We start from the raw sequence: 236,994 nt of genomic DNA, 5'->3' as shown, positions 1-236,994 counted from the left end.
TCACTCCCCAGCCATACCCTCCCTGGAAGAGCAAAGGAAATGTTTCTCAGACAAGGACACAATGGCTCGGATAGGTCACTTCCCTAGAGTCAGCCACCTGGAGGTGGACAGGAGAGTATGAACCCAGATGTACTGGGATATAGCAATAGTTGCCCTCAGGAGGTGGGGGGCAGGGACTGTAAAGTAACCTTTTCTTGGGGAGTCTGTTTCTATTCACTATAGACAGAGAGCACAGCTGCAGACTGAAGAAATGATTTCATCCAAATCTAGCCTGGTGAACTCGTGAGTTAATTGGGGGGGGGGGGGTTACTCACAATAGTATAGGTCAAGGGTTACTTATAAAACCATGAACTTTTATTTAAAAAGAAAAACAATGCTTTTTTAGAAAAGCCCAATACTTTTGAAGGAAATCTCTTTGATTACGTCTATGAAGCAAAGAAGCCACTTGTTACCCCCAAAGACAGGTGTCTGTTTTCTCCTCCATCAGGATATATGATAGAAGAAAATAATTGCCTGGCTTTGCAAACGATCAGCTCTCCAGTGCCATGTTCATAGCAGACATGAGTAATCTAACACTGCACCCTTCCCCTGAGAACAGGCAGTCATTACCAATCAATCAGTCATTTCTTTTGTTTTTTTTCTTAAAGATTTTATTATATATATATATATATATATATATATATATATATATATATATATATATATATATATATATGAGTACACTGTAGGTGTCTTCAGACACACCAGAAGAGGGTATCAGATCCCATTACAGATGGTTGTGAACCACCATGTGGTTGCTGGGATTTGAACTCAAGACCTCTGGAAGAGCTGTTGGCGCTCTTAACCACTGTGCCATCTCTCCAGCCCCCCCCCCCCCACCCAATCAGTCGTTTCACAAGAAAAAAAAAATCTCATTTGTCGTCTTAGGTCACAAAAATAAAATCAAAGACTGTCTCCTTCAAAGAAAAGACAGACTTATTCTGCAGCCCCCAGCATTTGAAATGAAGATATATAGTCTACTAGTTCAACTAACTCAAACTATCAATTTCCAAACAAAACATTGTAAATAATTTGAAAAAAAACCTGGAAAATTATGGTTATGATTTATGGATTCAGCAAACTGGATAATACACTGATACTTGACCAAGTACCAGGTTTGTAGTGGTTTGTCCTTTTGTCTTTGGTATTCAGTTGTTTGACATTTTTTGCAGAGATAGTTCAGGATTTTTCTGGGTATTTACAGTCCCGTTCCTCCTGTCTCTCTGGCCCTGCCAACCACCAGTCTACCCTGCGTCTCTGTGCAGTTCCCTGCGTTGAACCTTCATGTGAAGTGGGCTGTGTACTTGGCAGCCTTCTTTCTGTGCCTGACATCTCGTAGACAGACAGCAGGATGGTTTCAAGGCTCTCTGTCACTGTGTATCAGTGTTCCTTTCTTTTGCTAGCCATCCTGACTAGCATTACACGTATGTCCACACATGTAATATTACCACCATTCATTCTTCCCTCCTGAGAGGACTGTGTCTACTTTGGGGCTATCGTGACTAATGTGACGGTTCGTATTTATCTGCCTTAAGCTTGTTGGGCTTCCTGCCTGTATGGAGTCGTCACATTCTCATTACATCTGGGACTTTTCTGGCCATTGTAACCAGGACTATTTCTGCCCCTTTATCTCTCTCTTTTCATTACACACATGTTGATACACTTGGTGGTATCCCAGTATCTTTGTTTCTCAGGCCCGATGATATCCTGAGGAAATTATCCTTTTCCTCGCTATTCTAATCTGCAACTGAAATGCTTTATGGAATTTGGGGGCTAGGGTGGTGTTATGCTTTTCAGCTACAAAATTCCCATTTAGGTCCTTTTGTGTGTTCTAGCTTTTTAGTCACCAATAGTGTCTATCTGTTCATTCACTGTTCCCATAATTTTATTATTTTTTTTATTATTTAGTTGTTTGAATATTCTGAAAATAGCTAATTGGGGGGGGTCTGTGGCTCAGTGGTGGGGCCTGGGTTCATCCCTAGCACTGTGTAGGTCTTCTGCATGCAGACCATCCTTTCTTAGTTCTTTGTGTGTCACATGATTCTTTGTTGAAAGTTGTAGCCAGACACCACAGAGCTGCCTTCCTGTGGACTGGGTGATTTTTCTTTCTAGGCATTCTTCTGGTTCTGTTAAGACCTTGGTTCCCAGAGTTCTGAAAAACTTAACCCTAATGGTTTTTGTTAGGTTTTTTACTTGTGTGCTGGAGAGATGGCTCAGCGGTTAAGAGCACTGACTGTTCTTCCGAAGGTCCTGAGTTCAAGTCCTGGAAACCACATGGTGGCTCACAACCATCCATAAAGAGATCTGATGCCCTTTTCTGGTGTGTTTGAAGACAGCTACAGTGTACTTAGATATAACAATAAATACATCTTTAAAAAAAAAAGAAGATGCACTTGTTTTTAATGGAAGGGCAGACTTTTAGAGTTCCTTATGCTGCCATTTTTATTAGTTTGCCTTATCCATTCATTTATTCCTATTGTGATAAATCCACACAACACCCCCCTTTTATCATTTAAAGTCTCTAAGCAGCAGTTCAGTGGTGCTAATATATTGGTGTTGTGCAACATCACCACTGTTCTGCAGAGAATTCTTTTTCTGAAGCAGGAGATCTCCTTATGTAGCAGTCCCAGAGGGCTGGCCTGAAACTTATGTAGACCAGGCTGGCCTCAAACCTGTGGTGAGCCTCCTACCTCTGTCTCCTGTTTTAGAATTTCTTTTTTTTTTTTAAAGATTTATTTATTATGTGTAAGTACACTGTAGCTGTCTTCAGACACTCCAGAAGAAGGAGTCAGATCTCATTACAGATGGTTGTGAGCCACAATGTGGTTGCTGGGGTTTGAACTCAGGACCTCTGGAAAAGCAGTCAGTGCTCTTAACTGCTGAGCCATCTCTCCAGCCCCTACCTCCATCTCTTACATGCTGAAATTAAAAGTGTGCAGTGCTATGTCTGATTCCAGAGGGTTTTCATCTTTTTAAAGGGAAACTTCCTCTATCAAACTGTAACACCCATGCCCTCTGTTAACCGACACCATTCTATTTTCCATTTTGAGGAATGTGGTTACTTGTGGTCCCGCACACAATTAGATCCACACACTTTCTGTCCCTTTGTGTTTGACACTTCATGTGCTATCTTTAATGTTTGTGTGTGTTGGGGCATGTGTAGGAACTTCATTCCTTATGTATGTGTAGGGGGTGGGGTGCCTGAGGCTCACATCTGGAGTTTTCCTTAATTGTTCTCCACAGTATCCACTGAGGCGGAGTCTCTCCATCAAGCCCGGAGAGCTCCAATAAGGCTCGTAACCACAGTCAGCTCCGGGAGTTCCCTGCCTCTGCTTCTGAGCCTTGGGATTATAAGTGGGTCATCATAGCCACCTGGGATCATGTGGACTTTGGCCCTCAAGTTTTCACATTGTCCACTCTATCCACTGAGCATCTCCTTAGGTACTTCATTCCTTCCTACATACCATATTTTGTCCATCCATCCGTCCATCCATCCATCCATCCATCCATCCATCCATCCATCCATCCATTCGTGGATGCACATATAGGACTTTTCTATCCTTTGCCTATTGTGAAGAATGCTGCTATGAACCCTGCTGTATAGCTCCCTCTCCAAATTCTAGATTTTACTTCTGTAGGCATGTACTCACAACAGACTTGCCAACTTGCTTTTGAGTCAGGGTCTCATAATGCCAAGGATGACATTTAGCTCACTGTATAGCAGAGGATGGCCTTGAACCCCTGATCCTACTGCCTCCACCAAAGCCCAGGTGCTGTCCTTTACCTTCTTTATGTAGTGCTGGGGATTAAACCTAGAGCTTTGTGTGCACTAGGTAGGAACCTTACCAACTGAGCCACAACCCCAGCACTATTCTGGCATGTTCACAGGCACACATATGGATACACATACACACACACATGCACACGTAGGCACATGCACATGTATCTACACACATTTTGACACACCTGAATATATACACAGAGAAAATTAGCAGCATTTCTATATAGTAACAACAAACTACGTGAACAAGGCAATCAAGAAAACAATCTCATAACAGTAGCACAGAAATACTCAGGAATAAGTTTAATCAGAAAGGTAAACATTTATCAACTAAAAGCCATGGAACAGTAATGAAGGGAGATGCTAATGACTGGGGAAATAGTCTCTGTTTGGGGTTGAAAGAATTAGTGTTAAAATATTTAATTCTTAATCTACAGATTATATGCTATGCCCACCTATCAAAAATTGAAAGGCAAATAATATGATAATAATGGCTGTAGGTGTGGCAGCACATGTCTTTAATCCCAACACTTTAGGAGGCAGAGGCCAATGAGCTTCTATATTTGAGGCTGGCCTTATCTATAGAATAAGACCCTGTCTCAAAAACAAGCAAACAAACAAAAAATCTGTGTCTTTTTTTTCATAGAAAAAAGGAAAAAAATCCTAAAATGGAACTACAGAAAATTCCAAATCAAGCAAAATTTTTTGCCCTCCCCCCCCAAATAACAAAGCTAGAGGCCTGTCCCTGTTTTATTTCAAAGTGTCCTACAAAACTATTGTAATCAAAACAGCCTGGTTCTGGAATAAAAATAGATATTTAGGCCAGTCAAATAGAATAGAGCCCATGCACATTTGTGGTCAAGCTGCCAAGAGAACTCCAGGAGGAAACAGTCCCTTTAGTCCATGCTGGGGGTTGGGGGTGGGAACTGGATATCCGCATGCAGAAGATCCCGTTCTCACGCTGTATTCAAAGGTATCTCAAAATGGAGTAAAGCTTAAACCTAAGGCCTGAAACTGTAGACTGCAGTTTGTAGAGGAAAACATGGGGGAGAATTGACATTTTAGGACTTTTAAAAACCCGGCTCCAAAGCTTAGAGACAAAAGCAAAAAACAAACCAGTGGGCTGTGAGCTTTGCACAGTGCCGGCCTGTGGAGAAGAGAGCTGACTAAACACACTCACAAGGAAATGACAGGATCAGGAGTGGTTTGCAGAGTGGGAGCAGGCATTTGCAGAATACCCTCAACTCAGCTCAACTCAAACAGCCAGGAGAAAAGCTATATCATTCAAAACAAGTGCACTAAGAGCTGGGGACATGGAATGTGCCTGCTATCCCGGGAGACGGAGATAGGACAGCAAGCTTGAGGTTAGCCTGGACTACACTGAAAGACCCTGTGTTAAAAAACAGATACTGCAATTTTTAAAAATTTGAAATGGTCAAAGGGCCTGGGTAGATATTTCTCAAAAGAAGACACGCAAGTGGTTGGCAGATACACAGAAATCACATTCAGCATCCTGACCATCTGTTAGGACAGCTGCTAAAAAAAAAGCCAGGAGACAAGCAAACATTGGTGAGGGTGTGGAGAGACAGAAACCCCTGTGCAGAGATGGAAGGGCTTAAATTGGTGTCGCTATTTTGGAAAACCATGTGGGTCCCTCAAGAAAGACTTAAAAATAGAACACCGCCAAGGGAATGAAATCTGAACATCAAAGAGATAAATGCATTCTTTTTCTCTTACAGTGTGATCCTAAATAGCTACTGTATGGAATTAACCTAAGTGCCCATTTATAGATGAAGGGGTAATGAAAACATGGTATTTATGCACCCTGGAATATTACTGAGCTGTGAAGAAGGAAGGCCTGCCGTTTGTGACAGTGCTGATGAATCTGCATCGTCACATTATCTCAGGGAAATAAGCAGGCACAGAATTACAGTTATCTTATAACATGTATGTATGGAATCTGAAAAGTCCACAGAAGCAAGGACCAGACCAGTGGGTGCCAGGGCCTGGGGTGAAAGGATGGAGAAATGCAGCACCGGGGAGCAAAGCTTCACCTGGGCAGATGACTGAGTCCTGAGATCCATTGTTCAACATGGTGGCTGTCAGTAACAGCAATGAGGCCTGTACTCGAAAGTTGCCAACAGAACAGGTCTGCAGTGTTGGAACAGGTGAAATAAAGGATAACTATGTGAAACTATAAATGTGGTAACTGGCTTGATTGTGACAATCCTAAAATAGAGGTATATAATATTTCATGTGGAGCTGGCCCAGTTGCTCAAGTGATGATCAGGCAAGCATAAATCCATACCTTTAGTGTCTATGTAAAAGTTGGACACAACAGTGTGTGCCTGTAAGCTCAATACCGAAGGGTAGGACCAGGTGGAACAGAGGACTCGCTGGCCAGTCTTACACTAAATGGTGATCTCCAAGCTCGGAGCAATACCAGAAGATACCCAATGTTGGGCTCTGGCCCCCACAGATGAATGCACAGGTGAGCGCGTGCACACAGACACACAGACACAGAGACACACACACACACACACACACACACACACTCTCACACACACACACACCACTGTGGTAGTTTGAATGAGAATGACTCATTAAACTCATTTGTTTAATAGTCCCCAATTAGTGGAACTGTTTGGGAATGATTAGAAGGTGTGGCCTTGTTGGGGGAGGTGTGTCACTTTGGGTGAACTTTGAGGTTTCAAACACCAGGCCCAGCCCCTCCCTCACCTTCTCCCTATCCCTCTCCCCCTTTCCTCCCTTCCCCTCCCCTTCCCTCCCCTCCCCCTCCCCTTCTCCTCCCCTTCTCCTCCCCTTCTCCCTCACCTTCTCCCCCTTTTCTCCTTCCCCCTCCCCTTCTCCCTCTCCCTCCCCTCCCCGCTCCCCCTTCCCCTCTCACTCCCTCCCCTTCCCCTCCTCACTCCCTCTCCCTCCCCTTCCCCTCCCCCTCCCTCTCCCTCTCCCTCTGCCTGCAATTTGTGGATCAGGTGTGAGTTCTCGGCTACTGCTTCTATGTCCATGCGTCCTACCATGCTAATAACAGACTAACACTCTGAAACTGTAAGGGCCCCCAACGAAATGCTTTGTTTTATAAGTTGCATTGGTTATAGTGTCTCCTCATAGCAATAGAACAGTAACTAAGACACACACTAAAAAACATATGTATGTATGTATATAGTGTATGTGTATGCATATATATATATATATATACATGTACATTTTGTCACCTTTAAGCTGAGGGGGAAAAAACAAGAGATGAAAGGAATCACACACACACACAGAGAGAGAGAGAGAGAGAGTGAGAGAGAGATTACAGATGAAGGTGGTGAAGTTCTCAGGAAATCCTTTCCCTTCTCACTGCTCTGAAGTCATCACTAATATACTGCTCCTTTTCTTTCTTTCTTTCTTTCTTTCTTTCTTTCTTTCTTTCTTTCTTTCTTTCTTTCTTTCTTTCTTTCTTTCTTTCTTTCTTTCTTTTTCTTTCTTTTTCTTTCTTCCTTTTCCTTTCTTCCTTCCTTCCTTTTCTGGTTTTTGAGGCAGGGTTTCTCTGTATAGCCCTGGCTGTCCTGGAACTCACTCTGTAGACCAGGCTGGCCTCGAACTCAGAGATCTGAGTTGCCTCCCAAGTGCTGAGATTAAAGGCACGCGCCACCACTGCCTGGCTTGTCTGCTCCTTTTCAGTGTACCCATGTATTCCGTCCTGTAAGAGAGCCTCCATCCATTCTCTTGCTGCATTTGTTACTTCTTGTCGCTGTGATGGAAAACCTGAAAAAAGTTTCTTGAGGGAGGAAGGATTCTGGCGTGTGGATCAAGGGGGTCCAACATGGCTGTGAAGTTGAAATGGCTCAGGGCTGCACAGCGGAGCAGGGGGCTCTGGTTCTGTCACGTGGGCAATGAGTAATCACAGAGCTTCAGAGGGAAGCAGGGCCAGGCTGTACCCCACAGCTGCCTCTTCCATCCATCTACTGCCTCCGGAGAGGCCCGGCCTCCAAAAGGTCCACAATCTACCCAAACAGCAGCACCACCAGAGCTTCTGTAGAATGTGTCACAAGTAAAGCAAAAACACTCGTCCGTGGACCTTTGAATTGTTACCAATTTTAAAAATATGGACCAACAATTCTGTGGCAAATATGGTCCCGCAAATCTTAGTGGGATTTCCATGTCCCATGTGATGGCATTGTCTCTCTGGAGAGACACTATCCCAAGTCTATACCGGCAGTCTGTCTTCCTAGGCAGAGTTCTTCCCAGACATAAACCAACTTGTGTTGTATTTCTCAATGGTAACAACCAAAGCCCTGAAGGAAATGAAAAGATGCCTAACCGTGTTCTCCCGGGGCTGTGAGCCGTCCTCCCTAGCGCCTCCTCTGTTTCCCCAGGTCTCCGGGACTGGCCATTATTCAGTTCAGCTTGGAACCTCGGTGTCCCTAGAGGGGGTTTAGAGTTCCCTTAAGTGAGAGGCTCATGACATTCAGCCACCACCAGCTGGTGCTTTACAAAGGACAAAAACTGCTACCAGCCCCACACCCCAAAGGATCCCTTGGCTAATTAAGTTGCTGGCTTTGAGGCTAAACCTTTCATATCAAAGAAGATAGCTTTGAAGACCCTGTAGGGACCTTGCAGAATGTCACACAGAGAGGGACTCTGCAGCCACAGAACAGGCTGCAGCTCAACACCTGGACCTCCGAAAGACCATCCACCGTGGAGACAAGCAAGCTCAGAAACAGGAAGTAGAAAGTAGAACTGATTTTTTTTTTCCCTCCTAAACACATTATGAATAGATCACTTTAGAAAATGTCTGACGGGCTATACATAGCTACACCTCCCATGGCAGCGAGTTAGGGATGTGGGGGTGGCGGGATGAAGAAAGGCCTCTCTTTATTTTTGGTTTAATTCAATTTTGTACTTTTCCTTTAATAAGTTTGTGCTGCTTTTTTTTTATAGTAAGGGACATTTATGGGACACAAGCTGTCATCCTGCCAGCCTCTCTTTAGTGTTCAAAGCAGCCCAGATAATTTTAATAACATCCTAGTATAAAAAAAATTTGGTAGTGAAGATTTTAGTTTATGTTTCAGAAAATCCATGATTTTGTTTTTAGCGTTGATTGACCAATAAGTATGTATGAAAAAAACAAAGAGCCGGGCTGGAGAGATGGCTCAGCAGTTAAGATCTTCTGGGGGACCCGACTCCAGTCCCCAGCACCCTCATATCAGGCAGCTCAGAACCCCAGGACCCCAGCTCCAGAGGCACCCAACACCTCAGGCCTCCACAGGCACATCTGCTTACACGTATCCCCACATCCACTCTCAGACACATCTGCCTCCCTTTAAGAAAAGACAGGAGCTATTTTAGGGAAGGAAGAGCAGTTGAGATGCCACAGGTCCCTCCATGGGTCCCTCCTTGCTAAATAAAGCAGCGTAGACGTCTGCATGTGGTACGCCCGTTGGACCTGCTTGCTGAGATGTTGTGCCTCGATGACAGAACAGGCCTGTTAGGATGCCTACCTCACCTTGCTGAGCCCAACAGGGATGACAGGGAATTAGGGGTACCTGTACCTCAACTGACAGTTGGGGAAAAGCAAGAGGAGTATTGGATTATAGCTCCTCTCAGCCAGGCACTGCAGGCCTCCACCCCTGCCTCCTAGCCTGCCACGCCTACCTCTGCTCCGAGACCCCAAGACTTTCTGCAGGTTGGGGCCCCGTGCTATGCCCTGCCTCTGCTGTGCCCTGTCTCCTTCAGTCACCCTCCTTCCTGCTGCCAGGCATCTGCCCCGGGCATCATGGCCTAGGACTTCCCTCCCCACCCACAGTCACGAAGTAACCCAGCAGGGTCACCAAGCCCCCTGACATCAGCAAGTGCTAACCTGCTCATACCAGTCACCCCAGCACTCTCTTCCCTAGTCATCCACCTTGCCACAGATTACCAAGCCAGAAATGCCCAACATGGCCTCACATTTCTTCCCCTCTGGACTATTCTTTGGCCTTGTCCTTTGGTAATTCCATGTATTAAAGTCAAGTCTTTAAGACTCAGATTCCATCATCACCATCTAAAAATAGCTGCCACTAATAATCAATATGCAAAAATACCTTCATCATTTAACTGTCACAATAATACCACTCAAAGGCATAGGTGGTATTATTTCCATTTTACATATGAGGAAACTGAGGCACAGGAAGGTTGAAATCTAGGATCAGCACCCAGGTCTCATCACTTAAGTCTGAGTGCAAATAGCAGACATCATCGGAACTGTGCATGTGTGTCTCATGTTGAAACAGGATAGTCCTGAAGAAAGGGCTGTGTGTGTGTGGTCAAGAACACAGGAAGGGACAGAGAAGGAACCAGAGAGGGAAATTTTCAGGAGAGTCTACTGGGGGATAAAAGGGGGGGGTGTTGAGCTGGGCACAGGCGTCCCCAAGCATCCACATCTTCTTTCCTTTAACACATGTTAATTGAGTAACTGCTACAAGTTAACCCAGTTCTGGATGAATGAATCAAATACGGCTTCCCATAGTAAAGACGAATGTAAAACACACACACTATGCCTGGTGAAGCTGGAGTGTGAGGATCACAGTTCAGGGTCAGTCCGGACAACTTAGCAAGCCTCTGGGGAGTGGGGCTGGGGCAAGATGGCATAGGGGTTCAGAGCACCTGCAGAGGACCCGGGTTTAGTTCCCAGTACCCGTGTGGCAGCTCACAATCATCTGCAACTCCATTTCCAGGGGACCCAGTGCCCTCTATGGCCTCCATATGTACCACGTAGACATGCAGCCCACTCATACATGCAGACAAAATAGTCATACATGTCAAATAAAAAATAACATTTTAGAGACTGGAGAGATGGCTCAGCGGTTAAGAGCACTGGCTGCTCTTCCAGAGGTCCTGAGTTCAATTCCAGGCAATCACAGGGTGACTCACAATCATCCGTAACGGGATCTTATACCTTCTTCTGATGTGTCTGAAGACAGCTACAGTGAACACACTCAATAAAGACATAAATATAAACAATTTTTAAAAATAACATTTAAGAGACCGGAGAGATGGCTCATTGGTTAAGAGCAGCTGTTGCTCTTGAGGTCCTGGGTTCCATTCCTGGCCCTTACCGGAAGACTCACAACTACCTGTCACTCCAGTTCCAGGGGACCTGGGCACCCTCTTCCGGCCTCTGAGAGCTCCATACATATATAGTGCATGTAAACCCAAGCAGGTACATGGATGCATATGAAAACAATATTTGGGGGCTGGAGAGAGGACTCAGAGGTTAAGAATGCTTGTCGTTGCAGAGCATCTGGGTTCGGTTTTCAGATTTTGTATCAGGCCACTAATAACCGTCTGCAACTCCAGCTGCAGAGGATGCAATACTCTCTTCTGGCATCTGTGGGAACTGCATGCATGTGGTGCATAGACATGTAGCCAAAACACCCATATACATGATAAATAATTTAAAAAATAATGGAAAACTGTTTTAAAAGTTTAAAAAAGTGTAGCGTTCACCTCTCATTAAGGAAACTTTGCAGCAGATGTAGCCCACTAGAGAAAACCACAACCAATCAAAATACAGAGGTGTAGAGCCCAGTCCCAATGGGAACATGCCAGACTTTCCTGCACCTGAGACACAGGGAACATTGTAAAAGGAGCAGAAAGACTGAGAATCGACAGATGGGAGAGTTTTGTGGCTAAAAAAGTTCCCTTTAAAGCTAGTCATTCATCCGGTTACCTACCAGCCATTTGTCTGACTCTAGTCCCTGGAAGGTAAGTTCCCAGTAACCCTGACTCAGTGACACCTATCCAAAAATGTACAGTTGTGATCAGGTACTTGCTACGATAGGACTAAATGCTTTTTAAAACTTCTGTAAGTTTTTAAAACTTACCTAGAACCTAAAGATTGTTTTGAGTTGCTGTAACTTGGCAGAAAGTAACCGTTTTTGCTCGCTTGCAGGGAAATTGAAGCTCTTCCCCTTTAAAAGTACTTCCCCATTATCCTCCCCCCACCCCACCCCACCCCACCCCACCCCTGTTTCATAGCAACCTCAAATTTGGCTCAGAGATGGTTCATCCTTCTAGCAGCTAATCAATAAATCTTTTAATTATAATTGGATTGAGTTCACGGCCTTTTCCCAGGGGTCACAAACTCCATAACATTTGCTGTGAGACTGTGTCTTCTTGTAACATCGGAAGCTACGTCATAAAGTCTCATCAATGTGACAACCCAAACTAAAGCTGAGCAAGGACACCAGTGAACATATTAAACCGGGGAAAACTCACAGAGCCTCAACTCCACACAAAGACCTGTAGGCCTCCGAGAAAGCTGGGAGCGGGAGATGTGGTTTTCCCCAGGAAGAGCACACCAATGGATGCCCAGCGCCTAGTGGTCAGCCCTAAAAACATACAAGTAACATTATACAGACTAAGCATTATATTTAGGAATAAGTACGTATGGGCTGGAGAGATGGCTTATCTGTTAAGAGCACTGACTGCTCTTCTGAAGGTCCTGAGTTCAAATCCCAACAACCACATGGTGGCTCACAGCCATCCATAATGAGATCTGACACACTCTTCTGAGGTGTCTGAAGACAGCTACAGTGTACTGACATTAAATAAATAAATAAATAAATAAATAAATAAATAAATAAATCTTTAAAAACAGGAATAAGTACATACATACATACATGCATACATACATGTAAGTAGTGAAAAAGAGAGACTATGAATTTGGAGACTGGGTATATGGCTATATGGTATATGGGAGGGTTTGGAGAAAGTAAAGAGAAATGTAATTATAATCTCAAAAAAGAGAGAAAGGAAGGAAGAAGGAAGGAAGAAAAGAAAGAAAGAAAGAAAGAAAGAAAGAAAGAAAGAAAGAAAGAAAGAAAGAAAGAAAGAAAGAAAGAAAGAAGAAAGAGAGAGAGAGAGAAAGAAAGAAAGAAAGAAAGAAAGAAAGAAAGAAAGAAAGAAAGAAAGAAAGACTGTGAAGGAGGCTAAAAAAAATCACCAGCTCACCTACAAAGGCAAAAGCATCAGCATTCCTTCAAGCCAAGAGCGCATGGAATGGAATTTTTCCATTGCTGAAAGTATTAACTGCCAGCCAAGACTGCTAGATCCCACAAAGTTACCAGCCATCAGGACATTCAAGACAAGCACTGTTGGAAGCCGCTCGCCCCCACCTCACCAGGTCAGCAGAAGATCCGTAATAAACAGTACCGCAGGAGCGGGAGACAGGATCAGGAAGATGTGACTTGCAAAGGCACTTGCATTTTAAATTAAAAAAGTTTCATTATAGAGACCATTTTCCAGCTGAGTCTGACAGTTCACACCCATAATCCCAGAACTTGGGAGGATCAACGTTAGCCTGACCAGTGCAGGGACACTGGCTCAAAAATAAAACTGGAAAAAATTAAAATAAAACTAGAGACCACTTTCCAGAGGACAAGTAAAATAAGACATTCCTGTGTGAGGGAGGTGGTGGGGTGCAGTGTGCCCACAATTAATAGTTTTCACTTCCCCATTCTCTTGTCTCTGTTGGATAATCCACTGAGGGAGAAGCGTATGTCAGGGAGGTCACAGAGAAGGCCCTGGGCCACTCTCTTCCTGGGACCACCTTTTGGGGAGACCCTCATGCGCTGAGATTCCCCCCTCCTTCCTGGAGTGAAGGCAGGGTGCACAGAAGATTTTTTTTTTTTAATCTTGTATGGTTTTGGAATCTACAGTGTAAAGAGACCCAGCACACATCCTGGGGCAGTTCCGAAAAATAAGTTTTAATGATGATTGTCAAAACATGAGTTCATTAGACATGGTCCTTGTTTTGGTAGGAAAAGACAATTAAGCTTCTGTTTTAAAAGGTCACTCTTAGCAGGGTGTGGTGGTGCAAACCTTTAATCCCAGTACTCTGAAGACAGACAGGCGGATCCCTGAGTTCGAGGCCAGCGGATCTACAGAGCAGAGTTCCAGGACAACCAGGGCTACACAGAGAAACCTTGTCTTGGAAAAACAAAACAAACAACAACAACAGAAAGTCACTTTTAGCCAGCCCAAGAAGCAAATGACAACGGTCACATCAGCCAGCCGCATCCTCCATGTCTATGGCGACAGACATTCTGAGCCGTGGTTAAACATAGATCTGGGACTACTGTACTCATCTCCGCAACAGCTACAGAGAAATATGCGGGAGAACCACACAGCAAGCTACACGTCCTTTGAAGAAGCCTGACCCTTTCCAGGGAACCCAAATCAATCAAAGCTGACATTAAGCCTTTTTGCTAAGGGAACTATCCCCACCCCCACAGGCTCCGGGACTGGGGTTAGAAAGGGGGGAGTCTCCACCACCCCAACTGCTTTCCATTCCATTGTTGTTTGCAGCAAAAGATAACAATGGCATTGGCTTTGGAATATTATTTTTAATTTATTACTTTATTTCTGTACACACACACACACACACACATACCATGATGTGCAGAGATCCTCTGGAGTTCTTGTCTTCCATCCTGTTAGGCAGTTTCTCTCATGTTGTTGTTGCTGCTGGTGGTGCATGTATGGTGTGTGGTGTGTATGTGGTGTGTGTGTGCATGTATGCATGCATGCATGTATAGGGTGTGTGTGTGGTGTGGTGTGGTGTGGTATGTGTGTGTGATATGTGTGCATGTGTGTATGCATGTGTGTGAGGGTATGGTGTGGTGTGATGTGTGTGTGTGTATGCATGTGTGCGTGCATGCGTGTGTGTGTGTGTGTGTGTGTGTGGTGTGTGTGTGGTGTGTGGTGTGTGTGGTGTGTGTGTGTGTGTGTGTGTGTGCATGCATGCGTACATGTGTGAGTGCATGCATGTGTATGTAGGGTGTGTGTGTGTGGTGTGTGTGCATGCGTGTGTGTGTGTGTGTGTGTGTGTGTGTTGTGTGTTGTGGTGTGTCTTGCATGCACAAGAAAGTTAGGATGTCCATCTCACAGTTCTCTCCTACACTGTGTATCCCGGGCGTGGAATTCAGTACCTCACATTTGGGAGCAGGTGCCTTTACCAGCGAGATCATGTCTCTGGCCCCACATGTGACATTTTACATGGGCTCTGGGGATCAAATCCAAGTCATCAGGCTTCTGCAGCCAGCGCTTTTATCCATTGAGCCATCTCCCGGCCCATAATTACATATATAGTAAAAAACAATGTGCTCTTTTTTTCAATTAGAAATTTTCTAAAATTCAGGATAGGGTGAGGGATGGCTCAGCTGGGGTAAAATGCTTGCCTTGCAAGGTGAGGATTTTAGTTGGATCTTCATAACCTAAACAAAAATGCTGGGCATGGTGCCATGGGCATGTGGGCTGGGGAGGTGGAGACAGGAGGATATCTGGGGCCCGCTGGTCATTCAGTCTAGCCTAGCCTAGTGGGTGAGTCCCAGTCCATGAGCAGCTATCTCAACAGAGGTGAACTGTATTCCAGAGATGACACCAGAGGTTGTCCTCTGCCTCCATACACACACACACACACACACACATACACACACACACACACGCACCACACCACACACACACACACACGCCACACACACACAGACACACACACAGACACACACACAGACACACACACACACAGACACACACACAGACACACCACACACACACACACACACACACACACACACCACACACACGATACAGGCATTCACCTGCATGAATACATATGTGAAAAAAAGAAAATTTCATGGGGATGGTGGTGATGGCACAGGCCTTTAGTCCCAGCATTCTGGAGGCAGATCTCTGAGTTTGAGGTCAACTTGATCTACAGAGGGGAAGACAGCTAGGACTACACAGAGAAACCATGTCTCAAAGAAAGAAAGAAAGAAAGAAAGAAAGAAAGAAAGAAAGAAAGAAAGAAAGAAAGAAAGAAAGAAAGAAAGAAAGAGAGAGAGAGAGAGAGGGAGAGAGAAGGAAGGAAGGAAGGAAGGAAGGAAGGAAGGAAGGAAAGGGAAAAAAGGAAAAAAGAAAAGAAAATTTCTGAAATTCAGACAAAAGTGAATAAAAAAGCACCTGCCAGGCGGTGGTGGCACACACCTTAATCCCAGCACTTGGAAGGCAGAGGCAGGTGGATTTCTGAGTTCGAGGCCAGCCTGATCTACAGAGTGAGTTCCTGGACAGCCAGGGCTATACAGAGAAACCCTGTCTCGAAAAACAAAACAAAACAAAACAAAAAGAACAACAACAAAAAGTATCTAAAATCCTAGCTAGGTTCTTTACCATTCATATATATTCATATATTCATATTATTGTATACATATATAACATCTACTTAAGCATATAGTTTTATGTTCTTTCTTAATCATCTATCTGCTCTGAACTTTACTCCATGTCATTATCTTTCAAAATTTAACAAAGAAACTCCACTAGAGGTTATTTTTATGCTTTAGTTGTGCATAACGCTGTCCCAGGGCTCTGTGCCTGCTAAGCAGTGCTCAGCTTCTGAGTTGACCCTCTGCTCAGTCACCATTCGCCATCTCTGCTGCGTGACGTCCCCCGGAAGGTATGTGAACAAACATCCCTTCACCCCAGATAAGGCCCCCAAAACAGAGCAACGAGCAGATTCCACAAGAGTATAGCTCATTGAGCCAACTGAGTTTCCTGAGCCTGCTTCCATCTCCACGGGTGCAGGCTACTTACGGGAACACGGCTCACAGGATGGCTGAGAAGACCCGCCCCAGCATGGGTGATGGTCTGAAGGAAAGTGCAGATGGTTTCTTCCCTCTGTGTATCAAGTACCTCCCAAGACCACGTAAGAGGCAAGACAGAAATACATACAGCTAGGGAACGGGAATAGGATGTGGGGGAGGGGAACACAAGAGGGAGGGAGGGGCTGGAATCTCAAAAGTCTAAGGGACTGACGCCTCCCACCACCTCCTATGAGGGTCGATCAACAGGTCCTGTCTTGTGAAGGTCATGTAAGGGTCACTGCCACTGGAGCTACACATGGAAGCCATTTCATGACGGCCTCTTACCATGTCTCCTGTAAGAGGTCATTTATTTTTGGCCTGCAGCTTTGGGAGGTGGAGCCCTTGGCATCTGCAGTGTTGCTTATAGCCATTTGGGGCTTCGGGTGAGGCGTGAGAGTCAACTTCCTTATCTGGCTATGTGTGCACACACATTAAAGGGAGTCCCGGGGATAAGGCCATGCTAAAGCAACGGAGGCGGTGGCTTTTATCCACTTCCCGAAGTCTTTTACGACCAGATAGAAAAAAGGAATATGGCTATGAAAGAGAACAGGCCAGGGGGGCGTGGTGGGAGATAACTTTATCCCACACTCAGTAGGCAGTGGCTGGTGGCTCTCTCTGTGAGTTTGAGGTCAGCCTGATCTACACATCCAGGTCCAGACAGCCAGAGCCACATAGAGAGATCTTGTTTCAAAAATAAACAAACAAAACAACAAACAAACAAAACAAACACGGAAGAAAAGGAGGAAAGAAAGAAAAGGTAAGGAGAATGGAACTCCTGTTTATTCCGTGCCCTGAACAGTCTTTTAGGAAGGATGGGTTTATCTCCGAGTACGAGTAGAGAAAGCTCTAAGTGTCCATCAGTGGATCCGTGGCTATGCCTGCAACGGACCATCATTCAAGTTTTTAGAAAGAAAAACATCTGGCTATACACTACAACATGGATGGATCTGGAAGTCACTTTACAAAATAAGACAGTCCTAGCTGAGGGCAGTGGTCCACACTTGTGTTCCCAGCACTCAGGAGGCTGAGGGAGGATGAGTGCCCAGGTTCAAAGCCAGCCTGCACTGAACAAGGAGATCCTGTCTCCAAAAACAAAGGAGAATGAGGGGGAGGGGGAGGGGAAGAGGGAAGGGGAGGGGAAGGAGGGAGGGGAAAAGGAGGGAGAGGGAAGGGGAGGGGGAAGGAGGGAGAAGGGGAGGGGGAGGGGGAAGGAGGGAGAGGAGAGGGGGAAGAGGGAGAAGGGGAGGGGAAGGAGGGAGAAGGGGAGAGGAAGGGGGAGGAGGGAGAGGGGAGGGGGAAGGAGGGAGAGAGGAAGGGGAAGGAGGGAGAGGGGAGGGGGAGGAGGGGAGGGGAAGGAGGGAGAAGGGGAGAGAGAGGGGGAGGAGGGAGAAGGGGAGGGGGAGGAGGGAGAGGGGAGAGAAAGGGGGAAGGAGGGAGAGGGGAGAGTGAGGGTGAGGAGGGAGAGGGGGGAAGGAGGGAGAGAGGAGGGGGAAGGAGGGAGAGGGGAGGGGGAAGGAGGGAGAGAGGAGGGGGAAGGAGGGAGAGAGGAGGGGGAAGGAGGGAGAGGGGAGGGGGAGAGGGAGAGGGAGAGGGAGAGAGTCTTACTTATTAGCAGTTACTACCCAAGTTTTTCTCAAACCCAAGTTCTCTGGCAACTCCTGCTAGTCCTCCCGACCCTCTCTGCACGTCTAGCCTGGGTATTCCACATAAGTGGGCGGAGACATGGAGAGGACTGAGAAGGGTCCAGGGTGATGAAAAACCGTCTATACTAAATAGTGCTGATGGCCACTGAATGCATTTGAAACACTTTAAAAGTGGCTGAAATGGTCTATTTTATGTTGTGGATATTTTACCATAATAAAATTTAACTCCCAAACTTGGGGGCTAGATTTAGTGATTAAAAGTAATGGCTGCTTTTCCAGAGAACCCAGGCTCAATTCTCAGCAAATTATAACTCCAATTATAGATAAGCTAATTTAACTAAAACAGGATTGGCCACTTTTTAAAAAAAAAATCAAGGCATAATTCAAGAAAATCTATGGAGTGAGAAACAATTTGGGAGCTAGAGATATGGCTCAGCAGTTAAAAGCACTGGCTGCTCTTCCAAAGGTCCTGAGTTCAATTCCCAGCAAGCACATGGTGGCTCACAACCACCTGTAATAGGATCCAATGCCCTCTTCTGGTATGTCTGAAGACAGCTACAGGAACAGTGTACTCATAAATACAAAACAAACAAATCTTTTAAAAAGAAAGAAAGAAAGAAAGAAAGAGAGAAAGAAAGAAAGAAAGAAAGAAAGAAAGAAAGAGAGAGAGAAAGAAAGAAGAAAGGAAGAAAGAAAGGAAGGAAGAAAGAAAGAAAGGAAGAAAGAAAGGAAGGAAGGAAGGAAGGAAGAAAGAAAGAAAGAAAGAAAGAAAGAAAGAAAGAAAGAAAGAAAGAAAGAAAGAAAGAAAGAAAGAAACTATTTGGCTATAACTTAGTGTCTGGTTGGATTTTAACAGACATATCAGGTATTTCTGTGAGGTATAAAATGTCATGAGACTACCCCATCTCCTTATTTTTTCTGATTTACAGACTAGGAAGAAGAGGAAGCTTTTCCACCCCCTGCATCTCTCCTCCAGCCTTACTCCATTGGGCTGGAGTATCTTCTCCAGTGCCTGACAGGAGCTGAAGGCCGTTGCACCCAAGAAATTCAGCTGATTCTAAGTTGATTGGTTGGCTGTGTCTTATCATGGTTGTTCTAAATATTGTGGTATTCCCAAGTGAGGAGATGTGGCCTGCTTTGGAGTACTTTGTCACTTAAGAAAAAAATCAAGGACTCAAGAATATAGCACTCACCTGAGTGTAGTGGCACTGAGGAGGCAAAGACAGATTATTTTAGCAAGTTCAAAGCTAGCCTCGTGTACATAGAGGGCATTCCAGGACAGCCAGAGCTATATAGTGACACTCTATTGCAAAACAAAAAACAAACCCAATATAGAGCCCCAAGCTTTTGGCCATGATTTGTGATCTCAGCTGCATATTAAAGTCATCAAGGGAGTCAGGTGTTGGGCATGAGGCTGGGCATCTGGTTTCTTCTGTTCAGGAGGTGTCTCCGGTGTTCCCAGTGTGAAGCTTGGTGATTAGCTGGAAACACTGTCCATGGAGCGGTAAAGAATAAATGATATTGTAAGCGACGAGTCCTGCTCACAACGCAGATCCTACTCGAGCTGTTACAAAAGCTCTGGGCAAACAGTGAAGAGGGAAGAAGCACGTTGTCACAACATCGCTCATTCGGGGAGTCCTTGGTTCTGCTGTTCACTGGGTCTCTGCAGTTAGAGCCGGCTCTGGAGCTTGCTGCAATGATCATTTTGGACGGTAGGAGGCGATGTTGCCCACAACATCGCATTATTCCACACTCAAGTTTTCTCCAAGGGGCAGCCTGGCCTCTACCTTAATCCACAGCAAAGAAGCTGCTATTAGACAGACAGACAGACAGACAGACAGACAGACAGACAGATTATAGTTAAAAGAGAGGGAAGGAGGGAGGAATAGAGGAAGGGAGGGGGGAGAGAGAGAGAGAGATCAAAGCACTAGTCTCTGGTCCTTGTTTTTAAGAGGAACTGTGAAAAGGAGCAGGGAGGAGAGAGCTCTTGTTCACTGACTGACTCTCAGTGTTTTTCTTCTCTTCCCTGGTGTCTTTTTGCCTCCTTACCTGTGACAGCCTCCCCTTTTACAATAACTCTCAAATCAGGATGATCCAGGGACTCAGGGAGAAAGCATCTGTGCAGCTGTGACCATCCCTGGAGAGCAGAGCGTAGACCATGATTTCTCCCGGCCGAGGCCTTCCTGCTGCGTGTGGATTACCACGCAGCCTCTCACAGATGAAGTAAGCCCCGTTGTCTGAGTGGGACCCTTTTCCAGCTCCAGCGTCTGCTTTTTGTATTGAGCTCAAAGGTAAGATTTCACTTCGTGGGACTTCTCTGTTGCTACACACACAAAGCCTCTGAAAATTAGACACCCCGGTGTCACAGAAAGGCAGCAGAAGATTAGATGCCAAGTATCTAGAGAAACAAATTGAGTTGGCAAAGAGAAAGCCCTTGGCAGACGGGGTACTTAATTAAGCCTTGCTCTGCTAGCTGAAGTGTGTTCTCCTGAGTTAATGTTTATGAGCTTGCATTCTCAATGAAGTTCGAAGACGTTCACGTTTCAGAGTAGACAACCAAAATGGCAGGCTTTTGGACAGATGACCAACCGGGACACAGCCCTTTCCACAGGTGAGAACTTATTCCTATTTTTTTCCTTCTGGACGGTGAAATGAGGTAGCATTGTGCACATCGGAAAGCGGACACGTCGGGGAGGAGGGGATGTGAGAAGACATCTGGAGGGGATGAGGCTGTCTCCTGAGAAGAACACACTCTTGACAACTTAGGTTTTCACCCCCCTGTGGAGACTTTAATCTCCACCAGATGGGCCTGTGGGCAACCCCGTGGCTTCTCAAGAGTGCTTTCTCTTTTCTTCCAGCCCAGTGCCACCTAGTAAAGCTCACACCACGGAGCATTTGGGCGCCTGAAATATAGATAGAGCTCCGGATGGGTTAGCTCTCATTTTCCAGAAACGGGGAGTGGCTCCTGCCTCACCTGTGGCGGCACTCCTGGAACCAAAGGCAGCTGCTCTGGGATTTAATGAGGGGTTTTAGTCACCGCATCCCACATGACTAAGGCCAGCTTAGTTGTCCTCTGACATCATCAGAAACGCTGTAGCCTTCTGAACCTGCATTCATACGCATGCGCACACACAGCCAACAGCGGTGGCGACGGCCGCGGTGATGACGACTGAGATGACGATTAATAAAATATTGCAAAAAGCTGGACCACAAGCTGATGTGGTGGTACATACACATCTGCAATCTCCAGATACTTCAGGAGCTAAAATGGAAAGATTCTAAGTTCAGGGAGAACACAGTTTTTAATCTCAATGTTTCAAAAAGAAAGATCGTTGCAGTATTTGTCCTAATTTGTGATTTATAGCATAAGGTACTGATTTTGGTTTTCTTGTGTAATATATCTAGTAATATTTATCCAACTTTTATTTTTAAAGTTCCTTGATTTCCTTGTGTAGCTCAGAAAAAAATTCTTCTGTACTTCAATATTTGAAAAGCATCTTTTAAAATGGCTGCGGGTGTGGCTGAGGGGTAGCAGTGACTGAGTTGCAAGTGTGAGGCCCTGAGGGAGGTCCCCAACAAGACAAAAACAGCAAGAAGCATCGTTTTACTACATTTCCCCAAACATTTTAATGATTTCACAATATTTAAATATTTGATGCATTTGGAATACAATTGGGTCTAAAATAAATTAAGGTATTTAAGGTTCCTTTAGGGAACCTCCCAAACTCTTCGAGTTCTTATTTTTCTTTACTCTATACACATACTCTGAGGGAAAGGGAAAATTAAAAGTCAGGTGTGGCATTTCACGGAAGCCCTGGTCCACAAGAAGAGACTGAGGCACAAAGATTTTTTTTTTAATTTTTAATTTTTTTTTAAATTTTGTACCCAGATCTCTCTGGCCATTGGCTTTTTTTTTTTAAAAGGATTTATTTATTTTCTTTATTTGAATACACTGTAGCGATCTTCAGACACGCCAGAAGAGGGCCTTGCCTTAATGTACTTTCTGTATTTCAGTTAAAATAAAAAGTCTATAGCCTATAGCAAAAGGCAGAATCATAAGGTGGGACTTCGGGGCAGAGAGGGAAGTGGGGGTAGGGGTGAGGATGGGGGTGGGGTGGGGGTAGGGGAATGATTCAGCCAGCAGGATCCGGAGGAAGTCAGACATATGAACCTGGGGAGAGGCAGCTAACCAGCCTTGCAACAGAACTTAGATTATAAACGGGATAATTGAGATAGGAGCTAATGGGAAACAATGTCTGGCTACGGCCTGGGCATTCATAGATAAATCAGTCTCCATGTCATTATTCAGAGCAAAGGCGGACATTGGAAGGCCCACCTCTCCAGTGTGAATAGGCAGCCAGTCTGGAAGCAAAGGACAGCCAGAGACCACGGCAGGGCTGTTAATTCTCAAAGGCCTACTCTCCAGTGACCTGCTTTTAAAGTTAGGCTTCACCACCTAAACGCTCCACAGCTTTCAAAATAGTCTCGAGGCTGCGGACCAAGCACTGGAAACACGGGGCTGTGGGAGCATTCCACATCGACGCCATGATAATGACTGCTCATGCGCCCCGCGACTGTTTACGCCTCCCACTTTCAGAACCCGTTTCTTCTTACAAAGCCGAAGGCAACCGGACATAGCGGCTCACACTATAGCCCCGGCGTTTGGGAGGTGGAGAAGGATTAGGAGTTCAGAATGATATAATTAGCTATGTGCAGAATGTGAGGCCAGCCTGGGCTACATAAACCCATGCCACAAGCAAACAAAACTCTGAAGTTGCACCCATTAAATGACTCCCTATTCTTTATCTTCTTAGACCTGACAGCCAATATTTTTATTTTATTTTAGTTGTTTAAGACAGGTCTTGTTACGTAGCCGTCTTGGTCTTGAGTTCAGCCTCCACCATGCCTGTGTCTATTATTGATATTTTTGTGACTGCCAACCATACCGACCTCCACAGAACTGAGCCATTTTCTAATCTCGCCATCAGCCTACAGGGTTTCTCCCTAGCTTCTCCTGTGTTACAATTTATCAAGGAAACGAGGATGTGGAGAAAGAGGAACACTCCTCCACTGCTGGTGGGGTTGCAAACTGGTACAACCACTCTGGAAATCAGTCTGGCGGTTCCTCAGAAAACTGGGCACGTCACTTCCGGAGGATTCTGCTATACCACTCCTGGGCATATACACAGAGGATTCCCTAGCATGTAATAAGGACACATGCTCCACTATGTTCATAGCAGCCCTATTTATAATAACTAGAGGCTGGAAAGAACCCAGATGTCCCTCAACAGAAGAATGGATGCAAAAAATGTGGTATATCTACACAATGGAGTACTATTCAGCCATTAGAAACAATGAATTCATGAAATTCTTAGACAAATGGATGGAGTTGGAGAACATCATACTAAGTGAGGTAACCCAATCTCAAAAGATCAATCATGGTGTGCACTCAATAATAAGTGGATATTAGCCTAGAAACTTGGAATACCCAAAACATAATACACACATCAAATGAGGTACAAGAAGAACGGAGGAGTGGCCCCTGGTTATGGAAAGACTCAGTGTATAGGGCAAAACCAGAACAGGGAAGTGGGAAGGGGTAGATGGGAAAACAGGGGGAGGGAAGGGGGCTTATGTGACTTTAGGGGAGTGGGGGGATCTGAAAAGGGGAAATCATTTGAAATGTAAATAAAAAATATATCGAATTTTTTAAAAAAGGGAAAGATACATGTAATATATTTCCTACCTGTAGGTGGCAGTATTTCAACACTCCGCTTCATCATTAAAAGTTTTTTTTTTTTTTTGAAACCACCATGCAAAATTATAAAACGCTTTGTTATTTAAAAAATGTCAAGTACACATAAAGGTAGGAGTGTCACAAGGGACCCCACTGTCCCCACTTCAACCTTTGCTACCCTAACCAGGCTTGTTTCATTGGCTTACTTTCCCTTTCATCCATTTGGGCTATTTGAAGCAAATCTCCAACTACTACAAAACTAAAACAGAAAAAAAAAAAAAAAAAAAAACTTGCAAAGTGCCTAAGAAAATCTAATGGCATTCCTGGGACTCTGACGAATAAAAGGACAGATAAGAAGCAAACAAAAAGCAATCGCCATGCTAAACAGATGAAAACCATCGGACTCTATTCGCTTATTTGGTAACCCTGGAGAGTTTTTATAGAGAGTTTTTGCGCAGATAATAGAAAATGTGTTGCTTCAGTTTCTTTAAGTGATTGCTCAGTCGGCGAAGCGGCGGAAGGACAAACGGCTGCAGAGATGACACATATTCGGGGTTAAAGGAATAAGAGCAAGTTAGAAGTCTCTGCAGAGCGAGCAACTGGCTCTAGAAAGGGAACGGGAACAAGCCAGGCGAGTGGAAAATCACTGACTTGTTAGAACAAAGCCGTGACAGCTGCTGGCTCTAAAATTAGGAACAGGGGCGAGCGTTCAGAGCACCCCCAAACAGCTCACAAAGGCTCGGTTCACCCAGCACCTTCCAGCGCCGTGATGATGTTAACTCTCACAGTGTGCAGCGAGCTCCCTACAAAGCTCTGTCCGCCTGCTGCTGTACCTCGCTTGTCGCTGCCCGCAGAGAGCAGACAGGCCCGGACCTCTCTGAGGGGGCTGCCCTCGAGTGACAGCTCACTTAAAGTCAAGAGCCAGAGGACTGTGTCTCTAGAGCTGTGGTGTTTTCTGTGCTTTCTTGTGGCCTTTGTTTCCACAGACAATCCAGAAAGCCATAGCTGTTTCTGGTCACTGTCCCAAAGTGGGAGGCAATATGGCGGCCAACCATAGCGCCCCGATTGTACCACAAGGACCATGAACTTTCAAGCATCTGGGTGGTATTTTTTTTTTCAACTGCCTGATTCAGAAAAGAAAGAAACATTTAGAAGGAACCCTACACAATTTTCTGTACCAAGGGCACATTTGTCTTTGGGATGAAAACAGGGCGACTGAAGGAGCCCTTCAGTATCTTGGTACACAGTGCTTAGCATCCCGTTGGGAAGCCAACTGCATTGCTAGGCATCAAAGTCACACTCGGGGATTCATTTGGTCACTGACTAGCTCACAGATTTGCAGTTGTTCTTGGTTCCTTCAAAGTTAGAGATTTTAAATGATGTCTCAAAGTCCTGCTTCATCCCCTCATCTAGATAGCCAGGGTAATGCTGCTACAGATGCCTCTCGCCTTCCAGAGGATCTGTGCCCTGCAAATCTATTATGAGTTGACTATGCTGTTAATGTGCCTACCATACTGGACACCACAGCTTAGTAATGTGGTGAGGTAGCGTATCAGTTGACTGGGAGCTGTCCTTCCCTGTCAAGCCCTAGCACTACAAGAGAAATGCCGCTGGCCCAGGAAAATTTTCAAATTCAAAATACTGTTCCCAGTAAATATATAAGACTCATAAAATTGTGAGGTCAAAAACAGGTAAGTGGACTGAAAGTAGTTCTCGCCATCAGTACTTAGAAAACGGAGGCAGGAAGAACAACAGCTTAAGTTCAGCTCAAGGCTAGCCTGGGCTTCAGAGTGGGACCCAGTCTCAGAAATCCTGCCCCCCAAATCATTCAGGAACCAGGAATTTCAAATGTTAACACCTAGAATATTAGCTTCCAAGCAGACAGAATTATCCTGGCACTATAGAGTTCTCATTAACTGATAATCCTGGTACGGAGATAGTTGCTGCAAGAAAAATAAATAAATTTGTGGATTTCATCCACTTTCTAAACTACCCAGGAGCCAGGAAGCTGGAAGGGCTCTTTCCTAACTGAAGGAGTCACGGCCGGAAGCTGGAAGACTGTGATCTGTGCTTTGGGCTGTAAAATGACAAAGAGGGAGACAGTCCAGAAGCACCGTGGAAGGGCAAGTTTTGTAATTACCAATCAGGAAGGGATGATTAGGAAGTGATTTTGGGGGTGGTGAATGAAAGCAGTTAGAACCCTCAGTCTCTCTTCAGGGAGACAATATGCTTGCCAATTCTGATGTGTTACTAATGTTCATTCCTTGATTGGAAAACTGTGGTTAGTGAAGACTATAGAAAGGTTATACCTGTGTAATGAGGACTCTTTTTTTTTTTTAAAGATTTTATTTATTATTTATTTATTTATTTATTTATTTATTTATTTATTTATTTATTTATATGATGAGTACACTGTAGCTGTCTTCAGACAGACCAGAAGAGGGCATCAGATCTCATTACAGATGGTTGTGAGCCACCATGTGGTTGCTGGGATTTGAACTCTGGACGTCCGGAAGAGCAGTCAGTGCTCTTACCCGCTGAGTCATCTCACCAGCCCAAATGAGGACTTTTCTTATTTATTTATTTATTATATATAAGTACACTGTAGCTGTCTTCAGACACCCCAGAAGAGGGCATTGGATCTCATTACGGATGGTTATGAGCCACCGTGTGGTTGCTGGGATTTGAACTTAGGACCTCGGGAAGAGCAGTCAGTGCTCTTAACCACTGAGCCATCTCTCCAGCCCCGAGGACTTTTCAACTAATGCCTTGAAGACCTGGGTCCAGATGATTTTTTGTCATGTTCTTTATAATAGAAAGTTTCTCAACACCCCTGCCTCCCGCTTGCTAGATGCCAGGGGCACCAGCCTCCTAGCTGCGACAGCCAGAAATGTCTCTACATATTTTTACATGACCTCTGTTAGAGCTACATGATCTCTCCTGGTGGAGAGACCATGGTACGCCTGTTCAACTACCAAAGCAGGGCTGGCACCACTCAAAGCAGCTGGTTACATGAAGCAAAAATTGAGACACTATCTGGGGCAGATGTTACAAAGATCAGTGAGTAATTGTCTACTAGGGCTTACATGGGGAATGTCAAACCCTACTGCAGCTCCAGAGCTCTGAAAACTGTGAGCAGTGTCTACTGTGTAAAGGCTTTCTTTAAACCATATGACAGTATAAATGACAACTGTCAAATAATCTTAGAGGACTCCACTTAAAAAGTCAAACTGCTGTAGACAGAACTCGGGCTGGTGCCGCCAGGAGTCAAAGACAGAAACTGAAGAGCTGTTAATTAGTGGGTAGGGCGTCTGTTTTGTAATATGGAAAGTGTAGTGGGTTGTTCTCACAACTGTATAATGTGCGGAACACAACTGAGCTGTACAATTAAAATGAGTAAGATGCTGAGTTTTGGGGGGTACATGTATTTCTCCACACTTTCTAAAAACAATGTATTATGTTCACTCCTTTGGTAGTGGGGGTGTGGTGAACAGTTCCAGATATTTAACCGTACAGGCTGATAACCCCAGAGAAAGGCTCTGATTGGCCTGGCTTTAGACCCATCTCTACCTACAGTATTCAGAAGAGACCTGGATGGAGGTGCTATGGTTTCCAAAGGCTGTAGGAGAGCAGGAAAGGGCAAATTCTCACATCTGACCCCAGTCACTCTAGCCTGGGATAAGGGGCCTGCAATACAGCTCTCGTTCAAATCACCTGACAGGTGTGGACAGAGAAGTATAATCCAGAAAACTGGAGGAGAGGGACAGGCATGAGGGTCAGGCAAACAAAACCGTGGCAGGAGCCCAACAACCCGTCACCATAAATGACCACACAGCACTTGGTCTTCATTGTCCGCTATTATCACCGTCACCAAAGTGGAGCTGACGGTGTCCACCCAGGGCTTAGCAAGCCGTATGCACAGCCATCACGAAACACACTGACTAGCTCAGGCTTCTGCAAAGGCAAGCCTGCGATTTAGAAAAGTCAAACCGATTCTGAGTGAGAGCCTGCCACTTCATGAGCGGGGAGAGGGCTGGGGCTGACACATTCGGACTTTGCTCAGCGCTCTGTTAACAACAGCAGCATTAGACGTTAGGATGCCACGGGCAGAATCACACCCCCGTGGACTTGGCAACGAAGGAGCCAGACTGAGTTCACAACACTGCTCAGCCATTTTACAGGGTCAGCCCACCTCCCGAGTCTCCAGTGGCATGAAAATGAGCGAAGGTGGCAAGTTTAGCATATATGGCGGGGAGAGGAACAAAGTCCCAGGTAAGTCCCCCCCTCTCTCCTTCCTCCTCTCATTTTTGAGACAAAGTCTCACTATGTGGCCTAGGATGGCCTCAAACTCATGATTCTCCTGCTTGGTTTCTTGAATACTTGGTTTATAGGACTGCACCAACACAACAAGGTCTTTGGAGTGTGTGTGTGTGTGTGTGTGTGTGTGTGTGTGTGTGTGTGTATACACATGGTAACCACCCACAGGTCACCCCAGGTACATTCCTCAGGAGCCATCCACCTTGGTTTTTAATACAGTGTCACCCACTTAGCCTGGAACTTGCCAGTTCGCTGACTGGCCAGGGAGAACCACTGTGTCTCTGCCTCCCCAGCGCTGGGTTACAAGCACAGGCCACTGACACTTGGCTTTCTACATGAGTGCTGGGGATGAAACTCCAGTCCTCTTGTGAGGCAAGAACGCCATTGACTGATTTTTTTTTTTAAAGAGTTCTCACTGAGCTGAGTGGTGGCGGCGCACCCCTGTAATCCCAGCGCTCTGGGAGGCAGAGGCAGGCAGATTTCTGAGTTCGAGGCCAGCCTGGTCTACAGAGTGAGTTCCAGGACAGCCAGGGCTACACAGAGAAACCCTGTCTCGAAAAGAAAAAAAGAAGAAAAAGAATCTCAAGAGTTCTCATGAAGGCATCTCCTGCCGGACAGTCAGACTCAGCCCATCCCTGACAGCTGCCAGATGTCACAGAAACAACCACAGCTGAGCATGATGAAGGAAGAAAGCGATTGGTCTCTTCTGTCATCTCCTGGGGTGGATTTTCCTCTTCCTCAGCATTGCGAGCTCCTCTCTGTCTCCATCTTTGTTGCAGTCACCTTTCCCCCTATCTCCCCTACCAGTCTGTTTTCCATCACGCATCTTTTTCTATCCCTCGGTACAGTTTATTTGCAGCAGTCAGTGCCTGATGGCCTCTTGCCACACAACTTTTGGAATCCCCTTTCACTATTGAGCAGCCCTGGAACTTTCCGGCTACGTTCCCAGGGGACTTCCTAATCAACCCTGCTAAACGGGGTGTTATCAGTGGTTCCTTCTCAGCCTTCTGGTCCTCCATGGGAGGGCTGATCTCCACTCAGTTCTCCCTCATAATTTAGGCACCAGCAGACCTAGGATGAGATCTTTTTTTTTTTTAAAGACATTTTATTTTATGTGAGTACACTGTTGCTGTCTTTAGACACACCAGAAGAGGGCATCATATCACATTGCAGATGGTTGTGAGCCACCATGCGGTTGCTGGGAATTGAACTCAGGACCTTTGGAAGAGCAGTCAGTGCTCTTAACCACTGAGCCACCTCTCCAACCCCCTAGGATGAGATGTTATGGTGTGTGGAGATGGGGGTGAAACTGGGCAGTGACCTAAAAGGCTTACGCCTTTTTATAGATCAGGCCCCTCCCTGCCATCTTTACACTGCTCCTGGGTCTGGCTTCCCAGTAGCTCTGGCTGTCTCCATGGCCCTGCCCCCGGCTTTGGTGGCTTTCTCACCAGAGCCTCTGAGCTCCTTTTCACCCACTGCCGTGTCAGATGAAGACACAGGCACCAGCTCTGAGATTATCACCAAGGCCTTGAAAGAGAAGACGTTGTGGAGGAGGCGGAGAGTGGAAGTGATGCCCTTGACAACGGGGATGAGGGAAATGGGGATCAGGAGGCTGGGGTGAGGCAGATGAGGAAGAGGATAGAGAGGAGGCTGAGGCTGAGGCAGCCATGGACCAGCGGGCAGCTGAAGATGATGAGGGTGATCATGCTGCTACCGAGAAACTGGAGGTGGATGAAGATGACTGGACAGTGAAGAAAAAAGGTTGATCCTAAAAGGCTGCCATGGCCTCTTCACCCTCCACATACCAGCTCGGCGTCCCAGTGCATTCACCTGAGGCTGCCTACGGTGGGCAGTCCCATGGCAAGACACACACACACACACACACACTCACACACACACATATACACACATATGCACATGCACACACAAAATACACACATATGCACATGCACACACACACACACACACACGCACACTCACACACACATATGCACATGCACACACAAAATGCACACACACATATGCACATGCACACACACATACACACATACACACATACGCGTACACACATATGCACATGCATACACACACACACACACATACACACACTCCACCACTGCACCAAAACCACAGTGCGGATTTGCAGCAGAAGAAGGAAAAGAGTCCAACCCGGAAGGTCCTATATTTCTTCTCTAAGGCACTTTAAAGGGGAACTTGCATTTTTGATTCATATTTTGTATTTTTGTAATATTGTTAGAGTTAGACCATTTTAATGATAACAGTGACAAAGCTATCCCTCACAGCATTCTCTGTCCTAATTTTGAGTTTCCATAGTCATATGACCATGCTCATTATAATTTCAGAGGAAAAAAAAAAGTCTTGTTTTTTTTTTAAAGGAAAATCAACAAGAACAGTCTTACTGTAACTATTTCAAAAGATTTCTTTTTAACAAATTTAACAAAAGATTTATTTTTAATTATCTGTGTGCATCCATGCACACATAAATGTAGGTATGTTCACATACCTAGGTGCCTGCCTAGGTCAAAGGTGTAGGATTCCCTGGAGCTGGAAGTTTGGAGCCTCCTGCCGTGGGTGCCAGGTCCCAGCTCAGATCCTCAGCAAGAGCAGCAGGTTCTCTTAACCCCTGAGCCCTCTCTCTAACACCTGGAAACTTTATAACTTGTGTGTGTGTGTGTGTGTGTGTGTGTGTGTGCGCGTGCCTGCCTGCCTGCCTGCCTGTCTGTCTTTACTTAGCTTTACTATAAATAGCTGGTTTGTATAAGGTGGATTAAAAAGGCAAAGTTGAAAGATTTGTCTTTTTTCCTCATCTATGAAATTGCTGTTCAGTTATTTATTTGGCCTGTTTGACATCCTCATGAAACAATATCCAACAGTCAACCATAATATTATTTTGCTGAGTTGTTCTAACAAAAAAAAACTTTCTTAAATTTATTTTTCTCAAAAAAATTTATTTGTATGAGTGTTCTACCTGCACGGATGCCTGCACAGCAAAAGAGTGCATTGGATCCCAGCTGTGAGCTGTCATGTATTGCTGGGATTTGAACTCAGGACCTCTGGAAGAGCAGTCAGTGCTTTTAACCACTAAGCCATCTCGCCAGCTCCCCAAATAATTTCTTTTTTGTTGTTGTTGTTCTTTTGTTTTTGTTTTTTGGGATTTGGTTTTTTTGAGACAAGGTTTCTCTGTATAGCCCTGGCTGTCCTGGAACTCACTCTATAGACCAGGCTGGCCTCGAACTCAGAAATCCGCCTGCCTCTGCCTCCCAGAGTGGTGGCCAAAATAATTTCTTATCTCATCGGAATATTTTTTTTTCATGGCAAAACTGAATGGAAAGCACATCTTTTCTCATACTTCCCATCCTCACATACAAACAGTGGCTATTGAAATCTCAGGGCACAGTAACCTGTTTCTTCCAGGCCATGATGATACTACATTAACACAGCACTGTTGCCTAGAGTCTACTGTTGTCAGTAAGATCCACTTGGGTTCTATGCAACCCGTGGTTTCTAACAGTATCATCCAACACGGTTCCATTGCCCTGAACTCTACGGTGCCCAGTATCACTCAGACTCCTCCCACCCCTGGAAACTACTGTTTGTTTGTTTTTTTCTTGTTCCCATAGTTTTGTCCTCTCTACCTCAAATATCAATTTGGCTATAAACTCAACAGGCATCGAGTTGCGGGTCAAGTACATGGAACCTGGTGGAGACCCTGGTGGTAGACAGGCCTACCAGGGGTGGTGCATGAACTAGAAAGGGAAGGGAAGCAAGGATAACTTCACCTCTATGGAAAGAGAAGGAGCAAAAACTGTTTCAATGAGACTGGAAAGGGAGAGACACAGGGAGCAAGTATTCCTGTTATTCAGGAAGTGGGAGTATCAAGAAAAACGGGTTGGCAAAAAGCATCAAAACTGCAGGGAAGGCAGCCCAGTCATATCTGGGAAGGCTGGAGAGATGGATCCTGGGTAACATAGAGGCATGAGGGGGTGGGGAGGGAGGCCTTGAGGCCGGAGAGCGCGTTGCAGCATTCAGACGTGTCTGTGTGAAGCAGGAGGCCAGCACGGCCAGGGTGGACTCTGCCTCTGAGCATTTCAGTCAAGAGGAAAGACAAGGGTAAGCAATGGTTAAGGCTGCATGGGGTCACAGGGATAATTCTGAACTTGTTGCTAGGTAGAGAGATGGAAAACATAAAGCAATTTTATAACATGAAACCTGTCAAGTTAATGGAGCTTCAGGCCAAATGACATAGACCATATGCCATCGGCTCTTAGGTCCTGGCCATGACCTAAGAAATGCTGACAAAGAAGACATGGAGCTGTGTATGATTACTAAGAAGCACCTTTTCATTGTCTAACAGTGGCTTACGAGATTGCACGGGGTGGGGGGGGGGCATGCACAGTGGATGAAACAGCTGGAATTCTGGAAGTAACATTTCCCTTTGTGTAACTTTGCAAACCTGCAGCATTAAAATGCTTTGAGATTGAGAATGTGAACCAGTAGATGTATATATTCCTTCCTTTGTACTGAAACCAGGGTAGAGGGGGAAACAGTATTGGTTCAACTGCATACATTCTATAGCTCCTGAAACTGATTGTTAAAGATGGCAGTGCATAGTGGTAAGATCAGATAAGAGCATAAAACGTACTTGTCATGCAAGCTTGATGACCCAAGTTTGATCCCCAGTATTTACATGGTGGGAGGAGAAAGCAGAATCTCAATTAAAAGTTGTCCTCTAGCTGGGCAGTGGTGGCACATCCTTTAATCCCAGCACTTGGGAGGCAAAGGCAGACAGATTTCTGAGTTCGAGGTCAGCCTGGTCTACAGAGTGCATTCCAGGACAGCCAGGGCTGCACAGAGAAACCCTGTCTCAAAAAACCAAAACCAAAACCAAAACCAAAAGTTGTCTTCTGACCTCTACACATATTTGGTGGCATGTTCTACACACACACACACACACACACACACACACACATTAATACATGTTAACTTTTTTAAAAAGAGAGAGCCATTGGGGGTGTACCTCCGAGGTAGAGCACTTGCCCAGTGTGCCTAAGTTCCTGGGCTTGATCTCCAACCTGAGGTGAGGGGACAGAGACAGCGAGACAGAACGAGCTTGAATGTTAAAGCCTCTCCCCACGTCTGAGGAGCTGGGAAATCTCTGGTGGGTCACTTATTCATAAACAGGAAACAGCATTGAGCACAGAGGTTGTTAACGCAGGCCCAGTAAGGTCAGGAATATGCCGTGCTTGGAGGACTGGGCTATACAGCAAGGCTCTTACAAACCAATGAGAAACAAACAGAATGGATGTGACCCAGTCCTAAACTAAAAACCAGTGTTAACAGATGCTCCCTGTACCTGAGGTCAGAAATACTCTTAAATGTTTTGGATTTAGGAAATTAAATATTCACCTAAATTCCTTTGCATAGTTTTTAAAAGCCTCCAATTGCTGAGAGTGGAAAAACTTGTAAACCTTGCAACACCACTGACATTCTAGGGTGGGTGATTCCTCCCGATGGCTGGTAGCATCTTCAATACCATCTTTCACCTCTGCTCAGTAGTGCCTGCAACTGCTACCTACTCCCTCCTGTTTGGCAATCAAAAACACACTTGTGCAGATTTCTCAAGCCCCTCCCTGGGGAACAAAGTCACCCCCTGTTGAGAACCAGGGTGGGTGATTTCCCAGGTTTTGTTTAGTTAATTGGCAAGTCTCAGATTATTTTTCTTTGGTTTTGTTTTTGCTTTAAGACAGGGCTCTCTTAGCCCAGGCTGGCTTGAACTCACAATATAGCTAACCCTGGTCTTAAACTCTTTGTTCTCCTGCCCAGGCCTCTCAAATGTTGGGGTTATAAGTGTATGTTGCCACGCCTGATTCTCTGGGTTTGCTTTTCTTGGGGGGGGGAGTTGAGGGGTTTTTTGGGTTTTTTTTGTTTTTTGGGTTTTTTTTTTTTTTTTTGGTTTTTTTGATTTGGTTTTTTCGAAACAGGGTTTCTCTGTGTAGCCCTGGCTGTCCTGGAACTCACTCTGTAGACCAGGCTGGCCTTGAACTCAGAAATCCGCCTGCCTCTGCCTCCCAGAGTGCTGGGATCACAGGTGAGCGCCACCACCACCCGGCTCTGGGTTTGCTTTTTGTACTAATACATAGAATCCAGTTAATTAAGAAATTCTGGCTACAATAGTTTTCTCAAACGTTCCAGTGGCTTTGTGAGGCCAAGGCAGGGGAAGATCTGCAAAGTAGCTCCAAGAAGAGAAGACTGTCCCAAGAACACAATCTCAGTACAATCCAGAAAATTCTGGATTTTGTCAGGGCCTAGGACAGACAGCCCCTCAGCCTGCCTCAGCCCAGATCTGTTTTTGTTTCTCCGTGCCTGGGTTCAGTTTCAGCTGCATCTGTACTTGGTATCAATTAGTGCAAATATCTGAGAGGAACCTGATTGGTCCGGCTCATTGTCCCAAACCCCTCTCAGGAGTCATCTTCTGCTTGGAGTAAGTAAGGATGGACCATTCCATCGCTGTATCCAGGGCTGGAGAGGAGGTGGGGGCCCCTTAGAACTAGAAGAACAGCAATCTGTAACTCAAATGCATGGGACCCCACTATGAGAGGCATGATCTGAGCGCACTCACACTCCCCAAAGTACATTTATAGGATGGAAGAACAGAGAGAGAAAGACACACAGGTGCAAAGCATGGGTAACCAATTGTCCCATTAGGCCCCGCCGGCTTTGCTTATTTTTAATTAGGGTTTAGGTTTGTTTTAGAATTTAAAATTTTTTAAGTTGATTTTTTAAAAACAATTTATTTGTTTATTTATTTAATGTATGTGAGTTCGCTGTGGTTCTCTTCAGACACACCAGAACAGGAATTGGATCCCATTACAGATGGTAGTAAGCCACCATGTGGCTTCTGGGAATTGAACTCGGGACCTCTGGAAGAGCAGTCAGTGCTCTTAACTGCTGAGCCATCTCTCCAGTCACCTTATATTGATTTTTATGGCGTTGAAGTTTGAACGCAAGGACTTGTGTGTGCAGAGCAAGCGCTCTACCACTGGGCTAAACACCAGCCCTGGGATTTGTAAATCTTTACACTGGGAAATTATACCTAATGAAACTCACCATTCTCATTATATCTCTGTGTTAGAATAGCGGCTCAAGTCTGGACACACCACACCAGGCCAAAGCAGTCCCGCATGGAAGAGGTTTACTGAGGACAAAGGGGGGAAAGTGAGAAGGACAAAGGGAAAAGAGGGTGAAAGTGGAGAAAAGTCTGTCTTTTATAAAGGCTGTGACATAACCTGTTCACAGGTGAGTGTGGGAAGTGGGCTCTGGGAAGGTATGTGGTTGTCATAGCAACAGGTGTTATCTGTGTGTGACATCCCGAGTTTGGAGCCGATCTGCAAAACTGGTCTTTTGAAGCCAACATCTATGCAGACAGTTCTGTGACTTTTTTTTGTATAAGCTTTGCCACGCTGCGCCTCTAATACTGAATACCTCCACACAGAGAGGTGACACCCACCAAACAGCAGCCCTCCCCCCTTCTCTCCTCAGCCTTGAAACCCTCATTCCATTCTGTTTCTGTGAACCTGGCTGCTCTAAATACCTCCTACAAGTGGGGATCTTAAACTATTTACTTATTTGAGACATGGTCTCATTCTGTCCTTGAACTCACTATATAGCCCAGGTTGGCCTCAAACAGATGCTCCTGCCTCAACCTCCCAGAGTGAATGCTAGATTCCAGGTATTTATTTCTTTCAGCTGGGTGAAAACCCAGGGCAGGGCCCCCAAGGTCAGCCACGTAGTACGTGTTCTTCTGGAAAGTGCAGAAACATTCCATGTTCTGTTTACCCATTTGTCTGTCTGTGGAAACTTGGGCTGATTTCTACATTTTGACTATTATGGATGGAACTAGGTCATTTTTTTAACACTAGCATTCTGTGCCCCAGGAAACTTACAGAAGTCCTAGGGAAACTGGGACAGTTGGCCATCCTATCCATGGATCCAGCTGTCAAACCAGAAAGAAGTTAGAATGTCCGTGAAAGAGGACAAAGCTATGCAGCAGGTGAACCCCACCTGCACTAGACATGATTATGCTGTTCCTGGAAAGGTGGCCCTTACATGAGACCCTCTGAGGATAGAGCGAGCTAGAGAGAGGTGGGTCTCAGAGATACCCAATGGACCACCCAGCTCTCACTGACAGAATGATAGCATCTATTGCCCAAATGGGGTAGCAAAGATAAATCTACCCTCTAAACCCCACAGAGAGAGAGAGACAGACAGACAGACAGACAGACACACTCTTCCATGCATTTAGTTTGCTTAAACCTTGCCTTATTCATCAATACCAAGGCACATTGGAAATCAAACCCCTACAAAACCAAAGGGGTTTCTGTTCACAGGCAACTTGATTAAAAAGTCCTGCATATTCTGTAGAAGTGAGATCTGCTTCTTCTCTCGAGTTTTTGTGCATTATTTCTTAAACACACTCACTGCTAAGGGCTCTGCATTTTAATATAGTTTCTTTCACACTGTGTCGCTTGGAAGAAAACAGAGAGCTCAGCTTCTGGCCTTCAGCACCAGGATGTTGGTATCACGGGAGCCTGCCAGGCCTGGCTTCTGTTTCCCAGTCTGTTGCAGGGATTGCTGTGTGGCAAATTGGGGCCAGCAGGTTTTGGGGAGGTGTAAAGTCCTATTCTCATTGGTTTCCCAACTGCTAGTGCTAGCAGGTTTAAACATTTTTCAGATCATTGGTAACACCACGTATGGGTGGAAGGGAGGGGATTTTTTGTTTGTTTGTTTGTTTTGGTTTTGGTTTTAGTTTTGTCGAGACAGGGTTTCTCTGTATGGCTTTGGCCGTCCTGGAACTCTGTAGACCAGGCTGGCCTTGAACTCAGAAATCTGCCTGCCTCTGCCTTCCAAGGGCTGGGCTTATGGGATGCGCCACTACTGCCCAGCCATATTTTTATTTTTTTTAAACCTCAGATTTTAGAATTCTTTTAAAATTTTTTTGTTATTAGATTTGTTTGTCATCTTATGAGTGTTTTGCCTGCTTGGAGGTATGTGCACCTCGTGTGTGCTAGGTGTCCAAGAGGTCAGATCTCATAGAACTGGAGTTGCAGATGGTTGTGAACCAGCACGTGGGTGCTGGGAATCAGTCCTGGGTCCTCTGCCAGGGCCACAAGTGCCCTTAACCACTGAGCCATGTCTCCAGTGCCAGATTGTAAATATCAACTTTGAGACACCGTTTTTTGGTTTGCTAGCAGTGTAGGACATAGGATTATTTTCAAATATTTTTTTAAAAAAATATATTCTTCAGTTGATTTTTATTTGTTTCATTTGATTAAAAGCCTGTTATCTTTTCCAGAGGTCTCATCTGGAAATATCAGATGGGCAGAGGAAGTAGGAAAGGCCAGAGTGTGGTGTTAACGACTTGATACTGCCCTCCATAAAGCCAGGATGGTCCACATTCCCAAAAGCCCCACAGATCTAGGTAACTGTGCCTTAAGGCTTAGATTACTCAAACAGGTGTTCCTGGGTTCCTTCCGGAAGCATGGGTCTACTTTCCCTTCAGTGCACCCTCCAAAGCAGGTGTTAATACCTAAGAGCCCTTGTATGGCTGAGGCTGAGCAGTGACTTAGAGGTTCAAGTTATATGTGATGATGTTTTAGAAGATAAAGACTCCCGGGGAGCCACCTGGAAGGCTTGAGGCGGAGTCTCTGGGCTGTCTATACATCAGCAACGGAAGGTGGGTAAATGCACCTTGTGGGATTTGGTGCCCAAAATGCACAAGGAATTTACAAACTAAGACACCTGGGTAACCTTTTTTTCTTCTCTTGACAGTGTCTCTGTTTAGCCACAAGCTGTTTGCTAATTCATGCCTCCTACCTCAGTCTAGGATTACAGAAGCACACCACTGTGCCCAGGACTCAGGTGACCTTTTGAGGGTCATGCACAACACGGGCACCTGCCCAGGATTCATTGCCTTCCTCTAAGTTAAAGCTGATCTTTTTTCCAAATGCAAAGAGCATGTTCTTTTTGGAACATAAGTAAGCTGGTGGTCTGTATGCTCCCAGTTCAGTCTTTACAGGAAGACAAATAAACACAGCCCACAAAACAAAACAAAACCTTCAAATTTCACATTTGATCTATTTTTCAATTTTTTTAGGGCTTTAAAAGTAAAAAAACAGTGGAGGAACAAATTAAAATCTCAAAGCATGCAAAAATATATATGCCCTCTTCCCCTGATTCCTGCCCATCCTCTCTAGAGGAACCACAACTTCAATATTTTCACTAATATCTTTCCAGAAGTATCATGTGCATACTTATAGACATACAGCTGTCATTTTTCATTGTTTTGTACCTTTGCTTTTTAATTAATCTTTAAAAAAAACATACTTTTGGTTCACATACAATTACAAGAAATAGCACGGATTTTGTTCTACTCCTGAAATCTATCCCATTTTAACCTTATTTTGAAATAGGTCTCACTAAGTTGGCCCAGAAGACTTTAAACTTGAGATCCTCCTGCTTCAGCCTCCCGTGTAGCTAGATTTAAATACCTGCTCCACCAGGTGCAGTATTGCAGCTTACACGGCTTTATACACGATCATAAGCAGAATGTTAACACTGATAACGATTCACCCACCTTGTGAGAAACATTTCCTTATTCATCGTTCTATTCCTGTATACTCAGGTGGCTGTCCATCTGAAGTTATTTTCAATAGCACTTATAAATGCCTTTGGGTGAGAACATAGATGACCACTTTGGGAGGGTGAACTGTTGAGTCCCAGCATGGGTGTGGTGGCTTTGGGAGATACTGCCGGTAGTTTTCCACAATGGTTCACCACCAGCACCAGCAGCACCTGCTCTTACCCGTCCTGTGGAGGAGTTCCACTTGTTTCACAGCTGTGCCAGCCTGTCTGTTCTCCTCTTCTTAATCCTTTAGTCATCCTGGTGGATGGGCCTGCCTTTCCCCTTTCCTCTTTTCAGCACTCGGTAGTCACATCCAATCCCCCACACATACACTGCAAGCACTGTATCCCTGACTGCGCCCCCAGCCTAGTATTCTGACTTTAATTGCATATCCTCGTGACTAATGATGGTTAAGATGGTTTTTATAAGTTTACTTTCCCTGATTTTTTTTTATTCTGTGCTTTTTACTGTGAACACTTTCACATACCAAATGTTGAAAGGATTATAAAGTGAGCTTCCATCTGCCCAGAACTAGATTCCAATCATCGACAATCTTTTGCAATATCCTCTCTTCTCCTCTCTTTCCCCCCCACCTTGATCCTTTGGCTGACCACTGTTAAGTAATTCTCCATCATAAGGACACTTGATTCATAATCATCCCAAGACGTTCTCCTAGAAAGAGGCACTGTTCTCCATAACTACAAAGTCATAAGGGCATCTAACACAATTAGCCATAAATTCCTTAAAATGTCATGTCATAGTCTATGTTCAAATCTCCCAGTGTCTGCAAATTACTGATAATCAATATTTTTTTTCTTGAGCCTGAAGCAAAGAGAGCTGCTTCATTGTATCTGATTGATATACCTCTTTAAACAGCCCCCCCACCACCACTCCTTATAACATTGAGTTTCTTAAGGGCCAAGCTCTACCCCAGTTGTCTATAGAAAAGATTTTTATTTTGAGACAGTGTCTTATGCTGTAGTTCAGCTATCCTCAAGCTCAGACTTGCAATCTGTCTGCCTTAAAGTGCTGTACCACTCAGCCTGGCTTAGGGATTTTAAAATATATATGTTCTAGAACTTTGGTGGCTTAAAATTGTCAAGTCTTATTTCCAATGGTATTTCGCTTCATAATTTGTGGATCACAAATTATTCTGGCAGGGTCCGGGTAAGCCATTCTTCTTTTTTCTATAACATCAGAAATCATTGGTGGGCATTGTCGGGAGGACAGGTATGGAGGGTGCAAAATGGCGCCACTCTTGTGTTAGGATCAGCTGAATCTGCTCTTTGGAATATGTCTCTCAGGCATCTCCAGCACGTGGCATCTTACATGATCACTCCCAACTCTGAGGCGAACCTGTTGGAGGACAGTACAGAAGATGTAATTACCTCCTATAGTAACCTTAGCCTGAGAATCCACATCACCTCCAACGCTATCCTTTTTCCAAGGTGGCCCAAACTCATCCCAGTGCAAATGATGGCAGCTATGTTTTTAAAATGCCTGTGTTCACCATCTGGCCACAGACGATCTATCTTTTACTCGTATGCAAAATTCACACCCTGATGGTTGATGAGATGGCTTGTCAGTTAAGAGCATTTGCTGCTTTTACAGAGGACACAGGTTTTTAGTATCCAACACTGACATGACGGCTTTAGGTCTAAGGGACCTCTGGCACCTTCTTCTGACTTTCTCAGGTACCAAGCATGCATGTGGCACACATACACATAACATATCAATAAATCTTTTGAAAATTCACACCATCTTTCACAACTCCTTGCTGTAGTTTGGATAAGGGACCTGCAAAGGTCCTTCTGTTGAATGTTTGGTCCCTGCCTGTGGCACTCCTGAGAGGTACTACAGCCTACAAGATGCCTATGGAGGCATCTTAGGTTACTGGGGTATGCCCAACCCAAGTAACAATTTCCTTTGATTAATTTCTTAATGATATCTTAAGGAGATAGTGAGACCACAGCCACTCTTCTCCCTCTTGTCCGTGGCTTGACCAAGAAGTCAGCAGACTTGTCTCACGAAGGTCTGCTTCTGTCTCTGTAAACTCACGGTCTCTGGCATTTAGAAAATAGTAATGGGAAGCTGGCTCACACACAAGTCCCTTGGCAAGAACAAGTTTGAGCTCTGGGACAGTCCTTTCTTTCCTGGGTCCCCTGTGAACTTGCCGTACAACCACACTCTTAGAAGTCTCTGGAGCATTGCTGTCAACCTGAGAAGAGCTAGCAGATAATCCTTTAGGATTATTTTCCACCTTCTTTGGATGGAATTTATTGGTTTGTATGTGGTAGCCAAGCTCTCTACTGCCGGGTTATATCCTTAGCCCTTGATATGAGAAAGGATCTTACTGTATTGCCCCAACTGGCCTTGAACTTGTTATCTACCTGCCTCCACTCCCAAGTGCTGGAATTACAGACATGCACCACCATACCCAAGTCCTTCCGGATCTTAGAGATTTGGCAAATCTGGCACAGCTGTAGAGGAGGGTACAGACTTCTCTCAGAAGTCTTGATTGGAACATTGGGGCCGGAGTGCTGGGAGCATACAGAACTGACTTAATTGGCAGTCAGCCTGTGTCCTTAGGGGAATGACTCACTGATGGGAGAGGACCACATAGAGACCAAAGCAAAGATAGATCCTCAGGGGCACCTTTGTGGTTCAGCCAACCATGCCCTCAGCTCGGCTGTAAAGCATCTTGTAAGTCCTCAAGTTATCTAAAGCAGTTAGTATTAGATTCTCCTGTTATGTAAAACATAGGCTGTGCAAGCATGAGGGTCAGAGTATGGAAAAAAAAGCCAGGCTCATATCAGCATCTGGGTGGAAAGGCAGAGACAGGAGGTTCCCTGGTGCTTGCGGGCTAGCCTAGATGAAGCAGAGAACTGTGGGTCCCAGTGCGAGATCTGCCTCAAAACACAAGGGACAGGGGCATGGAAGGACAAGGCCCACCACTGACCTTTGGCCTCCATAAACATATGTACCTGAACATACATGAACATGAGTATGTGCACATGCCCCCACACACACCCTAAAAATGACATGACAGTCTTGTGCATGATGGTTCTATTGGTCAGGATCATGCAAAATAGTGGGAACAGAGTGGGAAGTGGGAAGCAGAAGCTCCTAGCTTCTTTAGAAAGTTTCTTACATCAAATGATGGTTTGCTGGGGCACACAGGTGAAAGGATGTTTTGCTAGAGCAGACACAGGTGAAAAGATGTCTTGATATAGCAAACGTGAAAGGACACTTGATAAAGGAGTATGAATATGACCCCACAGACCATGGGACACGAGCACTGAGCATTAGTGTGTTTGCTCCACCTCTGTCTTCTTTGCTAATGATGCACATGTATTGGTTCACCTTACATAGCTTATTGGAGCTCACCTTGCAGTAATGGCACCACTGAGAGAAACTTGCCGAGGAACTGCTCGTGAAGTTCCTGCAGCAGTGGCAGCGGCCTCCTCAGGCCGGTTGGTGAGCCTGACAGTTCCCTCAGGACTGGACTGCAGCTGCTGGTTCGTGCCTGGTGTCTGCCTGCCTAGAGGACTGGTCTACAGCCGTGGAACCATATTTGATGTTTGCTATGGGACTGAACTGCTGCCAAAGACGATCGAGCTTGCCCCTAAAGAACTATTGCTGAACAGGTCCACTTCCCCCATATCCTAATCACTTTTTCTTCTACCACCTCTGCTGGGTGGTGGGCTAGAGGAGAGATTGAACCCTTATTAATAGTAGGTTGCAAAAAATTTATGCCTATAGAAGTGCTTTCTTCCAAACTTTCGTAGTCTCAGTCTTTCTTCCAGGTTGATCCTTGGCTCCAGAATGATCTTTCCTCATACTTGGGATTCTGCTGCAAAAAATCCTACTTTTACTATAAGGCCCTCATCTAGTCGTCCTTCTCTAAAAACGTTTGTTGTTGATGTCGTTGTTGTTGGTTTGGCTTTTAGACACAGGGTCTTTTTGTATAGCCTTGATTCTCCTAGAACTCACTCTTAAATGTTGTTTATTAATTTTGCATGTGTGATATGTATGCATAGGTGTACACATACATGCATATGCACACATGTGCCACAATGCACATGTGCAGGTCAAAGGACACCTTGCAGAAGTTGGTTCTCCCTTCCACCAAGTAGGATCTTAGGGCTGAACTCAGTCATGAGCTGTGGTGCCTTTACCTGCTAAGCTATCTCACCGGCGGGTGGCCTTTCCTTAAAGCATTTATAAACACGTTCACGTCTAGGTTAGAATTCACGCTCCCTTCTGAGCCTCCACATCATTTTGGGCATGACTCTCATTGCTGTGACCACTGGAAATGTAATCCATTAACCTTACATAATAAGATTTCACCGTGTGTTACTGGGTGCTGACAGATTCCTTAACAGTGCAGAACTGTCACACCGATCCTGTGCCCACGTTTGCAGCCCCAGGACACGTAATGAGCAACTGAACATCTTGGTGAGCCAAGGCAGTCTTCCCCCATTTTCTCTTCAAACAAACAAATCTGCTCACCACCCTTCTCCTTTAAGAAAGTCGGCCGTCCCACGGATTAAACTATGCAATACATTACCGCAATAAGATGGAACTATAGCAATGGTTAAGAAAGATGTGTGTGTGTGTGTGTGTGTGTGTGTGTGTGTGAAAAGGAAAAGTTGGCCGAACAAATGTCTCTATTACAGTGATGGTAATAGCTGCTGCTTTGTCAAATGGAGGGGGTGACACACAGTCTTCCTGAATAAATAAGACGGGTTTACAATTTCATTAGTACTGCTGAAGACTGTGGGAAGAATCTAAAATGAGCACTACCCACATGGAAGGTCGAATCATGCCCGTCAATTTATTTTGATCTTGTGGAAGGCGTTTTAGTGCAGGGGCTTAAGAAACAGCTCAACCAAAAGAACATTCGCATTATGTAAAAATGAGCCCCGCTGATTTTAATCCATTAACCTTACATAATAAGATTTCAAACATAGCTCGGTAATTTCACAATACAAAAAAAAAAAAGCCGCCTCAATACAGTAATTCGTCCTAATAGGTGGTAAATTCTATCTGATAATTTGCAGGGGGTCAGGGGAGTTGAACAGTAACTTCTCACCTTCAAATACACAGAGAAACTTGAGCTGGAGAGGAAAGGACTGCCTAGAATGACAGTCACAAAAGACAGCGACTATTTAACAAGCACTCAGTGAGTGCCTGCTGGATGCCAGATGTCATTTGTGGCATTGAGGAGACAGGGGTGGACAGACACAGTTAACAGTCAGGTCTTAAGCACTTTCTAGGGGCCTAATCCCGAGAGCAGAACTCCTGACAGCGAACTGGCTCATTTGTTCTGTCCTTATCGCAATTCTCCAAGCTACATCATTAATTCCATCTTACAGACACTGATGTTCCTGGGAAGCAAATTCCTGGCGGCCACAAAGGTGTTTCAAGTGGTGGAGGTTAGACACCAGCTGGGACTGATGAATTCAGAAGCTGCGAGGAGATTCAGTGGAAATGGATGCCGGAAATGTCTCACCAGAGAGAAAGAGCATCTTCACATGTAGTCACTGCTGGCTGGGGTACTCTGGGCTCACAGCTATTGTAAAGCCAGTGTTCAGCATGGTCACAACTAAGTTAAGTTTCAGCTGTGTAGAAATTAGCCAAGGTCAACACTGTAGCTGTCTTCAGACACCAGAAGAGGGAGTCAGATCTCATTATGGATGGTCGTGAGCCACCATGTGGTTGCTGGGATTTGAACTCAGGACCTCCAGAAGAGCAGTCGGTGCTCTTACCCACTGAGCCATCTCTCCAGCCCACCAATGGACTTCTTTATTGCTTCAGCTTGGGTCTAGAGAAACACTTGAGACTTAGCCTGTACCTTGGGAAAACATTGTTTTAACCCCTGATTTCAGTATTTTCAGGGTTTCCCTGCTTTAAGAGCCACTGCTATCAAATGCCTAAAATATACTTGGCAGTAGGGATACGGGGGTGGGGTTAGACTAAAAAGCCTCCCTGTCCTTAGTCCTGTGGAGCTAACATTCTGGGAAGAGTAATGGATTCAAAGTACTATAAATATAGAAAATACACAGTATATTGAGAGGGACGGGGGCTGAGGGAAAGAAGAAGGCTGTGTGTACTGTAGCAGAGAATCCCACAGGCTTGGGAAATTTGTAGGGAACAGAAGTGTATTCTTTCACAGCCTGAATCCTGAAGGGGTCCATTTTAAGCCCTCCTTCTAGCTATGTCCTCCCATGAAGAAGAGAAGCCATGTCTGCACTCCTTTTTATTCACTCACAGAGCCATTCATGGGGACAGGGCCCTGGGGACCTACTCGACTGCCAACAGTGTTGCATTGGAGATTAAGTTCCAACCTACACTTTCGGGGGACACATTTGAAATGTAGCAGGCAAATATCAAGTACAAGTGGGAAGGAATTAGAACTGTAGGTAGAGAAGGCTGCCTTGAGCCAGAGACTTGGAGAAAAAAAAACCCAGAAGAAATCAATCTGGTGGGAATGCAGGAGAAAGGCAATCCAGACAGGGAAACAGTCAGCTGCAAAGCCCCGAGGAGTGAGTGTGCCTGCAGTCTCCAGAGAACAAAGTGGAGGCTGTGGACAGAGCAAGATGAGACGACAGCTGATCCAAAACTCCACTTGAGAACTGTCTTAGTTAGGGTTTCACTGCTGTGAACAGACACCATGACCAAGGCAAGTCTTACCAAGGACAACATTTACACTGGGGCTGGCTGATGGTTAGAGGTGCAGTCCATTATCATCAAGGTAGGAGCATGGTGGCAGCATTCAGGCAGGCATGGTGCAGGAGGAGCTGAGAATTCTACATCTTCATCTTCATCTTCAACTTCATCTTCATCTTCATCTGAAAGCTGCTAGTGGAAGACTGATTTCCAGGCAGCTAGGATGAGGGTCTTAAAGCCCATACCCCCAGTGACACACCTACTCCAACAAGGCCACACCTACTCCAACAAGGCCACACCTCCAAATAGTGCCACTCCCTAGGCCAAGCATATTCAAATCATGACAAGAACTAATGAGGCTTTGGACTAGGTCTGTGAGGATGTTCAGCCTGCAGCCTGAAGCCCACATGCAGCCGAGGTGATAGCTGTAAACGTGGCCTTACCCAACCTCACAAACTGATTTAAAATTGTTGGAGGTTCTTTGCCATTCTTTTTGAGATTCAAACTGTACGTTCTTGGGTGTCCATGATGTAGCTCATCCTGCTGTTCTGCAGGGCCACAGGTTGGACACACCTGCCGGAGTGATGAGAAGTGATCCAGGTTCTAGAACTTCTGTGACGGCAAGGGCAGCTTTTGTGAGTGGGCAAGCGACTGGGAAGCAGGGTGACGGGGCAAGAAAACCCTGCCAGACCCTAAAGGTGGAGCCCAGAGCTGTTCTCTTTCTTTCCTGACCCACAGGAGTATTTCCCTCCATACTCCCTGGGTTTGGATTTTTGTCACCTGCATTACGACTTCCCACTCAAGGAATTTAAAAAGCTCTAGCATTCAAAGGAGCCAGGTGTGGTGATGAGCATCTCTGATCCCAAGACTCTGAAACCTGAGGCAGGAGGATCATGAGTTCATGTGCTTTGGATACCTAAAAAAGAAACCTGCTTCAAAAAATAATAATAATAAAGTAGGAACAAAACACAAATAAAAAGCAAATTTAGGGCTAGGGATGTGGCTCAGTGGTAAAGTTCTTGCCTAGCCTGCATGAAATCCTGAGTTCAATCCTCAGCATCACACACACACACACACACACACACACACACACACACACACACACTTACCAGGATTGCTTGTGATATTGCATATCTAAAGGCTGTGGCTTCTGAAGTTGGGCCATGACAGATAATGCAGCTCCTGTCTTGTTCACCATGATCTTCAGCATTACTTAAGATGAAGATTCTGCAATTCTAAAGTGATTCTGCAGGAAATTCTAGTCTATTTTCAGGGATCTAGCAGACACATGTCAGAAGGCAGCTCTGAAAGTCAGCATCACTAATACAGTGAGTACCAAATAACTATTATAAGTAGACTGAAAGTCTTCCCAGCACAGCTCTAGTCTATCGATTAGTTGGCTTAAGAGCATTCTTGGCTCTTCAGATGTAAGCCATAGTCAGTCATAGACAGATACAAACTCAATAAGCCTTGCTCCACTCTGCCAAGGGATTGGCTGTTTTTAGCATCATAAACTCAAACTGTCACTCAGTTCACTTGGTCTAGTTTAGTCACTTGTTTAGTAGCATCTATTCATTTATCCATTCATTTATTTAATATATATGAATATACTGTCACTGTCCTCAGACACACCAGAAGAGGGCATTAGATCCCATTACAGATGGTTGTGAGCCACCATGTGGTTGCTGGGAATTGAACTCAGGACCTCTGGAAGAGCAGTGGGTGTTCTCAACCGCTGAGCCATCTCTCCAGTCCCTTGTTGAGTAACTTAAGAAGAACAGCTAAATGGTGTAACAGTACGGGAGCAGTGGAGAGCGTCGGCAGCAGCCAAGATGTTAAGTGTGGAAAAACAAGAGCATCTGATTTCATCTTGATCCCTTTAGTATTAACATGGTGTTTGTACTTAGAGCCAATATTAGGATCCCTGCACAAAAGTGCTGGGTTTTTTTTTGTCATGTTAACTCATTAAGTCTTTTTATTATTTCTACACAAAAATAGCTTACTGTCCTCAGCAGTGAATGACCTATGTTGCTCTCAGTTAGCTGAATTAATATTTCTACCCTAAACTGTTACTATCCTATATCCCTCTCAGCAGAAAAGTATACATTATCACTATCAGCTTGTTTACTTAATTTTTAAAGTTATATTGTTTGTGTGCAGCATGTATGTGTGTACACATGTGTATGTGCATGTGTGTGTGTGTGTGTCTGCATATATGTCCCATGCATCCAGGGGGGTTCCTGCAAGTGACAGGGACTTGAACCACAAAAAGATATAATAAAAATCTGATGCGGATTGGCTTCATCAGCCTGGATCAAACTTCGGGAGTCTAATGCAGGCAGTTCATTGTCAGTATATTTAAAGCACAGTACAATTTAGGGAAAGGTTTCCAGTCAGTTCAATCCCAGGTGCACAATAAAGGTTAAGGTGTGACTACATAGAAACTCCTTTACAGGGGCTAGAGTGATGACTCAGCAGTTAAGAACACTGCTCTTCCAGAGGTCCTGAGTTCAATTCCCAGCAACCACATGGTGGCTCACAGCCATCTATAATGGGATCTGATGGCCTCTTCTGGTGTGGCTGAGGATAGCTACAGTGTACTTACATACATAAAATAAATAAAATCTTTTTTTTTAAAAAAAAAAAAAGGGAATGACCAGAAACTCCAAACTCCTTTACAAAATACATGTGACCATGAGGGTAGTTTTATATCTGAAAGACCTATAATCCAGTGTGGTCTGTGACTGGGAGATATCATAGAGGTCAGCAGGTCATAATGTGTGTGTGGCATGTCCCTTAAGGATGGGTAATGGTCTAGGGAGGAGAGAGTCTGGGATAATCATTCTGGGAAATTTGGGTGAGGTCTGCCTTTATAGCAAACAGTGGGGGAGGTTGGCCTCCACAGACAGCAAAAAGGTCACCAGGTCATTAACAAAATCCACTCTCAGCTTTCTGGATGGACTGCATGGGTTTGATTTTTGTCTCCTCCATTGAGACAACATGATTAACATTTCGGGTTCTCTTAGTGCTTCTCTGTGAGTATGAGGACCTCTGTGCCTCCAATACTATAGTGAAGTATGTGTGCAGGAAACATTGGCTTTATGTATGTATTAGATAAACGAACTGTTCTGAGACACAGGCATGGAATGGCTGATTTCAGCTATTTATAAACTAAAGGCATGTTCACAAGTACCTTGTTTGCTTGCTATCTCTTGGAATTAGCTAACTGGGATATTGGGGGTGGATTTGTCTCCATATCTCCAAGGGCCAAATATCAAAACATCATAAAATATTGGCAAGATGGTAGCAGCATCACAAGTCAAAGAAGCACACCCAATAGATCCAGTGATGTGTGGCTGCCACTGAAGGAAATAACTGTGATCTTGTTGTGTATGAAAAACATGGGAAGATGCTAAGGATGACAATTCCATTCTCAATGTTTAGGGGGTTTGGGAGATGAAAGCAAATTTCCCTGGTTTTTATTACCACAGCTAATGAAAATTGTACCATTTTTAATATAGTACGAGCAATGATGCCTTAGTACTTTAACCTTAGTACTTGGAAGCCTGAGGCAGAAGACTCCTGAGTTTAGTGCCAGCCTAGGTTGCATAACAAGACATTGTTGTACAGAGCCATATTGGGGCAGTCACACACTTGGTCAGAGTTTGACTTTGGTCAAGGTTAACTTCTCTCAGATAGCCAGGATCCTGCTCCACCTAGGGCAGAGTGCTCGAAGTAAAGGTTAAGTTCATTGTTCCTCCAGGTCTAGGAATTCCTGAATTAAGCAGGTGACCCACTGGATATGTGTAGAAAACTGCCAATATTTACAGCACACGCCTAGTTCACATCCTGGGTTTGCTTCTGACCCTCTCATGTCAACAAGCACATTACTCATAATTGCCTTTCCATATAACCCAGTGTTCAACCCTGAGATCCTCAGCTTCCCCAGGTCTGGAATCCTAAGCATGTACCACCATGCTTGTGACTTTTTAAAGTAGCTGTCTGAAATAAAATGTCTTAAACTGACTAGCAATGGTTGTTAAAAGAAGATGGAAAAAGTAACGAAAGCGGTGTAAATACTTCAAGCATTCATTTAATGCAAGTATTTTTGGCAAGAAAAAGCAATCGACTGTTGCTTAGCATATGTAAAGTTCTAGTCCATATTTAGAAGGCTATTGCTTAAATGTAGTGAATTATGTAAATACATTAACAAATTATTTCATTCAAAACTAAAAAAGAATGCAAAAGATGAAAGCCATGCTCGCCCCCTTTCCCGTGTTGCTCACAAACTCCACTACCTCAGGAATGCCCTTCTACAGTAGGTAAATTCAGTAGCAAATCTCACAACAATTGCCTCAACCTGTATTCGTGTGTAAGTAGTGCTACCAAATCTAGCATCAAGCAACCGTGTTCTTTCCTTTGTTTGCAGGTATTCTACCCTTGCTAACGTTTGATACAGGAACTCCCACCTTTAGAGTGGCTGTCAAAAGACTTGGCTAGTCTAATTTCTAAACGCTACACGAGGACTTTGCCAGTTGACAGTAGAGCGAGCGGGAAGGCCCTGAACATAAGACTTTGCCAGCCATGTGTAAATCTACTACTCCATTAAAGCTCCCACACCATTGAACCTGCCTACACCCTGCCAAAATATTACAAATAGTTTGCAGCTTAGCACACAGTTAAACATTCGTGCTAGCGCTTGAGTTTTAGTTTCTTCTGTTGTTTATGTATTTAAAGGGCTGCATGAACACAGTTCAGTTAGAACAAACCCATGCTGTCCCTTCAACGAAGTTCAAGCTTCTAGGTCCCGATTTCCCAGCCTAGCCTACACGCTGCGGGAAGACTTCCGGCCCACTCGCCCAGGGCTTCCGCACTGGGCGGGGACTCTGGACCCAATCTGTGACTTTGTTGATTGCTTTAGCCTAAGCAGACGCAGGCTCGCCGGGATCGACTGCTCGGGTCTGGCGAGTGAGGCGCGGGAAAGCAAGTTTGAAGCCGGCGGGCTCGCAGAGGTGGCGCGCCCTCTTCATCCCTGGCCGTGCTGCGAGCTGCCATGTCGGAGGCGTATTTCCCGGTGGAGTCGGGCGCTCTGGGACCCGAGGAGAACTTCCTGTCTTTGGACGACATCCTGATGTCACAGGAGAAGCTGCCGGTGCGCGTCGAGACGCCCATGCCGCGCCTGGGAGCCTTCTTCCTGGAGCGGGGCGCGGGCGCAGAGCCGGACCATCCGCTCCCCCAGGTGAGGCGAGCCCGGGGCGAGGTTTCCGAAAATTTGGACCCTGGGGGAGTCCTCGGGGGTCTCTGGAAGCTGCACCGCACCGGAAATGGTCTCCCGTCAGCGATTTTATTCTTAAAACTTTCTAAAGTCATTGGCTTCGCGAACGCTGGAGGATTGGCCCCAGCTGATCTCTCAGGGTCTTGGTTCTGTTCACGGTTTCCATAACATTTATTTGGGGTTTCTAAGTCTGGGAACTGCAAATTGTCGTGTGCACTCTGCACAGTTATGACAGCGTCTGCAGTCTGTTTGCGAGGACCGACTATCCAGCAGGGGCTGGGGGCTGGGATCGGGGATAAATTGTCACCCTCTCTCACTTAGGCGACTTAACAAAGATTTGAGTACCTCAGCCATGGTTCCCCAGTAAGTCCGTGCTGGCTTAACCAAGTCATCCTCGGTAAAAGGTTGCACATAACAATTTTCAGTGTTGAACTGAATATGGCAACTGCAGCTCCCCGTATTAACCCTTTGCACTCTTATAAACCTAACAAAAGCTGGCTTAACAAGGTCAGGGTCATTCAGTAAATGGTGAACTGGGACCCGAACCTCAGACTCTATGGCTTCAATTAGGAGTTTGTCCCAAGAGCATAGCTCGAAATGGTTACTTTCATTTCCTGTTAGGTCCTAAGTTTTGTTTAGAAGGGTATCAGTTTTATCTTTGTCTGTTTCTAGGTAATTTTTCGCAAAGTAAAATATTAAATTTTGAAAATCAAATAGTACCAAAAGATTTTTTCAACAACAGAATAGTAGGCTCGTTTGCACTGTGAAAGTAGAGTCTTCAAAATCAACTGCCATGTTTTTGAAGACTGTTCCAGGCCTGGGGATGGATCCTGGTGCTTTGCACGTGCTAGACAATCATGCTATCACTGCATTCTACCCCAGGGGTCAACTTTATTGGTTCCTCGTTATCATAGAGAAGAATTCGGGAGCTTTTTGTTTTGTTAACTTTCTTGAGACAGGATTTCTCTGTAGTCCCAGCTGTCCTAGAACTGGCTCTGTAGACCAAGCTGGTCTCAGACTCAGCAATCCTCCTGTCTCTGCCTCCCTGGTGCTGGGATTAAAGTGGGTGACCACCACCTGGCTAGGATTTAGTTTTATTCTTACACACTGCTGAACAAAGATATCCTGCCCAGATTTGGGTCTTACTTTCTTAATTTACCCAATGTCCTTTTTCTAGTCTAGCATTTTAAAGGATTAAAAATTTATAATTTTAGTGTTCCTCTCATCTGAGGTTTGTTTGATATTTTACTCAATTATATTTACTGGTTTATAGGTTTGGGAGAGATCACAGGGGTCAAGTTCCATTTTTACTCTATCAATTTAGTGTTGTTGACCCTGTTGAAGATTATGATCACCAGGCTAAAGTCAAGTTTGCCATAGTCCTTGAAAGTTATTGCATGTAGCTACTCTGAAGGAGCAGGCTGCCTTGCTCCAGTTTGAGAGATAGTGGAATTCCTCTGCAGCACAGAATTAGGTTTGAAGTTTTTTGTTTTTTGTTTTTTGTTTTTAATGACATCTAATTTCACTCATAGATAAGACTTCATAATTTATTATGTTGATTTTGATGTGTGCCTTGAACTCTGTTCTCCTGCCACATTATATGCCCCCACACCTGCCTTAGTCTTTATAGGCAGTGAGCTGGGCTTGATGCTCCAGTTCTGTAATGCTACCTACTGTAGAGCCTGAGGCAGGAACTGCAAGTCCTACCACCAAGTCCTGTTTCTTAAGTTGTCTTATTGTTTAGTTCTGGAATTTTCCATTTGATATTTTTAATTTACATGAAAGTCAGTGCCTGATTAGTTTTAAATCCTGGGCTTCCTACCTTAGACCTTGGCCACTCAAGTGCTGGCCTCCTGGCCTCCTGGCCTCCTGTTTCCAGCCCTGGGATGTTTGTTGACTGCTCCACCTCTCTACCCCTAAAAATTGTCCCTCCCTCTACAACACTTCTCCCTCATCAGATGAAAATTTTCATGGCTTCCTTTAATACAGTTATTTTTGCATATAAAAATATTTATTCTAACTGGGTGTGTCAGTGTGTGCCTGTCCAGATGTATGTACATCGATGCGGGTGCCTATAGCGGCCAGAGGAGCCACATTCCCCTGGGGTAGAGTTAGAGGCAGCTGTGAGCTGCCTGAGGTGGATGTTGGAACTCTCCATCTCTGTAAGAGCAGTGTGTGCTGAACCATCTTCCCCAGCCCCTGCTGTACCTTTTTTATAGATTTCTGGTCCATCATGTCATCGCATCTTGTCACGTTGTACATTTCTTTTAAGGATTTGAAAACATAGACCTTGACCCTTTCTGCCATCTCCAAAGCCATGATGTAGGTTGGGACGGAGATCAACACCTGACTTCAGACTAATTCTATTTTATTCTATTCTACTAGCATCCAGACTGGTAGTTAGCGCTTAGTAGACACCCAGCAAGAGCTTGCCTACCATAGACGGAGAGACTGTTCAAGGAAAATAAAAAAATGATACTCATTTAACTTCAGAGAACTCATGTTTTAGTGGTATTATGATCTATTTTCTGTCTTCATTAGATCATAACATAAATCCTCAGCCCAGGCTGAGCTCATAGAACCTGAGAGTAGGATAGTGATGTCAGAGACTGGGAAAGTGGGGCAGGAACTTGATTGGCAGGTATTACCTTGTAGTGAGAAGTAAGGAGGTCTGGTGTGCTGCTGAGTAACATACCACTTAAGAAAAAGTAAATTAGCTGGGCGGTAATGGTGCATGCCTGTAATACCAGCACTCTGGGAGGCAGAGGCAGGTGGATTTCTGAGTTCGAGGGCAGCCTGGTCTACAGAGTGAGTTCCAGGACAGCCAGGGCTATGCAGAGAAACCCTGTCTCGGAAAGGAAGGAAGGAAGGAAGGAAGGAAGGAAGGAAGGAAGGAAGGAAGGAAGGAAGGAAGGAAGGAAAGAGAAAGAAAGAAAGAAAGAAAGAAAGAAAGAAAGAAAGAAAGAAAGAAAGAAAGAAAGAAAGAAAAGAAAAGAAAGAAAAGAAAAAAAAAGTAAATTAGCCGGGCAGTGGTGGTGCAAGCCTTTAGCCTTTAGTGCCAACATTTGGGAGGCAGAGGCAGGTGGATTTCTGAGTTCAAGGCCAGCCTGGTCTACAGAGTTAGTTCCAGGATAGCCAGGCTTGTATAGAGAAACTCTGTCTTGAAGGAAAAAAAAAAAAGAAAGAAAGAAAGAAAAAGTAAATTATACACAGAGAAAGAGAAACCCCATCTTGAAAAGCAAAACCAACCAACTAAACAAAGAATAAGTCAATAAGGGTCTGGAAATGTGGCCGAGTCAGTGTAGTTCTTGCTGCATTAGGACAAGAACTGAGTTTGGATCCCCAACACCGACATAAAAAGCCAGGCTTGACCATGTCTCTAACTCCAGGAGTGGCAGGACTGGGGTTGACTGGTTTGTTCCCAGCACCCACTAACCAGTTAGTTTTGTTTGGCTAAAACAGCTAGTACCAGCTCAGCAAGAGAGCACTCCCCAGTTAAAAAATGATTGAGGAAGACATTGTGTCATCAGCCTCTGCCCTCTCCACACATTCGGTGTTCACCAGGTAGACAGTGTGTATCCCTGCTTAAAAAAAAAATGTAAATAACACTTTAAGTGTATGGTTCATTTCTTCAGATCACTTCACAGTCACTTCCCTAGTAGAAGCGGCAGTATTTTTCCAGACAATATGCATTTCCATTTTTTTTTTCCACATACACTGACTGTGCCTTTTGTTTTTCAATTTTATGTTCTTATCTGGCTCAGGGTGTGAAACTTGAGCTTCCCTTGTGGCTGGCTAAAGGGCTCTTTGACCACAAGCGGCGCATCCTTTCTGTGGAGCTTCCCAAGATGTACCAAGAGGGATGGAGGACGGTATTCAGTGCAGATGCTAATGTTGTGGACCTCCACAAAATGGGGCCCCATTTCTATGGGTTTGGCTCACAACTCCTGCATTTTGACAGTCCAGAGAATGCAGATATCTCCCAGACTCTGCTGCAGGTAAGTGTGTGCACGTGCATGTAAGTGTGTGTGTGTGTGTGTGTGTGAGAGAGAGAGAGAGAGAGAGAGAGAGAGAGAGAGAGAGAGAGAGAGAATACATGGGGACTTAGAGCTGGAGAGATGGCTCAGTGGTGAAGAGTACATACTGCTCTTCCAGAGGACCCAAGTTCAGTTCCCTGTACAACATTTCTCTCTCCCTTTTCTCCCTCCAAACCCTTCCATATGTCCCTCCCCACTCATTCAAATTCAGTCTTTTTGTTTTCACTAATTGTTACTGCATATATATATATATATATACATATATATATATATGTTCCTAAATATAACCTTCTCAGTCTAGATAATATTACTTATATGTATGTTTTTAGGGCTGACCATTTCAAAAAATAAAAAAGAAATTTAAAAAGTGTCTGTGGGCTCTGAGATCCATAAAAAGCTTTTAACTGGAGAAGAAAAGACAACTGTTAAGGGGATTTATAGGATTGGCTTATACGAGGCTTCTCACACAAAAGAGACTACGATCCAGTAGTTACTCAGTCCACCTGACTGGATGTCTCGGAAGTTCCCACCTGGTGCTGGAGGTCTAAGGATTCTCGGAGAGCTGCTGGTGGCCAGCAGGAGTGAAGGCAAGCAGACAGGCAGTTTCCTTCTGTGTCTTTTTATCTGAGTTGTCGTCGTCGTCGGAAGGCGCTGCCTTTTTTTAGGGTGGGTCTTGTGATTTCAAATAAAGAAAATCCCTCATAGGAGTGCCTAGTAGCTTGCAGTTCAGTTGACTCCTAATCCAGTCCAGTTGACAACTAAGATCATACACTTAAGGAAGTGTATGATCTATTACTTGGTTTGTTGGTGTTCTAGGCCAATCCTGGACAAAATCCCTAAGCGTCTTTTTCCTGGCCCCCTAGGATCTCTCTTTCTGAAGTCCTGTCTTCCGTACAGCTACTTGCCCACTTCCATTGCTAATGGCTTAGTGTTTTCTTTTTCCCTTCTCCGTCATGCTCCACAGGCAGCCAGGAGTTCCAGCTTGCCTTCCCCATGTTAAACTATTCTGGCCGCGTTACAAGTCTGGACTGGGAGTTCCTTTTGGAAATACTTGAGTTACTTGTTTGTCCATTACTGTCCCTTCTTCTGGAGTTAAGACACGGCTCTCATTAATTGTATCTGTGATTTACTGAAGCTACATGGCCTGTCTTAACACCAAATTTTCACCCTCATGTACAACATGTAATAATAACAGCCAAATCAGTTACAGTGGGAAAAAAAATGTAGTGCCATGCCAGTTAATATTTTATAAACAGTACAATGGTTGCTTTTCTGTTGTACTATGACCAAAGCAGCTTATAAAAGAAAGAGTTTCTTTTGGGCTTACTATTCCAGAGGGAGAAGTCCATCGTGGTAGCAAGCAGCCAGCATGGCGACTGGAGCAGGAAACCAAAAACTTCTATCATTACAGTAAACACAAAGCAGAGAGAGCAATTGGGTTTGGTTTTTGGTTTTTTCGAGACAGGGTTTCTCTGTGTAGCCCTGGCTGTCCTGGAACTCACTTTTTGACCAGGTTGGCCTCGAACTCAGAAATCCGCCTGCCTCTGCCTCCCAAGTGATGGGATCAAAGGCGTGCACCATCATCACCACCACCACCACCACCACCACCACCACCACCACCCGGCCACCTGCAACTTATACACCATAAAATAAAGGGAAAAAAATTGGATCTTGCTTACTCTGTGGCCGCCTGAAATCAGAACATTGAGAGAGAGAGAGAGAGAGAGAGAGAGACCGTTGCTATCCATCATTCAGTAACAGAAGCTCATACATAGACTGACTATAGACCAGAAAGTTGAACTCAAGTTCATGAAACACTAGAATAGAAAGCTACGAGAGAGGAATGTTTGTTTACTAAGACATGGGCTTTTATTTCTGTTTGTTTGAGATAGGTTTTCTCAGTTCCTTAGCATGCTTGTGTCTTCAACTTGCTGAGTATTTTAGGCTGGCTTCTACACGGGATCCTCAGCTTCCTAAATATCAGGGATCACATTCTGGGCCAGTAAGTCCAACTCCCAGAACTTGTTCTTGAATTAAAGTTTCCTTTTTTTTTTTAAATGAGTTATGTATTTTTTTATTTCCACCACTGCTTTCAGGTGTTTTATAGTTGCTTCTAGATTAAATATTTAGCTGTGAGACAGATAGAAACACTGGAGTAGGGGCTTGTGGTTTTTGTTCAGACACCCGTGATAAAATGATACCCTTTGATCCTATACATCTCCATCCTGTTCTTAGACTGAGAAAAACAAGCTGAATTCAGTTAAATCCAAAATCCCATCTGGTTGAAAGCTGTTGGTTCTAATTCCTACAGGCTTTGTTAACAATACCAACAGGCAATGCTTTTTCATAGGTTTACTATATATGCCAGCCTCTTGCTATGTGCTTTACCTACTGGTTTTTATGTGACTTCACTGGTTTTTATAACAATCCACTGGATTTCCATAACAACCTATTTTACTGTAAGAGGAAAAGAAAAGCCTTTCTTAAGTAGTAGAAGGCCTTCTGGGTGAGTCCAGAGACCAAATTCTTGAAAACTATCTAAATGTTCCATTATATACAGAAGTCTTAGTGGTTAAGAACACACACTGCTCATGCAGAGGACCTTAGTTCAGTCCCCAGCACCCACTTCTGGTGGTTCACAAGTGTAACTCCAGCAACATGAGGACCCAGATGGTTGTGGCAGAGACAGGTGGTTTTCAGAGCTCCAGACTAGCAGGAGCTACATAGTGAAACCCTGTCCAAATAAATAAGTAAATAGATAAATCTTCAAATGTTCCAGTAAAAATTATGTCTAAGGGCCAGCAAGATGGCTTCAAAAGGTAAAGGCACTTGCAGCTGAGCCTAATGACTTGTGTCTCCCACATTGTCCTCTAACCTCTCCACATATACATGGTGTCACATATGCTCCCTCTGTCTCCCTATAAGGTAAATTGACAAAGGTTTTCAGTGTGTCTGACTTTATGGGATGTTTATGATGTTGCCCCTGATTCTCTTACTCTTCTCCAGACTTTTATTGGACGGTTCCGCCGCATCATGGACTCCTCCCAGAATTCTTACAATGAAGACACTTCAGCGCTGATAGCCAGGTTAGATGAGACAGAGAGGAGCTTATTTCAAATTGGGCAGAAAGGTCTGAATGACTTTCAGAGTTGGGAAAAAGGTCAGGCTTCTCAAATCACAGCTTCCAGCCTCGTTCAGAATTATAAGAAAAGAAAATTCACAAATATGGAAGACTAAAAGCGGGACAGAACTGCAACTTGTTGCTTTATCTCTGTGCCTTTGATACCAATTCACTTCAGGAGAGACCCCAATTGTGTACTGCCTCAGGGCGTCTAACCTTCAGCAGTCTCAAAGCTTGGAACTATCTAGTGGGCGGATGTGGATGCCCTTGACACTGTTGGTCTTCTGGACTGTAGCTACCTGCTCTCCTCACAGCATAGGCCTTTGACCCAGGAATGCAACTAAGGAGGAGACAGAGTCCATGTTAAATAAGGAGCACAGGCACATTACGCACAGTCAAGTTGGAGCTTGGATTCCTTGGTGTCTGGTGTCGTTGGCTGCAAAGTGGGTCACCTCTGCCCGTTCACAACTCCTCCCAAGTTTATTTGCCTTCTCTTCCTCATGGTTGGACAAAGGACAGCATCCCCGCCATGCCGCCCCGCCTGCTGGGACTTACCCCAGTTTCTAAAACAGGAAATTGGGAGAAAAGCGGAAAGTCAGATGAATGGCAGAGCAGAAAGGAGAAGACATTGAGCTTTTGTGCCCTGTATTCAGGGCTTTTGAACTAGAATCGCATCCCTTCAGTCTACCCAGAGGACCACGTGCTTGTGTTTGTCAGTCATCTTTAGAGCTGGCACACTCGTTCCATTCCCTGTCTAGAAAAGCTATCGGGACAGCCATCTTCCGGCAACTTACCAAAATGACCAACACAAAGGGAAGGAGGAGAAGCACTCCGTATATGTTCTCTAGGCCTTTTAGGAAACATGGAGTTGTTCCTTTGGCCACATACATGCGAATCTACAAAAAGGCTGATATTGTAGACATCAAGGGAATGGGCACTGTTCAAAAGGAATGCCCTGTAAGTGTTACCATGGCAAAAACGAAAGAGTCGGCTGGAGAGATGGCTCAGTGGTTAAGAAAACTGACTGCTCTTCCGAAGGTCCTGAGTTCAAATCCCAGCAACCACATGGTGGCTTATATCCATAATGAGATCTGATGCCCTCTTCTGGGGTGTCTGAAGACATCTATGAGCAAGCAGGGCCAGAGCAAGAAGAAAAAGTTATAGTGTACTTACGTAAAATAAATAAATAAGCAAACAAATAAATCTATTTTAAAAAGAGTCTATAATGTCAGCCAGCATGCCGTGGGCATCATTGTAAACAAGCAAATTAAGGGCAGATTCTGACCAAGAGGATCAACGTGCGGACTGAGCACACCAAGCACTCGAAGAGCAGAGACAGCTTCCTGGAGCGGGTGAAGGAGAACGATCAGAAGAAAAGGGAGGCCAAAGAGGAGCAAACCTGGGCTCAGCTGAAGCGCCAGCCTGCTTTGTGAGGACTGACAGAAAGGAGCCTGAGCTTCTGGCCACTCCATGTGAATTCATAGCCCAGTGTACAAAAAGAAAGAAAGGATCTGGACTGCAAGGTGTTTTTCTTTAAAGAAAGAGAAGCTATCAGGGAGGTGTCAGGAATTGCAAAGTAGTTATTAAAGGGAGTTTACCAGCCTTTGTAATAATTGCATCAGGGGCTTGCAGGGTGAACAGCCCTCGCTGAAAAACAGCCAGGCAAGTGTTAGTAGAGAAGACTCCTTTACATTAATTTTTTTCTCCAGGAAATAACTGCAGTATTAATGCAAAGAGGACTCCTGACCACTTACTTACTGGGAGTCTTTTTAAAGATGTACCAAACTGAGAGGGACAAGTTCTCCAGACCATAAGGTGAATAAAAATAGTCTCATTTCCTGGAGCCCTTTGGATTGTCCAGTTGGCAGTTTCTCCACACGACTGGCCACCCCCTGATACCCTTTGGCTACTGGAAAATACCTTCATTGTAATTAAGGAGAGATTTGGGTGTCCAGATAACACAGTTGTGATGGAAACTTAAAATAACAGATATGCATTAAAATGCCTGTCTTAGCATGAAATTGTTTTTTATCATTCGACTTGCATCCTAAATAAATGATGGGATTTGCACATGTGTTGTCTCTAAGTGTCTGGTTGCCTGGAGTCAGCAAACCAAGGACTTGTTCTTTGATCATATTCGACTGTAATGATCAAATCGGTGTTTTAGCAATTATAGCTCTGTTTGTACAATATGCATAAACACCAGGAACCTGCTCTGGGAGTGTGCTGTGCCCTAGGAAGATGACACTTCTATTCTTACACAGCTTTTTATGCATACTCAGGGCCCAGAAACCAGGGTGCAAAGAGTGTATTAGCTTAACTTCAGCACTCTGCCTTCACGGGTGACTTTGTTTTTACAGTTAATACTAGATTGCTGGTATATTTTCTTTAAAAAACAAAACAAATTTCCTTAGGGGCCATATATACAGAATCTACTTTAAATTTTCAAACAGATTATATCATATGTATTTATTTTGAACCTACTTTTATACATATGCCCTACAAGTATTTCAGACTATTCTTCTTCCTGGAAACCACCACTCTCCAGTTCAGGTTTTTTTGTTGTTTTGGTTTTTGGTTTTTTGAGACAGGGTTTCTCTGTGTATCCCTGGCTATCCTATACCTCACTCTGTAGACCAGGCTGGCCTCGAACTCAGAAATCCACCTGCCTCTGCCTCCCAAGTGCTGGGATTAAAGGCATGCGCCACTACCGCCCAGCCAGGTCAGGTTCTAAAGTAACTATTTTGTTCATTCAAAAAGTTGATTTGCGGGGACTGGAGAGATGGCTCAGCCATTAAGAACACTGATTGCTCTTCTGAAGGTCTTGAGTTCAAATCCCAGCAACCACATGGTGGCTCACAACCATCTGTAATGAGATCTGACACCTTCTTCTGGAGTGTCTGAAGACAGCTACAGTGTACTCATATATAATAAATACATCTTTTAAAAAGAACAGTTGACTTTTTTCAAAAACAAAACCCCACAATGAATTGTCTCAACTATTAAAAAGCTTCTAAAATTCAGTGACTGAATATGGGCCTTTTCCCCTTAAGAGCTTTCTTTTTAGGTATCTTGTCCATAATTATAGACAAAAGCCTTTACTGCAGTTTCCCCAGAAACAGGTTGGACTGTAAGAAGAGTAGGACAAGCAAGGCTGTCTCTGACTGTCCCTGACATAAAATTTTGGACAGCTCCATCTTAGCTTGTAGATCTCAGCCTCCCTGCTGATAACTCCCCCAAGTTCAGAGCTCCAGCTCAGCTCTTGCCCTCCAGTCCGCTTTTTTTTTTTTTTAAGATTTACTTATTAAATGTAAGTATACTGTAGCTGTCTTCAGACACACCAGAAGAGGGCATCAGATCTCATTATGGATGGTTGTGAGCCACCATGTGGTTGCTGGGATTTGAACTCAGAACCTTCGGAGCCATCTCTCCAGCCCCGCCCTCCAGTCCTAGGTATATATCCAGCCACCAGCTTGGTGTCTCCACTGGAACATGTGACAGATCAGGCTACTCTGGAAAGGCCTCATCTCTATTGATGGCAGCTTACCTTTCCTTATTGCTCAGGGAAAAAAACCTAAGAAAACAAAACAGGTAGTGTCTTTGGCCTTTCCTCGCATTCCCCATCCCTTCTAGGCCTACCTTTAAGTAGCTGACCGCTTGTCCTACCTTCATTGCTGGCACCTAACTATCTCCCCCTGCTCACCCTCCACCTTCAGACTGTTCTTACCATATTCCCCGATGGTCGGGATCAAACATCAGATCTAGTCAACATCATCCCATCAGAGTGGGAAAGGCCAGCCTATCATCCTAGCACTATTTGTTTAAAACACACACACACACACACACCTGCCTTTAGCCCGCTGACACAGGAATCACCTTTCTTAGCCTCTAAAGCAGGACTACTCTTTTTTTATTTTATATGAAGATTCCGTTTCTAGGACTGCGGAGCCCCTTGCAGAACTGCTCATTTCACCCTGTGTCACAGTCAGTGGACCGCTGTCTGCAGTAGTTGCACAGGAATGGGAAATAGTAAGCATCTCCAAAAGCTCAGGTAAGAGTTGGTTCCAGGGCTGTAGAACTGTAGCTCATGCCTAGTAGTCAGGGGCCTCGGTTCAGTCCTTAGATGTAGTAAAAAATTCTACATGTAAGCCTTATGTGTGTTTCTGAAAGCGAGTGTTTGGGGGTTGAGGAGGAAACTTATGTACATCAAGGATCTTCTAGAGAAAAAATACAGGCTATGATTATGAAATGACTGGGCAATGGTGCTTGCTGCCCAGCCTGACACCCTGAGTCCAATCCCCAGGATCCACATGGTAGAAGGAGAGAACTTGTTCCCTTAGATAGCCCTCCGACCTCATGCACCAAAGCACATGCATGTGCAGACATACTAAATACATCTTAAGAAATTTAAAGTTGTAATAAGAATTACTCTATGTCAACATTTGTTATCTAGTAAAGGTAAACTTTTTTTTTTTTTTTTTTTTTTTTTTTTGGTGTTTTGGTTTTTTGGATTTTTGGATTTGGTTTTTTCAAGACAGGGTTTCTCTGTATAGCCCTGACTGTCCTGGAACTCACTCTGTAGACTAGGCTGGCCTCGAACTCAGAAATCCACCTGCCTCTGCCTCCCAGAGTGCTGGGATTACAGGCATGCGCCACCACCGCCTGGCCAAGGTAAACTTTTTAACCGAGCACACGTATAGTTTTCTAAACAGTGGGACTGGGAAGAGAGTTTGCCTTGCAAACAGGAGGACCTGAATTTGACTCCCCCCAGAAGCCATATGCAAATACCAGGCATAATGGCTGTGCATGTAATAGCCCTGGGGAGGCAGAGATGCAGCAGATGCTTTGCCAACTTAGCAAGCTATAAGCCAATGAGAGACAGTCTCAAAAAAAAAAAAAAAAAGTGGACAGTACCTGAGGAATGGCACTAGAGTATATTCTCTGGCTTTCATACTTAACATACCCATATACACATGAACACACAAACATATATATATATATATACATAGAAAAATAATGAATTTGTCTAAACCAGCAGTTCTCAACCTATAGATCACAACCCCTTTAAAGATGGAATGACCCTTTCACAGGGGTCACATATTAGATATTCTGCATATCAGATATTTAACTACCAAAATTACAGTTCTGAAGTAGCAATGAAATAATTTTATGAGTGGGATCACCACAACATGAGGAACTATATTAATGGGTCACAGCATTACAAAGGTTGAGAATCACTGCTCTAAACCTAAAGAAAGGTCTTTTTTGTCTTAGGGATTTTATTGCTGTGGTGAACAGACACTGTGACCACAGCAACTCTTATAAAGGAGAACATTAAATTGGGGCTGGTTTATGGTTCAAAGGTTTAGTCCATTGTCATCAGACAGGAAGCATGGTGCCGTGCAGGCAGACATGGTGCTAGAGAAGGACTGAGAGTTGAACATCTGGATCCACGGGCAGCAGGAAGAATGACATTGGACCTCTATTTGAAACCTCAAAGCCTGCCCCTAGTAACACACTTCTTCCAACAAGGCCACACCTAAGAGTACCATTCCTATCAACCTGTGAGGGCCATCTTCATTGAAACCACTACAGTCTCTGAAAGTTGGAATTCCAATTGCTAATTGTTGATGCCACCCTCTTGAATGATCTTCCGTTATTAATAGTAGTGCATAAAATATACCGTGAATAAGGGCCCCTCAGCATAGTCACTGAACAGATTACTCTTCTCATTGCTATGAAGAGTTTATTTTGACTCACACTTTGAGAGGGGTGGGTGCAGACATGACAGCAGGCTGCTCTGTGGTCATGGGGACATGCGGATGGAACTTTTCCTAGCAGCAGGACAGGAACAAAGCCAGGACAGGAAGTAGAACCCGGCATTAAAGCTCAAGACCAGCTCTGACTGGCTAGCTTTCCCCAGTGAGTCTCTACAGCCTGAAGATTTCATAATGTCTCAAAACAGTGCCACCAGATGGGGACCAAGAGTGCAAAGACATGGGACATGTCACACTGAAGCAACACTGTCTTGCTGAGAGCAAAAGACAATGGAGCTGTGGACTGGGCCTTCTCTGGTTTGAGCATTACATGGATTTTTTTTTTTCTAGTTTTCTGCTTGTCTGCATAGTTAATGAAGCACAGTCCAAACCAGTTTGCTTGGCAAGTAACAGCATCTTCTCCCCAGCCCAGAAGACAGGATAGGGAGAAAAGGAAATTTAAGGGGATACAAGAGAAAGGCATTTCTAATTTTAGAGTTTGGTTGAAGTGCTTTGTCCACTGAGATTTAAGAACTAAGGTACATCCAGCAAGTTTGCTTTGAAGATTGCCTACAGAGATAATATTCTCTTTTCTGAGACCCTCAGACAGGCGTATTAAAAACAGTAGATGAAATTCAAACAAAAAACAAAAACAAAAACAAACGTTCAAAACTACCTTACAATTTCTTTTACAAAGAGAAAATGCTTGAAGAAAAATAATTAAACCAGCTTGTATTGTTTATTTGTTTTTAAAACATTGCTTAATCTTCAAATCTTGTTTAAATTATCCTATGTTCTTTGAGCAATGTAACTTCAAAAGCCACAGAATTACAGACACCTAAACATGATTTTGTTGCAAGCTTACCGGTGTATTAGGCGTGTACTGCCCTTTTCTGTCTTAGGAGTGTGCTCTGTGTCTAGGACATATACTAATGTTATTTTCTTAGGTATCACTCTTTAAAATGTTTACATTTACTAAGCATGTACTGTTGCTGCTTATCTCCACTTAATAAACTCACTGGCTTTGCTTAACTCTACTTATCCTGAAATTCTTTCCTCTGCCTGGTCAAGGACCCAGCTTCATTTGGGGGATAGTTTCAGGAACCTCCGTATAGTCAGTCTGGCAGCAGTGCTGGGCTGGGTTCCCTGCTTCTGCTGACAGCTCCACTGTCCTGTTGCTTGCCTTCTTGTCTGAAGAAAGGTACGAGGTCCTTTCTGATCCCAGAAGGTCTCTTCCTGCCTGCTTTTCTAAAATCAGAGTCAAAACAACTACAGGTCATCATTTCAGTATTTGGAAATAATTTCAGATTTATAGAACAATCATAAACATAGGACAGGAGAGATTTCCTGTATTCTTCTCCCAACATCTTTAATCATGGAACATTTTCAACGATGTTAACATTGGTACAGCATGTTAAACCACAGTCTTTATGCACATGTCACCAAATATTCCACTAATATCCTTTCCTATTTCAGAATCTAATCCAGAAATTCTGTTACACTAGGTAAAAGAGCATCAACATTATATTTTGGAAGTTCAGCTTCCTAGAGTATTTGTTCGCATGAAGTGACTGTATCCAGGTTAAGGCAAGGGAGGGTATCCAGGCCAGCTAATCCTATTAGCTTATAGAACTAGCTAGTGAATTCACTGTGAAGGTGAAAAATAGTTTTTACTTTAACCTCTAGTGCATACATCTGACAGAAAAGGATATCTCTGATTCTATTTAAAAAATTCTAGCATTCTCTCTTCAACAATAAGTAACTTAATTGCCTCTCCCTTTCTCTTCTGGCATTCTCGATACTTGTCCTTTTGTCTAAATGAGTTTAAAACAAGCACGATCTTATATACCAACGTTATTAACAAATGTCGGCACAGCTCTGAAAATAGTGCCTGGGAGTCACTTGGATCAGAACTCAGAACAGACATCCAGCTCCTGCTCACTCCCACCCATGGCTAATTACAAAAAAAAAAAAAAAAAAAGTTCCAAATCCGTATGACAACTTCAGCCCTAGTTTCATCCTTGAGAAAAAGAGCTGGCTTCATTGTCACAGGATTTGCACAAAGAACTAAAACTAGCCTGGGGACATTTTTTTTGGACACAAAAGAAGAAATGAGGAGCTAAGAAACAGGTCCAAAGGGTAACAAAAGCGTGAGGGGAAAATGTGGGGAAGCGTTTGGAAGGTTGAGACTGATCCCTGTTCAAGAGCAGACTAGTTTTTAAACACTGAAAGAACAGTGTCATCTTCTTGGCACAAGACTTGCTGAGGATTGAACCCAGAGCATCATCTAAGCAAGTGCTCAGTCCTGAGCTGTAACCCCAGATCCTCCATCCGTATTTTTCGGTGGTTTTTGTTGTTGTTGTTTTTGGGTTTTGTTTGTTTGTTTGTTTTTTGTTTTTTTGTTTTTGAGTCAGGGTTTCTCTGTGTAGCCCTGGCTGTCCTGAAACTCACTCTGTAGACCAGGCTGGCCTCGAACTCAGAAATCCGCCTGCCTCTGCCTCACAAGTGCTAGGGTTAAAGGCCTGTGCCACCACCACCTGGCTGTATTTTTCAATCCAAGATACTAGCTCTCAGTCTGGGAAGAGTTCAACCTTCTATGACCCCCATAATGTCTTCCATACATTAGTTCTTTCTGAGTCTAGAAGTGTTTAAATGATATGTATTTTTTCAAGTAATAGACCAGTCCAGGAAATACTTTCTCAGGTTTGAAGCTAACATGGGCCTTGATTGATTTTACAGTGGGTTTCACTAGCTAAATTCCTCAAATCTCCCAAAGGTTTTTAGTGAGGAAAGGAGTCACATACCTATGACAAATTGTGTTGGTGTATGGCCAGCCATGACAATTCCTCTGATTTTTTTTAAAGACTTTTTAAAAAGCCCATAAAAATTTAAAACCTTATTTCATTGAGATGGCGTTATCCCCATAGACCATTGTGCTTTTAAAAGTCTTTTCTGCCAACTTCAAATAAAACAAACTGTATAAAAATCATTTGCCTTGGGTTATAGTGTGTGTATCTGTAGAGAAGACAACGTGTTCTGCTGAGCTAAATGGGGAAGAATGTATCACTGTATAATTACAGCTCACACACACCAACCTCCTCCCCGCCTTCCGAGTGGTATGGCAAAAGGCCCCTCCAGGTCCCACACTGCCATGTCATTCTCCTGAGAGGGGTCTGTCTTCGGGCTGTCAAGAGGCCCTTAACACTGAGAACTCAAAGAACTAATGTGTGCAGGGCAAGATGACGGAAACTGTGCAGGGTGAATCCTTCCCAAACTGAGAGCTGGATGGCCCCAAAGAAGGTTGAGTCTGGACTGGTGAAAATACTTCTTGTTAGCTGAATGGGACGCTGCATGCCTCTAATCCCAGCATTCAGGAAGCTCAAGCTGGAGGTTTCTAAGTTCAAGGTCAACTTGGGCTATCCTGTATCAAAGAAGAAAATAGGAGGTTTTTGTTTGTGTTTAATACATACAAAAGAATATATATATATATATATATTATATATACACATATATATATGTATATATATAATTTGTATGCTGTGACATAATATAGTGGAACCCCATAAACTTCCACTCCTTTCGGAAACAGTCATGTTCCTCCTGCAATTGCCTGTTTCCCCCACCTCCAGGAGAAACGGTCTTCTGGATTTTATGATTTTCCTTGATTTTTATATCTGATGAATATATTGTTTAGTTTGGTGTTAAAGTCTATGAGAATAAGAGACTCCCAGATGTGTCCCATATGGTGGGCTGGGGGCTTGTACCGGCTGGTTTTGTGTGTCAACTTGACACAAGTTGGAGTTACCACAGAGAAAGGAGCTTCAATTGAGGAAATGCCTCCACGAGATCCAGCTGTAAGGCATTTTCTCAATTGGTGATCAAGGGGACAGGGCCCCTTGTGGGTGGTGCCATCCCTGGGCTGGTGGTCTTGGGTTCTATAAGAAAGCAAGCTGAGATAAGCCAGGGGAAGCAAGCCAGTAAGAAACATCCCTCCATGGCCTCTACATCAGCTCCTGCTTCCTGACCTGCTTGAGTTCCAGTCCTGACTTCCTTTGGTGATGAACAGCTATGTGGAAGTGTAAGCTCAATAAACCCTTTCCTCCCCAACTAACTTCTTGGTCTTGATGCTTGTGCAGGAATGGAAACCCTGACTAAGACTTGACTCTTTTGCTCTATCTAGATAGGAATGAAAGCTACGGAAGGGGCAGCTCCCTCTGCTTTACTAGGCCAGCTCCAGAGGCTCAGGGCTGGGTTCTGACAGCCGGAGGCATCTGGCTTGTCTTGTCAGATTTTGGAAGCTGGAGGTGTATTGCTCTTGGAGCTCAGGGTAGAAGCTTGTTGCTTACACTTAGAGTATCAGCTTCCTGAGGCTGGAGTTCCAACTCACAAGCTTTTGTGTGCTAGGAGCTATAGCTCTTTAAACCTTGGCGGTTTTCAATTCAGCAAAGGGCCTGCTGTCCTAATCTGCACCCACCCCCATCTGGGGCTCTTCCTAGCCTCTTTCCACAGGCTCTGCCTCTTGTAGACTCAGCTTCGTTCACTCTCTGGAACTCCTGAGCTGCCTCTCCAGTGTTACACTTCAACTGTTGGACCAGTTCAGTGTCAGTATGAAGTCCGGCCAGAGCACTGGGCCTTTTAGCTCTCCGTGCACTTCCGTCTTCTAGCTGCCTCTTGCTGGTAACAGCTCTGAGCTTTGGAGGTGTGTGTGGGGGGGCTCTGTTCCTGATCCTTTGGAACTCCTCAACTGTCTCCTCTCTGCTGCAGATTTCCATTTATTCTCACGACCATCTGTCCCTTTTCACACCTGATCCTGACCCTCCCCATTCAACTCCCCACCCCTGTCCCACCCAGTTCCCTCACCATCTGCCTCTTAGGACTATTTTATTTCCCACTTCCAAGCAAGAAACTGGAAACCACCTACATGTCCCTCAACTGAAGAATGAATAAAGAACATGTGGTCCATCTACACAATGGAATACTATTCGGCTAGGAAAAACAAAGACATCATGAATTTTGCAGGCAAATGGATTGAGCTTGAGGATATCATCCTGAGTGAGGTAATCCAGTCCCAAAAGGACATGCCTGTTATGCAGTCCCTTATAAGTGGACATTAGCTATAAAATACCGGTACCATGATTACTCCACAGACCCAAAGAAGCTAAACAAGAAGGAAGGCAACTAGTACTTTTAGCAGCCAAGCCATCTCTCCAGCCCCAATAGAAGCAAGTTACTGGAGGAAGACCTTGCATGGACTTACTGTTTCATTATGGTGAAGAAGGCACAGTGGAATTTTTGGCAGTGGGAGTGTGCCACAGAGCCTCCTTGCTTCTTGGTAAATCAAGAAGCAGAGAGGAAAACTATAAGTAGAGTTGGGTTATACTGTTCAGGGTTCACCCACCTGATCGTCCTTACATGCCAAAGGGACCACAACTTCTCAAAGCCCCACTACCAACTGGGAACCAAGTCTTCAAGCCCAGGAGCATGTGCCAGACATTTCCTGTGTAACAAACAAGTAGCGACTCTTGTTTATGTAGTCACAAGAAGCTGCCAGGTGCTGCCTGGCCCGTGTGTGGTTTCCAATCCCATGGTCACTCAGCTCCCACAAGGACCAATCACAAACCTTGCATTTCACCAACCAAAGGCTTGAGTCACTGGGGAGGCATTCCCCTTCCTGCCCCCACAGAGTGACCAGGGTCATCTGAAGTTCATCAAGGCTTAGGCTACCTGCACAGAGCCTTCCAACGCTGGTGCAGGTTGCCTGAAGTAGTTGTGACTACTGCAAGAACTCCTGAAGCAGCAGTTGGGTTTTTAGCAGCAGGAGTGGTGTTTCCTCAGAGTAATAGTGAAGTGACCATTTTGTCAAAGAGGCTGCTTTCGGACCAGCAGACATAAAACAGGGTCTGTGAGGTCTGTGAGAGAGAAGGTAAAGTTTGATCATTTAAAACATCAAAAGATCCTTACCCCACTTGGAGACCTCTTGCTCAACATGGGTTTGAATCCCAACACTGCATAAAACTGGGCATGATGATAAATACAATCCCAGAACTTGGAAGATGGAGGCAGAAAGGCCAGAAAGTCAACATCATCTTTGTGTGTGTGTGTGTGTGTGTGGTTTTTTTGAGACAGGATTTCTCTGTGTAGCCCTGGCTGTCCTGGAACTGACTCTGTAGACCAGGCTGGCCTCGAACTTAGAAATCTGCCTGCCTCTGCCTCCCGAGTGCTGGGATTACAGGCGTGTGCCACCACCGCCCGGCTCAACATCATCTTCTATTACATAGTAAGTTAGCAGCCAGCACAGGCTACAAGAGACCCTATTTATAAATTAATTAATTAATTAAGTAGTTAGTTAATTAACAGCAACCAAGAAGCACAGTAAAGACCTAACATAACATTAGCATTGTTTCCTTTTTGTCTTTTTGAGACAGGGTCTCACTTGTGGAATTCCAGGCTGGCCTGGAACTGGGATCTTCCTGCCTCAGCCTCCCATGATGCTTACATGATATACCTGCACCTGCAACCCTGGCTTGTAGCTTGTCTTTTAAATTTCTTCGTCATGTCTTTGGATGAATAGAAGAGTTTCTTAAAGAACTACTTTAGGGATGAGGGAGAAGAGGAGGAGGAGAGAGGCGAAGAGTTACAGGTGTTACTAATAATAGCTACTATCTATTGAGAGCTTATTCTGTGTCTGGCATGGCCTTGACTGCTATAAATATGTTTTCTTTTACAAAAACCCCAAGATGTAAATTGTTGTTTAAATCAGGAACTTAAGTGAACGTCAGATGTCTCAACAGTAGCTGGGGCTAGACTTAGCTGACAGCTAGATGGGCTGGGTAGTTAGCAGTAGAACCAACCAGGCTGGGGCAGCCCTTTCCCGTGACAACAAGCATCTCTTGCAGAATTCTTGGGGCTTCCCTCTTGGGGAACATCACACTGTCATTCTTCAGAATGGCAATCCTGGCCCAAACTACACCCATCACATACCCATTATCTGCAGTATAAAAAGGTCTCCACTTTCTGTTCAGAACACTGCTCATACTACTGGCAATTCAAGCTTATTCCTGAGGCTGCACATTGCTATTTTTGAAATGTTACTTTTATGGCATTTTACCTCTGGGGTCTATGGCCTATTTGATCCGAATATTTCAACTGGCAGAAGAACACTGAGGAACCTCTGGATTTGATTGCTTATGTCTAATCTGCAGTCCTGGCTGTTGCTACAACTCCCCTGCCTACCTCTGCCTCCATGCCCACTCCCTAGTCCAACACAGTGAGAAAGGCTGGCTCTTGTGAGGCCCATTGTGCAGAGAAAGAAGAGCCCAGACACAGCTAGCTTCCTGCAGGGGGTTGGAGCTCACTGGTTTCTGGTGTCTTGTATGGATTCTACCCATGTAGCCATCCCTCCAGGAGGGGACTTCTGTCTTATGCCAGTAAGTGTGGGGTCCATAAGTGACAGTGGGTAGCTGGTTATCCCTCCTGCAGAGGGAGGGGTTTGCATTCTGTGGAGTGAGAAAGATGGTAAACCAGACTGCAGTGAGAGATCTGAAGTGAATTAAAGAATGTGTGAAGGCTAACAGCTGGAGACATTTTTTTGCACGATGGATTCAAGGAAGCATCCCTCAAGGGAAGATTCAGAGTGGCTGTGCGCAAAGACCAACGGGAGATATTCCAAACAGAAAGATTGCACAGTGTCTGGTTCTGGAACAAGAAAATGCAGAGTCTGCGGTATGGCCTGTTCTTGATAAGAGGCAAAAGCTGGTCTAAGTAGCAGAGGTGTGGAGGTAGTGACACCTGAGGTAGTGAAAGGCCACTGATCCCTGAGGAATAGACGGGAAAGACAGGACCCTGTGTCATCGTGAATATACGGGAACTACAGACTCTAGTGCTTTGACCCAGCCCTCCCGGCTGCCTGGAGCACACAGCCTGTTAACCTGACAGATGTTCCATGAAATCAGAATCGCAAGATCCTTCACTACATATGTGCCTGTAGTCAGGATGCATGTATTCATGTGGTGTGCAATCGGCACAGAATAAGGACATCTCGGGCTCGCATCTTAAGGTATAAAAGTAGAGACAGGACTGGGTCTCCACAGCTCTGGAAAATTTCACACTTGGCTTCTGTGTGCCTGGCAAGGTGTGAGAGAAATTTACATTCATTCCCTGAAGCAGGTTGAAGCCTTTCAACCAATTTTGAGCAAATCGGGAGGAGGAGGAGAAGAAGGAAGAGGAGGAAGGGGAGGAGAAAGGGGAGGAGAAGGGAGATAAGGTTATTTCAACTACAGTTATATCCAGACCAGCTGCAGAGGGTGTTATCAAATTAGCTGTGAAGAAAACCTACCTTGGGGCTTAAACTTACACCCCTGGGGGTGGAAAGGGCAGAGTCTTTGAAATCAGTTCTGTGCCTTCAATAGCTCACAATGCCTCCCTCCTTCTCATCCTGCAGAACAACAGGCCTTGACACTTTAATTGTTCTAATAGAAACCCCTTAATGGGGTTTTAGTAAAAATAGAACTCAAATAGGCTTCAAGTCTCCTGTTTTTCTGCAGCCAGAGATACTGGCTAGAAAATCGTTTCTATAGTGGCATGGTTGGAAGTTACATATATACACAGGAGTATGGGTAAAGAGTCAGTATTTGAGGGCATCAACAAAGCCCAGGGCGTGATTGACTGCAACAAGGCCTGTCGCAGACTCACCAGGAAACACCTCCAGCTGATCGATCCTCCCGTCTCAGTGAAAGTTCTTGGGTTGTGCTCCTCTGCACTGTAGGGTGTGGACTCTGCTGCCCCTCAAGTTAGCTCAAATCTTCAAAAGATGACCAGAGTGTCAGCTTTAGTCTCCTTCATAGCTTCAGATGGATCATTTCCCAAGGAGGGACCAGTGTCCGACCTGAGAGCAGCCAGGTTCAAATCCCAGCTTTGCCATTTTAGAGGTGCATGGTTTGGGGGTGAGCCACTGGTCCTTATTTCCCACCAGTAAAATGGATACTATAGCTGCACTCTTTTAAAAGTGCTCTGAGGAGACTTGTAACTTCAGAATGAGCAATAAAGCCCCAGGGCGTGACTGGTCTGGACCAGAGACAGATCTTCTACTTACATAGCTGGCAAGATTACTCTTGACCCTCCCTCCTGCTTCCTTATCTTGCGCATACTCTTAATTGCCTGGCAGGCAGCCTAGGAGCAATTGGTGTCCCACCTGACTTTTTTTCTCGAATGATTGATAGTGTTGTGTCTTATAAAAAAAAGAAAAAGAAGTCAGGGATATGTTTGGTGGAGGCCTGGTATGGTGCAGGGTGGGGTGGGGTGCTTCTGTGGACCATGCTGAGGCATCCCTTCCCTGGAGGGACCAGCTATCCTTCCCTCTGAGGTATAGTACAGAACAGAGCTTATTTAGGGCATGGGGAGGGGAGTTGAGGGGGGTAGTAGAGACAGAGAAAGGCAGAGAAGAGAGAGAGAGAGAGAGGAAGGGAGAGAGAGAGAGAGGAGAGAGAGAGAGAGAGAGAGAGAGAGAGAGAGAGAGAGAGAGAGAGAGAGAGGCTGGCTGTCCATGAGCACTTGGAGAGAGAGGGAAGGGAATGGGGAAAGAAGAGACAGAGGGAGAAGGGGGAAGAGAGGAAGAGCAAGAGAGGGAGGAGGGGTCAAGCTGTCCCTTTTATAGCGAGTCAGGCATACCTGGCTGTTGCCAGGTAACTGTGGGGCGGAGCCTATCGTCACAGACTGTTCTTGCTGTTCCAGGCTCCTCACAGTTACTGTTGTTTGGGATTCATTAATGCAGTGTGCCACAAAGTCGCACACTGCTGTTTACATACCACATGTCCTCTCAGGAGGGACTGAGCCTGTGACCCAGATAAGTAGAGTCTGTTTGCAGCCCAATGAAGGGATATTTTGGAATTGGGGTCTGGTTTTGGGGTCCTGTGAATCATCTTACATTTACTAAACAAGAGCTCTCTTCCTGAGCTACACCCCCCCCCCCGCCCCAAGATGGCTTTCTTATTTTAAAACTATATTATACTTGTACTGCATACTTTAAATTGGTTATATAAATAATATTTATTTCTTCATATAAAGGCTTACTTTTAAAGTATCTCAAAAATTCAGAACAAATAAGGAGCCCCTTTGTCACCGCCTCCCATACCCGGCGCGAGGCTCTGAGTGCCTTCCTGGGGTGACTGGCACGACCTCCAATGCCTTTGTGCTTGCACACCAGCCTGTTGCCTGTGCTGGAGCCTGGATATGTCTACTCAGAGATCTCCCTACCTTGTTTGGATTTGGTTAAAATAGTGCAGGGTTTGTCATGGTAAGGTCACCTTACTATACCTTTACTTTCTATGAAGGGTTTAGACTCTCCATAAAATTTCTCACTACAGTAACTGTTGCTGAACTTACAGCAGATTCACATGCAAGGCTTTCTGTAGAGCACACCTTTGGAAATAGAACCAATGTTCAAAGGATGCTTGCATACTATTTGGATGGCTGCTACAAAGAATCTTCCCAAAGGGCCAGCTGTGTCTGCTAAAAACAAGTTCCTTTAATTACAAAAGTAATTCATCTTCTTACAAATATGTGAAGAACACAAAGAAAAGAAGTTTTTAAACATGTAAAATTGAAAGCCAGTATGGTGTTACACACCTATAATACAAACAGGTGCTGGGTGTGGTGGCGCACGCCTCCCACTTGGGAGGCAGAGGCAGGCAAATTTCTGAGTTCGAGGCCAGCCTGGTTTACAGAGTTCCAGGACAGCCAGAGCTACACAGCGAAACCCTGTCTCGAAAAAACAAAATAAATAAATAAATAAAATGCTTTTGAATTATTTTTAAAGACTACAGAAAAGCAACATTGAATCCTTTCTTGGCTTATAAAAATCAACAGGGGGCAGTACTAAGAATTCATGTGCTTTTGTCTGTGGGATATTCTGCAATCCTGGTTCCTGGTTGTCTCTGGAGTTTGATAATGCTGGCTTCTTCCCAGCAATATCTATCAACATGGTAAATGTAATTTGGGGGATATAATTTCAGAGTACACGCACAAGATATATAGGGACATATTCTCTTTTCTATATCATCACTTCAAACAGTTGTACTGAAGATTACAGAGATGACACACAGCATATTTGACCCACAGAATTTGTGAACTTGGGCCGGGTTGGGCGTGTATTTAAGACAGAACTTTCCTATGTTGTCCATGCTGACTTCAAACTCACAGCAGTCCACTAACGCTGTGATTACAGGTGTGAGCTGCCATGCTGGCCAAGCCTATTCTCTTGATCAGACCCAGGTCTTTAGTCCTGGCTCCAATCCCTTTGCCTGTTTCTGCATTTGGAAAAAAAAAAAACAAACCAGACATTAATAAGAGGTTTCAGGGTTGTTGTAAAGTTAAATGTGTTCATGAGCAGAAAACGTGTGGAAGGGAGCCTGGCATGGGGTAAGTGGTAATTAAGCGTCAGTGCTCATTATTTCCAGCCTTTTGCCTTTGTAACATTTCTAACACTCATTGCATCTGAGGGATAAATTCCTACAGGCAGAAATAGCAAGGGTAACTTGTTAGCATACTTATATGATTTTGGACATATGTTATAAAATTTCTCCCTGAAGACTCAGATTCAGTAATCTCCTAGATCTGGGTTCACAGTGGTAACACAATGGGTAAAGCTGCCCTTATGGAGTCTCGGTCTACTTTAATTTTCTCAGTGCTAAGGATGGAAGGCAGCCTCACAATGCTAGGCAAGTGCTACCTGCCTCCCAGCCAGAGCACGGCCCCCTCCCTCGGAACTTGGACTGCAAAGGGAAGGCAGTAAGCAAAGGCAATGAGTGACCCATGAGGTGGCCAGTGCTGGAGGGAAAACTAAAGCAGGTTAGGTGAGGTGGCTGGGACAGGATGGCGGCTGCAGTTACAGGAGAATAGTCAGGGCCCCTCCTGGGAAGGTGCCATTAGAGCAAAGCCATCAAGGGGGACAAAGAACATGGGCTCACTTCAGGGAGAAGTGCTCCAGGTGGAAGGAATAACAGGTCCAAAGGGCCTGGGGCAGCGCTGGCCTGTGGGGGCGAGCAGTGAGAGGACAGAGAGGCAAAACAGTCAGGGTGAAGCCAGGCCACCAAGGGCCCGGGTGACTGAACCCACCTGCTACGGGAGCTGTTTGGAGTTTTCTGACTTCATCTCTAGGAAAGACGCAGCAGGTAATCAAGAGCACAGGGGAACCGGAAGTTGTGTCTTCCCGTGTTTAATCTGTTTAAGAGCCCCAAAAAGAAGAGGCAACTGTCACCATCCTCCAGGAAAATCTAGCATTCCTGTTTCCTCAGGAAAATGAAACTCTTCAGCTTCTCACCCTGAATCTTCTTTTCCTTAGGACAGCCAAAGGACAGTCCCTGGGCTGTATCCCAGACAGCATGAGGCAGTAACTCTCTAGCATTGTCTGAGATGAGGAAGGGGTCCTGAGCGTGCATCTTCTTCCTGTGCCTTCACAGGCCCAGAGATGAGTGAGTCAGGCAGCTCAGGGGCTGGAGTGTAGACTCAGCAGCAGCAGCAACAAGCCAATGCGCTTGGGCACCATTATGGCCAAGAGGCCTGGAATCTCCACTCATGCCCTGGGTAAGCTAGCATTTACCGGGGTGTGTGTGTGTGTGTGTGTGCCGTGAACAATGAGAGGTGGAACTGAAATGGTCAAATTGAGTGGAGGTTACTTGGGTAGTGTGAGGCAGGTAGATGTCCTGTTGACCTAGGGGCCAAAGCCCAGCCCTGGCATGACAAGAGTTCTTCTGCATCTTACTCAGTGCTCCCATATGTGGCTTCCCTTGGTGATAGGCACCCGATCACCCATTGAGTGTGGGTGTGGGTGCCCAAAGGGAGGATATACAGAAACTACCAAGAGGGGCTGCCAGGTCCTGTGGAGGAGGAAGAACATTCTGTATCACACGGGCCTGGCCGAGTGATCACAGCCTCCAGCTTCTTGACGATTGGAACTTCTGACCTCCAGGACTGTGTCAATGTTGTTTTAATTTACCTAATTTGTGGTAACTTGTTACACAAGAAGTGAATGCAGAGAGAGGGGGAGAGAGAGACGAAATTAGGGTTTTCTTAGTTTATTCAGGCTGCAATAGTAAAACCTTACAGACTGGTGACTTATAAACACAGTTCATCCAGTGAGATAAGGCTGGGTGGGTTCAAGTGCTTTCTGTCACGCCCACCAACTCCAGGCCCCATATGGCAAAGGAGAGAACTGACTCCTGCAAGTTGTCCTCTGACCTCCATACAAGCGTTGTGGCATATCTATCCACATACGTGGATAAAAAAAAAATGTAGTTTAAAAATTATAAACTGCTAGGTGTGGTGGCATATGCCTTTAATCCTAGCATTCAGGAGCCAGAGGCAAGCAGAACTCTTTGAGTTCAAAGCCAGCCTGATCTCTAGACTGAATTACAAGATAGCCAGAACTACAAAGTAAGCCTGTATCAAAACAAACAAACAAACAAACAAAACTGCAATATAAATAAAAATTGTAAACCGCAAAAGTTTGCTTCTTTCAATTCTGGATCCTGAGAAATTCAAGGTCAAGATGCCGGCAGGTGTGGTGTCTGGTGAGGGTCCATTTCCTAGTTCATAGCGGAGCCTCCTTGATATTTCCTCACACAGTGCAAAGGGTTAGAAATTTGAAATGTCTTCACAGACTCATGTGTTTGAACACTAGGTCCTTAGCTAGTAGTGCTGTTTTTGGAATACTGTGGAACAGGAGGTAGAGTCTCAGTAACGAAGTGAGTCACTGGGGGGTGGGTCTTGAGGTTCAGTAGCCTTGTCTCACTTCCTGTCTGCTGCTTCGTGACTGCTGATGCTATGTGACAGTCTCCTCAACTGCTGTTGCCATACTTTACCCACCATGATGGGGTGTAGCCTTTAGAACTGTAAGCCCAAATAAACCTTGACTCTTAAGTAACTTCTCAGGTGTTTGGTTACAGCAAAAATGGTAAGGAACAAATCTCTTTCATAGGGGTGTTAATCCTGTTCATGAGGTGTGTAGGTTTCAACATAGATGGGGCGGAGCACAGACCACAGGCACTGACTTCAAGGGGAACTTGGCTGTCAGGGACCGTCTCCTATATACAGTGTCCGTACTGATGATGGCTTCCCTCCAGAGGCTTTCTAAGGGTTCATGACCATCTCAAGTGTCAATCATCCCACTGTGCCTTGCCTCTGCAGCCCCTGTGATGCTGGCAGAGGAAGCATTTGCTTGGTCTGTAAGCCTCGGGCCCTCGGAGTGATTCTGTGCTAGCTCTGCCAGAAATAAACAGAACATCTACATCTTCAGGCTGTTCCCATATCACTGGCACACATTGGCTACCATGCCTGGACTTGACTTGGACTAGTCCTGAAGCTCACACTCTCTGAGTACGTGTGAAAGGCTGGGGTACCCACACAAGCCCCGGCCGGGTCTCCATTACCAGCTCACATCTGCACTCGTAGAAGATGGAAAAGGAGAGGGCAGTTTTGAGCTCTCACATCTGTTAAGACAGAGGCTGATACAGACAGCATGATAAATAATGCGGAGGCGAAAGCCTCCAAGTCAGAAATGGTTTCAGGCCAGGGCTTTAGTGTCTGAGTAGCGCACTTAAGACCTCTGCACAAAAGAGCTGCCTCAGCTCAAGGACCTGATTCATGATGGATTCTCCTTTGTCATTGGTGCTGGGATAATCAAGCCACTGAAGGGTCAGCTTGCGTCTGGAGAGAGGCAGTAGCTGCACTGCCTTTGGACACACTGAGAACAAGCTCTCAAGGGTCAGTGATTCCTCAGCTCTTCATTGCTTTACAAAGCTGAGCGAGGTAGGGCTTGGGAAGAATCAGTTCATCTCGCCCCGCCTTTTCAGACAGGGAGCCAAGGCCTGGGCAGCCCTGTATTCATGCAGTCAGGAGGGCCACACTTTCTCTGAAGGTGCCAAGGAAAAGCCTCCCTTGTGCCTTGTGGCTTCTGGGGTCCATGGTTGGTGACCTTGGTGGTCCTTAGCTTCTAGACACAGCACTCTACCCTGCCTTTGTGCTCACAGGGGCCTCTCCTCCTTTCTCAACCTATCTCCTTCCTGCTGTGCCCCTCCAGCCTCCCGCCCTGTTCCCCTCTTAGAAGAACAGCAGTTGTGATGAACTAGAGTCTGGCCTCAGCTGGGCTTCACTACATCTGCAAATAGCCTGTTTTCAAATAAAGCCATATTCACAGGAACCCCAGGTGAAGCCTTCTGTAATAAGACAGAAGATCCATCAATGAAAATCTGGAACAGTCAGTATGGCCAGGTGTTATCAGCATTGAAATGACAATGGGAAGCTACCATACCTCACCGGACAGGCCGATCCTAAGAACACTGTGAAGAACCAAATGTGGCAGCTCATGCTGTCAATCCCTGGAGCAGGCTGCAACAGGAGGATTGGGAGTTAACCTTGGGCGACACAGTAAAACACTGTCTCAAAATAATAATAATAATAATAATAATAATAATAATAATAATGATAATAGGGGACTGGAGAGATGGCTCAGCGGTTAAGAGCACTGGCTGATCTTCTAGAGGTTTGAGTTCAACCACATGGTGCTCACAGCCATCTGTAATGGGATCTGATGTCCTCGTCTGGTATGTTTGAAGACAGCAACAGTGTGTGTATGTGTGTGTGTACATATGACATTTATGTAAAATAAATCTTTAAAAATCTCTCACTCTACTTCATACACACACACACACACACACACACCTGTAAATTACTTTATTACAGTTGTTAACCCCGATTTTGTTCTTTCTTCCCTTTGAGTTCTGTTTTACTTTCAGGGGAACCTTTCGGGCACGGTGGTGGTAAATTTATAAATGTTCATTCAACAGGTTCAGAAAACAAGACTCGCCTGAGGCTAGATTTCCCTTTGTGAATGAGTTTTTTTTTTTAATTACACATCACAGTAACTTTAATCTTACTATTAAAGTTACACAGCCCCTCTCTATGTTGGGGAGTAGAGCCACGGCCTTGGATATGCTAGCCAAGTGGTCCCACACTGGGCTGCATCCTTGGCTCTCTATACATGGTTACAAATGTAAAACGCTGGCAAATACAACTGCAAGAGAAGTACAAGGATGAAACTAATCATCTTTCCAAGTCTGGCACCCAGGTAGAGCTGCTCTCAGCCTCTGGGGACAAATTTCCCCAGCTGAAACAAGCTGCCTCTTCATTTCCTTTTCTTTTTTTCTATTTATCCTTTTGTCATACAATATATTCCAGCCACAGCCCCCCCTCCACTCCTCCCTGCCCCCCTCTACTTCCCCTCTCCCCTAAATCCACTGCTCCTCCGTGATTTCCCTTCAGAAATGAGCAGGCCTCACAGTGACAGCAACTGAATACGACATGACAAAATGCACTAGGACTAGGCACAGACCTCATTTCAGAACTGGACAAGGCAATCAGGAAACAGAAACCCAGGTCGAGGAAAAGCCTGAGGTCAAGCAAATGAGTCAGAGACTCTCCTACTCTCCCACTCTCCTACTGTTAGGAGTCCCACAGAAATCCCAAGCTAAACAGCCACAGAATGTAGGCAGAGGACCAGGACCTAGTGCAGACTCATGCAGGCTCTGGGATTGCCACCTTGGGTTCTGTGAGGCCTCGTGAGGCCTGCCTAGTTGAATCTGTGGGATGTGTTCTCTGACTCATTTTTTAAAGATGTGTGTGTGTCCATCCATTTGAACCACCCAAATGTGTATGAAGGCAGAGGCCAGAAGAGGGTGTCGGCTCCATTGGAACTAGAGTTATAGGCTGTTGCCTGACATGGTGCTGGGAGCTGAACTTGAGTTCTCTGGAACAGCAGCAAGTGCTGTTAATGACTGGGCCATGTCTCCACCTGCCCAAGCTGCCTCTTCTTACAGGGATCTGATATAGTTTCCTGAGATGTGAGACTGGCTTCCACGCCCCGCGTGACTGCAGAGCCCAAGGACATTGTCAGCCAAGGCCTCGCCCCTGCTGAGCGGGTGCTACTCTCCCCCCACAGCTCCAGCTCTGAACTCCATAGGCCTGTGTGAGCCGAGGTTCAAAGAAGACCGTGAAGATGGAAAAGTCTGCCCAGAAATCCGTCAGCAAACAAGTTTCCAAAGCACATGCGGTTTAAAAAACAAAGCTATTAAATTAGCCAAAAGGAACATATCAGATCCAGCAGAGTGAGTTCCAAATGGCTTTTTGAAATAATTAACTCGGACAGTGGAGACGAGGGCATTGGCTATCAGCAAGAAGTAGCACTGCAGGGCTGCAAACTGGAGGTGGCCCTGGGGTGTGCAGAGAAAAGGTTGGGGAGCTTGACATGATGGCATACACCTGTAATCCAGCATATAGGAGGCAGAGAAAAATCATGAATTCAGAGCCAACCTGCACTACAGCAAGGCTCTTATCAAAAAAGAAAAAGCTAGTGGAATAGCTCAGTGGCAGGATGCTTGCAAGGCCCTATTGATTGATTTCCAGTGCAAAGAAGGAGGAGGAGGAGCCAGAGGAAGAGGAGGAAGGAACAATGGCAGAAAAAGTGAAGTGGCCAAGAGTGTGTGGGTGTGGGCATCTGGCCGCTTTGCTTCATCATAGACCCACAGTGAGTACACTGTAGCTGTACAGATGAATTGTGAGCCATCATGTGGTTGCTGAGGATTGAACTCAGGACCTCTTCTTGCTCCGGGACCCACTGTTCTGGCCCCCAAAATTTATTTATTATTATATGTAAGTTCACTGTAGCTGTCTTCAGATGCTCTAGAGGGCATCAGATCTCATTAAAGATGGTTGTGAGCCACTATGTAGTTGCTGGGATTTGAACTCAGGACCTTCAGAAGAGCAGTCAGTGCTCTTAATCACTGAGCCATTTTTCCAGCCTCTGTAGCAACTTTCTTAACTTCCCATGCCTTGGGTTCTTATTCTATAAAATGGGGACAGCAAGCTGGGCAGTGGTGGTGCACGCCCTTAATCCCAGCACTTGGCAGGCAGAGGCAGGAGGATTTCTGAGTTCGAGGCCAGCCTGGTCTACAGAGTGAATTCCAGGACAGCCAGGGCTACACAGAGAAACCCTAGCTCAAAGAACCATAAAAAAAAAAAAAAAGATAACAGTACTGTAGCCAATAAGGTTTATCTGAGGTGCAATTATTAGTGATTAAAATGAGAGAAACTAAAAAACTGTTTTATAAAGTTAAAGGCAACAAATATATAAAACATTTCAGCTGATAAGCATCTAAGTGAGCATGTAGTAATTACTGTGGTTGTTCCTATGAAGAATGGGTGGAAGGTATCGACAAGATGGCTCAGCTGGTTAAAGGTGCCTGGGTTTGGTTCATGGGACCCACATGGTGGAAGAAAAGAGTTAATTTCCTGAAACTTGTCCTGTGACCATACACAGACCATGGCCCACATGTGCCACATTCATATATAGATTAATAAATTAATTAAATATAATAAAAATATTGAAGAGCCTAGTGGAAGATGAGTGGTGCTTGTGGTAGCACAACTTGAGTGTAGGACAAGATGGCCTTGAGCACTGCCAGAATCGCTGAAGTGCTTGGGACCTCAGAACAAGACTGAGACGACACAAAGCTTGCCTTAGTGCCTCACAGACACAGCTTCCCCAGAGCGACCCGATCTGAGCACTGTTTCCCTCTCACTCGTGAGGAGAAGATGGTCCCCATTACACTCTCAGCTGCAAGACCAGAAGGGGCAACACGTTCAACCTGGAATGTTCAAACTCACCTCCACACACATAAGGCATGCACACTCCTTACACACACACACACACACACACACACACACACACACACACACACTGGAATACATCTACCCTCCACACACTGGGGTGAGAGAACTTCTCTATGACCATGCTGTACCAAGCGGCTTGACAGGGGAGGAGCTGTGCTTACGAGCTGTATCTTGTGTGTAGGAAGAGGGGCAGGTTGTACCACACACCGAGAGAGGAAGGGACATGGAGAGCAGGGGAGGCTGGTAAGAAAGAAGCTGCCCCTGGTCCTCTCCAGAGGACACAGAGAGGTTACAGCTTTGGCAGGCAGCATCTGGTGCCAGCAGGAGGCGAATAATTGGCCATAAATAATGTATAGGGTGAGCAGGGGTGGCTGGTGGAGTAAGAGGCAGCTAAGGCTTAGGTACTGGAGACCCCGGAAGGCATCTCCCGGTTTGCTTTAGAGGCATAATGCAAATGACAACTGGGGCACTCCTCCTAGCCACTGTGAAGATGGCCAGACACAGGGAAGTGTTGTTAACAGGAAGGCCTAGCCGAAGTCAGGCAGTATTGCAGAGGAGAAAGAAAATTACTTTTTTTCCTCTCTCCAAGTTCCCTGGCTGGGGTCCAAAGACAGAAGACAGATTAGAGTGCACCACGTAGGACTCAGGCTCACAGAGCACCTGACATATTCTTAGGAAAGTGACGAGGCAAAGAGATGGATTCTGGGAGACCCAGTAGGAAGGCAGGTTTACAAAAGCTCTAAGAGAAGACAGGATCAGTTAGATTTCACCATGATACCTTGGTGGTTCCGCTGTGCTCCGACTGTCTCCCTGGTAGGGGTCCATGAAAGGGACCTTTACAAATGCATGTCCTTACTGGCTGTGGTGGCACATACCTCCGATCCCAGCACTCAAAAGACTGAAGCAAAAGAATCTCAAGTTCCAGGCCAATCTGTCTTTCTGTACTCAGACCCCAAAGGAACAAAGACAGACAGACAGACAGAGCCCAGAAATGTATGTATGTCCTGCTGTAGGCAAACAGTGGGAACCAGAAAGCTTTCTGGGTATTTGGTTCTTCTCAGTCATCAGCTCAAACTACATGATATGTTGAAGTGTATGTGTGGGGGCAGCGTGTACGCTGTTACTGTGGTAACCCCAGCTGATTGACATTGCTGTGAGTTTTACATGATGGCCTCCTGAGCTGGTTCTGTGGAGGGGCTAAGAACCCTGACTGGAAGTAGAGACTCAGTGCATGCTAGCTATGACTGTGAAGGCAGCGGGTGTGACACCCAGAGATGGCACACGAACCAGAGGCCAAGCAGGGACAATATGGCGGTGTCCTCGGGCTGGACCATACCTTTTCATTTACCAGCTTGCAATGCCCTTCCCTTGAAGGTTCCTGATCCATGTCCTTTGTGATCCACGTGACCTGGTCCAACCCAACTCACTGGGCCCACTGGGCCCTTCATATAAAAACGGGGAGGATATAAAAACTGTCCTCAAGCTCCCCTGATTTGTTCTGCTCTGCCTCTCCCTTCTGCTTCCAGGACCCTGATTACATGGGCTACCCAGAGAATCCGGGATAATCTCCACATTTTACATTTTTATAAATCTATTCATTTATTGGGAGGGGGTGCCACTGTGCACTGAGGCCAGAGGACAACTCATTGGAGTTGGTTTTGCCCTCCCATCCTGGGTACCCTGGGGCCTGGACTCAGGCTGTTAGACTTGAGTGACAAGTGCATTTGTCTGCTGAGTCACCTCTCCGGCTCCTAAGCTCCCTGTCTGAAAGCCAGTGGAGCTGGGATATCGCACAGTGGTAGAATGCAGGAAAGATGTCCCGAGTTCAATTTTCCAGCATCAGATAGATAGGCTAGGTGTGATAACATATTCCTGTCACCCCTGCACTTGGGAGGAGGTACAGGCAAGAGAATCAGAAATTCAGTCATCCTCGGTTACACAGCAAATTTAAAGCTAGCCTAGAGTATAAGATACCCTGTCTCACAGATAAATAAATAAACCAGCTGATTGGCATCTTTCTTCTAGAACCCTCATTCCCTGATGTCAACTAACATTCAGTCACAATTCCAGGGATTAGGGCCTACAATTTTGAGGGGGCTGCCTAACACAGGTATTTTGCTTATTGCAGTAGTAGGCCAAACCTGAAGGACTCTTTATTTATTCTTTCATTGATTTGTTCAACAAATATTGGTGAAAGTCTCCCTGGGGGTAGGACTTGCATTTGCTTACTGTAAAGCCTCAGGCCATGAAACATGAACTGCTATTGATGGATAGGCCTCTTGGATGCAGGCTGGGCAATCAGGAAAACTGAATGAGATGGGTGGGGCCTTAGGAGAACAGCTAGTCTACCCTAGAGCCAGTTTAGGAGGACCCAAGGCTTGGAGCAAAGGCTTATACCAGGATCCAGGGCACCAGTTAGACAGTTTGCAGCAATGAAGGGTCTAAACAAAGAAAGGACGGTTTGGCTTAGAAGAGGCTTCCTAAACTTAGGATGGAGCTGAAAATCACTGACTCACTGAACACAAAGGCTACACACAGAGGCACATCTGTGTTTCCTGTGAAACCATGAGGCTGGCACGGGGTTACTACCAGCACTTCAAGAGAGCCTCAAACTGCCTGCAGCCTGCCGGGGAAGAATACAAACTTCAAAGCAGTGTCTACTAAACATAAACTCTTTCTTAACATTTAAGAAAAAGTGCCGATCACTCTCCCCAAGTAGGGGACTGGCTAGAGAGCTCTGGTTCCACCCACATCTGCTGTCATAGATGATAACACTGGGGACCACTGAAGAAATGAGAATAGGTATCCTTGGCTGATCCAGCCATAGGATGGAATGGATCCACAAGTCAAGAAAGTGGCATTTGACCTAAGCTCAGACCAGGGTGGGGCTTAACAATGACAGCCCAAGAAGCTTGGGGGGGGGGGGAGGGTCCAAATCCCAGTGCCCAGAGATTCCGATGGGTGGGTATTTTCTCATCGGAAGGAAAATAGCTTTGTTCTTCTCCAGAGTGTCTCATACCTTTCATCTTCTTCCTGCCGGGTTCCTGTCTGTGGGGACGCTTGCCTTCTTAGACTCACTGGAAGACCCTAAGAGCTGTGCTACTGGTCAGTCCCGCAAGCCTATGCTCTAGCCAGTGGACATGACGGTGCAGGGAAGCTGCCATGACCACCAGCCATGAGGAGTGCTTCTCTTTGACCATGCAAGGCAGTTTCCCTTCCAAGGGAAACTACTCATGGACGGACACCTTTGCTCTGCTCCTGTAATGAAGTATTTATTCACCACATCAACTTGTGTGACTCAGCTAAAGAGTACACATGCAGGGCTGAGTTGGTTTTGTTTTTCATATTTATTTGAAAAGATTAACAAGAAGTTGCAACAAGTGAACTGGTGAGCTTACCCCTCATTCAGTCTCTTCCAATGGTAACACTTTACATAACCATAGAACGAGATCAAAGCCCCGGGCTTTGAGACCAGCTTGGCACACTCCAGAAGGTAGAGGCTGGTGACAGACATACCTTTCTTTCCTTTCGATTCTCCCCAGAACCCATCCAGGTGCGGCGACAGTCAGACTTTAAGCACACACTGGTTTCCAGATGGGAATGCCTTGCATTGACAGGTGGTCAAAGAACACACCATGGAGGCTGCTGAGTGGTTTGCCAGTCATGTGTGCAAAGGCTGGGGTGGCGGGAGCTACTTGCAATATTGCTTCCAATAATGAAAAATGAACATATCTTAAATGGTCAAGTAATATGGGGTTGGCTAAGAAAATTGGGTGTACCGAGAGGGGAAAAACAGTGTAGCTATTATAATTACATTGGAGGAGAATTGAATTTTTGTTTGTTGTTGAGATAGGATCTCCCTTGATAGTCCAAGTTTGAAAAGAATTCTGTCTCAGCTTTCCAAATCAACAATTTTTATTAAAATAAACATAATATGCTAATGGTTATATCCTAAAATGTTAATGCTGGTTTTTAAAAATTGTTTTAGACAAGGTCTTGATAGCTCTCTAAATATGTGATATACATACACATATATGTATATATGTATGGGTGTGTGTGCATGTGTGTGTAGGTGAACAGATAAATGGACAGAGCTCCTCCCAGTTACCTCTCGTACTGACCTTACATTTATTTGCAAGCTCAGCTGTCTCTTCCTCCAGGGAGACCTTCCTGAGTGCCCCAGCCCCTCAATGCACTCCACAGTGACCTCAATTATACATCCTATGTCTCCCTGGTGCCTGGATCATGGGCTGTGTGCCAGTTTCTTCCATCAATGCATGAAGTTTAAAGAAAAGATCACTATTGGGTCAACTCTTGTTTCTGGTGGCCTCTCCAGCACAGGGCTCACACCGAGGTAGGAAGCCAATGTCACAGAAGGTGAGAGTGGCTCCCCTTCAGCTAGCTGTCAGGCTCATAACCACTGAGTCAGGAGGGGAGGGAGCACCTGCGTCCCTCTCCCAGCTAAGAGATGAAGTTTCTATGGCCTCAGGCTCATCCGTGGCCCCTTCCAACCCCATCACTTGCTTCCAGTCACAGTCACAAGGGGACCAGAGAGGGACGGTGACTCAGCCCAATTCATCACCACAATGGAAAAACCCAGTCACCTGTCCTCCTGGCAGCAGGCAGGGCTGCTTCTGCATCTGGAAGGGCAGCGAGCCACACTGTTCTGAAGGTCCTTTTGTTTTTAACCTACTGGCAAAAAAGAGTCCAGATAAGAGGATGTGCCCCTGGCTGACACTCGGGGCTCATGGTGCACAGTGCGAATCTCAGAGATCAGGACAACATGTTACTCAGCACCAGGATTCAAGTTAAATGTCCGTGTGTGCCCTCTCCTAATGGTGCTGCAAGCCCAGTTCTCTGAAGGGCCACTTAGTTCCAAAACATCCAAGGCAGAGCCCACTTCCCACTGTAGAACATAAAAATACCTCCTCCTGGCTTCCCTTGCAGCTTTATCAGAGGGCCTGGTCTGGGCTCTGCCATGCAGGTGCTGTACTCTGGGCTGTGAATTAGAAGCTGATACAGCCTCTCTCCACCTGGTGAGGGTGGCAGCAGTGGCAGCAGCCGTCACTCTGCTTCAGACGCAGCTGTGACCTGGATGGCCGTGTCCAGCGTCTGTGTCCACTGCTACTACTGGGTGCAATATCCAGGCCTGGAGGGTGGCACTGAAGTTTTAGCACCAGATCGAGGCTGCCTACTGATCAAGCCTGGCTCCTTCCATAGGTCTACTAAGTCCCCTTGTGCCCCACTTAGCCAGAATACGTTGGTTCATTCAGCAAACACCCTGCCTGACATTTCGGTCTGCTTTCAAGAGGAATGGAAGCTTTCTTCTCCAGCCTAGGTGTAGCATAGGCAGTCTCCTGCTTATTCTGTACAGCAATGACTGATGAGGTGTCTTCCAAACAAGGCCAAGGACACTTCTTAGGGGCACCCTGTCCCTACACTCACTTGGCCCTCTGCTATGTTCCACTCCCCTCTGTTAAAACCCTGCCTATCAGCAGGCAGGCAGCCTCCATGGGGGACCGAAGATGAAGGAAGTCCCCATAGCACAGGGGACTGACAGTGCGTTCGTTCTTTCTTCTACTGGCTCAGCAAGGACAATCTTGCAGTGACTCGTCTAGAACAGTGTGCTCCCATAGCACAGCACAGCACCTGTGTGTGACTTGACAGTCCCCTGGGAACCCCTACCATCACCCTTTTCACTACCTAGCAGGTGGCCACATTCAGGGGTTGAAATGCCAATCCTGATACAGCACAATGCTCACTTGAAGTCATCTGAGTCATAGACTGCACGTATCAGTTCAAGGCCATTACAGATGCTGTGCCTCACAGAGACGGACATACAGGCTCTTGCCAGGAAGGCTCCTACAACCTCTAGGTCCCATTTTCCTCCATCTCTAGGCAAGGACTTTAATGAAGTAGACATTACTAGCAATTCAAGAGGCAGTGTAACACACAAATATTGCTTTATGTCAGGGCAGTCTTTCTCGTGTTGACAAGATCCCTCCTGTTGAGAGAATTCTGAGTGGCTGTTAGATTGCATCCCGCATGAAGGGCCCACTCGGACTTGCTAAACATGTTCCTAGCAGTGTATGGACGTCCGTCTCTGAGACACATCCAGAAGAACAGATGGAGAGAATGCACCCCAAAACAAAGGAGGGCTATGCTCAAGAGGCATTCCCTAGGGTCCCTGTGCTCAGGGCTCAGAACTTCAGGGGGATGACAGGCCAGTACTTGGGCTGCTTTCTGTCATATTTCTTGTCAAAACTCAGCTGTATGGCGGCCTCCATGGCCAGGATCTTGGCAGCACTGTCTCCATACAAGCACTTCATCTCAGCCTGGCGCTGTGCACCGGGCCTCTCTGCCGGGGGCTCTACTGACTGGCGGTGGTTGTAGTACAGGCCATGGTCGGCATTCACATAGCCACCCAGGCGCTCCTCGTCCAGCTGCCGCTGTCGCTTTCGCTCTTCCCGGTGCCTCTCAGTCTCCGCAAAGTACTGGCGCAGCTCCTCGGTGATTTCCATGTTGCTCAGGTCGCACTCCACTCCGCCATCTGACTCTGATCCCTGCTGCCCTTCCTCTCCACACAGTGCTTCATCCTCCCCTGTGGATGCCGGGGTCCTACTGTAGTCATCCAGGGGCTGCCCAGAGCTTTCAAAGTGGGAAGACATGTTGGGCGACTCCTGCCAGGCCGTGTGCTGGGCTTGGAAGGCTGACGGCCACCTGACTTCATAAGCAGGAGCGCTCCAGGGCAGAACGGCATGTGCGGGGAACCATGGGAAAATGAACCGGGAGGTCCTCGACTTTCTGTAGGCACTCTGGTGGCTGTGCATCCAAGCCATCGCATGAAAATAATGTCGCCAGTACTGCGCATATACTGGGTGAGAATACCAAGACTCGGTCGCTCTCCGTCTCGATGCCATTATTGCTATCTGTGATTGGAAAGCCCGAGTAGGCACTCGTGGGCACACAAAGCTTACAAATGTTAGGTGATGGGATGTCAGGCAGTAGGCATTCAGACTCGTTCTGAAATCATTGAGAAGGGTAGAAGTTAAAAGTCTGACTCTTTAACATCATCGTCGCCATCATCATCATCAGTAATAGCAACCACTTATTGAACACTAAAGCCATATATTCAGGTACTATACTAATTGTGGTCTTCACAGGCTAGCATTTACTGGGGGGGGGGGAGATGTATGTGTATGGTACATGTGTATACATATGTGTACTTGTGGGGGTGCCCATGTATGTGCAGGCCTGTGCTTGCCTATGGTTGACATGAGGTTATCTCCATTTTAACTACTGAGGCAGCCTCTCTCACTGAAACTATACCTCATCATCCAGCCAGCCAAGATAGCCAGCACGTCCTAGGGACAGACGCAGTTTCTGCCTCCTGAGCGCTGGGATTACAGGTGGCCATCATGCCTGCTGGGCTTGCTGTGGGTTCTGGGGATCTTAATTCTGTTTGCAGGGCAAGTGCTTTATCCTGAACTGTCTACACACACACACACACACACACACCACCCCCATCATTTAATTCTTACACAAGTCTTCTGAGGTCAGCACCGTCTCAGCTTCACAGAGTATGAAGAGGCTGGAAGAGAGCAACATGCTAGAAGTCACGTGAGTGAAAAACTAAATAAAAATAAAGTGCTTGAAAGTGCTGGTCGTCTACCTATAGAACCATAACCCAGGAGAAGAAAGACTTTCAGAGAATGTTCATTCTGTCACCACAGACTGCCCCACCCCAACTCCCTTAACAAAGGAAGACACTAAGAGGGAAGAGTTTCCCAAAGGTGCAGAAACTAAGCTTGCTGCTTTGGTCTCAACACAAGAACTTCAGTTCAAATCCAAGTTGCTGAAAAGATCCGTATCAGCTCTGGACTCCCCCCACCCACCCACCCCCAGCAAGACCCAGTTTTTACATAAAGGATGTTTTATTTGCCCCAGAGGGACAACAGGCAGGGGATGGGAGACAAAGACAGGAGATGTAGGATGAGGGAGGAGGGGGAGGGAAAAAGGAAAAGGAAGAGGTTTTGGGATGACAACATGGTGCCTCTGGATAGACAGGAGACAGACGTGGCCCATAGGAAAATGGCGGTTTAAAAAGGTAAAGGGGGAAACGCTGTTAGGATGAAGTATTTAATTGGGCGTGTTAATTAGGGCAGCCAAAGGGGGCTTTTGATTGCTAGACTTTTGATAGTTAGACCTCAGCCTCAGGAGGAGGAAATGGTCAAATATGGGACTAGATCTTGATGGCACGCTTTAGGAATGTAATCTGGTGGGATTTTTTTAGCAAGGCAAGGGGACTGCGGGAGAAGGGCAAGGCCTGACAGCCATGTTTGCCTTGTTCCTGCTGGTTAGAATCCCTTCAGCCACCAGCTGTAGCCGGTGTGCCTCACCTGAAGCCATCAGGAAATCTCAGCTGCTTCCTCAGCAGCCAGTGGGGTTCATTTACTGCTACTTCAGGTGTGGAGCCAAGGCCTGGTGGCAAAGCACCTCTCTAACTACTGCAGCCACATCAGAGGAGGTGGGCTTGACACACCCTTCCCCACACCCAGGGCCTCAGAGATATCCTGACCTAGTACTTTCTCTGTGGGCCATAAAGACGGGAGCCCAGAGAAAAGGTAAGGGGCCTACAGTCACCTTCAGAGCCTGAGCAGGATGAGTCTCCGGGGATTCTTATCTCGCCCCAATTTCAGGGTCTGTGATGCTCAGGGTTTGTGAAGTCAGTGAGACTTCAGGGCCTTTGACTCTCCTGGGGAACCAGGCCTAGACCTGAGTGGAGGGAGGTCGGGGAGAATAAAGTCACGGAGAGTGAACTGCAGAGAGCAGGTTGGGGTCACAGTGTGGGTGGAACCCCTGGGTGGTGGGGATGGGGGACAGAAAGAAAGAACATTTTTGCCAGGAAGTGGCCTGAGTTCCTCAGAAACCTCCAGACTTTGCAAACGGTAGCGTGGGCTCCTGGACCTCTGAACTCCAATTCTCCCCAACCTCCCTTGGGCGTCTCCTCAGACCGGCGGCCGGCGGGTGGGGCGTGACTGCAGGGGAGGTGGCAGGAGAGGTGGCGGGGCGGGGAGCGGGGCTAGGGTTCCCGGTGGCTCTCAGCGGCGGCGAGGACGGCTGTGACCCTCTCCGGGCGCCGCAGATGGCGCCTGGGCCAGGCCTGTGGGTCTCCCCGCCGGGCCTCCCGCCCACTCCCACGACCCGCGACAGCTCAGGTCCGGCCACCAAGCGGGCCGCGCAGCGTGGCCCACGCCCACCCACCCACGTGGGCACGCCCCCGCGGCGCGGCGCCCCGCCCCCAGCTCCCGGGCTCGCTCGTGCGGGGAACCTGCACCGCTCGTGGGCGGCGGCGGCGGTGGTGGCGGCGGCGACGTCGTCCAGGCCCGGCTCCCGCCTCCGCGACCGTGTCGCTCGGCAGCCTGGGTGAGTCGCCGCGCCCTCACCCCTGGGATCCCCCCTCTTGGCCCAGCCACACGACAATCCCGCACCTTCTCCCCACCTTCCCGGCCACCTCCCCCTACGCGAGGGCGACGCCTTGTCGTCTCCCAGCCTTCTTGGCTCGGACCCCCGGAGACCGCGGCTGTCGCCCGTCCGGCCGCGACGGCTAGGGGCGGCAGGCAGGCGTCTTTTGTTCGCGAGGGGCCCCTCCCGTGCGGTGTCACACTCCTCCCCCCCCTCCGGCGCTTACCACGGCCAGGTGGCGGCGGGTGTCTTTTGGGGTGCGCGGCTGTGCCATTGGTGGATTTTTTTAAACCCTGCTGGAGGGGGCGGCGAGCGCACCGCGCTACCAGCTGCTGCTCCCGCCGCTCCCGCTCTCCTGCCGCCGCTCGTCTCTCTCTCTCACTCTCTGCGGCTTCCCCGCGCCTCGCCCCGGGGCGGCCCAGCGCACTCCTCCGACGCCGCCGAGATGAAGGTGCTGGGACACAGGCTCCAACTGCTGACAGGTACCGCGCCTTGTCGCTAGCCCCACTGCCGCTCTCCGATTTGGAGCGGGTTCGGGGCGCGGTGGCCCCGGGTTGAAAGGGGCGCTCTCCGGTGCGCGTTCCCAGTGGAGTGAAACCTGAGGCACGCCGGGCTGGACTGAGCCGCGAGCGCCGGCGGCGTCTGGGAGGGTGGAGCTCCAGCGAGGCCCCCTGCGGTGTCCCGCCGGGGAAGCTCCGATTAGCAACCCCCGGGGAGCTCCCGAGTCTCGGGTCTTCCAATCAAGTCTCGCATGTCCCCTGAGAAAGCAGCCCTGGGCCTTCTAAGGGAGCAGGGAGAACCTCTGTAAGGGCCTCTTTTTGCCTGTGATGGGCAGAGCCACCTTTCTCTCTGGGGAGAAGTTTCATGCTGAAAGTAGCGTCAAGTGGCCTGGGAAGATGGGATGCTAGATTGAACCGTGATGACTGGGGCCGTTCACCTTGGGGACACTCTAGAGAAGAAATTAGATGTCCTGCTGAAGGCATCCTGGGGCCGGTGGCTGAATGCCTTGGAGAAGCAGGATGCCTAGAGGACATGGGAAGGGGAGCAAAGGACAGTGGCCAGGTGTCCTCATACATGAAGTCCAGCATTAGTGGAGACTTCCGTTCCCAGGGTGGAGGTGGACACCTGGGCTGGAGGGGACAGCCCCTGTCCAGATCTCACTGGACCAAGCTGAGCCTTTGTCCGGTGCTCACCCATGTATACCTAATGAACGTATTCCAAGAGATGCCTCCAGGCACTTGGGGTCCTGCCACTGTAAGGTGAGGAAGGGGCCTGTGTGTGTGTGTGTGTGTGTGTGTGTGTGTGTTTTACTCAGGAAATGGGATGTGATCTGGGGTTCAGATCTGAAAGGACCCAGAGAGAGTGGCCACCTTTGAGACAGACACTGAAAGTAGAACTTTGTGTTCATAAAAAAGGGAGGTCACATTCCAAACTGAAGGACCTAGAATGTGAGTGACTTATTCTGGGACTGGAGTGGCATGACCCTGAAGGGCCTGTGTGTGGGGGGAGGGGTGGGAATGGTGGTGGATGGAGTTATAGGTGGGAAGTAGATCAGGTGAAGGTTTGGGCTGTGAGTGTGTGTGAGCTATGTATGTGTGTGAGTGTGCATGTGTGTGTGCTGGGGTGTTACAGGAGGAAAGTAGGCCAGATGCGGGTTTGGGTTGTATGTTCAATCACAGTGGGTCATGCTGGGCTCATAGAGAGCGGCAGGTGGAGATTTCCTGGGGCCACTTGCAACGGAGAGCGAGTTAACCCGGCTCCCAATGCTCAGACTGGAAGGAGGGCTCTGTAGAGCCTGGGATTTAGGTTCATGCCTGGGCAGAACCTGGCCCTCTCACCACCATTTGGCCCTCAGAGGGCATAGACGACACCCAGTGAGGGTCTGGAAATTGGGGTCCATGTGTGGTGTGCCCCCAGGCTCTCATTGTGCTGTGGCAGGCTTTCTGAACCCCTGGCCAGGCTTCTGCAGGGCTCTGTCATTGTCAGAAGCTTCTGGCGTACCAGACCTAGCTGTGGGTCAGGCATGGTGATGCACAACTGTAACCTTGGCACCCAGGAGGCTGAAGCAAGAACATGGCGAATTTAAGGCCAGCCTGGGCTATGCGATGAGCTCACACCCTTTCTCCTCGTTGTCTCCTCCATGCACCCCCTCTCTCATCACCACCCCCAACCCCTTGTGTCCTCTTCCTGCCTCATAGGTTTGGATTCAGATGCCAGCCACGGCCGGCTGTGATTTTCAACAGGTCGTTTAATCCATCTCATTCATAAGATGGAGGTTACAAGTGACACATTGATTGGAACCTCAGAGGTCTATCTCCTCTCTGGCTCCTTTCTCTGGTAACAAAAGATTCTACCTATCTTGGCTCATTGGCTAGTAAGGACTTTGGGTCTGCACACACACTCCACGTTACCCCTGCCGACAGCAACTGGGAGATTTTTTTTTTTTTTTACTTCTCTCCACGGAGCGGATGTGCAGGTAACAGGATTGTGGTACCATTGTTGTGGTAGGTGACAGCAAATGCTCGACACCTCTTGGTCTGGTCTAAGCTCACGCATCCTGCTCACTGGCTGTGTCCCTAGGATGAGCTTGCAGAGGCCTCTGGATCCTTGTCCTTTTCCACTCCAGGGGGATGTTTCTAGTCGGTTTTTTAATGGCCTCTGTCTTACCATCGTATCTATTTGCTAACGGGATTGGTCACTCTTTCACATTTGCACAGCTGAGAGTGGATGACCTATGTCCTACCTGACGGGTTGCACCTGTGCCCTCCAACCTGCTCAACTGTGGGCCAGACTAAACCATTCCACACTTTGTGTGAGGATGCTTGTCAAATATTGCAGCATCTGGGAGGGATCTGCCTTGGCCTCGGAGCTCATTCCTCAGTACCCTGAGGGCTCCTGTCTCCTCCAGGGTAATCTAGCCTCTTATTGGGTTCTCCACAGTACACCTCTTTGAGATAAATTTCTGGGGAGCCTGGTCTGGCCTCAGTTTCCATCATATGAGGTTGGACCCCAACGGCCTGATGGCTACAGCAGGTGCCCCTCCTGTGGGGACAGAGAATGCCACTGACTTGTCGTGGTGTCGTGCCTGGACCCAGCGTCCCAAAGAGAACAGAGGACAACCAGAGGTTCCCAGGTGACTGCTTCTTGTGGCAGCTTCCTGACTCCCGGGGGGGGGGGGGGGGGCGTGACTTGCCACAAATGAAGGGAGGCAGCAAGCAGTTTTGACCCCAGAGGATGTGAGCTGCAGTGGTCTCCTCTGCATCTCTGGTCCTGGGCAGTGCTGAACTCTGAGCTCCACACTTGTTAGTGGCTTGGGGTGGAGAGTCAGACCTCAAAAGGTGGGAAAGAGCGAGCCACAGTGAAGGAGTCTGGCACAGTGTCAGTCCACACCCAAGTGCCTCCCAGCCCTCAGAGGCGGGCATGGTGGCTTGGTGCAGTTGGCGATTCCCTTTTGTGTGTTCCATGTGGCAGTGGGATGTCCCTGTTTGCAGACTGTGTAGCAATTGTTCTCATTTGTACTCCAACAGTATGTTTCCAAAATGGTTTCAGAGAGCTCTCAAATGGCAGACCGGGCTTTGACAGGGTCCCTTGGAAGTCTGAGGATCTTGGCGGCGGCAGCGGTGGCAGCGTTGTCATTGTTGTTGTCGGCTTCTTCGGCTTCTTCTTCTTCTTCTTCTTCTTCTTCTTCTTCTTCTTCTTCTTCTTCTTCTTCTTCTTCTTCTTCTTCTTCTTCTTCTTCTTCTTCTTCTTCCTCTTCTTCAGTCGGCTTCTTCCTCCTCCTCTTCTTCCTCCCTCTTCCTCCTCTTCCTCCTCCTCCTCCTCCTCTTCCTCTTTCTCCTCCTCTTCTTCCTCCTCCTCCTCCTCCTCTTCCTCTTCTTCCTCTTCTTCCTCCTCTTCCTCCTCTTCCTCCTCTTCCTCCTCTTCCTCCTCTTCCTCCTCTTCCTCTTCTTCCTCTTCTTCCTCTTCTTCCTCTTCTTCCTCTTCTTCCTCTTCTTCCTCTTCTCCCTCCTCTTTCTCCTCTTCCTCCTCTTTCTCCTCTTCCTCTTCTTCCTCTTCTTCCTCTTTCTCTTCCTCCTCCTCCTCCTTTTTCCTCATGAGACAAGGCTTCACTATATAGCTCTAGCTAATTTGGAATTCACTATATGGACTAGGCTAGTCTGAAGCTCACAGAGATTCACCTGCTGTCTCTGGAGGACTGTTGTGTGTGCGTGTGCATGTGCATGTGTGTCTGTCTGTCTGTGTATGTGTGTCTGTGTTTGTATGTGAGTGTGTGTGCACATGTGTGCGCAAGCCAGTGTGTCTCTGTAGCCCAGGCTTACTGTGTACTTACTATACATTTGAGGATGACCATCCGCTCCTGGTTCGCCTGAGTTTGCAGGTGTGTGCCATCACACCCAACTTTCTGTGATGCTGGGAATCAGAGTCGAGGCTCTGTGTGTGCTCAGCAAGTGCTTTACTGACTGAGCCACATCCCCAGCACAGCCCATGTGCCTTGGCAACCTTTCCTACTGCCTCCTGTGGGGTGGATGCAGGGCCGCACACCTTTAATCCCAGCACATGGCAGAAAAGGCAGGTGTCTTGAAGCTCTAGGTGAGCCTGAGGCCAGCCTGGCCTATAAAGTGAGTTCCGGATCAGTGACACTGTATCTTTAAAAACACAAAACAACACAAATGCCCAACTTGTATCATTTCATATCATTAAAAAAAAAAACTTGTATAATTAAAAAAGCAAAGTCTGGCAGTTCTGTATATAGAATTTTGGGTTTAAGTTATTGTCATAGTTTCTTTCCTGTTGCGATAGAACGCCATGACCAAGACAACTCATAGATGGAAGGGTTAATTTGGGGTTTATAGTTCAAGAGAAGGAGTTCATCGTGGCCGAGAGCATGGCTGCAGGCGGACGGGCATGGTGTTCGAGCTACAGCCGAGAGCTCACATCTGGATCCAGAAACTGAAAACAGGAAGAGTTTAGTGTGACTAGACCTTAAACCCATGCCAGTGACACACTCCTCCAACAAGGCCAGGCTTCCCAATCCTTCCCAGCCAGCCACCAGCCGGACACCAAGTTCTCATTCAAACCACCTTAGTCACCCACAGTTTTACAGGATGCTTTTAAAGAGTGCCTGATTCGTGTTGGAGCTGTTGAGGGAAACTAAGGCATAAAACTGCCTTTGGGGACTAGGATCAGGACCCCAAGTCTTCCTCTCCAGGGTATACATCTCCGTACACACCACTGTTTCACTGAGGTGCTGGGCTGTAGCTGTGGGAGGCCCAGGCAGGCAAGGTAGTGGGGCTGCTAGATCCTTAGATATGGGGAGGCTCCCACTGTGGGATGGAAGGCGACTCTGCGCTTGAAGCTTTAAAAACAGATAAAGGTGGGCGCAGAGGTACCCTGTCACTGTTTATGTAGAGTGACCACAGCCAGTTGCAGAACACTAGGAGAATTCATTCACCTCAGAACACACACACACACACACACACACACACACACGCACGCACGCACGTATGCACAGGCAGCTGCAAATCTCAGTGCCAGAGGTCATTTACCCCCTACTCAGATGTCCCCTTAAAAGTAAGTAATACCAATGGTGGTGCCAGCTTGAAGGCGTGTGACAGACAGTCTCCACTTGCCAGACTTGGCTCCGGGTGCCTTCTCTATATTATCTTACCATCATAAGTCTCAAGATCAGTGTGCTTCTCCTTTTAAGGAAACTGAGGCACAGAGCAGCAGAGCACTCGCCAGAGTTCACACCGATGGCCAGTGACTGGCTGGAATTTGAACCAGAAGGGCTGGCTGAGAAGTTTCCTCAGAGCCACGTCTCCTGCATTAAAAAGTAACATTTTAAGTTTAACTTTAAGAAGGGGGCTGAGACTCAGTGGCGGGGCACTTGCTGAGCCTGCAGGAAGCCCTGGGCCTTGTGTTTCATCTCTAGTCCCTGCAAATAAAGCTTTTCCGGGGTGCTGATGGGCATTGAAAAAGCCATGGCAGATAGATAGCAGGCATTGCAGGATAGATGCAGTTTTCACCTTTTATTTCCTTGTTTTAATTAGTGAAAGTATACACATGAATATCAAGTTTACTTTCTGTTTGGTTTGGTTTGGAATTTTTTTTATTTTATTTATTTATTTATTTATTTATTTATTGGACACAGGGTTTCTCTCTGCAGCCCTGGCTATCCTGGAACTTGCGCTGTAAACTACTAGGCTGGCCTCAAACTCACATAGATCCACCTGTCTCTGCCTCTCTAGTGCTGGGATTAAAGACCTGAGCCACCACTACCCCAGCATTACTTCAAATAAACAAAAACCAAAAACAACCGGGCTCCTTTGTAGCTCAGGTTGGCCTTGACTTTACTATAAACCGAGGATGACCTTGAAGTTCTGATCCTCCTGTCTCCATTTCCCAAGTGCTGGAGTTATGAGAGTGTGCCATCGAACTCAGGACTTATCTCCACACTGGGCAAGCATTGTACCAGCCCGACCAACATCCCTAACCTTAAGTTCTGCTGCTGTCTTAAACTGGAAAATGGCTAGGTATGATGGTTCACCCTTGTGATCCTCTTAGGCCGGGGGAAGAAAGGGTGTGGGTTTGGGCTAGCCTGGATTACCAAGGGAAACTGTCTCAGAAACAATTGAAATGTAAATAAACAAAACAGAAGATTTGCAGACGCACAGCGGAAAAGCACTGCTAGAGCTGCGGTTTCAATGAAGGTTTCAATGAAGCCCTGCCGGCTCAGAGACTACTATGTCTTTCTTGCAATGGGGAAATCAAGAGCTGCACAGTTGTTTGTTCTGAGGGCTCCTGGGAGCTGGTCTTCTAAGACCCTGAGGGGAAAGAGATAGTATGCCAGCCTAGAGAACAGCGCCCCTGGCAGTGGTAGAACAAGGGAGCTCTGTAGACAGGCTCCTACTTCCTGCCTCAAAATTCATACCTCAGTTTCCCCTTTATGTTTTTAGGGTATACTAGCTTGAAGAACAGCCACAAGCAGGTATTCTCACCTTAGTCCCTGGAACCTGAGAATGACAGCCTCCACACTAAAGGGACTTTGCAGATAAGATTAGAGATTTCATTTGGAGAAAAGTCCTAGATATGCGGGTGGGGTCCTTTGTGTACTTCCTTTCCCTCCCCTACCCCCCACTGTAAGAGGGAGGCAGAAACTCTCCTGTTATAGAAACAGACGGAAGCGGAGCAGCCTGCCCACGCTGTTCACTTGGCTGTACTGTCTTTTTCCCCTCAGGGTCTCGGAAGGCCAACGCCCACAAGCCTGAACACAGACGCAGAGTGACTGTTCCTCCCTAGATTTCCCCTCTGAGATCTGTAGAGGCCCAGGGCAAGCTGCTTTGCTGTTGGTCGTGCAGTGGGGAGGGCCACCTGAGCCAGGGATGTGAGGGAGCGAGTCCGCAGCCCTCCCCCAGCCCCCAGTGAGTCCGCAGTCCTCACCCACCCCCACCCCCCAGGGAACGAGTCCCCTCCCCACCCCCACCCCACCCCCACCCACTCTCTACACTGGGCAGGACTGCCAATCTTCAGAACTGTAATTCTGGGCATTAAGTCCAGGTAATGAAGAGTCATTAGAACACACACTGGAAAGTGACCTGCAGAGAAGGTGGGCAGGCCCCTGAGGCTTGGGGTCTGCGTGGGCTTCCAATCAGCCCTGGCTGTATGACCTGGAGCTGGGCTTGACCGTGCCCCAGTGTGATCCTGGCCTCAGCTGAGGAAGCGCCACAGAAGCCAGAATTGGCTGTGTGAACTTCGACCCTGCCTGCCAAACCCTGGCCCCCTTGGGTACAGAAGATTGGATGTGTGTCTAACACACAGAGTCCAGTCTAGTCCGTGGGTAATGTCTACTCCAGAGTGACTGACAGAACACACCCTTGGGACATGCCAGCTTCTCAGCCCACTTCCGGCAGGTAGCAGGGTGAGTGAGTGTTCTGTGGCTGTGGGTATGCCCAGGTGGGCAGGGGCAGGGGTCTCAGCCACTTCGGAGGTCACAGGAAGTACTTGTGGCATGGCCTTCCCCAGAGTAGAGGGTGGTCCCATAGCCGAGTTCAGGGTTTGTAGCCCTCACATACTCTGTATCCAAAATTGTTCCCTGGTGGCTCTAGTGCCCAGACCTTGAGCAGCAGAAGTGGCTTGTAGCGGTGTTAACGCCTTGATGCTCTCTGCTGGATATGCCTGGCAGGCAAGGGTCGGGTCTAGGATCGGAGTAGGACCTGGGGCAGGGTGGACCCTTGCCATGGTGGGGGGTCCTTGTAGCTAATGCCTGAGCCTGCTCCTCACCCACACCGAACAACGTTCTAGGCTGTGGGTGCCCTGGCCTTCCCAGCTGTGGGGTGCTCCCTGACACACAGGGAGGGGTAACCTAAGTTAGTCTGGGGGTCCTTCAGAGATTGTCTGCAGGTGTCCTAGAGTAACTGGCAGCACGGCTATTGTAATGCATGGAGGGCAGCCTGTCTCCATGCCATCCACTGCACAGCACGACCGTGTGTATGATTTCCACAGGGGCAGATGCTGGGCCTCACTTGGCCTTTTGAGCCCAGAACAGAGAGGACTCGAACGTTGTAGTCAAATGGCAGGTCCAGACCAAGAACTCGAACCAACACAGAGGGCAGTGCTGGGCTCCGTGGCAGCTACAGTGGGCGAGGGCAGTGCTTTGGTCTACTCCACTTTTTTATTCCCAAGACAAGGTATCTCTATGAAGCCCTGGCTGTCCTGAAACTCATTCTGTAGACCAGGCTGGCCTCGGACTCACAGAGCTCTCCCTAGCTCTGCCTCCTGCGTGCTGGGATTAAAGGGACGCTCCACTCTTTTTGGTTTGGTTGTTTGGATTGGTAGATTTCTTAGGCCTTTTCCTCCTGATGGCGCCCAGGAAAGAGCTCTTCCCTAAGAATGCTAATAAGAGCTGGGTCTTGAGGCTCCTCCTCACCCTGAGCCCTCTGACACTTAGCCACGTGTCCCTTCCACTTGGTTTCCCTAAAGCCTGTCTCTACACTCACTGTGGCCTTCATCTGATCGCCATGCTAACGTTGGAAGCGCCAGCTTTCCGAACACCCGAATACACACAGTGTATTCCTACTGCATGTGCTTGGAGTACCAGGCTGGGGGTTTCTTCCTCCCCATTCTGGCCTCATACTTTCTATGTAGCTGAAGATGATCTTGAACTTCTGATCTTCCTGCCTCTACCTCTCAAATGCTGGGATTGCAGGAGCCACCTCAGGGCTCTGCCTCAGTTTCTCTTATCAGCCTACAAGGCTGGATGTTATTTGCTGCACTCGGACCTCCCCACCAAGCAGGCGAGCACTGGTGCTCTCGCCAGACTCTCAGGCGTCCTCCTGCCTTCCTCGTGCCTTGTTTGTATCTCTTCAGCAAGGTGACACCTCTCACCACCTGAGTTCTGTCCCTTCGGTGGCCTCCATCCACAAAAGCACACAAACCTGTTAGCTGTTTGCTCTGCCCCAGCCCTGAACAGGAGTCTGTTGTTGTCAGTGGTTTCTCCCTCATTCCTGAACCAGCCTGAAGTCTCTTACATGATTCAAAGATGGTTCAGATTTCAGACTTTTTAGAGTTGGGGATATTTAACTGTCCTCATGGAGAAAGCCCAGGGTCTAAAATGCTCATATTAAAACTTTGAGTGTCAATCCAGACAGTGGTTCACCTTTTAATCCCAGTGCTTGAGAGTCAGAGGCAGGAGGGTCTGAGAGGTTGAGGCCAGCCTGGTCTACAGTGAGTTCCAGGGCAGACGGCTTACACAGAGAAACCCTGTCTTGAAAAAAACTTAAAAACAAACAAACAAACAAAAAAAACTGAGCGTCATGTTGATGTTCAGAACGCTTCAGCCTTCAAATGATGCCTGGCAAAGAGTCAAGCCGGGTGGGGTGATGCACACCTGTGACCACGCCTGGGCAGCTGAGGCAGGATGGAGAGGTGAAGGTCGTACCTCAGCATTGCCTTCACATTTGTGATATCCACCTGTGATGTGTGCCCAGATTGGACCTGGCCAATGAATGGCTTGGATCACCAGGTCACTTCTGGGGCACCATCGTTCCTGCTTGAAGCACGTAGATTAAGGATTGAGGACCCTCAAAGGGTGCTGTTGCGGGAGGAGGGTACAGCAGGTGGCACCCTCCTACAGGCTGGGCACTTGGATGGAGAAGGCTGGCAGGTGGTTGGTGCTGGGGAGTCCTTTTCCCTGGTGACATTGATTTCTAAAGTGCTAATTAAACAGGTGGTTTTGGAGAGAGGCTTTGGTGAGGAAAATGCCTTGAGAATGTGTGTGCCAACCCTCTGTCCTGAGACTGTTCCAGAATCTTGGCAGGGGGAGGTATACCCTCCGCTTATTACCTTTGTGAATCTTACCCCAGGATCCGGGACAAGTGTGTCCTTGTTTCTGGGAAACTCGCCAGGTTGGGCAGCCACAGCTGAGCTGAGTGGGTTGCCTGTGCTGAGGAACTTTGAGAATTTGTGACGAAAGTGCCAAAGGAAGCTTTTTAACTTGTGCGGGTCACCATCACGCGTCACACATCACTGTCACTGTCACACGTGCAGCTGCCAGCCAGTGCAGCCCTGAGAACTGCAGTCAGAGGTGCCTTGTGAGACCCCAGAGAGAATGGTACCTAGGGCTGTGTTGCTTGGGTGGGGTGGGGGGGTCGGGGTAGGACCACACATGATATGACGTCCTGCAGGGCCGGGAGCATGAGTGCTGCTTGTTTGCCTATATAAAAAGCCCTGGCGTTCCTGTCCCTGTAACATATTTTTACATATCAGGGTGAGTGGGTGGGTCTCTGGTTTCCCAGGAAAAATGTCTCAAACATATATCCGTGTCAACCGTACGTGACAGAAAACTGTTGGCAATCACAGATTAAGCAGGCTGCGGTCCCCTCTTCTACACAGAGCCTGGATTCATAGTCACCTGTTGCTCAGGTGCTGCTGTGTTGCCTCTGTTGTTCCTAGTGTCCTACCTCAGCATCCAAAGTAGCTGCTCAAGTTCCTGCCATCATATCTGTATTCCAGCCAAAAACCTAGCAGGGAAAGAGCCAAAGAACAGTGTATCTCAGGCCAATGAGATGCTTCAGTGGATAAAGGCACTTCCAGCTGGGCCTGACAACCTGTGATCCGGCCACAGAAACCCATGTGGTGGAAAAGGACCGGCTCCCACAAATTGTCCTCTTACCTTCACAAGCAGGTCAAGCACACACACACACACACACACACACACACACACACACAAATAGTGGTATACCTCACCTTTAAAGAGTAGTGCTCAAGGTCACATGTTCTACCTTAGATGTCACATCGCCTGGTCATGAGCTCCATTCCCATGATTAACTGGCCCTGTAAACTTTTGGGAATCTCTCAGTTAGGAAATGGAGAGCGCAGGCGTCAGCCCTGCAGCAGGAGGAGCCTGTTCCTGCTCCACACAGTTGCTGCCTGTGTGTGCAGTTAGAACTGTAGCCCCCTCTGCCTTTGGTCTGGGGATTAGAAGTTTCCCCGCCTGGAGCCGTGTTGTGTAGAGGAACGGAGCTCACACACTGGTGCTGTGCCTCCACTTCTGGCTTCAGAGAGAGCCACCGGTCATCTCTGAGTGCAGGCTTTCGATCTCTGTCTACCTCTAAAGCTGGGAGCCTCGGACAGCTCATGGCACTGGGCAGCTCGGCAGTGCTGTCACCGTTGCTGTCCCAGGAGCCGTGAGACTGAAGAGCAGGCGTCACTGCATAGTGTGCTCTGGAGAAATGGTGCCGCAGAGACGGATAGCACGAGGCATGTGGGCACCAGCCTCAAGGAGGGTACCAGAGGCAGCGTCAGAGTGCAGGGGAGTTAAAAAGTTTATTTTCCGTTTTCGTTGGAGCCCGTGAGGGAGCTAGGTTCTGCTCGATTGTTTGTTTTGGAGACCGGGTCTCACTGTATCTTGCTGTCTCGGAGTTCACTGTGCAGACCTGGGTGATTTCAAACTTACAGAGATCCTCCTGCCTCTGCCCCTGCCTCTGAGTGCTGGGAGTAAACATGAGAATCTTAAAGTTCCAAACAGTGTGATGTCAGAGACAAAGCCTTGAGTGCTGATAAGTCACCATGGGCCAAGAGACAGACCCCGAGTGAGGACCAGTGTTCAGCTCCCCAGACCCAGGGAAATGCCTCCATCTGTAATCCAAAGGAGGTGAAGAGATCCACAGAACGAGGTACCTAACTGAGACGGGAGCTCCAGGCTTCAGGGAGATCCTGCCTTGATGTATGAGGTGGTGACATCAGGAAAACAACTGATGTCAACCTAGGTCCTACACACACATACACACACACACACACACACACACACACACACGCACGCACGCACGCACGCACGCACGCACGCCACACATGCACAACCAAAAGTTCATCATTTTGTAGGCATCAATTCTAAATCTTATACCTGCTCTAGGAATGATTATAAATTTTAAAGATAAAATATTGTGTAGCTTCTCTTGGCATTCACAAGCCCCAAGTTTGATCTTCAGCATGGGAAAATAAAAGGTAATAGAAACTGGGTGGTGGTGGTGCACACCTGTAATCCCAGCACTCTGGGAGGCAGAGGCAGGCGGATTTCTGAGTTGGAGGCCAGCCTGGTCTACAGAGTGAGTTCCAGGACAGCCAGGGCTTCACAGAGAAACCCTGTCTCAGGGGAACAAAAAAAGATAATAGAAGGCAGATTTCTTACCACTTGATAAAATCTATGGCGTCCAACTGTACTTAAAGGGGCTAGAAGTCTAGTTCCAGGCTCCTGGTAAGCGCAGTCAGCCGGATTTAGAGCAAACACGAGTGTTAGTGCTGACACCCCTGGCTCTGCCTGCAGACAGGACGGACCTGGAGCAAAGTGCCAACTGAAAGGGATGCAGGGTGGCCAAATCCGGCCCGCTTTGAAGACTGAGATGGCCACAACAGAATCTAGCCCATAGGATGGTATGATAAAATGGGGACCGGATAGCTACACAGAGCAGAAAGGACAGCTCTTTTACCCCCAGAATCCCAACCAGCAACTGGACAGGATGATGGAAATAGAACATTATCATTAGACAAACGCCACAGTAAGAATGGTGGACAAAGTGGTCAGGAGCTACTAAGATTAGCCTGGGAAAGTATGAGAAGAAACAGGGTATTGTCAGAGTACCTTCCCATGTGATAACCAGCTACAAAAATAAAAGATAGTTCTCCCTGCAAGAGACGGCTAGCAGGTAACCACCTCCCAGCAGCACTCAGGCTCCTGTGCAGGACAGCAGCACCCCAAGCCCACGGTGCTAGGCAGCAGTGAGAGTGCTGCTTCCCCTCTGTTCTTTTTTGTTTGTTTTGTTTTGTTTTGTTTTTTGGAGACAGAGTTTCTCTGTGTAGCCCTGGCTGTCCTGGAACTCACTCTGTAGACCAGGCTGGCCTCGCCTCTGCCTCCCAAGTGCTGGGATTAAAGGCGTGCGCCATCACCTCCCGACTTCTCCTTCGACTTCTCCTTCGTTCTTGCTCCCCATGCCTAACACGGAGTCTGAGCGAGCCCAGGCTGAGGGTGGTGGTCAGGTTCGTTCCCCGGGCCTGCTTCCAGAGTGTCACAGTTACGAACGACCAAGGACTGGGGCTCCGAGCCAGCAGGAGAGTGAAAAGCCAAATGCTGTTATCATTTGGGGGCCCTCCTGAACCCCCCAGATCCCTTGCTAACAGCGCTGCTCCCATGTGCCCCCCTTCCCGCCGTGCCTGTGCCTCTATGACACGAGACGAGGGGAAGTGCTGTAGTTTGTGTGTTATGATTTATCTGTAGGATAAAGCGGGGGAATGTCATGATTTATTACAAGTGGGTTTTGTCCCCGTCAATGTGTGGTGTCTTCGTGTCTTAGGTGAGATGAAATTCAGTGTATGGAATAGAAATCTGTTAGCCCACTTGCAAACCAGCACCCTTCCTGCCAGGGGGAACTGTTTTTTTTTTTTTTTGTTTTTGTTTTTGTTTTTTTTTGGTGGGGAGGTGATTTGTTTTTTTTCGAGACAGGGTTTCTCTGTGTAGCCCTGGCTGTCCTAGAACTCAGTCTGTAGACCAGGCTAGCCTCGAACTCAGAAATCCTCCTGCCTCTGCCTCCCAGAGTGCTGGGATTACAGGAGTGCGCCACCACCACCCGGCTCAGGAACTGGTATTTTACCTGGAGTCATGTGAGGGTTTTGTTTTTAATTTGCTGACATAGGTACCTGTTTGGTGGATATTTCTTTTTTACATAAATGGGAATTTTTTTCCTACTTACCGTGTGGCAGTCCTTGTCCCTTACCGTGTGTTTCAGAGTGGCGCTGTCTTTTTAACAGTTATACTCCTAAGCCAAGGTGCTCTCTATTTATGTGGCCTTCGTTATTCATCATTCATATGAATAATAGGAATTGCTTGGGCATTTTTATTCTTCCTGGAAGAGTTTTGGGGGCCTCATATACTTCTCCTGCTGTATCTGTGGTTGTTGTACCCAGACATAGAATTAAAGAGTTGACAAACTACCAAGTTGCTTCCCAAATAAGTTGCCCCCCATCCCGCCCCGCCCCACAGTTCTGCCAGCAGCATCTGTATGTCCCCTCCCCCATCCCCAGGCCTCGGTGACGGTGACCTAGCATCATCTTTCAGTTTGTAGCAGATGACGGATGATGAAGAAGAGAGGGGTTGGGGAGGGGAGCAGACACTCACAGGAACCCAGTGAGGAAGCAGGAGAGAGGGTCTCTCTCAGGTCTAGAACAAAGCAGGGTCGGCAGCTAGAGCAGGGAATGGAGAGCACAGAGGAGAAACAGCCCGTGTCCTTCTCTTCCCAGTCCTGAGGGGGAGACGGTGAAGAAGACGCCACCCTCTGTGGTCAGGAGAGCGTAAAACTGGGGTTTTAGTTCAGGGTGAACTAAACTGAGGTGGGGTTCAGGGTCAGGTGTGGGAGGAGCAGTGGGAGACACCTCCAACTGCATCTGGAAGGGTGTGGGGTGTGCTGACTTGGTGTCTGTCCTTGCGATGTCTTCCTCTGTAGTGGGGACCCCAGGGTTGTTGGCCTTCACATGTTTGGCTTCTTTTGTGATGATAGCTCTTGCAACCTCAGGGACCCAGCAGAGCTGAGCAGTGGGGGGTAGCCAGGGACCCCCACAGGTGGGAAAACAAGCCGTTCTTCAGTCCTCTCTTCTTCCTTGGCCTCCCCTGACTCATACCTGGCTTTTCTGAGTCCGTCCGTGACCCTGACACTGCTTGTGTGCCCTGCTGGTGTTTCTGCGTGGACGTGGATGGACATCTTGGAGACAAGGAACACTCCTGGACACTAAGTGTTGGCAGGAGTCCCACTCTGGGAACACTCCAAGAATCCCCATGGGTTTCTCAAACACCTACAACCCGCCCTACCGACAGCTGACTGGTTCCTCTCATTTGATAGTTGCCTACCTAGTAAAAGAATAAAAAGGATGTCAAAAGACCCCAGCATCGCCACCACCACTGTATAGTCCTTGCATGGCTCAGGGGATTTGACCTGACGAGGCTTAGTGGGAGACTGAGGGAAAAACACATTCAGGAAATCTGGAGTCAGGTGGATTAGGCTCCCTGACGGAGAAACCTCGGCAGGCTTGTCATGGTTGAGGCAGAGGCAGAGGCAGAGTTACTGCACACAGCGCTGAAGGCTGTGAATGGTCTACACTGGAGCTGCAGATAGGCTAGCTGATCTGTGGAGGAACGCTCTGTGGGGCAGCAATCTTTAAGCATCCTCGGAAAGGGCGTACGGAGGAAGCCATGGTGGACATCTTCCACACGTGTGCATGCACACATGCACACAATCAACATGCACACATGGGTCAGAGGTGGCTTTGCCATCTTCCCTGTGAGCCTAACCACTCCAGGTGTGCTCTGCCATTTTCCCATAGGTCAGAGGTAATGCATATATTTTTAAAATGCTTTGTTACGTTTTTATTTGTGTGTATAGGTGCACATAGAGGCACATACATGCACTGTCATGGTGTGCAGAGGACAGGTTGTAATCATCTGTTCACTCCTACCACATGGGTTCCAGGGACTGAACTCAGGTCATCAGGCTTGGTGGCAGATGCCTTTGTGTGCCGAGCCATCTTGCTGGTCCTAATCGCTGTGTCTTTAAACCATGGACAATTTGAGGGTTCTGTTGGCTCAGTCCCACCATAGAGCTATGTACCGATGCTCCCAAATGGGGCACAGTCCCTCCTGCTGCTGCTGCTGGAGCCCAGCTCCGCCTTTTACCCAGCGGGGTCGGCTTTTCCCTGAAACAGAATCAGGAAGGAGACCAGCATCTGAGTGGACAGAGGGGTGAGGAAAACTCTGTTCAGCTAAAGTATTTTTGCCTCATTTTGGGGTCTAGAACTTTAACACACCCAGTCTCACTAGATTTTGGAAGCTAAGCAGGGTCCAGCCTGGTCAGTACTTGGGCAGCGGACAGAAGCCATCCATTACGGAGTTTTCCGGAGGGAGCTTGAGAGACCTGGAAGTCAGGATTATCCCAGGCTAGGCACTGCACCAGGGAGCTGCAGCCCGGCCCAGCATGGCCTCCGTAAAGCTGTTGTCTCTACCGTCCACCTCAGGCATCCAGGAGCCCACAGTCCCCCCACTGCGTGCCAGCCCGGCTCCTTGTGATTTGCCCACACGAAGCTGGGCAGTGATGCTGAACCATTGCCCAGCACTGTAGGATCACTGTGGCCTAAACACTCGTAAGTGGGAGTGGGGGTTGCCTCAGGCCTGTTTGGACCTCAGGTTTCAGGAGCCCTCTAGGGAATGAGAGGTCTGGAGGAAAAGGAGCAAGAGCGGAGTCTGACAGCATTTCAGGCTCCTGTCATCCACCTGCCGCCACCCGGAAGAAAAACAGCCATCTCTTCACCCCCAGCTGCCGTGGAGAGGAAAACATAACTTTCTGAGGAAGACTGTTCTTTGTTGCCCTGAGGGGAATGTCACTCTGGCCTCTCTGCCCAGGAGCCCTTCGAACATGCTGCACTGCCCATTTCCCAGGGATGGAGACTCTCTGGGTTCTGTGTCTCTCTCCCCAGCCCTTCCCCTCTACTCCCATCACAGACCATCTGTCCCTGCCCTGCCCACCCTCAGCCCTTTTAATAGCATTGTCCCTAGAGAGAACTGTCTCCAGGTGGTGTCACAGCAGGTAAGGGGAGGACAGGACACCCCGGTGCCTTGAATTGAGGTGGGTGTCAGGAGGCAGGTGGCCAGGAAAGTCCTAATGAAGGAGGCTTCTCAGGTGGCCCTGCCAGGGTGGATGGATGAGTGTGCACACAGCAGAAAGGAAGGGAAGAAAGGGCAGAGGGAGGAGAGAGGACGCCATTCTAAAAATACAGCCATCTGCATCGTGTTAGCTAGTTTCCTGGGAAACCTCTGGAAACAAAGCTCAGCAGGGCTTAGGGTGTGAAGGGGAGGGGATCCAGGGCTTAGGGTGGCAGATTGTCCTCTGCACTGAGGGCTAGGACAGGTGCAGAGCTGCCACCCGGACACGGATCCCATCCAGGCCTGGACCCTTTGACTTCAGTCACTGGCCTTCTGTAGGAGGAAAAGTCAGGACAGGGTTAGGGAAGGGCATCTTTAAGCAGCCAGCTGCTGCAGACCCACCGCAGGGGGAGAGTCTGGGGGTTTCACTGCTAAGAACAGCTAGAGACGGAGTGAACAGGAGAGAGAAAGGAAGCCGGGTCTCCAGGAGGCATCCATCCCTTCGTGCTGTAGGCGGTATGGGCGTTCCTGCACGAACACTGGGCAGGAGGCATCCAGTCAGGCCTCACCCCGCCTCACCTCACTTCCCATCACTGTGGAATGAGATGGCAGAGTAGGCACTTTGCAGGCTGTGAAAGCCTGGCAGGCAGAGGCATCGTGCCAGGCTGCGGTGGCGCTCGCCTTTGATTCCAGCACACTTTAGACTGGTCACCTTTTCTCAGTTCTCACCCATCGCTACAGGGGCAATGCCTGAAACTAGTAATTATGAATATTTTGTAAGAGTTTTACAGTGTATCTCAGGATGACCTTGAACTTACTCCCCCCTACTTTCCCTCTACCACACTCCCTCCCTCCCTCCCTCCCTCCCTCCCTCCCGGGGATCGTGTAATGTCCAACCTTCCAGGCTTTTTTTGTGGGGCCTGTTTAGATCTCTAATACCTGGGATGATATTGAATGCGTTGTAGCTGCTTTGGAAACAATTTATCGCTGTGTTCTACATGTGTGCCGTGACATGTAGAGTCACAGAGGAGAGTCAGAGGACAACTCATGGGATCCAGTTCTGTCCTTTGCCTCTGTGGGCTCTGGGAACTGAGCTCTAGTTGTCATATTTGGGGGCAAATGGCCCTGTCAGCTGCGCTTTATTAATTGTTACGCAGCACTTCTGCATGCTTTAAGAATAACCTTAGTCAAATTACCGAAGTAACGTGGAGATCTTGTACCCCCTTGATGGGCTTTTGGCTTCTTCTTGCTTTTCTGTTGATGGCGACACTGGTGAGCATTCCCACAGCTAAGTCAGTCATTATTCATCCCCTGGGACCTTACACAGTCTCCCTCAATGACAGGACTTGCTGAATCTGACAGTGTGAAGCTTTACGATACCTTTTTTTTTTCCTTTTTGGTAATCCATACTGGCTATATCCCAGCTGTATCCCCAGTCCATGGTTTGAGCCTTTTAAGGAATTTTCATTCACTTTTGCAAAACTAACCACCAAGGGAGCAAAGGTGTCAGAGATGACATAAGCGTTTTAATTATTTTTATTTTTATTTTACGTGCATTGGTGTTTTGCCTGTACATGTGTCTGTGAGGGTGTCAGTCCCCTGGGACTGGAGTTATAAGCAGTTGTGAACGGCCATGTGGGGGCTGGGAATTGAACCCAGGTCCTCAGGAAGAGCAGTTGGTGTTCCTAACTGTTAAGCCATCTCTCCAGCACAGAATATCTTATTTTAATCTGAATTTCTTTGAGTATCTCTGTGTTTTAATGAACGTTTGACTCACTTCCCTCCTGGGCATCTTCTGGCCTCTGCCATTATGCCCAAGTGAGAGGCAGTACTGTCTCTCCGGCACACACCTCCTCCTGGGTTGTCTGTGATATTTGTTGTTTCATACACACACACACACACACACACACACGAGAGAGAGAGAGAGAGAGAGAGAGAGAGAGAGAGAGAGAGAGAGAGAGAGAGAGAGAGCACTCAAATGTGTACACACTGTGTAGGTGTGACCCTTTCTTCCTAAAAGGTCAGAAATTTCTGCATCTGCCAGAATCAGGGTCCAGGACCCTCTGGTGGCTGCCAGCTGAGATCCTGTGTTTTTTGGTTTTTTTTTTTTTTTTTTTTTTTGTTGTTGTTGTTTTGTTTTTTGTCCTACGCCAAGCCCTGTTCAGGTCCCAAGAAAGAGAGTTTTCACCTCCCATCCTCTTCAGCCTCAGTCTACCAAAACCTCTGCAAGCAGACACCCCATCCCCACCCCCGGGCTCCCTGAGCTCACCTCTTCAATGCCTCTCCACAGAGACCTTTTGCCTCACAATAAATGCAGGGTCTTGTGTGGAACCTTAAAGGATCATCTTGTGTGACTTAGTTTTGCAAAACATTTTATCTGAAAAGAGCAAATACGGTATAATATAGTCCTCGGTTTAAGCAGGTCCTGGAGAGAGGTCAGTTGTGGTCCCCTCACCAGTCAGCTTCAGAACAAGGTCCAACCTCGTCCTCCCTTCCTCCTAGGGCTTCTGCTCCACGACGTGACCATGGCGGGGCTGCAGGAGCTGCGATTTCCTGAGGAGAAGCCCCTACTCCGGGGCCAGGATGCCACCGAGCTGGTGAGTTGCCCCTTCCAGGTCCTGGGGCTGAGCGCCACCTTGTGGTGAAAATGGAAATTGTTCGTTTTCCTGTAGTCTTTCCTGTGGTAATGGGGAGAGCCTCCCTGTGAGCTCAGAACCACCCAGAACTGACATATTTATTCCTTGAGAAATGTGTCAGGACCAGCCTGAGTGCCCAGCCCACGCCGCTGGGTATGCACCCCGCTCACCTTGCTTTGCAGCTGGCAAGGCAGGAGCCCAGAGCCTTCCACCTTTAGCTCCGTATTTCCTTTCCACCTACCGCCCCAGCCTCCTTCCAGAAGAAGCAGCAAGGATTGGGATCAGGTGGCTTAGCCAGGGCTCCGGAGAATCCAGCCACATGAGACCATAGCCCTGCCCTGAACAGCATTTCTGGTTCTTCTTTAACATAAAATTCCCAGGTTAGTTGAGGGTAGCCTGTGGAGCCAGAAGTGAACTACATACTTGGCAAGCTCTTCAACCCAGGTTCCATTGCTCCTGGTCCACGGCCGACCCTCCTGCTTGGTTACCTGCGGGAGCTCCTCCCTATGTCCCCGCTTTTCTCCTTGTGTAGTACAGTCCTTTAAAAATCACACAAAATAGTCCTATGCGGTCCTGCCTGTTGTAATGGGGAGGACCTCACTGTGAGGTCGGAACCCCCCAGAACTGACTCTCCAGGGCCCGCTGTCTTGCTCCGAGACTGCAGTGTTCATTCCTGGGGCTGGGGGACATTAGTCCAGGAGCACTCAGGACAGGCTATCAGACGCTAACTGAAGCCCAGGCTTCCCTGCTCTGTGCCCAGGTCTCTCTAGCCCCCTGGGCACATTGCTGTCCCTTTGTCCTGACTCACAGGCCTCTGCTTCCAGTCCGTGGAAGTCCCTCTTCATCTGCTCTACCCCGGCTCTCACTTCAGGCCCCCAGGGCTCGAGCTTGCCTCTCTGCCGTTTGGATCTGTGTTTTCATCTCACGCGGAGGCCTCAGTCCTTGAGTCAGCACAAGGCTTTTGCTGGGTACCCAGTGGCCTCTGCTTTTTCCAAAGGCGCAAAGCACCCAGTGCAGCTTCCGCGTCCTTGAAATGTCAGCTGGCCGCACCGTGCGTTGTCCTTGGACGCTGCCATGTCTCAGCCTGTGATCAGGCAGAGTTTCTTAGCATCCCGAGTGCAGTGCCTGCCTGGCCTCTATGTTTTGAACGGCTGTAGTTAGCCAGGCACACATTCTTGTTATCCAGAGATCCCCCAACCCCACGCCGTATCCACGTTATCCACAGCCAGGGCTTCAGTTAGTGAGACAGAAGTAGCCAGGGAAAATCATCTGTACACTTTTTATTTTCTTGTCCTTATTCCCTGAACAGCAGAGCGTAGCAACTATTTCTGTGACATATGTCTCCTAGAAGGTGTGTTATGGGCAATCCAGAGCTGATTTAAATTGTATGAGAGGACCGGGGCGGTGGTGGCGCACGCCTGTAATCCCAGCACTCTGGGAGGCAGAGGCAGGCGGATTTCTGAGTTCGAGGCCAGCCTGGTCTACAGAATGAGTTCCAAGACAGACAGGGCTACACAGAGAAACCCTGTCTCGAAAAAACCAAATATCAAAAAAAAAAAAAAAAAAGTATGAGAGGAGAGTCGTGGGTTCTGGGCAAATAAAATGCCATCTTTGAGAAGTGGGCTCTGGTGCCTACGAAAGGCTCTGTAACAGAGGCAGAGGCGGGAGGGTATATGTCTGTATACTGTATAATTCTGTACACTTCTCCACCTCTGTAAGCCACTTTAGACTAGCTCCCCTGAGGACCGCAGCGCCCTGGGTTCTGTGAGGTGCTGGCTGCTCCGTCTCTGTACCTCGCTGGTCTCCACACCCTCCTGGACTCTCCCATCATCCCAACCCTCCCCGCCCTTTGCTCTGACGTCACACACCTCCTGTGGTGCCCAGGGATTCATGTGGGCTCGTTTTTTTTTCTGCTGTCTCTTGGCTTGTGAGCCCCATCCCTCCCACCCTGAGCCCCCAACATCCCGAGAGCACACAACACACCCTACCATTATCTGCTTCATCCTTGCTGTCAGATTTTGTTTTTAACAGAACCGCCTCCCTCCTTCCCCGATGTAATTACCTTCCCACAGCTCTCTCTCACTGAGCTTGGTGGAGGACTTCATCCTTAGTGGGCAGCCCCTTCTGCCAGCTGCCCCCTTCCTAAGGGGTTCCCGAAGTGGCCGCCCTCCCTCCCTTGACCCCTGTAGTTCCCCCAGGCCTTGGAAGAATCAGTGAGTCTCACTACATAGCTGAGGCCGGCCTTGGACTCCTATCCCAGCCTCCTGAATGCTGGAAGGACCTGCAGTGCTACTGTGGGTGTGTTCTGAGTGGTCTGCCCCTCGTATGGGAGGACAGATTGCTCATCTGATCGGCCTGTGTTTGGGCACCCACTCAAGTCCAGCCTGTGCATGGCCAGATACGCCCCCCACCCCCATCATGGTACCTGGAGTCCAGAGGCAGGACAGGCCATCATCAAAGATGCCACTGATAGTTTCTCATTGGTCCGAGGTTTGAGGGGGTGAAGCAGGCAGTGCTGCTGGCCTTGACAACACCTAATAGGCGTAGGCCAGGATACTGACCAGGCCTCAGCTTACCCGCCCTGCCCTAGACGTGACAGTCATGGTGCTTCCTGGCTCTGTCACCATCCTCTTCCCTGGTGTGTAATGATCCAGCGCCCGAGCTCAGGCAGAGATGCCAGTGCTTTCTGCCTGTGGCGTAGCCCCGGTTCTCCCCGTTAACCCAGAAGAGAGAAGTGACCCGTGAGTAACTTCTGTTAGCATGAATGGAGACTGGGGATCAGACCGGTCGGCCTGCTCCGTGCATTGCCCCGGAAGCCGGGCTAACTTGCTCCCTTTGTTTGCTCTCCGTAGGATAACCCTGACGCCTTCCTCTCAGTTGTGGACACAGACTGGAAGGTAGGTTGGGGTTCAGCCTCTCAAATATTGGACCCTTATCTGTCTGGACCTCTCTCCCACTGGGCTAGGCCCTAGAGGGCAGTAATAGCCTGTCTGTGTGTCCCTGTCTCTGGTGGCGAGGGCAGGCCACCCCATGACCTGATAAGCTCCCTGATGGCTCACAGCAGCTGCCCCCTGCCCAGTGAAGGGGCTGGACCCTCTGTGGACAGGACAGCGGGGAAGGAAGCAGAGGCCTCCGGCGATGAGTGTGCAGAAGAGAGCGAGGGATGCTGTCATCTGAATCAGCATTTCCTCTGGTGAAAGCTAGGCTGACTGTGAACTAACTCTTGTTTCCATAGCAGCTGTTGCCCGGACAACCATGTCCCGGTTAGTTTGATGCCAAAGGTACCATGAAAATGGAACTCGCTCTTTGTTTTTATTCCTTCACATGATGATTTTGCTCACTTGACCAGCTATCCCCCTGCCCCTGAGTCCCCTAGGAACGGTTTATTTCCTGGTACCAGAATATGTCGAACAGCATAGGAGGGAGAGGGAAACGGGGTTATTGGGTTCCCAGACTCCACTGGCCATCCAAATAGGACAAAACCCCTCCTCCCTGCTGGATGGAAGTCACCTTGACCAGGCCACTTGACCTCTATTTGGATCAGTCGCCATCGAACAGTCTTGCTGTCTGGATGCAGGAGGTAGTGCTCCCTGATGGCTCCTCCCCCCCAAAGCAGTTAGCCAGCAAGAAAGAAGCTCTGGCCTCTGCGTTGCTCTCTGGGTCATGTGCCTCTTCAGGGACACACCGGGAGGCTATAGGCAGACCACCACATGCCCATCCCCTGGCAAGTATGGGGTTCAGCAGTGGGGAGTTAATCGGAGCCCCTGGGAAGGATCGGAAGGGTGTGGCTGAGAGGTGGACCAGCCTATTCAGAAGGGACAGCCCAAAACCAGAGCAGGCCTGTCCTGGGGCCTCTGTTCTGTGTTCCAAGTGAGAGTGGGGGTGGGGCCAAGAGGGGGTAACTAGGGCAGCTGTAGATGGCGGGGCCCTGGCTCTCAAGACCCCTTGCTTGGCGAAGGGCAGTGTGTTCTAAAGGAATCCTCCTGTCACTCTGGGAACACCACATAGAGGCTGGTTTTGCTTGGTTTTCCTTTTCACAGAAAAGTAGCCATAAAAGATGGCTGTCACCTGGGCCATAGCCAGGGAGCCGCCTTCATCCCCAGCTTCACAGCATCAGGCAGTGTCGCTGTCGCTGGCCTTGCAGGGTCAGCTGCAGGTGGAAGACGCAAGACAGAGAAACTAGAAAACACAAGTCCAGGTCCGGCAGCGTCCACCCCACCCCACCCTGCCACCCTGCTCCCAGACTGCTTGTCTTGTACCCTGAAGCAAATAGCTCAGAGTGTTTGTGAGGAGACGGTGGCCCAGGGTCCAGTGCTCAGACACCCCTGGAACCGTGACAAGGCACAGCCAGCCTCAGCACACAGCCATGGTAGACCACCTGGTGTGGATCCTGGTGCTGTGGCTTCCAGCTGTGAGGTAGGGCAGGCAGCTCACCACACGTCTGAAAAGTCGGGGTGCCCAGTGAGCTAATAATACACGCTGGGAGTGTCTAGCATCCGGGCATCCTAACCCAAGTGTCTGCTCCTGGGTGGTCGTGCCTGGGTCTGGAACGCTGAGATGGATGTAAGCCCCACCGCTCTCCCCTGAGTGAGAAAACACTCCCACGTCTGATCTCAGGCTCCGTGTGCTTCCCTCAGGCTTCTGTGTCTCAGAAGCACAGACTAAAACTCTCACCCCAGGACTCTGCAGACAGCCGCTGGGCAGGCCTGGCCTCGGGTCTGAGGGTTTGTAGCCAGCGAGCTGAGCAGAGCAGAAACAGGTCGTGTGAAAGAGGCAGTGTTGGGTCAGCGGCTTCCTTTGGAGCCAGGGAAGGGGAAACCCCTCAGTAGGTAGCCAGGGAGTGGGTGTGGATTGGTCAGGGACCACAGGGAATGGGAGTTGGTGGCAGGATGTTTCTGTTCCCTTGAGAGACTCGTGGGAGGTCTTTGGGGACAGAGCAGGACACGAGGGACAGGGATACACTATTCCATGACTCCATTTGGGACTGATCTGGTCAGGCATGGCACAGACAAAGCTGTTGGTACCCAGGACAGAGACTGCTACTAGGACTAGTGCGCGTGACTGCTACAAGTCAGGTCATATGACTGTTGCCAAGCCAGTCAGCAGGCACCTGGGTGGGGAGCTGGCCACCTTCCCCTGGGTCCCACCGGGGTACAGGGTGGTACGGACCAGCAGTACAGTCCTCCACCAAGAAGACAGTGGGGCACGGACACCCAGCTCCCACTATGCCCCTGCCACTCGTATTCTCTTAGCCTCCTCCCCTGTCACTTCCCTGGCCTACTTCTTTTCCTCAGCTCCCCTTGGCTTTCAGCTCCTCTGCATGCCCTCTCTGTGCGCCTCAGACACGCGTTTGCCCCTGAGCCTCACTACCCAGGTAGATAGGTCATGCAGCCTGGGGGACCGTTTCCAGAGACTCCACGCTGGACTCCATACTGACTGGCTTCAGAGCGCAGGGCCGGCTGGAGTGTGTGCCGGGCATGCAATTGTCAGCTTCCTCCTTCCCTCCCTCCTGCTCCTCTGCTCCTGCAGTCTGCCCAGCCCCGCAGGCCCATACACTCCACTTTCAGGGCTGTGTGTCAGCCCTGGGCATCCGTATGAGCAGGGCGAGCTGTGCCCCCGAGGGGAGAGGCGCTCCAGGAGCTGTCCTCAAGGACAGTCAAGTGACTTGCTGGGATGGGTGGGCTTGGGAGTCAGGTCCTCCAGAGGGGCGCCTCTGTGTGCTCGATGCAGGGGTACCTGTGTGGCCCTCGCTGCTGCTGCCCGGGACCCACATACAGCTGTGCTGATGGACTGTGTCAGGGTGCTCAGGACCCTTGAGAGGCAGGGGCTGGGACGGGTCAGGATGCTGTGTGGCTAGGGCGGGAGGGGCTGAAGTGAGGCGGGGTGAACGAGGACCTCAGGAGCCAATTGGAGCCAGGTTTGTCTCCTGACAGCCAATGTGGGAGCGAGGGCTCGGAGGGGAGCAAGTAGCTGCTCAGAAACCTTTCCGGGGGGAGGGACCAGCCTGGGCAGGGCCAGGATCTGTGTATAAAATCACTGGCGCTCTGTCTCAGTCCCACCGCAGAGCCGAAGTCTCCCACCCTAGCTGCCCCCTCCCTCCAGACCGAGTGACTCAGGCTTCGGCTTGCCCATTCTGGTTCAGCAGATTCCCTTCCTCGGCAAGATGCCGGAGTGCTGGGATGGGGTGAGTGAGGGTCCGGGGGCGGGGGCGCTGGGATGGGCAGGGAGGCTGGGCATCCTTGTGACCTACAGAGGACAGGACGCCGTCCCGATCTGGGTGGTGACAGGTCTGCGGATGCCTGTCCTCCTGGTCTCCTCGGGCCTGGGTGGAGGGCGGGATGAGAAGGTTGGTGTCTGGGAAATGCAGTGAGCGCACTGACCTCTTCGCAGGCTGCGGTCTCTGCCTCACGTGGGAACACCGCTGTCTGCCCAGTTGCTCGGGGTCACTTCAGCTCGGTGTGTCCTCTGTGAGCCCCTGACACGTTCCTAGCATCTGTCAGGGTTGTGCCTGCAGGGTCTGACCGCGGGAGATCGTCTCGATTGCGGGTAGCTGCCGCAGTGTCACGTCTTCAGAAGGAGCTGCTTGTGTGTCTCCAGTGCTCTGCAGGGCCAGGCTGGGGGGTAGGAGTCTCTGTCTTCAGAGGACTCAAGGCTGTGCCGCTTTCTTTTACAGGGTGGGGAAGGCGAGGCTGGAGCACGGAGCTGGCAGGGTGTGGGGCCGTGCCGTGGGGGAGGAGCAACAGCTACCCAAGCCCTGCGCTCTCCTTCAAGGAGGGAGATGCAGGGCAGATTTGCACTGCCTGCATCCCGGGCCCCACACCTCTTCTAGTCCGGTCCTAGCTTGCCCTACCCTCCCATGCAGACCTTGCCTCCTGGATTACTCAGGAAGCTGTGGGATACAAATCGTACCACAGCCACCGCCTTGCTGTGTCAAAGCCCTGTTCTGACCCTCTTCTCCCTAGCCCTCAAGGTCACTGCTGAGGAGAAACGAAAAGGGGACGTCAAAGCCCCCTCCCTTACCGATCGCCTGCCGCAATGCATCCCTCTAGCGCCCACCTGGGGGGCGGGGCTCTGACGTCATCGGGAGCCAATGGGAGCACATTCCCCTGGCAGTGGAGGGGCTGACAGTCTGCTGGGCTGTGGCCCTTGATGCTTGTTCCCTCTCTGTAGGCAGCTCCCTGAGGGGTAGGGATGCTCTGCTTCTGTCTGGCCAGCTATGTCTGAGTTCTCCGCCCAGGGATGGGGAGGATGAGGTGTTAGAGAAGTTGCTGGAAACATTCAGTCAAGGTCACTAGGCCTCAGGACAAGAAATTTGGTAGTCATCCCTCCCTTAGCTCTCCATGACCTTACCAAAGCCAACGCTTCTCCACCAGGCAAGTGAGCCTTCCTTGGCCAGTGCTGTGACTGATGGGAAGGACTTGGGCATCCGTGTCAGGGTTGGGAAGGGCCTGCTGACCACTTGGCAGCAGAGAGCAGACACTCCTCACACACCAAGAGGGTACCTCATGCATCCCTTTCTCTAGAGCTAAAAGAACAGTGAAGAGACCATATCAAGGATCCCAGAGGAGAAAAGCAGCTGTCTGGGGTGGGGCAGCCTGCTTAGGAAGTAGGTCCTTGGGTGGACCTGAGCCTCCACCTCAGAAAACGCTTCCCTTGGTGTAGAGCCAAGGCCCCAAGCTGGCATCTCATCAACCCTGGGCTCGACCTTGGACAAGTCTCTTAGCCTTTGCAGGCCTGTGACTTCCTGTAGAGCCGACTGTAGAGGGCTGGGGTCCGTTCAGGAATAAATGAGGTTGTGTGTGTCAGACACCAGTGAACAGGAAGCTTTTCTTGGTCAAACGGGTCCTGAGGGAGGACAGGCCTGGGAAGGCGCTGGGCCTGGGCCTAACTGAAGACCACAGGAAGATCCCAGAGTGTAGCCACCATCGTGGGAGCCTCTACACGTCATCATTTCCTTCTGGAAACACAGTGTGGACACTGGACCCTGTCATACCACACCCAGAACAGCAGTCTGGGAGGCTGGCTTTTCTGAAGCAAGTGCCCCTGTCTGCTAAATGGAGTCTAGGTTCCCTCTGTCTTGCCCGGCAGATAGGAAGCTTGGCACACAGTCAGTACTCAGTCACTTGCTGTGTCTCTCCTGGTGGCAACTGCAACCCCAGCTCCAGCTCCGGGCCACTGGCAATGCCACCAGGACCCCTGTGGTGGAGGGAAGGGTATATTCAACTCTGACCAAGCTCTTGGCGTTTCCTGATCAACTGCCCAGGAATGACCTGTGTGCAAAAAAGCCAATCAAAAGGGTGTATCCCCTCAAGGTTCTGGGGTGCCAGGTGCCACAGCCCCTCCCCCGGACCTTGTCTGCAGACCACAGCTCCCACAAAGCCTGTATGAGGATTTGAGAAGTTGCCTGCTCTGCTCAGAGTTACAGGACCCCTGAAGGACTAGGCCTGAGTAACCAAGTCAGAGGCACTGGCTTAGGACCTGGGAGTAGGGACTGCAGAAGGCAGGCGTGGGTAGCCCTGTCCTTCCTGCCTGAGGAAGGCTGTGGAGATTTGTACCCGAGGGGAGGGAATGTGAGAGGAGAGGGTAGCAATGAGGACTGGTGTGTGACTTAGGAGCTGGACATGGCCGAGGCAGAAGTATTTGCTGTGTTTTTTAGGTGGCATGGCAGAGGCCTTGCTGTAGGAAGGGGACACACCTTGAGGCTTAGTAGTGGGGCTGGGCTGTGGTGGCAGAGCCCTCTTGGGAGGGTTCTGTGAAATGGAGAAAACTGGCCTCCTGGGAGCCTGTAGCAGGCTGGATGCGAAGCGGGAGCTAGGCACTTGCATGTGGGTTTGCAGAGAGAATCAGGACTTTTTGTCCCTGTGCTGAACACCTCTGAGAGCGAGGCTCCACTAACTTGTCCTCTGTGGGGGTGACTTGAGGTGATATAACAGAGTCACCTTGACTAGGGGCTCCACCACCTCATTCTCCAAATGTCCAGTGCCATGTGTCTCCTCCAGGAACATGACATCGAGACGCCTTATGGCCTTCTGCACGTGGTGATCCGGGGCTCTCCCAAAGGGAGCCGCCCAGCCATCCTCACGTACCATGACGTGGGTCTCAATCGTAAGTGCAGCTGCGTCTGCATCCACCTGCCTGCCCCTGCCTTGGATTCCATAGCATCAAGGTCTCTTCCCCTCCGTGCATGGCCCTGGGGATCTCAGTTCCAAGTCCCTCCTGTGACAGCCTCTGGCCTGAGATTCCCCCCTGGCCCATCGGCCTGCCTTACCTGACTGCCAGCCCATGGGGCCCCTGGCATCCTCGGTGCCTGTCCTCTATTTTCGACCTCTAAGAGGTGTGTCTTTGCAGACAAGCTGTGCTTCAACACCTTCTTCAACTTTGAGGACATGCAGGAGATCACCAAACACTTTGTGGTGTGCCATGTGGATGCCCCTGGGCAGCAGGTGGGAGCGTCCCAGTTCCCTCAGGGGTAGGTGCCCCAGAGTCCCTTCACCCGCTCTGCCTGGGCCCTCACTTGTACCCAGGCCCTGAATTTGCCCTCTGCCCACAGGTACCAGTTCCCCTCCATGGAGCAGCTGGCCGCCATGCTCCCGAGTGTGGTGCAGCACTTTGGGTAAGTCCCTCCTTGTCCTGGCTCCGGACTGCAGGATCGGCGGGACCCATATCACTGCCCTCAGCCTGGCTTCAGCTGAGAGCTGAGGGGGGTGGGCAAGTTTCATGGGAAATGACATCGCAGCCGTGGTGTGACCAGCTCTGCTCTACACAGGTTCAAGTACGTGATTGGCATTGGAGTGGGAGCCGGAGCTTACGTGCTGGCCAAGTTTGCAGTGAGTTTCTCCACCCTCGGAACCCCAGGCCAGGCTTAGAGGGTGACCCCTGGGCCACAAGGGCTTTCTCTGCTCTTCCTCCTCTTCCTCTTCTTTCTTCCCTTTTCCTGACAGAAGCCCTTTCTCCCCTTTCCCTCCAAGGAAATTAACTTAGAAAGAAATGGCGGTTGGGGGGAGATGCTACAGATGTGGCTCTGTGACAGTGTTGGCCTCGTGTGGGTGGGGCTCTGGGTCCCGTCCCTAGCACTACACACACACACACACAAAAAAAAAAATACTTAAAATAGATGGGTTGGCAAGATGGTTCAACAAGTAAACCACGTGAGCCTGGCAGGCGACCTGAGCTCAGTCCCTGGAGTCCACACGGAGGAGAGGAAGGGACTCTACAGAGCTGTCCTCTGATCTCTGATGAGCTACGACATGCCTCACACACGAATCACAGAAGAATAGCAGAATAAACAGATAAGACAGTTCCTTCCCTGTGTCCTGCTTCAGAAAACTGGAGCTACTACCTGCTTCACTGCTCTCCAAAGCCAGAATTCCTGCTAGTGACAGACTGGTCACTGCCCGCCCACAGATGTTGTCCCCAGCGGATGCAGTGCCTGTGGACACAGATGGGCTTTTAAGCACATATTACACTTGCATCCTGGTTCTGAGGTTTGAGGAGAACCGCATTTCAGAAATAACAGGCTAGGCAAGGAAGCCTTCACCCCTAAAACCACAAACTGTTTCAGGGCCCAAACATATATATTACTGTTGACAAAGAAGAATTTCTACTTTTGGTTTCTGATCCCACACAGTCATTTTGTCAGGTGTAGCTACAGTTGGACAGAACACACAGGTCTCTGTCCCAGCAGCACGGGCTGGCTTTGAAAGGCTTAGATTCATTTCTTCTACCATGGAAGTTTCTACAACCACAAAAAGCAAGGAAGGAACCAGCTGTTTTAAGATGGGGCTGGTGAGCTGGCTCAGCAGGTAGAGGAGCCTGCCACCAAGTCTGACAGCCTGAATGTGATACCTTGGACCCACGTAGTGGAAGGAGAGGAGAGGACCAATTTCCACTAGAGTCTTGCTTCCTTATACATTGTATGTGTGTGGGCACATGGAACACGCATGCACGTGCACACACACACACACACAAATGTAAAAAATAAACAAGATTTAATAATGTTCATTATTCAGTTTGTAACACCTTAAAAAATAACATAATAAAAAGAACCGTGAGCCAGGCAGTGGTGGCACACGCTTGTAATCCCAGCACTCTGGGAGGCAGAGGCAGGTAGATTTCTGAGTTCGAGGCCAGCCTGGTCTACAGAGTGAGTTCCAGGACAGCCAGGGCTACACAGAGAAACCCTGTCTCGAAAAAACCAAATCCAAAAAAAAAAAAAACAAAACAAAAAAAATAAATAAATAAAAAATAAAATAAAATAAAAAAAGAACCGTGGCTTCATGAATGAGCATTTGCTTGGAACATGTGGTAAGGCTCTAGGTCCCACCCCCAGAACCACAGGCGTACACACAAATACATACACATGTATTAGGGCAAAAAGCTGCTGTAGTCATAGAGTCCACCTAAGTCAGAGAAGTTTTAGGGGTGAGCAGAGGAGGAGGATCCGCAAGGCTCCCAGCCTTAGATTTCCTATACAGACCAAGCTACACAGCCCGTTGGTGATAGCCTGAAGACCTTGCCACACCAGAGTTACACGGCCTAATCCGCCCCTCTCCTCGCCCGCCTGCAGCTCATCTTCCCTGACCTGGTGGAGGGGCTGGTGTTGATGAACATTGACCCCAATGGCAAAGGCTGGATCGACTGGGCTGCCACCAAGGTGAGCGCTAAACCCTCACGGCCCTAACCTTCACGGCCCTGCCCCACCCAGCCGGCATGGTGATGGCTTGAGCTGAGCCTCACTCTGGCTCTCCCTCCCTCCCTCCCTCCCTCCTTCCCTCCTTCCCTCCTTCCCTCCCTCCTGCAGCTCTCTGGCTTGACCAGCACTTTACCAGACACCGTCCTCTCCCATCTCTTCAGTCAGGTAAGGGGCAGACCAGACTGCATGTGGGGTGTCCTCAGGAGTGGGGGCAACAGACTGGGGCTTGGCCAGCACGAGCAGGCAGGTGACTGCTGCAGGTCAGGCAGGGCTGGGTCAGAGTGGCCCTCTGAGGTGGCCTTCCTGTGGGGAGCCTCTCCCTCCAGAGAGGATGTTCCTGAGAGGAGTGGGACCAGGTCCCTCCCCCACGCCCTCTCAGAGCCCTTTGCCCTTCTGCCTGCGTGTGCCCCCTCCCCCCCCCCCCCGCCCTCTCGTGCCCAGGAGGAGCTGGTTAACAACACGGAGCTGGTGCAGAGCTACCGGCAGCAGATCTCAAACGTGGTGAACCAGGCCAACCTGCAGCTCTTCTGGAACATGTACAACAGGTGCGGGCGGAGGAGGGTGGTGAGGGGGTCCCCATCCCCCACGACCCTCGGGAGGCTCTGGGCAGGCAGCACCACCCCTCGGCTTGTAGATGAGTTGGTTTTGAAGTCTGAGAGGGAAGCTTCTTCGCCAGGGTGTGACTTCCTTGGAGCTGAGAGGTGCATAGGGCCGAGGTCCTGGTCACTGGTTCTGGCCTTTCTCCTTTGCTGGGTGGAGAAGGTTAGCGGCATTCCTGATCCCCACTGCAGGACTGGGGGATCAGATGAGGTCGCAGCTTCCCCACAGTGCTTTGTGAGAGCCCCAGGAAGCTCTTCCAAGCCTGCCCTGCTGCATCTTTGTTCTTGTAAACTTTTAGTGAGGAAGTTCCTCCTGGAAAACTACAGTGAGGGAGAGACACCGGTGCAAGTATTTAGTAGAGTTGTTGTGTGTGTGTGTGTGTGTGTGTGTGTGTGTGTATGGTCCCAGAGCAGGGGTGTGCAGGATGCAAATGCCACATGCTAGGCACACATAACATGTAAAATACACACATACATGCATGTATACATACATACAGTTATACAAATACAGATTCTGCGTGACTATGCAAATTAAATAGTTACATTTCTTTCATTGTCTTCTGGGAGATATGACATAGTTCAGATGTAACACACACAATATACCTTGAGGCTTCTAAATTCTATGTACGTAACACCACATGCCAGGCACAGCCTGGGGATTCTGAAGGGAATCAAGATAGGGAGAATCCAACTGGCCTTGTGTGTGCAGAGCCAGTCCAGGCCTCGATGGCTTACCGGTTGGCAGTGTTGGGCTCCGCCCTTGGGATGCCCTCTTTACCTTTGCCTATTCCCCACAGCCGCAGGGACCTTGACATTAACCGGCCTGGGACGGTGCCCAATGCCAAGACGCTCCGGTGAGTGACTCCTGCCCTCCAGCCAGGCCCTGCCTTTGTTCCAAACCCAGGCCGGATGACTTTTATCCCCTGTCTCCTAGCTGCCCAGTGATGCTGGTAGTCGGAGATAATGCACCTGCTGAGGATGGGGTGGTGAGTGTGACTGTCCTGACCAGGGAGGTTATAGCCCTGGGGGGAGGGGGAGGGCTGAATGAATGATGCACTTCGCAGAGCCTTGGGGCCTGACCACTCCCATCATCCCATTATACAGGTGAAGACGCCTGGAGCTTAGGCTAGGGCCAGGCTGCCTAGTGGGCTGTCCCCTCGCCCCTGCATGTCTAGCTTAGAGCCCAAGGTCCACTTCTTCCTAAAGTGGACCCATAAGTAACTCCTGGACATCAGGACTCACCTTGGGGACACCCAGGCGCTCACTATGGGGCAGTGCCTGTCACCACTTCCATTGGAGCCCTGGCGGCAGGCAGCCTCGGGTGGGGGCTGGGGGGGTGGAGCTCTGAACCCAGGGTTGCTCAGAAGAGGAAGGCTGTGAGGGCAGAGTGAGGATCCCACTGTCCGGATCCTCTGGTCCATCCTGCTGGGGTGACCCTGGCCTTATGCCTTAAACTCCTGTCCCACTTGCAGCTGTGGCTGCAATTCCAGGCCCCACAGACTGATAGGCCTCCAGGGACTCAGGAAGCCCTAGAGGAAGGGAATGTTCCCAGATGGTCTCAGAGGCCTGAGGAGGGAAGGCCTTGGGCCTGGGCTTTCCTCTCTCTCCCTCCTCCCCTCCTTCTCCTTCCTCCCCTCCCTTTCCCTCCTCCCTCTCCCTCTCCTTCCTGCCCTCCCTCTCCTCCCTTCCCTCCCTGCTCCGGGCACAGAACCTGCCTAAGCAATGGAACAGGGGCATTGCTGCAACTAGCTCCTTGTCCCCAGGTTGAGTGTAACTCCAAGCTGGACCCAACCACTACGACCTTCCTGAAGGTGAGACACCCCACCCCACCCCACCCCACCCCACCCCACCCCATGCTCAGCGGCAGGGAGGGTCCACTGGACGGACGGCATGGGACCCTGAGCGGCTGTCTGAACAGCTCAGTGCTGGGAAGGAGCCTCAGCTCACTCTGCTCCCTTCCCTTCAGATGGCGGATTCAGGCGGCCTTCCTCAGGTGACACAGGTAAGACTGCTTTTGTGTCACCCGGCTATTGGCGGGGGTGGGGGTAGGGGTGGCCCGTGCTCCCCGCTGGTTCAGGGAGCCAGTCTAAGCATGTTCTGTCCATCTGATTGCAGCCAGGGAAGCTGACTGAGGCCTTCAAATACTTCCTGCAAGGCATGGGCTACAGTGAGTACACTCCACCCACCCCGGGCAAGGGGTAGGAACACGTTATCGTGTGCTGGGGAGTCTAGGGTGAGTGTATTCTTTGTCACCTGGACCCCCAAAGACTGGGATACTCTCCCCAGCCTCTGCATACACCGTAAGGTGGGGGTCCCAGGCCCAGCCAGCCTGGTGAAGCCTTGGGCACTATTCTGAGCCCAATGTGAGGGCCCATTTGGGAGAGAACTCTTCCTCCAGCCCCTGAGGGTCCAGTACCTAGGCTGGGTCCTCTTAGGGAAGCCTGTTTCAGATGAGTCACCCACACCCTATTGGGCTTAGGGTACCTCAAAGGCCCTTTGTCACAATAGAAGACTAGCACTCCAGCCCATGGGACAGAGAAGGGAAGGGGGACCATCTGGGAATCAGCACATCTAGACTTGACGAAGGAACAGGGCTAAAGCAGCTTTCTGTCCCCCTCCTTCCTGGAACATTCCATCAGGTAACAGTGATGAGACTCAGCCTATGCCAGTGAGCACTCAATACACATACACACACACTTCCAATGGCTCCTGTGTGCTCCCTGGACCTCCGGTTCCCCCTCTTTCCAACATACAGCTGGCAGGAGACACACCGCTGTCCCTCCCTTTGGTGCCCCCCACTAAGTACTTTGGCCTCTGGAACTTGGACCCCCTTGGGACGGCAAACAGGGTATCCTTCCACCCTGCCAGCCTCTCGGGGAGAGGTAGAACAGAGGCCCAAGCAAGCAGGGAGGACCAGCCAGAACGCCATGCTGGGCCCCGTGAGCTCCTGGAGTTTGGTAGACATCCGTGAGGCCAGGAAGGAGCAAGAGTGTGTCCTGGAGCTTCAAGAAAACTCCTTCAGGCATCCCAGGAGTCGGAGGGGCTTTGTTTGGGAGGTCGCTCGGGCCTCCTCACTCTTGGGGGGGGAGTACGTGGTGAGGGCGCTAGCGTAGGGTATGGGCCTCAGCCACAGCCTGGGCTGCATTAGAGGGGGAGTCAGAAACCCCAGACTGCAGCCAAGCCTGCTGTGTGGTCTCCATGCTGCTGTTTGGCTGGGCTGCAGTAGCAGGCGTTCCCAGGTTAGCTCTGCCCTGGCCCTCTCTTGTCTGTCTGTTTCATCTCGGCCCATCTTGGCGCCCTTGTCCTGGCCCAGTCTTCACCATGTTCTGTGTCTCCTCCCCCCACCCCGCCCCGCCCCGCCCTCTCTGGCTGTCTTCTCTCTCAGTTGCACACTTGAAGGACCGAAGGCTGAGTGGAGGAGCAGGTAGCCCATGGCCCGTCCGTCCGCTGATGCATGGACGCCCTGCCCAGCCCCTCCCCTGCTCCTCTGCAACGCTGCAGCCACACTGTGTCCTGCTGTGGTGTGGAACCTTCTCGTGTTCTGCTCCACTCAAAGCCCCAGAGGATCCCTGCTCTTGCACAGACCCTGGTCTGCTGAGGGCTCTGTCTCATGTGGGACCTGATGCTGGCTGGTCTTAGCAGTTGTCTTGTTTCTAGATTGCTGTGGGCTGTGGGGCTTCCAGAGCTTTGGGAGTTAGAGGCAAAACTGCGAACACAGCACTAGGTTTGCCTTGCAGACATAATGTCTGCCCCCTGCCCAGCCTCTAGGTGCACTGGCTTTACCTACCTAGTAGAAACAAGATTCAGGGCAGTCTGTGGCTGTGTCTTCCACAGACGCAATCCCAGCCCGTTACTCTTTGGATGCAGGTCTAGTTGGCCACACAGTGTCTCCCTATCCCAGCTCAGGGTGCCTATAAGCACCTGCCCTGCTCTGGCCATAGCTCTGGGTAGCTGCTAGGTCCTAGGCTCCTGCTGGCTGCAGCCCATTGGCCTGCTCACCGTTGCTGGCTGGCACTGCATGCCTTGGCCTGGTATAGCTGTGCCAGCACCCTGGCTTGGGATGGGCTGCTGTGTATGACAAGACTGGGTGTCCCTGGTCGCTTTGCTTGCATTGTCTCTTTCCCACCTACCTGCACCTGCCCTGCCTGTCCTCAGGACCCTCTGTTTTTGTCCACAGTGCCCTCAGCCAGCATGACCCGCCTTGCGCGCTCACGTACCGCATCCCTCACCAGCGCCAGTTCTGTGGATGGCAGCCGCCCTCAGCCCTGCGCCCACTCAGACAGCAGTGACGGGATGGGCCAGGTCAACCACACCATGGAGGTGTCCTGCTGAAGCCCTTGTCCTGCCCACAATGCCCGCTTACCTGCCCCCGGTCCCTCCCACTGCCATCTCCGCCCCGGCTCATCTTCCCTTTAGTTTATTTCTGTGAGAGTGAGGGGGAGGAAATGGGGTGGCTTCTCTTCTATTTAAAAAAAAAAAAAGATGAGGGGATCCACCTTGGGACAGCCCAGCACTACAGTCTTAGATGGTGTGAGGGGCTTGCCCTATACGCTCCCATCTCACTCGGTGTGGTCCCTGGTTGGTGCAGCCCCTCTCTTCTGTCCAGCTGGGGTGTGGCCAGGGTGTAAGATACGGTACTGAAGAAAGCCCAGCCTGACCCCTGAAGCTGGCGGGTGTGGGTGCTGAGCCAAGGCTCTGATGTGAGTGGGAGGCAGACTAGTGGGGAGCCTTGGACCTCAGAGTGTCCCTTTCCTGTAGAGATGACAGTCTGAGGATGGTAGCCACAGAGGGCTCTCTAGACAGCCATTTTCCTCATGCTTTCTGGGCAGCACAGGTAAGGCCAGCCAGGCTGAAGACTGGAGAACCCCGACATGGGGGCAGGAACCCCCACACTCTGCCACTACAGGGCCATGTCCCACCCTGAGGCAAAGGTCACCTGGTCCCTTGTCCCTGTTGGCAGAGGTAAAATGTTGATTGCTTCGTATGCTGTGTGTAGCCCCTGAGAGTTTCACGATCACCCCTTTGGGAGCTGGCGGGTACTTGCCCCAGATTTCACCAAGTGTTTGTTACAGGGCCAGTGTGTCACAGACATCACTTGAGAAGTGAGCTTGTTAGATACAGGACAGAAAGATACAATGACCTCCTCTCTCTAGAGGGGCTGGAGGTTGCCTGGTCCTTGGGTGGCCCTCGAGGCTCTGCGTTTCCAATAACCCACAACCGTGTCTGCCGTCCGTCTCACTCTCACAGCCCAGAGCAATTGTTTCAGCCTGGCCATTGGTTTCCTCCGCTGTCTCCCAGAGAGGAGAGAGAGTACTTAAGCGTGTATATGGGGAGGTGATGTGTGTGCTGTGGGTATTCTGGGGCACAAGGACGCCGGCAACCACGTATCTGTGGCACGTGCTGCCCTTTCTGTAAGCCATTTCTAGACTGCTCTGGAGTCCAGTGGAGTGTATTCTATCCCCGGTTCTGTTCACTCACGTGCTTCCGTGAATACTGAATGTGACTGTGTAAAGCTGGTAGAATCAACCCCTTAATGTAGATAGCACTTCAAGTATTGGACATCTTTTTGCTGTGTTAAGATATCTATAAATACCTATACATTATATATATGTGTGTGTGTGTGTGTGTGTGTATGTGTGTATCAGGTCCTCTTGTATGTGCTTTCCCATGATGGCGGTCTTCTCTTTGGTCAAGATGAACTTTTAATGGAGTTCATTACTTTCCTCTCTGTACAAAGAGCCTAATTTTGTGTACTCTGGTGGCTGATAAGAGACTTTGAGATTACAAAATGCAAAGTAAAATCCTTGATATAGAAAGTTAACTGTGCAGAAAAACTAATAAAGAAATTAAGTGTATGTATATGTGTCGTGTTTCCTGTCACAGGAAGGCTGAGGCTGCTCCGGATCAGAGAGCTGGAGGATAGTAATGGCTTCTCTGTGTCCCTACTCCATCAGTGCCTGTGATACACATTGGGGCTGGGGAGGGCTGAGCATTCTGTAGCCCAGGCTGGTCCTGAATACTCTACAGTCCTACCTCAGCAGGCTGGGTGTTAGGATTATGTAGTCCACCCTGCCTACGTTTTTTTATTTTTCCTTCTGTGTGATAGAGATTGAACCAGGGTGTCTTGTCTGATCACACATGATGGTCAAGGGTCTACCAATCCTGACACTAACTCTGAGCAGAAAAACAAGGGCACAGCACTTTTTGTTTGCTTTTAGTTGCTTTGGGACATGGTCTCACTCTGTTGCCTGGCTTGCCAGGAACTCCCAGTAATCCCCCTGTCTCAGCCTCCCAAGTACTGGAATTAAACTGCTAAATTCTCCATGTTACCATTACCATTATTTATTCACCTCTCCATGTGTGCGCGTGCGTGCGTGTGCGCGCGCGCGTGTAGAGGGGGTAGGGGGAGGAGAGAGGGAGAAAACCCAGGTGTAAATGGACTAATCTATGAGTCAGTGAAATGATGGTTAGCACTGACAAATGTGCGGTAGCACAGCAACAGGCCAGCCTCGCGGAGAAGAACCTGTCCCTGCACCCCGCTCTCGGGGACGCGGCCAGAGCTAGGGTGGAGAGCACAGAACCCGCCCGCGGGGTGCGCGCATGCGCGATCTCTCAGCCGGAGCCGTTCAGTGGAAAGGCCGAGCTCCGCCCCGTCCGCTTGCGTCCTGCGGCGCCGGAAGCGCAAGTGGGGACGCGACTGCTCGCAGCATGGCGGTCCCTGCCAAGCGCGCGCGGGTAAGTGGCGGGTCGCCAGTCGCCGCTCCCTGCCCTTCCCCGAGAGCCGCCCGCACATCCCTGCCGCTCCCCGAGGGGCCCAGCGGCGGCGAGCCCGAGGGCGACGCGGTGGCCGGCTTCCTGCGCTGGTGCACGCAAGTGGGACTGGAGCTGAGTCCTAAGGTGACGGTGAGCCGGCAGGGCACGGTGGCCGGCTATGGCATGGTGGCGCGGGAGAGCGTGCAGCCCGGGGAGCTGCTGTTCGCGGTGCCGCGGTCCGCGCTTCTGTCTCCCCACACCTGTTCCATCAGCGGCCTGCTGGAGCGAGGTGGGTAAGGGGCAGGGGGCTGGCTCCGAGGCTGGCATCGGAGTCGCGCTTGGACCTTCACCCAGTGTCTTCCCTAGAGCGGGGCGCGCTGCAGAGCCTGTCCGGGTGGGTGCCGCTGCTGCTGGCGCTGCTCCACGAGCTGCAGGCCCCAGCCTCACCCTGGAGCCCCTACTTTGCACTGTGGCCAGACCTCGGGCGTTTGGAGCATCCCATGTTTTGGTGAGAGCCGAGGGACGGGCCGGGAAGAACCGATTTCAGTTACTTTGCTCTGGGGACTGGGCGCGGCAGGCTGTGAAGGGCCCTCCCTGGGTGGGCTGTCCTTGCAGGCCGGAGGAAGAGCGGCTGCGCCTCCTAAAGGGGACCGGTGTCCCCGAGGCCGTGGAGAAGGATTTGGTGAACATCCGTAGCGAATACTATTCCATCGTCCTGCCCTTCATGGAGGCTCACTCTGATCTCTTCAGCACCACCGTTCGCTCCCTGGAACTCTATCGCCAACTCGTGGCCATTGTGATGGCTTATAGGTCAGTGATTAAAGTCTAGAGGAGCAGACCCTCATCTCTGAGGGGAAGGTGGGAAAGAACAGTAAACTCCCAAGGTCTCTCACCCAAGACTGGGCCTGAGCTGAGTTCTCTCTACGGCAGCTTTCAAGAACCGCTGGAGGAAGATGATGACGAAAAGGAACCCAACTCCCCCTTGATGGTGCCTGCTGCAGACATACTAAACCACATAGCCAATCATAATGCCAATCTAGAGTACTCTGCAGTGAGTGGACCCCTATCCCTAGTCAGGTTATGTGCATTACAAGTCAAATCAATGGGCTCTTTCCTAATTATCGTTGAAATGCGGTGAGATTGGCTACTCTGTATACTATCGGGACACACCTTAAGTCCACCAGAATAGCTGCGTGCTCTGGCGTGTCACCTCACGTAGAGAGCTTGCGAACAGCCGTTCAGTACAGTTCAAGAGGTGGGATGTTCATGGGTCAGAGGCAAAGCAAGGCCTCACTGTAAAAACGTGATGTAAAAATTGGCAAATGACGTGAGCCTCGTGGCTTACACCTGTCATCTTAGGAGGCTGAGGCAGGATCGAAGATTCCAGGCCAACAGCTTCCAGTGTAAAACTTTGCTCTTCTGTTTAAGCAGGTGTGACTTTCACTTATCCTTTGCCTCTATTTCTATTTTGACATGAGGTTTAACTTGTTCTGTTTTTGTGACAAGGTATTACTAACCCTGGCTAACCCAAACTCAAGAGGTTGCCTCCTGAGCGCTGGGTGTGAATCACCAGGCCTAGGCTTGCTTTTTCTAAAGCTAGGGTAGGAAACTAGGCAGATACACCTAATACACTAAGCTGACCTCTAAAGTTGGTTTCACACCCCCCCCTTAGTAATGTAGGAGTTAACAGATAAATGGTCTGTCTTCCAAGAGGGAAGTGGTCTTCAAAGGTGTGGTCCCAGCTTTATCTTTTTGACCCAGGATTATCTCCGGATGGTGGCCACTCAGCCCATTCTCGAAGGTCATGAAATCTTCAACACATATGGGCAGATGGCTAACTGGCAACTGATTCATATGTATGGTTTTGCTGAGCCCTATCCTAACAACACAGATGACACAGCTGACATTCAGATGGTGACAGTCCGAGACGCTGCACTGCAGGGTGCGTCTGCCCACCCCGGGGTCTGTACACCTCTTGACAGCGCTCGGCTTGCTGGAGTTGATCTTAGCTCTATTCATCCATTATTTTATAGGAACAAAGGATGAATCGGAAAAGCTGCTCCTGTGTGAGCGCTGGGATTTCTTGTGCAAACAAGAGATGGTAGGGGAAGAGGGAGCCTTTGTGATAGGTCGTGAGGAGGTGCTAACGGAGGAGGAGCTAGCCACTACACTTAAGGTACAGGGCTGACAGGGTATGGGGGTGCTGGTATTTAGAATAAAGCCAAAGACAAAGGGGACCTAATTTTCCTACAGTAGTGTGGCTGTCTTGAAGCTCACAGATAGTCGCTCAACCCAACACAAGGGCCCGTGTTCCTTCTAGGTGCTGTGCATGCCTGCTGAGGAGTTCAGAGACTATAAAGAGCGGGCTGGCCAGGGCGAGGAGGAGACTGAAGACGACAGTCTGGCAGTCACAAATATCCCCAAGCTCCGAGAATCATGGAAACGCCTTCTTCGAGACAGTGTTCTGTTGACCCTACAGACCTATGCCACAGACTTAAAAACTGAGCAGGATTTAATCAGTAATAAAGAGGTCTATGCTGAGCTGAGCTGGCGGGAACAGCAAGCCTTACAGGTCCGCTATGGTCAGAAGATGATCTTACATCAGCTGTTGGAGCTCACGAGTTAAGCAGGTTTCCGGAGAACCTTTTAAGCTCACGGGCTGGCTTACAAAGGAGGGAAATGTGGGACTGTGGGGAAGGTAGCTAAAGGTAGGCTTGACCGACCCAAGGTGAGAGTTATGTGTTGGCATTTTTGGATTGAGTTCAGCAGACTTCGGAACATGCTATTTTTCCTAATGTGGTTTTCTTAGAACTTAATAAATAAGTATGGACTGCGTTCAACTTTGAGAAGTTCCACCTTTCTTTAGCACATTCCTGAGAAGCATGACACATCTCCATCTTACCTGTGGCCTAAAGTCAGAATCACAACTCGCTTCTCAGAGACAAATTATAAGTGGAATTGTTTCAAATACTAACTCATACCAAAACAAAACCCCCACACCTAAAGTTTTTAAATAGTAGGAATAGGAAAATCTGGTCATTTAGAACAGACTATTGGGATCAGCAGTACCAACTGCTCTTCCAGAGGTCCTGAGTTCAATTCCCAGGACCCACATGGCGGCTCACAACCATCAGTAATGGGATCTGATGCCCTCATCTGGAGTGTCTGAAGTCAGCAACAGTGTACTCATATAAAATCAATCTTTTACCTCTTTCCCAGCCGACTGGGCTACCCACCTTCATCACCAGCACTGGCTGCTGCTACTGAGAAAGGCACAGTCAACTTGTATGCATGTCATGACTTTTAATGTTTACTGTCTTCACACATACATGAAAGCTGATGAAGGCCCAGAAACTACAAAGTCTACAAAATATACCAAGGGCCTATCTGTTCACGCAACGTTGATGATCCTGATCCTTACAAAAGCAGCAGCTGTAGTAGTCTTTTTGACTCTTGTTATTTGAAAGGCTGTACAGCCTCAGCATGTGATGAGGAACCCCAGACCAGAGATCGTGTCCTCTGCAGTTCTGCTCTCCCTTAGGACCACGAAGCAGGTCAACTACTTTCCAAAGGCAAGCAGAACTCCCTGGGTCTGTCTAGTGTACACTTTTAACTTAAGTGCTTTTTACATTTTAAAAAAAGTTGCATGAGTTCAATGTTCTGCTATTCTTTGGAATTCCATGGATGTCGAAGGCATGCTGCTATGCCTGAGACAAGAGCTGGCCATTGACTGCCTGTCACAGAGTAGGTTACATACACACTTAAGACACGCTTTGCACAAAGCCAAGAAGTTCCAGACAAAAGTTTTCTCTTTCATATATTTACACAAGTTCAAAATGATATTCACAGCATCTTCTAAATTTTGGCCAAGAGTCAAAAAAAAAAATGCATTTAAACTTTGGAACTTGCCCACGTAGACAGGAGAGCGACCCAGCAGCTGGTGGGACAGACCCCTGAGACCCACGAGAAGCTGAAAGGATTCTTCAGTTTCTGAGCTTGGTTCAGCGGGACCAAGGCTGATGCCTCTTCAGGGGTATACACAGTTCATCTAACTGGCACCGGTCCCCTCCATCACCTGCTGAGCCTGCTTCTGTCCCATGCAGCACTGTGCAACAGATTGAAACAACCTGGGAAGTGGACACAAGTATGAATTAACTTCACGACAAACTACAGGCCTTGATCTGAATTAGCTATAACCATGCTTAAACTCATAAACCCAAATGAGATGAATTCTTTTGTCTCCCTGCTTGACAATTAACATTTTAACTCACTTTTCAATCTCTGGGGCACAGTGTACAAATTCATGGTTCCAGAACTTAAATGCTGGATTTTTAATCAGCTCAATGAAGGTGATAAGAAGACCCCAAGGATGTGGCCTATTTACAATCAACCGTTCCAAGAGAACCCTAAAAAGGGGTATAGAAGAGTTAGTTAATACATAAAAAACAAACACCTATGCCTTCATTGCCCCTTCCCCAGAATCCACTTACAATTTAGCATATGGAAATAGAATTTCCCCTACATGACAAGTGCTGTCCTCGTACCAATTCTTTTGTTTTGTTTCCTGGTGGCAAAGATTCAGGACCAAAGCCATTGCTGCTGAAGCTTTAGACATAATTACAAACAAAATGGTACCCTGCCATCCAAGCATGTGACAAGCACAGTTCAGATGTAGGTAAGAACCACAGGCTCTAGTATCTAGCTGGGTGAATAGGTAAATTAGAAGTCTGTATGCACATCCCAACTATATTATGCACTAATCTCCAACTCTATATAGTTTAAACACCACTGTAGGACTCTACTGTTTCCCCCTTAAAACCTTAAAAAAATGAAGTACACAAAAATGTCAAGGTTCCACACTAAAAAAATGTTTTTGCCATTGCTACCACCAAGAAACTAATGTTGCTTTTATTGTAAACTAGTCCCCAGCATCTCAAAGCAAACTACTGTCAATATCAACTTATTTTGTAATTCCTTAAACCTAATTCAGCAAGAGATGTTGAAACTAGGAATGCATAGAACTCCATTAGAATGCAGATGAGGCAGAGGCTGCACACCCTTAATCCCAGAACTCAGGAGGCAGCAGCAGTTGGATTGACAAATCTGAACCAGCCTTCTCTACAGAGTGAATTTCAGGACAGTCAGAGCTACTAACAATACAGGAGAAAAGAGCCCCCTTTAAGTAAATCTCTCACCTTGTGATCTGTTCCTGGATTGCTTCGGTGTTCGCCTCGGCAAACAGGTAGAGCATGGTGCAGCTGAAGTAGTGGGTGTGGCTATTGGGGTACCGCAGCTGGTTTGCAATTGCATTTAAGAAGAGATACCGGCCTAGAAATTAGGGAAACTAGGTTTAGGATTTACTCTGAAAGGCCAGTATGAGAGACAAATGAGTCTCTTTAGGCTTTGGTTTCTTAAGGAAACTGATAACATCAGTCAGACATAATTAGCATTGTGGGCCTTACACAAGGATGACATACAAATTGTGAAGGTTATTCTAATTCTGTGATTTACTAGTGGTTTTCTGGATCCCAATATTGTTTTCTTTTGCTTCTGTAGGTTTTTATTTGCAACCCATATTATGAATCAGGAAAATATATTCTTTAATTTTTTTTTTAACTAAAATCTTGAAGGACAGTTTTACATTCTACAGATCTCCTTTAATGTCACAACTTCTGCATTATCTCAACATCCAACTAGTTAAAACATTTTATTTTGTGTAGTTCTTTAAGAACTGATGTGTGTACACATGAAATAAACACAAGGAAGGCAATGTCTTCCTCTGACACAAACAGTCCTGACCGCTAGGCCCTCGTGAGACCCTTCCCTACTGATCCTTGTACTTTGGTAGAACAATGGAGAGGGGGTATCAAGTCCAGCATCTTCCACCATGCTCAGGATCTTGTTTGCACCATTGACACAAGGACCCCTAAACACTCATCTAAAGGACTACACAAAGGATAGTATACACAAAGAATGCTCAGAATAGAAAAGAATAGTCTTGTCTCCTCAAGAAGAGAACAGCGGTCCTGAAAACACACACAGGCAACAATTATACAGACTGAGCAGATTACATTAAAAAATATTAGTAGTCTCAAGTGACCCAGCAGTTCTTCCTGACATGCCCCACTCCTAGCACCATGGTGGCAGACTAGCAAAGACTGGACTCCGCTCCATCTGGTTCTAGCCAAAGCAGTCAGTGAGGGATGCATGCAGCCCAAGTACAAGCAAACACTCTGGCAGAGCATAAGAACTGCTAGCGTGAGTAAGTAGGGGACCGGACGGAAGCAGACCTGCTCAATCTTCAACCCATCCTCCCGCCTGGGGACAAAACTACACATCTGGTTCGTAAAACAAAAGGTTACCCCCCATATGAATGTATACACACACATATATGCATGGAGTAACAATAAAAATATGAAGTTATGAATTTTTAAGGGAAAAACAAACAAACTGAGCAGAGTTTATTTAGCACGTAAGCTGGGCCAAAGGAAATCCAGCTCAACCAGGAAGCAGACCACAGTGACTTATGGATGCTGCTCTACACTTCCCACAAGTACCTGTGAGCTCTACTTCTTTATCTTCTTATACCTTACATTTAATAATGTCCTGTTCCCTGTCAAGTAGACCCTAATAAATGATGGTAAATACAAATATGAAACAATGTAGTATGCCCTCAGATATAGGGCATATCAAAAAACATATTTCATACATTTTACTGTAATCAGGCATACAAATATCTATAATTACAAGGTAAGATTTGGGGCCATTTTCTTCATCTTTTATAAAAAAAGCATCCCTTATTGTAGCTTAAAGAAGCTTTCTAGATTCTTGCGATTATATGTGTGGCAAAGTACAGAGATCTGACGATGCAAACAGCCCGCCTCACTCACCCTCAGTATCTAGGTCCACGGCCAGGTTCTGGAAGATGTCCATGTGTGCTGAGTGGGTGATGGTGCTCATTGAGGGCGTGCTGCCCTTGTTGTGGATGTGTGCGATGGCCTGAGTCCCTACATAGAGCACCAATGCATTGATAAGCTGGAGGTTGTAGCGGTTCCCAGGCTCATTAGAGACCTAAATGGGCAAAAGAGAAAACCTTAGCAGAGAACTATGAATAACACTTCATATTTTTTTTCCAGACACAGGATCTCACAGTGTAGCTCCAGCTAGATTCAAACGCAGAGATCTACCTGCCTATGCTTCCCAAGTAATGGGATTAAAGAAAGTATGCACCGCTATGCCTGGCAGCATTACTGTTTCTCAAGCCTTCTTTCTCTAAAAGGGATGTATAGTTGATGATATTCATGATTTAAATATAAGAAAAGTGCTCAAGACTGTGAGCTATACAAATGCACAGCTACCCTAAGAGTGATTCTACCAGAAGACTTGTGTTCCTTTGGAAAATCAAATATTTTTGCACATGATACAGCCATAACCTCACAACCTCAGGCATAATTTAGATAAAGTAGTTGTTGCACACTATGCTAACACTGGAAAGCCAATTTCACTTCAAACCACTCCATAAAGGAAATTTAACTACAATCACTCTATTTAGAAATGCTGGCCAGAAAAAAAAGCCGGGCAGTGGTGGCGCACGCCTTTAATCCCAGCACTTGGGAGGCAGAGGCAGGCGGGATTTCTGAGTTCGAGGCCAGCCTGGTCTACAGAGTGAGTTCCAGGACAGCCAGGGCTAGACAGAGAAACCCTGTCTCGAAAAACCTAAAAAACAAAACAAAACAAAAAACAAACAAAAAAACCAACCAAACAAAAGAAATGCTGGTCAGGTCTTACAAGAAAGTAATGTTTTTTCCTTAGTGGTCTCATAACTGGGTCAAAAATGAGTAAAGTATATGACCCAGTTAAGCTCACCCAATGAACAACCACAACACTGCCTGACTTAGGGGATGAGGTCTTGCCCTAATGTTGGCCACAAGCCTGTCATCTGTCTGCCCCAGCCTCCTCCGTGCTAAGGTAGCAGGTGTGTACTGCCACATTCAACATCAATGTTTCTAAGTCTCTAAAGTCAGGTTGGGAATGCTAATCTGAAAATGGGACAGAGATGGATAGTGAACATGAACTGTACTGCCCAGAAGACACAGCAAAGAACTTAAGCCAAACCAACAAACCTGGAGGTTACTACGCAGATCAGACAGAAAAGTGACGGGTGATCGAGTTTTAAGATAAGAATCCAAATCTTTTTTGAACTGGGGTGGCATCACTCCAGTGAAATTGGTGAGGATCCGAGGGGCAATGTTAATTTCGCTTAACATGTCCACCTGCCACAAATATCAAGAATCAGAATCAACCACAGGAGTTAACAAACAATGCCTCTTGATAGAAGTGTTAGGATGGCTTTCTAGAACTATACATACACACAGATTGTGATTATTACAAATCAACCTTTCTTAGCACAATGTTAGCTATTTCTCATTATTTGAAAAGAAATTAAAGAATATTTTTGTGCCAATCTAATTTGCACCATTAACTATTATTTCCAATCTTAGAATCTTAGAATTTCCAATCTTCTCTGAATTTCCAATCTTCTCTGAAAGAAGCCCCAGAAAAATACATGCTTTAAAATGTGTAAGAAAGGACCTTAAAAAAGAGCTAAGAGCAAATTTAAAAGGCTACTTTTATGTTAATGGCAGTGTGATTTTTAAGTGGTTCTTTTTCCTTAAATAATTTCAACATATACACATGAAAACTTGTGAAATATAGACATTGCAAACACCACTTTGTTCTTCAATTATGCAGTGTGGGAACAGCAACTGCCCAACATTCAGTTTGAGGTTTGATAATTATGCCATGTCAAAAATGTGAGAAAACAGTAAACTAATATTCAACCACAGCATCATATTCATCAAAATTAGTAACAGATTTAGCTACCCTAAGAGCATCAATAACTAAGGTGTGAATGTGTTGGAGAGAGGGGAACTAAACACACTGATTATCAAAGAAAGGGCTGATATATTAAGATAAAAACTCCCTTTAGGAGCTACAAAGATGGCTCAATGGTTAAGAGCACTGGCTGCTCTCCTCCCTCCCTCCCTCCCCCGCCTGCCTCTCTCTCTCTCTCTCTCTCTCTCTCTCTCTCACTCTCTCTCTCTCTCACACACACACACACACACACACACACACACACACACACACACACACACACACACACACACTGAGTCCAGTTCCCAGCACTCACATGGCTGCTCAAGATCGCCTCAAATGCTACCTCTGTGGACCCACTCACTACCTTTTTGCCTCTGCAAGCTCCCACGCTATGCACATACTGTACATAGACTCAAACATATACACATAAAATCACTATAAGAGGAAAAACTACATTAAAAATTTTCAAGAAAACATTAAGGAACTGGGAGTTAAATTCCAGGTAAGACTGTAGCAAAAACAAAACAAACATGTTTCATCTGCTAAAACTTTACCTTCAGATTAGGAGTGAATGGGTCTGGGAGCCTCATATTTCTTGGGAAGGCACTCAGGATCAAATTTCTTAACTGGATACAATTAGGAGGGATCACATCACAGAACCCATAATGGTAATCACAAAGGAACTCTGGGAAATCATGCAAAAGAACTAGCAGCACTCTTAGAGTACCCTACATAAAAAGGGAAAAAGTTCCATACTAAGAAAGCAGTATTTTTTTTCTCCGTTGTGAATTTTAACTCAGGTCAAAAGTGGCAAAAGTTTATTTTAGTAACATTAAAAACAACAGCAACAAAACCTAAAGGCTTTAATTAATACATATGGTTAAGATTATAGTAATAATTACACACAGAAATCATGAAAACCTAGCCTTGGGAGCTGAAGCCTTAAATAAAGAAGCACACAAATACTCTGCAAAAAACCTAACACTGCCATGGCGATCATCAGACACTAGAAAGAGAACTAACAAAGTAAAAAGGCAATAAACTAACTGAAGGAAACTACCAAAAACAGGGGTGGGACCAAAGCTAACCTTTTCTAGTTCTTAACAAGTTTAGTAAATTCAACAATTCTGATATATAGGTAGGAAGAACACCTTAGCAACTTTAGATAGCCTAGTATGTTTAAGAAGGCCGTAAGTTACATCCCCAGTGCCATAGCAAAATAAAAATTCAAAAAGAAAACAAACAAACAAACAAAACAGGGAACATGAGCAAACTACTGGGAGGAATATGACAAAAAGATACATCTATACATGAAACTTTCATTAAGAAGGTTAGATAGAGCTGGGTGGGGGTGGCGCACGCCTGTAATCCCTGCACTTTGGGAGGCAGAGGCAGGCGGATTTGAGTTCAAGGCCAGCCTGGTCTACAGAGTTCCAGGACAGCTAGGGCTATACAGAGAAACCCTGTCTCGAAAAAAAATCAAAAAAAAAAAAAAAAAAAAAAAAAAAAAAAAAAAAAAAAAAGGTGATAGTGCATTCTTTTAACTCCTGCAAGAGGGAGACAGAGTCAGGAGGAAGTCTGAGTTCTAGGTAAATAGGGCTCAATAGTGAAGCTCTGCCTCAAAACACTAAACCTCTCTGCAGAGATGACCCAGCAGTTAAAACACTTGTTGCTCTTGCAGAGGATCGGGGTTTGCTTCCTAGCACCCACATGGTGGCTCTCTACCATCTGGACCCAGTTCCTGGGAATCCAACATCATCTTCTTTATTCCCTGAGCACTGTGCACACATGTGGTACACATAGATGCACACATGCAGACAGGCAAGCAAAAGCCATACACAGAAATCTAACAAAAAGTTAATAAAAAAACAAACAAGAAAACATTAAGAAAATATTCTTGTAGCAAATGGCTAAGATGGTAGCAGCTGAAGATGGGAGTGCAGTGCAGGAGAGATAGCAAAGATGGGGATAAAAACAACTTTCCATTGAAAAGCTATACGGAAGATGCACTTGTACCACTAGAGTACCACACTACAGTTCCCACTTAAAAACATTTTTCAGTATTTGTAAATAAAAATTACCTTGTAGAGGATTTGCATAGGTTTAGTGAGTTCCACATTTCTAAGGAAAGGTGCTAAATATTTGAATAAATCAATCAACAGCTGTGCATACATAGGCCACCCCTAAAAGAAAGAAATGTCCATGAGTTGTAGTAACATTTATAAGTTGTTTGGCTCCCACAAACTTGCCTACATGTAGCAGCCTGACATGAGGGCCTCTCCTAGACTGGATCCTAGCAAACTAAAATATCAACTCGGTGTGGTGGGACGTGTCTATAACCCTGCACACAGGAAGCTAAGGAGGGAAACTAACTTCCAAGCCAGGCAGAAATACAAACACCCAACAAAACAAAAAGGACTAAGTATTACGGTAGTGGATGATGTTTACCTAAAACAACAGGATTCTGTGCCTATAAGAAAACTAAAGAGAAAGGAGATGACCTTGAAGAAATTTCAGATATAATATCAAACTAGCTATAGACTGTTTGTCATAATTCCTTTAAACTCTGGATCAACTTTCTTATTCCCAATTCCTAGTAAGTAACCTTGCTCAATCCTGTTCCTCAATTCTAGTTCCTTCTTTTTGTGTGCATAGCACACATGTGCCTGTGTGCCACAGACTGCGTATGGAAACCAGAGAGCAGATTCATTAAGAGGCTACTCTACTTTCTTGCTCTCTTGATTTCAACACACAGTAGTTCCATTTTTTTCTGGGCTGAAGGACCAGATGAGGGTACTTACTATGTATAGTACTCCTTTGCCATTTAACTGCACAGTGACAAACTTCTCCTATTAAACACTGTTAAAAACCTCAGCATGAAGAGACCAACACAACAAAGCTAGAAAAGCAATGCCTGGTCACACGACAAAGCCTTTAGATGTAGTCAAGTACTCGATAGCCTCTTTACAGATGTGACATACATAATTACCAAGTAACACACTTGACAAGAGCAAACTACTACTACATGAGAATAGAAATTGACATAACAGTGCTAGAAAGCCCCAGGGAGTTACAGGCCTCATCTGTAGTAGATAAACTGCAGCCACACCTTCTGCTGTGGCGTATGTGCCAGCATTCTTGCAATAAAGATCCGATGGGAGATCAATTCAAGCCAAGCATATACAAAGCCAGGAGCTTTAGTAGGCCTCAAGATGTGGAATGTATTGCTGAAAGAAAAATTTCCGAAGCACAAATTTAAATATAGTAAACACATGAATGTAGACTTTACAATGAAAGAAATACACATCAAAACACACCAAAGTTCCACCTGACTTTTACCTCACTTAACCAACAGTCCTTAGATTTCAGCAAAGTACTGCACTGTCTGTGATTCCAGCACAGACAGTGATTCCTACAAAGATCAACCATTCAGTTGGGTACTGAGGTGCATGCCTGGAATTCCAGCTCTTGGAAGCTAGAATTGGAGCCTCAGCAACCCAGGAACTTCTGAGAACCTGAGCTATGAGGCTGTATCTAATAACAACAGAAATCTCTTACTATAGGCAGCACTCACCAGAAAGCAGTCAGAGTCTGGAAATTAATGGTCTCCAACACATGCTCAGGAGCATTGAGCTCCAACAGCAGCATGATAAAAATCCGGTGGTAGGGAAGCTGCTGAAATTCACTCTGCCGCACATCATGGTCCTGCAGGAGAACTCCCACTACTATACCGAGAACCTATGCAGAACATAGAGATTACATTCATCAGCCACACAGAGAAGTCACTTTTTCAAGTCACAAATGCTGAGTACTTAACACTTGAGTGTTACCTTCAGGCTTTAAAACAAAACAAAACCAACAACTTTGCACTAAGTTGCCCAAAAGCTGGCTTTGAACTTACAAACTCCATGGTGGTGTCTCTGCCTCCTCACTCAGCCAGGCCTGCATTGCCAGCACTGGCTTACCCTGTGCTCTTTAAGCTCTACAAACAACAAAGCAAAGGAGTCACGCCAGTTAGACGTAAGTTTCCATGATGGCAGCCAAAGGGACATTAGAGTGGCTCAGAGCTGTTTTCTGTTCTTTTTTTTTTCTTTTGTATTTCATTGTTACTGGACCAAACTTTCAATAAAGGTCACTGGTTTCTTTAAAGCTATAGAAACATGGATGTCTCTCCATGTTTCATCATGTTGAAATCCAACAATGTTATATTGCCTAATGTGACCAAGAGTCTAATCTACAAGGGGCAAACGATTCCCACTTCGCTTGGCATGATGTATGCAGTCCACTCTGCTCAACGATCAGTGCGGGGACAGTAAGGACCCACTTGTATTTCTCCACAGGCAAAACTAGTCATGGTTTACAGTCTTGCAATAGTTTGATATTCAAATTTTCCCACCTGTCTAAATCAGGTCAATATTAAATGTCACTCCTAGTGTCACTTCTAGTGACCCAATCAGACACAAGCAGAGGCAGGAGCGCACCAGCTACCACTATCACTGGTTTGGATCGTCATCAAAGCGCCAACACACCAACTGTATCACATCACGATTTGCTAAACAGTATATGGATACTATCTCTTCTATTTCATTTCTGGATGGAAAAAGATTTAGAGGCTAGCTGTGGGGTGTAGGACGTCAATCACAGCACCTCATAGGCTGACGACAGACACAAAGTGAACAAGTTAGACAAGTGAGGGGCTACAGTGAGACCCTGCCTCAAACAATAGTGTGTGTGTGTGAGAGAGAGAGAGAGAGGGAGAGAGAGAGAGAGAGACAGACAGACAGACAGACAGAGACAGACACAAGGTCACAGGAATGGGACACTACAATGGATCAGAGAACACAAATATCTACAAGTCAAGAAAGGATTCCAGACCTTGTTGAGCAGGTTGATCTTGGTGACGGTGTTGGTGGCCTCCCCAGAGTGCTTCACTAATAGTGCGATGAGGCGGACAAAGGCGTCCAGGTTGTGGTAGCACTTGGCCCGAATCATGGTAGGGTTAGCAGCAGGATTGTGCTGCTGCTCTGCCTGAGCACGGTAACTGATTTCAACACACATTTCAGTGCAAAGACGAAAAAACCTTGTTATGAGGTCATCAGTTTTAAGTATTCCTTGTTGGTGCATCTACAGTGGAAACAATCAATCAACATGGTGAGACCATCCTCAAAATCAACTTTATACAGTTAGTGTTCATACAGCAAAACTCTAGTTTATACCCGTTTTAACTCTTGCTCAGACAGGATGCCATTAGGAAAATGAGTTCTGTTAATAAGGAGCCATGGCTTAATAAAACTGAGAGTTCTTCTCAGTTTTAATTCATGGAGAAGATTGAAGCTGACAAAGAGATATTATTAACATCAAATAAAATGGCAGCTACAATTTGGGAAATTATACAAATAAAGCTAACTTTTAGAAATTAGCTTCACAGATGCCTTCCTCTACTTAACCAGTGGCAATGTTTTTGAAACTCCAACTATCTGCAAATAAAATCATTAATAATACCACCATAATGTCACTTAAAATTAATTATCTTTTATACTGTTACAATTAGAAAAGGGAGTTCCTGGTCAGGCAACAGTACATAGCAACCCTGTCTCCAATAAAAGACAGCGACAGGGAAGTAACATTAAAACATCAACACAGCAGAGGATAGGGGTGAGAACTTACTAAACCATCCTGGGGGTGGGGGGGGGGGGGAGAAGACACATAAAAGTCATCTTGGAAATTTTTGAACAATTTAACTATCTTAATGATTACACAAACAATGTCCCCAAGCCAGGGCAGGGGCCAGTTAAGACCTTACTCACATTGAAATGGGAGAGCCTGAGAGAAACCCCCAAGGGAGCAGTGACACACTGCGCCATCGCCAAGAGCAATGGGCACAGGCAAACCAAGAGGAGCTAGGCAGGCACCACATCCATACCCACGCCGCGCAATGCCACAAACCCACGCATTTACATTCCTGCCAACGGAATGTGAAGTCAGGCCATACACATGGTGACAGCTCTCAACTTGAGTTATCTTATGACTGCCTGGATTCTTTTAGCAGAGAAATTTACATAGCACAGTTGACTAGTTGTCATTTCTGTTGAAAAGTAAATCCAATTCATAACAAATCCACCTACACTTGATTGTCAAGCATTTAAAAATAGAAGTAATCAATCGTTCTTTGGAAAAACAACCATCTTTTGGTGTTAATTTGAGTAAATGAAAAAATACAGCAGTCAAGCTTTATTATAGCTTACTGAGCAAGTACCGGAACTGTTTTATTAAAGGAATTAAGGCCAGTTCAAGACAGTACTATTCTTGATACGTTCGATTATTAGAGTTTTAACTCTAGTTTTTCCTTTCTTCCTCACGTCACTGAAAACAGCCAGTGATGATAAGAAACAAAATGGACTATGACTACTTTTTCCAGTTTATTCTGTCTGTAACTGATTTTTTAAAAGGTTTTTGATTACAATTATGTGACTGCTCATGCATGTTTGTTAGTGTGTAATGTGTTCAGTGGAGCACATATATATGCAGATGAGATCAGGTGTCTGCCAGACCAGAGGAGATCCCTCGAATTAGTGAGCTGCCAGCGTGGACGGGGAGCCAAACCCCAGGCCTCTGCAAAACTAGCACAGAGCACGTGCTCTCAGCTGCTGAGTATTCTCTCTGGTCCACAACTATTGATTCTTGGTGTGTTGGTTTGAGTAAAAATACTTCCCAGAGATTCAAATATTTGAATGCATAGGTTCTGGGGAGTGGCACTCTTTGAGAAAAATTAAGAGGCATGGCCTTGTGGTAGATGTGACCTTGTAGAAAGTGTGTCATCAGAGGTGAAATCTGAGTTTTCAAAAAGCATATGGCAGGTCTGTTTTGTTTCTGTTGGCCTCTGTCTGTCTGATTCTGTGCTTGTGAATCGGGATGCAGCTCTCAGATAACGCTCCAATGCCACGCATGTTACCGTACTCTAAGAGCTGGAAACAAGACCCGAATTAACTGCATTCTTTTGTAAGAATTGCCTTGGTCATAGCGTTTCTTCAAAGCAATACAACAGTGACTAAGACACTTTGGTAAGCCTGATTTTTTAAAAGCAGCTTAATTTCTAAAACATTGAATCTGCAATTTGTGTCAGATTCATATATGAGACAAAAAATATTCTACCACTAAACAGGGATTTATTATATAGTTATATTGTGATATCCTAAAATTGTATTAGCTTATAATCCATCACTAGTGACTATTTTAGTAAAAGTGTATGTTGTGGCTTATCATTTTCTGACCCACTACAGCTTGTAGCCAGGCCAACTGGAATATGCTGTGTAGGACTTAAGGAGTAGGACTGCTGAATCACAGTAGCTGGGATCAATCGTGAGGAAAAAAGTAGGCCAGAGTAGTTTAACAAAGCATGGTGGTGGTATTTGGTTTGCATGAGTATGGAGGCAATTCTGACCACAAGTATACAAAACTACACTTTAATAATGGAGTAATCACACCCTACTTATGTTGAATAAAAAGCACCTTTCTTTCCAAAAGCTCTACCTGTCCAACAAACGCAGAGAATGCTTTGGTACTGTCACGGCCAGCTGCTGCTGAATGGTATAGATTCACCCATTCCCTCAGAAGATACTCTGCCTTCTCCCTCAGGCCTGGAGGGTCATCATATTCTGAGGCTTGAGAGATCCCAGAATGCATCATAAAGTTAGGGCCTCCATGAGCACGGTCAATCATTGCTTCATAGTTGGATCTCACTACTTCCATCAGCTGGGGCAATCTAGTATGATAAATCCAGAGTGAAAAATCAGTTAACCCACAGTTGTTTATTGAAGCTCAGGCAGGATACGCTGGCTGGTCAATGAGCCCTGAGCTCTGCTTGTCGCTGCCTCAGCAGTATGGTGTGTGTAGGCACAACTACACCCAGTCTCGCTTTGAGTTGTGTGCATCCCTGTTGCGTAGACGAATGTCTTACATATGCTTAAGGAAGCCAGAGGACAGCCTTGGGTACATTTCAGCAGCATTCAGCACTTGGTTTTCTGAAAAAGTCTCTCACCGGGACCTCTTGCTGATTAGGCTATGCCACCTGTGCCTAACTCAGCAGGGGCATTACAGGTTTGTATCAAAAGCTGGCAGCCGGGAACCGGGGCTCCCTAAGGACCCTGAGAGCCCTTCACTGGCTGAGGTTTATCTCCTGCCTAACAGCCAGTGTTCAAGCTGGCCATCCGGCCAGCCACTCCCTACTCAGCAGTCCTGGCATGGACAGCTCTCTATCAAGAAGGCAGCTGGTTAAGAATTCGCACTTTCAGGAAAATATTGGACCAACCTGAAATTATGTTATAGGTTTAAAAAGTCACAAGTTATGCTAGTGCCAGTGTATATCTAATTTCTGAAGTTCTTTAGAGACTGCTGAGTGAACAGGAGAGCAGAGCATTTCATTCTTACCCTTCTGGAGCATTGCCTCTGGAATGAGCATTAATTCTCATGAGGGTTTCAATAGTATGGAACAGATCTGCCTCAGTGATATGGGCAACACTCCTTTCATCCACCAGCAGGATTTTTACCAACTGCATAGCAAACGCCACAGCCATGTAGTTCAAGCCATTCTCCATCGACTGGCAACACAGCAAATTCAAGAGAGTTAATGACTAAAGAACAAAAAGCACTTCCTAAATCCTTTAATCCACTCAAGTTAAATATCTCCCATACCTGAGCAAGATGAAGATCATACTGCTGCATGTTAACCAAATGATTTCGAATTAACAACTCCACAGCCTCCACATTATATTTATATTCATCTCGACATTCAATTAGGCACCTAAAAAAAACAACATTGTTTTAATCAATCTCTCTCTCTCTCTCTCTCTCTCTCTCTCTCTCTCTCTCTCTCTCTCTCTCTCTCTCTCGTATTTATTTTTATTTTATGTGCATTGGTGTTTTGTCTGCATGCATGTCTATGTGGGAGTGTCAGATATTGGGAGTTACAGATAGTTATAAGCTGCCATGTGAGTACTGGGATTTGAATCCGGATTCTCTGGAAGAGCAGTCAATGCCCTTAACTGCTGAGCCATCTTTCCAGGCCAGAAAAAGACAGCATTTTAACCATACTAACCACATTAGCCATGTGCTCTACACAAAGATGTCTTAAAAGACAGCTGCAAACAAAACAAAGACAAACAAAAATAAAATAGTATTGTTTTAAAAAAATAGGCAGGCAAGGGATATTCAAATACCACCTAGGCTTAGCATACATGAGGTCTACGGCATCCTCATAAACAATATAAATACAAACAAATACAGGCCTAGCCAGTAGAAGAGATGGCCTAATGCTAAAAAAGCCTAAACTTTGCATTCAAATTTTGGGAAACAGGAGGGATTTCATTCAAGACACTAAAACGTTTACCATGAATGCTACTATGAATGTAAAATCATGAAAACAAATGACCTGAAGTTTACTCCTCAAAGGCATGTTTCAGAACCACTCAATTCTTATCCCTTAGAATCACAGATTTCAAAGCCCCATTTATCTTGTAGACAAAAGAAAAACATCTAGAAACAAAATATGACAAGATCTAGTCCATGGGGCTGAAAAGATGGCTCAGTGGCGTAAAGCACACTTTGTTTTTGCAAAAGTCCCAGGTTCGCTTTACAGCAGTACCCAACCCACATGGCAGCCCACCATCATGCTAACTCCAGTTTCAGGGGCTCACATGTCCTCTCCTCTGTAGACACCAGATGCACCCACATGGTACACATACACACATGCAATGAAAACCACACATGCATAACGTTTATGTACATAAACTTCAGAAATCTAAAGTAATTATAAAGATAGTCCAGTAATGTCTAGTTTTCTAAAGTCTCCTACCTTGTGATTTGTTTGTTGCACCATGGAGATCCGTATGCCCTGCCATCCTGCAGAGCCTTCAGTACCAACAGGTGGCATTCCCTGTATCGCAGCAGTAAATCAGCATCAGCACCACTTGTGGCATCTAATAAGCCTTCTACAGCCTACGAACACAAAGGATTTACAAGCATGTAAAACACAAAACTCAACTATTAGAGCTGGAAATCAAACACAAAGTACATAATTTCTGAAGCTTCAGAATTCTTATCTCCATTCTCAACTTCTATCTAGTTTAAGCTTTTTCTTTAGTATTTGTCATCTTAAATCTTCTTATAGTTTTTCCACTCATTATAGCTCCAAGAAAATATTATCATATGAAAAAGATGTCCCATAAACCTTACTACTTCTAACTGCTATAAGGACATTCTACGGAAGGGGGTATGGGGTGGGAATCAACAATACTTGGTTTGCATTAATTTTTTTGTTTGTATTAATATTTAAAGCTCAATTCTAAATATATAGAATCAGATATAGACCAAAATCTATAGACCAAGTTCCTTCTACAAGCAATAGCTTAAGAACCAACCTTCTGTAGTAATCCAAGAGCAGCTATCGCATCCCGAGAATTCCGAGACAATACTACAACCTCTAAAAGACTTCGGAGAGCCTGGGCTTGAGGATTCATAGCCAAAGTTGGTGGAATGGCATGTAGGTGCTGCTCCAGTTCTGTGATACACTTATCATAAATCTGAGCTACATCATCTGTTGCCCAAGCTTGCTGTTTTAGAAAAGAAATAGCCAGAGATAAGCAAACAGTTTTAAGGGTGTTCGCTGGCATAATGCACCAATAAAACAGAAGTCAGTCCTTGGCATATCTTGGTCTATTCAGTCTTAGTATTATTAAGTGGGGGTAATGCACGACCAGGACAGACATTTTTAAGAGGCCTGGCTAGCATCAATAAATACAATTTAGTAATCAGCATAATACAATAATGCAGAAGACTGAGTACTGCAAGTGTGCCATCCAGAAAGCCTTTTTCGACTTAACAAAATGTGTTAGCTTTCAAACGATCTAATACTTACTTCCACCAAGTGTTGAAGCTCGACTATGCAAATAAAAACCATTGCTTTTGTGCTTCCCCTTTTTCATCTTCTGAGACACGGTTTCTTTCTCTGTGTAGCCCTGGCTGTCTTGGACCTAGCTCTGCAGAGCAGACTAGCGTGTAACTCCAAGATCTGCCTGCTTCTACCTTCTGAGTACTGACTGGGATTAAGACATACGATTTCACATTTGGCCGTGTGTTTTTCCTACCAAAACTCTACTACTGGACTGGAAAGATAGCTCAGTGGGTCAAGAGCTTACCCTGCAACCGTGACGACCTGAGTTCACATCTCTAGAACACAGTAAAGATGGGTGTGGTAGCATGGGCCTGCAATTGTTCTAACAATAAGACGTGAAATGGCTGAAGCGCTCAGGACAGTAGCCTAGGGTCCATCTTGATATTAACATTTGCATGCTATGGTTATAAAGAAACCACTATAAGCCACATGAGCATTACTGTACATGCATGAAGTGTGATGGATGGATGGATGGAGAGATAGAGAAATAAAAATGATAAATTCTAGCTCAAGGCAAGCCTCAATATAATTGAACCTGTCGCTCCAAATGCTTGTGGTGAGGCTGTGCTTAGCTAAAAGGATTCAAAGACCTTTAAACTCTCTACTTTGGCTGGCACAGTGAAACACGCCTTGAATTCCAGCACTTGGAGGCAAAACTGAGCCAGGATAGTCAGGGCTACATGCTATCCTGCTGGGGGTGGGGATGTCACTACTTTGTAAACCAGTAATTAAAAAACAAAAAATCTAAGGATGTAGTTTAGTGGGTAGTGTGCTTCTTTAGTATAAAAAAAGGTCAATCTTCAGGACCTCAGAACCAAGTGCAGTGGTGTTGTACATTTGTAATTCTAACATTAAGGTGGTGGGTCCTTGGCTAGCTACAGAGTCTAAAGTGCGTCTGGGCTCTATGAATCCCAGTCTCACATATAAAAAAATAAACACACACACACACACACACACACACAAACAAGCAAACAAAACTTATTTGTGTATACACATTCAGAGAAGGCAACGGGAGGAGAAATACTGAGACTGAATGGGCAGTGTTCAATATTAGTAAATGATACCCTAGTTACCAAAATTCCATTCATACCTACAGGTTGTTGTTGATCAGGGAAGACTCAGAGCCCCTCAAAACAGAAGAAGCTACTACAATTACAGCTGCCAACCAGAAAGAGGTGCAAAACCACAATGCTTAAAACAGTACACGTTGGTTATAGGACAGAAGAAAAAAAAAAGCTAGCAATGGCTGTAAGCTTCCTCTCTGCTAGGTAGCTTTCTTGTCTTAGGAAACTACTCTGTAGGCTGCTGGGGAGTTACCTGTAGCCCTACTCAGCTATGAGCCATGTAAGCTATACCAATCTGTCAGGCAAGGTATGCGTACTGGTGCGACAGTGGCATGAATGTGGGGATGATCTGCATCTTCTGACTGGAGTCAGTACCACTCCAAGGAGGGAATTCAAGCCCGACACTATAAAACTGGCTAAAAGTCCATGGCTGGGAAGATCAGAGACTCTGGTGGGGAGAGAAGAAATTACTACTTTTGTTTGGCTAAAGTGGACATGTTGTCAAACTGTCTACTATATATTGATCTTTATACTCTTAAGATAAATGCACCTCTCAGTCTATGCTGCAAAAGTTTGTTTTCCAATGGTTAACAGTGAAGACTGGTCAAGGAGCTGAGAATGAGTATCTACTAAACTCAGCCCTGAACAGATATTAGTATCACTTCCTCCAAGGCGTGGGGAGAATGTGAACAATTTAAGAGGCAGATAGCAGGAGATGTCCTCCATAAAGAGGTCTGTGTATGTGATGGGGACTCCCAGCAGCTCTGCTCACAGCACTAGGTACTAGAACTTATTATGTATACCAGTCTGGCCCCAAACTCAGAGATTCTTGAGGCACACACTCCCCACCACCACCACCACCTCCTGCCATAATGTCAGGCTGAAACTTACTTTTCCGCAAGTGACAAGCCTGCACAGAATTCTGATAGGACAGTTAACACAACACAAGCACAAGGCGGACCATCAACACTCCACCAGAAATGAACGACAGGTACTTGAGGCTGGGTGGAGAGGGAATCATTGTTTTTTTTGGGGGGTGGGGTGGGGGTATAGTTGATGTTAAGCTGCTAGGATCCAGTAAAAACCTCAACTATACTCACACAGATGCAGGCTGCCCTGCTTAAATTCAGCAGGTTATTTATTTAATGAGAGTATGGATGCATATGTGGAAGTCAAAAAACAATTTACAGGAATCTTTTTCTCTTTCCTGGGACTCCAGGGGAACTGGAGACAGATAAATGAGGAGATAATAGAGATGAGATTAATGAAGAATAAACTTTAAACTATTTTTAAAAGAGATGAGAGCCTTCCGAGAATACATATTCCATAAAGGCATTTATATCATTTTCTTTCTAAAAGAAAATCAACAGAAGCAAAGTGGACAGCAGCTCAACAACTTCAAGTGGTTGATGGGAAAATGTTTTCCTTGTATTGTCAACCTCAATTAAATGTCTCACACAATCTTAGAAACTCTTCCTTTGATGAAATTTAAGTATAAATTAAAGAAACAAGACAAAAAAGATATGGCCCCTTGTTCTAGAAAGACTCAGTGAACAAGTATAGGGCAAAACCAGAATGGGGAAGTGGGAAGGGGTGGGTGGGAGGACAGGGGGAGAAAAGTGGGGTTATGGGACTTTCGGGGAGTGGGGGGCTAGAAAAGGGGAAATCATTTGAAATGTAAATAAAAAATATATCGAATAAAAAAAAAAGACAAAAAAAAAAAAAGATAAGGGAAATCTAGAGTTAAGTTACCTTGAGCTAAACAGTAGTCAGCCTAGTGCCAGGATGTACCAGACTGCCTGCCAATCTGTGACCCAGTGGCTTCCACACCCTACCCAACCTGTGACCCAGTGGCTTCCACGCCCCTACCCAGTAACAAGCTTCAAGCAGAAAGCAATGCATATTAAATTATATTTCACAACACAAACAAATGAGGTATTTACCTTCATGGGCTGAGCTAAAAACCCTGTAGGCTGACTTAAGTCATTTGTGGGTAAGAAGCCAGGCACATTTCGTGCAAACTCTTCATAGACAGCTAGCTGCTTTGGGTCCACACCACCAACCTTAAAAGAAGAAAACCTTTTTTTTTTTTTTTGGTAGAATTTACTTCTTAATCAAAAGAAACTTTATTATTATTATTATTATTATTATTATTATTATTATTATTTTGTTTTGAGGTGGAAGGGTTAAGATGGAGTGTCTCTCTCTGTGGCCCCAAACTCAGAGATTCTTGAGGCACACACTCCCCACCACCACCACCACTACCACCACTACCACCACCACCACCACCACCACCACCTCCTGCCATAATGTCAGGCTGAAACTTATTTTTTGCAAGTGACAAGCCTGCACAGAATTCTGATAGGTCAGTTAACACAACACACGGCAGCATGCAAGCCAACAGACCACAGAAGAGGCTTTCTCATTTTTCTTTTAGAATCAGTGTCATTTACAGTCATTAATAATTCCTTACTAGAGTCCCTACAGCTGCAATCCCAGCTAGCCACTTGGGAAGTAGAGACCAGATGATTATAAATCTGAGGCAGTCTCATCTGCATGGAAGCCGCAGCTCAACAGTAATCACTAGGAGATGCCTCAGGTGAGTCTGCCATAGATTTCTCCCTTGGTGCTGGTGAAGAGGATCAGACCCTCACCAGCTTGTCAGGATCAATAAGGAGCCATCAATAAAAAAGTAAATAGCAAAAAATAAGAAAAGTCAAATTCAAGGTGGGAAAGTTTAAGTACACGAACTCTTTCTATACCAAAACTCAAGTACTGGAGGGACAAGAATTTCCATACTCGCTCTAGGAAAGTGTACTTAGATACATCCCACAGTCCTCCTGAGGGGTCATGCAACAGACACAGAGAACACAAGGGTGGAGCCAGGAGGCCAGGCCTCGATTCTCACTTTTAGCCTGATCTGCTCTGGCATGCGCTCTGCTTGATACGTTAACACCACAGGGTCACAGTATCTGCGTCCTTCCTGCCGAGCGTGTTTCCTCAGCTCAAATTCCTACAAATAAAAAAAGTCACTGAGGTTCTTGTTATGAGACACTTCATCAGATTCAAAGAAGCCACAACGTTATAGATACACGCTAAACACTTACAGTTGCCAATCTCTTGTCCATCTCAGGGCCTGCTTTCTCCACTGCAGTTTTCTGAATAAAACAACAAGCTAACTCACAATTGTCCTGAGCTAACTGAGCAGCGGCCTGGTCCATCATTTCCCTTTGCTGTGGGGATGCAGTCTATCGAGAACACAAGATGAAAGAGAAGAGTAATTTTGAAATGTACAATAGGAAATGCAGTATGCACAGCAGGTGACTACATTTTCTGCTACTACCTATGTATCAGCCAATATCTGCAAATATTCATAATTCTTTCACATTAAGATGAAAATATTTTAAAACATTTCACTAGGTTGTAGTGAACGTATTGAAAAATGTTAACTGTTAAGAAGCAAGAACTCTTAAATCTGATACCCAAGACTTAAAAAGTTACTTGAAGAGACAAAGTGAAGTAACTATATATACAAAGTCACTTTTTTAAAAAAATTTTTTTTTGTTTTTGTTTTCAAGACAGGGGGTCTCCATATAGCCCTGGCTGTCCTGGAACTCACGCTGTAGACCAGGCTGGCCCCGAACTCCGCCTGCCTCTGCCTTCCAAGTGCTGGGATTACAGGCGTGTGCAGCCACCACCACCCAGCACTTTAATGTTTTTATTATGAACTATTTCAACTTCTGCAATCTAAATTCATCTATATTTGAGACCCTGGATCAAAACTTAAAAAAAAAAATCTTTGCTTCTCTAAGAAAATGCTTGGGTACACTGATGAGTATATGACAAACAGCACTAAGCACAAAGGACACACAAAAGAAGCAAATGTGGCACTTTGCCTTAACACAACTTAGAATCTCAAGTGTCCTTCAGTGCTAAGGAGTTTGTCCTAACACACACAGGCACACACAAAGGTTGTTTCAGGATCAAGTAGTCAGTAGCACAGGCCCAAACACTTTACAGACCAGTAATATATTGTATAGTTCACAAAACAGTCTACTTACACGAAGGGCTGAGGCAAAACTGTTTTTTAGGTTGGTAGATATGCTCATCAGCAAAGGTTCCCTGCAAGTAATCATAGCCATTCCAGCTGTCAAGTTCCGCATCATGTGATGAGCAGCTATTCTCATTCTAGATTCCTCAGAATCCAGGGCAAAGTCCTTTCTGACTATCTGTTCACAGGTGGTCATAGCAATCTTAATTGAGCGGTCCACCACAGGGTGCACTAGCTCCTGCACAGCTCGTTCAATGGCCTGCCGCACACACTGCTTCAACTGCGGATGAGCTTGAAATAAAGGGATCTGGAGGGAGGAAAGGAGGTACAGTCATGTTTGCCTCTGGTATTCCTTCAATGCTACAGAAACCACAGTGTTTATATAAAACTAACAAAACTCTAAGACATAGAAGCTAGGAAAAAAGAATTCAGGATAACCTGTGACCCCGTGCAATTTTAACAGACAAACTGTTGATTAAACACATAGTACTTGCTTATAAACATATGGATTTCTAAGTTAAAGTTATGGCTAAATTAATTATTAGAAAGGCAGTATCAGAAGATGGCTTGATAGTGAAAAGCACTTGCTGTTCTTGCAAGTCTCTGGGATATTGTTCCCGCACTCACATGGTGGCTTCACAATGATCCAAAACTCCATTTCCAGGAGATCTGATACCCCCTTCTGACCTTCTCAGGCATACATGTGGCTTGTACATGCATGCAGGCAAAACATTCATATACATAAAAAATAAACGTGATTAATTTTGCATTAAAAATTGTATCTACAGCCTGGCAGTGGTGGCGCACACCTTTAATCCCAGCACTTGGGAGGCAGAGGCAGGCGGATTTCTTGAGTTCAAGGCCAGCCTGGTCTTCAGAGTGAGTTCCAGGACAGCCAGGGCTACACTGAGAAACCCTGTCTCAAAAAACCAACCAACCAACTGACCAAACAAACAAGCCAACAAAAAATTGTATATAGAAACTGCAGTCTGACAAAAAAAAAAAAATGGCTTAATAGCAGGACAAAGTGACATGATAATGAAGGCAAAAGGAAAATACTACAGTATACATTAAGAAGAATCTTTTGAGCTAATATGGATTATCTAAAATTGTGCTTTTTATTGCTGGCATAATTAAATCACTGTGGGGTAGGGTAAGAGTAACAAATAGGAATCCTAATCACTTAAAACAATTGCCTATTTGTAATATATGCATTAGAGATCCCCCACTTCTTTAAAAAAGCCCTGGGAAAGTAACCATAGTTCCCTCTGCCACAAACCAGAATTCAAAGAATCCTGGGGCTGGAGAGAAGGTCCAGGAACAAGCACTTGCTGCTCTCACTCACAATCACCTGTACCTCCAATTTCAGGAGATCTCAGGTCCTTTTGTTGTTGTTGTTGTTGTTGTTGTTTGGTTTTTTGGGTTTTTTTTTTTTTTTTTTGAGACAGGGTTTCTCTGTGTAGCCTTTGCTGTCCTGGAACTCACTCTGCAGACCAGGCTGGCCTTGAACTCAGAAATCTGCCAACCTCTGCCTCTCAAGTGCTGGGATTAAAGGTGTGCGCCACCACCACCTGGCTTTCATGTCCTTCTCTGATCACCTTGGGTACCTAATGAACATGTAGTGCACAGGCATGCATTCAGGTAAAACACATAATCTTTTAAAAGGAGAAGGATCAGTTTTTACTCACTGTAGGGTTTAGAGTAATATGAGGTGCCAGGCCTGCTAGAGAATAGACATTGATGTCGTGGTAGCTGTACTGTGGCTGTGGGGGAACTGTGGCTGTACACGTAGTACTGGTAGCTGGTGTTGTAGAAGTTGCTACATGTAAAGTAAAAGATAAGAGCACATTTACTGACTGTACACAAACATTAGCTGGACAATAATAAATGGATCTTATCTACTTAAACTGGATCTCAACTCGAGAAGGGGCAGCTGATATCTTATTTTTCCAATTCTGAAAAAGAAATTCTACTATTGTATGAAATATGAGCCAAGTATATGTCTGTTAGTAGCAGTGTTTACAGCACAGGGACATGTTCAGGATAATCCTGTACTAGGCAGGCCAAGCTTTAAATATCTGGCAGTGTTATGGGCATATGTCCTCAACCTAGCCTTTACCAGGCTCACTTGAAATTTGTCAGATGCCAAGAGAAGGTGGGGAAAAAAGTGTAGGGTACTGGTTGGCATAGTCTACCAATTCCTCACTGTTTAATATAACTACATCCCATTCCCAAAGCCATCCCTGCATCACCAGAGAGGCACCTGTGTGCCTCACTAGTGAGTGTGCGCATGTCTCTCTATGTGTGCAATGTGTGTCTGTCTGATTGTGGATTGGTTTTTAAACAGGATCCCAAGCTGCTTCAAGTTCATGTAGCTTACTTAAGTTGGCCTTAAGCTCACAATCCTCCTTGTTTTAGTTTCTCAAGACTAGAACCCTGTACCCCTAAACCCAGTCCTGACTGTCTTGATACAGATAATATTCTCCTTGTATGCAGGACTGACCTGGCAAACCTAGGATTTTAAGAAATAATGCATACTATTATGTCATTCAAGTACTTGTGATACTTCAATGTTTTAAGAGATAAGCTAGCAAGGTTATGATATAAGAACAATTCATTTACTCATATTTAAGATTATCTTAAAAAGATAGTGAGACAATTTACTGAGAAGACTACCCTTAGATGTTACTCACACTTGATAATTAGAAGGTACACAATACGGGATAGTTACTAACTAGGTGGCTCATGTGGAGTGGCACCATCTGAGAAGGTTCTGAGCGACTTCTGCACTTACTTGTTGTTGTGATGGCAGGAAGCTCTTCTGGCTGTTTGACATCTTTCTTTGGAGCAGAGAGTTGTTCATCTAGGTTCTTCAGGCGATCTTTGTCTTTCAACAGGTTTCCAGGTTTAAGCTCATTGATGTCTAATGCAAGGTTCTTACAGAGCACCTCAATCTCAAACTTCAAGTTTAACTGCAGAATTCCAGCATATTAGAATAAGAGAATATTTGAGCTTTGTCCATAATATATCCTACCATTCAATTCAATGGTGAAAAAAAAAGGTGCAATGCCCACTGCCTACCCCCTGTACTGGTCTATCTTTACTGCAACATTCAATCATCTTATGGCACAGAGAAGAGAGAAGCAATTATTTTACCTTTAAGTCATGCTCCTGGTGCAGCTCAGCCAATACATTCATAATTGCCATTGTCCAGGGATTTGGTGGTCTAAAAACCTAAAGAAGAGCTATTATATTAAGCCAGTTCTAAATCAAACCTTTACTTTGTATTATTTCAACATTTAAAAAATTAGATAAACATGACCATGTCAAAAGTCCCATTGCTAGATACATCACATCCCAGGAAAACAACAAAGCTGAAAGCCTTTAAATACATTTAGCCTCTTTACCTAACTTTACAAATTATCTAGAATTAACAAAGGAGGACTTATTGAACTAGCTCTATGTGCCAAAAAATAAAGCTATAATCTCTTGGGAATCGTTTTAGCAATCTTACAAATTCACCACGAATAACATTTGCTCACCAGACTCCGAATGCTGGACTCTAGAACTTTGGCAACAAAGGGCACGACATAGAGCAGCTCCTGCTGTCCTTTGACATAAGCCTCTAACAGCAAAGACTTCACATCCAAGTCCTAGAATTTTAAAACAGAAATGTTGAGAAGCTGATGTTCTTCTGTTCTTGAAGTCCTCAGGGAAAGGTAAAATAAGAACCTAAGAATGGTATCTCATAAAAAGCTCATTTCCCAAAATACAATCAATACATTATTTGACCCTTGCCTGACAAAAAGCACACCCCACAGGCTTTTCTGTATCCTAAAAAATCCTGAGACCATGAGCATAGAATTAAGAATTCAGACATGAAGTCGGGAGGTGGTGGTGGTGGAGACACCTGTAATCCCAGCACTCTGGGAGGCAGAAGCAAGTGGATTTCTGAGTTCGAGGTCAGCCTGGTCTACAGAGTGAGATCCAGAACAGCCAGAGAAGTCCTGTCTCGAAAAAGCCAAATCCAAAAGGAAAAAAAAAAAATTCAAACATGGTCAATGTCTTACAAAATTCCAGTGACTAGTTTTGAACTCTAGCCAAGTTCAAAAACTCACCGTGTGTAAGATGGGTTTATTTTTAGCTAATGTGATCATTCCTAACCAATGTCCCAAGTTCTTCAGCAAAGAACGATCTGAGAAATTGGCCGCAGCTTTATCAGAAGTCAGCAGCACCTGCGATAATACAGGATTTATAAAATATAAGTGAACAAGTTTATAAAATAAATTCTCATTTTCGTATTTGAGAGTTTCACTGGAATTTTTAAAAGTAATCAATTCTGAGCATATACACAAAGTACATCTATCCCATGTGCCATGTTGGTATTGTGTTCATTAGCAAACTGTTGATATTATCTTTGAAAAATATTTTAAGGTGCTAAGAACAATAGTCATCTACCATGTACAAGACCCGAAATCAGAGTCCCAGCATGAGAGAGAGAGAGAGAGAGAGAGAGAGAGAGAGAGAGAGAGAGAGAGAGAGAGAGAGAGAACACAAATGAATGGTTATTATTTGCCTCAGAGTACATGGGAAATCACAGACTACAATAATCCTTGGTATAAAAGATAGTATGGCTGAACAATCATGTTCCTTAACTCCAGAAAGCAACAGCAAAATGGCATGAGTCAGCTGTGCAACAAGGAGCCAGGAATTCTTTTGCACTACAGCGTAACCAAGAATGGGGAAATTTCCCATACATAGGTTTAAATATAGTGCTAGTTCCTAAGCCTGCCCCAAGGCACTCAGAAACCAAGGGGCCCATCTCCATCTGGTTTGTACTGTTTCTGTACAAAGTTTCCTGAAGTTTAGAAATAAAGTAGTTGAACTTTACAGAATAAGTATACTAAGAGTTTGACTTATACTACATAGGATCCCAGAACAAAAGCTATTTGAAATAGGTCTGAAATCGAGGTATTTTAACATTCAACCAGCAGAATGAGTTTTCTGTAAGACTATTTCTTAAAAAACCAGGAAAGAGAAACCTGAGAACTTATTGTACCTAATCTCCAAAGAGATAAGAAAGAAGTGCACTCACCACACGCATAGACATGACAAGTCAACAAGATGGCATGCCACAAAAATCCTGAGTCTTGTTACATACAACAGGAAGTAAAATTCTGAGCCCATACATGGAAGGATAAAACAAATTGTGAAGATGGACTCTACTTAAGTCATACATAGGGTCTACTTAAGTCACACATAGGGTTATGTCTAGTCCAGCCAGACAGTTGGGCCAGTCAGTTCCCAAGCTGACATTCTGATGTTCTGCAAGAGAAGCACCTCCTGAAAGCTGTCCTCTGAGACATGCATGTGCAGATACTCGACAAACGTCACTTAAATGTATATGGAACCCAGGAGGTGACACTCCGGACAAAATCTATGGCACTTTCAATGGCCATCTAACATAGACAGCACAAAGAAAAACAACAAATCTTCCCAAGTTCCACCTGCCAAGATCAACCTGAAAGCAAATACTGAAGGAAATATAAGAACTCTTCTTACTTTAATGTTTCTGTAGGTTTCATTCAGAACCATCTTGTTAAATTCAGGATTCTTCAATGTATCAAGAAAGTTTGAATACAGGCTATGAAAGTTTGGCTCAATACTGACTCTTTTCATAACTAGATACTGGGAAACCCAAGGCATAAATTCTTCCTTCACAGTTTCTTTAAGCTCTTCAACCTGGCCAAGAAACATGACAAAGCAGTAGAGAATTAGGATTTAAAAAAGAAAAAGATTAAATGAAGTCCAGGTTCTCTGAATCACGACACACAACATCTGGTTCTCACAAAACTGTAACATGATATTAAACTATTGGGCTTGGCCTTACCCATGACACGCTAACAAGTGATCTTCAGTTTTTAACAGATATGCTATGTACTTCTTTAAAGGCAGAGCTTTCCTATGAAATAGCCCAGGCTGACCTCATTTCACCTTCATCTTTCCCTCAGCCTCAAGTGTCAGAATTATAAGTTCACAAGAACCAGTATGTTAAAGTTACAGAAAAACCTATTTACCGCGCGTGTGCGTGCGTGGTGTGTGTGTGTGTGTGTGTGTGTGTGTGTGTGTGTGTGCGCGCGCGTGCGTGGTGTGTGTAGGATCTCTCTATGTAACCTTAGGTGGCTTGGAACCAGCCTGCCTCTATTTCACTGCGTGTCACCAAGCTCACTGTCATTTCAAAACACTGTCTTAGGAGACAAGTACCACTCTTATGCTTTTCACAGCTCTACCTCGAGGTGCTCACGGGGTATAATGAGCAATTAAAGGAGTTTCTGGAGGAACATAAAACTTTCTACCAAAGTTCGGCATGGCAGTGCATACTTTCAATCCCAGCACTTGGGAGGCAGATAAGAGTCCAGAGGCCATCCAGGTTAACAAAGTTGAGTTCCAGGCTGGCCAAGGCTAGTTAATGAGACCTTGTCTCAAAGAAAGGAAGGAAAATAGCACTTCCTGTACTGGCTAGTTTTGTCTGTCAACTTGACACAGGCTGGAGTTATCACAGAGAAAGGAGCTTCAGTTGGGGAAGTGCCTCCATGAGATCCAGCTGTGGGGCATTTTCTCAATTAGTGATTAAGGGGGGAGAGCCCCTTGTGGGTGATACCACCTTTGGGCTGGTGCTCTCGGGTTCTATAAGAGAGCAGGCTGAGCAAGGCAGGGGAAGCAAGCCAGTAAGAAACATCCCTCCATGGCCTCTGTCTGCATCAGCTCCTGCTTCCAACACTGCTTGAGTTCTAGTCCTGACTGACTTTGGTGATGAACTGCAACATGGAAGTGTAAGCTCAATAAACCCTTTCCTCCCCAACTTGCTTCTTGGTCATGATGTTTGTGCAGGACTAGAAACCCTGACTAAGACACTTCCCTTCTCAGGAGAGCATGACATTATTTTTAAAAGGCTACAACTCATTATGAAACAATACTGTAACAAAGGATACTGTTTAATTCCTATAAAAAATACCTTAAAAAATGATTTAAGTCATGCGCCACCACATCCAGCTAAAATCCTATCTTTTAAACTGAGTTTGTGGGGTTTTATTTTTTATTTTTTGTTAAAAGGTTTATTTTATTTATATGAGTACACTGTGGCTGTCTTCAGACACACCAGAAGAGGGCATCAGATCTCATTACAGATGGTTGTGAGCCACCAAGTGGTTGCTGGGAATTGAACTCAGGACCTCTGAAAGAGCAGTCAGTGCTCTTAACCTCTGAGCCATCTCTCCAGCCCCAAGATACTGTTAAACTTGCTCTTAACTGCTGAGCCATCTCTCCAGCCCGTGGGTTTTTATTTTTATTACTTTTATTTTCAAATAAAGAAAAAGCTAGCCTCAAACTCCTTATGTTCAGTTCCTCTCCCTCAGTAGCTTGGACAGACCAACTCACCTGACTTAGGAGTCAAAACAAAACAAACACTAATTCTTTCATCCATCAAGGAAAAGGAGAGGGTGTTTCATAAGCTATTACATTATGCTTACCTTCTGTGTCATATTTGACTGTGAGAGATTGTTGAAAATAAAAGCAATTTTCTCTTGAATATTTTCTGGGGGCTCCACAATCCTCTCAGTTTGATCTGTGGCCACAAGCAATGTATCGATATTTGTTGTATTTATAGAAGGCTAGAAGTAATAATATGCAGTGTTAAAGAAGCTGAAGTGTTTCATTAGAAAGTCCTAGAAAGCACAAGTGTTGGCAAGTGCTCACAAGGTATATTAAAAAAAAAAAGGCACTTGTCTCCAAGCTCAGCCTGAGTTCAATTCCTGGGACCCACATGCCAAAAGGAGCACTAACTCTGACCTCATCATACACACATCATAGCGCACTACACACACACACACACACACACACACACACACACACGAAATAAACAGTAAAATATAAAGGTAATAAACCATTTTTACAAGATTATTTCATTAGCATGAAAAATAAACATGGTATAACTACACTGGTATGATCATTAAACCCATTACTGAATTATATTACACAGTACTCTCTGGGAAATATAGGGAGAAATGTTGATCTTCATGCTTCCAGTAAAAGAACATACACATTCTCTACTACATATTTACACCAACAGATCCTGGAAAAGCAAAAAGACAAACTTACTGGCACATCTTTCTTAAAGCTGACTCCCGTTGGCTTGGTGACTGTAACCGTTTTAGCAACAGTGGTGGTTGTTGAGGTGGTTACCATTGTGTTAACCTGACCTGCAAGAGGAGCTTTTGCTGGAACCTGGGCCTGGGCCTGGGCCTGGGCCAGTGCAATACTTCCAGGGGTAGTGATAGAGCCCTGCATTTTCACAGGAGGATCTCGAGACTGTTGTCCATACTCGATGTACTATATTGGCACACAGGGAAACATATAGAGACATCTTAGTAGCAATCAAGAATTTTTGTCTTTTATGACAGGATAAGAATAATTTTAGTTTCCTTTTAATCCTTGCCCGATATCGGCACCAATACCTAAGAGGATACTGTGAACACCAATAAAGATAAATTACTATGGTAAAATGCTTTAAACTAGCCTGACAAAACAATTTCAAAAAGCATTCTCAGATGTCTGTAAATAAAATTCCTTGTTGGGTAGTAGTGGCACACGCCTTTAATCCCAGAACTTGGGAGGCAGAGGCAGGCGGATTTCTGAGTTCAAGGCCAGCCTTGTCTTCAGAGTGAGTTCCAAGACAGCCAGGGCTACACAGAGAAACCCTGTCTCAAAATACCAAAAAACAAACAAAAAAAACCCATCTTCCTATGTACCACCCAAATTCCTATCTCTAATTAGTATACCCCTCCCCACATACATAAGGTCTGCTCAGTCTACTCAGGATTGCCTTATGTGTTTAACATTGTGGACTTGATACTAATTGACAAGTTAGGAAGCTATTCCTTGGGAAACACTAATTCTCCCTCCTGTAGGGGCTTCATGAGAATTCCGACCCACGCTGTAATCATGGTTGGGAGGCTAAGATTTTAAACGTGATCATTCTTATTCCTTATAATCTATCTACTGTGTGAGAACACTTAGAATTCTAAGAAATTAAACAAATTTCATTACAAATTGGCTATCCAAATGCAAGCCAGAGACATAATGTCTATCATTTGAAAATTAAACACTATAAAGGGTTCTCAAATTTTAATAGAACACAAGAAGATTATGCATTATTTCCTGGGTCTACTTTTGTAGAAAATGACCACCCAGCGAGTTCCTCCATAGAATCTAAGCAGGTAACTTAAAAAAGATTTTGTTTTTTGAAGTATTTGTAAACCAACTTTGGGTTGTGTAATTTTGTTTTGGAGAGTACATAACCTTAGCAAGACTGGAACTCACTATGTAAGACGACTAGGCTGGCCTTGATCTGATGCAGTTCCTAGGATGAAAGAGCTGTGCCAACCTTTGGACTCCATTAGTTCCTAGACTCGGGAAAGTTTTGCATATATACAAAGATTCACTGAGTGAAATATATCAACTGTTCAAAAGTAACACCAGGCCACGAGAAATAGTAAAAGCCTTTTAATTCAACCAAGAAAACCATAGCTCAAAATGACAAAATGAATGACATTTTTATCTGATTAAGGCAAAAAGAGCAAGGAACAATACGCAGATTGAGATCATTGAACAATCTTAATCTTGACATTGTGTCATATGCCTTTAATTCCTGCACTTTAGAAGCAAAGGCAGGAGAATTTCTGAATTTTGAGACAGCCTATTGAATTCTTGGCAGTCAGAGGTACATAGTGAGACCATGTCTCAAACAAATCGAGGAAGAAGAAGAAACGGTGCTGTGGAACCATAAGTAGCGTGCTTGCCCAGGAAGCAAAGGAGCAGCAGGTGAATTCCAAGAACATGTGTGACTTGTGACCCACAAAGTATCCTCTGACCTCCGTACAGGCCATGAAGTGCATATCCTTACACACAATAACAATACAACAAATTAAAAAACCAGCTTAATCTTGCTAGCATTTCTCACAAGACCTCTAAACAATCACTGGAGATCGAGCCTCGGCCCACCTGAAAGGCCATTACAGAACATGGCACTTACCTCCTGCAAATGATGTGGAAACTGCATAAAGTGACTGATAGAAGCCAGGTGTTGACAATACTGAGGGTAGTCCTTCAATCTGCCAAAAATAAATTGTTCATTCATCACTTCATGTAAGTACAGGAAAAAGGCTTTTGTTTCAAACACTATTATTGAAAATCCTTTCTCCACCATTATCTTGAAGAAAACGTCAAATGGAAGACTACCAGCCTAGTGTAGTAAGTGCGTGCGTGGGTGCGTGCGTGCGTGCGTGCCCACATGTGTGATCATGTCTATGCAGCTGCTCAGGGGCCAAGACACCAGATCCCCAGAAGAGGGGCACAAGCTCAAGGCTAACCTGGCTATTGGGGAGGGGGAGACATGGAGATGACCACCAAGATGGGAGTGGGGGTAAAATACACTCAGGAACCTCACTGTACACAGGAAATGAACCATTACCTAGGTATGGACGGTCACTGGGCCTGCAATCCCAGCACTAGTGACAGTGAAGGAGAAAGATCAATTTACTCTGCCCCACAAGTACATACTTTATGGAAGTGTATGCATTGTGTGTAATACACACTAATTATTGCTCTACGAAGAGATACTACCCAGAATGAAGAAGGCTGAGAAGGATGAGGGATGGGGGAAGAAGAAACAAAGAAGTGTCAATCCAGCTACTCACCTATTTTTAAATCTATCTAGTGCAGCAATACCAAAATAATACATTTTAGATCCAAAAGGCTTCCGTAAGGCTTCAAGAACATATCGCAGGGCCAGACCCAATGCCATGTAAGTGACCAGTCCTTTTTCAATTATGCCACCAAACAAGCAGGCTGTTATATGTAATTCTTTATCAGGGTACTGGGGGAAAAACCGATATTCTTCAAATAAGTTCCTCAGCATACAGTTAAATACTTCTCGCTCCCTTTTTATTGTAGAGTCTTTAAATCTCTGCAGCATTTCTAATACCTAGAAAAGCAAGATGAGCACAATATATACATACAAGAAACTTTACCAAGAATCTTCTTTATATACCTTAATAACAGACTTGCTAAGAAAAGCATTTACCAGTGCAAAAAACAGAGCTTAACACAAACATTAAAATTTCAAAAGATTACAACATTTAAGTTAATTTCTAAAAACCTTGAAAGTGCCCATATTTCAAGTTTATAAAAACATGAGAAATTAGGACGCCTGGATACTCACCTCATCCACGGACATGGTTGGGTGTGGGGGGTGATTATATATTCGCTGGAAATAGCTGTTTGCTTCATCATCTATTTCTTTACTAAAGTGCTGATTTGCCTCTGGCCAAACCTGAGACAAGTCGGCTGTGGGGAGGAAAAGGCTATCAGTATACATAGTTAAGTCTTTCAATTCCCCTGGAAAGCTAGAGAGACTAATATGGTTCCAACTTTAGGGGGGAGGAGGGGACACATTATAAAAGAGACTGAAGGCCCGAGACCAAATGATGGATTTTACCACCAGAGCTGTCCAGGCAGACAAGACAGACTTCTAAATAAATTGCTTTACTTAGTTCTTCTACAATATTTTGTAAACCCTACTACAGTAAAAAGCTCAATAGGCTACAACTCCTAACACATTTACCATTAACAAACCCACTCATGATTAGCAAGTCTTTATTGCTTAGTAATAAATATACAATTTAACAAACAACAAAACACACACAAACACAAAGCATGCTACAAACATTAACATTCAGACAAACCTTTCACACTAATATGTACAAGTCAGTGGGCATTGTTATTATGATGATGCAGATGATGCTTATTGGATGCTGTTATGATTATCTCTGGCTGCCCTGGACTTCAGTATGTATCTCTGGCTGGCCTTGAACCTGAGATCCATCTGCCTGTTAGAATTAATGGCCTGCACCACAAACACCTACCCTGCTCCCCACCCGTTTAAAAAAAAAAAATCACTTGTATGTGTTTTGACTGGTGTTTTGCCTGCAGGTTCATCTGTGCACACGCATGGTGCCCTTGCAGAACAGAAGAGGGTGTTTAATCACCCAGTCCAGACAGCTGAGATCTGCCATCTGGGTTCTGGGAATTGAACCTAGGTCCTCTGAAGAGTACTCAGTGCTCTTAACCACCTTTGCTTTAAAAAAAAAAAAAAAAAAAAACCAAAATCCAAAAACCAAAGAACTAGTGTGTATAAATAACATAAGCTAGCTAGAACTCGCTCCTGTCTCTCATGAGCAGGGATTACAAGCCACACCACTGTGCGCCACACCACTGTGCTAGCTCTTTCAATTCTATCTTCCATATTTAGCCCCAGTAATAAAACAGACATGCAAGTCAACCAACAAAGCTGCTGGGTGTATAAATTTTTTTTTTCCTTTTGGACAATATTACTACATAAGTAAGCCTTAAATATTGGTCTTCATATTACACAGTGATATTTATGAGGTAAATAAATAAACCTGCATATGCTAAGAAGGTAATATGTAATTTGACTGAAACAGAAATCTGAGATCTCGGCTGCTCCTTCTTTCTGCCCATGAGAAAGGGTCTGTCAATATACCTCTGAATGGCCTGGGCCAGCTAGGCTACAACTCAGGAAATCCACCTTCTTCAAATGACAGGAGTAAAGGAATGTGACACCACACATGGGGCCCCTGACTTCTTGAAAGCCACACTAACAGATTTCTGTGTGACATTCCAATTGTTCCCTTTCCTATACCTACACCGGGTGACTTGGTGAGGACACCTTTCACTATCATTCTGTTCTGGTAATTCCAAGTACAAGTGAAGTGATGGCTTTTGCTTTATTGATTCACATTTGTGTATTTCCACAAGTCTAAGGATATAGCTAACATAGTGCTAATGACCCTATTACCAACATACAGGTCAATTTTATCTACATAATTTTCTTGACAACAGAAAATAAAATGAAATTTTTACATGTGTCAGTCACACTTCACAATCACAGACAACACTACCACTTACAAGGTTTCATCTTACTCTGCTGGAATGTAGGCTGGTTGAGTCCAGAGGTGCCCAGTTTTCTCTGTACAAAAGGGTCATTGTTCACTGCAGGAAGTCCAAGGGCCCCAGTTCCTATGCCAGTCAGGCTTCCTGTGCCAAGACCACCTACTAGAGAGAATGAAGGCAGCCAGGAGTTTAGTCAGTACTTCCTCATTTCAAGAACAACTAAACTTCCTATGTGCACATGATGTGCGACTAAGGACAAGAGCATGAGAGGACAAACTATGAACTGCTTTTCTCCTTCACGTCCCAAGGGCTCAGAGGACCATCTCTCCAGGCTCTCGGGCCCAAGAGCCTCTTCCACTGAGCTATTCCACTGGCCCCATCATTTATAGTATTAAATCTGTAATTTTAAAGTGCATGCTCTCAAAGATTACACCTCAACATATTCAGGTTACAATGATTAAAATTAAAGAATTTCATGCCAATGTTTCATAATTGTCAAGAGTTAGGATTTCTCTATTTAATCCTCTCAATTCTAACCCTAAAACTAACAAGCAAATACCAACAAGAAAAGCCACAAAGCCTAACAGCTGCATCTGGGTTAAGAAGGCTTTAACAGCCCAGGGATTTCAGCTGAAGTCAATTACTCATCAGGTCTAGAACCTACAGCAGCAGGAGTTAAGGTGCTTCATCATGGTTATTCACTCCCTGGCTTTTAGTGTGCTAACAACTTAGAGCCTGCACAAGAGAGGCATGTATAAGGAGAAAAAAATAAAACCTTTTATTTTATTGTAAAATTACAAATCAACTAGACTGAGAAGAAGGAATTTAAAGGGTCTTAAAGATATAAGAGTATTTTCTATGTGAGTATTATGCAAGTCAGGCAAAACAAAAGCTTGAATTTGGTACGCACAGTCTTTTCATAAGGCTGAATTCACACAATTAGAATGTGACCAGGCCCAGTATTAAATAAATCCCCATCATCAAAAAAATACATAAATGCAACAAATAACTATATGGCCAACATGCTACGCATATTATTTATCATTTGTTGAAAGTGAATCCTTGTACTAACTCTGCTAATGTTATTATCATAAAATCCTAATAACTTATTTCCATTAAAAGGAACAAAAGTAAACAGTATGTTTCCTTCTCCCCATCTTGGGCTGTGGATATGCATAGCTTTCACATTTTGCCTAATTTCCTTTCTTTTATGAATCATTCCAAATACTTTGGCATTTACAGTAACTAGGCACAATAAAATATAAAAATAATTCCAACCTTACTCCAACTCCCCTCACCTGGAAGCTGTGAGGAAAGTCCTCCAATACCACTGAAAGCCGTTGTTTGATTTGGGGTTGAAAGTGGTGGAAATGCTTTTGCTGGTGACTGAGGGGTACTGAACGCAGAACCCAAATTTGGAGGAAAACCCTGCATGCTCTGGGTGTGAGGGGCAGCTGAACCACCTATACTAAGTGATGCCATCCCAGCAAGAGGGTCAATCTAAAGAAAAACAAACATGTATTACACACATGTTTTGAGGAAAAACAAATATGGCAGAAATATAAGTCAGAGTTAATAGTTCTTTACACTTGAGAACACTTTAATACCCACACAATTGTAACAATAATACCAGCATCAAGTCTGCTGGCCATTTTTCATACAAGATGCAGAACAGTTGAAAGCCTTAAGCCCTGCCATGAAGCACCAGAGACACGGGAGACTGCAGAGCTGACATAACTCACTTCCTCCCTATTGTCTGATTACCACACCTTCCGCAGTAACAAGGGGCAAATGTTGTATTATTATAAATCAAAAATCCACCCTCTTGTTTTACTTACAAAAGAGTATTTCATTTAAAACACATCATCAAATTTTATAATTTTCAGGATTCAAAAAGGAAGAACAAAAAATATGCTATTTGCAGAGATTTTTTAAATCAACTGTACTCTAAGCATTGTAGTTGTGACACTACTTCACACCTTTATGAGGATGGGAAATGACAAACCAATGTCTTATAAGGTAGAAACTGAGCCTCTAAGTGTTCTTTCCTTCCTTTAACCCCAATCTGCCATTCAGTGCATCTGAAATCAATGTGAAATATGTTGCTCCCAAAAAGAATGGGGTGGGCGATGTCAGGGAGTAACTTAAATGTACCTTGTTTTTAAAAGAGCAGTTCAGTTGAGAGCTGAAGAGCCCAGTTTTAACAAGTCCTTATGCTCTAGTACTGTGGCTTGGCCCGTGAAGCTACAAACAAGACACATCAGATTCAAAGGCAGTGCTTATTTTCTCAAGAGTGTAACTCTAACTTTAAAAAGAAACCCTCTTTTTTTTTTAACCTAAATAAATGGCTTTATCTTTTCTCTCTGTCATGTTCTTTTTGATTATAAAAGTCTATTCTCAGTTATACTGCCTATGGAAGGAACTCCTTTAAAATATGTTACACATGCAGGTATCTGAAGTAAAATAAACGCGTTATTACTAAAGAAGGTGTTTGATCTGTTCTGAATCTATGAACAAAATTACCAATAAGACTGTTACCTGCACCGGAGAAATGGCATCTAAGCTGCTAGCACTAGGAGGGCGGCCCTTCGGCATAACTCCAGGTGGGGGCTGTCTGGCCTTATTCATTACATTACTGCAATTTGCCACCATGGTGAGGATAGTCTCTGATAACTCTTGAGAAACACTCCTACAAGGAGAAGAAAAATGAGATATATGTTTGCTATTTCTCAGAATACCTAACGATACCAATCTGATCAAACAGTATGTTCTGGAGCAGATACTTACAACTGTATATCATCCTATGCATCTGCCATTTACCACCAGGATTTTCTTTTTTTTTTTTTCCTACATTCTTTGTTTACATTCCAAATGATTTCCCCTTTCCCAGTTCCCCCCTCCCCATAAGTCCCATAAGCCCTCTTCCCTCAGCCCATTCCCCAATCATCCCACTTGTCTCTCCATGTAATCCCCTACAATGCTGCATCAAGCCTTTTCAGGACCGGGCCCTCTCCTTCCTTCTTCTTGGGAATTTCATATGTTAATTGTGTCTTGTGATTTTCTGAACATAGGATAGCTTGAAAACTTCTGGCAAAAATTGTCTAAGACATTGCAACTACTGAATAAAAAGATGTTTTACTAGTGGCCATAGGAGAATGGGAACAAAACAAGCCTAGAATCTATAGCAGTCAAAGTCTCAAGCCAATATAGTGCTTAAATCCAAGCCCATCTAGCAAGACCGTGATTCTTTAAAATGATAACAGTAATAAACATCAATACACAAAAACTCAAGAAAGCACTTATCAATTCTATGACATCGACAATACAGCTAAACAAATGTAGTAAAAACTGCAAAATAGGAATAGACATTAAAATCCCTCAATTTAGCCGAGCTGTGTTGGCGCACGCCTTTAATCCCAGCACTTGGGATGCAGGAGCAGGTGGATCTCTGAGTTTGAGGCCAGCCTGGTCTACAGAGTGAGTTCCAGAACAGTCAGGGCTATACAGAGAAACCCTGACTTGAAGGGAAAAAAAAAATCCCTCAATTTAATGCTAGCAAATATAATTATATATACATGAACTACTATGTGTTTAAAATACAAGAGCTCACCTCCACAATCTTACTAACATTAAGAGATCACATACTACAAGAATAAAAACAAAAATCACTTGACAATGTTATAAAAACAGCACAAAGATCTTTTGACAAAACACTTTCATAATAAACACACAATCAAACTAGGAGAGCAATCCTCAGACTCAGGGGGTTAAGGCAAAAGGATTGCTTTAGTAGTTAGAAGTCCGTCAATGCAATATAGTTGAGTCTGTATGCAAATGTCAAAAAAGAAAAGTAAGACCTCCTCTCCCAAAAAAGTCTAAAAGGCAGAGGGAATTCATCCTGAACAATGAAACCTATGAAACCCCACAGGTAACAATAGCATAAAGGACTAAACACTTTGTTTAGGAACAAACAAACAGGACAGGACAGGAATGCTTCATTCCTACCATTTAAGAAAAAGAGTAAGAAGCAGCTGGAGGTGGCTTAGTGGTTCAGAGCCCCGAATGCTTCAAGAGGTTCTAAGCAACTACCGTCATAACTGTCTATGATGGGATCTGATGCTCTCTTCTGGTTGTGTCTGAAGACAAGCTACAGTGTACCCATATCCATAAAATGAATCAAAAAGGAAAGGAAAAAGGAGGGGGGACAAGAGGAGGGGAAGGGAGGGGAGGGGAGGGGAGGGGAGGGGAGAAGAGCAAACATTGGGCTGGAGAGATGGCTCAGTGGTTGAGAGCACTGACTATTCTTCTAGAGGTCCGGAGTTCGGTTCCCAGCACCCACATGGTGGCTCACAACCATCTGTAACAGTATCTTTTGGCATGTAGGCATAGATGCAAATAGAGCACTCATGTATAAAAATAAATAAATAAAATCTAGAAAGGAAGAGGGGGGAAGGGAGGGAGGAGGGAAATCAGGATTATAAAATCACGAAGTCAATTAGAAGCTGGTGGTCCATGGCTTTAATCCCAGTGCTTGGGAGGCAGAGGTGCTTGAAGCCAGCCTGCTCTATAAAGTTAGTTCCGGGACAGCCAAGGCTATTCAGAGAAACCCTGGTTCGGGGGAGATAAAGGGGGAGGTGTGAGAGAGAGAGTCAGTAAGCTAACTACATTTACAGATAACATGCTCTTATATAAAATACCCAGCAATAAATTTAATTTTTTAATAAAATTGTTTCAAATAGGGCTGGAGAGATGGCTCAGGGGTTAAGAGCACTGTCTCTTTTTCCGGAGGTCCTGAGTTCAATTCCCAGCAACCACATAGTGGCTCATAACTACCTGCAATAGGATCTGATGCCCTCTGGTGTGTCTAAAGATAGCTACAGTGTACTAGCATACATAATAAATAAATAAATAAACAAACAAACAAAATTTAAAACATTGTTTCAAGCAGCAAAGAAATGTAAGTTTTGTACATCGAAAATATCAGAGAACTAAAATACAAAGACATCCCAGATTCATTGACTGAAGATCCTAATTTTATTAGAACTACAATTTACTTCTTAACCTATTTTCTATAAACTTTTATCTATACATCACTCACAGTCAAATCTCAATCATTTTTTCTTCAAGGCCCTATTATGAACTAAAGATGAAAAACATCAACTGTGACTCCCAGAGCAGCTTTCCAATTCCGCAGGGCTGTGCCAACTGACCTTCAAAGTCACATAAAAATTCAAGGAAATTCAAAAAGAAAGTTGGAAGGCACCTAATTAGCCTTAATCTCAGTATTTACTAAAAGCATGATTTAACTAAGACAGTATATGGTATAGCAATAATAAGTCATATATGTATTTCACAGAAGAACTCAGAACCTATAAATAGGGGCTGGAGAGATGGCTCAGCTGGTAACTATGCTCTTCTGAAGATCATGAGTTCAAATCCTGGCAACCACATGGTGGCTCACAACCATCCATAACTGGATCTGACGCCCTCTTCTGGTGCCTGAAGACAACTACAGTGTACTTACATATAATAAATAAATAATTTTTTTAAAAAAGAATCTATAAATAGCCGGGCGGTGGTGGGGCACACCTTTAATCCTAGGACTTAGGAGGCAGAGGCAGGCAGATTTCTAAGTTCAAGGCCAGCCTGGTCTACAGAGTGAGTTCCAGGACAGCCAGGGCTATACAGAGAAACCCTGTCTTGAAAAACCAAAAAAAAAAAAAAAAAAAAAAAAAAATCTATAAATAGTCAGGCAGTGGTGGCACATGCCTTTAATCCCAGCACTTGGGAGGCAAAGGCAGGCAGATTTCTAAGTTTGATACCAGCCTGATCTACAAGAGTGAGTTCCAGGACAGCCAGGGCTATGCAGAGAAATCCTGTCTGGAGTGTGGGGGTGGGGGGAATCTATAGATAAAACCCATACAACATGGCAGGTTTAAGAAGGTAAGTGGAAGAAAGCCAACATTCTCATTCCAAAGTGGAACTACACCACATTGTAAACACTGTAATAGACTAAAACCACCAGTTTCCTGACTTTCAAGACCAGGTTTCAGTATTCTCCTTGGATGGCCAGGAGCGCAAAGAGATTCACCTGACCTTGGTCCCACAATGTCACTTCCTCCAAATCAATGGTTATTAGACATAATTTTTGATTGTTTGTCTTGATCAAGACAGTGTCTTTCCACATAACCCTGGCAGGTCATGAATTCAATCAAGACTAAAAAGGCCTCAAAACTCATAATGAACCACCAGTCTCTACCTCTGAGTGTCTCCACGATGGGAGCACCACACCAGGCCTGGCCCAGTGCTCATTCCCAAGGGTCCCCAAACATAGTCTTCTTACCCTGCACAAGCCTGCAGACAAGCCAACATTGTTGCTAGAGTTTCAGCAGGAAGTTGAGCACTTTTGGGCTGATCTTTCTCTGGTGCAAGTCCACCCAAAATAGAAGGGCATCTTCTTTTTAAAAAGGTCATACATGCTTGTATAAAAGGCTCCTAAAAAAAGAAAATGCTTCAGTGTACTTGACATTTATCTTAAAAACTTTCAACTTGAAGAAGTAAACACAATTAACTACCATCTACAAAGAACAACATTTTAGATATCATCTTAAAAGGGTACTTCTTATGATAGGGATTTGGCTCAGAGGTAAAGGCCTAGCATGTACCAGGTCTTGAGTTCAATTCCCTAACATCTTTTATTTTTTTTCTAAGACAATTTAGATACCAGTTTTTGAAAGAAACGAACATTTCTTGCGCACTGCTTACCCCATGCTCCCTTATCTTGTCTGTGAGCCACTTGTCCAGTTTGAGGTATTCACGGCGAGAGGCAAGTGCAGCAAGGTCAATGACGAAGGCAAACGGAGTGCCGTTGAGCAGCATCGACAAGGCCTGGAGTGAGACATGCAAAGTCGAGTGCTATCCTATTCTTTCTACTACGTGCTACTCCCTGTCTTAACAACGTGTCTATTAAGTACAATATCTACTATCTGCTTGGTCACAGGTTTTAAAGTGAATATTCTATTTAGAACTAAAGCCCTATTTAAAAGGTCAACTCATTCCTACCTCACAAGTTAACCACTTGTCTGTCTTTCAATTAACAATATCAACGGCAAAGCAAGGGTACAAATACTGTCCCTTCCCCAATTTTCAATTTTAACATCTGCACGCAAGCTTCTGATACCTAAACACAATTATATCACTTATATTAACAGTGATTAGTAATACCTTAGATAACTAGCAGAACACTGTAACAAGTTTGCAACAAAGTTAAAATTAACCTAGTTTCTACAAAATTATAACTTATAGATTACTCATGACCAAAGCCCAATCATTACTTGCTTTAAAAATAAATAAATAAATAAATAAATAAATAAATAAATAAATAAATAAACCAGCTGGGCGGTGGTGACGCACACCTGTAATCCCAGCACTCTGGGAGGCAGAGGCAGGCGGATTTCTGAGTTCGAGGCCAGCCTGGTCTACAGAGTAAGTTCCAGGACAGCCAGGGTTATAGAGAAACCCTGTCTTGAAAAAAACCAAATCCAAAAAACAAACAAACAAAAAAATCTTGCAAGGCTAGTTTACATAGCTTGGTGGTGGAATGTTTCCCTACTGTGTCTAAGACCTGATGTTCAATATTGAATACCACCAAAACAAGTAAACAAACCAGCCTTTAAGACAGATTCACCTATCTAAAATTAGTCTCCTTGTTACCTTTCAATATTTAATCTTCTAAATTTTAATTCAAATGAGCTAGTTACAAGTAAATATTCCTAACACATTTTAGTAAAGCGCTGGTATTCTCTGAAGTCACCTTCAAGTCCTGGGCCACGTCAAGTATTCGAGACAATTTGGCCTGGTCATACTGCTCCCCTCTCATGTACCATTCTGCCATTGCATGCATTATAAGTTGGCGAATTGATGGAGACTGTCCCTAAGAAAAGAGAAGGGAACGTTAACAGGAGCCGGGCTAGCCATTTGCTAAGTATTACTACAAAAGTCCAGCTACTCATGAAAGAACACTTTCCATGTTCTACTCATGAAAGAAAAACATATCAATACAAAACCTGAAGGCCAAGCTCAAGCACCAAGTAGTTATGGTAACATTCTTCCAAACCTGGCCAACAACTCAAAAATATGTTTGCTATGAGCATGTTAAGTCTGCTAATTCATTTTCAAAAAAGAAGAAGCCATGTAAGTGCACTGCTGTGCGCCAGTTATTTCAGCATGCAGCATGTGAGAGCTCATGACTACACTGAACTTAGTGCTTCTATTTGACCCATATTAGAGACACTGCATAAAAGGAAAAGAGGGGAAAAACTGAAAGGCAGGCACATCTGGCACAGTCACACATTCCTGTAATCCTAGCACTCAGAGAGTCCCAGGCCAGGCACAGATGATTTTTTTTCCCTTTGTGGAATGTGTGTGTATGTGTGTGTGGGGGGGGGGGGGGAGGATAAGGAAAGATTTACTTGATAAGTTAAGTCTATAAAATTAGGGGTGTAGGGATAGAGAAACCACACAACAGGTAAAAGTGATTGCTTTGAAAACATGAGGATTTGAACCTGGATTTCAGTCCCTGCGTGACTATAACCCTGCAACTTAAAAGCGGAAACAGGAAGCTCAGTGGGCGGGCTGGCTGCCAGGCTAGTTCTAGGTTAAAGGGAGAGAAAGACAAAGCAGGATAAGAGAGCCTGACCCCCTGGATGTATGTACACTATACAAGCATATACACACCACAACCATACCAAAACCTAGACAATGTCTCAAACAACTAATAATAGTAATAAATAAATGTTTGTATTTATCTGTTGTTATTATTTCTCTAATGAAGAAGATGACAATGGCATTTAAAGCCATCTGTGGGCTAGAGGATATTGCTAACCTGCTTAGAGTGCTTTCTTAACACACTTAAGGACCTGTGCCACAAAACCTGTGCATCCAATTGAAAGTCATCATCCTTTTCTATTCCATTGTGGGATACATGTGACCCTTGACTCCAAAATAAAACAAAGACTCATTTGTGATTTTCCTTATTGCTGAAATTAACAACACCAGGACCTTATGCTGGCAGTAAGTTCTTCAAGGATGTCAAACAGGTATGTGTCATACCAAGTAGCAAGTTTTAAGGATGCTGAATTTTAATAATATCTATGTCCTCACTCCTTGGTACTTTTATAGAAATGATAATAGAATCCTTAAAGATTAAGACTGTTTGATAATAAATCTATTAAAACACTAAGATTTTTTTGGTTTTAAACTTATCTTATGTGACTATTAGATGTTTTGTGGATCCTGATCCCATGAGGTCAGAAGAGGATACTGCTGCCCTAGAACTCGTGTTATGGATGGTTATTAGCTGCTGTGTGCAATCTGGGAACTGATCCCAGGTCCTCTGCAAGAGCAGCAAACACTAACTAGAAAGCTTGGAACTCTGAGATTTTCAAGACTGTCAAATACCTGAAATGAAGAACTGATTATTTGTCTTACCTGCCCATGCCATGCGTAGTGCAAAATAATGGCAGAGTTAGGATGGTTTCCAAGAAATATTGGCATCAAAGTAGAGATGAGTTCATGGCGGAGGGTGTGCCAGGAAGTGTTGATCTGAAGTAAGGCCAATACCAACATGTCTGGACAATGTTTGATAGGGAAGCTGAAGAGCTGTTTCACTTGCTCATACTGCCCAACCTCTGCAAGCCTCAGCAGAGATTCAATCAAATCCAAGCTTTTCCTAACAAGAATCAAGAGAAATGCTTGATCACTGACAATAATATTTTTTAAAATGCGCCGATACTGGGCACTGAACCCATGTTCTTAAAAGCACTTTGACAATGAGCTGTAACTCTAGCCTTCAAATTCACTCCAAACAAAGTAAACATCTGCTACAGAATACATCATATTTCTACCAAGCCTTGGCTGGTATTAGGGAATATTCTTCTTTTTTTTGTTGTTTTTTGGATTTGGTTTTTTTGAGACAGGGTTTCTCTCCATAGCCCTGGCTGTCTTGGAACTCACTCTATAGACCAGGCTGGTCTCGAACTCAGAAATCCGCCTGCCTCTGCCTCCCAGAGTGCTGGGATTACAGGCGTGCGCCACCACCGCCTGGCTGGTATTAGGGAATATTCTTATGTGGCTGCTGTGGATTTTAAAAACTACATGTTTCAGGGGTTACAGCAAGGGAGGAAAACACTTGCCAAAGATGTGTAAAGTCCTTGGTTACAGAATACATTATATGTCTTAGGAGGGGGCATGCTGCTATGCCTATAGATTAATTTTAAAAGAAATCAAATTAACAATCAATAAGTGATTTGCATAATTATAGATCATTACTACCAATATTTTTATGACTGGGATGAGAAAGCAAGTAAGAGTTCATAATAGTTAAAAATCCTAAATAAATACATTAATAAAACATAACTCATATGATAAAGTTCTATCAAAAATACATTTACTATCATAATGCAAAGATTTCAGTATGATGCACCATCCATAACACAAGCTAATTAGAATCTAGTTGGTTTAAATCCTATCTAAAAACCTAACTTTACATTTAGTCCATGAGGAAAATGGTAAGACATGGAATATTCTAGAAGATAAATGATGCATCAATGGCAAAAAATAACTTGATAACTTACATAACTAGAGAATGTGTTTGGCTTGTGTCTATATTCTGTCCTTGAAATGCCTACAAAAAGACAATTTGAGCCAAATATATTTAAATGTGGAAAATACCTAAATATCAGACTCACAAAAACAAGAATTTAACTAGTGACAACATAACTAAAAAGGAATTTTTATTTACCATCCTTTATAAAAAAATTTCTTAAGTCACTTCATTAAAAATAAAATTTCCAGCCGGGCAGTGATTGCGCATACTTGAAATCCCAGCACTCTGAGAGGCAGAGGCAGGCGGACTTCTGAGTTCGAGGCCAGCCTGGTCTACAGAGTGAGTTCCAGGACAGCCAGGGCTATACAGAGAAACCCTGTCTTGAAAAAACCAAATACAAAAAACATAAATAAACAAATAAACAAACAAATAGATAAACAAACAAATAAAATAAAATTTCCAAGCTGGAGAGATGATTCAGAGCACTTAACCTCTGGCTATTCTTCCAGAGATTGAGTTTAATTCCCAGCAACCACATGGTGGCTACCAATCATCTATATTGAGATTTAGTGACCTCCTCTCAGGGGTAGGCATATATGCAGGCAGAATACTATGTATAATGAATCTTAAAAGTAAGATATGAAAATAATCTTAAAAATACAATATGAGCATCTGTATTTCCAAAGTGCAGGAATCTTTACCATGTGGCAATTTCTCGATTGTCATCCTCTGGTGGTGCTTTCAAAATATCAGTGGCAACAGTGTGACAGGGGTAGTCAGCGAAACAGAAGACCTCTGGGTTTATCAGGGAGTGCTGGATGAAGGAGAGCTGGAAAAAGAAGACAAAGTCCTTAAATGCCACAAAGAACCTGGGATGCAGAAAAACACGAACCACTTTCATGAAGTGACGGTTGGCGGATAGGTTGATGGACAGAGCAGGGTTGACAGATAATTCACCTTCAAAACAGGGTAGTGGGGAGCAGGGAATATCTGTGCTTTGAAAATGAGGTAATTCGGAAAATGACAATAAGATGGTCTTGGGAGATAAACATTATCAAATCAGAAAAGTTTTGACTACTACACCTTAAAGAACTCTGACCAGTTCTAAAACTGTGAAAATACAAATATGAACCAGATAGCATGTGATGCTTTAAACATAATACTGCAGTCAATGGGTAAATTGCCCTAAGAATTATTATGTCTTTGTTCTATAGCTAAGCATCATTCTTACCTGGCCTTCTGCATGTTTCCAAGGCCTATATATAAAATCTACTGGAAACACCTCCATGCCCAAACCCCTCTGAATGCCATAAACCACATTGTGAAGTCCTTTGCTGTCACGAATTTGAAATCCAGGATGGTCCAGTTCATAAGTTACTTCCTTGAAATTCAAACTCGGGTTCTAAAAAGATGAAAACATTTTAAAGTTAGAGGAACAAATATGGGCAAATACTGATGCTTTGGCCAAGTCAAAACAATTTTGAAATTCAATCAGAGATATTTAGAATATCCACCAATACCAAAGATGTAGAACAGATTTCAACAATCCTCTTTGTAAGGTTTTTCATTTTGTTTCATTTTTCCCAGACTGTATCTCATGTCATATAAAAAATTTAAGCCCTGGCCATCCTATAACTCACTATTTGATCAGGCTAGCCTTGAACTCATAAATCATTCTGACTGTCCGCCTCCTCCCTTGAGTGTTGGGGTTAAAGTGTTCACCACTGCAGCCTGTTCCTTATAAAATCTGGATGCATGTACCTCAAAAATCAGCTTTTTTAGTCTGTATAACATTTTTGATGCATTATCTGTTTGCAAACTAAAACACAATGGAAAAGCAGTAAAATACCAGAGGCATATTTCTGGTAAGTTGCCAATTTCTCAATAACCTTCCTGAAGGTATGTACCACTGCACTATGTATGTGTTATAAATTTAGTGTTATTACAAGTCTACATGAATAAAAGCAAACAAGGTATTAAAAATTAGCTGGGCGTTGACAGCATGTTTATAACTTCAGCCATTAGTAGGCTGTTAAGAAAAAAAAAAATCAAGCATTCCTACTTAGCCCATGCTACAGTAGAACACCACAGTAGAGTAACATTATAATACATTAATGTATTCATTTTAGGAGAGCTGGAGATCGGACCTAGGGCCTTATTCATGCTAGACATGTACTCTATCACTGAATTATTTATCATGAGTTCTATTAAAAATCTTTTAAAGATTTTTCTTAAGATTTACTTTTATTTTCTGTGTCAGTACTGTGCTTGCATGTATGTGTATGTACCATGAACATATACAGTTTCCATAAAGGTCAGTTAGAAGAGTGTACCTGATACCCTTAAACTTGAGTTACAGACAGTTACAAGCCATCACATGAGTGCTGGGAACCAAATAGAGGTCTTCTAATGGACCAGCAAGTGCTGTAAATATTTAAGCCGTCCAAGTGTCTGAGACACCCATACTGCCTCACATAAGATCTGGTGCCTGTGACCCCTTGTCTCGTGGGGACTTAAGGGCAGGAAAGGAAAGCTCCTGAACTAAAGCCTCCTTTACAAGGGAGAAAATAAAGGAGTGGGGTGATGGGTGAAAAATTCTCTAAGTCATCTATCCAGCTCATTTTCAAAATAGAATATTTTGAAAGGCCAACATACATGCCCTTTAAAAAGTCCAACCAGCCTGGTACAGCAGTGCTCATCTGTGTAAGCCCAACACTCCAGAGGCAGAACAAGACATCTCTGTGAGCTCCAGGCCAGCCTGATCTTAGAGAAGTTCAAGGATAGCCAAGGCTATTACAAAGAGATTGCTGCCTATTATTTAAGGAAACAGAAAAGGAGGGAAGAATAAACCCAATCCAGAGGTCTGAAATGAAAGTACACATACTTAGCCCCTGAGCCTTCACAATCATTTCCCAGGCCCTTGAGCTCCATCACATTTTTTGCAATGCTAGGGATCCAACAAAAAGAGCCTTGCTTCTTAGGCAAGTTAGCCTTGCTTCTTAGGCAACCTGCATCCACAGCCACACAGTAATTTCCTTATGTTTAGGTAGACAACTACATGCCATTGTGTTACAGCTATCTACAGTACTCAGAACAGTAATATACTGCATAGATCAGGTGGAGAAGGAGGACACGTGCTCAGCAGGATAGACTATTCCTCCTAGACAGGTATGTATTAGTATACACTATTGTGATTGCGGTGACAAAATCACCTAATTAAACAGTTCTCAGAATGTCACTCCTTGTTAAGCAACAGAGAAGTACTACTAAGAAATGTGACATAGCTCAGTTAGGAGAGTTTCAACTTCCAAGCCATCGTGGCCAACTTAAGGAGGAACTCCATCAAAAGAAAAGTTTTTAAAAATAAACAAAGAAGCAACATCAAAATACCTAAGCTACATCAGATACTATTTCAAAAACATACAAAAATAACAAATAAAACAATACATTTAAAGAAAAAAAAAGGCAAAAAGAAAAGCCAGAAGGAACAAAGCCAGAAGGAAGCCCAGCAGTACTCCTCAGCCTGTGGGCAGCTAAAGTTCCTGGGGAATCACCCTTTCACAGGAGCTGCCTAAGACCCCTGGAAAAATAGAAATATTTACATTACAATTTGTAACAGTAGCAAAATTACAGTAATAGCCACAAATATGATTTTATAGTGGGGGTGGGGAGGTCACCACATAATGAGGATCGGTTAAATAGTCAAAGTATTAAGAAGGTTGAGAACATGGGCTAGAGAGATGGCTCAGTGGTTAAGAGTACTACTGCTCTTCCAAAGGTCCTGAGTTCAAATCCCAGCAACCACATTGTGGCTCACAACCATCTGTAATGAGAGCTGATGCTCTCTTCTGGAGTGTCTGAAGACAGCTACAGTGTACTAATATATAAGAAATAAATCTTAAAAAGAAAAAAAGAAGATTGAGTATGACTAGCCTAAGGAGATATCTCAGTTCAAAGTCAAAGCTGGACATGGTGGACATTTTTAATCCCAGCACTTTGGAGGCAAACGCAGGTGAGCCCTCTCAAAGCAAAGCGTCACATGTCCATAATCTCAGTGCTGTCCAGGAACTCTTGTTCAGCTAGGCAGAACAAGAAACCTTGTCTCAAAAAAACAGGACGAAAGACCAGGGAATTGGCTCAAGAGGTTAAGGTGCTTACAATGTGTTAACCACCTGAGTTTGAACCTCAACAACAAAGATGTTACAATGTAATTGCTCCTGTAATCCCAGGGTTCCTTCAGCAAAACTGGAAACAGCTCTTGGAGAATCCCTAGAAGTCTGAGCTACCCAGACTGGAGAAGGCAGCAACAAGCAAGAAAAATGTGATACCAGTCTTGGACAAGGTAGGAAGCAATCAATGACTAACACATAAGGTTGCCTTCTGACCTGACTGTCATGTACAAGTCTGAATTCTCTCTCTCTCTCTCTCTCTCTCTCTCTCTCTCTCTCTCTCTCTCTCTCTCACACACACACACACACACACACACACACACACACTGGAGGGTGATTTATGAAGACAGCAGCATCCCCTGACTACCAAACAGACACATCTACCTATCAACACATAAAACCCAAGGCTTTGATCCCTGATGTTATGAGAAACTAAATAATTGGAATAAAACCTATAATTCTGTTAGTAGCGATGTTATGAGAGAGGACACCATGGTTCTCTAAAACTAGGTCTTCGTCCTAAGTTGCAAACATGGAAAACTAAAAATGAGAATTAGGCCAGATACCTTGAACCCTGGTAAGAACAACACATATGAGGTCTTAGATTCAATTCCTACTGACCCACCAAGTCTATTTGGATATGGCTAGGCTTGGTGGTGCATGTGTTGTCCCAGAACTCAGGAGGTAGAATCAGGGTGCTCTAAGAGCTCTCTGTGTAGCTTCACACCAGGTTTAGCTTGTCGTCTCTGCTCTGCTGAGACTGAGCAGCGCTCAGCAGGCCAGGCAAGCACTCCACCCCAGAGTCACACCCCACCCCTACCTAACCCTCTGTTCACTTCTCCTCATATGATTGATGTAGCCTAGCTAGCCTGAAATCTGCTGTGTGGATCAGGCCACCATACAATGCTCACGCCTCGGCCTTCCAGCCATGCATCACCATTCCAAACTGCAATAATATTCATGGTCGTTCTTTGTATCAGTAAGGTGTTACATCTGAATCCAGTATTCTTCTGCTGCATAAATGTCACTGATCCTTCCTACTCATAATATCTAATTTGTCCTTTATGTTTTATTTAAGCACTTCCACATTTTCAACTCAGTTTTTTCTGAATGATCAAAAATAGAAAAAGATCAAATATATAATAAAAAATATTTTTTGCATGTACAAAAAGAATTCATGCCTACCTTCTCAATAATTCTTTAGTTATTACTTTGCAATGAGTTAGCCTGTCTCAGAACATGTCCAAAATAGACTTAAAAAATGTGCGGTTTTAATCCCGAACTGTAACAGTAGAGTCTACACAGTTAACGTACAGTGTATCAGTCTCAAATCACACAAACCTGAGACCAACACGTAGCACCTCCAACACATCTGGACATGGCTGCATCTATGCAGGATGATAGAGGGTGGGTGGGGACAACACCAGAGGTATATCTATAGAGGTCACTGGCCAGACAACCTACCTAAAGCAATTACTCTAACTTCAGTGAGATATGGTTTGAAAAAGAGGGCTTACATTTGACTATGTACTGCTTAATGCATAATCATTGTAAGTGCTTTGTTGCTTTTTGATCTAATAAAGCTGAAATATTACAAAAGATGTTTGCTCTTCTTTTTTATAATGCCATAGAACTTATAAGACAAAGAAACACACAAGAAAACCCCTCTGGGTATAATGCTAGTATGAATCCAAAGCCCTGACCACATGTACTCACCAGTTCTTTAAGAACATCAATCAAAACCTCTACGTTCCACGTGTGAGCCTGTGCCCCCTCGCTTTTATCTTTTCCATCACTCCAGATCCCACTGCCAGGAGCAGAGATGCTCTGTAAAAGTGAAACTATAATTAAATAAATCCAACTAACAAATGTTTCATCTCATCTTTAGATCAATCAATCATACTACACTTTAATAAACAGGATAAAGAAGAAAGGATAAAAAGTCTTTGGTATAACAGCTGAAGTCCACACACCTGTAATGGAATACCATCTGTTAATCCTGAGTGAGTCCGAGCCATCATTCCCAAAACCCTGGCAACCTGGGCAGCTGTGACCTCTCGAACACCAAACTGCATGATTATATTGCGACATTCTTCAATACTGAAACAAAAATATAACTTTAAAAATATACTACCTATCACGTCATACACCATGACTAAAGAAGGCTACTACTAATGAGAGGCAGTATGAAGGAAGCCCTTAACACAGGGAAATTTGATGTTTTGTGTTACTTTTATGCAACTAGAAACATTGAATCATTAGCTTAAAAATGGTAACTTCAATTTTTAGTATTAATTAACTTCATTTTTGGAATTACAGCCTGTGCATGCACACTGGAGTGTACACACAAGCTCACATACTGTTCTTGCGGGTACCAGAGGACAACTTGACTGAAATCTATTTTCTCCTCCCATCAAATGAGTTTGAGATGAAATGTGCAACACCTTTCTCAGCTGAGTTCTCTTAACAACACCAAAAATAAAGTTAATATCACACATAAAAGTGAATCTCTTAATACTTGAAAACCCTTGAAAATGTGCCCATCCTTTTCATGTTGCTTCTAGAGGTTTAATTTAAAATAGTAAATAAAGTGTGTAATGATAAAATATGACTATCCCAGTGACTAATCAAGACCATGGTTCCTAAATTTTAGAAATTGGTAAGGATAAGAAGTCACAAGTTCAAGCCCAAGAATATTTATTTATAGCTGACACAAACACTCGACTAGTGTGTAGAAGATGAAGCACCTGGTAACCAAGCAATTTGGTGTGCTTGTTTTTGATTATGATTAAGAATGTAACTACACGTCTTCCTACCAACCTTGCACAAAAGCCATAGCCCACTTCCTGCATGAAGTCAGCCAGCGAGCTCTCCATCATGGTTTTAGCTACCCCTCCAGAATCAGGCAAAATCCTGTCCATTAGAATGTCCCGTTTTTCAGGGTATAAAAGTGGTGCAAGCACCACAGGACAGCGCTCCTGGGGAAAATCTGCAGAAACAAAGAGAATACAACTAGAAGCATTAAAACACCAACAATCTAGAGGCTGAGAATGCAGAACATTGTAAGAATCTGTGCAGTACCCAAGGTCCTGGGGTCAATGCTCAGCAACACATAATGGACTTCTCTCCTTCTGCTATTTCCTTTAAAATCCCTTTGATCCTAATTCTGCAAGTTCATTTTTAAAACCAAGCAGTTTAGGGCTGGGTGTGGAAGTACCCTCAAGAAGCAAGCCTTTTAGTTCAAGGGCTACATAAAAAAATCCTGCCTTCTTAAAAGAAGTTTATTCAATTTCCCAAAGCTGCTCCATATTGTGACCCCAAGCCAATCATAGGATCTAAATCTCTGGGTATCTCAGGGCAATTGCTTATGGATATACTTTTTAACTTTTCCTGTGTAGATTCCACTACCTGCTTATCAATTCATTACCATATATTAAAACTTCCACAACAAAATAAACTTCTGACAACAAAATAATGAGGAACAGAATCTAATACAATGATAAAAGTTTCTTGTGTCTGAAAAAGTTGACACAGCTTAAACTACACAAACAATAGGAAGTAGATCATAGTCAAATTTATCTTTTTGAAGGATTGGAGGTTAGGGATTTATTTATCTTAAATTACAAAGCCACATGCCTAGAAAATACTACAAGCATTATCAAAAGTGGTCCACCTAGCTCAACATGGTAATGTAAGCCTTTAATCCCAGTACTGGAAAGAGAGAGGCAGGCAGATCTCTTAAGTTTCAGGCCAGCCTAGTCTACAAAATGCAGAGGATCAGCCAGGGCTAAACAGAGAAACCCTGTCCTCCAAAACAAAAAGCAAAACAAAAAGTGGCCAACCTTTCAAATTAAAATAGTCTGTTACTATAAAGTAGTCCTAGAGGGGAGAAAATGCAGCAGAGAGTGCTGCCCGCTCTCACCTGTAACTGTACTTACACAACAGAAACATAGCAGAGGAGTAAGGCTTACTTTATACTTTAATAAAGGTCTGCTAGTGCTAGTGCTTTTGTATTTAAAAATTACTGTTTGTTATAGGACTAAAAAAAAAAAAAAAAAAAAAAAAAGGAACAGGGAATCTTATATGCCAATATGCCTTTTCTTATCGAAGCTTATGACCACCTATGACAGGTTATACCTTACCTCTGCGTAGTGTCTTAAGGAAAGCGTCTATCTGTTCCTGTCCAACTCCAAAGGCTCCCTTCTGCCCAAAGAGGAGATGGGAGAGTAGGAGGTGTAGGACCTCTATTGCTATATCTTGGAAGCCACCTTCTTGATTTCCACTGACGTCTGCGTCAATGTAAGAACGCAGAAGATCTGGAAGCTTCTGTTTGATAAACTGGGCAGCTAGAAGTAAAATAAACCAAGTTATTTTTATACCATAATAGGTAAAAAATTAAATATCTAAATAATCCCCTTTGTAGGCACCAACACGCCTTTTGTCTCTCTTAAGCTTTCACCTAGCTCTACCTGAGGGCTAGTACTTAGACAGTGACCAAGGAATGGGAAGAAAAACTTACAAGATGAAAAGGTTATATAACACAACAAAATTATTTGTTAAAAACACAGTTGGAAGCGAGCCGGGTCGGAGAGAGCAGAGGTTCTGAGTTCATTCCCAGCAACCATGTGATGGCTCCCAACCATCTGTACAGCTACAACGCACTCATATGCATAGATAAATAAATAAATCTTTAAAAAACAACAACAACAACAAAGCCCCACAGTTGGAGTCAGGTCTGGTAGGGCATGCCTTTAAGCTCAGCACTCGGGAGGCAGTGGACTGCTTGAGTTGAGGCCAGCCTGGTCTATATGAGTTATAGGACACCCCAGAGCTACATTAAAGAGACGCAGTCTTTACTTGAAGAGGCAGAGGCAGAAGCAGCGGCAGCACACAAGCTGAGCCAGGCATAGGCAGCAGCACATGACTATAATTTCTGAACATAGGAAGCTAGTGAATTTGAGACCAGCCTGGGCTATATAAGCAAAGCTTTGTTTTAAAAAAAAAACAAGCCAAGCGCTAGAGAGGTAGTTCAGCAGGTAAGAGCACTTGTTACTCTTGCAGAGGACCCAGGTTCAGTTCCCAGCATGTATGTGACATCTCATAACCACTTCCAGAGGACCTGACACTCTTTTATGGTCTCCTCAGGTTCCAGGTATAAAAGTGAAACACATACACAGAAGCAAAACATTCCTATGTGCATAAATGACAATAACAAAAACATATTTGCATAAATGATAACAATAGCTGGGCGATGGTGGCACACGCCTGTAATCCCAGCACTCTGGGAGGCAGAGGCAGGTGGATTTCTGAGTTCAAGGCCAGCCTGGTCTACAGACTGAGTTCCAGGACAGCCAGGGCTACACAGAGAAACCCTGTCTCGAAAAAAAAAACCAAAAAAAAAAAAAAAAAACCACAAAACTAGTGAAGAACCCAGAGATGTAGCTCAGAGGTAGAGTTTTTGTATAACTTGTCCAAGGCCCTAGATTTGATCCCTAACACCACGGAGGGAGGGAGGGACGGAAGGAGGGAGGGAGGGAGGGAGGGAGAGAAGGAGGAAGGGAAGGGAAGAAGGAGAAGGAAGAAGGGAGGGGAAGGAGGGAGTGTGGAGGGGAAGGGAGGGGAGAGGAAGGGAGGGGAGGGAAAGGGAGAAAGGGAGACAGGGTGGAAGGGAGGAAGAATCTTATACCCAGGATAAAATAACTTACCAAATCCCCTGAGATCTGGGCTAGAAGAATTCAAAAGGGCAAGACCAAAAATGACCTGAAACAAGAAAGAGTCATATTAACAGAGTCAAATGTTTCCTGTAACTACCGGTTCTGCCCACGACACTTTCTCAAGGACTTACCTCTTGTACTTTACTTAACTTGAGAACTTTACTCAGCTGGGCAAATAAGTGGGGTGCAGGCTTTAAACTCTGAAACATAACAATTTTTAAAAAAAAGATTTAACTTTTATTTTTGTTCTGTTAAGGATGCAAATATTTTACGAGTTGTTAAAGTATTAGTTCACAATACACATACAGCATGACCCCAGGTCACTATAAGCAATCTAATGTAATCTAGAGCTATAGACTGACAAACTTTATTTGACCCAATCTGGTTCTAATAAGTTCCCATTTCCCAAAAAACATCTGCCTTGATTCTCTCAGAAAGGTACAGAAGAAAGTTAATCCTTTAAATTTTAAGATAAGACGTGATTTAAAAAAAAAAAAAAACAAAAAAAAAAACAAAGTACAGAAGCAGTAGCACACATCATGAATCCCAACACTCCGAGCCAGTCAGGTATTTCCCTGAGTTTAAAGCAGTCTGGTCTCCAGAAGCACCAGGGCTACACAGAGACCAGGTCTTGGAAAGACAAGGCAAAATGAACACCACAACCCACAAATCCAAAGCTCAGAGCCATTCTAAATAAAATAGCAATAATTGAGTGTGACACAAGATTATACAGAAAGACCCTCCCTCAAAAAATGAAAGGTAGAAATAGATATTATCACAAACTTATTAGAAATAAAAATATACTAACCTTCTGGTAGTGCAATGGATTATCAATGGCATATGACAATGTCGAGATAAAATTTGGCTTTGTAATCAGCGAGGCACACTCCTGAATCAGAAACTGTGTCTTCAAAAAAGTAAAAATTAAAAAAAGACTTCTATTAGCATTAAGTATCATCTCACATAAATAAATATTAGATGCTGTTTTGTTTTACTATCAAAATTAAGTCTTTTAAAATCCCACTTAGGTATATAAAACCTATCAGCAAAATATCCACATTAGAGTTCATGAATAAGTCACAAAACAATAAAATTAACTCTGACGAGACTGAAATCAAGCCAGACATTCAATTCACAACATGAGCTCTGTCTGCTTTTCAGGCAGGCCACCCCTGCCCTGCTTGCTTCAAGAGGCAGATCCTGTAGCAGCTCCCTAATCCTAAATGAGACTGTCATCCGCATAGAGCCAAGCACAAAAAGAGGACAGATGAATCGCCACTAGAGCTCAGCCTCACTTGTAAGATTATGTTCTATATGTTTTTCTGTACACAGTGTTCATAAATTATGCACACAGCGCCAATCTACCAAGTGGCAGGTGCTTCTCTCTCTCATGCTCTGCAATCCCTACGCTCTGCAATCCCCACGCTCTGCAATCCCTACGCTCTGCAATCCCCACGCTCTGCAATCCCCACGCTCTGCAATCCCCACGCTCTGCAATCCCTACGCTCTGCAATCCCTACGTACCTGATGGAAATCCTTGCCGCTGCTCTTACCATCGCCACTGAAATCCACATGTGAAAACAGGCAGCGTAACAAATGCCTGTCTGCCTCAGGGCCGTGCCGAGTCACAATCTGAAACACAAGCAGGATACATTTAAAGGAGGGTTGGACAAAGTGAGCCCTGGGGACAGCTCTATGGTAAGGTGGCACTTGACTTATGCTTGATACTCTCAATCTTATTTTCCACAGCAAAGTTAAATATGGTTCTAGGACAATCAGCCTCTGGGGACTGAGAGAACTGCTGAGCACAGGGGCCCATGCCTCTAATCCCACCTAGTTCTTGGGACACAAAGAAAGGTCCTGATTTCAAGGCTACCCCAAGCTACAGATGGAGTTTAAGACAGCCTAGAGGATAAGAGACCCCGTTCTCAAACCTACTAATAATTGACCCACATAACTTGGTGTGATGCTTAATATTTGTACCAAAAATAAGTAACAACTGATTTAATAAAAATTTGCAGGGCTAAATCGAGACCCTGTTTCAAAATGGCTGGAAGGGTGGGCGTTTCAAGGACCTCCACAAGAGAATCCATAGGAATGTTTGAATGTAAGAGCATAGGCAGCAAAAAGCTCAAGAAGCTACTTTAAATTAATCTAGTACAGGCAGGTTTTAGGAACTTTTAACAGAACGGACATTCTTTTGTGTTTTATTCTTTAGGGAGAACTGAGTGAGTGTGGGTGAACCACAGGGTGCATGTGAGGGTTGGTTCTCTCTACCACCTAAGACTCTGGGGACCCAATTCAGATTATCAGTTTTGGAAGCACTTTACTTGCTGAGCCATTTGGTTGACCCTCTTCTCTGTGTGTGTGTGAATATGCATGTGTGTATGAATGTGTGCACACTAGTGTATGTGACTATGTAGAAGACAGGCATCAATGTCAGGTATCTTCTACTGACTGCCAACCTGGTCAGTGAGCTCTGCAGCACCCACCTGTGTCAAACCACAACCCACACCACTAAGACTGACTCTTCTCAGACTGTGCAACAAGCACTTAATCCCCCAGCAGTCATACTGCTAAAGAATAACTAGTGAAAATAACTACAAAATTACAAGAAAATAGCTGGCAAAAACTAGAGGGCAAACAAAAAATACTTAGGAAGCCATGGTGGGAAGATGTCTGTAGAGTTTAGGCCTGTCTCAGAGCATTCGCACAGCAGCTGGCAAGAGATGGCACCGCGGTTGTCTGCCCAGCACAAACTCCTAGAGCCACCCCGTAGAACTAATCCAAACCCCTCATCACCAACTTTTTGCATAAAGCAAACAGGAGAAATGTAAATATTAAATGAATATGATGATTAAATATCATTATTTTGTGTTGGCCAGGTAGCTCAGCAGGTAAGATGCTTGCTACCAAGCCTGACAATGCATGTTCAATGTCTGGGCCCAATGGGTACAAGGAGAAAACCAATCTGACTCCCATAGTCACACTGTGACACATACAACCCGCCCCTATAGAGAATCTATGTAAAAATGGCATAAATAACTGTAAGTTCAAGTTTTTTTGAGACAATGTCTCACTATCTAGCTCTGACACTCCTGGAACTCTAGATCAAAATGGCCTGGAACTCAAGAGATATGCCTGCCTCTGCCACCCCTCCAATGCTAGTATTAAAAGCGTGCACGCTGCTAGAGTGGTAGGATTAAAAGCATAAGCCATTACACTGACTGGCTGAATAAATGTAATTTAATTTTTTTTTAATTTCACACTTTTAAAACAGCGGGCAAGTACAGTTGCATAATTCTGTATCCCCAGATATTTAAGATGCTAAAAAGGATTGCTTGATCCCATTAATTTAAGAACAGACTAAAAAAACACGTACTATTCTAATTAAAAAAAAAAATTAGCTGTATCCTGTATTCAATCCCTACCATGACAGAAAGGGAAGATGGGAGAAAGGGAACGAGAGAGACAGAAGGGAGGGAAGAAAGGAAAAAGGAAAGAAGGAAGTTAGAAAAAATAAATTTATTTCATGACTTATATTCCTTGGAAGCTAAGGCAGAAAAATAATTTGTTCAAGGCCATTCAAGATTATACAATGAGGTGTTATCTAAAAACATAAGACAAAAAAAGTTACTATAAAATTTTTTAAAAGCCAGCCTTTGTTGGGATACACCATAAATCCCAGCATTCAAGAAGCAGAAGCAAGCAGACCTTCCATTTAAGGCCAGCCTGGTCTAGAGTAAGTTCCAAGACAGCCAAAAAACAAAAACAGCAAGAGCAAGAGAGTACACTGATACTAAGGTTACGTTTACATTAGTGCAAACAGATGAAATTAAGTGTCAAATCTGCTTTAAAGAAATAGGGCACCGGGCGGTGTTGGCGCACGCCTGTAATCCCAGCACTCTGGGAGGCAGAGGCAGGCCAAATTCTGAGTTTGAGGCCAGCCTGGTCTACAGAGTGAGTTCCAGGACAGCCAGGGCTACACAGAGAAACCCTGTCTGGGGGAGGGGGGGAGAGGAACAAATCCAAAACAACAACAACAACCAAAAAAAAAAAAAAAAAAAAAAAAAAGAAGAAAGAAAAAGAAAAAGAAAAAGAAAAAAAGAAATAGGGCAAACCGGGTGGTGGTGGCAGGACACCTTTAATCATAGCACTTGGCAGGCAGAGGCAGGCGGATTTCTACAGAATGAGGCAGTAGGTCAGCCTGGTCTACAGAGTGAGTTCCAGGACAGCTGGCGCTACACAGAGAAACCCTGTCTAGAAAAATGGAAGGAAGGAAGGAAGGAAGGAAGGAAGGAAGGAAGGAAGGAAGGAAGGAAGGAAGGAAGGAAGGAAGGAAGGAAGAGCAAATAGACAAAGGTTCTTTCTCAACCTATGTGGGTCGTGATCCTTTGGGGTCACATATATATAAACATATAAAATATTTACAGTATGATTCGAAACAGTAGCAAAATTACAGTTATAAAGTAGCAACAAAATAATTTTAATGGTTGGGGGGGTCATCACAACACGAGAAACTATATTAAAGAGTCGCAGCTTCACAGTCAACCATTGGACTAAGCACAGGGGTCCCTGATAGAGGAGTTGGAGAAGGGACTGAAGGAGCTAGACAGTTTACAGCCCCCCCCAGGGGAGGGGGGAGCAACAAGCCAGACAGACCGTGCCCCCCCCCCAGAGCTCCCGGGGACTGGTCCACCAACCAAAGAATGGCGATGACCGCATATGGGGCAGAGGATGGCCTTGCTGGACATTAGGAAGAGGAGAGGCCCCCTTGGGCCTGAGGGGGTTCAATGCCCCAATGTAGGGGAATGCCACGGTGGGAATACTGGAGTGGATGGGTGGGGAAGCACCCTCATAGAGGCAAGGGGAGTGGGGATAGGATAGGAGGTTTACAAAGGGGAGACCTGGAAGGGGAAAACATTAGAAATATAAATAAAATATCCATATAAGTAAAGATAGATAGGCAGACAGACAGACAGACAGAGTGAGCGAGCTTTTGGAATGCTGAAAAGCACAATAAGTGTGATGACTGCTGCAGACTCACTCACTCACACACACACACACACACACCGAGTCAGGTGAAGCTGGAATGCCTCACTGGAAGGCCATTAAGTCGGCAGCAGGGTGGGCTCTTATCGCTGGCAGCAGGACTCTGGGGACACTGTGGCTAGGAGATAGTCGGACTAGCTGTCATCAAATCGAAATCCTGAAGGCAGCCTCGCCTGCTCTGTCTTGGGGCACCTGGGAACCCCAGGGGACACTGGAAGAAGGTCCGGTCCATCTTCACCATCACTTTCCCTTTTCTTCCCCAACCCATGTCCTCCACCCCTACAATCTCCATGACCTTCAACCTCTCATCTCACACCTTGTTTTGCAGTAAGTGGAAACAAAATTGGGCTGTGGCTTGAGAAAAAAAGATAAAGCCAGCCAGATGTGATGAAAATGCCTATAAGCAATCCTGGTACTTGGGAAGCTGGGAAAGGCTAGAAGAGAACCTGTGAAAGCTTATTGAGTACGAACGACTCTTTCCCTGCTACAAGGTTCTCCACTGACAAACAGTTCCGCCCTATACCCACTTCGAGTCCTGGGCCACAGCACAGATATCTCCGCTGGTGCTAGCTATGGCTGCCTGTGATGCTAAATCCTACTGTGGGCCAGTAGCAGGGACTTGGGTGCATTCCCAGGGGTGCAAGGATCTCCCACGTGTGTGTGGCGGAGCCACTGCTTACTTTTCTCAGACTTCCAGTTTCCCGTGCCTTGAAGAACAGTTGCGTCTGCTCCTACAGTGTGTGCGCCTCCTGTCAGGTTCTCATTTCTCCTACCAGACTACAAATTCGCACACACACTGACTATAGTAATGGGTAAAAATTTTCTCCTGTTGGCCAGAGGGACCCTTAGCCTTCAAATGAAGCCTGGCCAGCCTCTTTTGAACTAAGAGTCCATAGGACTGCCTTCCTGACTAGCATTCCTACTAGGACATTTAAACTCTTGGGTGTCCCCTAACTCAGAAACAACCCAGACCCCCCCCCCAATAGCTTTTACAGCTGCTGGAAATCCTGGTCCAGGGTGGGCACTTCTTCCAACGTTCCAGAATGAGGCCCGTTGCAGCCCCTAGAGGCCCTCGAGACAGCCTGGGTCTTTAGTCTGGCTGCACCGTGCTGCTAAAATTTTTTCAGGACAGTGAAATTATATTTAACAACTTTCCCCACCCACCCAATGGGCAGTAACTTGTCTTCGACCATATATTTTTTAAAAATTAACAGTCTGGTAAATGATAAAGGACCTAAGCCTCACCTATCCATGTTCCCACTACCTCTTAGATTGTTCATTCCCATAGCCTGCGTGCTCAGTTGGTATTAACAGGCCTAAATCTGCCTAAACAAACATTTTCTGTCACCACAATTTAATCCATTGCTGCCAGCTTTCTTATTCTGATCCTAGCCTCTTTACTAATAAAGCAATATACTTTCCTCTACCTATGCAACTTGTCAAAGCTACTTAAGATTCTCATCCCTATCCTCTCTTGACTATTGCTCTCCTATCTTGCGCTCAATCTTGTCAGAAGTTTATTAAATTTAAGACAGAATTCCCAAAGGCCTCTAACTGCTTCTCCCAGGAGGTCTCTCAGAAGAAAGATGTGGACACCACTACAGGATGCTGCCTAAAAAGGAGCGCAGGAGACAAGACAGGATACCTTGAGTCAAATGACTTAGCTAAACAAAGGTAAGCCATTTCTCATTTCATGGGTATCCATTCCAGTCTCAAAGCCACTATAACAATCCTAATCTCATGAAAACTACTACAGTTAAGTGCAAGCTAATAATCAGTAACCTTACAAGTGATATTCTTATTCAGGTATATATTTAAAGCCATGCTAAAAACCAATGCAGTTAATTACAATATTAAGTTTTGGCCTTCTGTTTTATGTCTGCTAGTTACAGCTAGAGCAGATAACTAACATCAGACACAGGTTATCTAATTCAAAAGATACTACCTCTCAATCCTGTCAGAAATCTGCTGAATATGAATGACACTGTTTAAACTATCTATGACAAAGACTCCCAAATCCTAACAGTGATCCACCCTAAAGTCTCCAAAAAGATATGGGCACAATGACAAAAAAACTCTACTTGGATTGTGGTATAGCAACCACTAGGTGACACTGCCTCAATGCTGTGCCCGCTGCCGGGGCTTGGGCTTAAACTGTGAACAGAGGACACCTGAAGAGTTGAATGTCTCATATTACTAAATCAAGGTAAGGTTCTCTCTCCCATGCTCCACCTCCAAGGAAAAGAGCCTGTCATAGAAGCTTTGGAAAAACTGTTTAGATAATGGACTATAGACTAACCTCTGTCATTTTAATTAATGGCATCTAGATTATAATTTTTCTTTCTTACATTTCTGATTACATTGAAAGCTAAGCTAGCTTTCAAAGATAGCTTGACCAGCTAGAGAACAGGAAACTGGCTCCTTACCCCAACATAATCCACTAATGTGTTTGTTTATTAGTCATTTTAAGACAAACAGATCTCTTATTAAAAGAACATACAGGTTTGCTTTGCTCATAAGCGTCTTGATAAAAGATATGAAAGTTTCAGGTGTAACCTTTTCCTACTTCCATATCTAAAAAACAGGGTTGGCAATGACTGTTCCCTAATGATCAACGACCCGTGTCTCATGATAATTGAATAGGAAAAAATGTAACCTTTATACAAACTCTGAGGATGTAAAAGCTCAAGTTATGCGGATCTAAAAAAAAAAAAAAAATGAGGGCCTAGGAAGGACTTTTGGGGTTGGTAATTCTAAGATATGAAGGTGATAGAAATACTTGAGATTTCTTTCCCTCACTATACCATCATTATATTAGGAATTCAAAAGTTCAGAGTTCTAACATTTATCAATGGAGTTCTGATAAATTATTAGCCTAACTCTGATCAAACATTCCACTATACAATCCATTTCATAATCACACATTTTTTGTTTTGTTTTGTTTTGTATTTGAGACAGGGTTTCTCTGTGTAACCGTGGCTTTCCTGGAACTCACTCTGTAGACCAGGCTGGCCTCTAACTCAGAAATCTGCTTGTCTCTGCCTCCCAAGTGCTGGGATTGAAGGTGTGCACCACCACTACCAGACAAGTTCAAGATTTTTTTAAGTTTTCTTTCACTGTCTTCTAACTATAGCCTTAAAAGTGTTTCTCATGCTGAATCTACATAATCATCTATCATAGCCACAAATTCAACTTTCTCTTGGTTTTAACTATAAACTTAAGATGTTTCTCATGTGAATCTATATTATTAAAAATCAGTCACAAATTCAAGATTACAAGTTTCCTTTGTCTTTTAAATATATATATGACAGGGTTTCACTGTGTAGCCCTGGCTGTCCTGGAACTCACTCTGTAGACCAGGCTGGCCTCCTGCCTCTGCCTCCCAAGTGCTGGGATTAAAGGTGTGCACCATCACTGCCCAGATTTTTTTTTTAAGACTTATTTATTCATTATATACAGTTGAGTATATAGACAATGAATACACTGTTGCTGTCTTCAGACACACCAGAAGAGGGCGTTAGATCTCATTATTGATGGTTGTGAGCCACCATGTGGTTGCTGGGAATTGAACTCAGGACCTTGGGAAGTGCAGTCAGTGCTCTTAACTACTGAGCCATCTCTCCAGCCCTTAAATATAATCTTAATGATGTTTCTCATTATGCTAAATATATGATTCAGCCTTCTGGATAGAGGGAAAAGCCTCTCTAACAACACTTCTGTTCCAAGAAAGGGTTTTGTCTTCCCTGAGCTCACCTTAAAGAATGTTCATGCTAACATCATGCTAACATGTTAACAAAATTCTCTCTTTTGTAAACTTAAAAGTCCTGTAAGCCTCAGGAAACTTACTCAGGGTCTACCTCTCATGAATCAAATGGACTCCATCTGAATAAGTAACTGTGCTGACCAATAGCCTAAGTCCCCTACCTGTTCCCTGGTTTTGGATCTCCCCACCACAAACCACCAAGACTATAGCCCTAAGAGTTTCAAACATACACCTAGTTTTCTTCTGAACCTACTTAACTTTTATTTTCTGACTCTAATATGTATATGTGTTTCAGCATCTTGCCAAGTCTAGACATTTACTCAAAATCTCCATACAAGGACAGCCCCAGAAAAGCAGCCCACAGCTGTTCCAGTCTGCCACCACGCTTCTAGTGGGCCTGCATCTTCCTAGACACACATGGTTCCACAGACCCCAGACAAAAGGGAGAGGCCAGCTCTGCCAGGACTGACCAGCATCCTCACCACAACTCTCTTAGGTTTCCAGAAAATAACCAGAACTGCAAAGTCAGCAGGAAGTAGTTAAGGAGCGTGGCAACCCAACTTCTGCCCCATCATCACCTCTTCCTAGTTCCTCATTTTTAATTAAACCAAAATGGAGGAACATTAGCAATTCTTCTAGGCTCTGCCCAACAGTTATCAATCAACAGGTATGATCCTGGAGCAAAGCATATAACCAATTGGCCCCACTTGGAGAGATAACCAATCCTTATCTCTCTCCTTTGCCCCCCTTTCTCCCCTCCTCTCTCCTCTTTCTGTTCTTTTTCGTACCAGCCTTTCTCTACCCCTTTTCATCCCACCAATAAACCTTTGTCTTAGGTCTACTGCATGGACCGGCTAAGGGGCTCCCTTTCTGCCACACTATACTACCACATTTTATTAAGCAAGAATATGCTGGTACACTAAGAACTCTAGCACTTAAGAAACTGTGACAGAAGTTTACCACCCTTAAGACCTGAGAAGATCACTCAAGCATGGGGGTCTGAATTCCAATGCCTTAAAAGCCAGGGTGTGATGGGTTTGTATATGCTTCGCCCAGGGAGTAGCACTATTAAGAGGTGTGACCATGTTGCAGTAGGTGTGTCACTGTGGGTGTCAGCTTTAAGACCATCATCCTTGGCTGTAGAAAAGGCTCAGAGGTTAAGAGCACTGACTGCTGCTATTCCAGAAGTCAGCTACAGTGTACAAGTGGGGCCAGAGCTTAATTCCAGCAACCACATGATGACTCTCAACCTTCTACACAGCTAAAGTGTACTCATAAATAAATCAATAAATCTTAAAAACTGTTTAAAAAAAGAAATAAAGAAATAAATCTTAAAAAAATAAAAAAAAGAAGCTGTAACATTCAGGTTACCTTGGAAAGTCTCCAAGATGCTCAAGATGCTAGAACAGTGGTCTATCTACTGAGGAAAGCGGCTAACAAGGAATGGAAACGGCCCAGGAGACAGGAGTTTGTTAGAAGGATGAAAAAGGAGTTGGGAGATCTGAAGACTGCTTTGACATCAGCTGTGGAAATGCAGTTTGGAGTTTACCCAGCTGGTTTCCTGTCTTACCTTGTGGCTTACAGTTAAGTGATTGGATGACTCTCAGAGAAACTTTGAACTTTTAACATTGCTCAGACTGCTATAGACTATGGGGACATTTTTTTTTAAAGGATTTGTTACATGCAAGTACACTGTAGCTGTCTTCAGACACTTCAGAAGAGGGTGTCAGATCTCATTGTGAATAGCTGTGAGGCACCATGTGGTTGCTGGGATTTGAACTCAAGACCTTCGGAAGAGCAGTCAATGTTCTTAACCGCTGAGCCATCTCTCCACCCCATAGCTAATGGTTTTTGTTTTGTTATTTTTCAAGAGAGGGTTTCTCTGTATAGCCCTGGCTATCCTGGAACTCACTCTGTAGACCAGGTTGGCCTCAAACTCAGAAATCTGCCTGCCTCTGCCTCCCAAGTGCTGGGATTAAAGGCGTGCGCTAGCACCGCCCAGCCAACTATGGGGACTAAATATATTTTGCTTTATGCTGTGTTTAGGTATGGCCCCCATAGACTCATATGTTTGAACAAGCCTATGGGAGCTAGGGAGTGGAATGTGATGGTTTGTATATGCTATTAGAAAGTGTGGTGTTGGTGTCACGGTGGATGTTAAGACCATCATCCTAACTGCCTGGAAGCCAGGATTCTGCTAGTAACCTTCAAATGAAGAAGTTGAATTCTCAGTTTCTCTTGCACCATGCCTGCCTGGATGTCGCCACATTCTCCCCTTGATGATAATGGACTCAACCTCTGAACCTGTTAGCCAGCCCTTATGTCCTTTATAAGAGTTGCCGTGGTCATGCCTATAATCCCAGTCCTGGGGAGTCAGAGACACAGAGCTTTTCATACAAAGTAGGAAACGGTGAGGAAAGCACCCAACGTTTTCTTCTGGCCTACAGACATATCACATCACACACTCAACACGCACACAGAGAAAGACCTTGCTTATTTCTTGTTTGGAAAACACACCTTTGATTCCAGCATGTGGCAGGCATCTCTAAGTTTGAAGCCTTGTTTCAGTTGAGTTCCAGGCTAGTCATAGATATAGTAATCCTCCCCCCCCCCCCAAAGCCAGGTACTCATAAATAAATCAGTAAATCTTAAAAGTAAAAACTACTTAAAAAAAAAAAAAAAAAGAAATCTTTTTTTTAAAAAAAGCGGGATTTCTGAGTTTGAGGCCAGTCTGGTCTACAGAGTGAGTTCCAGGACAGCCAGGGCTATACAGAGAAACCCTGTCTCAAAGACCCAGGGGAAGGGGCGGGGCAAGAGAATGTAATCCCAGCACTCTGGGAGGAAGAGGCAGGTGGATTTCTGAGTTCAAGGCCAGCCTGGTCTACAGAGTGAGTTCCAGGACAGCCAGGGCTATACAGAGAAATCCTGTCTCGAAAAAAAAAAAAAACAAATCCAAAAAACCAAAAAAAACTAAACGAGAAAACGAAACAAGAAAAGGAAAGGAAAAAGGAAAGGAAAAGGGAAAGGAAAAGGGAAAGGAAAAAGGAAAAGGAAAAGGGAAAGGAAAAGGGAAAGGAAAAGGGAAAGGAAAAGGGAAAGGGAAAGGGAAAGGAAAAAGGAAAGGAAAAAGGAAAAGAAAAAGGAAAGGAAAAAGGAAAGGAAAAAGGAAAGGAAAAAGGAAAGGAAAGGAGAAGAAGAAGAAGAAAAGAGAAGAGAAAAGCGAAGCGAAGAGAAGAGAAGAGAAGAGAAGAGAAGAGAAGAAAAGAGAAGAGAAAAGAACAGAACTGTATGAAGGGGCTTTCAATTCCTAGCGCCCACATGGGCGTGCACAACCATCAGTCACTCCAGGGGACCTGATGCCTTCTAACCTCCACATGCACTCAGGCACTCAGACGTATGGCACACAGACGTACATGCAAGCAAACACTCATAAAATTAACAAGTTATTTTTAGACATCAGATACCCTGGAACTGGAGTTAAGGGAGTTGTAAGTCACCCAATGTACGTGCTAGAAACCAAACTCCAGGTCTCTGAAAGCGTAGCAGGTGCTCGCAGCAGGTGCTCCTAACTACAAAGCCATCTCCTTGGCTCCAGAGGGGGAAAAAAAAGCCCATACTCAACACAACTGGAAAATCTGGAGGAAATGGACAATTTCCTAGACTTCTCCAAAGATGCAAAAATTGATAGTGGTGCAAAAATGTTCAGCATCATTACTTGTGAATCAAAGCTTCATACCCAGGATGGCTAAAAGCACCCAGATAACTTACTGAACTCATGCTAAGCAAACCACTCCAGTACTGAGAATCTTATCTCAGTGGCTTGTCTCTGCCAGGCTGCCACACTTTCCCAGCTTTCTTGTGGGCTTAAGGGCCCCTATGTTCATCTTCACGCTTAAACACAACAAGCACTGAGCCCTTCCCTCTTAATACTGAAGAGGAAAAGGTAGAACTAGACCAAACCCAGTGAGATCATGTTTCTTTATTGGGCTTTTTGTTATTTTTTTAATTTATTTATTTTATGTATATAAGTACGCACTGTAGCTGTACAGATGGTTGTGAGCCATCATGTGGGAACTGAACTCAGGACATCTGCTTGCTCGGGCCCAAAGATTTATTTATATGTACTTCAGACACACCAGAAGAGGCTGTCAGATCCACTGAGCCATCTCTCCAGCCCATCTTTTTATTATTTATGTTTGTCATCAAAGTTTCTTTCTTGAGACTTGGGTGGCTGGCCAAGAATTCAGTACTCAGACCAGACTGGCATCAAATGCTGAGATTCATCTGCCTGTCTTCCAAGTGCTAGAATTAAATACATGTGTGACTATATCTGGCTTCATATTTGTTCAATAATAAAATAAAAAGCTGTGAATATACCCACAGACTGGTATAAGGTCTTTTATGTACAGTCCTAAAGCAACAATACCATAAAGAAGACCAGGTTATGACCTGCCACACAACCTAGCAACATAAACTGCCCACTTGTTATCAACTGGCTATTTTTCCCATTGCTGCTTACACTGTGAATTGAGTACTTACATGCTGTATTTCCTGCTGGCTGGCTCGGTAGTTTTTCTTGGTTAAATTGTCCACCAGGTAGCTGATTTGAGACAAGGCCAGCGAGAGCGAGTCAAGATTCATTGCTGGTTGGGGCGGAAGCAGGCGGCCGAGCCCGGCGCAAAATCACCATTATTCCCCTTTAGTCACCTCAGAGGCAGGTTACTGCGTTCTTTGTAATCAGGCTATCTCTGTTCTCTGTAAATGTCTTCAGTTCTTCTTTACCAAGTGTCTTACTCTGTTCTGAAACATGGCACCTGTTTAAAAACAAAATTCCAGAATTCAGTTGTGGGGGAAGGTTAAAAAACTTTCATCTCATTTAAAATGTTATTATGGACACTTTAAAAATTATGATTTCTCAACCAGTAGGATAAAAATGGCATGCTCTAAATTCAAAGACTAATCTTCCAAGAGTTTAAATTAATAAAACCATCTGCAACTTTTGAGATAGTATATAAACATAAAATAATCAATTTCACTAACAACTTCAGAAACAACAGGTGTACACTGTTAGAACTGTGTGAGACTGCTTCTCACTCAGCCTCAGGTTGGGAACAGGTGTACAGTTAGGTTGTAAGCAAACTCACCTTGCCTTAGTGCCTTCCCACAGGATACACTAGTTCCCAAGACCCCACTGACTCACTTGACTCCCACACATCTGTAGAATCTTAAAGTTGTATTTCAGGTTACATCTTGTAGGAATTTAAATGGCCAAATGAAAGCAAGCAAGAACTCCAGAAACCAAAGTTGAAAGTGCTAATAAGAACAATTTAAGAGCCCGGGCGGTGGTGGCGCATGCCTGTAATCCCAACACTCTGGGAGGCAGAGGCAGGTGGATTTCTGAGTTCGAGGCCAGCCTGGTCTACAGAGTGAGTTCCAGGACAGCCAGGGCTATGCAGAGAAACCCTGGGGGGTGGGGTGGGGTGGGGGTGGGGGACCCAAAAGAAAAAAATCAAAGAATAATTTAAGAGAGCCTGGTGGTGATGGTGGTGGTGCACACCTTTAATGCCAGCGCTTGGGAGGCAGAGGCAGGCGGATTTCTGAATTGGAGGTCAGCCTGGTCTACAGAATGAGTTCCAGGACAGCCAGGACTACACAGAGAAACCCTGTCTCGAAAAACCAAAAAAAAGAAGGAAAAAAAAAAAAAAAAAAGAAATAACTATCTATAGGAAGCAACCACACTAACCCATGCCACAGTCATACCATTCTCTTTTGCTTCTTAATTTGACCATGCTGTATGGGCAAAATGGTAGGACACTGACAATTTGACGTGATGCCACACTTCTGTAATATCAATATTCTAGAGCAGTGGATCATGACCCCTTTGGCAAATCCCTATCTTCAAAAATATTTACATTACTATTAATAATAGTACCAAAATAAGAGTTATGAAGTAGTAACAAAAACTTTATGGTTGAGAGTCACGACAACATGAGGAACTATATTAAAGGGTTGCAGCATTTAAGAAGGTTGAATTTGGGGCTGGAGAAGTGGCTCAGCGTTTAAGAGCACTGACCGATCTTCCAAAGGTCCTGAGTTCAATTCCTAGCAACTACATGGTGACTCACAACCATCTGTAAGGGGATCTGAAGCCCTCTTCTGGTGTGCCCTGCTTCAATCTGGAGGGCAACAAAAATTACAGGTGTGCATCACCATGACCCACTGAAAGATGAGGGTTTTTTTTAAAAGGCAGACAAATGACTGTAGAACTGTCTCGGCAGTTTTAAGAGCAGTTCTTAAGGACACTTAAAATTATTCCCAGCACCCAAATAGTGCTGGCTCAGGACCACCCACTAACTCCAGTTCCAGAGGATTCAACATCCTCTTCTAATCTGAGGGCACCTAGCACACACGGAAAAGATACATACTTGCTGGGAAAACATTCATACAAACAAAGTACATCTGCTAAAAAAAAAAAAAAACAATGTAGTCAAAGTGTGAAAACATTTTGTCTCTGAGGCCCATTCAAGAGCTGTCTTTATACACCTTCATGTATCAATACGGTTACTGGTAACATGATGTATCTATCACAAGGGCTGAGTGTTATGGTATACACCTTCAATCCCAGCTCTCAGGAAAGAGGCAGGAGGATCTGAGTTCAAGGCTAATTTGATCTACACAGTTCTAAAAGGTGGGATGACTATATAGAAGACTATCTCAAAATACAAAAAACAAACCAAAAGATACATAACTGAAGACAGAGTTCCAAGAGTAATCCTAATAAACCAAAAGGCCAAGGGCCTAGAGAGATGACTCAGAGGTTAAAAACCAGTTGCTGCTCTTACAGAGGACCTGGGTCTAATTCCCAGCACTCACATGGTGGTTCATAACCATCAGTGAGTACCAGGCATAATATGGTACACACAGAACACTCACACTCTTAAAATATAGTAATTTAAAAAAAAAAATAAAAACTTTATCAAGAAGTCATGAGGTAAAATGTGATGTTACATATCTGTATTCCAGGCTACTAAGAGGCTGGGGGGGGGGGGGCAATTGGGGGGAGGAGAGGAGGGGGAGGGTGCTTAGGTTTAGAGCTGGTGTAGAGAAAGTAGAACTGTTTATCAGTTTGTAATATACTAAGCACTGTGTCCAGATGTGGTGACACACACCTTAACGCCAGCACTGCAGAGGCAGGAGCAGATGATGGGAGTTCTGTGAGCTAGAACCCACATTCTACAAAACCAGATCCAAGCCAGACAGGGCTAGAGAGCGAGACCCTTTCTCTGAAAGGGAAAAAAAAGTGTGTGTGTGTATGTGTGTGTTGGAAGGTAGAAATTAGTCAGCTGGGTATGGTAGCACACCCCTGTAATCCCAGCACTCTGGGAGGCAGAGGCAGGTGGATTTGAGTTCAAGGCCAGCCTGATCTACAGAGTGAGTTTCAGGACAGTCAGGGCTACACAGAGAAACCCTGTCTCTAAAAAAAACCAAATCAAAAACAAACAAACAAAAAACCAATAAACTAGGTCAGTATATTTAAATAAATTAGTGCCAATTAATTTTGATCAGAGATAAACTAAAACCTCGCTTGGGGCTGAGAGGGCTCAGAAGTTAGAAGCCCATACTGCTCTTCTAAAGGATCAGAGCTCTGTTCTCAGAATCCACATATGACCTACTAAAAGTCTAGATCCACAGGAATAAAACTCTTCTGGCTCTACAGGGACCAGCATTCACATGCACATATCTACACTGATATGCAATTACATGTAACTTTAATATTTAACAATTTTAGCCCGGCAGTGGTGGCGAAGGCCTGTAATCCCAGCCCTTGAAGAGGCATAGGCAGGCGGATTTCTGAGTTCAAGGCCAGCCTGGTCTACAAAGTGAATTCCAGAACAGCCAGGGTTACACAGAAAAAACGTCTCAAAAAATAAAATAAATTTCAAGTAATTATGATGTATATCTGCTTGAAAAGGGGGAATATTCTCAGAAATACCCCAGGCAAAACAATAAATGCACTGCATCTGTACCTCTGCTAGCCTACCTAAAAAGCACGATTACACAAATGTGTAGGGTTAGGGTTAGGGTTACATATAAACCATATACATCCAAAAATGTTGGCCTTTTGAGACAGTATATCTAGCATTGGTCTTCAATTCACATATCCCAGGTTCATCTCCAAAGTGTAATCCACACACAGCTCAGTCAGTCTCTCAAGTAGATGGGATTACAGTCCTCTAACATCATATTCAGCTTCAGAAATGTGTCCTAGTCAGATTGGATGCCTCCGCAGCAAAAGTACTGCCAGTGCGATGAGACAACAGCCCCTCTTAGGCAGCCCTCTGAGGTGCACTATGTATGCCATGACACATGCGTTTTCTTTAATTATGTGTTCTTGAGCCTGTAAGATGGCTTAGTAAGTACTTGCCACAAAGCATGAAGACCTAAGTTGGATATCTGGGAGCCACATGGTGAAGAGAACCAGTTCCCACATGCTATCTCTCATCTCCACAAGGACACTGGACCTGGCAAAGCGCCTCCCCCAATAAAATATAATAAAACATTTGAATGTTTAAAAATTCTACTCTTGGGGGCTAGTGAGATGGCTCAGTGGTTAAAAGCACTGACTGAGCCGGGCGGAGGTGGCGCACGCCTGTAATCCCAGCACTCTGGGAGGCAGAGGCAGGATTTCTGAGTTCGAGGCCAGCCTGGTCTACAGAGTGAGTTCCAGGAGAGCCAGGACTATACAGGACTATACAGAGAAACCCTGTCTCGAAAAAACCAAATCCAAAAAACCAAAAAAAAAAAAAAAAAAAAAAAGAGTGCTGACTGCTCTCCTGAAGGTCCTGAGTTCAAATCCCAGCAACCACATGGTAGCTCACAACCATCTGTAATGAGATCAGATGCCCTTTCCTGGTGGGTCTGAAGACAGCTACAGTGTACTTATACAATAAAAAAAATAATAATCTTTAAAGAAAAAAGTTCTATTCTTGAGCTTAGAAATGACGGCTCAATGGCTGAAAGCACTTGCCTCTCTCAGAATCCAAATTCAGGTCCCATGTCAGCTCACAGCCACCTGTACCTCCAGATACAGGGGATCTAACACCCCGGCCTCTACAATCAAGTCAGTCCTCTGTGAGGGTGTGTGTGTGTCTGTCTGTCTGTCTCACACTCACACACTCTTTACAAATCAGGTCTAGGCAATGACTACACAGGTAAAGCACATGCTGCATGAGCATTAGGACCTGAGTTGAACTCCCCTGAGCCCACAGAAAGCTGGTCGCAGGTGTCTGCAATCCCAACGCTGGTACAGCAAGATGGTAGGGAGAGGTGGGAAATCCCGACGCACCCAGCCCAGCTAGCCCAGCACATCGTAGCAGTGAACAAAGTACCCTGGGTCAAAGTGAAAGGAAAACACTGACACCCACAGTTCTCCCTGACCTACATTACCTTCAAGCACACTCATATACAAAGACTATCTGTATGTCTCTCTCCCCCTCCCACCAACCCCCTGGGAAGGAAATCTGGACCTGGGATGCCATACTTTTCTCAGGCTGCTAAGAAAGCAGATGTTCAGAACAAGTGCTAATCAAAAACAGCCCATGTGCTTTCAAAACAAGAGGACTCTCCTGGAATAAAATGGCTCCCTTAGTACAATAAAAATACTGGTCTACACTTCAAGATACCCTCTCACTGCTAAGTCTCCATCTGAGGGACGAGCCTGATGAGTGTGGTGACCAGCATGAATAAATATGCAGAGAACCAGTATCATCCACCAGGATTACCTCAACTACCTCTAAGACCACAATTCAAGAAGTGCCACAAGAACACATTTGTACACCTGCTTCAACAAGCAGATAAGGGGTTGGAGATATGGCACAGTGGTTAAGAGCAATGGCTATTCTTCCAAAGAACCTGGGTTTTATTCACAACACCCATGTGGCACCTTCTCAAATGATTGACTCGAGTTTTGGTCCAGCACTTGAGAAGCAGAGGCAAGTTTATCTCTGAGTTCAAGGCCAGCCTGGTCTACAGAGTAGTGAGTTCCAGGACAGCCAGGGCTACAGAAAAACCCTGTCTCGAAAAACCAAGACTCCAGATTTAGGAATATGATGCCCCCTTCTGGTCTTTAAGAGAACCAGACACACATGTACACAGACATCCACATGGGCAAAACACCCATAAAAATAAAAAATATTACTTCATTGTTGACTTTTGATGTAGTTAAAGACCATGCAAATATCTTCACTATGGGTGAATGTAGATCCCTGAGCAAGATAATGCAATTCAACCTATTCAAGATCACCAAGGTTTCTAGCATTAAGAAGCAACTGTATACAGCTGGACATGGTATTGCACAGGCCTTTAATCCGAGAACTTAAACAGAGAGGCAAATAGATCTCTGAGTTCAAGGCCAGCCTGGTCTACATGGCAAATTCCAGCCAAGGTTATTACAGAGAAACTTTGTCTCCACTGGAGAGATGGCTCAGTGGTTAAGAGCACTCTGACTGCTCTTCCAGAGGTCCTGGATTCAATTCCCAGTAAACACCCGATGGCTCACAGCAATTTGTAATGGGATCTGATGCCCTCTTCTGGTGTGTCTAAAGAGAATGACATTGTACTCATAAATCTTTTAATAAAAAGAAAAAAGATACCTTGTCTGGGGCTGGGATATACATACATACATACGTAATCCTGTAAATTCTGAAAGGACTATGGCTAACTCCCTAAAACACACAAGTTAAAAACAAAACCAAACAAGCCCGAGGGTAGGTATTCTTCTATTGCAGCCCCTCCCACCATCAAGACTTAACACTTTAGAAGCAAACTAGGCACAGTGAAACACACCTTTAATCACAGCACTCGAAAGGCAAAGTAGGGCTAGTGAGATGGCTCAGTGGTTAAAAGCACTGACTGCTCTTCCAAAGGTCAAGAGTTCAAATCCCAGCAACCACATGGTGGCTCTGTAATAAGAAACAAACAAAAAAACCTACGGGCGGAGTGAGCAGGGATGGAGCAAGAGGGAAAAGGGGAGGAGGACGGGGAGGTAGTCAAAGGGACACCCACCTAGTCTGCATAAGGAATTCAAGTCAGCCAGAAACACAAGTCCCTAATCCTCTCACCCCAAAAGACAGAGGGAAACCAAGCAGTGCAGAGTTGCCCTCCTATGCCCAGGCTGCCTAAGTCAGTAAGGGTCCAGCTGTAGGCCAGCAGAGACTAGATCACAGCAACTCTATTTCAAAGAGAAGGAAGAGGGGAGAAGAAAAACTGAAACTGCAGCTGGAGGTGGGGGTGGAGGTGGCACAGGGTTACTGGTCAGAGCACTTCTACTCTAACAGGACTCAGACTCACTTCCCAACACCCACACTCAGCAGCTCACCTACAACTCTAGCTCCAGGGGATCTAACCCTTCTAATGGGCATGCACATATATATACAGGCAGGCAAAACACTTCATAAAGGAAGTCTTCAAAAAGGAAGACAGTGTGGTGGCACATCCCAGCATGTGGGAAGAGTATTCCAACTCTGAGGTCAGGCTGTTCACATCACAAATTCCAAATTAGCCAGAGCTATACAAGGTGGCTCTATTTCCAATGAAAATTTACATGGTGAGCTGGCTAAAAGTGCTTCCTAGCAGCATATAAGGACTTGAATTCAAATCTCCAGAACTCACAGTAAAAGTCAAGAACTGTAGTGTCCATCCTAACCCTGATAGACAGAATCCCAGAAGTCGTGGGCCAGCTGGCCAGGCATATACTGCAGAAAACAGTCTGTTAAGTGGGAAGTGAAGACCAGCCCTTGAGGTTGTCCTAACAGCCACACTAATGCCAAGGCCATTCGTGCCTGCATTTAAACAGTTTTTGTAGTGTTCTTCAAAGTAGCATCTATCACCTAACGTCTCATGTAATTAGGTGACCATCACCCCTCACACACAAAGTTCTATGTTTAAGATAGGCTCTCATTTTGCACCTTCATGTTGGTTTACATCAAGATATTATTACTGTCTCAGCCTCCTTAGTGAATGGATTACAGACATACCATCACAACCAACAATTTATTTAACAAGTATAACAAAATTAAGCCATATCCTAGAAGGTGAGCTTCCCACATGAAAGATTGAAATGTTTTGCTTTTGATTAGAAAATAGGCTCTTAGTTTGGAGATCCTATAGTAAGAGATCTTATTATGAAAATCTGGTTTTCCGCCGGGCAGTGGTGGCGCACGATTGTAATCCCAGCACTCTAGGAGGCAGTGGCAGGTGTATTTCTGAGTTCGAGGCCAGCCTGGTCTACAGAGTGAGTTCCAGGACAGTCAGGGCTATACAAAGAAACCCTGTCTGGGGGGGTGGGGAGGGAACAAATCCAAGAAACCAAAAAAAAAAAGGATATGGTTTTCCAAGATAGGATCTTACTATGGGTTCTCCTACCTTGACTTGAAATTTAATTGTTGCATGTATGTCTAGCCCATGCAGAGCAAATATGTGAATATCGATGGACAACTTTGTCTGCTCCCAACTTTACCCAAGCCCCGGAAATGAACTTCTTTAAGCCTACACTGCTCTACCCTTCCAGAGGCTGCCTGCAGAAACCCTAACACAGGATCTCAGACTAATTAATTACTACCTTCTCAAAAACCACTTTTCAGTGAATGACTTTTATTTGCTTTGCTATATTCTTACGAACATGTAAATATTAACACAGGCACAGTGAGGATCATTTTGGCCTTTGAAACATGCTTTAGAACAGTGAGTCAGTCCAGTCTGGTGGCTAGCACCCTTAATCCCAACCTGAGAGCTGGGTCACTGTGAGATCAAGGGCAATATGGTCTACTGCTAGTGCAATACATAGTGAGACCCCACCTCAAGACAAAAACAAAACAGTGAGGTGCCTCGATGCAAAAAGACTGAAACTTGATTTCAATTCTCAGGACCCGCCAGAGGAGAACTGACCCCCTACAAAGCTGTGTTCTGGCTTCCAAACCTGCATTATGTAATAAAACTGTAAACCAAGAGAAAAGCATTGTTGAGCTTCCTAAAAATGAAATCTTAACATAATATGCACTGGGAGCTAGGACTGTAGTTTAGCAGAAGACTCCCTAATATATGCCAGATCCCAGATACAATGCCCAGAACCACAAAACAAAAACCTTTTTAGGATTTCACTTTGAAACAGGAAAATGTATTCAGTGTCATTTAAGAAGTGTTTCAGCTAAATCTTTTTTTCCCCTTGAGACAGGATCTCCTGTACCAATGATAACTATATGAATTGAAGCTGGCCTTGAACTCCTGATCCTCCTGCCTGAGCCTCAGTGCTGGAGTTACAGGCCTGAGTCACTAGGCCCATAGTTTCAGCTAATTCTTTATAAGTGAAAACTTTTGTTCTTGGGATTTAGTGGTTAAGACAAGAAGGCATATTTATATACACATATATCTTTTATTAAAAATATACCAAAATATGCCAGGTGGTGGCAAACCTTTAATCCCAGAGCTTAGAAGAAGCAGGAGGATCTCTTGAGTTTGAGGACTGCCTTGTATACAAACTTTGTCGGTTCCAGGACAGCCAGGGCTACACAGAGAAATTCTGCCTCTACATAAACAAACAAACAAAACAAATAAGTAATAAATAAACCCCAAACAGAAGTGATGGCACACACCTGTAAATTCAGCATTTGGGAGGCAGGATGACAGGTGCAAGATCAGCCTATGCTTCATGAGTCCTTGGGGGGTGGGGGTGGGGTGGGGGTGGGGTGTGGGAGAGGAGGACAAAGGGCAAAGCATGTAACTCAGGGGTAGAGCATTTGCCTAGCATGTTAAGGTCCTGTGTTCAAGCCCCAACAACACATACAGTGTGTGAGTGTGTCAGCAAACATGCCATTTCTAAAGGGGAGACACTATTTTTGTTAATTCAAAAAGCATCCAATGGGAACAAGTGCAGCCCACCAGCAGGTAGAGGCACAGCCCAGCCCCCAGCCCCCACCCCCCCACCCCAGCCCGACAACCTGCATTCTATGCTTGGGACACAAACAGTAGAAGAGAAACCACTCTTGAAAGTTGTTCTCTAACCTTGATATGAATACTGTAGCATGTACTCACCATACCAACATAAAACCACTCACAATAAATGTGTTTTAAAGAGACAGAACATGGTTGGGTTATATGGTTCTGAGTCTATGAGTATCTATAATCCAACATTGCTATACTGTAACAGGGTTACTTAGTAAACCGAGCCAAGAGGGCTCTGAACTTGAGGCTACTCTACCTACAAGAGCAATACCTTGTCTCAAAACAAAGTGCTGAAGAGATGTCTCAGCCCTTGCTGCTCTTGCAGAAGTCACAAGCTACCAAGACCCACACCATATAGGTGGTATAGGTTCCAAACCACCCCTAGACCCCGTTCCAAGGGATCCAATGCCCTCTTCTGAACTCTTCAGATACCGGACATGCACATGGTACACATTCATATGAACAAAATACACACAAAAGTAATAAAATAAAGGCACACACACACACACACACACACACACACAAAATGAAGCCAACTTCTAAGATCATGTCATTAAGGGCCTCAAGATGGCTCAAAAGGTAAAAGCATTTGCCTCGCAAGCATGAGGACCTGAGATGCATCCTTGAAATTAAAGAGTCAGAATACTGACTCCTGATAGTCTTTGACCTCCACATATGGACTGTGGCACAAGAATACTAAACTCACTGTCTCTGTGTGTGTGTGTGTGTGTGTGTGTGTGTGTTATTCAACAAATGTTAATCTTGGGTTTTAAAAAAAAAAGCTACTTCTAGGTCTCAGTGACTCGGATCCCCCTATCCAGCCTTTGTTTTTTTCCACTGTTTTTGTTGAGACAAGGATGTAATATGTAGTTTAGGCTGTAAAGAAATCACAATGAGCCTCATGCCCCGTTCTGTCCTGCTGGGATTAGAGAGCCAGTGTCACCACACCCAACTAAAGGTCAGGGGTCTTTTTGTGCCTCGATTCTAGACTTGTTTCCACCAAACAGCCAGGTCCAGGGGAAAAAGAACCAAATTTCCACATCAGCCCTTCTGCCTGCAACAAGAAGCTTTACTAACATACTACCATTCAGGTGAAGGCACTGCTTGCTATTATCAGCCCATTTTCCTGCAATGGACAACCATCTGTAATGTCCTCACGCATCACTTAAAGCAGATCCCGCTTATACCTCCACCATTTTCACGCATGTACCCTACTACTTACTTTCCAAGGTGAGAGGCAATGACGGAAATGATGGTATTCTCTCTAATAAGGAGTTTGCTTACTCAATTTTTAGCTGATTTTTTTTTTTAAATCTCCATTGTAATCACAAAGGATCAGGGATCGGAACTGCAACAAAACAGGAATACTCAAGCACTGTTACTCGGTTTTGAATGGGGGGGGGGGGGGAAGGCCCCAAAGAAACTCGACATCTGGGGCTAGAGCTCACTGATACAAGGCCTGCCTGGATTAAATGTCCCCAGAAGGTGGGAGTGTAGTATTTGTCGAGGTGACTTCGGAAGAACGTTTACCTCTCATAAAATTTAATTGTACACATAACGCTCTGAAAAGCGCTTTTTTAAAAGAACCTAAAAAGCCCTCCTCCTGCAAGTAATGTCTGTAAGCACAGGTGGGTGAACTCCCAGACCTGGTGGCATGACCAAAGGTGTTTGTTTAGCCTTAGGCTTCAAACCTCTCCAAGACCTGCACCAACTTCAAGACCTGTAAGCATTCTGCTCACTGGTGGCCATCGGCCGGGGACTGCCAGTGGGGTGGACAGGCAGAACCAACACTACCGACCGCACAGGGACCTAGGTGACTTAAAGAGGGGGACCAACTTGTTAGAAAAAAGTGCGAGCGCCGGGGCGCGCGAGTGGAACAAAAAACCTGTGGCAGAAGTAACACGGAAGTGCTCGCTCCCGCCCGCCCCTCCCACCGCCAACCAGCAGAAAGCGGGGGGCTTGACAACGTGCTGGGGGCGAAGGAGGGGAGCGAGTCCCCGGAAAGCGCTACGGGTCGGCAGCCACTCCAAACCCGTCCCCCGCCCGCCGAGGACCTAGGCCGCGGGCGGCCCGTGCCCATCGCCCCCCCATCCGGGAGCCCGGGAGAAAAGGGGCAGTTGAGGAGCTCGTGCGCTCAGAGGAGGGTGCAGCCTGCGCGCGCGGCGAGCCGAGGCCCTGGGATCCGAACTGCCACCTCCGCCGCCATCCTCGAAGCCTCCAGGCCCCAGGCCGAGCCGCTCCGGGGCTCACCCGCGCCCGGCGCTCCGAATCCAGGAACGTGCGCACCGGTCTCCGGTCTCCAGAGAGCAAAGGCGCCGCGAGCAGCCCGATTCCGTCCCCTCCCGCCTGGCTCCACGTCTCCGCCTCGGCAGCCCGAGTCCCGACGCTCCGGGAAAGGCTGCTTCCAATGGTCCCCGGTCCACCCCTGGTACCGCTCCCACCCGGACCCGCGTCCCGAGCTTGACACTCCCAGCCTCGGCCACCCCCAACCCCAACCCCAGCCCGCCTCACCTCAGGCGGCTCCGGCAGCGCTGGACACAGGAAACTCCTGGGTCCTCGTCTCCGGCTCTCCTCGACCCCCCTCTTCGGTTAACTCCGCTTGTTTCTCGACAAAATGGCGCCCGAGGTCGCGCGCTCACGTCGCGGCCTTTCCCCTCCCAGTTCCCATTTCACCATTCGCTGCCTGCTGGTAGAGGGATGGCCCTAGCGCCAGCCAATGGCCGCACGCTGTCCGCAACTGCCGTCCAATCGTCAACAGGTACCCGCGGATTTAAACCAATCACACACTAATCACTCGCAGAAGTCGAGGAAGAAACCAAGCTCCTGCTAGCAACTACCAATCCAGACTCCTATTTTGCGGGCTCAGGCCAATTGCCGCTCATCAGCCCTAAGGGACTGGGTCCGAGCCCGGGCGCCTGCGCACCCTGGTGCGAGCCAATGGGTAGACGTTGGGAACTTCGATTTGGGACTGGTAGACATCTGCCTTCGAGGAGTTCGACCTATGGGGACTAGCTGGTCATTGCCTCCGGGAAACAAAAAATACGGAAGGGAGCCCGTTAATGCATTGCCATCCTTCGCACAAACTACTCTAACTTAGAGACAGGGTGATGCAGCCCTCGTCTACTTTCCTTCGTCTTTGGAAATGTCACGGTCCGAGAGGCTGTGCAGGTTCCCAGCGGAATCATTGTCCACGCCTCGGATCTCTTTAGCAAGGATCACCAGCCATCAGAAAGCGTCAGACGCAGGGCAAAGTTGAGGTTCTTTGCATCCTGGGTTATGTAGTCGCACGCCCCGCCTATTCCTGTCGCAAAAGTAATGTGATATCTTCCATCACTGTGTGCGCCCTAGAGCAGCAATGCATGCTGGAGAATGTAGTCTCCCAGATGGCTACCTAGTCCTATCTCTTTTTAAGTTTGTTTTCCATTTGTCTTTTGAAGCAGGGACGCTTTGCAGAAATATAAAAACTGAAGTTCTCCCGCTCTTGGCCATTCTCAACGATGCCAATGCCCTTTGCTTCTCGGATAAAAGGCTATGTTATCCACTGTGTCCTATCTTGTAGGATCTTTGTTTGAGTTTTGAGACAAGGTCTCATTCAGTTAACTCATTCAGTAGTCCAGGCTAGCCTAAAACATGTTATGATGGATAAATTGACCTTGAGCTCTTTGCAATCTGCCAAAACTAGGTGTAAGCCTCACACCAATACTATTTGAACTTTAAAGAGATGCGTTAAAGACTTTTATTTATTTTACGTATATGGGTGCTTGCTTACAAGTAAATCTATGAACCATGTGTATACAGTGTCCTAAGAGGTCAGAAGAGAATATCTCTGTTCCTCTGGAGGTGGAGTTACAGATGGCCCTGAGCCACCCGGTGGGTCCTCTGGAAAAGCAGCCAGTGCTTGTAATCTCTGAGCCATCTTTCCAACCCCTAGATTTAAAAAAAAAAAAAAAAAAAAGTGAGCGATTGCCTACATATGTGTTCACCAAGTGGGTGTGTGTCTGGTACCCAGGAAGGCATTGGCTCCCCCGGGGTTGAGATGAAAGTCACAGCTGTAAAGTTGTAAGCTGCCCTATGAGTGTTGGAAACCCACCCCTGCTCCTCTGTAAAAACAGCAAAAATTGTTCCTCTCCAGTCCCTCCCCTCCCCCCCAATCTGGAACTTTTTATCGATTTTATTTATGGAATTTAGCAATTTGGGGATTGTTTTGTTTTGTAGGTTTGTTTTCTTTTGTTGTTTGTTAAAGAAGAAAGACAAAGCTGAACATAATGCCTGTCAGCCCGGCACTCCGTAGTCCCAAGCCGTCCTGAACGACAGACTAAGGGACTCTTCTGGAGAAGGGGGAGGGGGACATACAAGTCAACTACCTCAGCTCAATTCTGTAATTCGACAACCAGCTCAAGCTTCAATTGCCCCCAAACTGAAGGTAAGCTGAAATAAAGCTGACTTGCTTTGCCCTACTTCAGCCTCTCTTTGCCTAGCTGCTGGTTTACCAATATAAACGGGGCCTCCTAGAGGAGACCCTTAAGCCCACTGCCCACTCTCCTCTGAGGCTATACCCTCACTCCTAAAATTTGACAGCCATAAAAAATGAACCAACAATGCCCTGGAGGTCAAAGTCCTTAGACTATGTATCTAGGCTGGGTGGTTCTTGTCTTTTCTAGAAACGCTGAGAAGACCTTCATAAAGGATCTACTGAGGGTCACCTTCTAACTCAGCAATTATGAATGTTTGCTCTCAAATATCCGTAAGAACAGGACATCCTAGCCAGCAAACAAGCTCACCTGACTGATTCTCAGCCTTCTTCCCATCCTCTCTGTCCGACTTTCACAAAATATCCTGGTGATAGAGTAAAATACAACAGAAAAACTTGGTGTTAAAAGCAACAAATTAAATCTTTTAAAAACATTCATTTATTTTATTTATATGACACTGTAGCTGTTTTCAGACACACCAGAAGAGGACATCGGATCCCTTTACAGGTGGTTGTGAGCCACCCTGTGGTTGCTGAGAATTGAACTCAGGACCTCTGGAAGAGCAGCAGTCAGTGCTCTTAACTGCTGCGCCATCTTTCTAGCCCAAAATTAAAAAATTTTTTTAAAATAGTAATTTTGGGAATGGAGGATTTAGATATAAGAAGCATTTATTTTTTTTGGATTTGGTTTTTTCAAGATAGGGTTTCTCTGTGTAGCCCCGGCTGTCCTGGAACTCACTCTGTAAACCAGGCTGGCCTCGAATTCAGAAATCCGCTCTGCCTCTGCCTCCCAGAGTGCTGGGATTACAGGCGTGCGCCACCACTGTCCAGCTAAGAGGTAATTTTTGATATGGTAATTTTTATCATAGTTAGAAACATTTAAAAAACTGAAGAGAAAAATCACAAACTTGTGTTGTTTTATGGGCTTGGAAAGTCAGGGAACAAAACACAGGTATATGATAAAGCGGTTTTTAGATCTGTGCAGACTGTTTAAAAAATATACATGGAGAGAGATACTTTGAAGAGAGCAGAGCAAAAATCTCTATTTTTCTATGATGGTATTTTCAGACCCTCCCCTCCTCCCCCTTCTTTTTCCAGATAACTGAGTCACTTCAATTTTTGGCAGTTTTGACTACTTTGGGACTTCTCCCTATCCAAAGCTGTGACATCCCTGGGCCAAAAGATTTCCAAGAGACATATTGCAAAAAATGCCACCAAGAGAATGAGAAGGAGGCTCACCAGCTCCTAGCCCTGCCTGAGGAGCTTATGTGACAGTTGATGGCTGCTGGAGTTTGGAGAGCGTTTTGTAGGTTCACTGGGCTCCAGTGGATGCCTCCTCTGTGAGTATACAGGCAGATGGAACTGAAATCTGTGGAAAAAACGAAAACAAAAAAAGCAGGCGTAGTGGCTCATGCCCTCATGCCCTGAGCTCAGCACTTACATTTAGGCAGAAGCAATCAGATCTCTGTGAGTTCATCCAGCCTGGTGCCAGGACAGCCAAAGCTATATAGTGAGACTCTGTGGGGGAGAGAGAGAGACAGACAGAGGGGATGACAATGACACACACCGGACAATATAAAATTGGGCAGGGTGTAGGAGGTAGGGATAAATATGATAAAAATACACTAAATACCTGTTTAATATTCTCAAAGAAGTAATTGCAATATTGTGTCATTTTGTTTTTTAAAGCCCTCTGAAACAACCAGAAACCCACTTCCTACCTGGACTCTACCACTAGCTTCCTGAGTTACCCGAGGTGAGTTACTTCCCCTCCCCAGAGGGATTCAGCACGAGCCTAAGGGCCAGTCAAGTGCCCTAGCCCAGCCCGTCTGTTTGTCTCGTTTGCTTCACGCACAGCTCTCCTGTGTTGCCCAGGTGGAACTCAAATTCTCATTCCTGCCTCAGCTTCTCAAGTGCTGGGGGAATCTAGGCACGAAGGCAGGGGGAATACTTGCTAGCCAAGATCTGTAGCACTGAGTTCCACCATGGCCCTGGGTATTTGTTTTTAATTAGCCAACTTGAACTAAAAATACTATGTAGTCTCATCCCTGCCTTCTGTCCCAGTGTAAGGGGGCTGAGTTAATCATGACTTTTCCTGGATCATGAAGCTGAGGCTTGTAGTAGAGCTCTGGTTTTGTATGCAAGCAATGACACACTGAATTGAATTTTTGTTTGCTGGGTTATTTGTTTGTTTATTGAGCTGAGGACTGAACCCACGACCTTGTTTGCTAGTCTTGTGCTTTACCACTAAGCAAAATCTCTGGACTCTTTCATGTTTTAAGGACTTCATTTTGTGTTTGTGAGTGTTGTGCTTTCGTGTTTGGTGTTTGGATGTGTACCGTGGCATGCCTGGTGCTCAGAGAGCCAAAAGAGAACTCACATGGGTACCAGAAGTTGTCTGGTATCTCAACCCATAACTGGAGCTACTCTGTGTGTGCACTTAGAACCTAGGTCTCTCCAGGAGCAGCAAGTGCTCTTACCTGGTGAGCCATCTTTACAGGCCCTGTTAGTTTGTTTATTTGCTTTGAGTTTTTTGTTTTGGCTTTTGTTTTGTTTTTTTGTTATTTTCGAGACAGGGTTTCTCTGTATAGTCCTGGTTGTCCTGGAACTCACTCTGTAGACCAGGCTGGCTTCGAATTCAGAAATCCGCCCACCTCTGTCTCCCAAGTGCTGGGATTAAAGGCATGCACCACCATTGCCCAGCTGGTTTGTTTGTTTAAACACTGTCTAATGCAGTCCAGGGTGGCCTTACTCTGTAACCGTGGCTGGCTGTGAACTCCTGTTAGGCCTTTCTCTTCCTCCCAAATGCTTCAGTTAAGGGCATGTGCACTACACCCAGCAACGTACTGAAAGGTAAAGAGGTCAACCTTTTGTCCACAATCTAATACTTGATCAATGACAAAGAAGTGAACCCAAGTGTTGTATGGCTTGCTTTCGCTTTGTTGCAGATTTACAGAAGCCTGTTCCCCCTGGGCTGCAACCCTAGCCCCGAGTCATGCTTTGGAAGCATTGCTGACCAGGTAATCTCTGAGGGACCAACTGTAATGTGCAATGGTCCATGGCCTGTAACTGAACAGACAGTTCCCAAAGTAGAAAAAGTGGGGAGGCATGAACCCAGGTTTGGACCTTGCTCGATTTGTCTATGTGAAGCTTGAGTTTAATTCTCAAAACACACACACACACCACACACACACACACATACACAGAGAGAGAGAGAGAGAGAGAAGAGAGGGAGGGAGGGAGGAGGGGGTGGTGGATATCAGACTATCAAACAGTTTGAAAAGACTGCCCTGAAGCTGTCTTGGTGTGCACCTGTGATCTCAGTATTGAGGCAAGAGGATGGAGAGTTGGAAGCTAGACCTAGCCTGGGCTATGTAGTAAGACCCTGTCTCCAAATACAGGACACACACACACACACACACACACAGAAGGGAGAAGAGAAAGATCATCAGAATTCAGCAGTTGATGGACAGCTAGTGAGAGATGAGAGGTTCAGGCCTCTCTATGCAGCCCACCCTAGCCTGGGACACTCTGTGTAGCCCAGGCTGGCCTTAAATGAGCAGTCTTCCTGCTTCAGCCTCCCAAGTGCTAAGATTGCAGCACACCACAGCAGCATGCACTACTGAAGGGAAGGATCTTCCTGCTGCCTTTCTACCAATAAGTCTGGGGACAGACTGAGGTGGTGTGATGGCTTAGATGTCAATGTAAGCCCAGGGGACTGGGCACACCTGTGAGGGATTTTTTTTTTAATTAAATCTTTTAAAGCAGGAAAAGTCACTTTTAATCTATATGTCTTGAGGTGGGAAAATCTGCCTTTAATCCAGGCTACACCTGTTAGCCGCGGTATAAAGGACATGGAAGAAGAAAGCTTGTGCGCTCTCTCTCTCTCTCTCTCTCTCTCTCCCTCCCTCTCTCCCTCTCTCCCTCCCTCCCTCCCTCCCTCCCTCTCTCCCTCTCTCCCTCTCTCCCTTCCCCCCTCCCTTCCCCCTCTCCCTCCCTCTCCACCTCACCTCTCCCTCCCTCTCCACCTCCCCTCCCCCTCCCTCTTTCCCTCTCCCTCCCTCTCCACCTCCCCTTTCCCTCTCCCTCCCTCTCCACCTCCCCCTCCCCTTTCCCTCTCCCCCTCCCCCTCTACCTCCCCCTCCCTTTCCCTCTCCCTCCTCTCCTCCCCTACCCTTCCCCCTCTCCCTCTTCCCCCTCTTCTCCCCTCCCCTTCCCCCTCTCCCTCTTCCCCCTCTCCCCCCTCCCCTTTCCCCTTCCCCCCTTTCCCCCCTCCCTCTCTTCTTCTCTCTCTCCCTCCCTCACCCTGCCTGCTTGCTCTCTCATATTCTTGCTGGCAAGTCCATTCCTTTACTGGCACTAGAGCCTACATCTTTGGCATTCTAGACTAGCATACGTGTGTGCATGCGTGTATGTATGTGTATATATGTATGTATGTCTCTAGAGTTTAGGCCTGTCTCAAAGCATTCGCACAGCAGCTGGCAAGCGATGGCACCGCGCTTGTCTGCCCAGCACAAACTCCTAGAGCCACCCCGTAGGAGAACTAATCCAAACCCCTCATCACCAACTTTTTGCATAAAGCAAACAGGAGAAATGTAAATATTAAATGGATATGATGATTAAATATCATTATTTTGTGTTGGCCAGGTAGCTCAGCAGGTAAGATGCTTGCTACCAAGCCTGACAATGCATGTTCAATGTCTGGGCCTGACTAATATAAGTAGTGAGTTCTATTTGGCTGGGGAAGGTACATATGATTCCCCCAAGTAAAGATGTCCAATAGTCCCCACTAACCTGAAACTCCAAGAGACTTTGGAAACTGGGGACAGCACGACCAGTGGCTAAGGGAGCTGCTGCCTTGGGGAAGGTGGCAAAGAGCTGAGCCAGAACCAGAAAAAGCTGCCCCTGAACTCTAGGCTCCAGCTGGGAGAGGAGCAGCCCAAGCTTAGGGTAGGGGCGTCCCGCAGCTGAGCATTGGAGGGTTGCCATCTTCGTGAGCAGTCAAGCAGGGGGGAAATGGACAAGGTCTTTGGGCCATCACAGTGACTTGGGAGAGAGCTGTTTCTGTGGTATGAGGGGCCAACAGACAGAGCTAAGTGAGTCTAGGAAAGGGAAGATAGCAAGAGCTGGAGGCAAGAGGAGTTCCGGAGAGCTGCACACGTATATAAATGCCCTTAGCATTTGGGAAGAACTTATCTGTAGACTGGGGATTGACATGAGGGCCTGGGTTCAGTCCCCCTCACCCGTCTGTAGATGCTGAGAGGGACTCAGCCTTGGCTAGCGGGAGGAACGATGCATTCCTCCTTGTTCTTTGATCACCCAAGCCCTCCTCCTCTTGGCATTTCTTTCCTGGTGTGGAATGCTTTGGGGAGATTATCCACTTTGAGCACCCCAAATCCCAGCTGATAACCACTGTGAGAATGAAAGGCTGTGGCATCCCACTATGTTAGCATTAACTGTCAACTGGACATGGTCTAGAGTCACCTGAGAAGGGAGTCTCACTTGAGGGATAGCCCACATCAGATTGGCCCGTAGACCTGTCTGTGAGAGGTTTTCTTCATTGTTGATGGAGGGCCCATGTCACTGTGTGGCACCATTCATGGTGAAAACCTAACCATGATCTCAGGAGTCAACTGCCAAGCAGCATCTCCCATGGTTCCTGGTTGGCTGTGAGTTCCTTGGTTAAAGGTAATGCTGTATGGTAGAGCAAGCAGGCCTGTCTTCAATTTCCTGCTTGAATTCTTGCCCCAGCTGCCCTCAATAATGACTTTGAAAGTATCAGCCTTTCCTAAGTTGCTTTTGGGTCCGAGCATTTTATCACAGCAACAGAAAGACACAGCAACAGAAAGAAAACTAGAACACACCCTCAGCCTCGCTCCCCAGCAAGACTTCCCTAAACTTACCTTCCCCCTTCTCTGTGGGTATAGGGAATCCAACTACCTGTCTCCTCCAAGAAATTGCAAGCCAAGTCAGCACCTTCCTGCAAACAGAAGCCCAGAGATCACGCTGCAGTGCCCCATATTGTCCAGTATGGACTCAGGGAAACTGGGTCTTTTTCAATCCTGCCTTCAATCAGCCAAAAGTGGCTCCTTGGCTGAGCCTGTCCCACTCCCAAGGTAACAACTGCTCAGCACTCACCCTGCCTCTGAAGACCCTTGCCTCCATCTTCTCTCCTTCTGAGCATGGGTCTGTCTCTGATCGCTTGAGACAAGGTCTCCCTCTGTAACCTTGTGCCATCCTGGCTCATCTTCATAAGTTATTTTAACAAATTATTTGATATATGTGCCTGCATGTCAAGCAAGGTCTGAGGACAACTTTCTATAGTTGGATCTCTCTCCTTACACTTTGTACTTTGTTGAGGGAAGAACTTTTTGTTCATTTGTTTGTTTTTTGGATTTGGTTTTTCGAAACAGGGTTTCTCTGTGTAGCCCTGGCTGTCCTGGAACTCACTCTGTAGACTAGGGTCGCCTCGAACTCAGAAATCCACCTGCCTCTGCCTACCGAGTGCTGGGATTAAAGGTGTGGGCCACCACTGCCCGGCCAGTTACAGGAATTATAACCAGGGGCAACTTCCTCGCCATATTCTGCATCTCAGTACCTGGTATCTCTGCCCTACATCTCTCCCATGAGAGTTCCTCCATCTTCTTTCCATCTGAGCATATAGATAGTTCCTATAGAAACCTACGGATGCAACCTGGCTGGCATAGCTTTATCAGTGGCTACTCAGATCGTGGATCCATGCATTCAGTTCCCAGGCAGAGGGAATTCTGGTATACGGAGGGCCTGTCCCCCATCTGCTGTCTGAACCACTTATGCTCTATCCAAGAACTCCAGGGATGGGACCGTAAGGAAACTATCTAGAGAATGTAATAAGAGGTCGTGATGTTCAAAACCAAATGTGTTCCTCCTTCGCTATATCCAAATCTAGGTCCTGCCCACATTCCCACTTGGGGACTCCCACAGAGATGCTTCTGTTGAGCATCCCCTTTCTATCCCATTCACTCTTAATATATGGTCCCTTTCTCATGAAGACTGAGACTTTCCCTCTCACTATTACTTAACATCCCCTTCTGTAAGAGAGAACTGGCCACAATGGATGTCTCTAAACCCTTTTATTCTGGACCTATTCTGAATTCCACATGTCCATGGTCTACACTGTGCCCTGGGAAAAGCAACCCGAAAAACATGTTGGCAGAGCAGAAGCAATACAGCCATTCTAATGCCTTCCTCTGTCAGTTGTCCCAAGAGATAACTTTTGGACTGAAGCAGGCAAGAACTATTGCCTGTTTCATATGGCCATTTCCCTAGACACCCCACCATCTTGGTCTTGTTCAGGCTCAGGTCATACTGTCCCCAGTCCCCTATGGTGCCCCGGCATAGAAAGCCCCTGCTAGGTGGGTTAGCAGGGGTAGCAGATTGCTGGGAGTCTAGTTCAATGGTAGAGTGCTCACCTATTGTGTGAGGCTCCAGGCTCCATCCCTAGCACCACAAAAACAAACCATACATGCTCATAGCTACCAGCTGGTACCATACTTCTTTCCAGGGTGATCAGAGCAAGGGTCCTTGGGTGCTAGAACCTGGGCTCTGCAGTCAGAACTCTACCCTCCATGCTCTATCTTTATTCACAGTTAAACTTACTAGGACCCTGCTCGCTGAGCTTCGTTCCCATCGTCTGAACAGGAACAGTAGAATCCATTTCACTTTATCTCACTACACCTCCCTAACCTCCTCTAGACGTAGGACCTACTCGGTACCTGCCGTACAGGAACATGGCTTCTGCCACTAGGCAGGTAGTGCCCCTGAGGTAGTGCTAGACCTCTCCGAGATTGAGCTCTTGCATTCATGTCTCTTGTGCTCAATTTGGAAATAAAACCCAGTAAATGTTTTATTTACTGTGACTAATGAAGGCAAACTAAGTGCTGGGCATGTCAAAAGAGGCCAGAAGGCTAGAAAGTAGGTGATCAGGGTTGTTTTTTGTTGTTTTCTTTTTGTTTGGTGAGATTTCTCTCAGATGAGGATTTAAAGACATCTGAATGTAGCAAAAAGGGAAGCTTGCAGCCTGAACCCAGAGTTCCAGGCAGGGGAGCCAAAACCTGAGATCTCATGGTTTGGTTTGGAGACCCAGGTCTCCGTATACTACCTTTGTCTGTCTGTCTGTTTGTTTTCTGAGACAGGGTCTCAGGTAGCCCTGTGTTGGTGGATGGTTTTGTGCACTGTATATTCAGATGCTGATTACAGTGGCCAGAGACCTAGTTACAGTCCTGATGTTGGCATTGTCATTACTATTAAAACACCTCCAGCCTCAATGGTGGGTAAAAATTGTTCTCCATCACCCCTGATTAATTAACAAAGAGGTGATCCGCTATAGCTGGAGAAGAGCGTTAAAGCCGGATTTCTGATCCCAGTGAGGGGTTCCGAGGTGGAGAGGAGCCACGAGGGATTCCCTTTGAGGACACAGATGAAGAAGGAGGCCTGGGCACTACCAAGATGTCAGGTCATGGGAGATGTGGCTAGAAAGTAGGCTGGGAAATAGGCCAGGCCAGCATACAGTTGGGTTAGAAGAGTTAGTATTTGCCCAGCTATAGTACCCGAGGCTTATTAATAAATATATACCAGGTCTTCCTGTCATTATTTCAGAACAAGGGCAAGTCTAGAAAAGCCCTGAACTCTTATGGCCCTGGCTGTCCTAGTGCTCTCTACAGAGACCAGACTGGCCTCAGCTTCACAGAGATCTGCCTGCCTTTGCCTGCTGGGTCCTGAGATTAAAGATGTGCCACCATGCCTGGCTTTGCTGGCCTCTTCTCTCTGAAAATAGTCTCCTGCTTTCCCGAGAAGATCGTCATTACCCTCTCGTTCCCCCTTCAGCCCCTCTCATTGACCAACATATTTGTTTGTATGTGTGTAAAATATGTGTATGTGTGCATTTGTGCTTATGTGCATGGAGAAGTCGGTTTGATGTCAGACGCCTTCCCTGTTGCTCTTTGCTTTTTATCCTTGTTGTTGTTGTTGTAGTTGTTGTTGTTGTTGTTGTTGTTGTTGTTGTGACAGGGTCTTTTACTGAACCCACAGCTCACAGATTGGTTTGGCCAACTTGGCTCTTGAAATGTGCTCGTTTTAACCCCTCCCTCCGTCCTTCCCCAGCGCAAGGACCATAGGCATATGCCATGTACACATGTGGGTGTCAGGGATCAGAACTCAGGTCTTCCTGCTTGCATGACAAGTGCATTCCTAACTGAGCCATCTGCAGCCCTTCCTAGTCTCCTTTCCACATTCATGTTACACATTCACTAATGTTTAAATCTCGTTTTCGGGTATGAGAGGAAACATGCAATATAGCTCTCTCTGAGAGTTTGGTTTATTTCACTTAATGTAATAATCTCCGTCCTCACCCATCATTTTCCTCTGGATGTCATAATTTAATTTTTTTAAATAGTCAATTGAAATTCCCTTGTATAAAACAAAAACAAATGAACAAAAATTCCATATATGTATCCTATGACCTGTTCTTCACTCACTCGTGGGTTGATGAATACCTGGACTGACTGCTTTTCTTGGCTACTATGCAAAGTGCAGCAATAAGCATGGATGTGCCAATATCTCTATGCTGTTCTGACATAGAATACTTGGTCTGGGCATAGTAGCACATGCCTTTAATCCCAATACTCAAGAGACAGAGGCAGGTGGATCTCTGTTAGTTTGAGGCCGACCTGGTTAGGGGAGTTCCAGGATAGCCAGGACTACACAGGGACAGTCTTGTTTCAAACAAACAAACAAACAAACATTCATTGAGCAGCTGCATATCTTCCTTTGAGAACTGTCTCTTTATTGGTCCACTTAGTTATTAGGTAGTTTAGTTTTAGTATTTAAGTATTTAGTAGTTAAGGAGTTCTTTGTAGATTCTAAATATTAATCTGTCAGATACATAATTGGCAAAGATGTTTTTCCCAATCAGTAGGCTATATCTGTTCATTCTGATGATTGCTTCCTTGGCCATGCAATAAAGCTCTTAATGTCATGTGGTCCAGTTCTTCAGTTCATAGGCCTCTTTCACCAGATTTGGAGTCCTTTTCAGAAAATCCTTACATATGTCTGTATCATTTCATGATGTGCTCAACCAGTGAGTTTAATTAAGGTTACTTACAGACGCTTGAGCAACTGAAATAGGTGTATAATATATAGTATAATATAATTATATAATAATACCACCAAAGAAAATGTCTTCCCCTCCCCCAACAACCATTAGCTGCCTGTGGATCTTCAGAAAAGGGTGGGGCCTTGTTAGCCCCTCACCCTTCCCAACTGTGGTACTATCTGAAAGGATTAGGAATCTCTCTCTCTCTCTCTCTCTCTCTCTCTCTCTCTCTCTCGCGCGCGCGCGCGCGCGCGCGTGTGTGTGTGTGTGTGTGTGTGTGTGTGTGTGTGTGTGTGTGTGTATCTCAGGTTGTAGCTCTTAGCTACTGCTCCATGCTCCCTGCCATGATGATAATGAACTAAATCTTTGGTTGTGGTGTCTCCTCACAGCAGTAGAACTGTAACTAAGACCCTCTGGCAAGGTCCCGAGAGCCCTGCCTCCCTGTGACAGAATGCTAATGAGCTCTATTTCCTCCCACTTTTATGTTCTATGTGTGGATGCCGAGTTTGCTTGTGTGTTTGTACAACCTCCTCTGAGGTATCATTGTTCCTTGTGAAAATACCCTGAAGTTTTTACTTTTATTTGTTATAAATCAAATCCACCCTGCTCGTCCTAAAAATAAAACCAGCTGGTTTACAAAGTGAGTGCCAGATCATCCAGGACTGTTACACAGAAAAACTGTCTTGAAAAAACAAAAATAAACAAATAAAAATAGAATCAGAGGCAAGCATGGTGGTCCATACCTGTAGTCTTAACACTTGGGAGCCTGAGGCCAGGCGGAGGCCAGGCTTGGCTGCTAGGACTAGATTCAAGGTCACAGGGAAAGAGACCACCAGCCCAACCAAAGCTTGCCGCCTTGGCTTTCTTCTTGACAGGGGGTCACCATGTCTTTCCCCCCTCAACCTCACAGTCATTCGTGGTTGTGAAAAATCAACACAAAGCAAATGAAGGACGCAGGAAGGGGTCAGCCACTTAGTTCACCTCAGCTTGGAAAATACCGCTGGGCTTTTGTGTGAACAAGGTTTTATCTGGTGGGGTGCGACAAGTGGTTTACATAGAAGTTTTTTAAGGTAAAGGGAATAAAAAGATTTTAATTATTGTCAATACAAGTTTGACAGTGTTTGATAGAAAAGACTAATATTTAATATTTCTTGCAGGGCTACACCAAAACATGCTACCTTAAAACAGCAGAAACCAACCAACCAACCAACCAACCAACCAATAACATTGGAGCTAGAGAGACTGCTCAGTGGCCCTGGCTTCATTTCCTAAGGTCTCATGTTCCATCCCCAGCATCCACATGGTAGATCACAACTGTCTGTAACTCCAGTTCCAGAAGATGTACAGCCTCTATGGGCCCCAGGCATGAAAGTCATTTAGAGACATACATGATGGCCAAACTTCATCTACTTAAATGAAATATGAAAAATACCAAGCCGGGCAGTGGTGGCTCACGCCTGTAATCCCAGCACTTGGGAGGCAGAAGCAGGTGGATTTCTGAGTTCTAGGCCAGCCTGGTCTACCGAGTGAGTTCCAGGACAGCCAGGGCTGCACAGAGAAACCCTGTTTCAAAAAAAAAAAAAAAAAAGAAAAAAAGAAAAAAAAAAGAAAAAGAAAAATACCTACAATAACAAAACACCCACCCCAACCAAACACGCACATGTAAGAGCTAACCTAGTCACACAATGTGAAATTTGCAGAAATCCACTGCTCCTTTCTGTCTCTGTCTCTGTCTCTGTCCTCATAATCTGGGCTGGCCTCAGCTTTGGTGTGTAGCTGAGGCTGACCTTGAGTCTTTGATCCTAGTGTGTCAAGCTCAAATGCAGGCAAGTGTCGATTTGGTGACAGACCCACACTTGGTTTATGTTACACTGGTTGCAGAGCCCAGGGCTTCCCATGTAGAGGCAACTCTACCAACTGAACTTCACCCTCAGCCCAGGAATCCCTTTTGTAATGAAATCAAAGTCAATTCTGTGAGCTTCCGGACAGATTCCCAGCCTCTGTTATTCAGATATGCACAGTTTTGGGATAGGAAGGAGGAGCTCTAAGGCCGTAGGAGTTGGGGACATCCTATCTCTCCTGGCAGAGAGAATGTTCCCTCTGATATGAGGCAAGGCTTGTGCCCTCCCTGGTGGACCAAGGTCGTTCTTTGACTGAACCACAGTGGGAGTGCCTGGGGTAGGGGAAGCTGTGCCTCCCCTGGGTTTTCCTTCCTGAGGCCCCAGGTGACATGTCCCTGAGATGGGGGCCTCTGCCTCCCCTCCCCCATCCCTTCTCCTCCTACTTAAAAAAAAAATCAGGGTACTGACTCCAATTGTGTTACTATGTTTCTACTGATCTGAAAAATTGTTAAGATACAACTAAGAAGCCCTGTGAGGGCTTGGGGAGGCTAACCGCTTGCTGCACAAATCTGAAGGCCTAAATTTGGATCCTCCATACTCACATCAGGGAGAGCTACAGCCTCATTTGTCACTTCAGTGCTGAGGGGGTGGAGAGGAAACACTCAAGTCCCCAAGGATCCCTTGGAGTTTACTAGCCAGCCAGTCTGACTGCTGGGTGCGGCTTGGGTTCAGTGGGAAGCCTGTCTAAAATAATACACTTGAGAGTGAGAGAAGATGCCCAACACTGGTCCCTGCCTTCCACTTGAACATGTGCTATGTTCATGTGTGTGAGCACACACACATATACACACATACACACACATATATACATATACACACACACATACACACACATATATACACATACACATATACACACATACACACACATATATACACATTTACACACACACACACACAAAGCTCTATAGCATGCTCAGATTTCCAGCTGCCATAAAATAATTTTAACTCCATCGATAGTTTTTAGGAATAACAAAAGATTTGGGTCAATTCTTCTTTGCTAGATTATATAAGAAAAAAGAATCAGTCAACAACATTCGTGGTGTTTTATATTTTATAATATGAGAACCCATGTCTTTTTCTTATAAAAACGTTTATTTAGTCCAAGCCCAGGTCAGGGTCCATCTAGGAGTGTCAAGTGATTCCCGTTCAGAGTTTGAAAACATAGGCCCCCACTCTTGGATTTCGAGAGTCTGCAAAAGAAGGACCAGACCCTCCCTCCCCTGCTTTTGTATTTTCCGTGCTTTGAGGTTAGGCTCCTGTGCAGGCCTCGGCCCAGTGTTTCCTCTCTGAGATCTCATGCTTGGGCTGCTTCTGCCTCGTGCATCCATCGGGGCCTCTTCATCAGCGTCACTTAGCTTCTTTTACATTTAAGATCTGGAAGCACTGTCAGACAGCCATGAAGGAGGCAGGGGTGTAAGAAGCCTTTGTGGCAGTTGGTTTGTTTCGCTTGGGTTCTGGTTTTGTTTTTTGGGGAAAGACCAAGAAATGAACCCATAGCCGGGCTGTGGTGGTGCACACCTGTAATCCTAGCACTCTGGGAGGCAGAGGCAGGCGGATTTCTGGGTTCGAGGCGGTCTACAGAGTGAGTTCCAGGACAGCCAGAGTTATACAGAGACACCCTGTCTTGAAAAAGCCAAAGCCAAAAAGCCGAAAGAAAGAAAGAAAAAAATGAACCCATCACACACCGTATACACAGTGTTCTGTCCTACATCACATTATTTTGGAGCTTCCCCTCCAAAGAGAAGAAAGAGAAGAAGACTGGAATGAATCTCGTTCTCGCCGTCTCTTTTCCTAAGACTATTTATGTGAGTACAGTGTCACTGTCTTCAGACACTCCAGAAAAGGACATCTGATCCCATCACAAATGGTTCTGAGCCACCATGTGGTTGCTGGGAATTGAACTCAGGACCTCTGGAAGAGCAGCCAATGCTCTTAACTGCTGAGCCATCTCTTTAACCCAAGACTGGATTTGTTGTTCTGTTTTTTCAAGACAGGGTTTCTCTGTATAGTTCTGGCTGTCCTGGAACTCACTCTGTAGACCAGGCTGGCCTCGAACTCAGAAATCCGCCTGCCTCTGTCTCCCAGAGTGCTGGGATTACAGGCGTGTGCCACCACTGCCCGGCTAAGACTGGATTTTCTTAAAGCGTGTTTAATTGTGAAATTTGTATGTGTGTGTAGATTCTGGAATCATTTCCCGTTGCTCATTCAGGATTTCAACTGTATCATATTGTCTTAGTCAAGGTTGTTATTCCTGCACAAACATCATGACCAAGAAGCAAGATGGGGAGGAAAGGGTTTACTGAGCTTGCACTTCCATGCTGATGATCATCACTAAAGGAAGTCCGGACTGGAACTCAAGCAGGTCAGGAAGCAGGAGCTGATGCAGAGGCCATGGAGGGATGTTACTTACTGGCTTGCTTCCCCTGGCTTGCTCAGCCTGCTCTCTTATAGAACCCAAGAATACCAGCCCAGAGATGGTACCACCCACAAGGGGCCCTCCCCGATTGTTCACTAATTGAGAAAATGCCTCACAGCTGGATCTCTACTTCCCCAACTGAAGCTCCTTTCTCTGTGATAACTCCAGCCTGTGTCAAGTTGACAGACAAAGCCAGCCATCCAGTACACATATGAATCAGATTTACCTTAATACCAGGAATTTTGTTAGACTGGAAAAAGGGAAGTTTGTTCTTATCTCAAGTAAAAGACTAGATCACCTTGAGTTCTGTGCAGTTTTAGACAAATTTGTTCCTATAAAAGTTTAGGAAATGGGGCTGGAGAGAAGGCTCAATGGTTAAGAGCACTGACTGCTCTTCCAGAGGTTGAGTTCAAATCCCAGCAACCACATGGTGACTCACAACCTTCTGTAATGAGATCTAATGCCCTCTTCTGGGGTATCTAAAGACAGCTACAGGGTACTTACATATAATAAATCTCTAAAACATTTTTTAAAAGTCTGGGAAATGATGCCTTTGGATTGGTTCTTGATGTTTGCACTGCAGCTCTCTCTGCCTTATGTCCAGAACCAAGTTTATGTATATCCTGAACAGTGTTACAAGAAAAATGAATTGACATTTGTCGCCTTCATTTAAAAACTAGCATCTATACACTTTCTTTAAAACTATCCAAGTAGGGGCTGGAGAGATGGCTCAGTGGATAAGAGCATTGACTGCTCTTCCAGAGGTCCTGAGTTCAAATCCCAGCAGCCACATGGTGGCTCACAATCATCCTTAATGAGATCTGACACTCTCTTCTGGGGTGTCTGAAGACAGCTACAGTGTACTTACATATAATAAATAAATCTTTAAAAAAAAAAACTATCCAAGTAGATTGGTTTGACCAATCTTGCTTGATAATTAGATTTTGTAACGAATGGTATTGTTCTTTCAAGTAGGTTACTATGTTTCTATGACTTATTTGTGAGAGCAATCATTTTATCGGCTTTTGTTTGACAGAGTAAAGCAAATGTCATATGTCAGTCACTTCAAAATTAATATAAAATAAAATATAAATATAAATAATATAAATACCCAGCACTCTGGGAGGCAGAGGCAGGTGGATTTCTGAGTTCAAGGCCAGCCTGGTCTACAGAGTGAGTTCCAGGACAGCCAGGGCTACACAGAGAAACCCTGTCTCGAAAAAACCAAAAACAAAGCAAACAAAATATGTATATAAAAGTGTGTGTCTGTGTAATGTATATGAGCATTTTTCCTGAATATATCTGTATACCATGTTCATGTCTGATACATGTCTAATACAAGTATTCTTGGTTATAGTTGGAGGACTTGAAATGATTTTTTAACCATTTAATGTACCTTTCTTCTGGATACTTTGATTCTATAGCTATAACCTCAAGAACAGGTACTTCTAATTTTTTTAAAAAATTGGTTTTTTAATGTCTAAGTTAATATGACTCATCTGTAGGGTAATAATTTGATCTCTTTTATTCTTTAATATTGTACAAGATTTTAGCTTTGGGATATAAATGGAAAGTTACATTATAAAAGAACTATTTTTTTCAAGATTTATTGATTTATTTTATGTATGTGCATACACTGTCGCTCTCATCAGACACCCCAGAAGAAGACATCAGATTCCATCAGATGGTTGTGAGCCACCATGTGGTTGCTGGGATTTGAACTCAGGACCTTCAGAAGAGCAGTCAGTACTCTTAACCCCTGAGCCATCTCTCCAGCCCCCAAGAACTATTATTTTAAGATAGTGTTCCTTTAGTTTCCCCTTAACAAAATTGTCTTTCATGTGTCAAATATAAATAAGGATAGAATAAAAGATCATATTCAGCCGGGCAGTGGTGGCGCACACCTGTAATCCCAGCACTCTGGGAGGCAGAGGCAGGCGGATTTCTGAGTTCGAGGCCAGCCTGGTCTACAGAGTGAGTTCCAGAACAGCCAGGGCTACACAGAGAAACCCTGTCTCAAAAAAAAAATCTGTGAGAAACTGAGATTCTATAAGTTTTATAGAGGTGGCAGACTTTTAAACATTTAACATATCTTTGTTAGAGCTTCTTTTAGTTATTTCATATACATGGGGAAGATGGGGAGGGGTGTGTGCTGTTGTGCACATGTGGGGGTCAGAAGACAAGGTGATACCAACCAAAGAGTACACATGAAGGGACCCATGGCTCCAGCTGCATATGTAGCAGAGGACGACCTTGTTGGACATCAAAGGGAGGTGAGGCCCTTGGTCCTGAGAAGGCTGGATGCCCCAGTATAGGGGAACGCCAGGGCAGGGAAGTGGGTGTGGGATTGGTGAGCAGGGGAAGGAGGAAAGGTTAGGGGTTTTTTTGGAGGGGGCAGGGATCCAGAAAAGGGGACAACATTTGAAATGTAAATAAAGAATACTTCTAATAAAAAAAAAAGAAAAGAAGGCAACGTGATGGGTGTTGGTTCTTTTCTTCCACCGTGGGTCCTGGGTTCAAATGCAGGCTTGGTGGCAAACACCCTTCCCTCTAGGTCCTCACCTGCCCCATTTCTTACTTTTTTATTATTATTTTACTTGGCTTTTTCAAAACATGGCTTCTCTGTGTAGCCCTGTCTGTCCTGGAACTCACTCTGTAGACCAGGCTGGCCTCGAACTCAGAAAACTGCCTGTCTCTGCCTCCCAGAGTGCTGGGATTGAAGGCGTGCACCACCACCGCCCGGGGCCTTATAATTAGAAAGAGAAATGAACTCCAATAGGAGTATTTGCAATATTACACATTGAACGTTGATTGACAATATACAAATGGTGTCCAACATGGTAAATGCCAGAGAACTGTACAATAATAAATGTATCTTAAATATTTAATCAAGAGCCGAGGCTTGACGTGCTAATGGCCGACTCCGCAGGAAAAAGGTGCTTGTTGTCCAAGCCTGATGGCCGGGGTTCGAACCAGGGAACCTCTGTAAAGAGAGGAGGGAATCCTCCACAGAAGCTGTGCTCTGACAGCTACATGCATGCTCTGTCATGTGCCACACCCTCCCCCCCACATATCAAATGCATGCAATAACAGCCAATAAAGTAGGGGCCGGAAGGATGACTCAGAGGATCTTACGAGGATGACTCAGAGGATCTTACGAGGATCCCTCAATGTTCTTCCAGAGGACCTGGGTTCTGTTCCCAGCACCATATCAGATGGCTCACAACTGCCTGGGACTCTGGCACTCAGAGGTTTTGTTTTGTTTGGTTGTGTGTGTGTGTTGTGTTTTGAGATAGAATTTCTCTGTGTTGACCAGTCTGGCCTTGAGCTCAGAAAATTCACCTGCCTCTGCCTCCTGAGTGTTGGAGTTAAAGGCATGTGCCACCACTCCTGGCTGATGATATTTGGCTTCTCCAGGCACAAAATGGGATGCTTGGCCAACCGGGGAACTGAAGGTTGCACGGAGAGGGGATGTCACACTCTCCTGACAGTGGAGAACTCGAGTGCTGGGCACCAAGGTTACCTTGGGCTCTGTTGACCCTTCTGTAGCCATTTACCTCCGACCTCTGATGTGACCTGATGGCCTCCTGACTATTATTAAGTCTTTCTGGAATGGACAAACATAGCTCTGCATCCCACCAGTTCAAAGGCTAACAGTGTCATCAGATAACATCTGAGGCCTAGAGCAGAGGTTTCCATGCTTTGCTGGAGTTGATGGACCTGATGCCCCCACCAATGTATTTGGATGGAAGGCCCCTTGATGTATATAGTTTTCATGAAACTGTTACCACATTGGATCATGGTGTTTGAGGTAACCTGAATCCATTTCTTAGACATCAACATTCATATTTGGGTTCAGAATAAACTCTCTTTTTCCCTTGAAGGTGAGAGGTGTGTGTGTGTTATCATTGTTATTTTTTAGATTTCTCCTATGTGTGTATATGCCTTTGTGTGTGTGTGAGTGTGCAAACACATGTGCATGTGAATGCAGGTGCCCCCAGAATCCAGAAGAAGGTGAGTGTTGGACTCCCTGGTGCTGAAGTTATAGGTGTTTGTGAGCCACAGAATCTGGGTGCTGGGAACTGAATTAGAATCTTCTGGAAAATAACAAGTGCTCAAAACTAACTGCCAAGCTCTCTTTCCAGCCTCAGAGGCAGTTTTTTTTTGTTTTGTTTTGTTTTGTTTTGTTTTGTTTTGTTTTTTTGGTTTTGGTTTGGTTTTATATTGTCACTGATAGGAGAAAAACAGCTGAGTCAGGTTTATTTCTCTAAGTTCATTTACCTAGTGCATGGCAGATCTTACATTTGAACTCCTGCTACATGTAAGAACGAACTTCTTTCCCTTCCTTTTTTTTTAAAAAAAAAAAAAAACTTTTCCCGGGCTGGAGAGATGGCTTAGAGGTTAAGAGCACTGACTGCTCTTCCAGAGGTCCTGAGTTCAATTCCCAGCAACCACATGGTGGCTCACAACCATCTGTAATGGAATCAGATGCCCTCTTCAGGAGTGTCTGAAGACAGCAACAGTGTATGCACATATGTATAAAATAAATACATAAAATCTTTAAAAAAAAAAACTTTTCCTTTAGATTTATTTATTATATGTAAGAACACTGTAGCTGTCTTCAGACACACCAGAAGAGGGCATCCGATCCCATTACAGATGGTTGTGAGCCACCATATGGCTGCTGGGAATTGAACTCAGGACCTCTAGAAGAGCAGTCAGTGCTCTGAACCACTGAGCCACCTCTCTAGCTCATTCTTTTTCTTCCATTCAAACCTCCACAACAATAACTCCTTGATCACCCGTTTCCTAGATGAAGAAACTGGAGGCTTCCTCTTTCTTGACCCTACGTTGTGTGAATTTGACAAAATAACTAACTAGCGTTGTTTATTCCACTTCACGGGCATATGACCTATGCGGTCACAAAAGCACCGCGCTTAGCAGGTCTCTGCTCTTGGTTTAACGCGCTTCAGATTTATTTAAAATACAAAATGTTCACGTTGGCCAACACTCCTCTGCCAGGGTGTGTACTGGGGAGGAGGGGATTCCCCGCCACCCCTGGCCGCCTGAGACAGTCCAGAGAGCTGAACCCAGGGTCATAAGAAAGGCCGGTTGGCTGGCTGAGGCTCTGGAGAGAGCTGGCTTTTTGCTTGTCTGGCCAGCACAGTAGGCTGACCTTGGTGGAGAGGCACCGGGGAGCCAGCCACCTCCAACCACCACCTGCAAGAGCTGGGAGAGCAGTAGAGCTAGCCCCGCCCCCTCTAAGACAGCCGATCCTGCATCTGTCCCTGGCTATACACAGGAGGTGGCCCTGTTAATGAAGGCTCTGTCGAACCAGCCCCTCCCAGGCTGCTGCACTTGGGAGATTGGGACCCACACCTTGACTGAGCTGCACAGTTGAACTGGCTTTGCGGGAGTGGGTTTGGATGAGCCCGGAGGTCATGAGAGCTGACCCAGCCTCTTGCTGACGGGTTTTACGGGGTGGCCTCTTCTGAGCAGTGATAGCCTTGGTGGTGTAAGATAACGGAGAGCCAGCCTCAGATACTACTCCAGCCCAGATCCTGGCCTCTGAATTGGCCCACCCAAGAATCTATGTAATCTGCAAATGGTTTGGACACATGAAAGGGCCCCAGGCTGTTCCCAAGCTGCGGATCTCTATGACACAGGGCAGCGACCGGAGAAGACCAGATGAGGATCCAAGATGGATGGTGTCACAGAAACCAGAGATCTTGAACTGAGAGACCCCCAACTCAATGTTTTTAGACCCGTAAATAACTATCTCAGATCAGAGTAACTTGTTTTTCTGCTTTCAGCTTGAGAAAGATAGCCCACCCTCTTCTAGTTCCAATGTTTAATTATACAATGCCCCAAGGACATTTGCTCCAGAGAATCTCTAACCTTCCTTAAGGCATAAACCATTACCTGACTTCCTCATTCTGTACTTCCCCCATAGGTGCAGGATTTGTCCTCCACCCCTTGCTTTGTGATTT

The 236,994-nt window shown here is 45.7% G+C and overlaps 5 protein-coding genes, 2 long non-coding RNA genes, 2 other non-coding genes and 1 pseudogene across 19 annotated transcripts; 5 read left to right on the top strand and 5 right to left on the bottom strand.

Moving 5' to 3' along the window:
• Nucleotides 1-50,526: 50,526 nt before the first annotated feature.
• Nucleotides 50,527-58,129, top strand: Gins3 (GINS complex subunit 3). The gene is made up of 3 exons (XM_052166909.1): nt 50,527-50,819; nt 54,620-54,853; nt 57,899-58,129. Exons 1-3 carry the CDS (start codon nt 50,634-50,636, stop codon nt 58,127-58,129), a joined length of 651 nt encoding a protein of 216 aa, XP_052022869.1. The 5' UTR covers nt 50,527-50,633.
• Nucleotides 58,130-58,616: 487 nt separating this feature from the next.
• Nucleotides 58,617-60,085, top strand: LOC127671857 (60S ribosomal protein L21-like; annotated as a pseudogene).
• Nucleotides 60,086-64,541: 4,456 nt separating this feature from the next.
• Nucleotides 64,542-72,778, bottom strand: LOC127671842 (uncharacterized). Its single transcript, XR_007974795.1, has 4 exons — nt 72,461-72,778; nt 69,390-69,678; nt 69,168-69,266; nt 64,542-65,017 (listed from the first exon to the last, which is right to left on the bottom strand). It is a non-coding gene; the product is annotated as an uncharacterized LOC127671842 (long non-coding RNA).
• Nucleotides 72,779-88,689: 15,911 nt separating this feature from the next.
• On the bottom strand, nt 88,690-89,409 carry LOC127671981 (gem-associated protein 8-like). The gene has a single exon (XM_052167120.1). The coding sequence runs from the start codon at nt 89,407-89,409 to the stop codon at nt 88,690-88,692; it is 720 nt and encodes a 239-aa protein (XP_052023080.1).
• Nucleotides 89,410-92,327: 2,918 nt separating this feature from the next.
• Ndrg4 (NDRG family member 4) lies at nt 92,328-129,912 on the top strand. 2 transcript variants are annotated; one of them, XM_052166677.1, is made up of 16 exons: nt 92,328-92,436; nt 111,633-111,727; nt 114,619-114,663; nt 120,766-120,871; nt 121,115-121,235; nt 121,317-121,379; nt 121,533-121,593; nt 123,333-123,419; nt 123,567-123,623; nt 123,900-124,003; nt 124,855-124,911; nt 124,992-125,043; nt 125,821-125,868; nt 126,024-126,059; nt 126,173-126,224; nt 128,235-129,912. In XM_052166677.1, the coding sequence occupies exons 1-16, from the start codon at nt 92,400-92,402 to the stop codon at nt 128,387-128,389; spliced, it is 1,176 nt and encodes a 391-aa protein (XP_052022637.1). In that variant the 5' UTR covers nt 92,328-92,399; the 3' UTR covers nt 128,390-129,912. The 2 variants fall into 2 exon arrangements, with proteins under 2 accessions (XP_052022637.1, XP_052022638.1); XM_052166678.1 differs by lacking the exons at nt 92,328-92,436; nt 111,633-111,727; nt 114,619-114,663 and adding an exon at nt 117,813-117,950.
• Nucleotides 129,913-130,720: 808 nt separating this feature from the next.
• Nucleotides 130,721-133,650, top strand: Setd6 (SET domain containing 6, protein lysine methyltransferase). Of its 3 annotated transcripts, none has more exons than XM_052166933.1 (7): nt 130,721-131,099; nt 131,177-131,318; nt 131,561-131,620; nt 131,741-131,861; nt 132,572-132,752; nt 132,844-132,986; nt 133,131-133,650. In XM_052166933.1, exons 1-7 carry the CDS (start codon nt 130,766-130,768, stop codon nt 133,434-133,436), a joined length of 1,287 nt encoding a protein of 428 aa, XP_052022893.1. In that variant the 5' UTR covers nt 130,721-130,765; the 3' UTR covers nt 133,437-133,650. The 3 variants fall into 3 exon arrangements, with proteins under 3 accessions (XP_052022893.1, XP_052022892.1, XP_052022891.1); XM_052166932.1 differs by having other exon boundaries at nt 131,426-131,620; nt 131,741-131,798; XM_052166931.1 differs by having other exon boundaries at nt 131,426-131,620.
• A 951-nt stretch (nt 133,651-134,601) lies between these two features.
• Cnot1 (CCR4-NOT transcription complex subunit 1) lies at nt 134,602-214,690 on the bottom strand. Of its 8 annotated transcripts, none has more exons than XM_052166922.1 (49): nt 214,593-214,690; nt 202,623-202,897; nt 190,793-190,900; nt 190,077-190,175; nt 189,400-189,468; nt 189,260-189,314; nt 187,697-187,900; nt 186,375-186,543; nt 185,528-185,654; nt 185,271-185,381; nt 180,617-180,787; nt 180,087-180,214; nt 178,269-178,509; nt 176,593-176,712; nt 175,545-175,667; nt 175,123-175,274; nt 171,318-171,468; nt 170,078-170,279; nt 168,795-168,941; nt 167,029-167,153; nt 166,505-166,791; nt 165,841-165,919; nt 163,908-164,138; nt 163,280-163,420; nt 161,313-161,492; nt 159,869-159,985; nt 159,293-159,403; nt 158,907-158,984; nt 158,545-158,722; nt 157,439-157,569; nt 155,761-156,057; nt 154,807-154,947; nt 154,608-154,712; nt 153,643-153,762; nt 150,103-150,294; nt 149,538-149,680; nt 148,379-148,487; nt 148,115-148,284; nt 147,197-147,449; nt 144,563-144,811; nt 143,262-143,425; nt 142,797-142,914; nt 141,769-141,870; nt 140,242-140,415; nt 138,934-139,083; nt 137,701-137,881; nt 136,006-136,138; nt 135,082-135,216; nt 134,602-134,937 (listed from the first exon to the last, which is right to left on the bottom strand). In XM_052166922.1, exons 2-49 carry the CDS (start codon nt 202,722-202,724, stop codon nt 134,859-134,861), a joined length of 7,152 nt encoding a protein of 2,383 aa, XP_052022882.1. In that variant the 5' UTR covers nt 202,725-202,897; nt 214,593-214,690; the 3' UTR covers nt 134,602-134,858. The 8 variants fall into 8 exon arrangements, with proteins under 8 accessions (XP_052022882.1, XP_052022887.1, XP_052022885.1 ...); XM_052166927.1 differs by having other exon boundaries at nt 147,218-147,449; XM_052166925.1 differs by having other exon boundaries at nt 168,810-168,941.
• LOC127672242 (small nucleolar RNA SNORA46) lies at nt 160,393-160,527 on the bottom strand. The gene has a single exon (XR_007974900.1). It is a non-coding gene; the product is annotated as a small nucleolar RNA SNORA46 (small nucleolar RNA).
• On the bottom strand, nt 170,926-171,060 carry LOC127672244 (small nucleolar RNA SNORA50). Its single transcript, XR_007974901.1, has one exon. It is a non-coding gene; the product is annotated as a small nucleolar RNA SNORA50 (small nucleolar RNA).
• Nucleotides 214,691-216,012: 1,322 nt separating the features above from the next.
• LOC127671873 (uncharacterized) lies at nt 216,013-228,225 on the top strand. Its single transcript, XR_007974796.1, has 4 exons — nt 216,013-216,504; nt 217,651-217,892; nt 218,242-218,308; nt 227,842-228,225. It is a non-coding gene; the product is annotated as an uncharacterized LOC127671873 (long non-coding RNA).
• The last annotated feature ends 8,769 nt before the right edge of the window (nt 228,226-236,994 follow it).

This window comes from Apodemus sylvaticus, chromosome 21, assembly GCF_947179515.1.
Source record: "Apodemus sylvaticus chromosome 21, mApoSyl1.1, whole genome shotgun sequence".
NCBI lineage: Eukaryota > Metazoa > Chordata > Mammalia > Rodentia > Muridae > Apodemus > Apodemus sylvaticus.
This window is presented reverse-complemented; position numbering and strand designations above follow the sequence as displayed.

What these genes read in the sequence shown, in the direction of transcription:
- Gins3 (XM_052166909.1), top strand. Translation starts at nt 50,634, where the DNA reads ATGTCGGAGGCGTATTTCCCGGTGGAGTCGGGCGCTCTGGGACCCGAG. An exon ending in CGGACCATCCGCTCCCCCAG is followed by an intron (nt 50,820 to 54,619) that starts GTGAGGCGAGCC and finishes TATCTGGCTCAG; the next exon opens with GGTGTGAAACTTGAGCTTCC. An exon ending in TCTCCCAGACTCTGCTGCAG is followed by an intron (nt 54,854 to 57,898) that starts GTAAGTGTGTGC and finishes ACTCTTCTCCAG; the next exon opens with ACTTTTATTGGACGGTTCCG.
- LOC127671981 (XM_052167120.1), bottom strand. Translation starts at nt 89,409, where the DNA reads ATGGCATCGAGACGGAGAGCGACCGAGTCTTGGTATTCTCACCCAGTA.
- Ndrg4 (XM_052166677.1), top strand. Translation starts at nt 92,400, where the DNA reads ATGAAGGTGCTGGGACACAGGCTCCAACTGCTGACAG. An exon ending in CCCAATGCCAAGACGCTCCG is followed by an intron (nt 124,912 to 124,991) that starts GTGAGTGACTCC and finishes CCTGTCTCCTAG; the next exon opens with CTGCCCAGTGATGCTGGTAG. An exon ending in CCTGCAAGGCATGGGCTACA is followed by an intron (nt 126,225 to 128,234) that starts GTGAGTACACTC and finishes TTTTGTCCACAG; the next exon opens with TGCCCTCAGCCAGCATGACC.
- Setd6 (XM_052166931.1), top strand. Translation starts at nt 130,766, where the DNA reads ATGGCGGTCCCTGCCAAGCGCGCGCGGGTAAGTGGCGGGTCGCCAGTC. An exon ending in TTGGAGCATCCCATGTTTTG is followed by an intron (nt 131,319 to 131,425) that starts GTGAGAGCCGAG and finishes CTGTCCTTGCAG; the next exon opens with GCCGGAGGAAGAGCGGCTGC. An exon ending in AGCTAGCCACTACACTTAAG is followed by an intron (nt 132,987 to 133,130) that starts GTACAGGGCTGA and finishes TGTTCCTTCTAG; the next exon opens with GTGCTGTGCATGCCTGCTGA.
- Cnot1 (XM_052166922.1), bottom strand. Translation starts at nt 202,724, where the DNA reads ATGAATCTTGACTCGCTCTCGCTGGCCTTGTCTCAAATCAGCTACCTG. An exon ending in GCCAGCAGGAAATACAGCAT is followed by an intron (nt 190,901 to 202,622) that starts GTAAGTACTCAA and finishes CTTGTGTTTCAG; the next exon opens with ATTGTGACTCGGCACGGCCC. An exon ending in GCGGCAAGGATTTCCATCAG is followed by an intron (nt 190,176 to 190,792) that starts GTACGTAGGGAT and finishes ACTTTTTTGAAG; the next exon opens with ACACAGTTTCTGATTCAGGA.